This window comes from Echeneis naucrates, chromosome 9 (assembly GCF_900963305.1).
Source record: "Echeneis naucrates chromosome 9, fEcheNa1.1, whole genome shotgun sequence".
Classification (NCBI taxonomy): domain Eukaryota; kingdom Metazoa; phylum Chordata; class Actinopteri; order Carangiformes; family Echeneidae; genus Echeneis; species Echeneis naucrates.
Window position 1 is genome coordinate 20,961,138 of NC_042519.1, and position 230,010 is coordinate 21,191,147.

General features: G+C 41.4%; 8 protein-coding genes across 15 annotated transcripts; 6 read left to right on the plus strand and 2 right to left on the minus strand.

Moving 5' to 3' along the window:
• Window positions 1–408: 408 nt before the first annotated feature.
• Window positions 409–57,228, plus strand: taok3a (TAO kinase 3a). Of its 2 annotated transcripts, none has more exons than XM_029511646.1 (21): window positions 409–560; window positions 21,159–21,281; window positions 27,859–28,098; window positions 30,948–31,019; window positions 31,874–31,975; window positions 32,260–32,305; window positions 33,504–33,600; window positions 34,139–34,252; window positions 34,874–34,965; window positions 35,160–35,253; window positions 37,417–37,498; window positions 40,802–40,969; window positions 42,170–42,367; window positions 44,160–44,297; window positions 49,118–49,354; window positions 50,355–50,483; window positions 51,393–51,596; window positions 52,128–52,367; window positions 52,854–53,066; window positions 53,457–53,639; window positions 56,528–57,228. In XM_029511646.1, exons 3-21 carry the CDS (start codon window positions 27,967–27,969, stop codon window positions 56,687–56,689), a joined length of 2,703 nt encoding a protein of 900 aa, XP_029367506.1. In that variant the 5' UTR covers window positions 409–560; window positions 21,159–21,281; window positions 27,859–27,966; the 3' UTR covers window positions 56,690–57,228. The 2 variants fall into 2 exon arrangements, with proteins under 2 accessions (XP_029367506.1, XP_029367505.1); XM_029511645.1 differs by lacking the exon at window positions 409–560 and adding an exon at window positions 718–970 and having other exon boundaries at window positions 42,170–42,394.
• A 625-nt stretch (window positions 57,229–57,853) lies between these two features.
• On the minus strand, window positions 57,854–60,095 carry pebp1 (phosphatidylethanolamine binding protein 1). The gene is made up of 4 exons (XM_029511652.1): window positions 59,891–60,095; window positions 59,490–59,599; window positions 58,792–58,892; window positions 57,854–58,676 (listed from the first exon to the last, which is right to left on the minus strand). Exons 1-4 carry the CDS (start codon window positions 60,023–60,025, stop codon window positions 58,459–58,461), a joined length of 564 nt encoding a protein of 187 aa, XP_029367512.1. The 5' UTR covers window positions 60,026–60,095; the 3' UTR covers window positions 57,854–58,458.
• A 951-nt stretch (window positions 60,096–61,046) lies between these two features.
• Window positions 61,047–69,267, plus strand: vsig10 (V-set and immunoglobulin domain containing 10). 5 transcript variants are annotated; one of them, XM_029511648.1, is made up of 10 exons: window positions 61,047–61,761; window positions 61,849–62,114; window positions 62,235–62,528; window positions 63,532–63,834; window positions 65,280–65,561; window positions 67,310–67,594; window positions 67,765–67,878; window positions 68,041–68,053; window positions 68,695–68,837; window positions 68,923–69,267. In XM_029511648.1, exons 2-10 carry the CDS (start codon window positions 62,063–62,065, stop codon window positions 69,015–69,017), a joined length of 1,581 nt encoding a protein of 526 aa, XP_029367508.1. In that variant the 5' UTR covers window positions 61,047–61,761; window positions 61,849–62,062; the 3' UTR covers window positions 69,018–69,267. The 5 variants fall into 5 exon arrangements, with proteins under 5 accessions (XP_029367508.1, XP_029367509.1, XP_029367510.1 ...); XM_029511649.1 differs by having other exon boundaries at window positions 61,047–61,540; window positions 61,578–62,114; XM_029511650.1 differs by having other exon boundaries at window positions 61,047–61,331; window positions 61,541–62,114.
• Window positions 69,268–70,226: 959 nt separating this feature from the next.
• Window positions 70,227–75,387, plus strand: wsb2 (WD repeat and SOCS box containing 2). 2 transcript variants are annotated; one of them, XM_029510183.1, is made up of 9 exons: window positions 70,227–70,474; window positions 70,722–70,890; window positions 71,615–71,838; window positions 71,944–72,075; window positions 72,855–72,955; window positions 73,537–73,733; window positions 74,042–74,131; window positions 74,267–74,383; window positions 74,746–75,387. In XM_029510183.1, exons 1-9 carry the CDS (start codon window positions 70,435–70,437, stop codon window positions 74,957–74,959), a joined length of 1,284 nt encoding a protein of 427 aa, XP_029366043.1. In that variant the 5' UTR covers window positions 70,227–70,434; the 3' UTR covers window positions 74,960–75,387. The 2 variants fall into 2 exon arrangements, with proteins under 2 accessions (XP_029366043.1, XP_029366044.1); XM_029510184.1 differs by having other exon boundaries at window positions 70,230–70,474; window positions 71,642–71,838.
• rfc5 (replication factor C (activator 1) 5) lies at window positions 75,343–79,623 on the minus strand. Of its 2 annotated transcripts, XM_029510186.1 has the most exons (12): window positions 79,494–79,623; window positions 78,891–78,955; window positions 78,610–78,746; window positions 78,403–78,482; window positions 78,198–78,271; window positions 77,484–77,643; window positions 77,145–77,226; window positions 76,935–77,064; window positions 76,590–76,667; window positions 76,105–76,159; window positions 75,918–75,999; window positions 75,343–75,807 (listed from the first exon to the last, which is right to left on the minus strand). In XM_029510186.1, exons 1-12 carry the CDS (start codon window positions 79,538–79,540, stop codon window positions 75,799–75,801), a joined length of 999 nt encoding a protein of 332 aa, XP_029366046.1. In that variant the 5' UTR covers window positions 79,541–79,623; the 3' UTR covers window positions 75,343–75,798. The 2 variants fall into 2 exon arrangements, with proteins under 2 accessions (XP_029366046.1, XP_029366045.1); XM_029510185.1 differs by having other exon boundaries at window positions 75,343–75,999.
• A 1,637-nt stretch (window positions 79,624–81,260) lies between these two features.
• Window positions 81,261–157,032, plus strand: ksr2 (kinase suppressor of ras 2). Its single transcript, XM_029511250.1, has 21 exons — window positions 81,261–81,434; window positions 91,495–91,635; window positions 93,758–93,908; window positions 103,244–103,279; window positions 104,214–104,715; window positions 124,205–124,377; window positions 135,460–135,529; window positions 136,751–136,834; window positions 136,984–137,069; window positions 137,475–137,495; window positions 137,794–137,903; window positions 140,504–140,672; window positions 141,252–141,293; window positions 143,848–143,917; window positions 147,288–147,336; window positions 148,124–148,485; window positions 151,481–151,577; window positions 151,659–151,792; window positions 154,366–154,500; window positions 155,925–156,054; window positions 156,886–157,032. Exons 1-21 carry the CDS (start codon window positions 81,261–81,263, stop codon window positions 157,030–157,032), a joined length of 2,883 nt encoding a protein of 960 aa, XP_029367110.1.
• Window positions 157,033–186,451: 29,419 nt separating this feature from the next.
• nos1 (nitric oxide synthase 1 (neuronal)) lies at window positions 186,452–216,653 on the plus strand. The gene is made up of 28 exons (XM_029509981.1): window positions 186,452–187,173; window positions 189,464–189,563; window positions 193,023–193,160; window positions 196,858–197,003; window positions 198,416–198,578; window positions 198,820–198,911; window positions 200,009–200,150; window positions 200,254–200,393; window positions 201,298–201,472; window positions 202,206–202,307; window positions 202,927–203,121; window positions 203,649–203,734; window positions 204,239–204,383; window positions 205,304–205,408; window positions 205,494–205,552; window positions 205,666–205,782; window positions 206,873–207,047; window positions 207,414–207,552; window positions 208,012–208,090; window positions 208,300–208,493; window positions 209,913–210,082; window positions 211,308–211,518; window positions 212,445–212,532; window positions 213,163–213,284; window positions 213,606–213,754; window positions 214,198–214,392; window positions 215,175–215,293; window positions 216,521–216,653. The coding sequence occupies exons 1-28, from the start codon at window positions 186,452–186,454 to the stop codon at window positions 216,534–216,536; spliced, it is 4,284 nt and encodes a 1,427-aa protein (XP_029365841.1). The 3' UTR covers window positions 216,537–216,653.
• Window positions 216,654–220,137: 3,484 nt separating this feature from the next.
• On the plus strand, window positions 220,138–229,583 carry lrrc74b (leucine rich repeat containing 74B). Its single transcript, XM_029511400.1, has 10 exons — window positions 220,138–220,314; window positions 220,865–221,060; window positions 221,662–221,804; window positions 223,170–223,302; window positions 224,718–224,924; window positions 226,430–226,539; window positions 227,439–227,554; window positions 227,842–227,920; window positions 228,686–228,781; window positions 228,868–229,583. The coding sequence occupies exons 1-10, from the start codon at window positions 220,213–220,215 to the stop codon at window positions 228,982–228,984; spliced, it is 1,299 nt and encodes a 432-aa protein (XP_029367260.1). The 5' UTR covers window positions 220,138–220,212; the 3' UTR covers window positions 228,985–229,583.
• Window positions 229,584–230,010: the final 427 nt, after the last annotated feature.

Genomic DNA, 230,010 nt, shown 5'->3' on the forward strand with positions numbered 1-230,010 from the left:
CCCGGCTGGATTGCTCATCAACTGAAGTTGCAACAGAATGGAGATGAGTCAGTTCATGCATCTTTAATAATTTGCAAAGGAAATAAGCTGCAGGACGGTTAGTGGTTAACTTTGAAGTGACGATCTTTGCATTCAAAGCAGCATCGCTGATGAGATGCAGTAAATGCTTATATATAAGATATATATATATATATATATATATTGTTTTTTTCATTTGAGTCAACCCTTCCAGTATACGATACTTGATGAAGTCGTCAATTTGGTGTCTATTCTGTAGATAATAATAACATAAAAAAGACATAACATAGTCTGAAAAGCGCTCACATGTGACAACTTTATTTCCGGCCGTCTGTCAAAGTCTCTGTCAGACTGTGGCGGGGGGAGAGAGAGAGAGAGAGAGATGTATGTGTGTGTGTGTGCGGGGGGGGGGAGCTGCTCCGTCATTCAGGAAGTCCACACCAACTGACAGCACTTCGCAAAGTCACACCGACATCTTCAGAGTCGGACTAAATGCTCCTCAAGTGCGTCCGCGCTTCAGCGACGACGACTTCCTACACAAGGTGAGCGTTTTGTTGTTGTTGTATTTGTTGATGTTGTTGTTTTGTGTGTTTGTTTATTTATTTATCGACCTCCTCCTCCTCCTGTCACTCACCTCCTCCTCCTCCTCACCACCACCACCACCATCATCATCATCATTAACGGTTACCAGCTCGTGCTACGGAGCCTCGCGCTCTCCAGCCGAAAATGACACTTCCTCTTGTGTCAACGGCTAAGCTAGCAGCGCGGCTACGCGTCGTCTCTCGCACTTGGAAGTTGGAAATGACCGCCGTCGGCCGGTTTTGGACGCTGTTCGGCTTCTTCTTGTAGTTGTTGTTGTTGTTGTTGCTGTTTGAACGACACTCCGTTCAAGAGGCGGTGAGTCCAGACACCAGCTCCGGCTCCGGCTCCTCCGGCTCATCGGGGGTTTTAAGTGCGTAGGTTTTGCTTTGAAACGGTCCTGAGCCAAGTGCATTTTGTTCGTTTGTTTGTTGTGCTTTAGCTTAAAAAAATCATATTCATTTACATCGATACAGAGAGACTATTTTCTTTTCTTACATATGTGTGCGTGTGCGTTGGGTATTTACGTAGTTGAACTGACTGAGGGGAGACGCTTTCCTGTTTGGTTTGCTCCTCAGCGGGGGTGAGTACGAAGAGCGAAAACGGATGACAGGTTGCATGGAGGTGTGCAGTTGCGGGTTTTATTTAGTTTTTTCTGTTTCACACTCGGCTCCACGCTGTGCAAACTTGTCCGACCTGTTAGCTGTTTTAGCATTGCGGTGTCCGTTGTGAGCTGCTCTTCAATGACTGTGGTACCGTCCATTGCAACCATCCTACATTGTTGTGAGTGAGATTTTACTATCAACGCTGTCACAATGGCTTTCAGCTGAGAAGCCCAAACGTCCACTACACATGACCCCGAACCGCATTTTTTACTACGTTTACTACGTCTCTCTGCAGCCCGAGCACAATCTGCATCCCCGACACTCTTTCTGTTTTTACCATTTCGATTGAATTCACTGCCTGCATTCATTTAAGCCAAAGGCAGTAAATGCACGCCATTCATATATATTTTTTTTATTTAGTTAAAAGTCCCTCCGCAGAAAAAAAGGTCGTCACCTGGTTTGCAAGACAGTGTCCGGTTAAATAAGCAGCGTTTTTTCTATATAGTAATAATAGTAGTCATAATAATAATAATTATAAATAAAGTAAATGTGCTCTAACATGACGCGCTCGAAATGGCAGATGTAGAGAACAAGCTGAGCACTAAAACCCAAGCTGACCCAACATGATGTCATCTCTTGTGTGTAGAGCGCATGAGTGAGAGACAGCAGACCCGGGTTTCTCTGCTAAACTGTGTCATTTGTAAAGACAGCCCGTGCAGTTTCAGGCAACAATGACCAGAATTTAATCACCAAATTATGACATTGCACCTGCATGCCATTCAAAACCGATTTTTCCGTCTCCTTACTGTAGTTGTTTCTGATCACAGGTTGAGACAGATAATGCTGGTGTGATTTAAAAAAAAAAAAAAAAAAAAATCCATATAAGCTCATTCCACACAGAATGGAATAATCTTCCACCACGTAATATTGAATAAATAATCAAAGTTATGCCAGTTAAAGAGTACAGTGTATTTTGAGGAAGAGTTCATTTTTTTTAAAACCGTCAGCCTTTGTCTTTTTCTTTTCAACCCTTTAGCTAATTAAGCGTTCCACTGCTCTGCCATCAGTTTTGCAGCCCTGTCGTTCAAAGGGCACAGGCCTGTTGTGCAAGTCCGTTCCCCTGTTGACATCACCCATAGGCTTATTGGCAATGTATTAACCATGCAATCAAGAGTGGGAACGGAAAGTGACACACTTCCTTAATGGTGTCCAGGGCAGTTCAGCGTTTATGATTTTACACTGATTCTGTCATTTAAATGTTCACTCGTGCTCACTGTTGGACTGATACAGAATTGATGTTGTCGCCAGACAGGTTGATGATTCACATGATATAATACACCAACGGTTTGTTTCTTGTATAAGTACACCCAACTGAGGTTAGCCACATCTGGTGAAGTCTAAGCTTTTTTTAGTGCAGGTTTTAAAATGGAAGAATTTTAAGACAAAAAGTCAAAGGGCCAAGAAAGTGAAAGTAGTCACTTTTTATAGACTCACAATCTATAGACTGTTGTTTGTTATTTTTGATAAATTGTTGCCGGTTCATTTCCTTTCACATAGTTTGTGTCAAATGCTGAATGATTCAGGTCTCTTTATGTAATGTGACAACAAGCTTCCTTTTGAGAGAGGCGGTCATAAGCATATTGCTCAACAGAGAAGTCTTTTTATAGAGCTGTGTGAGAGATTTTTGAGACATTAGCCAGGGGTCTTCACATGAATTTGCACAATTCCTTGTGAGTAGCACTGATGTCTGTCTGTGTGTGCGAGATGATGGATGCACTGGAAGAGGACACATCAGCTGTACTTGACAATTGGCTGATGTGGCTGTCAGAGACGGGGGGGTGCTCCCACTGAGGCCATTTTCACACAAGAGGCAGACGCTCATTTGCACACTGGGGGGATTTAAATTCTGTTCAAGGTCAGTATTAAGTCAAATTGTGAGAATGCTAATTTTTGTGGCTTTCTTGGCAACAAGAAACAAGTAGAACCTCCTTCAGGTTGTTTGTCTGGGTGTGTCTGTTCCATTCTTGCAAGTGAATTTCTTCAAATCTGGCATAGACATTCATGTGGACTTAAAGCTGCCGGATTGATTGTCAGTTCAATGTCCCTCTGACATCAAAAAACGCACTTTTGGCCGTAATGTGTGATTTCATCTGCTAATTATTCGTTCTGTTGCATTCAGAAAAATGTTATCAGAGAGTAAAAAGACTTTCACCATCCATAGCTTCAAGTCTTGCTTGATCCAAAAGAATTTAAAAATAAAGTGCTACGCCTACTGACAACATTAGAGCAGCACCATACTGTGACAGACATACAGAGGCAAAAAAAATGTCTCTCTAACCTGGAGTAGTCCAGTATGATAGTTGGTCATGGGGGGGTGTAGGCAATTATTGAGCTATGAGACGAGAATACTACAACCTACAGAAGGTGGTACACTGTTAAATGGAACAGAGGTTAACCCTGGACATGATCCGCATTAAAGAAGCTTTGGCGTCTGTGGGAGTGAAAGAATTTCCCTAGAAACTACTGTAAAGTTTCAGTGCCAAAGTATACCCATAAAACTGAGCCTATAAAAACAAATGTAACCTTAAAAAGAAAGAAAGAACTCATGATCTTGATAAAATTATCAGAATGCCATGATGCCAATGTCAAAACATCCAAGCTCAGAATAATGTCTAAAGGTGTGCTCTGTATTTTTTTAGCAGTAACAATGAGCAGAGACAACTTCATGTAACAGGATGCTGGCTTTGTGTCATTATTTCTGCACTCCACCTGGATTTGTCTGCACAAGCACACATTTTTTCAGTTTGTGTATTCAAAATGCAATCATTTTGGTGGGAGGCTATGATATGATGGTCACTCTGAGGTAACACCAGCATTTATGACAGCAACATTTTGCTCAAAATCCCTTTAATCTGAGTACAGTGATTAGTGGATTTGCTCATGAAGGCAGAAAATCCACAAAAAGCTTTTAAATTGCATAGGAAGAAGGCAGAACAGTATGATATAGGACATTCGAGAAGGACGTCCCCACATTGAATGACCAGATTCAAATCCACATTGTGGCAAGTGTCCAATATGCTGCCACTGAATGTTTGAGAGTCAAGCCGAATCTTGGTGCACTAAGTTTGTTGTTCTGTTGCTTAACATCTGATTCCAATGTGAGGAATTATTCCTTATACTGTCTTCCATACTCATTAACTGAAAACCTTTTTGGTTTCTAAAAGTGTCACTGGGATGTAGGGAAGGCTCCGACATTTCATGTGTTCAACTGTGACAGCTGTCAAACAGGCTACTGTAGTTACATTTGTTGGTGTGACCTCCCTGTGTCTGGTTTAGCTCCTGCTTCACAGCTCTTCTAATGTGCTGTAGTGCCTAATGCAATCTCCTTCAGTCTCAGCTGAATCCGGACTTGTCTAATTTAAGAACAACCAGAAGGCATGCATGCTGGCTTGTGGCCTTCCAGAACCCAGGCCTATTTTAATTAGCAGTGAAAACAGTGTTACGGACAGCCGCCACTGTTCCAGCTATTATGTAGCAAGTGATTTCTCCCGTGATTGTCCCTCTTTCATCCTTCCCCTCCTTGTAGGGGGTCATTTGAATGTCAAAGTTAACAAGTTTACATGCTCTGCTGTCGAAGAACCACGACAGACCCACTGTTAGGCCCATATGTCTTATGACTCCCTCCTAACCCTTTAATGGGTTTACTGGCTGTGTGCTAGGTCAGATCAGGATATCTTTGAGACATTATAATATTTTCCAAAAGCTGAAACCCTTGATGCCAATAGGGAAAAGCTTGATAGATTTTGCTTTGCATCTAGGGCAACCTGTTGAATTGAAAAACACACAATACTCCTCCCTGCTGACTAATCCACCTCAGCATCTCTCACAGCTGTCTGCTGAAAGTGATGGACTTTTTTTCACTTACATATGACAGTAGGTTGACTTTGAGAAGTATATTAGAGAATAGTCAGTTTAGCTCATGCTTCATCAGTTTGATGGTTCATTCCATGGTAGCAGAGCACATCAAATATTAAAGCGCTGCTGTCAGGCTTAATGTTCAGCAGTGATCTGGTTTAGCATGTCTAATATAGGAATGCTGTTCCAGATGACAAGGAGAAATATTCCCTGCCTACCCCCATCTTCCTGTACTAGAGGATCTGTTCATACATATTGCTCTTAATGATGACTTTTTTAAGACCTGAAGATAGCAAATTTGGATCTTGTGAGCCAGCAAGAACCAGTACAGATGTTTGGCAGCAAATTCCTAAATCTTTTTCTGCTGGGCACCAAGCTAATGTTTATTCCCAAAAAAGTTTGAACCTCACATCATCTCAATTTGATTAAATAAGCATATTTGTAAAACCACATCAAGAGAATCATCCTTAACAAAATACCTTTTTATAATCTGTCTGTTTTATGCCCATCAAAGTCCACATGGTTAAGTCATAATCGGAGACTCATCAGCATTTCTCAGATACCCGGTGTATTTTCACCAATGACCATGATGGGAGTCACATGGAAAAATCTGAAACGGATCCAGTCATGGCCCAGCAGTTGGTTCAGACCTGAGTCATGGCCCTTGTCTGCTGAAATCTGTTGGAAGGGAAGAAGTCACAGACCAGCAGATGTCTCATCAACAAATGCCTCCCTAGTGAGTGTGCTACTTCTGCTGCTCAATCACCACTTTGCACTGCTGGAAATTGTCTTCCTCTGACCGTCTTGATAAGATCTTTGGCGAAGCGGATGGATCCAGCTGTCACCCAACAAACAGCTGAAAATATAGAGCACGTTGAAAGACATTTATTGTGGCTTGTAACTGGAGGCACATGGCGGCCTTTATTCACCTGGCACCTTGACATATTCCACAGTCTGTGATACAGTGACATCTGGATGAACTTTTCAACTGCGCTATGCCATTTTGATGTGTTTTATGATAAAGTGCAGGACAGATTAGTTGTTAGCGTTGTTTTTTTTGTTTTTTTTTTTCTTGTGTATTACATATACTGTGCTTCCCTTCTTTGTTTTCTTCCTCAATAATTACTAAACCCTCTGTCATAAGAGAGGCATTTTGGCAAGTCAGCCCAACTGGGTGTGGAAGGTTAACACGAGCGACTTGATTACACCCCTTCATTAGAAGAACGCCTCCAATCCTTTGCAGCTGTGACCATGAGCTGGCCCCTCCACCCCCACACCCTGCCTACCCCCTTTATTCAAACCCCATTATGTCCGGCTACATCTGTCTCCAGCTCTCCTGTGAAATCTGCAAGCGTGTCTCTGCTCTTCCATGACTAGGCCAAGTTGAAGTGGTAGGAAATGATGGGCAGCCATCGTTGTCACCCAAAGAGACATTACCATTTGCTGATGGCTGACTTGTGTTATCTCTGCCGACCACCACCCCTCCTGGGTCTGGGGCTTAATTTAGCTCAGCAGAATGAGGGAAAGGGCTTAGGCAGGCATATTTTTAGAACAACATGGTTGGCTGTAATAGGGGTCTTTTAAAAAATTGAAAGTGCCATGTCATAGGTCTACAGTTTGTTTCCATTCTGCTGACTCTCCTCTGCCTGCAACTGTCTGGGAAAACTATATGTGCTGCTAGCTTAACAGAGTGGGGCATGTCAGCAAGGCTTAGGATGCATAATTGTAATGGACATGTTTGCTGATGTTAGTGGGGGTGAGGTAATACGCTGCACCACACTGGTCTATTTTGGGAGCTTTCTTTGCCTGCCCAAAGTCTTACAGTTCATAATTTAAAACATGTTTCTGAACCTGCCTGTCACTTTCAAATTTAAGTGTCATCACAGAGCACATTCACTGGTTAAACACTCCCAGGTCAGCACAACTGTGGGCACTGTGGTCACTGTTTGTAGCTGGGCATTATTTTAATGATAACTGACACGCTTTGATTCAGTAGCATTACCAAAGGGTGCTAGGGCTTTTAATGGTGATTTCTTCGGGCAAGATCATGCTGAACGTTTTTGGTCTTTCTCCCACCGAACCTAATGTAAATGCTTGATACCTCCTCATCTATTAGCCTTCCAGAGTGTGTGCCAAACCCACCCCATCCCCCCAGTCCCAGGAGAAACTAGGCCTTTGCCCAAGCTCTGTGTATCCCTAATGCTGTGACTGGACAGCCTCCATTGGGTCAAGTAGAGATTTGCCTCTGATGAATCTGGGGGAGATTGTGTTGTGCTCTCGAAAACCAGCAGGCTAAATGTGACTTAATTATTATTTTTTAGTCAAGTCTGTGTCTAAGCCTGGCTGAAAAATGTGCTGTAGGATTCTCCTTCAGTAATTTTAAACATAATATGAGATCAAGGTAAATAATTCATGGAGGTTTCAGTGCTGAACAACACAGTTGTTTGAACCCGTAATCCATCATACTGTTGGATCATTCCTTTTCTAGTTTAACAATCCATATTAGGACGGCTTCACATGCCTTTTCAAACCCTGAGAGCCTCAGTTTAAATGAATAACTGTCCAATTAAACCGTGACTTGGAGGAAACTCTGCTAGTCAACACCCCACCCCTCTACTTCCCTTACTCATTCTCATTTCCTTTCTCACTTGTGCACATACCAGTTCTCATCATACTCAAACACAACAAGACAGATGTGCAGTGCTACAAAGCGAGGAGGCCACAAACCTTAGGATGATTGCAGCAATGATAAAGTCCAAGAGGACAAATGAAGAAATTGTTAAATTATCTGTCCTTTTAGGATATCAAAGAAGCTCATGCAGGTGCACACCCTTCTTGTGTTTTTATAGACGGCAGCTTTTATGAATTGTGTCCAGCTATTGTTTCTCGGTGTGAATCAGAGGCCATGTCGATAGGGAACGCTTTTGTACATTCTTAATCAATTTGTAGTGAAGGAGAGGGAGCTGGCCAATATTAGGATTATATTAGATTTCAAGGCTCAAATTACTGTTCTCACCAATAATCACAGTCTGGATTTGGTTGTTCATACTCTTGCTGATTACGGTACACAAGTATTATTGACACACTGAAATTTAGGAGTTTTTAGTTGTGTACACACGCACACACACAGTCATTCATCTCATATTCATCTCACTTTCTTTCTCGAGCTTACAATTTGGTGACATCTGTTGACCTATGACAATGCCTATAGTAAAACATTTTAGTGGACAACAGAATAAGATCCATCAGTGCAGTCGATCAAGGTGGTGAGTTCTTAAAAGACTGAAAGCCCAGAGAAATGCATAGATCTGAAACAACATTTAAAAAAGAGTTATCCACAACATAATCAGAAATAGCTAGTGAGGTTTTAAAGACTTGTGTAAATTGGGATGTAATCAATCATTACCATTGTTTAAATGTTTTGTTTCTCTTTAATATTATGTGCATTATATGTAGCTGTCCTGAAATCCATTTGTTCCCACAAATACCCTTTTGTAACACTGGTAATAGTAAAGATGCCATTTAGTCCTCTGTGTTAAACCACATAAGTTTAATGTAGGTGATAGCTTTAAGGCATTTGTGTGAATAAAATCTGCCCTCAACAAGCCAGATATTACTTTTATTTTTAACTCACACTGTATTATTTGCATGTGTGTGTGTGTGTGTGTGTGTGTGTGTGTGTAAAAGAGGCTTGGATGAATCAGTACAGATCTAAAAGGGGAAGGGGGAGGCTAAGTTCTGAGCCTGAATTAATTCCCAAACTAATTGCGGGCAGACTTTACGGGGGATAAAAAGCAGAAATCCTAAGGCCTAAAAGCCCATGGGCTCTCTCTCACTCTGTAAACCCCAGTGTTGATGTACATAATTTATACTGTCAGTGTATATTTGAAGAAGAAGAGGAAGAGGCAAAACGCAGGGGAAATGACTCAGTGGCCTAGATGCATGTTTCCTTTTTGGGGGTTTCCTCTACTTAATTTGCTCCTCCTGTCTTTCTTTCATTTTGGCGTATCATTCATTTAGTTTATGACAAAGGGAAGAGGCAGGTTAGTGATCATTGGCTCCTCCCTCTGCGTGGCAATCCACTAAGGCATTATAGGCGGATAAGTCAAATTACTCACCACCTTCTCAGGCACTTCCAAGTTTTTGTAATAAGATGAGCAAGACATTCCCGTTTTGATTTGACACCCCAACAACATTGCTATCGCACTGATTAAATGAGAGATACAGGGGTATTGTGTAATGTGAGCATTTGGAATATAAGATGTTTCCAGGGTTTGTCTGAACCACTTGCAGACTTTGACACACAAACCTCCATCTCTTTTGATGAAATGAAAGTCAGCGTCTTCTTCAGGAAATGCAGTTCACTTTCCTTTTATTTTATTTAAATTGCAGCAAATTTGAATATACATTATCTTAGGGCATTTGTCAGAGCTAGGTCACAACCTTATGATATTAAAAAGAGAATCGTGATGGTTGTTTCCCTGGTAAAGCAACCGTGAAGGGAGAAACTCTCCTTTAACAGGAAGAGACTTCCAGCAGAACTTGACTCAGCCGTCAGCAGGTGGCCATCTGCTTCAATAAGGTGGAGAGAAATGTGGGAATGAGGGCATAAAGTGACCATGACCAGCTGAGCTGTACTTGATTGTTAAAATAATAATAATGATTGTTATATGTATAAATGTAATAATGTAATTCATGATAAGCAGTTAGAACAATATTTCTCCCTGTATTGGACTAGTGGTTGTGGGACATTTTTAATCAGTTTGTTATGAAGCTGACAGCTTTGGGAGTCCTGGCCATACATGTATAATCATGAATCACAACATCCCCCGCCACCCTGTGAGGCCCTGGCGAATGATTACATGACGTCATCGTTTTCCTTCCAAGAACATGGCCTTCAACAAAGTCAGAGAGGGCGGCTCATTCACACTGCTTGGATATGTTACTTGGAATCCATTCACCGCACAGTTCAAGAGATTTAGAATAGATGTGGATTTGTCTGGAGATTGAAAGGATTGAAATTTTCCTTGAGGTAGGGGGCTGGATCTTAGTTCTCATGCGCTTTGCTTCACTTCACTTCTTGTGCCAGATTCACCCGTCCTATCTGGAAAAGGTGGACACCTGCAACCACAGTGATAGCTCTCTCATTCATCATTCTAGAGCGTCGTTCACACTCGAGCTAATGCAGCTCAACCTGTCTGTTAATTTGAGTCTATTTAATATTTCATTATGAAATAACCCAGCAAGTGGCAGCTGCATGTCCTCCTCACTCTCATTCTAGTTTCTTTTTTGTACAGTTCTCACCATGGAGCATTCAATGGGCCTCTATTAATCTTTCTGCTGCTCTTGATTGGAAAATCCTGTTGGGCTTTAGAGTAGTGCTTCACTCTTTGCGCAGTCCAACTCACACACAAACACACACAAAGTGGAAACCAGATCATCTGGCGTGTGTGTGTGTGTCTGTGCATGCCAATGTACGCTGTTGATTAAATGACTATGACTTGATTTGTGTGTATGACTTTATACATGCGCCAAGTCTGTGTGTTTGCACATTTTCTCTTGTATGGTACTCTCATGCATTTTGCGTGGCCTTGTGGGAAAGCAGACTTGGGCTACAGCAGCAGGATGAGTCACAAGCTGGAATAAGCCATTTGACCATCGACACTTGTTGTGTCTCTAACACCACAGTAACTAGAACTCTCTCAGTGAGTCTTTTCTTTGGCCCACATGTAAACAGCCTTTGAGACCTCAGAGGGGGCAGGATATTTGATATAGGGGCTCAAACAAAGCCTTGACACAGTGAGTTTAAATCATAGAAACCAATCTGCATAAATCAATCTGCATTTTTTTTAATGTGGCCCTGAAGTGAAACCAATTACTCTCACTGCTATACTCTGCCATACCACTCCTTATTATATAATATGCTTTTGCACTTTAATATTTGTTTATAGTTGTACAAGATCATTGTGTACACATGTGCCTCAGCACACTTGCATTTTCTTATGTGCATGTGTGATCACAGCTGTTTTGGTGCGATGCTGAAAAGTACTTGTGCAGCAACAATGAAAATCAATACAGCTGGGAATTGATAGTGTCATAAACAAGCCCTGGGTTATTGCCAATTGAATATGGCCCTTCTAGTCACCAAGTCCCAGCTGAGCCTTGCTAGAAATGGCCAATGGTAGTGAGTGTTACGCACATTAAGGAAAACAACAGCACTCATTGAATGGCTGATCTTGCTTTCATACCAGCTATGCACCAGCAGCAACCCAATGTGTCACAGAGAGTTAGTAACAACTTTGCACCCAAAGGTCAAGCCCTGGATGGCCAAACCTAATAGACAATTTTTGTTCTTGATTGCTATCTGTTCTCTGTGAATCAACAAGAATTTGTGTTCCTTCCAATATCCTAGAAACCTGAAGAATATTTAAAATATCTCATACATGAATGCCAAATTAAAGCTAAAAAACAAATTTTCCTTGGTTTCACTTTTTTATAATTTCCACAAAAGAGACTACAGCCATTAAAATTAAGTCTGTGTTAAAGTGATGAAGTAGAAGTAAAGAGAGTAATGAACTCTGGCTAGCGAAAAATTTGAAAGATGGAGGCATGACAAAAGCTATGAACACAGAAAACACTATAGATGTGGTCTGTGAGTCCATGGAGAGACATTGCGTGTTATTTTATAAGGATCGCTTGACATGCTAATGGATAGAGGGGAGCTGGTAATTTTTTAGTTCTCCATTCACTTGAATGTTGTTTGTCAGCGTCTGCATTCAAGCTTCCCTAAATGTCGCGCATATCCTCCTACTTGGTGAAAACTCCACTGTAATGTGGCCTATGAACTGCATTTGTTTGTACTGGAAATCACAACCAGTGTGTATAATAACGGGTTTATCGTTTTTGTGGAATGCTAACAGCCACAAATTGAAATCCTTGAATTTTCTCATACTCCAATTGAGAAAATAATCTGCCTTGTTCATATGACTGTGCTATTCTTGCTTATGCTGTTATTGTGTAAGCATGCATGTCCCGGGGGGAAAGACGCTGAAAGTTTACCCTGCAGTATTTTTGGTGTATCCAAACGGCAATGTCTGAAGAGTGAACACTCCAGTTAAATGTGCGCGTAGTGAAAGGGAGTTTGTGTAGACAGATTTTGACAGATTTTCTGTTCAACCTGGTGACCTCGGGTCAGCTTTATGGATTAAATCTGGCTTGTATGGGGGCCAATGCTTGACAGATTACACTGTGTTAACCCTCTGATTGACTGCTCTCCAGCCAACCAACCCTTTGATTAACTTCTAATAGGGGCTTATTAGCCAGCAGGGCCACCACCTGAGCAGTAAATTTAAAGGTGGAGCCTCTTGACCTCTTGATGAAAACAGAAATGTATACAGCTAGTTGGTGGCTTTTAGGTGAAATGTGATGATAAAGAAAAACCCAAGGATGTTTTTCTGCTGGAGCTTTGAAGCATCCTGCTTGGTTAAACAAGTCAAACTAAATTTAAACATGTTCTGTTAGGCCAAAGTGTTTCCTCTCTTTACATGAAAATATTCACTCCTTCTGGGACTCAAGTGTTGACAGATGCTCTTAAAATTTCATTTTGCTCAAATGGAGAAATTGAACATGGGTTCATTCGATGGGACTAATTGTGGATGAAATTTTTCTTGTTTGCTTCAGGTTTCATTTTGTCGATTCAGAGGCAAAGATTAAGTAAACAACTTCCTCTTGTTATTATATTGTTCCTCAAGATGGTAATATCAGCAGAACAATAACACTGTAATGATTATCTTGTGTCAAACACTTCCCACAAAAGATGAAACTCCTACTGACAGCTGTTGTTTTTGTTTTTTGTTTTTTTTGCTATCTTCTGCTTCACTTTGCAGACTTAATCATTTTCAGTTCATTTATCTTTGTTAGAGCAGACTGTATATCCTTGCTTGTTACGAAAGGAAACATACAGATTGAACAAATCACTTTCCTGACGGTTTGATTTCTTTTAGTGTTCTTTGCCAGCCAGGACAACATTACCCAACCTGAAGTTAGAACACCTAAATGTGATGTAACCATCATCAATGTTATTAATTACGTCTGCAATTTTCTTTCTATCACATATCAAATTAACTGCTTTGTAAAGACGATGGTGACTATTTTGTTAAAGAAATTAAGATGTCATTTAATAACATGTAAGTTTGTGATGGGGAACCATTCACTCACTCACCTTCTACTGCTTATCCGTTTCCGGGTTGCAGGGGGTGCTTCAGCCGATCCCAGCTCACATTGAGTGGTCCATCAGAGAGCCAACAGACAGAGCCAAACAACCACTCACCTCAGACCTACACATAATTTAGAACCACTAGTTAACTTAAACATGATGTCTTTGGACACCGGAAGGAAACCCACGCAAGCATGCCGAGAACATGCAGAGAACTCTGCACAGAAGGTCCGGGAACCAAACCTGTGACCTTCTTGTTTTTAGGCAACAGTGCTAACCACTATTCTGCCGTGCTGCCTTTTGGGGAACCATTATGATAAAACCTTTCTGTTATGAATGCCTTACCCTGTTTTCTTTCCTAGTTAACTTTTGCATGTCCACATTTATGAGTATGATGGATTTTCATTATTTTCAACTTTTCACTTCTTAGTTTTCTCATGTGTTCCCTTCTCCAGAGATTAGCACATAAAATTGCCCGCTGATATACTCAAACCAAACATATTGTTACTGACACAAAGCCGGAGCTCAATGTAATATAGGATCATTTTTCTCCAGGTTAAAAGTAGAGGATCTAGGTTATTCTAAGCCCTGGAGTGATTGTAGTGTTATTTTATACTTTTTTTTTTTTATCTAAAATTCTCTTGGGGACAGTGACTAAGACATTATTGCTAACGTGTTCAAGCACAGTCTCTGCAAATTACTCCAGATTTGTTGAATGGTTTCAGATATAATTTAAATATATAAAAATTATTTAAATAAAATCGGACACGTGCTCGCTGGTGTTTGTGTTGTGAGTCAGCTTAGAGGAGGTGGCGCTGGCGGAGTCCAGAGTTTAAAATAATGACATGACTCTGTACATGGATTTTTGAAAAATAGAGTTTGACCAAAATGGTCGCCTGAGAGAAAAGAAATTACATAAACATGAAACTCCCACATTTATACTGATGGTGTATCACAAAGATAGATAGTACAACGAAGTGCTCAGATAGTCTGGTAATAAAAATATAGAAAATGAATCAATGGAAACATTTTTTTTTTTTTTTTTGTTACCAGTATAGGTATATTGTCTTTCAGTACTATTTTCTCTTTGAAAATCTTTTGAGGCATTTTTTAACACACAGCAGCAGCAATTTTACATCTTAATCAAATTTTAAGCAGTCTTTTTCCCCAAGATCTTCAATATACATGAATTCACAACGAATAAAAACTAAAACACATAGACATGCTGTCTTCATTCTTTATGATGCAGTCATCTAAAATGTGAGGCCATTTAGATTGGAACAAAGGTGTGTGTGTATTTGCAATTGAGATTCAGGAACTTTACTCTCATCTTAGTCTCTCCTCTATTTTCCTCATTTTCCAGCTCTTCCTAGTCTATTTTAAACATGAAATGTGTGCAATGAATAGGTGTAGTGTTGTTGAACACACGCTGCGTTTTGCTAAAAAGGGTGGTTCCGCAGTTCTGTTAGTACATGCTTCTCTAAAGCCATCCAGTTGTTAAAAGAAAAAAAAGCTTCTCATCCAGAAGTGGTTAAAAAGCAAAGCAGGCTAAAATTAAAAAATGTGAGACGTGTTTGCATGTCTTGGTGTGTGTGTTTGTGTATCTGTGGCTACTCTTGGGCGTCACCTTGGCAGGTCCACAGAGCACCATAACACCCCCCAAAAAGCAACAGTAGGATTTCTAAAACAATCACTGTTAAGCCCGTGGTTTTTGTGGATTAGAGGGTATGTGCTGTAAAAGAATGTGTAATATTATCACTCCTAACATGAAATAGGATCTGTTTCCTTGGTTTGGTTAAATTGCAGCTTCCATAGATAGAGGTTCTGCTCTCCGGCCCTTAAGCTCTGTCTCCCCTCTCTCACTCTCTCTTTCCCTCTGTGTGTGTGTGTAACCTGTTGATCTTTATAATGCTCAATCCTCACCAGTGGTACCCATGAACAGCCCCCTGCTCCTCCTCCCACACTTTCTCTGATGTGCAAAATTGTCTGTGAGGGACTGTTGAATAATTTAACAGTGTGGTGACGACGCTCTGTGACACTGCACTTAGTGTGTTTGCTTGTTTCATTCAGTGTGTGTGTGTGTGTGTTTGTATTTACTTAAGGGAGGGGGGGGTGGTTGGAAAAAGACAGTGTGGAGATTGATTTTGTGTGTGTGTCTGCAAAAAACTGTGTGGGTTTGGAAAAAGCAAGATAGTAGACCACACACTATTGACCAGGTTGAAAACAAAGCTGAGCAGAAAAGGCGCTAGCACTGATAGCTGCCAAAGAGGATGAATGGCTTTAATAGAGAAAACTCCAGGCTGCGCTCCGGAGGGACGGACACACAGACCCCTCTGGATTCATGGGATTGCTCTATAAAAGCTTTCACATAGACTGCAGGATGATTTTTGTGTGTCAGTTTGTGCGACCAGTGTTGTGTTTATGTGTGGCCATCTGTATCTTCTATTACTCTTTCAGACATGTACAGATGTAGCAAATGCAAAGGGCAAAGCGGCAACACGTTAACGGTTGGCTCTCAGAAAGTGTGTTTGCCTAATGTTTTTCTTCAAAACAGATGAATAGATCTCGGGCTCCAATCTACATTTAAGTTTTGCCCTCCGGATTTGGAGAGAAGAGTTTGTTAGATTTTTGGAGAGAGAGTTTTCCACGGCATGTGAATATAATTACAAGGCCTTGTCCAGTGGTGAAAGGCCATCTCCTATGAACTTTAAGATCCTTGAATAGATATTTTTTGTTTTATTTTGCGGGAATTGTCAGGACACTGAGATAAATGCTACTTTTCTGTTCCAGTTTATCTGAGTATCTGTCAAAGTCTTATAACAGATCTCTTGCAGACTCTCAAAGGAAACAGTTTGTAATCTTTTAGGCTTAAGTTTCCAGGAATAATCCACTATTTCCTTGTGTTAAAGTCAATGTCTAAAAGATGATTATGAATCATTTTGTTTTGTCTGACCACAAAAGCAAAGTTTTTTGCTTTAAAATAAGTGATAATCATAAGTTTGCAATGGAAAAATCTTAATGCTACCAAAATAATGCATGCACATGTACATTGATATGTTTTTGTAAGTGATAGAACTATTATAAAGCTAAGTTTACATACTGACAGCACTATAACATATCACATTCATTAGTACATTAGTAGAGAGAGATTTTCTTTACTCCCACAGCCCTTGGCTACTCCTGGATACCTCACAAATACCCTAGGCTATCTTAAAATTGCATAGCTGCCAATTTTGTACCAATCCTATATATGGACATGGAGGTACAAGGAGGAAAAATGGTGTGAGAACTCTTCTCACGTGTGAAGGCTTTCATATATAGTGGTTGTGCGTGTGCTGTTCCCATTATATAATACCCTGTAAGTCTACATCATTGCAAGTGGCTTTTCTACATCAATGTGGAGATTAAGATTGATATTGACCTAAAGCTTCTGGGTGAAATGTGGAGCTGCTGTCTTTTGCCTAGTGTTGAAGTGTGAATGATTTGTCTTGGCACTATTGAGTTAATCTACTTAAATGGACTTGTCTGTAGAGGGAAGGGTTGTTGCACTGTACTCTTTGATTGAATCAAGGCTTAAAGGTTGGAAGGGTGAGGATTCTAACTATTTTAAATATTTGTTTTGTCCACGCTGGCCACCCAACTATACTGCTACATCTCTTTCGTGCCACAGGGATATACTCCTGTTTGTTGCTGCATATGGGCTATACACTTAATCATAATTTATAGTTGCATACATACAAGTCAATGCATCAGTCCAGTGGTACATGATTTAATAATACACCAAATAATTTCACACTGAGATTAAATGAGTGCACACAGATATTCGTTCCCCTTCACCACTTTAAATAAGCAGCCTGCACAGGAAGTTGCACTTCACAGCTTCATCATGCACTTCACCACACTCATGTGTCATCCACATATTCGTTCTCAGAGTACTTTTTCAAGATGGACAATACAAGGGCTGTTAAAGGTCATTGGTGCCAAGTGCAACTTTCTTAGGTCCACCTAGTAGAGTAGTCATTGTGAGGTTTTGCACAGTTTTTGCTTGAAGGCAACAAGAGGAAATCACCTCAAATAAACTACAGATGAGTTGGCCCAGGGCTTTAAGTTGGTGGATAGGCCACTTATTTGTCTCGTATTTGTCCCTCAATCCACCAACACCCACATTCATGTTGGCATTAGCCTTAACGCTAATCTGAGAAGGTAACAGTCTTTAGTGTGGGTGTGTGGATGTGTGTGTTCGTAAGCATGCATGTCTGTATAGTGTCACTAAGCTCCTGAGATGAGAGCTGCCCCGAAGTCTCCAAATCCTGCTTTAGAGCATCGAGTATGCATGTGTATGTGTGTGTGTCTGTGTATTCTTCACTCTGTGAAAATGAGTCACTGCTATAAAAATCCACACCATGCTGCCCTGGCAGGATAATCAGGACATAATGTTTAGTTTCTTTCTATCTCACTGGATTAGTTTATTTTCATCCTGGGAGAATTTTGTATATTGTGGAAATGGTCTCATATTTGGTTGTCTCAGCTTTATTTGAAGCAGTATTTCACTATGGGATGTAAAGCGCTGCTACCTCCAGCATGACTCATCAAAAGCCCACCTCAGTCATCATCAGTCACTATGCAAATCATCAAGTGTTGAATCTGTACACACTTGAGTGTCATTATCATTGATTAAATTCAGGCACATTGGGGCTCAAATTTATTATGAGCTCAGAATGGGTATTTTGCAGTGCTTAAAGTGTGCACATCAATTCAGAATCGCAAAATATGTTAACACTTAAGAGCTAGCCAATTCAATATGTTTAATCTATGCATGGGTAGTGAGCGCTTTCCCTGCTAACAAGTGGTGGTTTGGTGATCTGGTTAGGTGTATTTTAAGGGGTGTTGATAAGGGAGAATTCACACCCAGAATTCCCCAGGTTTCCATCCAGGAAAATAGGTCATCTTGGAAGTCTACATGTGAAAAACGGAAAAGAGGCGGCAGTATGGCTCACATCCAACTTTATCAAGTATTTGACCAATCCCTGATTATTCTGTTGTTTTATGTTTTGTTTTGTTTTTTTGCTTTGCTTTGTTTTGAACAGAAATGCAACACAGGGTTGTCCGAACAGTTTGTTTGGCCGAATTGTGCCTTGGAAATTGACGGCTTGTGACTCAGGAGTTGTGATTCATTTCACAGCGTGTGTCCTGGAACAGCATGAACAGAAAGTAGGTGTTGGATATCAGGATTTTGATCAGTAGGCAGCACACCAGCGAACTTTGACAGAAATCCTACGGCACAGTTTGTCAGGTGAGGGTTTTCAGAGCCTACGTCGCCTGACCTTAACTGCAGAGGTCACAGCAGAAGAAAGAAATCACTTTAATGATTCACAGAGCTAACCGTACTCTCATAAAAATGCAAATATATAAATGTGTTCTAACTTGCTTGCTTTTTTTTTTTTTTCTCTTTGTCTCCCATCTTATTTTTTGCCAAGAAATATCTTTGAACAAGGCATAACGATTCCAAATGTATCACCCCTGATTTCCTCTAATCTCTATTCTCATGTCATTGCTGTTGGACATCATCAGATGAGCTCTTACCTTTGTATCCTGGTATTGTATTGTGGTATGGTAAACTCAGCCACAGATACAGCCACATATGCTGAATTCAACAAAAATATATGATGTCCCTCTTTACCACCAGGTCACCACACCTTTTTATAGTCTAGGTGGTGTTGGGGTTTGGAGTCTGACAAAAAACATATTTGAAGGTGTCACCTTGAGCTCTGGAAACTTGTGATGTCTCTTTTCACTCTTGTCTGACACTTTTATAAACTAAAAAAGTAATCAGGAAAATACAAGGTGGATTAATTGAGAAATAAAATTGTCATTAGCTGCAGGCATAAAAGTAGTATGGTTTCAGATTTTGTCTTGGGGACGGGGGACCTTAAATAAAATTAAAGGTCTCTTGAAGATGGACTTTAACAGAGGACACATAAACGCGGTTTCACCCGTGCACTATATTCTTGCTCTATCTGTTTGTGTCTGCCTGTTGTCTGTTGGTCATAAATGCCAAGCAGGGTAGAGTGAGCGAGGAGAAGTGCAGCCACAACTTTCCCAGAGGCTCATGCAAGCCTCAGTTTGTGTTATAAATCATTCAGGGACACTCGGTAGGGGCACAATACATTTTTATCCCTCTTCTCTCATCCCTCCATCCTCTCTTCTTTTATTATTGAATGCGGTTCCTCTGAGCACCCAATCTGCCGCTCGGCACGATCAGAAAGAGAGAGGGGGTAGAATCGGGGCAGTGAAACCAATAAGACAAAAAAAAAAAAAAAAAAAAGGAGAGAAGAAGAAGCAGGGCGTTTTTCCAATGTGATTCCACACAGGAATGAAGTGTCTCAAAGCTAAGGTCACAGGGTCATTTTTATGATGTATCATGGATCTACTGTACTTCCTGACTGTTGGGCTGCTTGTAGACATCAGTTGGTTTTATTGTGTGCTGGGCATGTAAATCCCAGTGTGTGTAGTACAGGGTCGGATTATGTTCTGTGGTAATGCTGTGGATGCTGCACCACCTGCTTGTCATAAAAGAAACGCAGTCCAATAGCTGGCAGCGCTCTGCTGTCAGAACAGCGCCGGCAAATATGATGTGTATGTGTGTGTAGGAGAAAACAAAATATTTTATTTGTGCTAGTTTGTAGGTGTGTGAAGTCCACAGTGTGTTAGTGTCTTTGAACTCATCTATTTGAAATAGTTAGAAAGAATAAGTTCAGCCTGAAACAAGAGGCGCCTCCCTTATTTAAAATCCTAAGACATTTAGTTTGAGATACTTCAGGCACAGTGCATTCTGGGTTAGATATTGGGCTACCTGTTATCATGAAGATGATTCCCACCTTACTATCATCATAGACCAAACAAAGTGATTGAGTAGAATTTTAATACATAAGTTCCACGTACAGTTAATTAAAATTAAGATATCTAGTAAGCCTTTTTATCATGCTGGTGTGATTGTTGGCAACAAAATCTCTACAAATTGAGGGTTATGTTGTCATACTTCCGAAAGCTGATAAAAGAAGGATCTGCTGGAGTTGTTGCAAGGATAATAACCGACAGACATTAAGAGAAGTTTTCATTGGCTGACAAGTCATTCTGCCATCTGCTATCTTGAGGAAATTCGAAAGCTTTTCCCCTATTTGAAGGAAAAACATCACCTTGCTCTTGCTTTTTCAGTGTTTTATGAGCCACAAGGCAGCAACTTTTGGTGCTGCAAAGCACAAAGGGTTATAAAACTTGTGGCAGATGATACAAAATGAATAAATTGCTGTGCAGATGCTTGTGGAAGATGCTAGTCTTTTTTTGGGTAATGTCTCACTTAGAAAGGACAGTGAGGCAAGACGCATCAAATAAATGTCAAAGAGACGGAAGTGAAAGGGCCATATTTAAAAATAGACACCTTATTTAACATTGTCATGCAGTCGTCACACTTATAGCTACATAATGATGATTTCCATTATAGATCAAACAGTTAATTATTTTGTCCATTAATTTTAAAAAGTTCAAAAATAGTGGTGACATTTATCCCGCGGTTCAAATGAGCCTAATGGTTTTATTTCTATAAGAAAAACCAGCAGCTCTTTGTGATTGTGAACCTATAAATTTAGCTAAAAAAATCAATTCATCATTCACCAATCATTAAAACTGCTATAAATTAATGTCCTATTTATGAACTGATTGGATTGTACCACTTATTATGTCAAACTTCTTTTGCCATTTTAACTTAACTTCTCATTTCATCTCAATGCAACCATCCCCTTTCTTTTGTTTCCTACTCTCTGATTTAGATACACTATTTAATCCAGTCATGAGGAAGATCAGCAAGAAGTCAGCTCTGGACTTAAACTGAAGAAAGAGAAAGAGAAGGAGGCAGAAGCTGGTTCAACACCCCCTTTACACATTTCCTCCAGGTAGGTTTGACTCTTTGGTCATTTATTCTTCTCTTTTTTTTGCACCTCATTTGTTAATATTCAATTAAATTTTACTGTCATTTGCGTCTAATTAAGTTAGTCAAGCAAAATGTGACCGGTTTTACAGGTGATTTGTTCAATTGTCTGTGGATGTGTGTGTGCGTGCGTGCATGCAGCTGACTTCTAAACTGGATCATGATTGCTTCTTAATGAAAGCTCGCTGCCCTGACAGCTCACTGATGTACATAACAGCCAACCGACAGTCTGTCATACTGAATTAAAGCTGAGTCTTGAAGGTGGTGTGTAACTTTCTCAGGGTCAGTGTGTTATGTACATGTGTTAGTTTCTGTGTGTGAGCATTACTGCTGTGTAACCATTTGGGCTAATTTAAAGCGGATGTTTTGTAGCCCAGACCTTGTAAGACTAAGGTGTTTGTATTTTGCACCTTTCAAGTTATCAGTCTTACTTTTTAGAGCTAAGTAAAGACTGAAATTGTTTTTATTTTTACTTAGCAGTTAAATGTTTTTTTTTTGTTGTTGTTGTTTTAAATCACTGTTTCTGAAGTAGTTTCTTTAATTTTTTTTGGAAGTTTTTCTTTGGAAAGTTTTCTTGCTCAAGCATTTCAATGCTGTTGTGATGGAAGGAGGCCTGAGGTTCGTCTGTGGTTTGGAGTTTTTTGTGGAATGGGCAGTAATGTAAATCCTTCTGTCAACTTGTCGTAATGGCACAGGGAGCCAACACCAATCACTCGATTCAGGAAAAAGTCAGGCATGTGTGTCTTAAATGTGTATTCTGTGCTGCGGGCAAATCTTGCTGCTGAGTCACACCCTTGTGGGAAGAGAGCTTGAGGGGATCGGGTGTGGTAGAGGGAAAGAATTTGAATTACAAGACAATACTAGAGGCAAGATGATTTCAAATGTCTGAACTTCCCCTCACTTCCGGACCAGTGAACTCGAGGGGAGAGTGAAATTTAGACTGCCCTGCGGTGGTTTAAAGATCATGCATACCGATGGTCCACCCATAGATGGTTTCACTCACATATGCTGGATACGTCCTTTTTAAAAAGTCTAAAATCATAGTATGCTTTGAAAGGAGTTTTGTACAGTTTTGAAAACACTGACAAGATAGAGAATCTACCCCTTGTCGACCAACAGGGTCTGTCATTGTTGGTACATTAAAAAATTTGGCAAACAAGCTGAAAGTTGAAACTGCGTAAACTTTGAAGGCCTTTTTTTGTAAAGTTCAGTATCTTTGCTCTCTCCTCGGGTAATCAGGGACTCATGCAGGAGAAAGTGAATCGTCTGATTAGATGCAGGCTTTAGGATCTTGATCTGAGGGTTTCACATGAGAATATTAATAGCAATGTAATACTTACCTATTCAAACTAATAGGAAGTCTGACTCTATATCTGAAATGCAGTAATCAATACAGGTCTATCTCATTAAAACAGCCAAATGTGGATACTAACACCAAATAAATTGAAGATGATTTTGGGGATGTCGTAGCGCCTATCTGGAGGATTAACATCCGTGTTAACATACGGTCATATATACATGCAAGAATACCTATGCTCAGTGCATGCACAGCCCATGCATACGTGTTCCTCAATGTAGGAAAATCCCTTCCTTCCACTGATAAGGATCAGCTTCATCACAGTCGGCCGCTTGAATTGGCTCGTTGCCACCACACAACGCTGCATTTGCATTGGCTTCTATATTATTCATCTCGAGGCTGACCCATTTAATGCTGTGCAGAAGGCTAGCTCACGCACAAATGTAGACGTCACACATACGCATATGACGCTCTCCAAGGACCGTGCACTGGTGAGATGTGAGGCTCTACTGGCTCTTGAAGTTTTTATTAGTCACATTTACAGAAGCACATTGATTTTCTCTCTCTCTTTTTTTTTTTTTTGTAGTGATTAGATGATCCAGGCCTCCTCTCTGATTCAGACATACATTTGAACCTTCACTAAAAACACACTGAACTCTGGATCTCTAAGCTTGCTCCCTATAATGTTACTATAGAACTTAAGAGGAGGGGATCATTACGTAATTTTTCTAATAACATACACGCACGCACACTCACAGTCACACATTATCCTCACATCCTCAACACACAATTTGGCAGATTTACCAGTTCTTCCCCGCCCCGTTTCTGATTAGAGCTGGTGATTTGAATCCCAGTAAGAATTCCCACAGTCTGTCTAATTCCTGTTCCTGCCTAAAGCCGGGAGGGGGGCCAGTAAGCCGCTAAGCCCCCTGGCCATACAAGTACATATATACACACACACACACACACACACACACTAACTGACAATGATTTATGGACACTTGAGTATGCTCTCACTGGCTTAGCAGCACAAAATTATTTTCACACACCCAAAGTACATGTGTATATGCAAACATTAACGTACACAAGCAGTGTGCTTTCACAGGCATACATGCATTTTCAAACAGTACAAATAAACATGCGTGCATCCACAAACACACTCACAACCCCAGAAGCTCACACTTTACTTGTACCCTTGTAAGAGTTAATTTTGAGTATTGGCAAACCCAGGAGACGGAATGCGAAATGAATGATAAGAAATGAATGATTTCTTCCTTGTCAAATCTTTTCTTTTTAAGGGACCTGATAAAACGGAGGGCAGTTAAAAAGAGAATTCAAGTGTTAGAGAGTTGAAGGATGTAGAGGAGAACGCTGAGGGAATTAATGTACAATATCACAGAGAAAGAACAGCATAAGGTGGCTCAGTATATCTGTCAAGTTGTTTTCCATCAGACTTTATCTTATACGTCTCATCATACAATGCACATCACATCCACTAAATATTCACAATATTTTTGCCGAACTTGTGAGTCAAGGTGGACCTGGGCTCAGTTCAGTTGTCGACTGATCTTGTTTGTGCCTCATAAATCTTGTATATGATTGGGCAGGAACAGATGATGTGGTGGCCTGTTTAAATATCACTGTTCAGCATACGATGTACAGTACAGCCATATCCACCCTCCTGATCTACAACGACATGAAGGTACATCAATTAGTTATAGCAACAACAAGAAGTGCCCTGGGGGGTCGGAGGGTATTTATGTCTGCTTGTGTATTTCTTCTTGTGTGTTCCTTGTATGTGCAAACTTTGGCCTGTGAGTAACTTCGACATGCTTTTATGCATATTATGCACAGGTTTAATCAGTGAAAAAGTTCTGTAGAGCTGTGTTTTAGTGTTATATTGTATTTACAAACCATAAAGTTAATAAGCCACCGGTGTAAAACACAGTATATCAGGCTTTCAGGGTTAGTCACGATGTCCCCACCCCACTCTTTTCAGTTTATTTTGTTAAATTTCTCAATCAAGAAATTGTCAAAACTTGTTGATATTTCAGACACATATCTTATGCATTACAAATCATTGAATCCTTCAGTATTTCCAGATTTGTGTATATATGTACGAGTGTGTGTGTGCGTGTGTGTCCAGTCCAGACTAGATTAGCATAAACTGTATAATCCCCTCTACATATAATTTGTTTTTTCCGACATATAGTATATTGTATATAGAAAATCTTTTACCCCCATTACACACCTCCTCAATAACCCACACGCAACATCTCATTCACTTAGACATCAATGCATGCATGCAAAGCCTGTGGCATTCCTGAGCATACACACTAATGCACACCTACATATAAGTACAGTGTCATGCAGTGGTGTATTGTTGTGCACACGTTGTAAAGAAATCACACTCGCACACAAACAAAGCATTTAATCTGTCTAAGCCATTTGCCTAATCAGCTCTCTCGGCACAATACCATTCATAGAGCCACAGTAACCACACGTGCAGACAGGCACACAAGCTCACGCTCTAAAATACAAATATACACTATCTCTCACACACACACACACACAGCTAAATGTCCAAACCCTGGGCTTTGCTGGACTCGTAAGACCATTACCAGGTCCCCAGTGTTAAACCTGTTGTTGCCACTTTGCATCACTTCATTCTTAAAAGAGGAGGAATAGGAGTAGGAGGAAGGGTGAAAAAGAGGCTGTGAGGAAGGTGCATAGTCTCTTGAGCGATCGCATCACTTCAGTGTTCATTTGCTCCATTTCTGTCTGTCTTTATTCATCTGCTTGCTCCTGGTGACTCTTCCGTCAAAGCAGTATCACCGGTGTAACACTGTGGAAATGTTTCCTTTTCTCTGTCCATTTGTTTTCCTCTTTCTCTGTGTTTTTCTCAGTTATTTTTCCTTCTGTATGAGAAAGCAGCATAATCATGCTGTGGGTGTGTTTATGATGAGGGTCGACTTATGGTGGTGGGGTTGTGTCAAGCTTTATTTCACTAGCTATCTGGAACATTCAAGTAAGAGAGATGAGACACAGACGGGGCTGATGCAACCAGGAGACACACAAGACACACACAGATTCACTAAAAAACAGGGATACACACAAGTTCATATTGTTCGAGGTGCAAGTATAAATATATATATAAAAAGATGAATACCAACTGTATTTATATTTTACCCAGTTCAAGTAGAAGTGGAAATATTACACTGTACAGATAACAAGTGAAGGACCAGCAATAAAATATATGTGAGCTAAAAGTAATATAATGGAAAATGGTTCCTGTCAACTGTCAGGTATTGTATTATTAGATGATAGCTATTGATATTTTTTTATTTAGTCCACTTTAATTATCTGGTTGGTGAATATGGAGCTGGAGTTAATCACCTCATAAACTTATTATCTTTAATCATGTGTCATCATTTCTTAACTCCATATTTTATATATACAGTTAAAATATTTAAAGAGAGCCAGGAATAAGACAAACAAGCCTGAGAGATTATGGCAGTTTAAAGTGTTTTCCATTGAAGTTTAATGGTTCAAAGTTAACCAACGGTTAGAGTATAGATAAATCATTGCTTACTGTGCTCTGCAGCTCACTAATCACTCATCACACCTCAGTTTAGGGATTCATTTGAATGCCATCTTTGATATTATGTTAGCAGGTAAACCCTGCCTATTGTCTCTCTTGCACCTTGTGGTTTTTTCCAAGCATGTTCTTGGAGCGTTCCTAGAGAGAAAGGAACGCTTAATGGCATTGAAACTGACTTTAGTCAGGATGTAGTGCAACTGGCTGCCATCCCAAATGCTGAGATGTTAGAACAGCTTTGTAGATGGTAGGAGGCTGGCACGGGGCTTCAGGAGGCCTTTAAATATTCAGAAGGTTACCAAAGGCCTCATTTGTCTCTCTGGTGAGGTTTTCTTGGCCAGCACACCAGCCTCACCTTCTTTTGGGTTATTAATATGACAAGAAATAAACCAAATTATGCAATTATACAGACAACAACTTCAATCAAACTTATTTCACCATTTCCCAAAATCTTGTTTCCATAATTATAACCTGAATGATGGCGCTCTTCTTTCCTTGGTTCTCAACAGAGCAACAAATAACCAGCATTTCTTGACATAGGCCTTGAACACATATGTGGACGTTGAGTCTTGTGTTTTTCTTTTCAGTGGATGATGATTCTGAACCTTGAGTAAACTTCAAATTTGAAATGCTTTACACCTCTCGTATTTTCCAGCTAAACAGCCGCCATCCTTGTGCAGCTAGTTCCATGGAAGAGAGGGCATGGGATGTTGCCTTTAAGACTGATATTTTTGGAGTGGGTGTTATGGCTTAGATCCCTTTAAAAGCATGGGATTAGGATGATGCTGATGCTTAGTGTCTTGGCCTGGGTGCCTGTGCGTCTTGCTGCCTCTGCCTGTATGTCAGCTTGCCTCTGTGCGGGCCTGGCCTTTGGAGCCAGATTTGCTTGCTGCATCTGGTTGATGTGAACAGAGATTTCATGGTAAAGGAAAAAGAGAGCGACAGAGAGAGAGAGAGACAGGAATGAGAGAGATAGTGTGTGACTGTGTGCATGTGTGTGCTGCATGTGCAGCGAAGCTAACTGGAGCAGGGTGTCCATGATGCGTACACGCTTCACAGCCTGGCTGTAGCCTTGTGATATAGAGCATTCAGTGTGTGTGTGTGTGTGTGTGTGTGTTTGTCTGCACACACACTGGCAACTGTTACACTGTGTGCATGTGTGGAAATGTGTGGTACATCAGTGACTCAGCTTCAGCTGTCGTGTGTGTGTGTGTGTGTGTGTGTACATGTTTACATGAACAAGTGTGACTGTGACTTGGATGAGCAGCAGGACTTGTCAGTTAGCCATCATCATATGAGTATCTTATCACCTATCAAATGGCCATGAGATGCACAAACACCTCTAGAAAGACACACAAATGTCAAGATGTTACTGGGTATCAATTACCAGCCTGTGGTGTATGTGTGTGTGTGTGTGTGTCAGTCAGTGTAATTTAGTTAGTGCATAATAGTAGTTTTACGTTTAATGGTCAATTGTCTTACACTCTGCTTTCGGGCCCGGTGACATTGTCTTGCACACAGGAAGTGCTCTGTTCAGTGACAGTGTTAGGAATGAATTGAAGACGATTAATCTTGTCGTTTTGTGAATGTCTTCTCCAGTGCACTTAAGATTTCAGTTCATACTTTTTCTCTGTTGTTGTCTCTCAGGTCAAGCTGGCCAATGCCGGGTCCATCGTGGACATCTGGTGGCGGTAGCAGCAGCAGCAGTGTGTATGTGAGCACGATCCCTGGCGCCTATCCCATGTCCAGCCCATAATGCCGTCATCCACACGGAAAGGAGTGCCGAAGGACCCCGAGCTGGCCGACCTCTTCTTCAAAGATGACCCCGAGGACGTCTTCTGTGACCTGCACGAAATCGGACATGGCAGCTTTGGTGCCGTCTACTTTGTGAGTAACAATTTATAAATACAGATTTCAGGCGATCAAGTAGACTGGAATTTAGCTGTTTAATAAATGTGCCCTGTCAGACTTATCATGGTCATAATATCAGGTTGTGGGAAATGCAAGTGAATAAGAATAGACGGGCATTAGTTACAAAGTCTATCAGTTTTTGTATCGTGTACAACTTGACCCAAAAGCCATTGATTGGATTGTGGGAACAATTTATTAGAATTTATTTAACTTTCAGTTTTGTGTATTTTGAAAAAGCAGCTTGTGAATGAGAGGGTAGACACCAAAAGTCACAATACCACTAAACACCTTATTGATGATTTCTATTCACAGCCACTCTAGCTTTGATTTTAATAATAAGTAGCTATTTATTGATTCACTCATTTGTGCACGTGTTGTAAGTGTAGCCTGCTACATTATGGCTCTTTGAATACAATTTAGTGGAGATGGATTTCCTTTCAGCACTTTCTCTGTAGCCTTTCTTATTAATCTCATCACCACTAATTACTCATCAAGCCTTTGATTCTAAAGCAGCGTGTAGGGAGGTTGAAAGCATCTCTCACCTCTCTTCATTTCTCCCCCACCTCCCCCCACCCTCCAGATGCTGGAGCTGGGGGCGATAAGCCTTCTCCCTCCCTTCTAAGACAGCTGTTCTTTTGCTATAGAAATACAGAGAAGCCGTCAATAGTGGAGCAGGATTGTCGGCTGCCAAGGCTTTACTATCACTATCCCATGTCAGTTACACACACACACACACACGCAACCCCAATACATCACTAGTAGCCCTGGTGTCCAGGCTCGTCTGGCTCACAGGCGTCCAGTGTGTGTCTAAATCCTGCCCTGATGCCAGTGCTGTGCTCACTGACACACTTATTCTGTCTGCAATACCACTGTTCACTGTTAGCCAGAGCAGCTTTGGTAGAAGATTTTAAATATCTATCTCCCAGGTGAACACGTAAATTCATCTCAATTTAAATCCTGAAGTGATTGGTCTGCTGAAAAAATATAAGTGGTGTATATAGAGCTTGAATATATAAATGTACACACACATTGTGATGACTTTTTTTTTTTTTTAAGTATTTTAAAAATACTAGGAGAATATTAAGGGAGAATACAACATTGCTAAAATTATTATTTTCTTACCTGAAAAACATTCTTTCTAAGTGGCATCCAGAAATTAGGGAATCCTTCATGTAGCATCACATACAAAACTAGAGCAAAAAGATCTGCAATGCCTCACTGCTGCTCATTAAGCTTATTGCTTTGAGCATACTGTACTAATTGAAGATAACTTATATGAGCCTATCAAAATTATAATCAATTAATAAAAAAAAAAAATTAAATAAAAGTGAAATAAGGAGTGTAGCCCTCATTCCCACTGGAATTTATGGCCTTGCATCCAACCCACCGTTGGGAGAAATCTCTGAGCAACCCCAGAAACTCAACAGAGACACTGTTGATCGCTGAGCTGCCTCGAGGAAGAAGCCTGTTTTTTTTTATTTATTTTTTCTCCCCCCACAATTCTCTTTAGTCGCACTGTCTAGCATCTAAGAATCATGTGGCTACAACAGTATTTATGTGTGTTAAGATAGATACATGTTTAATGCATGAATAAAGGGTCACTACTAGTTTAAATGCTGGAATTTTCTTCAGGTTTTTCCTGCACATGTATCCATTCAGAGTCAAATAGATGTATGCTCATATATGTGCATTCAAATTTAACGATGCTGAAGATTAAAAAGCTCTAATTTAGACGAGAACAGGAGGAATTCCCTGTGTTCAGTATGCAGGCCCGTCACCCAGGGCTTTGAACACACACCACTCTAGTGTATGTTGAATGAATTAGCCTATTGTAATTATTGATACACTCTCTTTCTTGTGCAATGGCGATTAGCCTGAATGCATTTTAAATATTTCAGCACATTTTTTTTTTTTTTTAATCTCTCATCTCTATTGCCATTTACCTATACACTACACCAAAGGAATGGTTATTATGCATACACTGACAGGCAATCACAAGGATCAAATTACTGTGAATAAGAAGTCAAATTGGAATATGTCTTGACTATTACTGATTTTATTCCATTTGAAATTCCTACTTCATGTTGAGAGTCAAAGATGAGTGTTCCCTGAGGTCAGATGTCTTCAAGGTTAACATTACAGCTCTAACTTGGGCATGGGAGTGTGCATAACAGTCCAACACTTATAATGGCTACATGCAGCGCTTACCTACAGGTTTCTTCACATCGTTGAGTGCTCTGATTGGATGAAAATGTGTTTGAATTCAAATGAGATAAGCAGTTCCTGCCGTGTCACTCTGCTGCAAACGTGTTTTGTTTTTTTTGTTTTTTTTTATGTATTATGATTTTCATGCAAAGTATTTACCTGACTCACTCCTGAGTCACTCTTGATGCTTTGCATAAGTAACTGTCTCGTGAAAACAAATTTATTTTCAATTTGCGCAATCTGCAGGCTGCTTTATCATCCTGTTGTAATATAGCAGTGTTGCATGTGATGTTGTTATTTGTTTATAGACTACATATTTATCTCACTAGCTCTCTATGATTAATTTCCGTGATGATTCTTGATGTTTGGATCAAACAAGAACCTCTAGTTACCTGCTTAATCAAGCATCATGATCTTTATATGCAGCAGGGAAATTACTTTTCATGCACTATGTTCCTCCATGTGGTGTGTTATGTCAATGTTTGTCGGTTTTTAATTTATTGATGCCAGATTCTTTTTATGGAGCTTGTCCTGTGATGCCTTGTAGGAGGATTACAGCACGAGTGTTTGTGGGAGCTGACGTTAATAGAATCTGACCTTTTCCATTTTCAATCTTTCAGGCACGTAACTCTTACTCCAACGAGGTGGTGGCCATCAAAAAGATGTCCTATAATGGCAAGCAGACTACTGAAGTAAGAAAGACATACACACACCAGAAAACAATCGACATGACAAACTTTGTATTCAGAAACCTCTTTGAATGCACCAAAATTTGGAGGGTGTGTCTTTGTCCCATATCAAAGACCCATATGTAAAGTGCCTTGATGTAACTTTGCTATGATTTGGCGCTATACAAATAAATCAGATTTTTGATTGATTGATATAAAAAAAAAAAGACAAAAGAAAAAGCTCAAGTTGCTGGCAGTTTATTTAAAAAAAAAAAGGAAAATAGAGAGCAAATGCTTGAAATGCTAAAGCAGCATTTCAGTGGTATTATGCACAAAACTCAGCGCTAGCTTGTGAGAATCATTCGTGGAGATTACTTATCCCAGTAGAATAAAAATTATGTAAAAATTATAATTACTTAACACTAGATACAAAATGTAGAACAAACCTGTGCCTCCATCAAAGCTTGAGGGAAGCACAAGATTTTAGGTACAAGTCAGACATTCATTTTGGGAGGCATTCCATGTGATCACAGTCTGCACCACAGCTGAACTTTGGTCCACATCTCTGTGGTTTACTAAACTTTCTTTTTATAAACCACTGAATGTTGGATTTTTCTGAGGGCTCTTGCTTGGCACTGTAAGACTGTTTCAAACTATTTTAAATTTTGTGTATGTCATTACTGTTTAGTGTTTGTCAGTGCAATGCTGTTTAAAAAAAAAAAACAAAAAAAAAACAGCCATACCAGCTGTGCACAAGTGGATGATTGTGAGGCCAGCTCCACCACTGCATTCAAAACCACAACAATGTCCACTTGTGAGTGCCCGCAATTGTACCTGTAGTGTGTAACCATTTGTGTGTCTGGTTTTGTTTTTGACAGAAGTGGCAGGACATCATTAAGGAGGTCAAGTTTTTGGGACAGCTGCGACACCCAAACACGATCGAGTACAAAGGCTGCTACTTGAAAGACAACACTGCCTGGGTCAGTGGATCCCTCTTCACATCTCCTTTTCTCACAGTTCCTGATAACACTATTAATTTTTATTTTTCGTCTTATGGTAGATTTTTTTGTTTTTGTTCTTTTGTCCTTATTTCCTCATGTCTCACTGACTATGTTATCCTACTGCTCAGGTTTTTCAGCACCACCTCCATTGTAAAAATAGTAATGTTATGAGTTTGCTGTTGGGAGAAACTTCATTAGTCACACTCAAATGGTGTGCACACCATGCAAATAAGTTATTCAGCTCTTACTGTCTTCTGTTTCAGCTGGTGATGGAGTACTGCCTGGGCTCCGCATCAGATTTACTAGAGGGTGAGTGTATTTATGAATGTTTAATGTGTCTGCACAATTTGAAATGTATAATTATTAAACTACTTTTCATTGTCCATGTTAGGGTTTTCATAATTTTTAAATTTTCACAGAAAGTCACACAGTCAAGTCAAGAATTGGCTTCAAACCCTCCATGAAAAACCTAAATTAGTGGGTTTTTTTTTTTTTTTTTTTTTTTTTTTTAGTTTTTGTTTTACGCTCTTTACATTAGCTGCATCTTTATAACAAGTCTTATACACCCAGACGGTGCTTGAATATGCACATCAGTCCAGAATATTTCTTGACCTTCATTCATGAGGATTTTCTTAGTTTACAACACATGAGGAACTGCCTACAATCAGGTGGCTGCAGTCATTATAAACCCATAGACCGCAGGATTTGATTATTTCCTGTGGTAATTTGTTATCTTCTACGAGTTAAGCTTATTATAAAACAAACCAGAACACAGCACAATCGTCATGCTTGATTTGAATACTATTACCTGGTGCATAACCATATGTAAGTTCTTGAAGCAAGAAAATAGAGTGAAATATTGTCATCTGAATGTAGCATGGCAATGTGGCTGACCTGTGATTTAACAGAGCTCTTTGACACTGAAAGGCCACATCGGTGTTACTTACTTCTCATACATTACACACTTTTTGTAAACCTCCAAAAATCTTTTGCTTTCAAAACTTGAACACTGCTGAACTGTTCACCCCTCAGCATTTTGGACCTGAACCTAATGTGTTATTTTAAGCACCTACGTGTGTACCCCACACTGATGTAGACACACAGTCATGGCAGTTAGCTCTCGCCTGTTTTCCTTGGACTTTGGCCTGCATAAAGATTTCTCACTGATAGTTCTGTGGTGACCTTTTTGCCTTGGTACATAGTCTTTCTGTGAGTCCACATGGGGCCATTGTAGGAGCCCACAGCTGTTTACATGGTATCCTTATGATAAATACCAAACAGAGTTCTTTCATGTTGCTGTATTGGGAGGAGTAGGATAGAGGGAGAGTGTTTTTTTTTTTTTTTGGGGGGGGGGTTTTAGCCATGAAGATTGCACTTCATTACGATGTGCACTATGTGCTATGTGTGATTCTATAGACATCTGTGTAGAACTGTTGCAGCTCATTATTCTATCTATGATTCCTGTCCTCCACTCCAATCATTCCCGCTCTTCCTATTTCTCCCAAAGTTCATAAGAAACCACTCCAAGAGGTGGAAATTGCTGCCATTACCCATGGTGCCTTGCTAGGACTGGCTTACCTACATTCCCATAATATGATTCACAGGTGAGTCAGTCTGTTTCCTTGCTTAAAAAAAAAAACTCTCAAACGTCAGCAAAGATCAAATGACGTGAGCAATGCTGATGTTCTTCCTGTATTGCAGCGTTTACTGATTAAGTTGTAAAAAAAGCATGTCTCTACTCATTTCATGCTTCTTGAGCATCATTGTTAGGCAGTAAAAACCCTCCCGTCTCCCTGCTGCCTACAATATTTGCTTTAATGGCATACAAATTTGATTGACATCCATCTGTAGTGCTCTATGAATCCTTGAATCCTTCAGTCAATTCTGTATCATCACAGGACTCATTGTAGATGTGAAGACACTTCATTTGCAGACCTTTGTTGCATTTGATGGAGACTAACTGGTGAACTGTTTAGTATTTTAAGACTGCTCTGTGAAATCTCATGACATGTAGTTGATTTTTATACATCCACAACAACAGAAGATTTCTTGGATCTGATTTAGAATCTCTTGGCTGTGATGCCAATATCTTCTCTTCACATACTCACTCTCTTTGTCTGTCTCTTTGTCTCCCCATCACAGAGATGTGAAAGCTGGTAACATCCTGCTGACTGAACTTGGTCAGGTCAAACTGGCCGATTTTGGCTCCGCCTCCATTGCCTCACCTGCCAACTCCTTTGTGGGAACACCTTATTGGTTAGTATACACAGGAAATATGCTCGGGCACCACTCAAAAGACAATGAAGGTCTGGGATATCTTTGTTGCTATTTTTCTTTTATTTTTTAAATAGAAATTAAACATTGTTTTGCTTTTACAACTTTCGTGAAGCAGGATGGCAGGGGTTGTTGTTGCCATTATAGTGATACTGGTTGGCGATACTTGAAACCAATGTCGGAAGTTAAATGACTTCAAGAGCTTAATGAAACCCGCAATGTTACATATTCCATTTCTTAAAGCGCTTAGGTTGATGTCTGAATATGGCTAATTTATTATGTAACAAAACATGACAAGCTGCTGTAATGTCCTCTGTTGTCTTCCTCTCATACATACATAATCAGTTCTACTTTAACCACCAAAATATTCACTCACGCACTCTTGGCAGCTTTGATGGTGAATGAAATCGTCACATAACCGCTCAACACGTCACATGCGCATGCACAAGTTGTCACACTCCGCATTTATAGCACTCCAAAAACTGAGCTGCTATCACAGAATACCAGAGTCTTTAAAAGCTATGAGAGGCTTAGCAGATTATAACATTTTTATGGATTTTACCCCCTACTTAATAAACTGTGTGTGCGTGTGTGTGTCCTCAGGATGGCCCCAGAAGTGATTCTAGCTATGGACGAGGGTCAGTATGAAGGGAAAGTGGACATCTGGTCCCTGGGGATCACTTGTATTGAACTGGGTGAGCATATATTTACTTATAGGTCAAAATATTTTTATAGTCTGAAATGCAACAAACTTGAGTTGATTGAAAGAAATGCATCAAACAAGTGGACGAAGCATGTTTGATTTCCAATGTGTTTCTCTGAAGGAGAAGCTGATTGAGACGATTGTGAAGCCTTTGGCAGTAAAACATCACTTCTCTGTTACTTTCAGCGGAGCGTAAACCGCCCTTGTTCAACATGAACGCCATGAGTGCCTTATATCATATTGCCCAGAACGACTCTCCCACGCTGCAGTCCAACGAGTGGTGAGTTCCCAAATATTATAGTTCACTTCCTGGAAGAAAATCTGGAGAGAACCTATTTATCCACAATCAAAATAAAAGCCAGTTGAACTGCTGATACAATGCCTCCAGTCAGCTGTGAAATGAATGCCGAATACAATCTTGGTCACTCAGAGTACGACATCCCTGTGGTAATCTGCTCAACCTGTGATCCCTGTGATAGGCCCTGTGCAAGGTCACACTTTAAGTCTCTTATGTAATTCAATGAGAAACCTCCACCAGAGAAATACTGTGAAAATACCCACACTGCTCCTGTTGGGCTCCAAAGTGTATTTCTACATATCTCTACATCAAAACAAAGCAGTGTGATTATTCTAATATTATTCTCATACTTAAATCTCACGATTTTTTTTGTTTGCCATACTAAGTAGGATGTTTCTGTGCAATGCAATGTGGGAAAACAGCCTGCTTATGCATTACTTTATGCTGCTCTCAGCTTTACAGCTCATGACTGTGCTGCTAATAGATTCTCTAGAGACTCTCTTTCCAGACATCAAAAAAACTTTAAGCAATTTAATTTAGTCCAGCAGGTTTTAAACAGCTCTTCGCTGTCTCTTTGCAGCACCATCCAACCCCACAGTGTTGCAAAAAAGTCAGGACTGGCTGTCCTACTGGAAATCATTATGAAATTGGACATTTACATCTTAGTTCTCAGCTAAAACAATTTTGTGGCGTATTGTGGTGGTGTTGATTTCTACCGATAAAGAAAATCTATTTGTTATTATGCTTTTTATTTAAGTAGAGCTGTTTTGGTTCTTCATTTCTTAAGTTGTGTCAAGGACACTGTAAGAATACTACATAACAATTTACGAATGCTTTGATAATTTACAGTATCTTCTCTACTAAGGTAAATACTCCATGAACACATTCTGTATATTATCCTCTAGTTTAGTAGTCATGGAGTATGAGCTTTCATAAATGTGGGGGTAAATGTGGGAACGGAGGAACTTTGTGTAAAACAATGTAAATTTGTGCCCAGCAGAGAAGAGTACATACTGAATAGTATAAACGTTTATAGAGGTTGGTGAACAGGGTTGGCAAAAGCGGTTTAAAAGCAGTAAGTCACGACTGCCCACACATCACATGTGAAGAGCAGTTGTCACAGGGGGAAAACAACAGTGATCAAATATTAATACCGTGCATGATGTTGTTCTCTTTATAATTCACCTTTGTGGCCTTCTACCATTGGTATGAGAGGGAATAGAGTGTTTGGGATCGAAGGTGAGCAGGCAGAGTTGTGCAGGTGTTAGTTTATTGTATTTCCTGCACAGCCGAGGCAGCTCGCTGAATGTTGCCCTCTGTCTGACTCAACGCAGCCTTAAGGCCTTCCCTTGTCTTCAATCCAGTTAAGCAAGGTTTCATTTTTGTACCTTACAAGAGAGCAGGTATTGTGGGCACTATAAAAAAAAAATCAAGTTATGTGAAACAGGTTTGAATTTGCCGTTGTAAAATTAACATTGGTTTCTGACATTGGGCTGAAGCGAGCAAGTGTCTCGGGCGGCACAAGGTTGTGGTATTTTTGGAAGAGGTCCAGCGACCCGAGGCGCTAGCAACATCCTGCCAGATGAGACTAGTGGAGACATTGCCTCCATGGTGTTACTACACAAACACAAGGCCATACTGTATATACATTGGCCTGACATACCTTTGCTAACCGTAGAGGACATTAGTTGTAGAGACTAAGGTGGAGCTGGGCGGAGGAGTGGTGCTACTTTGTTGTACTCACTGACCCAAAAATGACCCCAGAAATGCACATACAGCAAAATCCTAAGTAGGTCCACAGGCTACTTTATCTCAACAACCTAGCCACTAGCATATTTTTAGAACAGAGTTAGTAGTACAGTGTTCCACAGATCCAGTGGCCTATATTTTTATTGCTCCACTTATTTACATAATCTATATAGGATTCATGTGTGGGGCTATGCGTAGAGATTACAAAGGATTTCTGTGGTCTAATTCATTGATACAGCAAACACAGCACAACAGAGGAAGAGATTACTCATCACGTTAAACATTCATTTACATCAAGTGCTGTTGGTGTCATTACATTGTCCCTGCTATTGATGCTGATCTGCAGATTTAAATATGTCTGTTTAAAACCTCCATCGCACTGTCCTCTTTACCCAGGTCCGACCCTTTCCGGAGCTTTGTCGACTACTGCCTACTGAAAATTCCTCAGGACAGACCCTCGTCAGGGGAGCTGCTAAGAGTGAGTGGGCTTCTGCTGTAATCCCTCCAGCTGTGACCTCACTTCCTGTCTCACTCAGTCCCCGAGCTACGTGAATGAGTCAATCCCACCCACCCACGGTTCCCTAATATGCAAGCAGATACACAGTGCATTCTTCAAAGGCAGAAATCAAACACCCCCCTGAGAACTGCTTATTCTTTTTCCTTTTTTTCTTTTAACTCAGCTTCTTGTAGCCATGGCCCTTCAGGGCTCCATTGAGATTTCCATGTTTGCTTGTTCGTCACCATTTCTTAATTTAAGGGTCCAACTGTTGGAAGGTTTTCCAACCATCATACGACACCGTGATTTTCAACGCCACAGAATATGCAAAATGAAAAGGGTTTAAGAAAGGCTCCATTGTTTTCTTTGCCTATATAACAATAAGATCACAAAATGTACGTTTGTAAAACAAACTTTTTTTGTGCAGCTTTCCAAGGTCAAAAAGAAAACAAGCTGAAAATGCAGATCACTTCGTCAGATGACATCACTGACATCTGTTGGAGGGGAAAATGAAACTTAGATGTTAAAAAAAAAAAAAAAAAAAAAACTAGAAAGAGAAATGTTGCTGCAAGTATGCCATTTCTTTCAGCCACCCACCCCAAAATCATGTCATACACACTTTCCAAAATGGTACCAAACACACACACAGTGCTCATCTGCATATGTTCGTTGTGTTTCCTCGTAGTGAAAAAGTTGAGCTTTTTGTTTGTGTGACCAACAGGTAATCCTATTGGCCCACTAAGAGTTTTATGTTCTTGGGGATCACGCTCAACACTGTGGGAGATGGAGTAGCAGCTTTCACACACACCTCGCCCCACTGAAGATGTGAGGTTGGGTAGCATCCATCAGGATAGCATCTCTTCCCAGCACCCCTGACCCAAATCCTGCCCCCCCCCCCCAAAAAAAAAAACATTATTTAAAAGGGATAAGTACCAAACAGACTTTGGATCAGTGTCGAAAGGGCCGCTTTATGTTGAAGGGCTTTTTGGGAGCTGGAATGTAGCTTATGATTAATACCACACTTTCCTCAGACACACACACTCTCTCTCTCCCTCCTCTCAGTGCTCACACACACACTCTCTCTCTCCCTCCTCTCAGTGCTCACACACACACACACACACACACACCCCTCCAAGCTCTTTAAAGGGGAAATCAGGTCACTAATCTGGAGGCCTAGAGCTATCAGCTTCAGGTTAAACACACTCTCCCAGTATGCCTCATTCAGAGTGAACATAATTATTTAAATAATTGAGTAATAACCGCTCAGTGATTTACTCCCATAAGTACTCACAAAATAGTCTGTTGGACAGTTAAAAATATCTCTGGGTGTTATTTGGTTTTGGTTGTATTTTTTAAATCCTTTTAACTAAATTAACAAGTAAAGTGCAGATATTCCCAGTGTGAGAGTAATGTCCCAGAGGACAAAAGGAAGTGTTCAGACTTAACAAATAATTCAAAACCCGGAAACACCATGAAGTTACTGATAACGTGATAAAAATGCATTTAAGATGATACACTGATGAAATGCAAAAGACTTAATCTGGTGATGCGACAGTGGAGTGTACAGAAGCAGAAGGGTCTAAAGACGGTGAGGAAATGCTCTCACATCTTCTTAACGCTGACCTTATCATAAGGAAGAATCCTAGGGGTAACTTGTCGATGGGACGGGGGGTGGCCATCCATCCACACTCTGCGGGTCCGTCAGAAAACGGGACAAATCACTCTCATCTCTATTTTCAGAGTGTGATGTCATTCCCCTGTGTCCTGACTAACCCATTACACCAGCATCTGTCACATGGCGAGGAAGGTGTGCAGGGAAAGAGAGCTGGGAATGGACCTAAAAATATATATATTCTCATACAGTATAAAATATATATTTTGGTCCAGTACTCTGACATTGCGTACATTTCAGCCATTTAAGCACGCAATATTTTATGAATGAGAGTGACTAACAGGAGGTGTGAATGTGTGTGTGTGTGGTGGAGTGGGTGGAAGCACAGAGGAGAGAAGATTTTGTTTTTGTTTTCATTTTTATTTTCATCTTGATATCAGTACAGTGCATTGCCTTAAAATAAAAAAAATAAATAAAAATACAACTGCACACACACCCTCAACAGCCCCACCCACCAACTTTAACCTGCTTATTACGTAACAATCTAAATAATCATAGAAATGCATAAAGGACTGATCTCTTCCAAATTACAGAAAAGTTACCTCCTTCCATTAGAGCTGATCACTGCGTAGGAATGTGATTTTAAGTTCCATCAGTCAGTTTAGTGTTTAGAAATATATAATATTTAATATATCCAAAGATTATCCTGGTGCTGTTGTTCTTCAAATTCTATATTTATTTATTTATTTATTTACGTAAGAAATATCAGGTGACACAGTAATTTACATTTGTGTGGCTCCAAGTACACATATTCAATGATGATGCTTTTTAGTAACCCTTAAATTATTTTCTTTTTTTCTTGTGATATTTGTCGGACAGAAAGAGAGAAAATCCAAACTAATGACTAAAACCGCTCAATTAATTGCCAACCAATTACTCCTTGGCTGTGCTGGTTTCTTGCTTTAATTAAAAATTGAAGCCCTTTAACTTTGGGCCATGGCAGACATTGTTTATTGGAAAAATAGGACTTAGAATATTTGTGAAGATCTTTTTTTTTTTAAATGGACAATCTCACAGAGATGGTGTGTTCAGTGCACTGGAGGATGTAGATCCAACTCCTAAACTTGGCTGACAACTTGCAGGCGCCCTCTAGTGATAATCCCAGTTGTGGAGCCGATTGAATTCCTCCACTGTGGACAAAATTGGATTTCATTTAAACATAATTAAAGATCTTTAAGAATACTAGTGTAGCTCTGAAAGTGATACCACCCTCAAGCGATGAGGATGTTTACCATCATGGTTTTCATATTTACTGAAACGTAATCTATGTGATCTCAAATACTCTATATCTCTTACACATTTCCTTTTTAGTTTTAGTTATTTTCCAAAATAATTGTTTGATGTTGCTATTAATATTTGATTCATTAGATTAACCTACTTTAAATTGTGGTCTCTAACAAGGTAAAATCTATAAATAAATACAACTTTACTACAACGCACATACATTGCAAATTGCTATTCAGTTAAGTCATAAGCATGAACTTTACATAACTTTAATTAAATCAGAATATTGTACAAAAAAGATTTTTCTAAATTCTGTTGTTAGCTCTTTATCTCTCTTTGAATGAGTTCTGAGCTAATAACTGACTTTCTGTCTCTTTTACTGTGACCAGCATGATTTTGTTCGTCGGGAGCGGTCGCCACGCATTCTTATCGACCTCATCCAGAGGACCAAGGATGCAGTGCGTGAGCTGGACAACCTGCAGTACCGCAAGATGAAGAAGATCCTCTACCAAGAGAAACACAATGGGCCCATGGGAGAGAGCCAGGAGGAAGAGGAGGTGGGAAAGGGACGAGGGGTTGAAATAATGGGGAGTTAGTTGGACAGAGTCTCAGCAAAGAAATGATATAGAGAAGCGATATTTAGTTTCACAGGAATAGCAGTTGGAGGCAAGTGGAGAACAAGGAGTTACAAACATCAGACCAGATGAGCTCCATTTAAATTCTGATCACAATCCTCTGACTTTCTCCTCGAGGAGAAATCAGCCATCAATATCTAGTTCATCCATTCCCAAGTCCACGGTGTGTGTGTGTGTTATCACAGGGAAGAGCAGTAAATAATGAAATAGCTGACTTAAGACAGCACTGTAGTTGACAAAACACAGAAGAATAATGATCAAGTAGTCTGCTCAAAGTCAATAATCAACGGACTGCAGGCTGTAATACAAGTTACATAAAATAGTACATGGCTGCAGCCAACAATCAATCAGGCATTTAATCTACAGATTATTTCCTCAATGTAAAAGGTGAATTGTCAGGTCAGTAAAATATACATCACATACTATGTCCATCACAATTTCCTCATCTAATGATCATGTACAGTCTCTTGTTTGGTCTCCAAAAAGTCCTAACCCATCAGGTGTTCAGCCCATCGAGCAGAAGATATCAGAAAATCATTGTTAATCAGAGGAGGGGACACTTGTGTTACACTGAAGTTCATTTGAGTCAACGTGCAGGAAATGACAAAGGATCTCACACTGGCACTACAAACTTTCAAGCTGTGTTATAGAATCAGTTTTCCTGCATTAGCCGTAGCCTGACATTGAGATGAAATGCCCCTCAGCTGACCTGGCCTGAGGCAGCATGAACAGGCATAGACAGCCAGCAGCCACAGAAGTGTCATCCTACACCACGTGACGCAATTCAGAGCAGCCACCAGACCTCGCTGCAACAAGACACCGCTGAAGACCTGCGGTCCCAAACCTTGCTTTATGCTTTCAGGGGAAGGTGACATCCTGCCACTGGAGACTTAACTGACTGAAAGCAGTGCAGTTTGATTCCAATTGTCTATCTTGTATAAAGTGGATTTATACTCTTGACAACATCTCAGTCAGACCAGTGTGCATTAACATGAGCTTTATCACCAGTGAATGATGCAGAAGTCTCGTTGTGTGTTTTCATCTCTGCACAACTGCATGACTCTTGAGTGCTCCATTGTGGAAGCATTGCCTTTATGAATGTGTACGGATGTTCACTTGCAGGATAGCGAGGCAGCCAGCTGTAAGATGAACAGCCTGGGCAGCAACCACTCCATCCCCAGCACCTCGGTCAGCACAGGCAGCCAGAGCAGCAGCGTGAACAGCATGCAGGAGGTGCTGGACGACAGCTGCTCTGACATGACCATGATGCACCCACAGGATTACAGCAGCACCCTGGACTCCTCCTCGCACACCAAGAAGGTAAAGGTCATTGGAACAGGTAGTGTGGTAGGAGTAATAAGAGCTGGATGACAGATTCAGAGTCACACCATACCAAACTGGAGCCGCGAAGCGGAATCAAGTGAGCTCTTATGAGCTGCTCCTAACTTTTTCCTTAGATAAGGTGATCTTAAGTGCCCCATCGCAGACACAGTTGTGTTTCCAAATCTGTCCATTTGAATACAGTGTAACTGGATATAATTTGGCAGTAGTGACAAATATATAAAGGGATTTTTTACAATGATTTTTTTTCTTCACACATCTTTTTCTAAGAATATATATCTTTGTATCTCTGTCTGAGTTTGTCATGGTTTTCCAATAGTCCTAAAGAACAGCATCAGGGTGGAAGGAGTGGGGTGCATGTCCCAAAGTGTGGTATGAATAAATAAATCGCATCATTATCAAACAAACTGACAAAAGTTAAGAAAATACTGCAGTTAGTACTTCATCATTCGAATAAAAACTTCACATCACAGAATCATGATGATATCACAACTTTTGTGTGCTGCTCTTGGTTGAGAAAGCTGGAAAACTGTAAAATGTACTTGCTATGTATGGCTTTATTTTATCGTTTATATATCATATGGCAACCCTGAAAACGAGCAGAGAAACAGAATGGCCCATATACTGTAGGTCACAAGTGTGACCGAATGGTTTTGAGTATTATGGCCTTCGCACAAGGTGTCCTTTCTAATGAAATGAACACATCCTGATTACAGACAAGAGGGATTTTTTACTTTTCCATTAACTTATGTCATACATTCAAATTGTGAGCATAATGGTGACTACTTTTCCCACAATGCCATGCATCTAGGTTTCTATTAAGCTACTTCCTCAGTGAGTACAAAAAAGACAGTATGCATAAGAAACAAATACCATGTTTCTAGTACTAGTACAGCCACTTCCTTTTTGAGATAATAACTGCACTCCAGAAATGAAAAGGACACATGGCTTTGTGCAAACATCCTCTGGGTTTCTCTCAGTGCTTTCGAGCGTAGTCTTAATCCCCTCCCCCCTGAAACCATGGAAACCATTGACACAGTCTTCGCCGTTTGGCAGATTGCTTTAAGTTCATCGCCGACACTGTTCACACTTCTAGAACAAAGGCTGTTTACACATGTCGACACACACTTTTCACACATACTCACCTCTTACAACTCTATCATCTTGCACACTCACTCATTTGGCGCGCACAGGTCAACACAACGCTGACACAAAATCTCATACGACTTAAAAGTCTGCGGAGAGAGGCCTGTCACTTCTCTGTCATTCTCTTTCTTCATCTGCTCTTTGTGTTTTGATGGTGCATGAATAAGGATGTCACTTCATGGACAGACAGTCAATGTGTTGTTTCAAGTTCAGGGGCTGAACTGAGAACAAATGAAAGTGGCACATTGTTTTCAGATGCTGATGAAGATCCCTCCTCACATAAATCAAGTCTTTGGTCCCAAGGCTCCTGCAAATGTTCGCTCAGTTTTTAATTGGGGGGTTGAGTGCTGACATTTCATCATGTTTTCCAAGGTTAAAGTTGGCACAGTTCTACCAAATATCAAAGAGTCCTTTTGATATTTAGGTGTTGTGTAATGAAAATTAATGGGGGGTTTTGTTATTGAAAGAGTTTTAATACTGCCAAGCCATTGAGTGAGTTCAAATCCAACATTTTCACCTTCAGTTTTATATCTTCCCTTCAGAGCCGTTAGTTCTGGTTTTCACTTCGAAGAAGACAATTCTGTGACTTAGTCAATAACTTTTGCCTGCTTTGTGTTTCACACAGGAGCATCAGTACAACTGGGATGATGGGATCCACAGGGACCACCGGCCAGAGCTGAGATCGGCCTCTTCTGACAGGAGCAGTCAGGCCCAAAACTACAAGAACCAGGGTCGATTCGCCACCATTAAGTCAGCTTCTTTGGTAAGTTAAAGTTACATCTCTCAGACACCAGCGTTATGCAGCGTATCGCAGCACAGAAGAGGCATTTTTTGTTGCTGTGTTAAAACCTGTCAATCATAGTGAAGGACACTGAGTGTGATGTAATGTCTCAGTGCTGGAAAAAAAAGTGGCGTGGGTTCATGTTAAGGCAGGGCTGTGCTTCTTTATTCACCTCTGTCTTATTACTAACATTCTCTTTACTTCCCTCTAACCATCTTTACCTCTGTCTTTATTTCGGCTCTACAGTTTAGGCCCATTCTGCTGCAGATTGTTCTGCTGTCCACTCTTTTTGTTTTCCCTCCTCCGCGAGGCTTTGCATTGCCCCTCCCCTCTGCCCACCCTCTTCTTTATTCCTCCCTTTCCTGCACTTGATAATACATCATTCTCAGATCTGACTCAATATTCTCCGCTGAAGGGGGTGGAATTGTCTCCCTCTCTCTTGCTTTCTGTGTCTCTCTATCGCTCTTTCTCTCTCTCTCTCCTTCCCTGTCTGTTGTCATGGAAACCGGCTCTAGTAACTAGTAAGTAGTTGTGGTGGTGTGTGCAAAAGTGTGTAAGAGTGGATGTGTGTGTGTGTGTTTACCCATCCATGACCCAGTGGTTTTAATTGTGAGTCCCTTCTGCTGTCAGGTCTTAAAATTAGACATTGAATAACATGAATAAGGAAGACTTTGTGGTGTGTGTGCCCCTGTTGTCCTTGACCACGACATGAACCACTGATAGATCAAGGCTATGTGTGTTGTTCTCTTCAAACATCAGTTTCTTTCCAGCACTCTCACACCGCTGGAGACGTTTTTTTTTTTTTTTTTTCTTTTAGTTAATTTTACAGTCGTGGTCTCTCATAACGCACAGGTCCACACATTTGTAGAATCTGTCTGAGTCCAGCTGTAGGTAGTGTATCATATCCAGCGTACGCCATCAGAGTCCAGTGGTTGTAAACAGAAACATGAAGCATTGAGTGGGACAAATGAAAAGAATCCACCCTGAAACATGAGCATGCACTTTTAATTCCTTGACTGACATTTCCTGCTTCTGTGGAGCAGATATTCAGATCTGTCAGATATTGCTCTCATTATTTCCGGAAGCACTGTCTCAGTACAGTGTATATTATAATAGAGCTATTAGATCCAGAAGCTTCTACAACACCAAAACCTATTTGGCAGGTTTGTTGACTTGTTGCCACCTGTCACCGGTTGTGTGTTTGCCAAAGCGAGATATTTCTTGTTTAAAATGAAGGATTTATAGCGGCTTAAAATTGTTAAAATATTCAGTAAAGAATTATGATTCTAGCCCATACTAATGAGTTACATCATTATTTTGATAGATTATATCAACTCAAATTGTGCCACCTTTCCAACTCAGTTAGCTTAAGATGACCCGGTGCTACATTGGAAGACAGAAAGTTTCCCTTTTGCCACTAACAGTGTGGCGATAATACCATACCAAGCTTTGTACAGAGACTCAGAGTTTTCTCTGATGAAATGTACAACAGGCAGGTCATTGTATCGTGCTGTGTTCTTAAAAAGGAGATGACAAATACGTGCCTCTCCATAGCTTCAATTTTCATCTGTGTAAGAGTTACTTTAATATTGTAGAAACATTATGAGGAAACTGCAGAGTTCTCCTCCTTGTGTTCGAACTGTTTTGGCTCTTTGAAGTTGTTGCGGATTAGTTAAACTCCGATTTAATCGTCTGAGGTCGCATACACTGCGTCAGCAGCTCTGTGTAACTGAGTCTGTGTTGAAAAGAGGCGGCATCGTGTAAACCACAGCATATCTGTCGTGTGATAGCACTGGTCCTGCCCGCCGGCGCTGAAAGAGATGACATCATCTTTTTCTGTTGAGTGCAGACGTCCTCAGATTGGCCTCGACTCACTGAGACTGGAATCAGCAGGTAGACAAAGAAAGAGGGAGAGAGAAGAATCACGGGTCCAGATGGTGAGGAGTGATTGATCAAGAAGGGAGAGACTGGAAGATGAAGAACAGAGAAAAATATAGATTTAAAAAAGGTAGACAACTGCTGCCAGTAATAAGGTGCAGAAGGTGATTATAAGTATGCAAATTTAAGAGAGAGAAATTTGCTCATACATCAGAAAGACAAAAGGGTGAAATTTTGGTGATTGGGGGGATTCAAAGAGATTAAAAGTGCATTGCAGCAGCAGAGGGAAGAGACATGGTGGAGGACAAAGACAGCTGATATCAGAAGGATAAGAAGGACAGATAACACACACAGGGGTGAGGCACAAGAGCAACGCAGATTAAAATCTGGATTGACAGAAGGACAATCATATTGAGAGACGAAGGAAAGGACGAAGGAAGGAAGAATCATGAATGAAAAGGAAGAGAGAAAGGAGTAAAGAAAGGTAAAGAGTGAAACTGAGGAGACGAACAGTGGAACGAAGGAAAAGGCAAGAAGAAGGAGCAAAAGGATGGAGCCAAAGTCAGAAGGAGGGTGAATGTGACACACAAGTAACAAGTGAGTGAGAAGGAGGGTAGGGGTTATTATAGGTCAGATGAAGTAATCGACTGAAGCACGAGGCGGTAAATATTTCAAAAAATATTCCACCTCATCTGCGGCTTGATTTGCTTCTAGCTTTTGGTTGCAGGTTACCAACACGCCAACAACAGACACGCAAAACAAAACAAGCACCTTCTCCGTTAGTCAGCTGTACTTGCCAACAGTTAAGCTTTAAATCAAATAAAGCCTATAGTTCATAGCAGCATGCTTAAGGTTTTAAAAGACCTATTAGGAAATGCCAGAGGTTGTGGGTAAACCAGATGCATCCCTTTTGAGCCCCAGCAGACATACGAGAATTCTGAGCCCCCCACATTTGTGCATTTACAGGAAAACAGGACAATAAATGAGGGTCTATAAAGGCTTTTCCTTCCCTTCTCTAGTCAAATTGCTTCACCATATGTTGTTATACATCCGTAACAACATTCAAATTGCAGCCATTTCTTCTTTTGCTGTGTGGTGTCTGACAAAGACCCAGTTCAGCCTTGAAACATTATTATTTTCTCAACATAATGAGAAAGTTAAGTCAAAGAGCTACTCACAAATGGCTTTCATGTATATATTTTCAAACTCTCTATGACAAAACTGTGATGACTGTGGTTAGTTGTTTAGGAGGAGAGCTGGGGTCAATTCATGTTCACTGACACCAGACACCACAGCTCAAATTGTCTGTTGCAATTAATTCAATACAAACAAACTCGCACCAAGAGACATCTGTGAGTGTGCGTTCTGCTCAACTACACAAATCCACAAATCAGCATTTCTGTTCATCAAATCGTGTCCTTTTAAGCCTGGCACTAAATGTATTAAAGATAGATGTCCCTCAACTGCAAAATAAGCAGAATAACTGCTGCTAAATTCCTCCTGATCTCACTGGAACATTCACCTTTAGCCTGCATGCCCCCTTGTCCCTCACCCCCACCCCTCAGCTCCCTGAATATGATCTCCTTTCCAGTCCCTGAGCCTTGTGTGAAAGAAGCCATCACATGACGTGACTTGGCCCTTTGTGGCAGCATGCAGGGTGGCAGCAAAGCAAGTGACTAGGATTGGGAGCTGCTATTACAGTAGGGGTATTGATTCAGCACAGATTAAAGAGGAGGGGAGCTCAACCTCCACTTATTTCCATGCCAACCCCCCCCCCCCCCCCCCCCCCCCATCACCCCCTTCCTTCAAGATGCTCTTGCTTTACTTTTCATGCTTTAATTTTTTTTTTTCTTTCTAACTCCCTCCCTGTCACTCTCCATCTGCTGTTTCCCCATTTCAATCACACCCCCCCCCCCCTTTCCCCTCATCTCTCTCTGCTTGCTCCTCTCCTAACTCTCCCTCTCCCTCCCCCCTGCACCCCACCTCCAACTTCTCTCACTCTCTCTCAATGAGGTATTCATGTGACCCACCTGCTGTCCGCCGCTTAGCGTTAGCCTGACTAAAGAGCTGCTCTGTGCTCTTGTTGGCCCACAGAGTTGGCTTGCCTCATTCATAGTTCACATGCCTGCCTCGGCCACTGCGTGCCCAGGGCGCGAACCAAGGAGATAGGGTGGAGGGTGGGGGGGGGGGTGGGGGGGGTTGAAGGGGTCTATGTCCAGTAAGACGGGGTCTCAGGGTGGCGTTGGAGCTCAGACAGGGTTCTGTCAGGCATAGGATGCTGCACAAGGTTCCTGGATGCTGGTGCACTTGGCTAAAGTAGCCATCATGTTTGGCCTGAGGAGTTCAGGTGGAAGTTACGAGAAGATGCGGAGCGAGTATTACCTTGATGTGGAGAATCCTTTCTGTCCTCAGGTTGGTGTGTCAGGTGTTGATTTTGTTTTATTTAATCAAAAAAGGACATCTTTCTTTCAGGACAGTGAGGAAATTGTGATTTTGTTTTTGTTTTTATATGTATTTGTTTTTTCTTGCTTCATTTGCTTTAAACACTTTAGATCCTGTTGGTTTCCTGATCTATGCAGTGATGATATGTGCAGTGGTCAGATGAAAGAGCTTTTGTTTGGGTCTAGGGTAACTTCATTGAAAGGGTTTTCACGTTATTTCTTCTTTTAAAAGTTTTAATTTCTCATTACTGGCTGCAGGCTACACAGCAATACTTTGCAGTATTAGGTAAACTGGTGGTCATGAACTCTTCTTTGACAAAGACCTCTTTACTGCCTATTAACAAAGGACAGGTTGCAGGTTAATCAAAATGAATTACATGTTTTACAAGCTTTTAATCTGTTCTGTGTAAGCAGTGGTTTCCAGTCTGATCAAAAATCTGAGCACCACAGCGCCAACATCTCCTAACTTCTTTTTCTCCACAGGTGACCAAGCAGATCCATGAGCATGAGCAGGAAAGCGAACTGCGGGAGCAGATGTCGGGCTACAAGCGCATGCGGCGGCAGCATCAGAAGCAGCTGATTGCCCTGGAGAACAAGCTGAAGGCCGAGATGGACGAGCACCGGCTCAAGCTGCAGAAAGAAGTGGAGACGCAGGCCAACAACGCCTACATCGAACTGGAGAAGCTGGCAAAACGCCACGCCGTGCAAACCGAGAAGGAGGTGGGATTTGTTTGGTGGGGACAGTCGGGTTATAGGACATGAGTGGATGCATGAGTACAGTAACCTCTAAGTTATTTCACAGATGATCACGCCGGCCTACATGTACCATGAAACAGTTGGTTAGGGCATAAACTTTGCTTTGGAAAAGCAGGAAAAGACGTGATGTTAGTTATTCTGTTATTCTGACTCTGTTGTTGCCGGAGGAAAGATGACTTCTGTTCGTAAATGTTTCAGTTTGAGCCAGGGGGCTCCGACCCCAGACTTACATTGAGAACTAAGGAAAGTTAAGTTTAGACTTTACACACTGCTGCCACCCAATGATACAGATGATGAAACACAAGGACAGAAGTGGGTCACAGAATGTCACGTTCAGAAAAACAAGCTGCATATCTCTGTGATTAGCACGCAGCTTGCTGTACCAGCCAAGGAGATACTGTATCAGTTCATATAGACCAGTATGAGCCCCTCAATTCCAACTTAAACACACATTGTCACGTGTCGTATGTGAGTGATGAATCGCTCATCCTAACCAACTGGGTACTATGTTGGTTTTTATTCATATGGTACCATCATTTGAGAGTCAACTTGAATCTAAACTAATTATTATTTTCATTATTGATTCATTCTGAAGTTGTTTTTTTTTTTTTTTTTAATCTATATAATTTCTTAATTCTTTGAAAATGTGGAATGTTTTGAAAAATGTCTGGTTTCTGGGAGATTAAGGGAACATGTTTAAATGTCTTGTCTGAGCTTCAGTCCAAAACCAAAAGAGATCTGTATGCAAACATTTAAAACTGCAAATCTGTAAGAGACTGAAAATATTAATACTGTAGAGCTCCTCTTAACGGATAAACGGTAACTGTTTGGTGATACAAGTTAGGGGAGTAGTTCAAAGTTTAGTACTTGTAGTCTGTATTTATTTAAAAACTCCATGCTAGCTGCTCCTCACTCCTCTTTTTGTCTTCATTCGTGCCCCCCCCCCCTTCCCCTTCCCACCCAGATGAAGACAGCGTTGGCGGATGAGAAGAAGTTCCAGCAGCAGATCGTGGCCCAGCAGAAGAAGGAGCTGACCACTTTTCTGGATAATCAAAAGAAGCAGTACAAACTCTGCAAGGAGAAGATAAAGGAGGTGTGCCATGTTTGTTGCTTTCCTTTTTCCTCCTCAGGCGAGCTCCTTTTACGTCTCTCTTGTGTGTGACACACGGCCCTGAATGCTGTTCACTGTTGAATCAGACTCCTCCACACAAACATGCACACTCACTACCTCCAAAGTGGTCGTTTAGAAGCTGTGTTGAGTCACTCGGCCTACTCACTATGTACCTACACATGTATATAGACAAACAAGGAACCCCACAAATCCATACGCAGTGTAACATTTGTGTGCCTCCACAACCTTGAAACTGAGTCCCGAGAATACTCCTGTGGGCTCAGAATGTGATATTCAGTGTTTTCAGTTACAAGATAAATGACCAAAATTAGGTCAGCACAGTTAAAAGAAAGCATCGCTGGCACGGAGAGATATTTCCCACCAACTGAGGGCTATAACGGAATTAGACACCACTGAGAGCGAGGATCAGACTTGTGTGTTAAGTGCATTAGCGCGAGTTGTAGATTACCTTAAAGCCCATGAAAGAGAATGAGAACTCATACTGAGAAGGGATAGATTTGGCTGGAATTATCTTCTTTTTTCCCAACTCTTCCTGGCTCTGAAAGTCGGCTGTAGTTCAATACAGAAGGTCAAATGGAGTTTGCTATATTCTCTAATGTGGACTTTTTCCTCCACATGTAGAAACATGTACATGTGGTGAATATACATTATACACACATCCAGCAGTATGTTCCCTGCCCACTGCCCATCAAGGATATTCCCAAACTTACACAGACAATTAAAGCTGATGCAACAGATACATTGTTCACACGAAATGTGAAAATCAGCCAATCATAGTTCATATTAACTGATCTTGAATTAAACTGACCACACTTTGTCCTGTACTCGTCTAAATAATCTCCTTCGGTTTGAACTCTGACCCCGTCTCAGGAGATGAACGAGGACCACAGCACACCTAAGAAGGAGAAACAGGAGCGTTTATCCAAGCACAAGGAGAACATGCAGCATTCCCAGGCCGAGGAGGAGGCCCATCTCCTGGCCCAGCAGAGGGTGTTCTATGACAGGAACTGCCGCGCCTTCAAACGCAAAGTCATGATTAAGAGACATGATTTGGAGCAGGAACAGATCCGAGAGGTGTGGAGGATGCACATCCTTAAAAACACTCACAAGCTCTGAATTGAGTTGGTTCATTTAGCTCTCAGCAAATCACATATGTCCAGCATGAGCGGCTGAACAGAAGTAGAATCACTGTTTATTATGGGCGTGAAAAGGCCCAACAGGATTGACAATACGTTCAGTGCTTTTCTCAGCAAACTGCAGTGTGTCCTCAATGACTGCACCTATTGTTCTGTAGATCTGTGAGGCGTTTCCTGTTAAGAATAAGAAGATTATTACAGAGTAAAGTAAGGCTGCAATGCCATAATCTGAAAAGCTGGTGTGCAAATGAGGGGGAAGTTTGGGAAGGTCCAAAAACTTTGTAGGAAAATACACAGAATCAGCTTTAGATGATAACTGTTACATTTTGGTTAACAGAAAAGGGAAATGTTTAAATCTGGCAGTTTAATTGCCAGCGTGAATTTGAGCAAATATTGTTGGTCAATAGCACCAACTGTGAGTCATCTGTCCTTTCTCCTCCCCATTTCCCTCCCATCTTTCCTCTTCCAGGAGCTGAACAAGAAGAAGACCCAGAAAGAGATGGAGCACGCCATGCTGATCCGCCACGACGAGTCCACGCAGGAGCTGGAGCAGCGGCAGCTGAAGACGCTGCAGAAGCTGCGGATGGACCTGATCCGCCTGCAGCACCAGACAGAGCTGGAGAACCAGATCGAGTACAACAACCGACGTGAGCGCGAACTCCATCGCAAACATGTGCTGGAACTCCGGCAGCAGCCCAAGAACCTCAAAGTGAGTCGACAGTATAGAAACAGATGATCCAGGTTTTTATGGATGCGGCGGTTTTGTCTTGAGAACAGGTGCTTGAAATGCATTGCTGTTGGTAAGAAACCTGAAATTTTATTGAAAAGCTTCTGTTTCCAGATTCATTTGAAAAATTGTTCTTGTGTCTTAAAAAGACAAAATGAATCCACCTCTAAGATGGCGTAAGCCACGAGTAACATCTTTCTTGGTTTATGTCGTTTTTGATAATGCAGTGATGCAACATGGAGGCAAAAATTGTGAGAGAACATACAAAATGTGTCGTCTCTGAATTTCATTTTAGTTTGATATGTGTCTAAGGATATCAGAGACGAGACCTGCCTGTGGCTATGTAAAACCTTTAACCTTCAACATCAGAAATGTTTCTGAAGGTTTGACTTTAAAAACAGAAAAGACCAGAGTCGTACTTTTTAAAACTGAGCGACCCTTTCTGTCCGTCTCTGTGCTCGCCACCAGGCTTTGGAACTGCAGATCAAGAAACAATTCCAGGACACATGTAAGGTGCAGACCAAGCAGTACAAGGCCCTGCGCCACCACCAGATGGAGGTTACGCCTAAGGCCGAGCACAAGACGGTGCTGAAGGCCCTGAAGGATGAGCAGACACGCAAGCTGGCCATCCTGGCTGAGCAATACGAGCAGAGCATCAACGAGATGATGGCTTCGCAGGCGGTGAGTGGAGAGAGGTTCACGTGACCGATTATGAGCAGTTCTCCTAGAAGATCTTCCTCTCCACCTGTTGCTTATACGTTGCCTGTTCACATTTATCCTCGGCCGTACTTGTCTCTGTCTAATATCGTTCATCTCATCTTCCTCCCCCTATCTGTCTAACCCTCATTTGCAATCTCTCTTCATGTCTTCCTCGAACCTCTCTGTCCCTGTTGCCCTTTCTTATTTCCTCATCTTTTCCCTAACGTCTCCACTCTTGTCCTTTCTGTGTCTATTCCCTCTTTCTCACCCACTCTCTCCTCCTGTGTGTCTTATCTATGCCCCCCCCCTCATCTCTCCCTCTCTCTTTGTATCCCCCTCTCCCCTGTCGTGGCCCACGGTCGGCTATGTCAGCTGCGTCTGGACGAGGCCCAGGAAGCCGAGTGCCAGGCCCTGAGGCAGCAGCTGCAGCAGGAGATGGAGCTGCTCAATGCCTACCAAAGCAAGATCAAGATGCAGACCGAGGCGCAGCACGAGCGTGAGCAGCAGAAGCTGGAGCAGAAGGTGTCGCTGCGCCGGGCTCACCTGGAACAAAAGGTGTGGTGACGGAAAGCTGCCGTCATTTCATTTTGTTTATTATTATTTTATTTTTTTTACGATTTTAGTGCAGGCAGAGTTTCAGACGGAGACAAAAAATTTACCTTACAAGTCCGAAAATACAAGATTTTATTGAGATTGCTGCATTTTTTTTTTTCTTTTAACTGAAGAGAATAAATAAAAAAACTGTTTAAAACTTAAATCTGTCGTCACCTAATGGACCCAGTCACCCCCACATTCACAAATCTAGACATCTCCACGGACAAAGAAAAACTTTAAATAGAAATCATAAGTTTGTACCGAGACAGGAAGCAGCCCGAGGCTTTGAAGGAAGAAAGAGACAAAATTACAGTTAGATGTTAGGCACGGTTTAAGGCCAGTGAGTGACAGTGTGTTTTAAGATGTTCTATATTTGAGTGGTTACCTCGCGTGTGTCTTTTAAAAATGCATGATGCTGTTGAAGCAGTTAGAGGCCATCACAATTCAAAGGCGTTGTGTGTACGAACAAATTTAACACCATTCATGCCTCTAAGGAGACGCTGTGTGACAGTGTGTGTCATTATCCCTGTTTGTAGGATTCGTCATGGCTCATCCATCTGTAGGCTTTTTCGCCTGGAGGTGTGTTGAGACAACATTTCATACAAACTGCTTTGTCTGAAGCGCGATGAGCCCTTTAGGAGTCATAGATGCCCTTTAAGAATCTGTTTTTTTTTTTTAACTGTCTGGAAAATAACTATGGCCTCAACCACATTACGAACCCGAGCGACAGCTTTAAGAAATCCAGCTGCCCCCTCCTTAATATTATCACTGTTTACAGTTTAGAGCACCCTTTATTTGTGTCAGACCCTCCCAGAACCTGTTCCAACAGGACCTGGACTGACACCAGAACCGAATCGCAGTGCAAACAACCATTTTATCTTATCTAATTTTTTTTAGGCATGTCTCGGTGCTTAAGCGAACAGGTCCGGATGCATATTTGCATCCACCTCAGCGGGCAGTCTGGGCATGAAAGGCGACCCAGACAGACATTCATGAGTTCACACAGACACACACAGATTTCCTTCACCACAGGTGGTGATGACAGTGGCATGCCTTCCTGCAGGGAGCAGACAACCATTTCTCTCCCACACACTCATAATGTGCTGGTGAAATCTCTAGACAGTGTTGTCTCTTAATGTGAAGTTGTTGTCGTTTTCTATTTATAACAACACACACTTAATAGAGTGTAGCTTATAATTAAAGCTTGTTCTCAAAAAGTTAGTGTACGGATCCAGTTTGATTTGAACTCTTCAGCACGTGATATTACTTTTATTTTCTAGCGATCAATTATTAAGTTGCACTATTTCTAACAGCTGCAGGCTGACAACTATTAGTAATAATTTTATATGTTTCTACGTAGATTTAACTCTTTTTTTTTTTTTTTATCAATCAGTGTCCTCTAATTTGGCAGCAAGAACCTGCTGATAGAGACAGAACCTTAAATGTGACTCCTCAGGCGACCTGTCATGTAAACCAGGTAAACACGTGTGATCAGATTAGATCAGCCGAGCACGCCTTCCTCCAAAGTGGCTGACGTCATCGCCACAGTCTAGTAGACAGCACTCCGACAACAAAGGGAGACATTTGAAATGCCACCCTGATCCAGTTCCGCTGGGTCCAGTGGAGTCTGAGCCAGCCTGCAGGTGTGTGACGCCATCTCCTGGCTGCATACAGACCTGCAGCACGGGTCTAGGATGATGTCATGGTTTTAGAAGCACTATTGTCCTCTGGTTCGGTTCATGGTCAGAGTCTGGAGTTTTCTGTGCATGCTCAGTAGTTGGCCAGATTGTCGTACTGCGCCATGCGGTGCTTTGTCTGCACCTGTGGATGTGTGCCGAGTTCATCCACCAGACAAAACCCCTGCCATCAAAACCTGATCGTGGGACTTAACCCGCTTGTACTTCCCCGACTGAACACAGCGCACATCAGTGTTTACATCCAGTTACACATTTCTAGATGCCTTTAATGTACAAGTGAGGATATAAAACAACTTCACGAGGAAACGACACAAGATGAGCAGCTCTGCAGTGTAGAGGGAGCCAGCAGAATGGCCCCGGAGGTGGCGTTTGTAAAGATTACAGTGTAAATGTGTCAGTGAGGTGTTTAACTTTGTTATCTATTTACAGGCTGCAGTGGTTCACACCAGCCACACAAACTAAACTGATGTTCTGTTCCAAAACGGATCTTTCAAAATACATTAAGCCGTGATGAACAGCCAAAGGTGCTTTTACTCAGTCTGCTCGTGGATTTGTGTCCAGACTGGAGACAAGCCTGCTGAATCCGTCGATTATGTTGCATTTACTAAAATAAATATCAGACCTGGTACGTGCAGAGCACATAAAGGTACCAACAAAAACCAACAATCCACCAGCGGCACAAAGCAGCAAGTCAAAGCTCCTGGCCTGTGATAAATAACCAGTAACATGGGCATCACCAACTACGTTAGTTTTATCTAAATGTTGGTCAGGACCAGAGAAATTTAAAGCCTCTGTGCCTGAAAACGAAAATGTTGGCTCTGAGTGATTCATCTCAAACTTCCAGAGATGAAGAAGGCGCCAAAGTCGAGTGTTACGCTGCTGGGTTGTGTTTATAAAGTAGGTCAAATCAAAAAAACGTGGCTGCTGTGAAGTTTGATGTTTCTTCTGAATACCTCTGATCAAGGCCGCAGTGCATTTATTTTGTACTTGCTGAACTTGGCATGTTGGTGCAGTGGTGGAGCGCTCTTTGCCAGGTTCTGCGATCGAACCCGGGCCAGTTTGTTTGCACATTTTACAGACGCTGTGTTTTCCTGACTTTATGTTTTCCAGTTAGAGTGACCTGGCTCCTGTGTGTTTCCGTGTTTCCTACAGATTAAGGAGGAGCTGGTTTCCCTGCAGAAGGAGCGAACCGACCGAATCAAACACCTGCGGGAGCGCCAGGAGCGGGAGATCGACAGCTTCGACATGGAGAGCATGCGTCTCGGCTTCGGCAACCTGGGCAACCTGGACTTTCCTAAAGATGACTACAGATGAGGGCGGGGGGCCGCCGTCGCTGCCGCCTCTCGTGGCCCTGGCGTACGTCTGCCTCAGAACACCCTCACCTCTCCTTTTACCTGACCTGACAGTGAAGGTGTTCACACAAACAGCTGCTCAGCTCCAGTGTGTTTTCTGAGCTGGGCAGAGTCAATGGCAGATTTGAATGCCCCCCCCCAACCATCATCTCTCCCCTGAACCCCATCCTTATCCCCTTTCCTCTCGTGGTGTCACAAGATGGCAAAAAAAAATATGCTGGATAACTTCCTGTAGTTGTCATGTTTTTGTAAGAATACTGATAACATACTGTAGTCACAGTGTTTGTTGTTTCTTGTGCAATGATGACACTTTTGGTGCGACTAAAAGTGGAAGACGAGAGAAGGAGGGAGAGAAAGACGAGGGCAGTTCAGTGAGTGAAAACGACTCCGCCACCATCCATTTTAAGAGGTGATGAATTGTTTCGTTAGTTTGTCTTTTTTGTCTTGAGTGACGCAAAAAAAAAACAAAAAACAAAAAAAAAACAAAAACACAAGCAGTAATCTGTCGAACAGCCAATCTTTCCACAGTCGTTCGTCTGCGCTGCTCCTCTCAACACTTTTTGGTATTCATTCATCAGGACATTTTTATGACAAATTTGAATAATTTGATACCACGATGTTGATACGAACACTTCTAATCGATGTGACTCCTTCAGGTGAATTTGATTACTGAGGGGAGGGTGAATCATGGTACTCCACATGTGTATCGTACTGATTTCTCCACACTGGCAGCCAATGTGAATAATAATAATAATAATGATAGTGGAAATAATACATGTGACGAGTGAACTCCAGCTCCCAGCTAGCACAAAGGGCTTTGTGGGGGGGGGGGGGGGGGTTGGGGACTTGTACTTTGTGTATAGAAGGATTTATGGAGAGCTTTTACTTATTTTCGTATTTGTATTTTAACTGTTACTCATATTGAAAATGGCGCTTTTTCCTCCCCCCTCCTCAGATAGTATTTGAGATTCAGTCATCTATCAATGGGATTTTTTTTTTTTTTTTTTTTCCTTTTGTGGCTTTACACAACTCTCAAGCTGTGTATTTTCTTATAAACCAGAACAGTATGATGCTTTATTATTGCATGCACTTTAATTTTTTTTTCCAGGTTAAAACAAAGCATGAATCTGTCAGAGCTTTTAATTATATTTGTAAATAAAGTGCTCATCACACAAACTACAGAAGCGCTCTTATGATTGTCTGACACAAATGCCTCAGATTATCAGATGTTAACCTGTAATTTTAATTGACCTTTAAACAGAAAAGAGTAGCTTCTCATTTTTACTGTGAATGTTTAAAGCTGTAACTGCCCCACTGCAGGGCGTCCTGGGCCGTTTCACTGTTCAGCTCCATTAAACAGTGGCAGCCACATACTCCAGTTAAGAGCAAAGGTTACCTCAGTCCTTTTGGAGAAAACTGAGCAAAGTTCACAGCAGTTACTTCAGACTTCAAAGCTCTCATCCTGAGAGATTTTCTAATTATTTCTATTATCAAAAATAACACATTAAGGTTCAAAGTGTATTTAACAGGATTATTCACACACACAGGTTTATTGCAGATGGGCGTACTGACATTGTTCATAGTTGTCACAGGATGTGCAGGCAACAGCGGGAAAAGAAAACTATTCAGTGGCACACAAACAAACAAAAAAAAAAAAAAAAAAAAGCTTTTAATTGTTGGGCTTCATTTTTCCTTAATTTCCTGAAGACCGATCGGTCTGGAGTCAAGTCTTTATTTTCCAGCCAGCTGCTCGTACAGTTTGGGGACGTAGTCGTCCCACTCGGCCTGGTAGCAGGTTCCCGCCACCGGAGCTCCCAGTTTGTATTTCTGCCTGAAGCTCTGGAGCTTGAACTTACCGCGGCCGTCTCCGGAGCGGTTGGTGAGGACGGTCTCAGTGCAGGACAGGCTGCCCGGCTGCTCGTATACCAGCCACACATACCTGTGGAGACCTAAGGGAGGGAACCACAGCTGTTAGAGAAGAATCTCTTAAAAGCACCCGTCTTTAACTAACAGAGGGACCGTCTCTGTCCTTTAGTAACGCTTTCTCTTGGCTTCATCTCTTACCTGTGCCCTGAGGAGGGCCTGAGCCCACGTAGTCCGACATGACACAGCCGGATGACACATCGTTCCCTTTCATGTTGACCACCAAGAAGTGGTGCCACTCCCTTTAGTCAAAAAAAAAAAAAAACAACATTTATGATTGGGGGTCATTGTAGGGAGCTTCAGTCCGTCCCCGCTGGCACCAAGCGAGAAGCAGAGCAGAGCTCAGAGACAGACACTTTCACATCCACAGGAAAATTTATCACCCTGCGAATCTCAGGCCTGATTCGATAAGCACGTAAAATCTTTGTTTTAATACACAAAATATTTTCATGTTGTCTTTCACATCAGTTGCTTTTGGCAACAGCTGAAAGCCCCAGAAAGCCTTTTATTGAACTGAAAACTGCGGCCAAAAGCAGCAGCAGTATGACCGAAAGTCCCCCAGAGCCCAAAAAGGTGCAAACTCACTGTGCAGACTGAGTGCTGAGCTGCAGCCCTGAGTCAAAATGATGGCTGATGGATTTTGTTGCATGAACGTTTTAGCAATACTTAACAATGTACTGACACTCCTGTCAATATTTATGCATAGATGCACAGAGACAGGTTTTCTGACTGGGGGTGTCAATACAAGCATACATCTCACATTTGCTGCTTTATACTTTAATAAATCTTTATTCACGTTAAACTCCGGTACAGTTGTTCCTTCACCTGCTTCGCCTCACCTGAATTTGGGATTTGTCCTGCTGGGGGCGTCGGGGTCGGTCAGGGCCAGAGTGTACAGTTTACCGGAGTCACATCCTTCCCACTGGATGCAGGTGGGCCGATTCTGCACCTGCAGGTCAGCACGAGGAAGAAGGCAGAAAACCAGCAGGTGAGTCGGTGTCATGGCCGGATGTCCATTTGATGGCATCCGCCATGTTTTTTTTTTTTTTTTTTTAAACACCTGCAGACAGTTAGGAGTTATCACGTAACCCGACTCTTTGTTGGCAAACAGGTGCAAACACAACACATCGGGATTTATTGGTGGCAAAGCGCACTAGATAGAGAAATCAACAGCTAGCGCCATGTAGCATTGAAGCTAACGGGGAAGCTAGCTCGGTTAGCTGCGCATTAGCCGAACGACCTGCGTCGGAGTGAGAACTTTTCCGAGCTCGTCGATTTCCACAGAGTCGTATTTGACGGTCAGAGGCTGTGCTGGCTTTTCCTCGACCTCATGCAGGGCCAGAGAGCCGCTCCACTGGCTCAGATCTGCGGGCATTTTTGTGTTGAAGTCGGATTCTCCGCTGCTGATTGAGACGAGCTGGTGGAGACTGCTGGAGCTGGGGGGCGTTCACGTACCGCCGTAATTTATAACTGCCGGAGAGAAATCTTCTAAAATTTAATCACGTGAATCTGATTTTTTTTTTATATATATATATATAGATACATATATATTTTATATATATTAAATCAGCTTCAAATCAACTACGGACGGTTTTAATCGTGTTTTGTAAGTTACTTAGATAGCTTCCAATTACCCACTAACATCTCATCCACTATCAAGTTGTTGTTTTGTTTTTGTCATAATCACTGTCGTAAAATATTAAAATTTTCACGTGCTGACATCCCGTTGTTATGACAAAGTTTAGTCAAATTATATTAAAATTAATGTGGCTCCTTTTTATTTTTATTCCTTACATTTTGACCGACACTTGAACGTCACCTGCCAAGGTGGATTGTGATCCGCTCAAACTGCTGTCAATCAAACTTCCAGCCCCGCCCCTCTCCACGTGCTCCAACACACGTTCTCCTTCCGGACTCACGTGTTTACAAACTGAGGTTAGTTTCACCAACATTAACACTTCGTTTATTAAAGTCGCACACACACTGAAAACACAGATCCGATAAGTTGACGTGTTTATTCAACTAGGAAAAGAGTAGAAAGGATAAATATCTGTGAAGCTGCAGTGAATAAAATGAACTGAAAGTCAAAAAATAATCAAATAAATAAATAAAGTCAGTTTTCCATTTTTTTTTAATCTTTCAACAAGGTCAAGAACAAACTACAAAGACAATATTAGAAACAAAGGATGTAGAATTGAAAATATAACATTAGTAATTAAATTATTATTTATCAATGCAGCAAAAATCTAATTTATCCAAAACTACAACAACGATAAAATAAATAAATAAATAAATAGAATAAAAAATAATATACAGGCTTTCCAAATAATAAAAACGGTGTTACTGTCCCTTTAACAAGGTGAGCTAACGGGCGTGGCTTGTTGGTGCCGGAGTTTCCGGATCAGCGTGCCGCGGAGAACAGAGCAGGTGTGTCCGGTCTGTGGCTGATCTCACACCGCCGGAGCAGGTTAAGGATGGGCGGACAGGTGTGGTGGTCGGACAGGTGTGAGCCGAGCCGGGGTCTCCTTCCTGTTTACCGGGGACAGGTGTGAGCCGAGCCGGGGTCTCCTTCCTGTGTACCGGGGACAGGTGTGAGCCGAGCCGGGGTCTCCTTCCTGTTTACCGGGGACAGGTGTGAGTCGGGGTCTCCTTCCTGTTTACCGGGGACTTACCGGGGACAGGTGTGAGCCGGGGTCTCCTTCCTGTGTACCGGGGACAGGTGTGAGTCGGGGTCTCCTTCCTGTTTACCGGGGACTTACCGGGGACAGGTGTGAGTCGGGTCTCCTTCCTGTGTACCGGGGACAGGTGTGAGTCGGGTCTCCTTCCTGTTTACCGGGGACTTACCGGGGACAGGTGTGAGTCGGGTCTCCTTCCTGTGTACCGGGGACAGGTGTGAGTCGGGTCTCCTTCCTGTGTACCGGGGACAGGTGTGAGCCGGGGTCTCCTTCCTGTTTACCGGGGACAGGTGTGAGTCGGGGTCTCCTTCCTGTTTACCGGGGACTTACCGGGGACAAGTGTGAGTCGGGTCTCCTTCCTGTGTACCGGGGACTTACCGGGGACAGGTGTGAGCCGGGGTCTCCTTCCTGTGTACCGGGGACTTACCGGGGACAGGTGTGAGCCGGGGTCTCCTTCCTGTTTACCGGGGACTTACCGGGGACAGGTGTGAGTCTTGGTCTCCTTCCTGTTTACCGGGGACAGGTGTGAGCCGGGGTCTCCTTCCTGTTTACCGGGGACAGGTGTGAGTCGGGTCTCCTTCCTGTGTACCGGGGACAGGTGTGAGTCGGGTCTCCTTCCTGTGTACCGGGGACAGGTGTGAGTCGGGTCTCCTTCCTGTGTACCGGGGACTTACCGGGGACAGGTGTGAGTCGGGTCTCCTTCCTTTTCCCGGTGAAGGTGATGTAGCAGAGTTCAGATGGAGATGTTCGCAGCTGCAGCGCTTCTACATCTGTGTTTATGTGCGACAGGTGAGTCCAGGTGAGGCATTCAGGTGCTGCAGGTGAGGGTGAGGCCACTTTCTTCTTCATTTATTTTTTAAAGCTTTGTTTTTGCTTCTTTTTTTTTTTCTTTCTGTGTCCACCTTAAAGCGGAAACTTTCGGTGAAGACTTCTCCGAAACGGCCCTGACCGCTGCACCGGGAGACGTCTCCCTCCTGCCGTGTTACACGGCCGGGAACGTCACACCGGCCTTCACGGTGTGGATGAAAGATGGACGGGAGCTCCTCCGGGGCTGGGGGCCTCCTCCGGGCCGTCTGGCCGTGATGCATGATGGGAGTCTGATCATCAGGGCGGTGGCACCCGGAGATGAGGGCCAATACACGTGCAGCTCCACGCTGCCCGGGAACTTCACCTTCCACGGAAGAGTCCTCCTCCAAGTCACCGGTGAGCCAGGGCCCGTTTGTTTTCTCACCGGAAAGCCTTAAGTCAGTCTTCACAGTGAGCTCAAACAGGTGAACAGGTGAACAGGTGAACAGGTGCCCCCCCCCCTTCAAACCGCTGCTATACAACCTGACCAGGATTCAAACAAACATCACAGATAAACTTTTTTCAGGCCAGCATGACCTTAAAATCCATGAAGGTCAGACACAGCAAAGAGCCGTCATTCTGTCCTGGTGATTATTGAAGAAAGCTGTTGAATTCTTACAGGACACTGATAACACAACGGAAATGATTTCAAACTGAACTTGGAGCTCCTTCTTCATGGGTGGGGCCACAAAACAAAGGGTGCTTTTTGTGTTATCAATCAAATTCTACAGAACCGAATGAAGGAGAGAAAACCTGCAGTGATCAGTGGGACTGTACGGTGCAAAGAAAACCGAGAGCCCCCGCTTCCTTTATCTGTCCAGGGGTATGTGTGGGCTGCGGCCGACAAACAACCCTTCACACTCGTATTCACACCTGCAGCCAATTTCGAGTCACCTAGTGTGCATGTGTTTGGACTGTGGGAGGAAGCCAGAGTACAGAATGAGAAAAACTTTATCCCAAAACGGGCAATTCGGCTTTCTGCAGGCCGCCAAACCCGTAAAGTGGCTGCACTGCGCTCACCTTCATACAATACACCCGGAGCAAGTGGAGGTGGAGACGGAAATGAAGAGCAAACGATAAGAAAAAAGGTTCATTCACTGACAAGCTGTGTTTATGATGGTTCACAAAACTTTTAGCTTTTTGGGCTGATCGAGTGTTTGTGATTTTTATTTATATACACAGAGAGAAAAATTATGGCTTTTAAAAATCCCTTCCAATCAGTGATGGTTATTGACGGTGATGATGTGTATTTGCTAGTTAAATTATTTAGCTGTAGTTCTTCACAAAAATGAAATCATAACAGCAATAACGACATGTTGGATTGTTCACAGATGTGACCCACAGCTCTTATTTCTTCCAGCTGGTCCAGAAAACGTGTTTCTGTCCGTCAGCCCGGCCACCACGTCCAACGGGACGGTCGTCGTCTATCGGGGCTCCGCCGTCACCTTCAACTGCTCCGGCACCTCGTACCCTTCCCAGCAGCTGACGTTGGCCTTCAGAGGATCGTCGTCCAGCAACGACTCGCTGGTTTCGGGCTCTGGGGACTGGCTGGTCTTCACGATAGAAGACATTCAGCCCAGCGCTCAGGGAGTTTACAGCTGCAGGGCCCACAACGACGTCTCTCATGAGACGGTCAACAGGAGCGTGGAGCTGCTGGTCTACTGTAAGTACGAGCAGAATAACCCCCATGTGGGGGCATTTGCATTTACATTGTCCAACGCCAACATGATCCTTTTTTAGTATCTTACTTAAAAGAATTCAACGTTTCTCGTTTAATTCAGCAAAATGCTGTTTAGTGCATCACTTAAACCTTTAAGGTTTTTTTTTAACAAGCCTGCCTGATCAGGCAACAACATCAACATTTAAACAAGAATCCAGTGCCGGTATCAGTATTAGAAATAACAAATACGTGTACACAAGTCCTGTACACAAAGACACATTATTTATTTATTTATAAAATGGCCTATACAATTAAATTCAACACCTTAAAATGCAATTTTAAACCTCATCTAACTCCAAAAAAAGAAGAAATATGATCAGCCTATTAATAAAACTCTGCAGCATGAACGAGCGGATATTAAATACGATCTGTTGTTGTGAATCTAAGGGAGGAGGAGAAATAACACAAAAGTAGGTGAAGAGCAGTTATTTGTTTTTATATAAGCAGCGGAAAAGCTGAGTCACCATCCAGCAGCAACAGTGACAAACTGTTAGAGTCGGATGTTTCCGCCCTGTGGACGTGAGGAAAACTTGACAGCGTTTCACAGCGTGGTTAGAACAGTTTCATTAAAAAAAAACAAAAAAAAAACATGATTTTTTTTTTGTGGGGCCGTGGTTGAGCGGATTTCCTGAAATCCTTTAGGACAGCATTGTCAGTGTTTGCTGACTTCCTGCAAGTCTGACAGACTTTTTTTTTTTCTGGCTGAGCTGTGGTTGGCTTTTGCTTCTTTTTTTTGTTTTGTTTTGTTTTTTCGGGGGTCCACATATTCAACCTCTTTTTGAGGGGGGAGTGTCAGGAAAAGATACCTACATGTCTGTGTTAGAGCGATATCTTAAATCTGAAACTCTTATCTAAAAAAAAAAAAAAAAACATCTGAAGGTTGACTCCCAAGAAGCCGTCAGCTTAAAGAAACTACTGTAGCTGCAGATTTAGACCTGCATCGCTGGCTGAACCTGTCTGGATCTGTCCGGGGTGGAGAAGTGATGGATGGAGGATGTTGATGTCTATTCACATACTTTCATTAGTCCGCAGCTTAAGATTTAGGATAGTTAGTTAGCCTGCTCTGGGAATGTGCTGAATGTCACCAGTTATCAGCAAACACTGACAACAGACACAGTAATTGGCTGCTGCTTCAGTTAAAGCTTCAGTATAATGGACACAAAAGCTCAGTGTTAAGTTTCACTATGACTAAACTTGTGGTGCATTCGATGGCATCTGGGCAGTGTGCGGAGATGTGGACGTCTAGCAGCTGCTGAAGTGCAAGCCCAAGTGAGATTAAAAAAAAAAATAAAATAAAGTATATTTCTTCAAATTGTTAAGAAGCAAATTAAGCTGGATTTTAATTGAGTTTTTGTCACGCTCCTTATTGGTGTTTCTGCTCTGACTAGATGTGCCGGACAGACACCCTGAATGCATGTGGTCGCCAACCCCGGACCCCTCCCAAATCCAGTTCAACTGCAGCTGGTTTGGAGCGTACCCCACGCCGACCCTGAGCTGGGAAGACGACCCGGCAGACCAGGGAGAAGGACGCGTTTATGCGAAGGAGGTGACGGACAGCCTGTCGGTGACGCTGAACCGCTCCGTGCTGTTTGACGGCCAGATGTTGAGGTGCTCGCCCCGACACCAAGCCATCGCCCCGGGCAAGGAGACGTCGTGTTGGTTTGCCCTCAGTGAGTATGTTGTGGTCAAACGAGCCTCATGACGATCATGTGATGTGCAGCCGCTGAATCTTTTATGCACTTTCCGTCTTAGAGGCCACTGAAACACTTCAGCAGAGCGGACACGTCCTTGGTACTGAGCTCACTTCGGTTTAAAGGGTCAGTCCAACCAAACGAAGAGAAATAGCTGCTGAGCTTTGTGCTGTAGTTTGATTTTCACCCTCAAAGGAGGTTTTTAACTCTGGATCAGTTTTTGTTTCAGGCGTTCACTGCGTTGAAAATGAATTAATAAGAAAAACAAAGTCTGCTGGCTTCTCTGCAGAATTCAGACCTCACAGTGGAGAGTTTTCATGGGCTCTGTTTATTTGTCAGAACAGCTAAAGCATCCAGTTTAACAAGTTTAACTGAAATGCTCATACTTGGTGTTAAAACGGATTTCACTGCAAATGGCAGGAAAAAAAAAAAAACAAATTACTTCACTTGTACTTGGACGCAGAAAATCTCAGAGACAATTATCTGAATGCTCCCTGCAGGAGGATCTATGAAAACTTCTGCCTACAAAAGAATACTTTAAATAGCTGCTGCAGGAAGCTGCATTGCTTTGTCAGATAACAGCTCACTAGAAATACATTTACACAACATACACAGTGGTTCTTATTGTCAGGAGTTTTTGTTTCATCATTCAAAGTAGGAACGTGCCACCTTTGTTTTAAAGTGATGGACACAAATATATTTCAGACAAATGCATACCACAGACTTTTTATCAAAGAAAATGATCTTCACAGCGACAGAACAAAAAGAAGAAGCCAAGTATTTTATTTACTGGACTATGAGAACATTATGACTAATAAAAACCTCCATACGCTAGATTGACGTTCTGTAGAAACTTCATCAACCCCTCAGTGAGAACGAGATAGTTGTAAGATCCTTGTTTGATTTCTGGAAATAATCTTATAATAATTAGTTTGCTTTAGATCCTGAGGCCAGCTGTGGATACGAACACACCCATGGAGGTAGAGATGGGACCGTGCCAACAGGGACACAAGCCTTCATAGTTAATGAGTCACCCAGGATGTAGTTGATAGATTATCACATGACAGGATTGTGCAAAACACTGAGATGGTGTATGAATGCCAGCTAGTACGGACTTATCAGCCTTTTTTGGATGTTGGTGCTTTGAACCAGAGGTGTGTCTTTGTCTAATACGATCCAAAATCTGCCCGCAGTGCAAAGTGCCATGTATTTATTAACTATTTGACAAACTAATATGCAGGTCATGAAATGTTCTCTTCTCCAGAACAATTTATGTCTTCGGTTTCATGAAAAGCATCAGTTGATTCACCACATGCCTGAATTTATTTGGAATGCACTTTCATAATCAATTGTTTAAGTAAATATGTTGAACCTTGTCTGGGGTCCATTTTCTCAAATGTGAGGATTCACTCCGACTAACGACTAACTAATAAATGCAAAGAGATTCATTTGACTTAAACACTGAAATGCATCAATTTCTGGCATTTGAAAAGCTGCAGTCACCTTGAAATGATCTTGGATATTTAGAGAAATACACTTATAAGTTGTCTTCTCAAGTTGTCAGAAAGAAGAACAAGCTTCTGTTGTTCCTGCTTAGCTAAGCTAAATGTTTCTTGGCAGTGGTTGGGGGTTTGATTCCCATTCAGGCTGGCTACATTAGCACTGAGCACTCTGGATGAATCCTGTTAAAAGTCTTGGATCTGTGTGTTTCTGCTGATCTCTCCCAGAGCCCCCGTACCCTGAAGGGGAGCCTCTGGCCACGGCCGTGGAGGCGACCAACGTGACGCTAACCTGCACTGAGGCCGTGTCCATCCCCCCCGCCTTCACCACATGGAGAAAGGGACTCAAGCAGGACGTGATCGTGCCGGGATCGAAGTATGTCCTGTCTGAGGACGGTCCCGTCTGCAAGCTGACCATAGTCAACATCAGCAAGGACGACGAAGGCGTCTACTTCTGCCGCAGCGAGAACCCTCTCGCTGTCAGAGACCTGGAAGTCTACCTCACTGTGAAAGGTGAGTTCGGGGTGATGAATGAAAAACTGTGCAACATGCAAACAGACCAGACTTGAACAAAAAGCCAGGCTGCAGGTGTGGACTCCACCTCTGGAATGCTGACAAACCTGCTGCTCCGCCCGTTTCCTGATCCTTAACGCTGTCCTCTTCACCTCCCTCTGTCTCCGCAGCCTCGTCTGAATACACAGGAGCCATCATCGGAGTCTTTATAGCCGTGCTGATCGTGGGATCGGCCGCCATCATAGCTAAAACTGTTTATTCCAGCCGACACCGGATTTGTCTGGGTAGCTTCACTTTACTTCTGCATCATAAATCACAGAAGTGACGCACACATGTGAAGTCAGATACGAAAATATCAACGTCTCATGCATCTTTAATGTTGTTTGAGCCACACAAATCTAATGCTAATACTAATTTCACTGTTTCTGTCCATGCTTTTGTTGCAGGAACTGATTTCAGGTGAGTATCCCACATTTAGCCAACACAAACACACTCCCAGTAATTCGATGGGATTATTAAATAGCTTAAACATTTGCTAGGCTGAACTAGCAAGCTCATTAATCGACTGTCTGCACGTCATATTTCAGACCATTTCTTTTAAAAGCAAAAAGTGACGCTGGTGAAGTAGTTTAAAGGGAATATTTTTACGTTGCATCTTGGGACAAATGTGCCAACATCAAGTCATTTTACATGCAACTGAAAGATTCAGAGTTTTTCCCCCTTTCTAAACAAACAATATCAAGTTGTTTACATTTAGTGTTTCTCTTCAAACCAAATTGTGTGTATCCTTCGGGGTGCATGTATATCCTTCCTCATAAAACATTTGCATGGCGGATTTCGCCTGATCTGTTTTTGAGAGCTAGCAATGTTGTTCTTTGCAGGTTTTGTTAGTTATGAAATTTCTTGGCGCGTTACTGCAGTCGAAAAGAGCGGGTGTGTGCGCAGAGGTTACTGTGAGAGAGGTGCTAACTAAACAACAACATTGTTTCGTAGCGCTGTTAGTGGCGTAGAGGGGATCCTTTAATCTGATGATGGATGATAATTATAAAGCCTGGAGCTCAACCTGTGCCAGTAATGAGGAATACAATGTTTTAACCCAGGCGAGTGGAGGAAGACAGAGGAGACGTGCTGAGTCTGGTGGAGTCAGACGATGAGCAGATCTTTCAAGACGCCGTCCCCCAGCTGCCTCCGCTAAGCAACAGTTTTCACACAACACTTGTCCAGATACATCGGATCCCGTCGAGTAAGACCTCTTGTTTTTTGTTTTCTTTTACGGTAAATGAAGTGCAAAAAAGCCAGTGAGCGTAAAACTGTGTCTGTTTTTGTAGGTGATCATGACGATGCGGAAACTACTGCTGCAAGCCCAGAGCAGCAGGAGGACACAGCAGAGGCCGAGGAGCCAGTCGATCTTGTAACATTTTAGGTGCTTGAGTGTCTTTAGAAAAGTTGTTATTTTAGTGAAATACTTTTTACTTAAAATGTGAATGTCAACAGAGCAGGTGGAGGACAATTGTAAGAAAAAAAAAACTCCATGTCTTTTAAATTTGTTATTGTACAAACAGAATTTTTAGATTTTACAGCTTCTCCCTGTGATGAATGTGTTTGTACAATGTTTTGAATGTTTCTCTGATACTGAAATGACTGCAGTAAATGAAGCTGCTTTAATATGTGAATGTGACTGTTTCCCTTCTTTCCCCCACTGAAGCAGCATTTGGTAGCTTATTCATCCTTTTATGTAGCTCTCCACCCTGTATTGTACATGTCGTTGACACATTTTCAGAAATGCGGTGCAGTCAGTTTGTCACTCGTCATGCTCTCTTACGTGAAACATCCCTGTAGTATTAACTCATCCCTGAAGTATGACCTCAACAGACCAGAACAAACTGGTATGTTTTTCTTTTTATTACTTCAAGTCCATTTTTAATTCAAAACATTTTCTTCAACCAATATTCTCAATTAAACTTTGATTTTGCAAACATCCCAGAGTCCAGTAAAGAACTGAGACTTCAGAGAGATTTAAAGGACGTTTTATTGCCTTCAGTGATACATTCAACAGCGGTGGGGAAAAAATGTGAATGAGAAAGGAGGATATAAACTTTTTATTTGAGATTTAGCAATCTAAAAAGCAAAGTTTGGATATTATCCATCAGAAATGGTGAGTAAGGATCCTGTGATTAATCTGTGAAACACTAACTACACCAGAATTTTTAAGGCAAAAATTACACCTAAAGAAATAAAATCGATGCGACATGGTTATTTATGGAGAACATCATCTTCATACTGGAGCTGGAGCAGTTGTTGAGAAAATCAAATGAAAAACAGCACAGATTTTCAATTTATTGATAAAATTATTTAAAACACTTTATACGCACTTGGCATGTTTTTTTTATCTTTATTTTTTAAGCTTGGCAGGAATATAAAACCAGATGATCATTGCTGAATTAATATGAGATGATGAAAACAAAAAAATATAAAGCGTAATTTAATTCCGGCGGAGGGGCGGGGCTGGGGGCGTGGCTACAGCCGCCTGAGGTTACGTAATGCGGAAAAAACGTGACTACGTCAGGAAACGCCGTAGCCAATGAGACGAAGCGACGCGGACATCCGGAAATCCGGTGAACATTTTGTTTCCGACCTGCACGTTTTTCTCACAACAAACAGAGAGGACGGAGGGAGGACGGAGGCAGGACGGAGGATCCGGCTTTGCCCGGACACATCGACCTTCTGCCGCCTGGACTTCCATGGCTGCCCCGGAGGACGGAGTCCGGAAGTCCGCAATAAAGCGAAGAATGTGAGCGGAAAGAAAAAACAAAACAAAAAACAAGCTAACAAAAACAACAATGTGCACCACGGATAACCACGCAGAGATAGTTTCTTCATGTAAGTTATCTCAGATTTTTTTTTTATTGTTTTAATTTTATTAGCTTGATTTATTGTTTTGTGGGTGACGTCGTTGTCATCGCAACCGTCCGTAACCAGGCAGCCGTTAAAAGAGAGAAGAAGAAGAAGAAGAAGAAGAAGAAGAAGTAGAAGAAGAAGGGCGGTGACGCCTTCAGGGTCGGTCAGGGATGAAACAGTTCTCCCCCGCTTGCCATTCATGCCCCCTCTCCTCTCCGTCCCCCTCCAGCCTCCGACCCGGCTCTCATCCTGGAGCTGAAGACCAGGAGACCTCCGTCCTTGTTGGGCCGGGCCGGCTGCGAGACCTGGAGCGTGGACTTCTCCCCGGACGGGGCCTGGTTCGCCTGGTCGATGGGTCACGGCATCGTGTGGGTGGTCGCCTGGCCGCTGGACTCCGAGTGAGTTCCCGATTACATTTAAATGCACCACGATGCGTTCAGGCCGCCCACGTAGAGTTCGCTTTAATTAGCAGAGGAGGAGGAGAAACAGCATGGTTGTTTATTTTGTGTCAGAAATCATAGCATCTATCTATATGTGTGTGTTGCATATCTATATATATCTATATCTATATATAGATATATATAGATATAGATATATATATAAAACGAAGACAAGATGTAAATCTGTTATTTCAGGATCAGAATTAAAAATACTCTGTTAACCACCAGGGGAAACTTACCTCCTTACAGCTGCTCCAGAATAGAAATAGAAATATCATTAGAAGTTCATACAGACTGAAGATTTAAAATGTAAATGGATAAGTATATCGAAATTAAAATGATGATCTGGAAAAATTATGCGATACAGACACATTTTGGGAAAAATATGTGGGAAATGGTGATGAAGTAAATATAGTCTGAAGAAGAATGAGAGATACACAACATTTTTCAATTCTCTTCCCAGTCTATTAATTTCTGTTTGCATCTTGGTTTGATAGCCACCTGTAGTGTTTACACACCCGCCCATAATGACAGTGAAAGTTGTAAAACCGAGCAGTGTAAAGGTTTTTGTGATTATAACGTTTCTAACATTTCCAACAGCCCACAAAGACAGAATCGTTTAATCTCCTACCGCAGTTTCATTTTGCCTTTTTTTTTTTTTTTTTTTTTTTTTTTCATGGAGTCTCCATGGTGCTCTTCTTCCTCGCAGGGACAGTCAGAATGGAGACATGGACCGAGGAGACAAGAGCTTCAGCTGTGGTCACCCAGTGTGGGGCCTCGCCTTCGGGCCCAGACCTCCAAAATCAGCTGCGGTGGCACGACCGGCTAAGAGATCATCCAATGGCAGCCTGTTTCTGGCCACAGGCCTGGAGAACGGAGTTATCAAAATCTGGAATGTCTTAACGGGTGAGGTCTTCATTTCTGCTGGAGGGGGGGGTGCTGTTATCTGAACTGTGGTCAGAAATAAAGACCACATTTATTTATTATAAATTGCTCCTACTGGGCTTGCAGGCAACGCTGTGTTTGACCTCCACGGACACGAAGGAGTTGTGAGGGGCCTTGTCTTCCCTCAGAACGGGACGCTCACACTCATCTCCTCTTCTCGAGACAAAACCCTGAGGATTTGGGACCTGGCTCATAAAGGTGTGTGTTTAAGGTGTATTAATGACTGATGTAGAAACGTTCTTCAAATCTTTAACTTTTCAGGATAAGATACCCTTTCACCTCACGAACAACCCTCGCTGATATGACTCCTGTTTTTAGTCATCAAAATGCAAAGAAATTGTTTCATAGATAAACATATTAATGAGAATATGTGCAGGTTTTTTTGGGGGGGGGGGTTGGGTTTGTTTTTTATTTACCTTTGCACAGCCCTCCCATTAACTGTGTCCACCATGGACCCTTTCCAAAACAATCTTTTAATTTACAGTCTTTCTTGCAGCTCAGATGTTTCATTCATTCAGGATTTCTGTAAAGAAGCTAACCATTTAAAATTTGATCTCACAGCTTTACAGTCTTTAAGCCCAACGCTTTATCGTGTATGTTTACATTCATATCAAAAATGTGCATGCTTTTCCTTAAGTACAGTTCATACTCAAACAACCTGAGAGGTCCTTGAGCACCTCTTTATCTCAGCCAAACAAAAGATGAAGAATAAAGCTGTGAAATCTTTTCCCACTTTTTTCACTTTTTTTTTTTTTATCGTGCTTTTTATTTGTTTGTGACTGTGGATTCGGCACTTCGCCTCTGTGTTTTGTCACCGTGCAGTCCAGCAGCTCCAAAACCTTCTGTTCCCACTGTGAGAGGTTAAAGCAAACAAATGCTCATGTTTACACCCATGGGCGTCTCATTCTGCACCACTTCACTTTGCACCACATTCTGCGTTCACTTCAGTCACAATCTCTGTGCTCTTTCTGCTGCAGGGAAAACGGTGCAGGTGCTCTCTGGCCACAAAGACTGGATCAGCTGCTGCTGCGTGTCGTCCGACTGCAGCATGATCGCATCCGTCGGAAGATTTGACAGAGTGAGTTTTAAAAGCCTGATGGTGCACGTGCATCATCGGCTCATGCACATTTAATAACCCTCCTCCTTTGAGGCTTTTAATCTAATTCTGCATCAATTTAAGAAACACTGTCAACCAGCTCTGTGTCAAAATTAAATTTTCCACCAGTAACTGGACACATTTTCAGATTACAACTCAACTAACTTCAACATAATTGCGCCACTTTTTCAAGGACAGTGTTTTTGTTTTTGGTGTTTTTGGTAATGGTCCCTCCGTAAGGGGTTGTTTCCGGTCATGAGGGCACCAATAGTTTTTGAAGATTGTATCCACATGGACCTTCGTTGGTTGAGGTTGAAACTGAACCAAATAGATTTTTCTGAGTTAATGCATGTCTGTTGCTGTTGAATGTGCAGTGATCACAATCTGATGAGCTGCATGCCTGTCCTGTTGACATTCACTGACACAGGGTCTTATTTGGCATCGAATCAAAGGAATTTAAAGCAACCTCTGCACTTCTCTCCACAGTCTACTTTATTTTCAAATTAAAAGTAATGCCTACAGCTAGATATATATGTACCCATTGAGTATCATTTCATCTTCAGATGGTTTGTCTGTGGAGTCTGCGGTCGTACACGTTCATCAGAAACCTGACAGGAGGGATCCGGAAAACCTTGTACCTCCTGTCTTCCTGTGACTTCTCCCCAGACGGGGCTCTGCTTGCCACGGCTGCTTTTACTGGCTCCAGCTGGTGGATCGACCTCTGGGACCCGTACACAGCGGAGAAACTGGCCACCCTGGTGTAAGTTTATGTTCCGCTTTCAGTCTGAGTATTCGGTCAGTGGACCTTCGCACATGTAGTTAATTAGTCTTAGGCTGCAGTTTATTGACACACAGATCCAACAAGTTTTCCTGCCAGTTTTCACCGGGCACAATTGAATTTCATGAAGCTGGGAAACCAAACACATCCTGAAACTAAGTCCTGATTTCCTGTTTCAATCTGTCTCTCCCTCATTCTTGTTTTTTGTTCATATGCAACATTCATGAATGATGATGGCAAGTAAATGCAGGACAAGATCATGCTGACAAGCTCATATGTTTTATTCACAGTGATTACTTTGAAGATTACGGACAAAACCAAATCTCTGCATTACAGTTCTCTCCCAGTGGTTTGCATTTGGCCATTGTGACTGACGACAGGTGAGTTGTTGTGCATTTGTTTATTTATATATATATATATATATATATATATATATATATATATTAAAATCACATCAATGTGTATTCTGCACTGGACAAAGTGATTTCAGATGAATGTTGTTTGCATGTGTGCAGAGCACTTCGCATCTGGGAGCCAGGAAAAACAGGGATGGTGATGCAGACAAAAGCAGACCGGGACTCGAATGGACTCTGCTGCAACTACCATCCACAAGGGGGGGTGGTTGCTACGGGGTAAAAAAAAAATCCTCCTGCTTTGAATGAAAAGAGCTTTAAACCTCGTGTAGACATGAGAGATGGCTTGGAAAAGTTTCCAGCTCGCTTCTCTGAGAGGACAGTGTTCAGTGAGAATTCATGATGGCTGCAGAAATAACTGAGAATTGGCAACAATTATTTGGACCTTTCTGCTTTTTTTTTTTTTTATATATACAGAAAAATTTTGATTGATGTGCTTGTTTTCATTATTCTGGTAAAATTTCGTTCACAGCAGCTGAAATATTCCCAACTGCTTTCAGCGCTTCTGCTGCAGCTTCACATGCAAACAATTTATATCTTTTTCATGTAGTTTGCATGTTTTCTAACACCTCCCCCATCAGGACCAGGGACGGCCACGTGAGGTTCTGGAAGGCTCCCAGGACGGTGCCCAGCCTGTGCCACCTGTGCCGATCCATCCTCCGCGACTCGGTCTCCACACACCAGATGGAGCCGCTGCCCCTCCCCAAGAGGATCCTAGAGTACCTCACCTACAGGAACATCCCCAAACGCCTCAAGACATGTCCGTCCTCAGAGGACGAGGAGTGGGAAGGCTAAATATACAACATTTAAAAATAAGGCAATGCAAATGGCATTTACAGCAACTGATTGTTTTACAGTCTGATGATAAACAAGCTTTGTTCACTGAGTTGAGAGACGCTTTCACAGCTTGACTTCGCAGCAGAAGCACCTCTTAACATCATGCACATCAGATGCAACATTTCTGCACTAAGGATTTAATTTACTGCACTTAAACTGAAAGATGATGCATACATGCATTTTTCATATGCTTATGACTTGAATATCACTTTTTTCTTTTTTACAATTAATTTATTGTGTAAATAAATGTATATGCATTTCTAATTCAAATGTTCATCATGAGACAGCACATACAATACCACTGCACATGTTAATTATTTATGGAAGATATAGACTGGAAATATAGGAAATAGTTTTATTAAACAGATTTAAACATTTACACATCAGAGACTTGTGTTTTTTTTTTTTTATACCAAGGATAGACTACAGAAAAAAATAAGTGGCTATTAAGTCCATATTTAAACAGAAGTGCCAACACCAACTGGATCTTTCTTATTTTGGTGTCAGAGCTACAAATCAGCTGCTTCCCATTTTGGTCTGTTTGCATGTACATGGTAGAGATTGAGAAAGCTACTAGATTGTGTTTTTGAGACATCTGCCACTCTGTACATTTAGTCTGTGGAGAACTGGAGGGCAGATCACACCATATGCACCTGAAGGACATCTGTTTTTATTCCTAAAAAACCTAAACAAACGGGATCGACAGACTTCTTGTTGCAGAGCTCGGCCATCAGGTTTTACAAGAGGGAACAGTGCACATGATCATACAGCTGAAGCTCTGGATGAAGCAGTCTGGTTTAGTTTTTCTGCAGTGGTACAGGAACAGTTAATAGTGACCACTAATGAATCACTGAAAATTAGTCACATTTGCTCGAGGTAGAGCAACTGGTAACTGAGTCTACGAGGCCTCACTGACCACAAGGTCTCTTACTGCCTGGAAAGCTGCGACCATGGAGCTCAGCTGGATCTTTTCATCAGTCCCTGAGGCCAGCCGGTGTCTGAGGAGACGACAGATGATTGGTCCAAAACCAATAAGAACTCAAGATATCCTGAGCGTGAGAGTATTTTTAGTTACATGTGTTTTTTATCTAGGAAGCACTTACTCTACGTCAGCCAACTTGATGAGCAGACCGATCCGGATGTTGGGAGGAAAGTCCACTTAAAGAGAGGAGAAGAAAAATTTTGAGTCCTCATGCAAATAGTTCGAAACTGGTAATAGATGCTCACCATAATTTCCATTATTACTGGCGTTGATTATCTTAAACCTTTGGTGAGAGTGACCTCACATCGGATAGAAAAATCATCACTACTCTGTGACTATAAGTTAAAATGATGCGTCTAACTGCCAACACATTAACCACACACACACACACACACACACACACACACCTTACACAGGTGTTTAAGGTTGGATCCATGTATGGAAAACATAACAGCTTTATAACAGTTAAAGCTACAAAAGCTAAAAGCCTCAATCCTCCAATGGGATTCAACAAATTATCACAGCTCAGGTGTCTGTTAAGGAAAACCACCTGATTTTAAACTAAAGATTTTCAAATGATATCCTTTAAAGACATTGTGACCGTACCTCTGTGTATGAGCAGATGAACCTCAGTGACTATGTCCTGCAGGGCCAAACCTTTCAATGTCTTCAGCTGAAGGATTTCTGTGAACCGCAGGTTAAAGAGTTTCAAGCATGCATTAAACTGAACCGATCAAATCCAAAAATTTGAAAGCAAATCATGAACGACATGTACAACAGCGGTGTTATTAAGCATTATGGAGTCTGTGGACAAATAGATCAAGATGTTAAGTCACAGATTTAATAATCCTGTAGCTACAGTTTGCTTCCGTCAGCCTGACAAATTGTAAGAATAGACAGCAACTTCAGATAAACACAGACTTAGTGAAGTCAAAACAACAAGAAGCATACGTTTGTACGCTGTGGTGAAGTCTTTGTTGAGAGACCAGTCGAGGATGTTGGCGATGTCAGAGCGGAGGGGGTGACCTGTGCAGGTGTAAACTGTGTCCTCTGTGACCGTCCCATACGCCATACTGGTGCTCTGAAATCACAGATTTACCCTGTGACGGATTTTCAAAAATATAAATACAAACTAGAGACAGAAAGATTTTCTGATCATACCTGCAATATGTTGAGTGATCTTCTCATGTCACCTGATGATAAGGTCACAATGGCCTTCATGCCATCTGGAGATACGTCAACACTGTCACAAAAAGATGCACTCTTTTAATCAGCTTCACTAAACCACTGAAAGGCACTCAATGATTGAAATATATATTTGTTTATTAATAAAGGTCCAGTATGTACCAGTTTGAAATCTTTGTATAAATATAGCAAAGGGTGATTGGTTTCTTCATCTTTAATAAAGGAGGGGGGGGAAACACAGCCTCTTTTAACACCCTGGTCCTCAGACTGATATGATTTGGAGAAGGAAGAGTCACAACATTCACACAAACGTACTTCTCCTGCTGGATTACGTGCTCCAGCCGGGGGATCATCTGGTCTGGGGACAGCGGGCCAAAGCGAAACCTGGTGCAGCGAGACTGCAGAGCCGGGATGATCTTCGACAGGTAGTTGCAGATCAGACAAAATCGAGTGTTTTCAGTGTACTTCTCAATCACTGAGGCAGAGGAAAGCGAGAGCACACAGGAAGAGAAAGTACAAATTAAAATCAGTGAGTACAGGCACATAAAAATAAAATGTTGAACTCTTCCTTTTAAAATCCTCTTTCCCCCCCCAAAAAAATAATCTGAATTACAGCAATCATGGAAATACAAAGAAAAGATGGTTAGGAAAAAATTAAACTATTGATGCAATTTATAGGATGCAACAATTCTTGTAACCAATAAGGCAAGTATTTCTACTGACTACTATCAGCAACAATCTGCAGGAATGTATTTATTCATGCAGCTCTCAGAAAAGATGCCGTAAATAGCCTAAGAAAACAGCATTTCTTTGGCCTCTGTCCCTGAACAGCTGAGTTCAAAGACAAAATGTTCCATTTTAACTCCATCAACAGCTCGAAGCAGATTTTCAGGTAGGTATTGGTTTTTAAAATAAATATCAGGGTGTAACAAGCAGATAGCCTGCAATTCTCCATCAGCCAAATTGTCCGGCTGCTCAACGAGCCGTGTGGCTCACAGTGGGCGATGCCCTGCCAAACAGATGGCTTACCTCGCCGCAATGCATTCTGGGCATCCTGGGTCATGGCATCGGCCTCATCCAGTATCACCAACTTGAAGCCCTTTCTGGAGGATCAAAGGGACGGACAAGAAGGCACCAGTTTAATTAATTCCACTTGGTGGATATAGGTTGTAAATAAAATCCCAAATAAAATTAAGAAGATTAATTGTTGAATACAAGCTATTTTCAGTCTCACTTGAAAATGGTCCGGGTGCTGGCAAAGCTCAGAATAGGGCCTCGTACAACATCAATACCTCTGTCATCAGATGCATTCAGCTACGAAACAATTAGTCAGGTATTAATAGATCAGTCTCTCACTCAATGAAGATATCAGGTGTAGCAACTACTGGAAGCCTTCAAATCCTAATAAATCAAACTGTTGTAACGTGGAATAGTTGCGTACCTCCAACACCATAGAGTTGAACTCTTTGTCTTTGTACAGCTGTTTGGCACAGGCGAGGATGGTGGAGGTTTTTCCTGTTCCTGGGGGACCGTAGAATAAGAGGTGGGGAAGTTTGTCCTCGCTGATAAACCTCTGGACTGTAAGAAATATAACAATCAACACCAAGTTCCAGCCACACCGGTTTGTGATAAATGGGGCAGCAGTTGGCTGATAAACCTCTGTGTCCTGTTGTGCTCTCAGAATAAAGATTATATAATAATCCTGTCAGTCGACATACTCACTGGTAGATAGAATATCTTTGTGGGAGATCAGATCATCAAGCTTCTGAGGTCTGTATTTTTCAACCCTGTTGTAAGGAGCAGAAATGCATAATCCATCAGTAATGTTATCAATAATAAATACTTTTTATTGCCAAAGCTTGTCATACTTGTTATGGTCGTTTTCCATATCCAGCGATAAGCAACCAAACGGACTCAATTTAAATTTACATGTAAAGAATGGGCGACATAGTGAAACAATTTTGAGTAACCTTACAGACTTCAGATTTGTAGGTGCCATTTATCACTTCGGCGCCTCTCAGTTTGACCAACTCAGCAGAATAACAGACAAAAAGTTAACTTTAATGTCGTTTGGCAGCAGACGCTGCAACATTTCCGACGAGCCAGCAACCCGAAACAGCGATGGACGTTGTTACCGATTCCTCATTATGTATGCCGAATTGAATATTATTCAAAGTATGAGGAATAAGGACGGTGTCTGTTCATTTTGACAAAGCATCGTGTTGGCTGACAGAGGAGATGAATCTGCGGCTAACCGCTTGTTGACGTGTGAGCTAGCTAGCATCTAACATAAACTTAACTGAGATAAACAACGAGTAAACTCACCAAGGTAAGTTTCTGTTCTGCGCTGGAGCTTTACTTGTAGACGCCATGTGACCTGTGAAGTGTAATTTATCTCCTAACTATTTTAATAAGTGTTTTTTTTTTTTTATTAGCACCTCTCCTCCGTGCTACTCTCTGCTAGGTTTGGCGCCTGACACTACAAACGGTACGTAATACGCCACCACGCACAGCCAATCAGATCTCACCGCCGCCTCGAATGGGCGGGGTCTCGGTGTCTTCGCTGTAAAAAGTGCAGGAAAAAAAAAACTATTTTGAAGATTTTACACTTTAAAAAGTGAACGTGAAGAGCTCGAATATATTGTGTCCAATCTGAAAACGGATTTTTGGAGCAGATGCATTCATGAGGATAAATCCAACATGTCTCCTCCCTCTCTTTCTCCCTCTGTGTCTCTTTACTGCTCAGTATTTTCAGTCATTTATTATTGAGGTGCATGCACTTTTTTTGACAACATAGTGTAATCACTGTTATCATCAGTTTTTGCCTTAAGATTTCCTACAAATACAACAGCACTTTGTTTGACTTTGTGTGTGTGTGTGTCTGAAATAAACCGTGTTCTTTCTCCAATATGTAATTTAAAATAGATGGTGTGAGTGGCCCAGTAATTTTAAAGTAAAGTGCAAGCAGCCATTTGTATTACAAAAATAAAATATTATGCCGAGCTCACAAGTTATGAGTGTTTGAAGTGTGTGAAGAGTGTAAAGTTGGTGTGGGACAGTCTTGAGTTTTTTGTTTTTGTGTGTGTGTGTGTGTGTGTGTGTGTGTGTGTGTGTGTGTGTGTGTGTGTGTGTGTGGACTTGACAATAACATGAACGTTGACGCGTACATGCGTAGGAGCACTGCATGTAAGTTAGATAAAAGCTCCTACATCTTTCCTCCAAACAAACTGAACAAAAAAGGGGAGGTGGTGGTGGTGGTGGTGGTGGTTCTGCACCCCCCACCCCACCCCCTCCCGCATCCATCCAGGCCCGGGGACTGGGTGAAGCCACCGCACTACGGGGCGCCAATCTCGCGAGAACGGCCCCATCGCAGCGGTGCCAGGGCGATGCGATGCTGTTGCTGTTGCTGTGGGTTTGATTGACAGGAAACATGTCGGTGTGGTGGGAGCGAACCGGGATGCAGCTGCTGCCACCGGAGACAGGGAGTACCTGCATCCGATCCGCACATCTGCACCTTTAAAACCGGGCAGGCTTTCCCCGACGATACGTCCGATTATGATGCGCTGAGCGGCTTTTTCCCTCCTTCCTTTCTTTTATTTTCTATTTTATTTTATTTCATTATTATTGTTTTTCGGGTTATTTTTTTTTTTTTAATTATTATTATTAAACATCCATTTGAAAGGAAAGGAGCGGGGGGTTTGGGGGTGGGGGAGGGGGGTGGGGGGTGGGGGGCACCCAAATGGATGCTCTGGCAAACCGTGTAGTCCCGCTCGGTATCCTGATCTCGGGTTTGATTTAGCCCTCCAACCAGACACCTTGATGAAACAGCAGGAACTACCGAGGACTGTTGTTGCAATGGAGTCGACTCTGTCACGGCTCAAACCCCTTCTGTAGACCTGCAACATCTTATTCCATGGCGTTTTGCAGCTTTCTCTGTTCCGTGGGTTCCTCCACGTTTCCTTTTTGAGATCTCATTGTTGTATTTTTCTTTTTCTCATTTTTATTTAATACTTTTTTTTTTTTTTTTTTTTTTTTTTTTTTGCTTTAAAGTCCAAAAGGGGGATAAAATACGGACCACAAGCTCGCCAAACTATGAACGAGGAGATGACAAAAAGCGAGGAGCAGCATCTTAGTTTGCAGAAAGCCTTGCAGCAGTGCGAGTTGGTGCAAAACATGATAGACATAAGCATTTCTAGTTTGGAGGGTTTACGGACCAAATGTGCCACATCCAACGACTTGACACAAAAAGAGATCCGAACGCTGGAGGTAAGCGCCGTTTGAATCTCTGCTGTGCATCTTCATCTAAATCGATACGGAGGGCTGTCACCGTCTGCTATTCATTTGTAGGCCACCGTGCTTATGTACATAGAAATATAAATGTCTATTTTTTTTTAACGACAACCTGCCCCCCCCCCTCCCCCCTTTTTTTTTTTTTTTAGCTGTCATTGCATAAATATGCAAAAGCTCCGTGCTGATCAGTTTTTTTTTTTCTGTGCAGTGCAATAAATCAAGAGGTCTACGGGGCTGCAGTGGGCTGTTGGACTTGCGCATTCTGCAGGTGGCGGAGAGAGAAGGTGGCTCTTCTCCATCAGAATAATATCTGAGGCAGCAGAGGCCTATAGGCAGCCCGTGTTTACAGTCCACTAGCATTATTGCCAAACCTGCGCATCTGTGCCGTGCAGCGCGTCCAGGCCCCGCTGTTATGCAAGGCGAGCAGATTAGTGAAATTGTTACCAAATAGCATTATCCGTTTAATTGGCCCGTGGGTGAGGGGGGGTGGTGATGGTGGTGGTGGTGGTGGTGTGTGTGTGTGTGTGTGGGGGGGGGATTCCGTAATTTGCGTTACGTAATGGCCATAATATGTTGTGTTTGAGATATGAAGACTGTCTGTTTGGAGACCACTCAATCCAGCCAAACACCCATCCTCTCTCTCTCTCTGCCCCCTCCCCTCCCCCCCCCCACCCTACAGGCTCTTACAGGACATTAAAAAACGCCATAAAATGCGATAAGGTCACTGAAAACTCACTATTGAGCAGCGCAGACATTAAGGGCCCCTAAGAATGTAATGGTGATGCCTCAGGAGATTAAAACAAATACCATTAAGTGCGATAAGGTCTCCATAAACTCACCACTGACTATCTGTGTGTGCCATTGGGAATATAATTTAGATATGACATGAAAGTCCCATAAAGAAAATTCACTTGTGGGCACCACACAGCAACCCCAAACCTCACTGGCTTCATCTAGTGTTGAAAACATAATAATATTTTCAACGGTGTGTCCGGGCTGTTCGGTGAACTTTGGAAGTATTGACAGGAACGTAATCCAAGAAGAGACTTAACTAATATTTAGAACAAATGTGCCTTCAGCAGTGAGCAAGCCACAGTGTGAAGATAAATGTTCATTAGTTCCCTGAATGCGTTGTTGATAGTGGATTATTTATTATAAGATTTACAAAGGTATTCTTTTTTTACATTACAATATTATCCTGATGGCTTAAAAATGTTCAAGGTTTTGTTAGAACTATAACTCCAGACTGCATATTCAGCTTTTTAAACTCAGGTAATTTTGAAGAATAAATGATCGGCAGATGCATCTGGACCAAATCTCTATCACAAACTGTGCTGTGTGGCTAAGGGACTGTAAAAACCAATTCAGCGGTTAAAGGCAGTAAGATATATGGAGGGTTTGTATCTTTTCTTTTTCCCTAAGGCAGGCTGTCTTTTTGAGAAAAGCTTCACTGCCATAACTCAGAGAGTTGTGGAGTTGTTGTTGCTGTCTGTATTGGAGGGTTTTATTCATATTTATACCGATGAGGCACATTAGATATCAAGAAACTATGACAATATGGCAAATAGAAACTGTTGTATTTGCATTGACACAGTCACTATTGTAGAATGAGAAGTGCTTTGCTGCAAAAACACTGTTTATCACTTGTTCAAAAGGACTGACCTCCTGTAAGCTTGAGGGGGTGATGTGAAACACATCTTTGTAAACTGCAGGCGGCAGTAATGCAGGAAAAAGAAACGCAGAAAGTAGAAAAAGTTCTAGTCAAAGAGAAGTAGACAGTCAATCGAATGTTAAAAACGCAGGTTCCGAAACGTTCATTAATTATAAATCTTTTTTTTTTTTTTTTTACCGGATCTGTTGATTTGAATAGAAAAAAACACAATGCACTTTGTTGTACGTCACAACACTGGAGCATCTGGCTTCACTTTATATTTATACTGTACGCACTCTGCTCTGCTGTAACAATGATTGTTATTTTCACTTCACACCTAATACACTTTCATGGCTCCAACACAGAGCATTTCTTATAGCTCACATGGTTGTAAATAATAGTCATGTTTGTCTGAGTTATACAGCTTATAAGTAATGAAGTAGTTAAGTAAAATGATGTCAAACATCATTATTTTATTACAGCCCAAGCAACTATACTCATGATGGATTCTGTAGTAAAGCATGTCCACCATATTCAAATTATTCAAAGTATCATGATCAGATTTTTTTTTTGGCTACTCTGCAGCAGAATGTTTCATTACAACTTCCAGCAAATGGGACATAAAGGGACGGCAAATCAGCATTTATTTAAAGTCATGTTTCTAGCTTCCTGAAAAACCCAAACCCAGTATTAACGCTCCTTTCGCTCTGTTGTGTTTCCTGTCAACACCTAACTAGCTGGCAGCCGTATTGGCCATCGTTTGGTGCTGGGCACTCAGCATTTTCTGAAAAAACAAAACAAAACAAACAGGTGTCAGCCGAAGGTGGAAACTCAATGAACAAGTTTGTCTCCTTTCTTATAACACAGAGTTATAAGTTCACAAGGTTAAAATAGGGTGAGTCAAATTTCATCATCTGGAACGTTCCCTGTGGTCCTGCATTGGCATGGTTTGCATCTGAATGGTGAATCTGCATGTGTCGCTAATAATGTCCAAGCCTTTATTCACTGCTGAGCTGCGGTTTGCTTCCCAAAGTTGCAAATGAAGCAGTAACAGTGAGTAACTTTCAACTGTAATCACAAGTAATATCAGCATGTTTAGGGTAATACTGATTTTACTTGAATTAATTTGTGTGGAAACAGGAGAAAACAAATAATCCATAGTTTTATACATCATTGGGACGTTCAGAGTGCTTATAAAATATAGTAATTGGGCACTTTTATGCCCATCTGACAGGCTGAGACACACCAACATGAATTCAGGTCAGAATGAGATATTTTGGTAGTCATGCACTGTTGTGGGCTGCTGTTCTTCTCGTGTTAAATTTAGGCAATGCTCCCCTTGTAAAACGTTTCATCAATATCTGAGAACCGATGGCCTGTGCTGCTGCAAAAACTCGGCCTGGATTAAAGTTCTTTATGATCACTTTATTTGTCGTTTCTATTTACATCTGCGGGACGTTTCTCAGTAGAAATTAATTCAACTTAATATGTGAGAGGGGTGCTCACCACAAGAAGAGAAAGAAGTGTTAGAAATGAGAGAGAACAAACAAAAACACACCTGACAGTTCATACACAAGTGTGACGAACAGAATTACTCCTGAGAAGTGTCTAATCTTCCTCGTTGTCGAGCCTTTCAGGATAACACTCCGCTTATTGCCTTAATAACAAATTAGTTGTCCATCGGGGGTTTCGATCAGGATCACAATGACGTCAGCCCTACGCAAAGCCTTCCTCATTAACCCGTGTGTCTACAGGAGATTCCTCTACGACGCCTCTGTTTTGCTTTTTTTCCATCTCTATTATTAACCCAAAGGACCCAGATTGCGTCTGAGATGCAATCTGTTGGAGGATTTGAGCACTGACCTTGCTTTATCCCAAAGCTTTACCAAAAATAGCAGCCTATATCACTACCTGGATGGAGAGCTAATACTGGTTTCCATTAATATGATTATGCATTGTCGGTGGTATCCCTTGGATACACTGGAATGATCGACGCACATGATAAATGACCTTTTCATAGAAATGCAGACACATGATGGAGCATGACATGTGATCCAGTTATGTATTTCATGGAAAACAGATGACGTCCAGGTCAAAGCCAGTGTTGTTGTTCATGAATGTTCACGTGTAGGAGACGGGTAAAGGATTTACAATGGCTATTTGAACAAGAAATGAACCATAAGCTTTTCTTTTCTTTTTTTTTTTTTCTTTTTGTTTCAGAGGTGGAACTATGGTATTTTTCCATCCTCTGCTCTGGCTTATCAGGATAAAGGGCTCATTATGTTTGAGGTAAATAGATCATACAAAGTGTCCTCTGACCCCGTCTAAATTTATACCTGTTCTAAATGGCCATACTCAAAGGACGCATGGAAAACCTTCCAGTCTCTTCTAGGTTGGACCCGAGCGCATGGCGTCCTGATCTCGCACAACTAGGGTCAAAGGGAAAAACTTTCCAGCCTCTTAATAGTTGTTTTGAAGATTGGAAAATTGGGGCGTCGCTGCATAGAGTGAGAATCATGGTGGCATTGTTTGCTTGACATGTTGAAAGTGGCAGACCAAACTCTTTAGTAAGGAAGAACTGATAGGTCAAGCCAAAAGCAAGTCCAATATTTGCACTACTTTTAGCTCTTTTTTGGGCTGGGCCATCAGCTGAGGGAAATACCTGCCTACCTAGCCGCCTGATGCTATGCTATGTTCACATGCTAGTTGCGTCAGTCTGCTGATTAATGCTGATTTTAGGGCTTCTTTTGGCTGAAAACAGAAACCTTGCTGTGGCCGAGAACGACGACGAGCGGTGAGAGCGATCCTAAACAGGATAGCTGCGGTTCATACATCGAGACAGAAAGCTGGTTGTCGCTGTTAAGCAAAGGTTAAACTAAGAGACGGTGGCAATTGTCCTTGTCGAGCTGTTTATGCAACATTTGTGAAACATGCGACTCAGCTGTGTCGTCTGTTGAATGCTTTGTAGGCTAAATGTGGGGACGAGAAGTTGTCCTGAATCAAAGTTTAACCCACAAACTGCATCAAACTTTTGCTCAAAGACAAGTTTTTTCATTTGCTCTTAATTGAGGCCGAATGAGAATGCAGGATTTTTACAGTGCAGGAAGGCTCAGGACTGTAGTTTAGGTGATCGGATAAAGCTGGTGTGGAAGTTATAGTCTGCACTGCGTTCATGAAGGGCTTCAGTTTATCTGGATTATCTGTGAGGGTATCGGTTGTGCAGAGGTCAGTTCAGCCCAAAGTTTATCTTCTAACCCTAACCCTAACCCTAACCCGTTTACCTGTGTTAGCCAGGGCTATCACGCCTATGTAGGAGGACATTTGTCCGGCTTCATTTTCATTTTTTCACACCCATGAAGAACAGAAAAAGATCCTTGAAAGCTCCTTCAGGTAAAATGCTCATGTTATAGAGGCAGTATCAGAAAACAGCTGCTAACTGTCTGTCCTGAATACATCCTCTCTGCTGAGCTTTGAATCAGTTTTCATAATTATCTTTTGCTTTCTTTAACCAATTTGGGGCTGTTGTTCTTTTTCTTTTCTTTTCTTTTTTTTTTATTTCTCTAAGTGTACTGAAATCATATCGTGCAGTTTTGGACATGGCATGGGTTTAAATCTCTTGTCGAGGAACCATTGATTGTTACTTGCTTGTAACTTCATGAAGGAAAAAATACAATACAGTATTATCTGAAGGACTCAGCTGATGCAAGGGCAGAGACAGAAGGTAAAATAATAACGTGTGAAAAACCAGGGCTAATTTTCAGCTCGTGCCATGCTATTGTTAGCCTGCTAGCCCGAGCAGCTTATGCTTGTGCACCTGCCCACAGTACAGCATGTTCAGTCCTTTCTGGTTTTTTCGCCGCAGCAAGGGAGTAAAGTTTGTCTTGCCAAATCTGCTCCTGCTGCAGCTCGAGGAAGGCGATGCCACATGGCGGCAGGTTTTTCCCTGTTAGATTGGGGGGAATTAAACTCACATGACCTGGAGGCCGCATCGCTCCGACCGATGGAGGCTTCTCGAGTTCAGCTCTTTTTCAACAATGAATTTCAACTATTACGTTGAGCCTATATACCTGAAATCCTGCTTTACATCTTTAGTTGAGTTCAGGCTGAGAGCGTATTATTTGGGACAGGACACATTCAACTCCACACAGAGTACAATCAGCTGCTCCCCCTTCATTTTAGATGTATCAGGAGCAGCTTGGTAAATCAGGGTGCTTCTGCTCGTGGCTGAAGCGTTGATGTAATGTGTTGCTGGCTAAATGTTCAATCTAAAACGGAAAGACAGCTGTTCTGGACAAATCAGTGATTTTGAGACCCCCAAGAATTTATGTCTTGGATCAATGGCTGCTCACTAATGAGACACGCGGACTCACTTAAACAGCAGAAATAGTCTATAGCCACGCTAGGCTAAAATTGTGAAGAGGGAAGCTATTCCTACCTGGGTGCTTGGAGTTGAACGCTAACATCGACAGTGATCTGATAAAGTGATTTTGTAAAATTGTAATGTTGGTGTTTATCAGCTAGTATGCTAATGTTTGTCGATGAGGATTAAAAACAAAGAAGGTTGAAGGGAATATCATTAGTTCTCCCAGCGTTTGGTCACAAACCAAAGTGTTTCAGATCGAAAGATCACCAAAGTGATTACAATTCATCCTGATGGCAGCACGGCCATCGTTCACATAAAAACAAAGATGAGTGAAGAAGAAAGGTTTCTGTCTTATTTGCTCCTCTCATCCTGATTACATTTTCACTAAATAAAAAACATACTTTGCCCTATCTAGTCATTTTGTAGCATTTATACTATTATACCATAAATGAATAAAAATGACAGGTTTTATTTATTCAGGTATGACGAGACCTTTACTGACAGCTTTAGCCGGTGTAACTGTGTGTTTCTCTGTAGGTGTGGACTGAGTAGTCGCCTTTTCGGGCAGAGCGTTAGCAGCCGTGGGCAGCCGCTGAAGGGTTTTCTGTTTTCAGAGGTCACTTGCTGGTTCCTCCTCCGCCGGTTTCTGCTGTGGTTCACACTGATGTAGGCCAGCGCTGTCTAATTCCTCACAGTCATTTTTTTGGGGGTGTATGTTTGGATCGGGGCCATCCACATGCATACTCCTTAAGTCTTTGAGCGTCACGTCACCTACTGTGGGCCTGCATCTTATCCGACCCAAATCAGACCAATTGTTTCAGCTTGACAGCACAGATACTTTCAGTAAACTCAGTGTCCCCCTCTCAGTGGTGGGAGGCTTCGGTATAGACAAATAAAATCTTAATAGCTGATTCTGTAATGACTGATTGGAAGATGTAAATCGAAAAGATTATTCCTTTATTGCAGTTTTAATTACTTCTGGCTGGTTGTAGCTAATTTTGCAGGAAGTCAGCATAGAGGGAAGAATAAATACTATCACAAGGATAATCTGTATATTTATCTGATGGTTGCAAATTAGTAGTATAAAGATGTTTGTGTGGACAGGTGGGACAGAAAAGTCCACTGTCATAAAGTGATTGATGAGTTTTGTAGAATTTCTTGTCCGTCTTGGTTATAAAATAGAAGAATAATCTTGGTTGGTGTTAAGCCAGGAAAAAAAAAAGAAATGCCTCATTGTTCATCAAGCGTTTTATCTTAATAGATATATTTAGATTTATTCTCTTTGGATGTGTCTGTCATGCTGTGATTTTGGCTTTTTTTCCTCTGAATTCTGAGCTTCCTTGTTTGCATAAAGTACACGTGGGTGATGAGAACAGTTTGTCATGTGTTGTTATTGTAAACTCTGCACTATCCCTTAGCAATAAATCGGAATCCTTTTGTGCCGAGATAGACTCCATCATCTATCCACTAAGTTTGTGCTCAGCAAGAACTTTTGTTCAAACTGGTTTGTTGTGTGTGTTGTGTGTTGTGTGTTGACCTCACCTAATGCTAGGTCTGCAACTGTCACGATGACTGACAGGCCAAACCCTTAATAAAGCAATTTAGCAAACCATAAGTCAAAAATGAACACAGTAAACGAGGAAACAAGGAATTATCCGAGAATCTCTCAAATGTTTAGAAATAAATAAATACAAGCTAATGTCATTTAACGAAAAAAATCAGCTTATTTCTTTTCAGATTTATTTACATCAAATGCAATTATCTAACTTATTTATTTGTTCCACTCTTCATTCATGTATACTGAGCTGTCTCTAAACCATAACAATGGCAACAATACCTGTATTTATTGGTGGATAAGGGGGTTCTTATTGTGAAATTATTCTTTTTGGACTTCACTGTGCTTACATGAATTTTTCTGTGCTTGGCTGTGGCTCTTCCCGTATAATGAAGGATTTAATTATCAGAGGAGGTCAGTTCTTGATACTTCCAAGACGAGGTGAATAATTATTGCTTGAAAACTGGTTATTCTAGATAGATAAGATATTCCTTTATTTGTCCCACAATGGGGAAATTTGCATTGTTTCAGCAGCAAAGGGACAGCGAATAGAAAAGCAGAATAAAAAAGAATATGTACAATAAATAATAGGTACTAAAAATAACCATTATAGATAAACTATATAATAAAAATAAAATAATACCTGGCTGGGTTAGGGGTTATTTATACGAGAAATGTTGGTACTGATTCATATATCAGAGATGAAATTGTTATTGTACATAAATAAATGAATGAATAAATGAATGTATATTGCACACAATAGAAACTGAATGTACAAGTTATTATTAGTTTTACAGTATGATCATTACCACGTCGTTTCCTCTTTCAAGTTGATACTTCCATCGTGTCAGTAATTGATTCTAAAATGAAGGACTCGACAGAAATGCGTGTCGTGACCGTAGAATCAGGTGAACTGAGTGGACTCCTGCTCTGTCAGCATTCAGCCTCTCCCTCTTGTGACCACAGGTTCACCGGGAGAGCAGTAAATTCACTGAGAAACAGCACTTCAGTCAGAAATACTCATTTCATAACAAATACAAAGACAAGGATGTTTTGGATGGAGTGCTGTCACAAAATGGACATAATCAAAGGACCAGAAAAGAACCGCAAAATATTTCAAAGCCGTATGCAGTTAAATGAATTTAACACGTGAATGTGGGCAATGTTAATGAGAACTTACTGACAATTAATCATTAGTAAAACTATGAAAACCTTCTTCATAAAAAAACAAACAAACAGTGATAACAAAAGTGATAATGGGTTTTGGTTAGTGGGTACATCGACTGGCAGACGAATAACCACTTATTAAAAAAAAAAAAATCCTCCTAGAAGTTTGATTTATTCAAACAATTATGGATGCGTTTGACAGGACAGAGAGAAGCTTCTTTTTCCCCCCTTCGTCTCCTGCTGTCATCTTACTGTCCTTCCTCTCCCATCACTGCCCACCACTTTAACTGAGTGAACAAACACATCTCTGACCTTTGTGGATTAAACACCCGTTCAACATGTGAATTAAACAGTAAAATGTTTACATGGCTGCATAATTGAAAGGCTGAGTGACTTCAGGGGTGCTAATCTTATAAAGCAAAATTGTTATGATCAGGTTAATTATGAGTGAGACTGTGAATATTCCCCTGCAATACTTTCCTTGAATATGTGTAAATGTTTGTGGACATTAAGTTTTCTAGTGGCTAAGAAGAATATAAGAGTTTCACGGTTGCATAAATAATTATTTGGTTATAATTGTTAAACCAAATCAAGCTTGGGTAAAGATGCATGAAAAACTAAATTGCCAATTATAAAAATAAGGCTAAAACTTCATTTCCAATTAAGAATAAACTGAGTTATCATTCAAGTTCATTCACAATAAAAAATTAAATGAAGTTAAATGCATGAACAATAATATTTACCTGTATTTGTATTTTCATTTCTGCAAATATAAACACAAAGGTAGCGCGTGATAGATTAGTCTTGGACAGATTCAATGTGAATGGATATGTAGGATTCCCTATTGTCCAAATATAAATGAATAATTTACCACCGAAGCCTCTGTCATCAAAGACCTCTGGATGAAATGGCAGCAGAAAAAAGTACACTGATATGTAATCAGATCAGTGATGCGTTCATAAAGTGGAAAACTGAGATTCATTGAGACTATTATCTTTTCTCCATACTACTGTGGTTCACTCGAAACCAGCTATTTTGATATATTTAACAAACAATCCACTACAGTGAGGCCACTTCATTGTTTTTGCTGTCTGAACAGTAAAGCCACATGTTTGGACACCTTGTTGTACCTGACAGGAGCGTCCTAACAAAGCCACAGCTCTCCATCACCAACCGCTGGAGTAAACTGCCGTTAAGTGGCCTCAGTTTTAGGATTTAGGATTTTCAGCGCTGAATAAAAAAAGGTTTTCTGATCATTGAAGAAGTCTTCCCTCCCTGTGTCTATCCCCCTCTGCTCCAGGGGAAGTTGGTGAAGTACTTCAGCCGCCAGCTGTCCTGTAAGTGCAAAGTGGCCTTAGAGGAGCGCAGCGCTGAGCTGGAGGACTTCCCCCGCCTCGGCCACTGGTTCCGCATCGTCAACCTGAGGAAAGAGGTCACACAGGTAAAACTTCTGCATGCCCAGTGTTTTTTGTGATGAGCCATCTTGTTTTCGTTTACTTATCACGAGAATATGAAATCACTGAAAGTGATAATTTGGCAACAAGCTAAAACAAAACAAAAACTACTTATTACAAGAAAAAGTAAGATAGAATAAGTTGCAGCTTCATTCATTGTATCCTTTCCATTGGCCTTTTTTTTTATTTACATTTATCAAAAATGTTTTTGTTAGCAAACATTTTAAACATTAACATTAAACATTTTTATTTTATTGCCTCACACTTTTTGCTTCTAATTAAGTGTTCAGTGTTCATTTCCTCCTTCCTCGTTTCCTCGTTCCTGTTTGGTTGGAGAGTAAATGTTATCGATACTATGAATGAAAATCTTACTTTTTCAGGCAGGTTCACCTGATTTACAGCCAGATCAGCTCAATACCACTGAGGTCTTCCCTTAAGATTTAAAACTTATTTTTAGAACCTTTAGAACCTTTACTACGGTGGCCCAGGAGGTGCAAACCAGCATTACAAAATCCGAAACGCTTTTAGAAAGCTTGAGACAAATTCACATTTCGGAAAACATTTTTACACATCATAAAACAAAATTACTTTACCATAGTCCCGAAACATGTTCCAACTCTGGGGCTGACCCGGAAGTGATAACGGGACCGAGGGACACAGAGGTGACATAGATGTACAGTTTTGTTGGGTACCAGCACATGAGGGGTTGAAAAGGAATGAGGGTGCAGATAAATGAGCAAAAATTATGTTACAGGAGGAAATAACAGTACAAGTTACACCTGGAAAAGGAGCAGGAAAAGCTGGTCTGTCATAACACATTACTATAAAGAAAAGGAGAGAAGGGAAGAAATGATCATAACAAATCAGAACAAATGTTACTGTAACTGCGGAGTCAAAGGAAATGTTGAACATATCATTTTGAACTGGAACACAAAAAGGTGCTGTTACACACTCCTGTACAGTAGGAGGCGGTATGCACCTTAAAGTTGTTTGCGATCCGGCAGTAAATCGAGAGAAGAAGAAGAAGACGACGACGACGACGACGAAGAAGAAGAAGAAGAAAAAAGAAGAACGTGATGATGGAGTGATGTTTTGCCCTTTTTGTGGCAAGTACAGGAGCCGCTAAACGCGGGTTTGTTGTTCATCTGTAGCGTTTTTAAATGGCTCAGACCAGACGGAATGTGTTTTGTAAATTTTCCTCGGCGTTTGTAAAATTGTTTCGCGTTTTGTTCATTTGTTCTCCAGAGGTGTTTCAGATATTGTAATGTTGGTCTGCACCTCCCGGCCACCGTACTTTACCCACTCAAGGTTTAATGATTGAGTAAAACTAAAATTCTCCACACAGCTACATCTTGTAGAGATCTGAAGTCAAAGAAATTGATTTTCCAATGTATCTTTAACTTGGGATGGGGCTAAAAAAAATCTGATTAATTAGTTAATCGAAATGATTTAAACATTTGACATGAGAAAAAAAATAATTTTTGTTAAATGAATGAATGAATCCTTATACATTTGCTAAAACTTAAAAAACTGGTTTGTTTTCCCATCAACCTACTACACAGACAAATAGATGAGCTGAGGAAACAGCCTGAGCAAACAGTTTTCAGAAGAGTGGAAATTTTGACCAAAAATGCCAAAAGTACTGATTGACTTCAATTTTTTCCAAACATCGTGTATGAGAAACAAGAAAAACTAAACTATCCCACTTCACCACTAAAATATCCTGCCAAAACTAAACAGATGCTAAGTGTACAGTCTGAAACGGTAAATAAAAACTGACCTGCACGCTCTGACATGTTTTGCGTTGAAGTGCTGACGAAGGTGGACTCAGATGCTCCTGATTTTTTTGTTTATACTTCCATCTGGAAGTCCAGCATGCTGTCACACTGTGCGTCGGTCTAATATGTCTGCCTGGAACGCCTCCACTGAGAAAAGTTCTGCGCTGCAAACTAAAGTGCAACAAAATCTTTTTTTTTTTTTTTTTTTTCTCGGTATTGAATTAATCGAAATTAACTTGTTGGAGTCCCAGCCTTATTTTAATCCCAGTTTTTCCCATGCATTGAGCAGTACGTATGTTTATGTGTGTGTGTGTGTCCTTGTGTGTTGCAGGAAATGAGCCCAGGGGAGGTGACCCTGGAGGGTCTGCTGGAGATGAGTGAAGAGCAGGTGTGTGAGCTGCTGCAGAAGTTCGGTGCCAACGAAGAAGAGTGTGCCCGACTCAACGCCTCCCTTTCCTGCCTCAGAAAGGCCCACCAGCTCGGTAAGGAGGCCACACACAAGCACACAAACACACAGCTGTACGCAACAAAAGCTCTCCTCCCGAACTTTCTTTTCAGGAAAACGCTGGTGTCCAGTTAAAACCACAGTCTAAATGTTTGAATTACATTCTCCAATTTTACAACAAAATCTATAAAAGTAACATTTAAATTTTTGCTTTTGTGTTCCCAAAAACATGATATTTTATCTTTTGGTTAAATTTCAACCTTCAGAGATTTTGGTGGTTGTTGTTCATGTCAACACGATGAAAAGACCAGAATCACAGTCAGACTTGATTTACTTTTATTTTTCATTTTCAGAACATACTATAAATATTCCCTTTCAAAAACAGGTCAAATTGTAGTTTGTGAAGTCTGAAGCAGGAAGTGATGATTCTCTCTGGTACATTCAGGGACATTCTGGGATTTAGAACTGCCTATTGAGCAAAATGATTTAATGTTTATATAAATCAGTTGGTGGGTTAGGGTTAGGGTGGCGTAGTGGTTAGCGTTGTCGCCCCACAATAAGAAGGTCGCGGCTTTGGTTCCCAGCCTGGAGCCTTTCTGTGCAGAATTAGCATGGTCCCCCCCGTGTCTGCATGGGTTTCCTCCCACTGTCCAAAGACATGCATGTCTCCGTTAACTGGTGACTCTCAATTGACCGTAGGTGTGAATGCGAGCGTGAGTGATTGTTGGTCTCTGTTTGTCTTTGACAGACGACCTATAATTATATTTCACTAGTTAAAAATCTGGAGGAGGACATTTGTTTACATGCTGCTCTACTCACAGTAATGGCAAATAATTACCTCATTATCCTGTTAATGATTCAGTGGAAGTTGTAGTGATGGATTTTGAGAGAGATGACAAGTTGTGATTGAGGACAATGAGCTGCATTTGATTCATGTGTACAAAGGGGACCCATCAGTGAGATGATGAGTCAAGAGCAGTAAAGACAGAGTACATAGCTTAACCGCCAGGGATTTAAAAAACTATTTAATTAGTTATTCAAAATTTGTGTTAAATTGATCATATGAAAATATCTCACAACATATTATATATGAAATTCTGATGAGATGCAAGCAGAATAAGAATTCAGTGAAAACTACTTGAAGGCCTTTTATTCAGATTGACTGTGGAGAAGATACACAGTATATTTTCCGATTACACTCCTTTCTCCTACTATTATTTTTACTTTGAGTGTATGTTCAAATAATTTGAGGTTTGCTTTATTTTCACTAAACTTTTTTCTTTTTTTTTTTATTTTTGGTAAATGTGGTCTAGTTCAACTGGCCTGTGCCAAACTAAGCCTTTATTTATTTACATCTGACTACACAAACATTGCTCAAACACTTGTAAACTTTTAAATGTGTATTTTTCTGTCATGACATGAAGTTTTAACCGCGTTGACAAAAGTCTTGCTCTAAGTTATGTACAGCAGGTGGCGCTGTTTCTATCATGTTCAAACACAGCAGCTCAGGTTTATTCCTCAAAGAAACCCTGAATCATTATTCCAGTAATCACAGATAGCAAGATAAAAATGTGTCACCATAATATAAGGAGGAATTTCTAATTCCTCATGTGCCTCGTGTGAAAAATGGGTTTGGTATGAAGCTACTTTTCTGTTTTGAAACTTTTTTCTTTTTTTTTTTTGCTTTCAAGAAAATGAACCAGCACATGAGCTACAGCAGAAAAGATCGAAACTACACATTCTTCCTTTAGATTCTAATGTCTTAAGTTATTTTGTATTCACATTAACAGATCATAAAGCAGAAAGAGCAGACCACAAGGCTTTATGGCTCTTGTGATAAATGCATGCTACATATATACTAAACTGATTCATTATTTCCTTTTGTAAGATGCATATTCAGTCATCCGATCTCAAGCAGTCAGCTCACTCCTGGTTTTATAATGCTTCTGTAGTCATGCAGTGTTGTTTTCGGCCAATCAGACAGATGGCCTCGTTCTCAATGTGAAAGAGAGAAATGCGCCCATCTTTTCAGTGGACAGATAACCAACATGCACAGAGGGAAAATCCTTTCAAAATAAAACAGGAAACAAAAAAAACCATGAAGTATATTTAACCCCTAAATATGCCCACTTTTTTGTTTCTTTTAGGTTCATCTTAAACTATAGAGACAGAGACCTTTCCTTTCCTAATTGAGAGTAAATTCAGAGATTTTTTTAATGGTGATTCTAACATACAAATGGGGTTTTTCTGATCTCCATGCTGCTCTGTAGTTTCACAGCAGGGGGCGTCACAGACCATAAATTAATTTCAATCTATTAAGTCTCAGCTTTTGCAATGACACCACAGAAGCAGAAGGGGGCAGTAGAGCTTCACTAAAATTGTGTTGTTAAGTTGAGTAACTACTTTTTGTGAACCGGTTTGGTACATACCCCCCCCCCCCCCCACACACACACACACACACACACTCACACACTCACTTGTGTTCTGTAACAGATGTTTTTTCAGACTGAAGGCTCTGTTGAATAATTAAACAAATTAAGTTGATGAGTAGTTGTTCTGCAGTGTGCCCTCAACAAATCAGTTCTTTACGTGTTGCATTAAGGAAGGGTACAAATCAGCAGCATCTGCAAAGCATTTTTCATTTTTCTTTAATGTGATGAAAACGTTTTCAGACAAACAGGTTGTGTGTGTGTTGTTTGCTTTTTTTTTTGTTTGTTTTTTTTGTTTTTTACTGAAAGCCTGCAAACCTGGCTCTTTTGTGAGTCTGCAGGTATTCATGTGTCCTCTCCAAATACTCACACCTGCCTGTTGGTCCCTGTGCTCATTTGTCATCCATCTGCTGGGCCTGTCCACTTTACTCTGCGTCTCTTTCAACTTCCTCCTCATCGTTGTGTCTCAGTGGTCAGAACAGGGATGGGGGTGGATAATATCCAGACAGACAGACAGGCGTCCCCTGGCAGAGTCCGACAAGCGGTCTCGGTCGCCTGCACCTCAGTCCAGCTGGACTCTGACCAGTCAGGTTTCAGGCGTCAGTGGGCCGGGAAGACTGGCTCAGGTTTGCCGTCACCATCGTGGACTTTATCTCAAAACATGTTACGTTAAAATTGTGCAAAATGGAACATGACAATGATAAAGTGGTAGAGGTATTAATCGTGTTTATTATAAACATGTTAGAAACAAACCAAACAAGCAGAGATCACAAAAACCTTATTTCCATTCCATTCAGTTAGTTCCTGTATTTTTCTTATTTGTGTGTGTGTGTACCATACGTCCGCTGTAGATTTTGTTTTCTGGTGCTCTACCACAACAGCTAGATGTTTATGACCAGCCACCCACTCAGAGTGCAGCACGGTTGTCTGAGCCAAATAAACTTGGATGGAAAAGATTCATCTGATGATTGTAACCAGTCGCCCTCTTGTTCCTTTTTCTTACGCCCTTTAACAGAGATGCCTTTAAAGGCAACATTTGATGCTCTCAAGTAAATTTTTGACACTTGAGAAGAAAGAAATATCTCCTTTTAGGGTTGTTCAAGCCCGAGCAGCCCAAACTACTCAATAGATTTAAGTGGGATGCTTTCTCTTAACAAACAACAACAAATCCATAACAACAAATATTTATGGATGGAATAGCTTGAGCTTTTGGGAAAACAGACAAACAAACAAAAAAACAAATCACCAAAACAACAAGATGTGTAATGTGTAACGAATACAGAGCTTTCTCCAAGTAGGAGGATTTTATAAAAAAAAATAAATTAAAACAATATCCTCTCTACAACTGTACTATGAATTTCAAATAAAAACTCCCAGCCCCAGAAGAGGTTAAAGACGACAGAAAGCATCTTTGAAGTGGACTGATCCCCTCCTGTACACAACCACTTGTTGTCTGTTATCATATCACAAGTTACATACAAAAACTAGGCAGCAATAGTTTCTCATCTCCGCCGTCTAAATCTTCTTCCTTCCTTCCTCCAGCTTATTGTTCATCGTTCTCTCTCTCTCTCTCTCCCCCTCTCTCTCCGGCCACACATAGCCACTAATTGGCTCTCTAACAGGGGGGGGTGGCTAGATATGTGTGAATGCACCACAGCTACAACACCACCACCACTACCACCACCACCACGCTGAGTGTTGAGAGGCACTTTCAGCTGAGAGAAATACAGGGTGTTCGGCGGCATTCTTCATATTCTTACCCAGATGGAGCTGGGAGAGCGAGATGTGTCATAGCTCTGAAATCTCGCCACATTTGCACATCTGTGTGCATGTTTGTGTGTGCGTGTGTGTGTTTCAGAGGGATTGTGCAAGTAGCAGTGTATCAGCATGTACGTCCTTGTGTATATGGATAAATGCTAAAGATATAAATTAAGTTTGTGTGTTTTAAGGGGTTACTTAAAACTTAAACACAGTAAGGCAAAAGGCGGAGGATTTTCTTATGTCTTTGAAGATGTATGTTCTCTTAAAACCTGGAGGTTGTTCCCAAAGTACAGATATAGTCAGCCATTATGAATGAAAGCAGAACGAAGGATTTACAGATTTATGCACATGCTTTTTTTTTTTTTTTTTTAAAGAAATACATTGCTCCATTTTATGAGTCATGAGGAATTAAAGGGGAAAAAAAATAAAAATTTGGCAGACACGGACATTGATATACTTCACAATCCTTTGCATCACATAACTGGAGAAATAGAGGACATAATAAGTAAACGTATGTTGCTCAGTGGTGTAATGGTGGGGGAAGGAAACTAATGCAAGTTAATAGAATTTTTCACTACAGGCTCTTGGGATTGCAGTCCACGAGTTGGAATGAGGATGAGTCATACGATTCGGAGGCAGCCGGTCGATTCTTTGTGCCGCAATATACACACATTATCCAGCCTGCCCCTCTCGACAAGTCCACACACACACACACACACACACACACACACACAAACGTTTTCACGAGGTGAATTTCTTAAATATGAGTTCAGCTGATCAGGCTCATCGTGTTGATCTTTGCTCAGCACGACAGGCTACCTCGGTACGTCTCCTGTGTAAAATCTGACAGCTTAACTGAATGCCCCCCCGCCCCGCCCCGCCCCCAGTCCTGCTTTGAGACAGCTTCACATGCTCACAATCACCTAATTGGCTTCAAGCGACATCAATAAGAAAAAAGACATGTGGAAAGGCATAGGAGAAGGAATAGAGGAGGTGTGGGATGTGTGTGTGTGTGTGTGTGTCTGGGGGGGCTGTTGAATAAATCGAAGGAAAATTACGGTGAGAAAGACGCAATGACAACAGCAGGTGAGGAAGGCAACTAGAAGAAGCATTGACCGACTGCCCCCCCCCCCCCCCAAAAAAAAAAAAAAAAAAAAAAATTAGACACCCACCCACCTTCTTGAACACTTCTAAAGGTGGTCCTTATTGACTGTTAACTAATTAACAGAGACCAACATTGTTTCCCACTGATTACTCTGCACGAACGTCCACAAACCCTCAACCCTTTTGGCCAGATCCTGTTTACAGTGGCAGTGAGATAGACCAGCTACTGTCCCCGTGGCATTTCACTGCCATTTAGCCCAAAGAAGCAACACGTCTTGAGGTAATTAGTCCAATTATGAAGCTGTTATCTGCCTTTCTCAAAGCCCCGCTGCATGTTAAGATTGCCCCGGTAATGGTGTTGGGATGCTGCTATTTGAATCACCTCAGAGCAGACACGGTCCTAAATGCTTCAGGTGGATTGTTTAGTTTGACGGTTGTTGTGGAGATGCAGGGTTATTGAGACTAAGAGGGTGCAAAAATAGATAGATTGATGACGTGCCTCCAGAATTGTATCTGAAGTTAGGCTTATACTTGATCAGCAATTGCTAATAGATGGGACGAGCGATTTGTCTGAGTGTGTGAAAGGAATTGTTTCACAGTTTGGTAAAATTAGCACATTTACTGGTCTTTTTTTTTGTTGTTGTGGTTATTTGTTTGTTTGTTTGTTTGTTTTTTTCAACATTGGATGGAAAAACAATGCCAATATCTATGCATTTCAGCCATTCAGCGTCTTTGGGTGAGTCATGAGTCATGGTATTAGTTGCGAAGTTGTGAGCATACCTCCGAGCTCATCTTGGCTCAGTAACTATTAAAACTCACCTTTGCATGTTACTTATTTAGCTCATTTATTATTTTTTTTAATCACCTTAGTTAATGTGGTAATTATTATCTTATATACTACTCCAGTTAACATGGATCGACATTATCATTCATTTAAAGTCAGATTTGCGTCCACATGATGAATGGGAGTCCAATATCTACTCTAATTTTAGCAAATTCTCTGTATTGTTCTTTGCCAACTACTGAATAATCCTCCTTAGCAGCTAACTGCTTTACTCTCCGGTTTCTAACTTGAACTGAAATGTGTTAAAGGACACACATTGATTATTTGCTATATTAGCTGTTCGCTCCGCTTCTTCCAGCACCAATGCTAAGCTAAGCAGGCTTACTGTCACTTGGTTTCAGCTTCATGTCTCATTTCACATGAAGACACGGGAGTGTTTTTGCTCTCACAATCCAACTGTTGTGAAGAGAAAGCCACATTTACCAAACTTTCAAAAAGTTGTTGAATGCTTCATCAAGGATTTAAACTTTTGATCGTGTTACTCGATTAGAGGAGAGAGGATTGAGTGATTATTTGAGCTTAAATTGTACCACATAGGATTCTCTGGGATTTCACTTTTTCCTCAAATAAAATAGTATTTCTTCCACCTTCGATTTTTATATTCGAGGCAGTAATCCAGCTAATTAGACTGGACATCCAGCAGAAATGTCTGGCGGAGAGGTAATATTTCAAGATGCACAATAACGCCGTTTTAGGATGCAGCCAGCGGCTGTGACACCGACTGCTTGCTCAAAACATCATCAATGAAAAGTGCCTCCTAAGGTATTCTGTTCATTTTCTATTGTGATAGAGATAAACGATTTCTCAATTTCTCAATTCTAAAGAAAAGCAGGAATCAAACTGAAACAGCGTTCACCCCCAGAAAGTCGTGATGTATCAGAAACCAAATGATTTTATTTATTTATTTATTTTTGTTCCTGTCGAAGTTTTCCATGAAATGCACCTTCTAAAACTCACTAACAAGCCCAAGTCACTCAAATGAGCTTAAATCACAGACCTCGAAGGGGTTGCGCTCCGCCTGTGCTCTTCATCTCATTTAGTGGCGAGCTCCTTGTAGATTCCTGGAGGCTTTTGCTCAGGTGAGATGATGTGAAATTCATACGACAAGTCTGGTTACTATTTTGCTGAAGCAGTTGCTAAGATACTAGTGCGCTTGATGAATTGACTCATTACTTGAAGCAACAGTTTCATGAGTGCGATTCAGGTTCATTGCTTTTCCTTGCCGGGAATTTCACTTGGGGTATCAGCAGTGTCAAAAGCATTTTCAAAGAGACGCTGCTTCGTTCAAGAATATGAATATAAGAGATGATGATTTGAGATCCAAAGTGATTGGTCGACATTTCTAAAAATGATCTGGTTAGAGTCTGCGAGGTAATAATTTTGAAATGGACACCTATAGACTTGTTCGTAAGCGATCAGGTTTCTGTTGCTTCCAATCTATAACCTCAACCTCAGGGATATGAATTCACTAGAGGCTGTTGATTAGTCTGAGTCGGTCACACGGGGTCAAGCTGACCATTTACATTTCTGAGTGGCCTGTTGTGGTTTTATTCCTGCTAATGAAGGAGGCTTGATCAAACATCCCCCTCCTCTTTTCCTGTCTGTGGATGAGCACTCCTTCGGGCCCACTCCACCATTCTGCATCTCCATATCCATCTGAAAGGGTTTTTAGGGTTGAGTTGTTGAGTCTCTGAATGTGACTTCAGTGGAGGAAAGTGTGTCAGCGACGACTTGACTAGAGAACACCTTGCCGTCTCATATCCAGAGGTGTGAATTACAGCGGTGGACAGGCTGTACATTTGTGAGATTAATCAGTTTCTTGAAAATGTGTAAAAAGAATTAGAATTTCAGGGGCATTAACCAGTGTTGGAAATTAGGGCCATCTGCCTTTGTAGCACTGCCTGTCTTCCAGATGCTGAATATATTTTAGAAATATATTATGTGCGGGGGAAAGATAGCAATGTGCCCTGAAGTGCTGAAAAATCGCAGGCTTCCCTGACAGAGACGACACCTGGTTCACTGATGAGAAAACTTAATCTGGAGAACACAAACTAACTGGTGAAATGGACATTTGATGTAATGTGTTCATGCAATGTTTTTTCTTTTTCTCCACCTTTGATGGATGTGTCACACATTTGGAAAATGTTATCCTTGATGCAGATATTCTACCTTTCATATGTTCTTCACGGTAAAAACCTCAGACAGATAGCCCAGATTGAGACGTATCCGCTGGCTGCAAACCACAAATAGAGATACAAATGCTGACAATAGTGCCGTATTTAATTTTATTTTTCTGCGTTAATTGGGAAAAAAATATCTGATGACTATGAATTGGAAAATTACTGATTTTAATTAGTTTTAGCTCATCAATTGGTGATTTTTGGGGCAGCAGAAAGAAACAACACAGACAAATTATCACTTTAAGTTCATATCGTGAGCAACAATAGCAACAATGACATGAATTTTATATAAAAAAAAAAAAGTCCAACTCTTCGGCTGCTGAAGGGGCCGATGTGTTCTCGAGCCTGTTGCTTACTTTCTTAGCGAATCAATGCAGTGTGACGTTGTGGCGCCATAAAAGAGAAGTATGACCTAAAAGCTGCCGTACAGCTGAGGTGACAGCAGACAAGAGAGAATATTCTGTCAGTTTGGTATTTCTGTATATTACGTCCCTTGTGCCTCTGCCGTCATCATTTCCCATTTTTCCTTGTGGCCTCTTCTTCATAACATTACAGAATTGGAAAGGCTGCAGGCCCCCCCCGTCCCCCCATCATGCTTTGAAAATCCTCTGGGACCTTTTACTGAGATATTTTTTCATGGTTCATTTGATGTTGTTGATGTTGACATTGTTTGAAGTTTGTGTTTTTGATGCTTATAGTTCCTTAGAGACGATTGTTACAGAGGAGAAAAATTATTCTAGAAAAAAAAAAAACAGCGCAGGGTTGTTCAGAGAGATTTACATACAAGGTGGCTTAGTGGTCAATAACAGCTTCTTGCAGAGTGTGAGGCCAGTTTTTCCCAGACTCAATCATGCATGAGATATTGCATCTGTTGAGATGCACCCAGGATCAATTCTGCAAACATTATATTTTGTTTTTCTGAAAAGCCTTTTGGCTATGCATAACTGCAGATGGAAAGGCACAAAGAATACTGTAGACTATTTCAGCTCTGTGTCTGCCACATCAATAAACACTTTTTGTTTTTGTTTTTTTTTTTTTTTGCTTCTTTCTGAAGAACAACTTGGGGAGGATAAATTTCACAACAACGGAGGTAACGTATTCTCATCTGAGCTCAAAAACACTCATTCTGGCTGCTCACCTATAAGTTTTTTTATTTATTTTTATTTAATTTTATTTTATTTGTCTCTGTTCTTTCGGTCTCATTTAACAGAAAGTTTAGTTTTGGTAGAAGTCGCCTTGTCTTATGACTCATACAGCTTTGCCCTGTTTTGTCGCACTCTTTCACACCTCTCACTCTTTCACACCTCTCACTCTTCTTCTTCCATCCATTCATGTTTAATATGCTCCAAATATTTGAACACAGCTGCTCTGCTAACATTCATAATGAAGAGAATGAAGAGAATTCTTCATTACTCAAATTGAGCACGTCTGTTGGTGGTAAATGTCGGCCTGCTGCCAGGATTACTCTCACTGCTTCAATCAAGCAGTAGCTGTTTTAGCATTAAGAGCATGTCAAGATGTCAAGAACCATTCAGCTTAACTGGATGTGCCATACTACACACAAATGTTCACCCAAATTATGCGGATGGTTTTGGTCTATTTTTCCCAGGTTTTGAAACATTTAAAGAGTGCTTTCATTTTTAAATTCACTCGTAACCTCTTTTTACATAAGAACACCATTTCAACAGGAGAGACTCTCTCTTCAGTACAAAGTAGTTCAAATGAGTCTTTGGATTATATGTAGTGACCGACACTTTGTTCCTGCAAATGCTGCTGTTTCATTTTTTGAAATGTCGTTTTTAAAAAGCTTTGAGCAACATCAACCAAATCCCTTTTCCCTCAATGGCGTAGGCGTAGAGGTGAAACGATAACAGATACACATCTTGAAACCTGGGCAAATTAAATCAAAAACACCACTGCAGTTAAGCAAGAAAAAATGTTCTTTTGTGATCCGTGTGCACCCCTTTAACGTGCATTTAGCACAATGCATCACAACCAGGTGTCTCTCTGAAATCTTCCAACAGGGAGCCAGGCGAAGCAGGACTGGTCCATCCAGTGGCCCACCTCTGAATCGGGCAAAGAAAACACCCCGGTGTGCCAGCCAGAGGCAAGTCAGTGGATCCGCTTCCAGCTCTCTCAAAGCCCTAAAGTCCAGTCCAAGTACAATCAGCACATGTGCCACAGCCCCCAGGCCCTGGCCCCCCCTTTGTATGTTGATCGACTCACTGTCGACAGCCCCGCCATGGGGCTCTTCCCTCCCATGGACTTCGGTCATCGCTCCCTGCCCCCGTCACCCCGCCAGAAGCATTTTGGCCACACACCTCCTAGGACTCCCTTGGTGATCAACACCATGACCCCTCCTGGCACTCCTCCCATGCGGCGAAGGAACAAAGTGAAGGCCCCGGGAACGCCACCTCCGCCCAGCCGCAAACTCATTCATCTGCTGCCGGGCTTCACCGCTCTGCATCGCAGCAAATCTCACGAGTTCCAGCTGGGGAACCGTTTGGAGGACACGCAGACACCAAAGTAAGTGTTACATCCATCGAGATTTTGTAAATAATAGTATCGGTCTTTGCTATCACTCCAAAATGGATTGGCAGCGCTTTTAGCAGAGGAAAGGAATCTAAACATTCACAAAGTAAAATTTAATCTTGAGGTTTATTTATATCTGTGAACAGGTCTGTATTTACAGTTAGGATTAATCCCGAATTAACAAATCCTGAACACAAATTCATGTACCAGGTTAAGGCAGTCTCCACCTTTCACTGCTGCTGTGAGAGCAGAAATATAATGCGGATTACTGTGAGTCATATTTTAATTGGTGCATCGGATCGTATTTTATGGGCAGCCTCTCCAGAAGGCGTCACAATTGACTGTGCTGGATGAGGCTTTGTTGGATAAATTCATTGTTCAACTGGCAAAACCAAATTATTCCTTCAATTCCTTAATTCCTAATTTAATTCCTTTAATGATTGAAATCGAACATCAGGACTGAGGCTACATGCTTCTAATTGCAAAAATGTGTTTCGCTGTCTTAAATGACCTCGTTCACAAAGTTTCTCAGAGCCAATATTGCAATTTAGCTCTTCTCGGTCAGTTTCAGCAAATGGCCTGCCTGAAGCAAACAGTCTTTTACAGCACTCCCTCCCTGTCATGTGCACATGGTCTGCCACTGTGATTTCATCTGATTCAAGAGGCACAGAAAGAAAGTTTGGGCCCACCGGAAAAGTGGCACCAGAACATAATCTTGTGCCGGAGCCCAATCAGATTAATTCCCTGGGACGACATCATTGCCCATAAAGGACCAACGGCCTGTCGGTAGCGATAAGGGGCCTTTCGGCTGAGTTCCTGACTGGCCATGCCTGTGTCTGGTGCTATGCTGATCAGATTTGGCCACAAACAGGGTCCACCACTGCGAGGCAATCAGGAACCAGAGTCCGCCTCAGGAGAGCCGCACTCATTTTGATAATGCCATTAGATGACGATGCCCTATCACTGCTACACTTGGTAAGTTAATATTTGGGAGCCGTCCTCTGCTTTTGCGATGGCCATCTGGGTTATATTCAGCGTGTGCTTGGTTGCGGACAGGGCCACATCCACACATCAGTGCACGCGAGCGAGCGTACGTGTATCTCCACCGCAAGGAGTGGATCATAGCTGGAGTGAATAAGCTCAAACGGCATTAGAGAATTGATTACCGGTCCCTGAGCACTGATAGACTGCAGGCTGTGAGTTGAGCCCCTCTAATCGATGGCCTGTGCGTGCCTGGAAATGTTGCAACTCATCGAGAAAGGGCAGATCTGCTGGCCTCTTTGGTAGCCAAGTACCTCTCATAATACATAATAATTGGTAGGAAGATCGAACTGGCAAGCATCAAACTGGTAGTTCAGTTCTGGCATGAGGCGCTCATACTATTTATTTATTTTTTTTTAGTATTTACACTTTTTCTTTTGCATCTGTTTAGACGAGGGAATTAGCTCCATTCCAAAGTTAGTGTCTGTTTTTGTCTCGAAGGAGGAACAAATAGCTGTAGGTGGAAGGCTGAAAGTTTATAACTTTATTACGTTTTCTTAAATCTTTCATTCAAGTTACCGTGTCCAACCTTGTTTTTCACCTAATGACTCAGGATGAGAAACAACTTTCTGGATCAAACCAACACTGAAAAAGAGAAAAATCAACAAGTAATCCTTTTTATGGCAACTTTCCTCCAGTAACCCGTTTTGTCTCTGCTACTCGTATTTCCCCCTGTCACCAACCTCAGGATTTTAATAAGCTCACAGTGCTCCTCAGGTCCTCATTTTCTCTTGCCTAATTGCCTGGCACTATGGCCAGGACACAATAACCAGAGATTAGCCTCTGACCCCGAGAGACATTTTTCTCCCTTTATCTTAACGAGATACGGCCTGATATCTCATTATCACTGTAGCTGAATGTGCAAGAATCCTTAGAGTGCACTCTGCTGATGGAAATGTGAGGGTTGATTTTGGCACTGATAGATAACTGAAATTTCATTTTATGGATAATAATAATAGTTGCCTATTGGAAGCATTTAAGTATTCCTAATAACTGTAGCCTTAATTAAACTAATTATACATGCTTTGCATGTGAAAACTGGAGACTTTGGACATGCAAAATTAATGATGGAAGCAAATTTGTTTTTCAGATATGGTTAATATTCATATTTTTGGCTTCATACACTTAAAAATATGTGGGAATGTTGGTGACGTTGCCTTTTGTCACTTAAAGTGACATTAAGTGCTGTTCGGGACTCTTAATGGCCTCGCTGAAATGTAATAGCCTCCATTTTAGTTCGTCCTCAGGTTCTTTGGATGCATTTTTCAGGTTTCATGCAGCGACGTTTCTGCAATCAGGGTCTGAAAATTGTTTCCAGTCGTCTATTGTAAAAACTCTGCAAACACTCTGGTCGGTCAGCGCAAACCTTCACCTGCTTCTGCTTGATGACTTTGTGCTTCTTGGTTTAATTTCTTTGCCCGTCAGATAATGTGTTTTTCCTTGCAGATCGCAGTGAACCACAGGTTAGTTTCTATCTCACCTTAGAAATAATGAGCAAATTGCCTCGTTACTGTTGTGCTCAGTAATGTCTATGGAGCCAAGAAAAAAAAAAACAAATCTCACCTCGAGACAAAATAGCTGCCAATTTGGCAAGTCATAAGGCATTAAAAAGAAAACTTTTTCCTGTTTGGGGAAACTGCTGTATTATTTCTGACCACCTGTCAAGTGCAAGTTCAGAAACATTCATTTTTATGTCAGTTTGACTGATATATTTCAACAGATTTTTTTTTTTTTTGGACCTGCTTGAACCATGAAAAGCTCAGTTCTCCTCACTATAGCCGTTTGTGGCCGGGCAGTAAGAAACATATTTGAACGCTTGTATTGCATTAGTAACCAAGAGGAGGAGGATCGTTACACAGAGCTGTAGATCGGTCTGAAGATTGATTCTCGATGGAACTAGCAGGGCTAACACATTGACATAACAGGAAATCATTTCGTAATTAAGACTTTTGTGCGTTGGGAGCAGAGGAGGAGGGAATGTCATATCAGACGATGAGTTAACGAATGACGCAGGACACCGCTGTTGTATTTCCTGTTTGCAAGTGATAATCAATATTTTTTATTTTTTTTTTCCTTCCCACCGTCATGACAAAGGTCTCCACACCTTAACGAAACAGCAATCTCTCCCTGAACAAGTCGCGTTGGTGCCGTAGTGGTTTCAGACGATTGAATAATTTCATATTAAAATGAATGGTTTAAGGGTTTTTGGAAGGAGACACATCACTTGATCATTTAATTTGTATGTATCATTCCTTAAGAATCGTGATTTTAAAAGCAGATCAATGTGTTCATCTGAAATTTTAAGATGTGCACTTTTTTTTTTAAGGACCAATTAGTGCACCTGTTTTTGGACTATACTAACAAATCTTGTGTAGTGATTTTTTTGTTATTACTTTGAGGACAAACACCTTTGGACCTCTGCTAGATATTGAATAAAACACAGTTTTAAACATATGACCAAGATCTTGATTCACTGTGGGTAAGGGCTACTGTTCTACCATTTTATTATTTTAATAATATTTTTTCCCAGTTTGGCTTAATGGCAGAATGGAGATACTGCTGATATTGATAGTATCTGTGTAATTTCAAGAAATCACATTACTGTTAAATTTCCCAGCAGATCTTTGGAGATATATTCTGAGCCGATTTGTCTTGTTCCTATGGTAATAAAATAAAATAAGAACTTCAGGCATGTCCTTAACAAGTAGCATAAACTTCCCAATTAGAATGAAGTACGAAGTAATTTGCAAGTGACACAGTGGCTTTTCTTTTTTACAGTGAAAGCCAATAAAATCTACATCTTTTCTGTACTTCTTATACTTTAAAATCTAAGTTCTCAGATAAATATTTTCCAGTTGTGAAACTTTATTTAAATTTGAGTCTTTATTTATTTTTTTTTGTAAGCTAAAATGACCAATAACAATAAAACTTGTTCTGATGACTTAAAACAAAGATGCTGTCCAAGAACTGAAGCAAACTGTTCAGCACAGGAACTGTTAGTTTTACAGTCACCCTGCCTTCTGTTTGCATCTCTACCTTCATTATCAGTTTGTGAAGAAAAGTCATTCCCCACACGCCAATTAAAGAGCTGAATTCCTGGCATAAAAAAAAAAAAACAAACAAACTAAAAACTGCTGAGTCCATGGATGTCGTCAAGTTTAAGGGAATCTGGGGGAGTATTTAATTTGAAACGAGTCTGAGTCATTAACTGGACAAATGTATATAAACAGAAGGGGACTACAGTTCATGTTCAGTTTTTTGGTTCATTCACTTTTCTCTTTTTTAAGTTTTGTTATTTGCCTCATTAGTGTATAAATACTGTGAGTCAGATCGGATTAATACCTAAAGTGTTTTGAAGGTCTGGCCTTGAAGCTTTCTTTGTTTTTTTTTTTTGTTTGTTTTTTTTATTACTATCACTATTAGAAATATCATGACTTGATGCCTGGTGAGCTGATTTGCAGGCATGCTTTGCGTAGATGGATGAATATGAGAGCAGAAATGCAAACAACTTTAAATCACACAACTTATAGACAAATGAATACTTAACAATATCTATCTTTTTCTAGCCTGTTCTTGTTCCACCATTTTTAAAAAGGTTTTAATTCTTACAAGATAGAAATGGAAATTAGTTAATATGAGAAATATGAGCCTCGCAGCTAAATAAAAAAAACGACTTTAAATAAAAAATAAATAAAAAAAACGACTTTAAATAAAAAATAAATAAAAAACACGACTTTAGAATTATTGAACCGTATCCAGTTGGGTGATGAATTAGTATCGGAGCTAAATAAGAAACCCCACAGCATTCTGGCCATCAGTCAAAAAACTTTCTGTCAACATATTCATTTTGGCGACACATTTTGCAACAGACTGGGTTAAAGATCGCTGCCGGTGGATCAATATGATGCCAATATCACAGTTTGTTTTGGTGCGATGACTGAATCTTCTGGTGAGCTGTGAAAATGTCATCTCATCCCTCTTAACCCTTGGTTACACGATTGATCGGGTCCAGAATAAAATTGTAAAAATCTTACATTTCCATATTCACATATTTCCTTCAAGCCTATTTGCCCTGTTAAATGTCTTTGTATTTTATCTTCTTATCGTATCAGTGAGGTAGAATCATTGAATGGCACCGTTCTTTCCCCACATTCACTAATTTGACTTTAAAATGTGCTTTTATGCAGTTAATTAATTGCTTCCCACCCCACTGAGCACCTGCAAACACACAATCGCACACACATTGTAATCAACACACACAAACACACGGGATCATACACCCTCAAAATCAATTAAACCAGCTGTGCCTTTTTCTGACTATCAAGAGATTTGCTAATCAGTTTCTAATCTCTTTTAAGGATTACCTTGCTGTCACCGTTGCTCTGAAAACACACACACACACACACATGAAAAAAAATTCCTCTGAATTTCACCAAATCAAAAATCCCACTGAAAGACAAAGAACCAAAGGTCCCTGTTGACCATCCCTGTGTGTTTTCACCTTGGGTTTTTTTGTTTCTTGCAAAGGTTGATACATCAAAAAATCTAAGCATGTCATTATTTTATGACTTATGGCTGTGATGTTTGAACAAAGTCCTTCAGACCGAGACACCGTCGTATTTGACTTGAATTTTCATGGAGGCGTATGTGTGTAGCATAAATTATGACTTTGTGAATACAACTATGACTAACAGGCAGTTCACTCCCACCAGCAAATTTTTAATTCAAACATCAGTACTTACAAAAAAAAAAAAAAATCAAAAACACAAACCCCAAAAAAAAAACAGACAAACAAACAAAGAAAAGAAACCTTCAAATTACTTACAGGAACTTACTGGAAAAGTTAACTTTGTAACTTGTAACATAGTTATTCCAACCTTTTCAGGTTGTCACTCTCTTCTCTCTTTACTGCTGTTATGATTAAATCCTGAGCTACATAAAGTGGTAGACTGCTGTGTGAATGAATACCGGACACAAGATGGAACAGCTATGAGGCCTTTGTCCAGTCAGTGACGTCTGGGGCTGCAGCACCACAATAGCTCCCTTGTTGATGAATGTTATGAAATCATCAGTCAGAGATGTTTAAGGTCAGAAGCTTTATGCTGATTCTTCTTTATCCAGTGGAAAATAACGTAGACATAGCAGCCTCGGGGACGTCACTCGTATAAATATGAGGGCGGGTTTAAAAGCTCAAAGTGCAGCTTGACTCTGTCGAACTTCAGGCTAAAAGTGGGCAAAGAGGTGTGGCCTGTGTGGAGCCAAGACTTCATGTATGCTGGTTTAAGGCGAGCCTTCATCAAAAAAACAAACAAACTGTGCCGTTGACACGAAGGAGGAAACGAGTTTTGGAGATCAAAAACCTTTATTGACTGCAAATGTGTTTATTTCAGCTATAAAGTTAAACATGGAAGTCTTTGGAGACTGACTGATGGAGCCACCGTCACTACTGTGGCCACTTGAGGAAGTACAGTTTTTGTTTTTGTTTTTTTTTGGTTGTTGTTGTTGTGCAGCTGTGAAAGAGGGGCTTTTTCTGTGCTTTAGAAACCCTTACATGATGAGCCTATTTATTTAGTAGGACGTGTTGAAACAGTCTGGAATCTGGAATGATTTAAAATGGAGCAAAAGGATTTTATTTTTCCTGGAATTTCATCATTTCACATCAATAAAGCTGCACATGAAAATCAACAATGCTTGTGTGACGATTGTGAGAGAAAACACATCCAAATAAATGTTAACTTTGGGATTAAACACGGTCTGAAACACATTAATCAACAAACTGATTATATTTCAGCATGTACCAGCGTCTGCTGGTGGAGTATTTCTTTAAAGCTGCTCAACATGTGAATAGTTTTACTTAAAAAAAAAAAAAGGCGCGCCGGATACCCAGCACCACTTAAACTTTCATCTCTAGGCAGAAGTGCGACAGCAATTTTATTTTGCTTATGCTGCAGCCTTTTTATCTCTCTCCCTCTCCTGTCTTTATTTCTCAGCACACACCCCCCTGTTGCCCCCCCCCCCCCCACCATGCCCTTTTCAAAGCGGAGAGGCTCTTTGGGCTGGAGTGTCAATTAATGAACCTCGTTGTCAATGTTAATGAGTAGTAACATGTGTGCGTCGGAAAAGGCCAAGTGAGTTTTCAGTCTGCCTCAGTCCCTCTTGGCACGTCACACCAAGATCGTTCTGGAAGGTTCGCGTGCTTGTTTCTCCACAGTCTTCTTGTCTGGCGACCCCCCCCCCCCACCGGTGGAAATGGTAATATTATATAGTTAATGCCACCTTATGAGACTTTCACAGCTTTTTGAGTGTTAAGCACTTTCTTATTGAATCGGATGTTTGCTAATAAATCACGTGGCACTGGGGGTTGGCGTGATTCACCCTCTGCTCCTCTCTGGGTAATTCTGCCATGCAACACTCATGGGGGAGCGAATTTGCATTCATTCCATGGCTAATTTTGCTGTTTGCTTTCACTGAGCTAGTGTACACATTGTATATCCCTCACCCTCCCTTCCTTTCCCCTTTCTGTCTCTGTTTCCTTTTCTTTCTTCCCTTCCCTCCTCTCATTATGCGTCTCTTCTGACAACTCGTCAATTTGTTATTTTACCGTCATCTGTAACATCCACCGATTCAGTCGCAAAATACATTCTTCTGTGTGATTTAGTTTTCTTGTGGCGCTAAAGGAAATCGGGATGGGGCCATTGCTTCAATGACCGAGCTCAAGTGTTGAAGCTCACGCCGAGAAAAGTGCAACCTTAAGGTGCCAGTTACTCAAAAGCACAACTTCTAATTTAAATAAACTAACCGGAATTTTCCAGTTTCCTCAATCTCACTTTGAATTTCAATGCAATGCAATCCAAAATTATAACAGCAGATTGCAACTAAACAGACAGTACTTTCTTATTTGATGCTGTTAAGTAATGTCCATGGACAAATGAATCCAAGAACACAAGTCCATCGTTTCCTGTTCAGACACCTCAGAGTGACCTGGTGCAAATATTACATGACTTCATTCAGCTTTATTTACATTAAATCAAGACCACATTTAACCAAAAAACAAAACAAAACAAAAACTAATTCACCCAGTTCGCTCATGGCAGGATTTATTAATGCATCTTCTGATGAAGCGTTGTGATAGCCAAGCTCTGGCAAAAGCTACTTTGTGTGGTGTCACAAGGTCACAAATGAGCTTTGATGATGTTTAAGCCACATGAAGTACAGCAGCTATCTGTGAGCACAGAAGTTAAACTCTCTTTTAACCTTTGAGGTAGTTGGAGCAACAAACAACTTTGCGTCAGGCCAAAGAACACCATAGTCCATTCCACTGCCTTTTGTGAGCTGTCACTTCATAATTAGAAAAGTTTTTTTGCGCGGGACCTAAAAAACACGTTGCTGAGGAAAAAAATGTGAAGAATGAGAATTTATTCTGACTTTCAGTTTTCAGTGAATGCAAATAATAATGAAAGCCTGAATTTAAAATGTTTTTCTTCTCTTATTCGTGGAGACATTTTTTGGTCAGTTCTTTCAGCATAAACTCGAAATCAGCTTGTGTGTGTTTTGTTTGGATTTGATAGTTTGGTTGAAATGAATTTGTCTGACCCCGTCGGTGATGAAATAGACAAGACCCTGATGTTTATTGTGCTGATAATCCCGCTGATTGAGGAAGCAGCAGCTGTGCTGAGTGTGCATATGTTGCCAAGCAACAGTCAATGTGATCGGTGTGTTTCTATCAGATTCATAATAAATAATAACTGAGGATGTCCTCTCCTCAAACTTTAATCTTGATTGCGGCTTGCAGAGTCATTAATATTTATTTTGTGGAGAAACAGATCAGAAACAGAAGTTTTCAGGTCCTTTTTAGATGTACGATACCAAAGTGGACAGCTGTTACATCCGTGCTGATGCTTGGCTATGCTCACCATGAAGGAATCTGACATCTTTATTCTTAATCCCCGTCTACTAACGATCTGTGATTGGTCAACCGTTTCTCAAGCCAATCGGTCACCTGTTCTGGGAGGTGGGCCACGGTTCAGAGAGACGAAACCAGGCTAATCTGGGAACATGGACTGAAGTGCTGTTGCCATGGCTGCCTGCAGCCAACCATAGCAACAGTTATCTATAACTTGCGCGGTGACTGAGAACGAGGATGAAGCTGTCGACTGGAACTGAGCTGTCCAGTGTGAGATTGGATACACACCCGACAACTTCAACTTCAAAGTTCATGTGGCTGTGGTGCAGTTATATAAATTTAATGGTCTGAAGTAATATATATTTTTTTAAATTCTTGTCCACGTAAAACAACATAAACCAGAGGGGTTCAAAGAACAGCAGCTCCAGGAGAAAAAAAAAAAAGGTACATTAACTCTCCTCTATTCAGATGACTTGAAATTACTCCTATTTGCTGATCTTTGTCTGGCGGGACAGATGTGTAATCTGAAGGCATGTTTATGGTGGTCTCTGAAAATTTCAGCCAGCGTCAAATCGATGCCGCTGATACAGAGATACCAATCCGCCTCTCCCATGGGACACACACGTCGCCACATTAGCCGACGACCTCTGACCGCTGAGGATTATTGGTCCTGCATGCTTTGCCGTGTGGGACATTCGCTGCGTTTTAAGTGAACTGCAAAAAGCCAACGTATGTCAAAGTGATGAAGTAACGAGTGCGTGTTTCAGAGAGGGAGGGGAAAGCCACGGCGCCGGTGGCTTAGGGGGGAATGCGAGCGCGTATCTTCCTTTCTTCACGAACAAAAGCTCATCCATGTTAATCAGAGTTTTGGCCATTAATGGCGGGTCAGGAGTGAAGGCATGTCAACAGACAAACGATGCCATCTACCCCCACCCATCCATCCAGCCATTCAATCATCCATTGGCCATAATGAGCACTTATCCTGGACTCTGCCGGTGGCCCAGAAATTGGAGTCATGATTATGAATTTATATGAGTGTTTAGGAGTAGCGGTTAGCCCAAATGCCACTGGTTGCTGGTGGAGAACGCATTTATTGAGCTGATGGTTTTTCTGTGGTAATGTTGATGCGAGTGTTTGCGGGAGCTGGTTGGGGTGATTCGTAGTTAGAGAAGACGCAGATACCAAGCTGAATACAGGAAGGATTTATAGCTTTTACACACTGACCGAAGCACTTAGTTAATTTTTGGCGGAAATCGAGTTTTGCTTTTGATTTGATTATACGAATCCCAACTTTCCCGGCAACATGATTAGTTTAATTTCAAACATCATGCAGGAAGATCAGCCAGTGAAATTGGAGCGAGAAAGCGATGATGTCAAACACATCAATGACGAAGACAGAGCACGGAAATAGGCCGTATTGACAGCTGCCGTCTGATTTATTTAGGAGTGGGGAATGACTGTTTCACTACCCAATAACCACAAAAGGAGTTATTACCGTCATTCATCATTCAGGCCATCAGATGGAAGCTTTCATCTCACTGCTTTGTTCTGATGTTAAAGTCAAGACAGATAATATCTGCTCCAGGTTCCATATTGTCCCTCTCTCCGTCTCTTTAGGCTCGCTCTTATTTATTGCTCTGCCTGCGCTGCGAAACTACCACTTAACCCACACGGCTCTAGGCCATCTAGCATGTAGCTGTTTTCACATCCAGCGCTGTTGCTTTAATACTTGAATTAGGGAGCATAAGGCTTGAGCTATGGTTTCATTTTGACAGAATTGCAAAAATAAATTCTGATTCAATTGGATGTTGGGGAAAAACACACAACTGATTATTTACACGCACACACACATTGGCGTGCGTATTAAGAGAAAGAGGCTGGAAGACAAGAGGGCCTCCAAATTTGAGAGTGCTTATTTCTTTATTTTAAGACACTGACATATTTGGACTATTGATTTAAAAGGTTTAATTTATGTATTATATAAATCTGGAATTACAACTACACAGATGTCAGCATTATTGCAGGAAATATGGGCCCCCTTTCTGAGTTAAAGCATTGAATAATGGCCAAAGAAGTTTCCACCACCAATATAATGTCACAGTATCATTGACCTTTGACCATTGGGATTTAAAATGTCATATTGTCATTTCATCCTACAGAATTTTTGTGAGTTATGGCCAAAAATGTTTCCTGTTTGAGGTCACAGTAACCTTTAATTCTGACCTTTCACCGTCAGAATCTAACCCGTCCATTCTTGAAGCCAAGCAGACATTTGTGCCAAATTTGAGGAAATTCCCACAAGGTGTTACTGAGATACTGTGTTCACAAGAATGAGAGGGGCAAACAGACAACCTGAAAACAGTGCCGCCAGCCTGGTTTGTTCTTAACACAGGCATACAAAAAAAATTTCTTTCTTAGTCATGTAAATGTACTAAATTTATACTGAACCTACACTGAAGATATTAGAACAGAGAATAAATACTTAAGGGCATTTAATTTGCCTGTTTAAAAGTAACTCAAATAGTAAATTTTAATAACTAATTTGGGTAAAAATTGATTGTACGGTTAAACCAGTCAATTATTGACACAGACATCTTTTGAAATGTTTTGGTACATGTGCAGCCCGGGGCTGTCATGAAAAGTCCACAAATTAAAGGACAAGCGAAGTAGCTGTTTGAATTTGAATTAGCACTTGAAGCCTTGACACGCAGGTATTCGTCTGCTTTTTCATGAGGATAATTCTTGGAAGCCGGTGGAGGGGATGTGTCGTGAAGACGGATATTTGAACACCTGTTTGTTTTTTAAGCTTTGGGGATGAATAGTTCTCTGCTCCCATTCATCCCGAACAATCTAGCTGCAGAATGCTCACATAGACAGAAAAAAGGACAGGGATGTGCAAAAGGTAGTTTTTGAATCCGGACCATCAGTGGCAGACATCCATAATTTGAGTGCCAAGAACAATCCATCATTGATCGACACCAACTTTTCCTGGGTGTGGGCTCTCAGAGCATTTTAACACAGAGGAGTCTTGCTATCAGATCATTGCAGGCTCTTTTGTAGAACCGTAGAGTCACTTGGATTGACAAATTATCACCAGGTGGTGGAGAAGCCAGTGCATAACAGTGTAATGACAGTAAGCCACGGCGCCTGCAGAGATGGAAGTAGACTGAAAAGTTGTTTTTTTTTTTTTCAAATCGGGACTCTCACAGCTGCTCAGACCTGAATACAAAATATAATTTTCCACGGAAAATGTTTACGCAAGAGAAGCGTCTTTCAGAAGATTCACAATGAGAAGTGACGATGCAAAAACCACCGATCTAACACTGACCGTATCACATCTAACTTAGATGCAGAGATGCTTTCCCCCGTCTCCATGACAACAACTCTGTCCCTCGTCTCCACTTCTGCTTCTCATACTTTCTCACCAGGGGTGAGCTTCCATTATGCAGTTTGAAACTGTGGATCAAAATGGGCGTTGCAGTCGCAGTAAATGTCTCTTTGCTTTTGTAGTTGTTGTGTGTGCTAATCACTCTGAGTCCTGAGATCTTGTGCTAATGCAGGTTTTCCAAATCCAGAGGAAAAGTACATTAGATTAGACCCCATGAATACATAAAGTGGAAGAAGTGCCTTAAAGCTGTACTTAGAATAAATTACATTCCGCCATAATTACTTACTGCCATTACTTACTGTCAGTGAACAGAGATCTTAATGTTGTTCAAGTGGAAGAGGAAGCAGTTTGAAGTGTTCTGCAAATACCAGAGTCCGTAACAAAGTTATACAAACCGGATTTTTTACTGAGGATACCCCCCCCCCGCCGACGGCGCACTGACATCTACCCATGTCCCAGCAGGAGATGCAAAAGAGTAATTGATAAAAGATTGGGAACAACAAGAGAGAGAAGGAGAGGAAGTGAGTTTGCTTGTCAACAGGTGATTGATAGATGTTGTCACAGTGATACAAAAAGCTTGTGGGTACACACACACAGTGCCAGACACACCCTCTGTATGTTACCGTGACACATGCTTGTTATCAAGCATGCTGTTGAATGTTTAGTGGCGATGTCTGGAGCGGCGGCGCAGCAGGCGAGATCTAATTTCCTCTATAGCAGTGAGGGCTGAGCTGCTACGTTTCACTAAATCCAGCCGCTTTACTGTGATGCTCCTATGTCACTGTGTTTGCAAGAAATACAACATTGTTAAATGAAATTTATGGTGAATTTCAAATTTAAAATTTAATGTGTAAATTTACAGAAATAAATATCCTTAAATATAAAACCCTGTAAGTGCTTTATATTTAGGAATAGCACACATTTATTATTTATATATTTGTGATTACGTATCTATATACAGGTCCTGCATCTGGACCTGTATTCACTCACACATAAAACTGATAACAGACTGTGTTTTTGAAAAGGTAGAGAGAAACTCAGTGATGAAATTGATCTTTTTCCTGCTGAGATTGAAGGGAAGATCTTTGTACAGTTTAATGATTCTGAAATTATTCTACTGCCCAGAACGGAGTTGAACAAAGAAGCTTATTTAAGTGATTCTTTGCTCATTTCTACCTTTATTAGGGACACAGGATGTGTTGGATTGAAACCAAAGCTACTTATGCTCAGTTCATACTGAGAATAAATGGTATGAGCTCTCCCAGATGAGCTTTTGGGTCTCCAAAGTTTATTTCTAACATGTGATGAGCCAGATATTTTATTTTATTTTTCTTTGAGGGGGGGGGGGGTATGGCAGAAAATTACACTGACCAAAAATCCTCAAAGTGGGATTTGAGAATATTTGGGTTATTGTATTTATAGTGCAATGACAACAAAATCCCTTCAGATGAGGTATGTAATTGGCTTTGCTATACTGCTCCAGAAAAGAAAAATAAAAAGCCTACACAGGGCAACAGGCTGCCAGCTTTTATTCAACTCAGGAACGATGCCACCTCTGAAAGCAAGGCTACTTTTTTCAGATGAAAGCGCTTGCAGTGATTCTGTGTTGCAATCATTATTCTGGCCACCTTTACTTCATTTTCACCCAACTTTATTAAAGCAGCAAAGAGCTCTGACTGGCAGAGATATTATTCCCCAGTTGTATTTGCATAAGAAGCAACAGGGTGCTTTTTTTCAGCCGCATGGGCTTCATATTTCTGAGCTATAACCTGAAGGGAATCCTGCAAATCATTTACTCGATTGGTGGTTTTAATTAGAAAGAGCTGTTTACTGTTTTGCATTATCACTGCTGAGATGTGCATGTTGGACAGTGTTAGGAAGGAAGCTGTGCAATATTCATGACCCAGCCTTTTATTTTTATTTTTTTTAAATCCTCTCGATTTGTGAGAGTGTAAAGGAAATATGTCACATGAAGGATCGCTGCTCTCCTGCTTTCTCCTCTGTCTTGATCAAATGGAGCTTTTACTTGAAGGTGTCACTCTAATTAGCATCTCTGTGAGTGTATGTGGGGGAAGCAGTGGGTTGACGAATGCATGTGTGTGGGCATGAATGTCAGATTGCGTGTTTTCCTCACTTCCCTTTCTTCGTGTCTTTCAAAATTTATGGGATTTTTAAAATTAAAAAAAGTGACAAATTGATAGGTTGGTGTTGACATGTTACGCTCTAGGTGAATATATCTAATTCTTTTTCAACCACCCACACCGTTAAGTCGGATAAGTAAGATCATCAGCAAGATAAAAGAAGCTATCGTCTACAAACATCAGGACTTTCTATTCCCGCATTAATGCAAATACGGTATGCAAACTTTACATTGCACTTCAGAGTAGATACAATAAAACTTTATTTCAGAGAAAACTGGGTCAATCAAACTGAAGGAAGAAAGTAATAAACATGGCAAAATGAGTAATTTAATTATATGAATGACACCAAAAAAAAAAAAAAAAAAAAACAACTTTAGTTCATTTTCCACAGTGTAGGAGACCCAGAGGGATGAAAGACTCAAAAGTGCCGGCTGAAATGTGAAGCAAACATGATGTGATTTCTGTGAGAGATGCATCGTGATGCAGAATCCTAGACTAGATCAAAGGGCGACTTCACTATTTGCACCTTTGCTGATTTCTCTTGACACTTGACAAGACACCCACTTCCCTCCTCTTCTGTCTTTCTGTATTCTTCAAGTTTCTCTTTCCTCGAACCTTTCATATGCTGAGCATAAGAGACGCTTTCAAAACTACGGAGACGACAGCCTCCCGTTTTCAAAACCAAATTTGGGAATCCTCTCCTTTCTCTCAGCATTAATTTTCCCAAAACTTCCTCCCCATCCCCTCCCCGAACATCTAAAAATCATTCAAGGAGAGGATAAAGGCATGCATGCAGTGAGATGAATGGTTTAATTTAGATTTAAATGGCATAAAAGTGGGCCAATCGGAATAGCTGACAAAAGCTCTATGATGGAAAAGTGATAACCTGCAGGCGGCTTCCTTATTGCAGGAGATGGGAATGAAGTGCTGGGTTGGTTTACAGGTCTAATTGCATGACTCACTGTTTGGACTGAGAGGCTGACATGGGAGGAAAAAAATCCAGTGAGTCCTAAAAGGCAGTGAGCGTTGCTTTGCATGACAAGTTAAGATTCACAGTCTTGAGTTTTTTAGTTAAGATGTATGCATTTTGACGGGGAAACTCTTCCTTTCCTTTTAATACCTCATTCTCTCATCTGCAGCTTTTATATTTGTCTCTGCAGCTCAAACAGCGTCTTCTGGCCAGATTGCATGTGTCCTGTTTGGTTTTCATTTAGCTCTGCTTCACCTGTACATCTCTCTGCAGCTTATCCTCCCTGTTGTCTGTTCTCTGGCTCCGGAGACATCTTCCCTCGTGTCATTCACTGTCTGGCCTTTGTGTACACCTCAGACATCCGTTTAAGAGTCCCATTTATAAACTTTAAAAAATCTGATGCTGTCACTCAGCTTCAGAGCTCTTTCAGACTTGCTGCCACTTTCCTAAATGCCATTCAGCTTCAGCCAGAGCAAAGGACAGTGTTGTTGTTTAAAGGGCAGCTTAACACAATTGCTTCACGCAGTTGTGTGCACAGCATATCAGAGCATCATGAGGCAAGTTCAGTTCAATTGGGTCATGATTAGCATTAGAGGGGAAGTGGGGAATTAGACATTCAATAATCTCCTCAGTAGTTGCACTAATCATTCCAGACTGCATTTTATCTATACTGAAATGGCAGGATGTTGTTTGTGGACAGTACTGAAAGGTCAAAAGGTTAACTGAAAAAAAAAAAAAAAAACTTCTCTGCACAAAGCCACCAAATTCACCCTTTGCAGACCAGAAGAACATATTTATGGTATATAATTCAGTGGGACTGACTCATCCTAGAGATAACATTATCTCTGATGTGTTGATATATATATACAGCCGAAAGTAGAGGAAAGCAACACCGTGTTTGCTGTCTGACAAAATTTCTGTCTGAATCAGATGATTGCATTCATCATCACAAAATTCCCGCATCTTATTCTTATCTATTTGGCATGGTGACCTCAGTGAGTAAGGTCAGTACTTTTATCCATGGTGTTATTCCAGACGGCTTTCAGCTGCAGTTTGGACGATCTGCTGAGCTGGAACTCAGCTTGGTAACCAACTTCTCCTCATTCCAGACGATCCTGATCTCATTACAGCTCGTGGTTGGAGGCGCAAATTTGAGAGAACCAAGTGTGGCACAGTTCACTCGGTTCATAGTTACCGCTCCCCCACATGAGGATTTGTGTACTTACTGGAGATATCTACAAAAGTTTTAGCCACACAAATTATGTGACAAGCTGACAAAGACAAATTGCACTTTCAGGAGTAATTATATGAAACAGAAATTTGGAATGACAGGTCTCCCCAAAGGAAGAGGGCGGACAAAACAGAAGCCCGTGATTATGGGAAATTATTGGTGGCTTGAGATTTGACGTGTAAAACTCATTTAAAAAGATATTATTCAAGTAATTTGCAGGCTTCTGCCAAAAAGCTGGAACGTAACCACAGATGCAGCTGTTGGGTGTTGTGCGGAAATTCCCCTTCTCTGCTTGGACCAAAGCACCACTTCATTAAGCCTTGATCCATTCATCAAAGCGTCCAAATTCAAATCATTGATGCTCCTCATATGGTTCCTTGTAACGGATAATTCTTCAAATTTATTTATTTATTTATCCCCCCCCCCCGCTGCAGAAATGAAAATGGTTTCTTTTGTGTTTTTGCTGTTTCTTTAACTTTCTGGATTACAGCAAACAATTTCTGCACTTTCTGTTCAGACTTGCTTACACAGAAAGGTTTGTGCAAGTCAACGCCATGGTGGTGGAGTTTAAGAATGGCCAGACAGAATCAAAATCTTTCATTTAAATATATTCAAATTTTTGATTACGGTTTAAGCTGTCTTTATGCCCAGCTGTTTTAAATGAGGGAGCTTATCGAGATGAATTGTGTGGGTTTTATAAAACTGATGAAAAATAATCTCCATGCTGTTCCATCAGTTCCTGCTACTGCAGCTATTATTCCATCTGCTGCAGTAATGAGGCTTTCTGTACACTAGATTACTCTTTGCACTGGTGATGATTATTTTTGTAGGTATAAGACTTAATATATAACAATTATTAAGACTGACAGTCACGCTATGGGTCAGCTTCAGTAATAAATTTGCATTAAATCCATCATTAAGTTAAATTGGAAATTCTCATTCATCATAATATATCAAATGAATTGTCTCGTGTAAGCTTCTCTCTTTCGATCCCGCCTGCTTTTGTCATCCTCTCAGCAGTTTGTTTTCCTTTTGGGCCACCTGCCAGAGGCTTATGAAAATCACACACAACCTTTCAGGCGAGCCCTTAATCCCATAATTATGTTGTTACACTACAAGTGTTAAAAGCAGTTTTATAGTTAGTCTGTCGGGTGCCAAATTAGTTAAAATAACTTAGCAGAAGCCGGTGTGCATGGATTCACAAGTAGTTTTCTCCTTCCTAATTTATTTTTGAGATGTTAAGCACAGATTTAAAAACAATTCAATGATGAAATACATGCTCTGCTGTGCGATGACAACAACGTACACTTTTCTTGGTGCAGCGTTTTCTCGCCCTGCTTCGTCCAACAGGGTGGTTTCATTACCTCTCCAAGAGCTGGTGTGAACCTGCTGCAATCAGCCGCGGGGCCTACAGTATGTGTAGGTGGACAGAATAGTAATCATATTTAGTGCTGGGAGTAGAGTGAGCTTTCCCATAAAGATCCAGTTTCATATGACTTCTTCAAAATGCAACATAAATTGCATCTACAGTGTAATATGGTGGATGTATGCGGGCTGTTGTGGGTGGTACGTCTGGTACGTCTGTCTGCCTGTGACCATAAAAACCTCAAAAGCATGAAGTCAATGTTGATGTCTTTAAAAATGTTGTTAAAAAGTTGTTAAAATTAGTTTTTAAAGAGAGGAGGGGAGACAAGGGGATACTGGAAAATGCAACATCCATATAAGAGCAGCCTAGACAGGCCAATAGTTTTTGGACAGAATATTTGCAGGGTACCCACCTAGACACAGGGAACACACAACAAACACACAAACTCCTAACAAACAGCATAAACTAATTGAAAATTCTATTTAACTAACTGCTCTTATATGTCTGCTACTCGTCTGAGTCTGACTGAGGCTCAGACATGTGGATCACTGGTGACCAAAGCCTTGTCAGCACAGAGAGAGAGAATTTGCATCACCGTGCTCACTGCTGCCAGCTGCAACATAACTTCTAGGAGATGTCCTGTAGTAGCTGATTTTGGCGCGGAGCGAACTCTTCAGTCCCTCTGATGCTTTCTCCAGTGCAAATCATCTTCACATGAAGTCTTTCACATGTTAACCGAATGCAAAACTGCAGTGGTCGGCATCACTTGAAGGTCATAACACATCCAGCTTTTGAAGTGGTGTCATGTTGTGAGGCCTGGGGCGGCTGTGGTGCATTAGATAGAGCAGGTCGTCCACTGTTGAAGTTGTTGAAGTGGTTTTAGGGAGATACTGAGCTCTAAATTGCCTCTTCTTTTTTTTTTTTTGTCTGCATTTGTCCTCATAGTTTAACACCACAGGATGTCAGCACTATATGAGATTGATGCAGCTAAATATTTTATGTGTGTGGCCATCACCAGCCTTCCCTGGAAGCTAGTTTGTTGATCTTTATTGAGGGAAATGACCTTTGTGTGGCAGGCAGGGCGGTGCAGGTGGTGCTGGTAAGAACTGGTGGGGTGAAGAATGCCGTGCTTTTCCTGTCACCTCAGGATTAAGAGGGTCCAGAGGGTTTCCCTATTCCCTAAATATGACTGAGACCATCCCCAGGGCTCAGAATTGGCTGTGTGGTCGCTGCGATGTAAATGACGGCCTTCCTTTGTGCCGCACTTTGAGTGATCGTTGAGACTAAACTTTGTTAATTGTTGCAAGCCATTTGCTTAAGAACAAAAACAAGCCTGTTCATCTTGTCTCCATGCGAATATTGACGTTCACAAGAATTTAAGGAGCATTCCCCCCGTTGGCAGGTCAGATGACTGTTTTCTTTTTCTTATCTTCTCTCCCTCAGAGCCAAGAAGAAGACCAAGCCCTTGAACCTTAAGATCCACAGCAGTGTGGGCAGCTGTGAGAATCTGCCCACGCAGCGCTCGCCCCTCCACAGTGAACGGTCTCTGCGATCCTTCTTCTTTCCTTCCTTCATCCCCTCCACACCTCCCGTTCATGCCGAAACGCCCTCTGCAAGTAAGTCAGCTCTTCTTTTTTTAATCAGCTCACACTCAAGCATTTATGAAATTAGATTTTTTAATGCCTTTAATATGTGCCTCTCATATTCTAATCCCCTCTGACGTCTGATTATTTAGTTTTGAGGAAATGTTTAATTTCTTGGGTGTCATTTTGCTCTCTTGAGTGGAAAAGTCGAGTGCATTATAGAGTTGGACTCGGAACGTGGATTGAATGATTGTATGCATTTGTAAGCCCATTTTAATCTTTGTGATCTCCCTGAAGGCAAACTATTCCTATTCAGTAGAATACTTCTCAGTATTTTCTTCCCTTTGTCCTAAAGGTAGTTTTGCAATCGTTCTAAATCTGGGCTCTCAACCAAACTAACTTCTCCAAGTTGGTGAAAAAAAAAAAAAAAGAAAAGAAAAATAGCACTCACACTCCCATAATGATTCTTTTGGTTAAAAGTGTACTTTAGTAGGTCTCTGCTGGAAAATGCAAGAAATGATCAACCGGGCCGGGCCATAATGGGTCAGGAGGTGGTGTGTTACTGCACCCTGGCAGTCTTGTTAGCTGCAGCATTTACAGGCAGACTGCAGAAAGCACATGCCTGAGGAAGGAAGGAAAAAAAAAAAATTAAAAAAAAAAGGAAGTAATGAAGGTCATGTCAGGAAAGCAGTGATACATAGCTGCCACTTAGTGTGGTGAATAGCTGTGGACCTTGACTAACAGGTATGTGGGACACAGCCATGCATATTCATTTGAGGCATGACGTGGAATAATCATGCACCATATGCATGAGGGGGCAAAGAAAAAAAGGGCTTTAAAAAATACAGATGTTGGAATGAAAGCAGCACCCCTGCAGGTATAGATTCATCGGCATCGCCTGGCTGTATAATGCACGTGTGCTCAGAGCAGTAGCACAATTCCACTTGAGAACATTTGGCCCAAAAGGCTTTTTAGTATCACTTTCTAATGAGGTAGTTTTTACAAAGAGCCCGTATTTTGTAATGAAGGACTTCTTCTATCAGTGGTTAATAAATAATTTACTATTGTAAGCCATTAATGGGAACACAGCTTGAGAAGAATATCCTCGCAAATGGACCTTTTAGTGCCGCAAAAATACCAACATCGAGTTCTTAATCCATAATTAATATTTATGATTTAAGACTTGAAGGATTGTTGTAAAAATCCTCTGATGTCTTTGCTGAGTTTTTCTGTTGGCAAAGCAGCTGCAGACTTAATTGTTAATTGTTAAGGCTTCGACCACTGATGAGGCAGAATTTTCACAATTTGGCAACCAAAGGTTTTTATTTTTTTCTTTGTAACTTATTTTTTAGCTGTATTTTAATGTTTAACTATAGACTTGGGCAGAAGGGCCCTTATATTCGCTCGAGGGTGTTGAAACGTTTGTGCTTCTTACTCAGATTTTAGCTAAATATGAGGTGAGCAGATGAGAAATTACTGACGACTGAGTCTTGTGAGAGGAGTTCTTTGCTCTACTTGAAAAGGAGACTGTAGACCTGCTTTTTCTGAAACTAGAACGAATGGGGACATTATATTTGATCAGAAAGCTGTAAATAATGATTACAAGCCTGCAGTTATTCACAATGAAGCCATCCCCCATGTCTCCACCTGTACATGTGTGGGAGTGCATACTGACAACCCACTGAGCTGGAGCGTCGACGTTAACAGTGTCTGCTCCAGGCTACAGCAGAGATAGTACTTCTTACGCCGAGTTTTTAGGAGGAAGCACATGCTGCTTTTTTATCCTGCTGTACTAGAAAAGCGTTATTAGTCACAGTGGGCATCGCAGCTTTGTTTGGAAACCTGCCTGCTCACTGAAAACACAAGTTAAGTTGTCCGCTCTGAAGGTTGATTGAGTTGTGCACCTTTATATTGCCAGAAATATCACCTCTGACCTTAATATGAGCTACTTCCCTCTGCCCTGTTTTTTTTATATCTATATTTTCCAAACGCAGACTCCACTGCTAACATTTTTTTTTGTATTAGTATCATTGTATTGGAAGAGGTCTGTTTTTGTCTATCAGTCGATCTCCATGTTACTTTAAAACCTGCTCCTGCAGTGTACCTGATCGGCCCGTTTGTGTTGTGCAGCAGCCGCACTTCAGCATTGTGATTACCGTCCTAATTATTAGTGCATCAACGTTTAATTCATAACTTCTCATCTCTCATTCCCAGAGAGGTGCCATTTGGATTTTTATTTATTTTTTTTTGCAGCTGTACTAGACATTTCTTTGTGCTCTTGCATTCAAGTTTACTTTTATTTATGTTTTTCATTTACCTGCCATGTTTTTGTCTAAGGCTTAGTCTCTTTGGCGAAACATGAAAGAAAATCTAGCGTGCTGCAGCTGATGGAAGGTGTCCGTGTGACAAATTAATTGTTAAATACTACAATTTGAATTTGTACTTACTTAAATATAACTAAGGTAAAGTTAAATATTTAATTTTGCCTCAGTTGCTCTGGGAGCTATTTGCTTTTTGAGGAACAGCATGCACGTGTGTTTTTGTGTGACTGTATGAGTATGTGGATAGGTATGTTTGTTTGTGTTTGCATTCAGTCTAGGTCCACGTCTGTGTTTGTGATTACAATATCACTGCCGTCTCATACGTCAGGAGCGGCCAGCCAACAGTATTTACTCTCATCTCTCTATTCACCTGAATCAAAATACGCGGCACACCCACGGCACCGGCTGACCGGAGGCTGTCTGCTCCGGGTGAGTCAGCACCCAGCCCGAGCTGAAACGTCAGTGCTGTCCCAAGAGTTTGTTTGGCTTTTCACCTCCAGGTACAATTTGTGATAGTCGGGCTTTTGCAAAGTTTTCTTTCATAAAAGATTCATAGCAGTAAAAGATGTAGATGGTATCTGCCGACAACAGATATTGTTTGCTGAAAAGGATAACGCCGGCAGTATTTACTACTGTGAGCATTATACAGTATATAAATAAGTCGTGTTTTGTGGAAAGGTATCCTCAGCAGCTGCAGAACGCTTAACAAACGGCACTCTCAGCTGTCACATTTCTAAGGGTCCTTCAAAAATAACCTTCTTTTTCATGAAGACAGCAGTGGGTGGATCCTTTCGTGGCCTGTAGCACAATTTTGCGCTCATAATGAAAATAATATAGAAGCAAACAACGCCAACGGAAAACAAGAAAGTCACGCTTTGATTACCCGTTGTCAGTGTTGCTATGCAACAACAGTGACACTGATGCAAAAAGCAGGAACCCTCCATAAGCCAGACTATCTTTATTTGATTTGGCTACGTCTTAGCAGTTCTCTGCTCTCCTGTCAGCGTACATCAAGTCGTAGTGAAGCCCTGTGTAGGCCAGACATTATGGAGGGAAAAAAAAAACAAACATCTGATGCACAAACACCAACAACGGTCTGCAGACAGATGATGAGCGTGTGTAGTCAGCAGGTCGGCTGTTAATTTTTTCATGCCTTCCTTGTGTTAATAATGAAGTTCGCACAAAAAATTGTCAAACAAAACACTCGGTGTGTTTTTTCTTCTTGTTGTTTATTTTTTGTTACCCCTTTTGAATAATAAATGCTCAGTTTTGTGCGTGTCTGCTCTCACTCCCGGCGATATGAAAAGCCAATCTGAAAAGTTGTGATGGTCGTTGTGGGTCATTTTTCTGGCTCACCTCGGACGCATTAGGCAGTTTGAGCTCACGCAGTCTGCAGCGAACTGACGCTGCACCGTGTGATGACGTCAACTCCGAGGTCCATCACCGGCACACACACACGCACGCACACCTGCTGCAAAACTGATGTGTGTGTGTGTGTGTGTGTGTGTGTGTGAGAGAGAGGGAGAGAGAGAGTGGGAGTCTCCGAGTGTGTGCTTGTGGACATAAATGGCTTAAATGTTCTTTACAGTCTTTGTTCACAGTTCACCCTGTTTGTTTCTACACGTGTCTAATGACATCACCTCGCTCTCCCCAAACCTCTTTGCAGTCGTGCAACAGATCTCCTAGCAACCGTACGTGGCATCACTATGGAGGTACCTGTGAGCATTGACATATAAATAATGGCTACAAATATCAGCTAAATTTGAAACAGGGTGACGAGGAAGAGCTGCCCTGGAGGAATAGTAATCATGAATCAAGTAGATGCACAGTATATGCAGATGCTTGTCATCCAACCAGGTTTGTGTTGTTGACTGGAAGAATAGAAACGAGTGTATTTTCTGTTATTCTCTCCATTCTCTGTTTTGTCTTGTATTTTCTTAAGTAAAATGAGTCTGTTTTATTTAATCCAAGAACCTGGATTGTCTGAAAATGCATCTTCTCCTGCAGCAGCTCATCAGTACAGAAAACAGTTTGTAAGGTGGTAAATGTTTTGCAGGTGCAACTTAATTTACTCTGTTTCGACTGCAGAAATCTTACCTCAGTCCAACTAATGAAACCTTGCAGACGAGGTCATAAACTCCAGTCAATAAGTGAATCGCTCAGCCGTCGCTATGTCGGCTTCTTGGAAGGTAGAGGCAGGTGTTGAAAACAGTGTCACAAGTCAGAAGAGCCTTTGTGAATACTGTGCTACAACAGCATCTTTATTGAAATGCTTTATTTGTGCCTCCGTCTCTTTTGTGAACTTTGCAAACTCTGCTGCCGCAAAGAATAAATTAACTTTTAGTCTGGGATGAACTTTGCGTTGCAGTTACTCTAAACAAACTGCTTTAATAGCCAATTAGCCAGCATGGTGGCAACAGGTTTCTAATAACAATCAACTGCCTACTACGACATTCTCCTACAAATAAGAGCGTGCAAGTTGTGTATATTGTGCATTGAATGCCTCGTACATGTTTGAGTTTCCCATCTGTCAGCGCTTTGGGATCTTAACTGAGCCATGGTTTCAAATTGATATGAGACAGACTGGCCCAAGGAAGACATAAGACCGCGACTGGGAGACGACGCATGGGTATTAAACCGCAGGTTTGTGTATTTACTGAAACATTAGAGGCTCGCCATCAGCTGGCGGCATCCAGGAGGAATTGGCCTGCGGTTCAGCCGACAGGAGAGTTGGGCGGGGGTGCATTACATCACCCGAAAGCCCTCCGTCATGTCAGATTGGCATCGCCGCCAAAGTCTGCTTTGTATGTTGGCCGGTTAACTCGCCTCTCACGCTTCGAGCCATTTGAGTTCTCCAGCTGAGCAAGAGTCTACCGAGCCATAAGGCCTCCAGGAATCATCTGTTCTCCCATCCCTCCTCCTCTCTCCGTCTCACTGGCACACTTAAACTCTCGGTCTTTAAATCGACCCCTGCTATCAGTGGGGCCTCGCGGAGAGACGTGTTTCAGCCATTCTTTCAGTACTGTGATTGTTATTGTTTAACACAGGAGTTTGGGCGAGTGTGTGTGTGTGTGTGTGTGTGTGTGTGCGTGCGCATGGGTATGTTGGGTATTTGTAAATCTACATGCGTGTTCTTGCCCGTAAAAAAAGATGTCCAAAAAAAAAAAAAAAAAAAAAAGGCTGGTCAGCGTGGAGCTGTTGTCATAGCAACCGAGCAACCTGGCTTTGCCTCCTGTTCATCGGAGGAATGTATTTTCTTCTATCCCTCATGCAGGGACAGAGCAGGAAAAGAAAATGAAAACCAAAAACAAACTTGTGTCTTTCTGCTGCTTCCTTGCGAGCTCTCGCTTTGTGTAACGTCTCATGGAAGCACACGGATGAGGAACGATGAGAATATGGTGCGCAACAGCCTGTAACATATCGCTCATATAACACTTGTGCTGTAATGCAGCACATTGTGCAGCAGACGCCCACACTTTTTATTTTTTTTTTTTTTACAGTCCTGTTCACTTCTTCCTCTGCTCCACACAGTCCACTGTACACATGCACCACCAAACAGGCTTCAGCTCCTCACTCAAAATCTGTTCTAAAGTTGTTAATGGGTGAATTTCTTTGAGATTTTAATGCTAAGCTGTTGCTTTTCTCTTCATAAATACTGTATTCATACTGTTGATTTCATTCAAGCATTTGAAGCTGTAAACCAAACTGCCACTTTCTGCCCATTGAGTTATATCGGACCTTGATAATTGTGGTTATGATGAGAGTAGGTGTGGGTGAGACGACTTTGTGGCAGTGCCACAAATGAGAATAAACAGAATTTGTGTGCGCTTACGTGTCATATATTGCGCGTCTGTGTGTGTGTGTGTGTGTGTTGTTGTATTTTTTATTTATTGTCACACGCTCTGCTCTTTCCTCTTTCACCCGCATTAAACATTTCTCCCCCGCGGGGGAAATAGCAGTGTTTAGCGCACAGTCAATCATTTGGAGAGGCATCTCAGTTTAACGTCAGATAAACTATATTTGGCTCAAAATAGATTTAAGTCATCGTTTTTATCTTTGCAACCCCCCCCCCCCCCCCCCCCCCACACACACACACACACAGACCCCCCTACTGTTTAACCCACACACAGGCAGAAACGCATATTCTTTCATCTTCCTGTGTAGCTTAATTCTCCTCTTAACCCACACAAACATACACACACACACACACACACACCCCACGGCCTGCTGCATGGTGTGTCATGTGACCGACCAGTTGATGGCGGCGGAGGGGTGGGGGTTGGCTTAATTAGGCTGAGGCCAATCAGAGAAGATGGAGTAGGACAGTGCCGTCTGGCGCCTTGGGGTTTCTCAGCTCCTGCAGGCTCATCTGTCACACACACACACACACACATACAAACACGTGCGCATGTGAGTATACACAACATAACTTTCCCACCAAACTTTGTTTTTGGTGTGTGTTTTGATTTGAACATCTTAAAGTGTTCTCTGTTTGCACAAATAGATCATTCCAACCACACGTGCGTGTGTAGCGTTAGTTTGTGTGTAAATGCGGACCTTCGGTTACACTAGGAATGTGTTGGGTTTTTACAAAAAGTTCTGCTCAGCACTTCCATCCCTCGTCGCTTCAGCGTACTGAATGAGTTCTTTGTGTTATTGTTGTTATTCTTGGTAGAAACATGATTCTATTATACACATTTCAGCCGCAACATCATGAGCACAGAGAGGTCGAATACGTAAAACAGCAAGTAAACCTTTTGAAATTTAAGGAAAAGGGGAAAAAAAGGGAAAGTTTAAAGATCCGGGCAACCTTTCTGCAGGAGTCAGTACCGACCAAAAGTGTCCAGGAAAGGAAATGACAGCCAGAGCTGATGGTTTTGAAATCAGTTTAACAAGTGAAACAGTTATTTATTAGGAAATAACATACGAGTCAGACGTATTTATGATCTTGACCTTAATTGCTTTGTATCTGTGGTGCTAGATAACCATCTTTGTCGTTTCGCATTCATCCCTGTGAAAAATGTCTTGGTAATGTACAAATATTTAGAGCGTTTTCCGCTCAGCATGGAGGCTCATCAGAATAAAATGATTACTTGCTCTGTTGTGCTGTTACACCTAGGAAGGAAAATGTGGTGTTTATTCCCAGAAAAAAAAGTTAGAAACTGAAACGGGTAGAATGTGAGGCTGTTTGGCACCTAATCAGCAATTCTTCAACATGCCCTACATGTTGGTGTAGATATTTTTTTAATGATAAAGTTCTGTTTTTATGATATTTACTTACATAGACCATTTATGTTGATAAGATATCGAAGTAAAGTTGTGGATTGCTTGGTGGCACTTTTTGCCAGAATGTGTCAGCAATGTCGTCAGTTCAGGTTTTGTCCTGTCTTTGTCATTTCTTGCTATATATTACAGTAAATGAACCTTGTTAGAAGGACCACAGATGAGTAGTTGGCATATTAATATCACAATATTTTTGCACAGAAGAAAAAGTTGGGTTACTTTGTCGAGAAGTTGTCTCTTTGTTGAACAGCTCACTGAAATTGCTGCTTCCTCCCGTCCCTTTGCTTCCTTGGAAAAGTGTAAAACATTATTACTTTACTACATACTTTACAGAATACAGTGACGAGACTGAACAGTTAATAAAAATGCTGTCGGTGAGATAAAAAAGTATTACACATACACATACTGCTTTGACGAGAGACAAACATTAAACGTACGATATAATTATGTAAAAACGACAGCACCATAAAACCTAAAACTGAAAAAAGTAAAGAACACTGTTTTGTTTTTACTGTAACTGACTTCACACTCAAAGGCCGAAAGCAAAGATTCAACTTGCATTACATACATTTTGCATTTGACAGCGACAACAGCAGCAAACGCACAATGACAAACAGCCATGACCACGCCGCTGACAAGTCCAATCATCTGCCAGTCGCCAAACAAGGCCGACAAGAAGCAGATGATGTCAGTTCCCTTTCTTTATTGAGTTATCAGGTTGATTGAGTGTAATTGAGCAATGCATCGGAGTGCAGACAGAAGACACCGAGCCTCTGGAGAGGCTGGGGGAGGATGGGGAAGATGGGTGGGGGGGGTTGTTTCAGGAACCAGGAAATACTAAATGGCACCAGAGCCACGAGATTAGCACCGACAACGACCAGCGATTACAAGCTGCCTTGTCATCAGCCAGAGACCTAATGAACAATTAAGATGAAACATTTCAGACACGCAAAGATTCCTCATACATCTTGTTCTTTGTGGTCAGAACTGAAAATAATCTGAACTTAAAGTGAAATTCACAGCTGAGTCAATAATAAAGTGCATAAAACCAATTAGAAGCATCTGAAGCTCTTAAAGAAAGAAAGAAAGACAGGATGTGGTGATTTAAAAAAAATACAACAACAACACAGTAAACAGATGACAGTTGCTACGTACGAACTCTTCACAGAATTTTTGGATCAGATTTGTTTGTCAAAGTAAAACCGCGTATGAACTCATTTACATGTTAGACTGAAAAACCTCGCACACAAAGATGCACACACACATGCAACTAAAATGCTCCCACGTGTGCAACTTTTGTGTTGAGACACGCTGGACAGCATGAAGCGCACATCAATTGAAAAAAGGCCATTTGTCTTGAAAGGCCTTTGCAGATTTTTCATTCATTCATTTCAAAGGAGACAAGAATTGACGTTGGCCCAAAGTATATATTCAGTCGGGCTTCAAAGGGTTTTGTTTTAGTGCCGTCAGTTTCAGTTTTGTGATATAATATTTTTTTTTTACTTCTGCTGTGCCGTAATTAGGTTTAATATAGAAAGTCATAATCATAATCAGGTCATAATCATAATCATAAAAAAGGCTGTGTTGGTCAGACTGCAGAATATTTTCAGTGTTGTTTATGTATTTCTGTTGATCTATTGAAAATTGAGTTGAAATTTGTTCTTATGGCTTCACATTAATTTGAAGCAGGTTATTATTTCATTGTTGCTTTTTTTATTTTTTTTTTTAGCCTGATCAGAAACCGCAGCTGGGTTTTTGTCTGTCACCAATTCACGATCGATTTGTCAGGTTGTAAAAGCAGGATTTGGCCGTTGGTGGTCCAGGAACATGCCAGGCTTTGGCCCAGTCTGGATTTTTTTTTTTTTTTTTCCACTGTCCAAAATATGTCAGTGATGCTGCCAAATCAGTGGCGTGTTGTTTCACACAGGATCTGAAACGAAACTGTCTCTTGGCTGAGTTGCGTTTACTCACTCCTAAATTGTCCATCAGAATAGCCCGGTAATGTGCGGTGATTCGACCTGTGATTTTTGTCAGCATCTTTCAGCACGGCTCTTTTTGCTGTCGAATTATTGGCGTGCAGAGGAATGCGCTGTCACGCCGCTTATCCGCCACGTCCAACCGCCTTCACCGTGCTGCCGTTCTCACCTGATATTAAGAGGTGGTGAATAAATGGGTCGTGCTGCTCAGTAATCGCCATCTCTAATGGACCGAGCGAAATGGTATTTGTTGTGAAAACCTTTTTTTCCTCACAGTGGGAATACACCAAAGTAGCCTCATCACAATTCACAATATATTTGTCTACGCACACAAACAATGCAAATGTTTTGTTTTCCAGCAGGACATTGACATTCTAATTCTGTTTTCTAGCCCAAAGGCCCGAGAGAGTGCAGTGGAAAGAGCCGTTTTTCATTTTGTCCTGCGTTATAAGTTCCTTTGTTGTTGTCTAATGTAAACGCTGTTGCTCTTTATAATAATGCACATCCTCTGAAGTCCTGCCGCTCGGTATGAGCACCGGGGTCCACATTGAAAACATAAACCTGAACTATAGTTGGAAAATCTCATAGAGAGTGAATTACAGATATTCAATTCGGTGCTCACCCGGTACAATTAGAGTCGTGCCTCAAGTTTCCAGCTTATTGCTTATGAGATGCATTGTGATATTGGAACAGTTTCAGAATTCAAATCATTTATTGTCTTCTGTCACCTTCAGCGTTCGAGCCTGTTGGAGTGTGTTTCATCGTTAAGGCTAAAGAGAGATGTAACAATACTTCTGCCGCTTTCAAAGTTAACTATGTTCTCCTTAATAAATAACATTTCTTGAATTTGATACCAAGATATTCAAACATAGCATCATGAAATTGGCTTTTATTTGAAACAAATGCAAAATGCAGAGGTGTTTTTATTATGACGTCGCACTTCCGACCCTGCTGTGCAGTATATTTATATTTTAGCCTGCATTTTCATCACAGGAAATGTTTCTACAAAGTTGAAATATATTCTCATTGAATTTATCAGCGTTACACTTAATGTCACCATACTGTGTTTGTGCATCTTGCTCATTATCACTAAGGGAAAAATATTTATTATGTTTGAGCACACAGCACTTAAGTACAGCTGAGGTTACAGAAAGATCACAATCTTGGTTCAATACAGTAAAAGACCACATGACTCAAATTACGAGAGAGGAAGTGTTTATTTTAATTTAACCTAAAGCATGCCTTCCCTGAAACCCCTAATTTATCTTCGACAATTAGGACAACATCTCATTTCCACTGACGAGTTGACAGTGAGTCACGACCAACTGCGTGCATGAAATGCAAGCAGCTGATTAAGTCTGACACTAAAATGTCTGTTTCTACGATCTCGGTTCATTTTCGGAAACACCAGATGTGCTGAATGACTTCAACGCAAGATATTTAGTGACTTCTGAAAGTATCTGATATGTCCATTGAATAAGAAAGCGAGCATCATAACAACCTTCCTTCTTCTTTCTCTCTTTCTTCCTCTCCAGACACTCTCTCAGTGCCTCGCTGGTCCCCACAGATTCCTCGAAGAGATCTGGGAAACTCGATAAAACACAGGTAGGCCCGAAGGAAAGTCTGTGTGTGGATGTGCACGCACACACGTGTGCATCTGTTCTAAGAATGTCAGTCCAACTAAAAAGGGCCTGCTGCATAACCCATCTCAATTCTCTTGCCTCTCTTTGTCTGTCTTCGCTTTGGCTCTGCTCAATAGTGATCTGAAAAGTAAAGCATTGACGTATTATTTGGATACAGAAGCCTGCAGAACGCGAGTGATTTACCTGCTGAGCGTCAGCAAGGTGGAAAGAGAACCTCTAATCTGCATCGTACGCAGCCCGACTGGGTGTAAATGTAATTCATAGAGCCTTTATTCGAAGATTAAGGCCGGTTTTAGGAGAAACGCTGCTGTTCTAAAAATCCCCTCGATGTGCCTGTTTGTTTATTGCACATATACACCTGGTCTTGATTGCGCTCTTGGCCTGTTAAGATAAGTGCATTTGCAGAGCTGGCATACAACACACTGCACGTCTTTATGGCCTCGTCTGCACTGAAAGAACGTTTCTTTTTGCGGAATCTGCCTGTTAACGTCTCATCATCATTCATGTTTGGCAGCAAAGTCCACACAAACACACGTACTCACACACACAAATCCTCCAACCCGTCAGGGGTCGGATAGAGTTGTGCCTTTCAGTTGAGTCGATGGAGGGGCCTAATAAAAAGATATTTGGTTTCTGTCAAACTGCATTAGTCACCTGCCATTAGCCAGCCAGCCGTACAGCTAGCGTGCATCAGTAAATATAGCCAGTAGTTGCATATACATGCTCCAACCATGCGGTGTGTCTGTGCAGGGAACTGCTCCTTGCTGTATCACGCTGTAGATTTGTTTGCTTGACAAGCGACTGTGGTGGATTCCTTCAATGGCTCCCATCGGTCGCACTGATGTAAACCCAGTGGCCTCAGTGCTGCGCTGCAATGCGACCGCCTTAAATATTCATTTTCATTCATGGGTTGCTGAATAAATGAAAACGAAATGACCACAAATTAAATCAACTGGTGACAGAGATTATGAAGGCAAACACTTTCAGTGAGTTAGCTTCTTCAGGCATATATTATCTTCAATGGAAAGGTTGCCCAGAGGCCTTCTTTGGCAAAAGCCGTCTGTCAGAATGAGAAAACGATATGAAAGGCAAAAGGTCAGGAGCGGTGCACGCCTCTCTTACTTGGATGTTCAACAAGCTGAAAGAGATGTCCTCATCCTGCTCTCTTCTTCCACACCTGCAGGTTTTCCACCAAGTATTGGATGTCCCAGACGTGCATAGTCTGTGGAAAGGGAATGTTGTTTGGACTGAAATGTAAAAACTGCAAGTAGGTTCAAATCCGTCCTGTCATTATAATTTTTTTTTTTTTTCTAGATGACAAAATTACAAATAACAACATTTTTTCTCTCTCTTGTGTTGAAATTAGCAATTTTTCACTTTGCTAATCAGGTTTCCTGCATTTTGTTTTGCACTCAGGCTGAAGTGCCACAACAAATGCACCAAAGAAGCCCCACCTTGCCATTTACTGATCATACAGCGAGGCGGACGGGAATCCCTCAAAGGTATTTTTAAATTGAAAAATTTACCCGAAAGTCAACTTTTTTAAGAAAAAACTATAGAATCCCTGGAATCATCAGTCTGTGTAGCTGTTTAATTAGTAGATTAGGACAAGAACTGGATTTCTAGATTTTAAAGCTCATGCTTTCAACTCTCCTGATTATTCATATACTTATTTATCTGAACTCAAGATTTTTTATTTTTTTTTCCAATCGAAAGAAAAAAGTGAAAGAGCCTCTGCTGGTTGAAACAGATAAAAAAAAAGTTATGTGCTGATTAATTAAGACACTTAGTTTGACGAATGTGATTACGTTGTGCACTGAGTGGAAAAATTCCATTTATCTGCCCTCAGAATTTAAATTCTTTTGTCCTTTCTCTGCCCCTCCCCCTCCTTTTCTTCCTCTAATAAGATCACCAAGGAATGACTCAAGGTAAAGAAGACTAATTAGACTTCTTCTATCTGACTTTAGTAAGCGAGAGTGACAATTTCTTAATGGCATAATTTGCTTAAGGAAAGTTTTTCTTTTTTCTAGTAAGTGCCTTTCTTTAAAGTGTCTATGTGATAACAAATGGATGGTGTACAAGAAAGCGCATTTTGTTCATTTTTCACATTAGAAGCAGGTCCCGATAACGAGTTTTTCCCTAATTTCACCAAAGCTATTAAATGAGTATTGTCTAAGTTCAGTCTTCCACACTGTGCCATTGTTCTTCTTTGCGTCTTTTGTGTAGTTGCTCGTCTTGTGCGGACTGAATCAGTGCCATGTGACATCAACAACCCGCTCAGGTACACAGACCTGCACATCAGTCAGACGCTACCCAAAACCAACAAAATCAACAAGGTAAGTGTAAAAAATAACCTGTGAGTTACAATTCTGTCTGTAACTTGATCCATTTTGCTTCCATTTTTTTTGTGTGTGTGTTTGTGTGTGTGCGCGGCTGTTAGAAAATGTATGAGACATCCAGTCTTTCCCCAGGGGATCAGGAAACCGTATGAAAATATCTTCAGCGGTATTGCTGTTTGCACAGATGGATTTGTCTCCACACGATGGATGTTTTTCAGCCAGCACACAAAACAATTTCTGTTCTCCCTCCAGAAAAGAAAGGAAGTCTGAGCCTGTCAGTGTGAGAACTTTGCAAATGAGTAACTTTTGTGTTTTGAATCAAAATATGAGCAAATAATGAGATTGCGTGGACAAAAACTTTTTTCCTCTCTAATATCAAATTGGTGGAGGCACGTATAGATACGTTTGTGCAGCAAACTGGACAGACAGGAGTCTTCAGAAATCCAAATGACACAAATTACACATCAGTTTGCGATGTATGAAGTTTTTAAGCACAAAAACGTCAGCAGCCATGCAGGCTGTCCCTTCGCACAGGTAAAGCCTGAGGAACCGTCACAGCTTGGTTGGGTTTCGACACAAACACAACTTGATTAAATTTAGGCTGAGCTCGTGGTTTTGAGTTAAAATACCTCCTTCTTGAAAGTTTGAGGACCTTCATCGTCATGGTTACAGCAATAAAAACGCTGTTAAGACCGCGGCTCGGTCATGGATGGAGAAAACAACGTCGACTAAATGGAGGCAGAAAAACAACAAAAAGGGCAGACCGAGGTGAAGAAGAAACAAAAACAAAACGGGAAATGAATCTGAAACTGAAGCACGTATGCAATTTCAAAATAAACCAAGACAAGACATATGATGAACTTGTGAACGAATGGCCAGCTCCTGTTTAAAACTCCTGTCTGATCAACGCCCCCCCTGCCTTCCTGGTGGGTTTTATGTGAAAATATCCTTTTAAACTCCTGTGTGTTGCTGACGGTAAACTTTTAACACACAGAGTTTTGTTCATTTTGTGTTTGATTTATTTATTTTTTTTTTCCGCTGTGTGGCATACGACAGTCCTGTCCGTCGCCTCGGCTGCGATAGCAGGTTAATGCCGTGGTTTGATCTTACTTCAAAACTCCTCAAGTTAAAAAGTCGGCTTTGACCCTCATTAAGTAGGTTCAGATGTTTCAGAGGTTTCTTTTGAACCGGGGGGCGCTTTAGTGAGGGCACAGCCTCTCGCTGAAACCCCGCTAATACACAGAAGAGAGAGTAACACATCAAGCGATCGGAAAAGGAAAGATATTTTATCGACATTCAGTCCACGCACTCACCAGTAAAAGACAGAAGTGTCAGCGCAGTTAGCTGTTTATCACACTCACTTGAATCGTGTGGCCTGAACGCGTGATTGCTTTAAAAGTTGAAAGAAGCGAGAATAACCACATGCAGGCTTTTATTTCGACAGAGACGTTGGATTCTAGTGCTGGTTGTGCAGATCAGTTTTACCCCATTCAATACAAATTGCATACACTTTGTACTATTTCAGACCATTTTTCAAAGCATACCCCAAAATCTTTAAATCGATTTCCTGCCTCGCAGACGGTTATTGAGGCACCTTCACTTCAGCGAGCTCCAGGAGTCGACCAGCACAGGCTGGAAACGTATTTGGGGAACATCATCCATCAAAGCGAAACGTTTGCTGTCTGTACGTTTTGTCAGTTGCACGATTGTTGCATTGGAGTTAACTGTTGGAACAAGATCTGAAAGCTTTAACTGTCTGTGCGTGCAATGATGCTCCAACATCCGAGATTTGGCTTAACTTTAGTTTGTGGCTACATAAGTGAAAAGCTAATGTAATTAATAAAGTGGCTTTCAACAGAGTTAGTGCAATTAGATGAAACTTACTGAAGAAAAACAGAATAATTATCTTTGGACTATTATCAAGGAAAGTGCTTCACAGACTGTATTTATCCATGATTAGATTTAATAATTGAAAAGAGTCAGGACATGATGTAGATGTAGAAATGAGTTTGGACACAAAGCAAAATCTTCCAGAAGTTTAAAGAACTGAACAGATGTGAGTTGGGGCAGGATTTCTGAGAAAGTGGCTCATCATCTGTGATGAAAGTTGGCGGTGGTGAAACAGGAACTGTTACACTCTCACAGACTTGATTAATGACCTGGGGTCTCGGTGAGATCACAGTAGTTTATGTGAACAGCTGAAAGTCAGCTGATCGAGTGAAATAAACACAAACGTGATGAGAGTATGAATGTAAAGTAGTTTTCCTGATTCAATTTTAGCTAACCTCATTTTCCCGCATTAGTATGAATGCACCACTCAACGTCGTTTTGGCAGTTCTTCCTGTTTACTCCTGCAGCCCCACACAATAATAACACAACAAAGGCAACAGATTGCTCATTGTGATGGATTGCATCTGTCAGGCAAGTTTCAAATCTTTGCAAGTTGAAATGAATGAAAACCCAGAAGGTGGAAAAACCAATCCAGAAATTTGGCGGGCTTAAGCAATAAAGCAATAAATAAGAGCTCACGCTTTCTGTGACTAACCACGAAAAACACAAGGGCATCTGTTGACCCTCCCTTTTCTGTCTCTTCGCAGGATCACATCCCAGTCCCGTACCAGCCCGACTCCAGCAGTAATCCCTCATCCACCACCTCCTCCACCCCCTCCTCACCGGCTCCTCCCCTCCCCAGCAGTGCCACGCCCCCTTCGCCACTGCACCCCTCCCCACAGTCAGCGCGGCAACAAAAACAGTTCAATTTGACAGGTATTAAAGCTCACTTTTCAACTAAATGCATGTGAAGTAGATACCTCATTGTGTTTATCTTCTAAGTTTAACACGTTAGCATGCTAACACTGGAAATGTCAGTTTTGCCAGTATTTCATCAGACCAAGTAGAGGAATAATTTTAAAATCAAGATGGCAAAAAGTGTCCAGAGGAGGGACACAGAATGAAGATCCTTCAGTTGTTAAGGGGGAAATGTCAGAGTATGGAACATATCGAATGGGAGACCACAAATGTCTGCTCAACTTTATTAAAATGTTTTGGTTGAGAAATTGCAGTGAACTGACCAACTTCCCTCACTAGAGCCGTAGCAAGGCCAAAGCTTTCAGCAAGAGAAGCTATGCCAAACCAGGCTATGATGTGTAGGGATTCTGCTAAAAGCTTTTAAATTAAGAGGGAAAACCAATTCTAAACATCAAAAATAAAAGAATGTGTGAAGTTTAAATTTATTCTGTGAAGCAGAGCTTTGTCTCGCAATCCTTTCGTGAGCTAATTTGAGAGTAAACAAAGGCAGCACAACTTCAGATCTAACTCGAGCTCTCCTTGTGTCTCTTTCTGCAGCCTCCAGTTATTTCAAATACAAACAACAGTTCATCTTCCCAGGTAAGTAACTCATATTTGAGCAGTTCCCACCGCCCATAATGCACTGCAGGAATGAATAAAGTGGCGTAAAGTGGCGTCCATAAATATTTCCACAACGAGCAGTTGTAAATCAACCTTGTTTTTAAACCTGAAGGCTAAAATAAATCTGCATGATAATTCTATTTGTTTGTGTTTTGAAAAAAATTGCTCTTATAAATTAATAAAAGGACCCTGAATGCAACTGGCAAACGAATGAAATCGGCGGTGTGCTTTCATCAACGCAGAGATACAGAAAAACTAAGAACCGCCGTCACATGTTACATATTTTGACTTGATAATGATCCAATCGCAGAGCTGTGTCTGATCGGAAGCCTTTTGGTTCTTCATGGAGGGTGTCGTTGGTTTTGAAGATGGGCTGAGCTCTTCTGCGACCCAGACTTTGACTTTAATTTGAGCCCATAGAGGAGGAGGAATCTTCTTTTGTTGTTGGTGATGATTTTCATCTCCTCATCTTTCCCTCCTATAAATGCTCTCACTCACACAACGCCACTCATTGCTTTTCTCATTCGGGCTTCCTAATGATCCCCTTCGCCGAGGCTTTTTTGCTTTTGTCCACGCTGGTACACGTCCTAGCTTAGTTGGCAGGTCATTATGGCCGAGACAACCTGGAGTGGTGTGAGGAGAAAAAAAAAAGAAATATAATTGAAATCTGGAGAGAGAAGACTTTGGAAACTCATGAATGTGGAGCAGACGGTGCTGCCGTTGTTCTGATAATTACAATGACACACACTGTTTGTTTGTTGTTGTTGGTTTTTTTTTAACAACATGGTCACCCACTTAGCGTTACCCCCCAGCAATTTAAAGTCATTACATTGTAAGTGGAACAAATGCTGCGTCAAGTCAAAATGAATTTACTGTAAATGCTGGGTCTTGATTAGAAAGAAAAAAAAAAAAACCACACACACACTTGAATAGAGAGCTGCTAGTTTTTGGTGTCACACAGGAGAAATAACCTGCCAGCAGATAAGTTATTTCTTTCCATGACTGGCTCAGATTCACACCACTGGGTGTTTTGAAGCTTCCAGTCCACCTGGCGTTCTGATCTTTGGAGTAAATCCAACCAAACGTCGGTGCAGGTACCACTCAGAAAACAAAACCAGGTCCTTCTTGCTGTGAGTTGTGACGGTGCCAGCTGCTAATGCAGCGTGCCACAAAGGGAATGTTTTCTGCCGCTCCCTCTTTGCGTCAGAAACTGTCAGAATGTGCCAACAGAGGTGGCAAGCGTGGCTGCGAATCCTCTGACATCTTTCAGACACGGCTGCAACACAACAGCTGACCTAACTCCATCTTTCAAGTTGAACAGGAGAGTTGCTTCCAAAAAGGAGCAAAGAGAACTCAAACCTGCTCCTCCTCGGCAATGTGATACGCAGCATATGCTGTACGGCCTGTTATGGTAATGTATTTTACATACTTTATAAAGCACCGGGAAGGCGCAGCAAAGCGAGAACGCATTGGCATATCAGCACATTATCTCTGTACTCCACAGAGCGTGCCACTGTTCCCACCATGGGGACATTACTGCGCTGATTTAAAAAAAAAAAAAAAAAAACATTGAAGATTTTTTTGAGAATGCGAATGTGTGAAACGATCCTGCCGTTTGTCTGATGCACGCAAGGTACAAAGAGAAACGAGTGTTGAGTTCGTGCGCACCATCGGTCACAGACAATCGTCAGGCATTCATCACACAATGACTATCATTATATGGAGGATTCGATGCCTGACAAATGGCCACAACCGAGACGCTGCATTTGCAAGTGCTGACACTGTGTGGGAATTGATTCATTTTCTTTTCTGCCTTCAAGCCAGCAAAAAAAAAAAAAAAAAAAAGATTGGTTGTTATTGACTGTCATATGATGAACGATACAGGAAGTAAATGCGCGCCGACCTCTGTTTTCTTAACACAGCCATTTTCTAAGCATAGCTACGATGTTATGACCACCGACAGGTGAGGTGAAGGATATAAATGATCTCATTTTAATTGCGCTTGTCAGTGGGCGGGATTTATGAGGCAGCAAGAGAACGCTTTGTCCTTGAAGTCGATCTGTTTGAAAAAGGAAAATTGACAAATTTAAGCATAATTGCACTTATGGAATGTTTCCAGTCTGCAGTGGTCAGTAATTACCAAAAGTAGTCAAAGGAAGGAAAATGAACAAATGCTCTGTGTGATTCATCTACCATAGCTCAAATGACCAAAAAGGTAAATCTTGAAAATTCCGTGCTTTCGTCATATTTAGGTCATTTCTTTCCCAATGACGGAGCTGAACGATGACAATGAAGAGACGATTTACAGCCTCGTAATGTCTGATATCGAAAAGAAGTAGACTACTGAGCCTTTCCTCATATTTCTTTCTGTCCTTGCCTTTTCTGAACCTGTTACTTTATAAATCCACTTCAAGATGGACGTTGATCTTCCGTTTCTTTCCTAAATGGCTGAAAGAGAACTGACGCTAAGTTGGTGCTGAACGTGATCTTGTTCTGATGTGTTGGTTTGATATTTTGCGACTGCTGTCTCCAGATGTTGCTCCAGAGGCCCCTCCCAGCAGAGCGCCGCAGGTCATCCTGCACCCGGTCCTGTCAGAACCAGGGTGAGTACAATCTATTACAAAAGGATCAATTATCACACATGGCCAAATAAAAAAAAAAATAATAATAATATTAATAATTTTTTTAGTAAAGTACCTCTGATCGAGATCAGATCTTCCTCTCATCTGCCTGCCTCCTCCTCCCCCCTCCTCTCTGTGGCCTCTGGTCAGGGGCCGAGTCAAATTTATTGGAGCACAGATATTTGGGTGACAATTTCAATGCGAGGGGCCGATGTGACGAGCTCTCGTAGGCCGATGTTAGCATGGCCTTTCGTTCATGCTACACTTGGGATGCCAACTGGATTTCCGCTGGATCTTTGAGGAAGCCAGTGGTCACAGGCAAACAGCCGGAAGAGGAGGAGGAATGATGACCCAGATGTTAATTAGATTAGGATCTCAATCTATCAGGAGAAACGGGGCAAGAGAACCTCATTCTACAAGCAGATGGTCAATTGTGATGAAATATGGACCGCATCGTGGCTTTTAATGGTTTAATCAATACCAAATAATTCCATTTTCAAAATATCAATGCAGGCTTGAAAAGGTCTCAGGGAGAGAAAGCCAAATGATAGTTTCTAAATTATTTTAGGGGCTGCGCGTGGTAGTGATTTATTTGAATTTAAACTATCCCGTGTCTGATATCTTCACTCTGCAATCCTGCAACAGCTGCCAGCTTTGCGATTAAAAAAAAAAATGTAAAGGAACGTCTGGAAATAATGACAGGAAAAAAAATATGACAACAAACACACATCAGAGTTGGTTCAATTTGTGTTTGAATAGAAGGGCCGATTGTCTGCCGACGACTGCTACGTTCATTACCATAATAATTATCGCGAGACAAAGACTATTTTGTGTATGTTCAGATTATATTCAGCTATTGAATGGAACATTCGCCTGCCAGTTTTGGACGGGATCAGACAAACGGGATGTAGGAATTTTATTTTCTAAAGCAGCAAAGCAGCAGAGACAACCTGGCAGGTTGGGCTGTGAATGAGCTGCAGCTCTGTGGGCAGCAGAAGCTTGTCATCAGTATCATTTTATTATCATTATTATTCAAATGTAACATCTGTGCAGTTCCTAAATTCATCAAATTATCAAACAATATTTATTTTATTGCCAAGCATTCAAAAAGTACAACTTCCATGAGTCTTTGACAGACCTTGAATCACGTTTTTTTTTTTTTTTCAGGCTAGTATCATAATATTTTTTGCTTGATTCTGTGATTCTGACATGTTACAAATTTAGCTGTTTTTTTTTTCCCCATGATTATTTTGACCTTCAGTGAAAGAAATGTCAAAACGATGATGAACAATGAAGAGTGGGAGTGAATAGAGAATAAGCTAGTATGATGATCCATTGGGTTTCTCTGCTCTGTGCAGCAGTTCAGTGTTCAATGAATCTAGTTTTATTCAGAGAAAATGACTTTAGCTGAGAACATCCATCCATCCATCCACATGCAGCTTAATATTTCAACCAAATATTCAACAAAAACCAAACTGAAGAATATATGAGAACATACATTTCACACATTTGTATCTTTGACCAGTGTTCTTTCTGTAGATTCTTTCCTTTTCCTCACTCTTCCTTCTTGCCTTCCTTTTGACGAACATGAAACATCAGCACGGTTATGAATCCCATATTCCTCTGATTTAATTAATGCCATTGTCCCTTCCTTTGTCACATCTTCGTATGCTCTCGCAGTGGCAGCTGGCAGATTTCTCCGGCTTTAATGGCCTCATCTCAGGGTTAATGAGGGCCTGTCTCAGACCCCTACACCCGGCAGGATCCCCTCATTAGAGCGCAGATCGAACCAGCGGTGGGACCATGGCGCCACAGGAATCACACATTATCTTATATGCTGCTTCACCTGTGGCACCAGAGTCCAGGGCTGCTTTGCGAACCGGGGTTAATACACCACAGAAAAGGTGGTGGGCTACATGCTGGTGTTACACAGCCAGTTATGCACACGATGGCGAATGGAGGTGGGAGTAGAGGGGGAAGCGGGTTATTTAGTGTCACATGATTGGCACCCACAGTGTAGGTGGCAGCGCGAGTGCCGGGGTCAAAAATAAACAGGTACGGAGGGCGCACATGAACTTAAAAGTTCTTAAAAACAGCTGAGAAATAACAAAAAAATGGGGGTCATAAAATGTCAACAGTAATTAGGAGTCGCCTTCCTTGCTTTTCATCCTGCTCGCATTTTATTCATTTATCTGTCAGAAAGTCATTGATATGGTGTGTTTTTTCCACTTTTGGGCCACTGCAGGTAAAACAGTTCAGTAAAACAACTTCAGTATAAGAGCCGGTGGTTTATCTTTGCAGTGGAAATTGAAAATAGGAACTTCTCAGACGCAATCAAATCCTGAGTGAAATAATACATTTTAACTACTGCAACAAAACCCAACAAGATAAGCAAGACTGATAAAACTTTGAAAATCTCAACCAGTGCCGGAAGAAGGCAGGAAATAAATGTGGGTGTTTTAAGATTCAAAACAAGTGTGTGTAAATAGCCTTTAAAATCCAACCATGCAGCCGAGCGGAGGATCATTTCCCCGGCTCTTTGCAGCGTTATTGCATTTTGTGTAAGTGCTCTGGTGCAAAAGAAATTCAACTGCAGTCACTGACAAACAATTCTACCCCAAGTTTTGTGCAACGCTTTGAGATTCAGAGTTTCAGATGAAATAATAATACCACGAATAGGTGGATTCACTGAGTAATCTGTTCGGTTCAGAGTAGGATAAAGAAGAGGAAGATGTTAGCACCTCGAGGCACCGATACTGTTTGATTGACCCGACTGAAAAAGGTTCACTAAAACTTGATAAATGTTTTCCTGTCCCCAAAAAGTTTAGTTTTACTGAATTATATTAGTAACTCCACAAAGATCCGGGGGCCACGAAGCATTGACATGGAAAGTCTGAAAGTCTATGCTTGAAATCTGAATAACAAATCTATATTGCTGTATTTTATAACAGATATAAGAGACTGTAGTTGTGGTAAACAAATAAATAAAAAGTCTACGCAGAAAGAAAAGTAGATGACTATTTAACACAGATAATCAAGAAATATCTGAAACGATAAATAAACAACACCGTCAATACCACTTAAGCAGGAGTTTTTAATATTTAAATAAGTACGTCTCCCTATAAGAGAGTTTCCACTGCTGGTGTTTGTACCAACTGTCTAGACATCTCACGTTGCTTTTGAATAAATCTGTGTGCTGGAATCCAAAATGAATCATTCACACTTTATTAGGACAATAAAGAAGAATCAAAACACCTGATCGATAGAGCGGAAAACTTAGAACAAAGTCAGTTTATTTTTTTCGTGCTTATCTAACTTTTTTTTTTTCTGCTTCTGTGTTTCTTTCTTTTAGGAATGAGGGAAACCCTTTACTTCAGATTGAAGTTGAACCAACGTCAGATGTGAGTTCTGCTTTTGATCTCTTCTGCGTATTTCAAACAATGTGGAGATGAGTTTGTTTTTTTGTTTTTTTTCCTCCCCCCCATCCGTTCACGTTGTTTTTCTCAGCGTGAAATTACTCGCAAAACCAACTGAAGACGAAATAGCTTTCACCATCACTTGTCACAGTCGTTTGCATTGTTTTTTCTCATCTAACATAATTTGGCTCGGCTCTCTGAGGAGCCCCCCCAGGTAAAATGATGCTTTAAATGCAGCAAGGGGGAAAAAGATGCAGCTTCACGGATCGCAGTGGCTGTTCCTGTAACAATGATGTGAAATGTGAAGCATATTGCCTCGAATAATAATTCAGCAGGCATTCTTTGAATAGGTCATTTTCATTTATGCATTATATTTCAAATCAAATCAGAATAAATCAGCCACATTCTTCCGCTGGCTGCTTTGCCTTTTTCAAAGCTCTGGATATTTGTGGAAATGGCCAGAGCAGCAGTCAGTATTTCACAGAAATAATAAGTGATTTCATATAGAGGTGTTTCATATCAAGGAAACACACACATGACTTTGATTTTATGCTTCTCTTCTCATTGTTACGGATGAGCCTTACATATATTTTTACATGTACTATAATTTATGGTTATAGTATGGTTAAAGCAAATTATAGTTTTAAGATGGTGAAAATAATTTGACCCCCGCCTCTTTTTGTTGTGAGAGTATTTCAATTGCCGGTCTGTGTAAATGTGTTGCACTGGCTTGGAGCTACCAAAACGAATAGCTCAGTTTGTCTCCATGCAGAATGAGGAAGGAAACGACGAGGACTCGGGCGACGAGTTCGAGGAGATGAACCTGTCGCTGCTGTCCGCTCGGAACTTCCCACGCAAGGCCAGCCAGACCAGCATCTTCCTGCAGGAGTGGGACATCCCGTTCGAGCAGCTGGAGATCGGGGAGATGATCGGCAAGGGACGCTTCGGCAAGGTTTTCCACGGACGCTGGCACGGCGAGGTCGCCATCCGCCTGATCGACATCGAGCGCGACAACGAGGACCAGCTCAAGGCCTTCAAGCGTGAGGTCATGGCCTACCGCAACACTCGCCATGAGAACGTGGTGCTGTTCATGGGGGCCTGCATGAGTCCGCCACATCTGGCCATCATCACCAGGTAAATATGGTGTAGTAAATGATATCCTCCTCGTCTTCATCATTTCTTTTGGTTGTCTTCGCACCACATCCAGGTAAACACAGAGCTAAATGTCAATCTTCAAACACTTCAAACTTCAAACTTACTATTTCTTTTAAGGTCAAAGAAAATAGTCAACTTTTCCACATGGGTGATAACTGTAGGCCTTTCTGACTGTCAGACAACACACACACTGCACATTGTCATAGTTCACTCACTTACTTACTTGCTGCCGCTGACACTCCTCAAAGGTCACATTTGGCAGCTGCTCTGGTCCCCCCCCCCGGGGACAATGAGCTTAGAGTGGTTGACAATCAAACATGTGGAGATTATGATTTGGAACAGGCTGCTCCTGTTGAACAGATCAACCACCCACACCTCACTATAACAGTGCAGCTGTCTGGACTGCAGATCAAACACGTGTTTGGGGTCACAGCGAACTTGCATGAACAAGTATAATTATTTCACAGATCTGTGTTCAGATATTTTGAAGCAAGCATTCGAGCAGAAATACAAGACTGTGTTCCTGTAAAAGAACGCAGAAAGGGATATTCTCTTGTTTAATTAGTGGGCAAAAAGACATTCTTCAGATATTTGCCACTCTCCGACTGTCATCTACGCAGGCTGCGAGCAAAGAAAAGTCTCAGTAAAATAATAATTTACCCTTTTGTTTCATCTCTTTCCTTTTCCCCCCCATTGTTGTATAAATTAACTTTCTTTTTTCTTTTGTTCCCAAAGAAAGAGAAGTATTTACATGATGGATTCATCGCTTCAAAAATGTGTCAGGAAACAAAGCTAATGTGCTCCGTTCTCATCACATTCACAGCGGTGATAGAGGCGTTTTAAATAACTGATTGGCTGATTGACTTGGGTGGTTGATTGCAGTTGATGGCAGCTGAAATTGTGTGTGCCGTGTGGAAATCCTTCCTGGAGGTTGATGAAAGCAAAAGGAAATGTCAGTCCAACAGGTGGTTTCCTTACCTGGAAATATAGCTCTTATAAAAGTAAAGGCCAAAGGAAGGGAATATATAACCTAAGAGAGTTTTATTGATTCATGCAGGATGATTGTTCCTATGCTGAATGAATGAAAAGATTTTGTCTTTGATTACTTCGTTGGTGATTTTGCAGAGAGCTCAGTGTTGATAGTACCCTTAGCTTCTTATCTGCGCGCATTCGTGTAGATTTTGTTTCATTATGCCAGGAAGGGGGCGTTACGTCTCACTTCCAACATTCTGGTCATTTTTTTCTTGTCCAGCACTTTCTTAAAAAAGTTTTTAATTTTGTTAAGGAAAACAAACAAACCAAAAAAATCTCCAGGCACCAACTTGGTGACAGTTCAATACATAAAGGAATGTAATGCTTGATGAGCTTCTCTACTGCCATCGTTGAACTTTTTTTGAGTGAAATTGGGAGAAAAAAATTGAAACTCTCAGGACATAACTAAGAGGCGTTAAAACCGTTGGACCTACCCGTCGTCTCTTTCCCCTCCAGCTCCTCCAAAGCTAAAGCTGTTGGAGTCAGAGATCACAATGTTCATCATTCATATTCATGCTTTGAGTGTTTGTAATGTTGAAGAGAAAAGGCCGACCTCTAATGGGAGGGGGGGCACGACCCTGAACCTACGCCTGCAAACACAAATCTGGCACAATCAAACAGAGGCGGCTTTCAGCGTGTTGATCCGTGTCTACCTTTTGACTTCGATGAATCGCTGCCTCTTGCCATCAGCGTCGCATCAACACATTATTTGTGCGAGGTGGAGAGGCGATTGTTGTCAACCGGATATGTTTTATGCAAAGGTTTCAACTGACGTGACACTAAAGCCACAAGCTGCCTCGCTGTGTTGAATGGACCCAGAGGGAGGAGAGCTGCTAAAAATGCGGCTGCTGTCAAGCGACTGGTACGAATGAATATTCATGAGCCGTTTGCTTCAGGTCCTTTGTTGGTCACCTGCGTGGCGCAGTCAGGATTGAGGGCTTCAGGTGTGAGGCAGGGGGTGGTTGTAAAGCTGTCTATTAAAGCGCAGTCGTGATGGCCTCCCTGCAGAAATATGAGGCCTCCCCCCAGAGCTGCAGTGTAACAGCCCCCCCCCACCCACCCACCGACACTGGTGTATTACTGGGCCTATGTTTCAGTTCATAACCATGCCATTTTATCCACTAATAACATCTCAAATCACTGACACACTCGCACACCGGTGAACTTTCGAGTAAAGCCTGTGTTTCAGATGAAAAATGGTAAAAAGACCCTGAGCATTTTAAAATCCGAGTGCTTAGACGAGACGCTCGGAGCAATGTGCGAAAACAAAGAGCCACTGAGGGAGTGTTTCAAAACTCTGATTATTGTGTCAGTACTTCAACAGTGGATTTACTCTGAAACCAAATGCAGCTCACTTAGAAATGTGTGAATATTTTGTCTCGATTACAAAATGCAATCGATTTTGATATTGAGGGCGTGGCAGTCATGTTGTAACAATCTGTCACAGGGAGTTTCACTTCCTGCTAGTCTTGTGACGTGCTTGTGTTGTCCAGAAAAATTCCAGAGAAAATAGAAAAAGTTCTTTTCCATTTCACCTTCCAACAACAAGACGGACTACATGCTTTACATAAGACACACAGAGGCCTCAGACAAGATACAAAAGAAACAGGAGTCATTCAAAAAAGATGCATATGTGAAAGATTTGACGTAAAATGAGCAAATCAAAAAGCTGAGGCTGAATGAAAACAAACAAACACTACAGTGCTGTTGCAGAAGGTTTGAATTCATTCACAGGCAGTGAAACACAACATTTAAGCAACATTGAAGTTCAGTTTGACGCTGCATGTCCCGTCAGCGTCACCACCAAATCATCCTAAGAATGTGCAATAGATTGGACCAGTACGACGTGATCAGTAAAAAAACAAACAAACAAACAAAAAAGGAACATCGTTGAGCGCGGCCACTTAAATTCCTCTTTTTGTGCTTTCCCTCCTTCTCTCAGCTTGTGTAAAGGCAGAACGCTTTTCTCTGTGGTGAGGGACGCCAAGGTTGTGCTGGATGTTAACAAGACCCGGCAGATAGCACAAGAGATGGTCAAGGTAAAACAACTCAACGCTGACTCTGAAGGTATCAGCAGTGCACATCGTGTTACAGACGGCCTCGTGTCTCTCTGTCCTCAGGGCATGGGCTACCTCCACGCCAAGGGGATCTTACACAAAGACATGAAGTCCAAGAACGTGTTTTACGACAACGGCAAAATCGTCATCACCGACTTTGGGCTTTTCACCATATCTGGGGTTCTGCAGGCTGGCAGGTATTTATGTTCAATACTCAACAGGAGCGCTGTGTTTGTCGGCTTGCGTCTTTGGCACAGACAAATGTAAGCTTTGTTTTTGGTTGAATATTTGTTGTTAGTATTCAATTCGAGCCAAAATTCGTTTTCACAAACAAACTAACAAACTGAAGCTGCGAGTCTCCGGCTGATTTCTCTGAATAACGGCTTTGCTTTTCAGCTTATCTGCTCTTGCCATCTTTTGTTATTGGCTTGAACGCAACAGCAGGGATGGCAGTATGTGTCTGAATGCTGTTTACGGACTGACTGATTAACTTACACCATTGGTTGACTGTGTACATCTGAGGGCAGCTAACCAAGTCCTCTTAGTGCCTGGACTTAACCCACCAGCCACTGAATGCTGCAGATGAAAAAAAGGAAATAAAAATAATCTTTTAAAAAAGTCTCCAAAGTAAAACTGTGTTTATCCCGTCCCTCCACCACAACTGTCTATGCTGAAGGCAAACAGTGCTGTCGGCCGAGCGTTCGAGGTTCCCTCTTGGTCAAAATGACTCTGCACTAAGCAGAGTTGACAACTCGCCACTCTTTGTCGCTAGATGAACCGGCACGCCTTTAGCCACTTAAATAGATAAAAATAAACACCCAGAAACAAATTTGGAGCCTTCTTCCTACTTTTCATTGAACAGTAGTATTGCCCCATGAATACAAGCTCAGGGTTTGCCTCCGTGGACATAAAGCTTGTAACTCTCTATTCTTACGCTCTTTTTCTCAAAGTGATCATCTCATGAATAATATAGCTGCAATCACAACACAGCTGCTGTCTTTAACCGTGTACTTTGTCAGACAATGTCACAGTTATGGAATCATGATTTTAAAAGTGCGGAGCAGCAGCTAGGAAGCGACTGCTGGCAAAGATTGCATTTCATACCTACTCTGCTTTCAAACATGCAAATGAGAAAACTTAATTAAAATATTGGCTACGTGAAGGAAAAGAGTAGGAAAGAAGCAAAGAGATGAAGTGCTGGAAGTGGCCGACACTGGGCCAAATGTAAATATACTCGATTCTGACCTGGCCTTATTACCGCTGCTCTTCAAAACAACTATAGCATCAGCAGGAGGCAATTATGTAACAATACCCCGACTCTTGACAGGAAAATTAACGTGGCTTGAATGTAATGAGATATGTTGTTAGATGGGACTATTGAGTGAAAAACAAGAACCTTTGCGCGTATTAAAAAGTCTATACAACGTCTAATTTATACGTGTGCTCCTGTGACTGAAACTGCTGTGAACTGTATGAGAAGCATTCTGCCTCACTCTCTCTCAGCCTCTCTCCTCTGTCCATTTGTACCGTTGCCATGGAAGAAATACTTATTTCCACTTCTCCCCTCAAGAACATCAACAGTGTCGAAGAGGGTTGTTCAAGAGAGGGAGAGAAGAGTAACCAGGTCAACGATGACCTGAGAAATTCAGTAGTGGCTGAGAGCAAAGAGGAGAGGGAGGAAACGGTGATCATAACGATATAAACTGGCTCCTCCTGCAGTAACAAGTCGAATATTTTCCAGAATTAAAAAGTCACAGCTGAGGACGCCAGTAATCACATATTGTATCTGCTCAAGATTGACCTCACGATGCCAAGACTATCATCAACCTCTTCCAGTGGAGAAAGTGAGAGGGTTTTTGGAAACAGCGCACTGAGCTGTCTGAATACGCCCACAACATCGACAGGCAGATCTTCAGCACAGCAGGAATATATTAACACGGGTATTTTCCCCTCCTTCGCTCAGCAGATCACTCCACGAAGTGAGTTTGAAATATGACAGTAGTAATCAAATAATACCGCGATTTCTCAAATTTAAGTCGGTTACCACGAAAAGTTTAGGCAATTATTTCTGAAGTGAAGAAGATGTGAGGTTGGAAATAATCACATTTCATATTCTGTCAGCAAAGCCTCTGGCAGATTAGCATGTTGCTTTGTTTTAGGCTACATTATGAGAACTAGTCCGATTTAATCCCTTTAGATTTGGACCATACGATCCAGAACTACTGTCATACATGATAATTAATGATGGAGCTTAGCATTATGCACGAAGACGGGAAGAGCTAGCCCGTCTCCATCTAAAGGTCAAACGTCCACCTAGCAGGGTCATCAAAGCTCAGTAATTAGCATGTTGTATTTTATTAGTTTCAGCCTAGCCGGTTGCCGGGCAGCGTCACCAGGACAACAACACGCCAGTCACCGTGCCCACCTGCTGTCTAACAAGAAATAACTAAAGGATGAAATGAAGGATTTACATGTTTATGCTGCTAAATAAAACACATAGCTGAGTTCCAGTCTTTGTGCGTCGACAGCTGACTGCCAGCGGTGGTTTTTTTTTTTTCAACAACATTAAGTATCTTTCAAAGACTCCGATCTCTCTGTCAGTGTCGCTCAGACCACGTGTAGCAAATAAACATGCCGCCTTTGCTCCTACTTTTCCAAAACAATGCCTGAGACAAGCAACATCAGGAGGAACGCATTTAATTGTAACAACTTTAATGTCTGTCTGATAGACGCTGACACGTCTCCGTCTCCACTTTTTCTCACCCTGCAGCCGAAGAGAAGACAAACTGAAGATCCCCAGCGGCTGGCTGTGTCACCTGGCCCCAGAAATCATCCAGCAGCTCTCTCCAGACACAGAGGAGGACAAACTTCCCTTCTCCAAACAGTCAGATGTCTTTGCTTTTGGGTGAGAGTTTCTCCTCAGAGTAAGACAGAAGGTTTAAAGATATTTTTGTGAAATCAACACAACCGTAGATTCAAAGAGCGGTGTCCCGTAAAAGGCCATCTCAAATGACAAAGAGGCATCCCACATTAACTGAGATCCTCTGATCTCATTAGACACAACGATTTTTGTTGCTCACGCCACAAAGACGGAGATAATGTTTTGACATTTAAAGTGAACTCTTACAAAATGACAAATACACTTCTCGGTCACATGATTACACATTAGTCTCAACTTGGCACGTATCTTTTATGGATGAAGCCTCAGTTATCGTGGAGATGGTACACAAACGAGGAAGACACGTTGGACAGACTGTTTGCATTAGACCAAGATCAGCACACTGATGAGTGATTCTGCAGTGGAAGGTTTGGAACAGATTGGACAGGTTGAACAGATAATAGAAACCAGGTAGTTACCATCTTGAATGCCAAACTGAGTGGATGATCGCAGGAAGAGGTAGAAAACATGCAAAACGCTGAGGGGAGATGTCCACTGACTGATGATGAATCAACGAGAGGAGGGACAGGAAGAAAACCCCCGTACTTATAACCTTCACTTGACTTTACTGGAATTCAAACTAATCCCTTTCGTGTTCACGCGGTGAAGGAGGTATTGTCAATTATTATTATTAACAGTTGAAAATAAATACAGCAAACAGTGCTGTAGGACAACACAGCGTTGGCTCTCATGCTGGAGTTTAATCTGTCCAAAAACTTGTCCAACTGTCTTTGCTTGAATCTCTGAGGCCAGAATTACGTGATGTGTGACAACTCAGTCGCTGCATACAGATCTGTCTGAAGGTGTCCTGTTTATATTAGCCCAAAGCTGATTAAAAACCCCCACGGCTGCTGTTCTTCCTCTGCTGCCCTGGCTGATTCGTTTGTGGGTGTGGGCCCTGCTCTGTTGACTCCTAACGCAATTGCATTTTCAGATGGTCCCCCATATGGAGGTTTCGTCACTATATTGTTTTTAAGGGAAGAGTGCAGGCGCTGGCGCACGATGTCCAGCTGCTCTGTTCGCCCTTGTGTTACCTAGAGGTGACCCCCGTGGCTGTTTTACATATTCATCAACAATTGGACTACTGACAGAGAGCTATTTTTACCCTGCTCAAAGTTGACGTGCAGGAGGGGAACAAAAACAACAGTTTATTCAAACAGGGAGGGCGGAGGGTGAGTAATGAAAATTTGTTGTGTCTTAAAGTTAAAAAATTCTTTCAAAACTTGAGGCCCAGGGTGCGATTCGGCAAAAGGAAAACGTGTGTTATAACAGACTGCTGATTTGAGTCACGCTTCCTGGCAGCCGGGGGAGTGAACCTTCCATAGGTGTGTTATTCCGTCGACTAGATGGACCGAAGCACTGACCAGCTCTGTCTTCTTCTGCCCTCCCAGCACCATCTGGTACGAGCTACACGCACGTGAGTGGCCTTACAAAAGTCAGCCAGCGGAGGTGATCATATGGCAGATTGGCAGCGGGATGAAGCCCAACCTCGCCCAAACTGGCATGGGAAAGGAGATATCAGTAAGGGGCTTTGTTTATGCTTCTTAATTTACCACAGTTAGTTGCTCCTTCAATCACGGCTCATTTTGCCCGAACATGTTCTGTAAACTCTGAAAGGTAAAGGCAGCAACCAAAGCGATGCCTGACTCACAGAGGTGCTCTTTAAGTGGACGTAAATATGCAGCAACAAATTCACGTTTCCAGAAGAATTTTCATGGTTAAAAGAAAACTCTCTCATAGCATGTCGACTGGCATCATAATTAAAGATAGATTTGACTAAGAGTCAGCGGTAACAAGATGCTTTAGCTCAAGAATATATTTCACTTTAAAAGTCCGCCCACTTCCCCTCTTCAGGGAGCTGTTCCCCTCCCCTGCTGCTGTTGGCCTTTCCTGTCCTTCTAGCGCTCCGTGCATGGTGTGAGTCACCGTTTGCCTTCGTTTAACCTTGCTAAACTCTTCCAGCCGTCCCCTTTTCTCCTTCAAACACCTTTGATCTGCATTTGGACCGATCTGGAGGTTTACCTGCCACGTTGGGATTGCTCATCTGTAAGCTGCTGCCAGTCTTTGCAGCGCACATCCGCCAGGTCACGGGTCCCATTAGCAAGCATTTCTGCACGTTTTCCATCAGCTCAGCTCACAGTACAAATGTCCAAAAAGATTTTGCGCTGTAATTGCCTTCACGCAGCAATAGCTCGACGTATTCATTCACGTCTATTTTAGGTATTTATTTAAGTAATAGCCCATTTTAGAAAGTAAATCCACTGACTGTTGCACATTATCAATGCAGAAACTCTGCACTCCTTGTGATTCACCTAACAGCTTGGTTTTCCCACATATCTCTGTGTCTCCCAGGACATCCTGCTCCTCTGCTGGGCGTACAAGCAGGAAGAGCGGCCCAGCTTCTCCAAGCTGGTAGATTTACTGGAAAAGTTGCCAAAACGGAACCGCCGCCTTTCCCACCCAGGGCACTTCTGGAAGTCAGCTGAGTATGTCAAATGAGTTAGGGACACAAAAAAAAAAAAAAAAAAAAAGAGCAAACAATCAGCAACAGTTAAATAAATAAAAAAATAAATCAGCCGCCGTAACTCTACATAAATAATCCACATCTTAAAGAATGCGCTGAATCCAAAAGCCAGCCCAGTGATGAAAACTGCCCTTGCTGTGTGTACTTTCATGGAATGATGGCATGTGTGTGTACAGATAACTGACTGTCCAGCTTCTCAAAGCGGTTGGGACTCATATTTCCTTTGGTTTGACCATACTGGATATCTTTTCTTTATCTTTTGTTTTTACTTTTTGTTTTTTTGTCTTTTACGATTGACTTGTTCCCTTCATAATATTTTGATTTATTTCCTGGATGTATCTTGCTTGTAACTTTTGACTGATCACGTCATCCTGGACTTAGGAAAAAAAACAAACAAACAAAAAAAAAAAAGACAAAACAAACACGTTTCCGAACAAATTTAGAGATTTTTCTCCTTCGTGTCCTGTTTTCTGTTGCTGTTTTTGAACGAATGTAATGGTTGAACATCACACATTGTATATTTTTCATAACATTGGTTTGCCATTCCTTATGTCTGTCAACTTTGTAGACCATTTTTGTCGGTGTTGCCTCATGGACTCATGTGTGAATGTTTGTACAGGTCACATGTTCGTCTCAAAAGCTTTATTTACCTTAAAATGTCCTCCTTATTTTACACCGTACCATTTGAATGTGAAGAAGCCAGCGTCTCTGTTTGCGTGGGGATGAGTTGGCACGGTCCTTTGGTGGGAGACTGTTCTCTGATCAGCTTTTGCTTTTGTATGTTGCCTCTGAACAAAAGCGTGACGTTTGAACAATAACGGCTTTTGGAGAAAAGAAGCCGCTGGTCAGACCAGGACTCCCTCACTTGACGCTGTTCTGTGAAATTGCTGACACTTGAAATGTATCTCGTCAACTGTTGCAAAACTAATTACCCTTCAGAAATGCTGTCACTGAGCCCCCCAACCCCCATTTCCCAAAAATAGATGTATATTATTTATAGATATTCATAGATAGAGGTTATAGTAGATACTGATAAAAATCTAAAGCAACTACATCGTGAGAGAAGTATTTTTAAGTTCGTTCAATTGATACATATATTTTGTAAACTCTTAACGAGTGGCAAAATATTAAAAATGAGTAGACTATGAAACTGTTTTATGGGATGCTTTAAAAAGGATTAAAGACCTGCTGACAGGCCTGGATCTGAAGACCAGAATGACCTGTGCAGAAAAAAAGACACTGTGAGATTTCAGCTCAGTAACGATGTGACTGTTAGCTGTTAGATGACATGACGGCACATGACCGTTGAAAAGGCAAACAAGAACTCTCAGAAGTCAAAGTAAACAGCGAGTTTGGTTTTTTGGGAGCTTTTTAAAAATTTGTCCTGAGTTGCTTAAAAGCAGCGTTTTAGTCACTTTGGAGTTGGAGCTCTTCAGTTGGAAATCTCATCTTTGATTTTCACCCAGAAAGCCTTTTCATTGTTTTCTTTTGCTTCTATTCTGTGTATTGATTTTTTTTTTCTTTTTTCTGTTTCCTAAACTTTTAATCTAATCTTGCCAGCATTTTTAAAATAATTCACTACAAAGTGGAAAAGATTATAAAAAGTATTTAAAAATTTTTTGCTAGCTAACCAAAGAAACATTTTCTTTATTTATAAATTACCTAAATCAATAGTTAGCAAATAAGATTATAAGATTAATTAAAAAAGCTAATTGGAGAGACATAACTGCTGATTTCACTCAAGGTGGAGCCAACAAAAATCAAACTACACATCACAAATTAGGACAGCTAATACGGAAGAGAAAAGAAAGCGAAACTCACCAATATTTATCTCAAGTTTATTACTGCAAACTACGGCTGCATCAAACCAAATACAGCAAAACGTCTGTATTGGACTGCTTAATGTTTATTTTATGTTCCCTTTTAGGAGGTGGATGTGTTGAAAGTTGCCCATTTCAGGACCATTGAATGAAATTTCAGCTCATTGTACAGAACGCTGTGTTTTCTGCGATCAGAGTGTGTGACGTTGTTTGTAAAGAAGTGAAGCAAGCGCAGTTCTATTACTTTGAATTCAGTCTGAACCAACTTTAACAATTCATTTAGACAAACTTGTTCCCTTCCTGCCGCTTTCAGCCATTTCAAGTATACACACCATTTTCAGAAATCATTCATGTTTCTGCTGATATATATTTATACCCTTTGAGCAGGAAATCTATTTCACAAATCATTCTGGCTTTTATAGTGTTGATTTCATTATGATGGATTTTTTTTTTCTTTGATTTTTCTTTGGTTTTCATCCATTTACTCAACCATTTGGCTGGCCCACTCCTGACTATAACATTGCTGAAAAGGTGCATCGGACAAATTATTATTAAACTTGCCCATATGTAATCATATATAGGCATATACATGATTTTTTTAAAGCTACAAAGCTACAAAACTAAAGCCTGAATTGAGGTCTAACAAATAAGTAACATAAATCCGGCTGAACTTTCCCTTTAACATATCAGAAAAGACATATCAGGATTCAGAAGATCACCCCAGGCCATTTTCTACTTCACACTGTAAATCATAATATATTTTAAATATATGTTTTAGAGATATTTGCAAGAGTCATATCATTGTATATTGGAAGTTGTGGCATCATTGGAGCTGTATACTGCTTTTTGACTCCCTCCAGCAGATCAAATAGATAGAGACAATCCAGTCATGTTAAATAGTCATTTTCCATCTTATTATTTATACATCTGCCAGTGTGGGAAAATGCATACAAACAATCTGCTGCTGTTTTTGTTTTTTGTTTTTTTTTTGGGGGGGGGGGTCTGTCTGTCTGTTTTGGAATTGCTGGGATTCAAATATTGTAAGTGAATCATTTATATTTGTACTGTTTACAACTTTCAAGTGCATGAGATGGACTATCGAAAATTGATTCTTGTTATAAAAAAAAAAAAAATTCCTTCGACACTACATATAAGTATGTGAGCATTTCTGATGAACTGTTGTCCATTGAGCAGTTTGATCTCAATACTTACTGAAGTTTTACGTCAGGCTTTGCAAAACTTTTCAACAGCTTTGTTTGAGATTGTTTCAGTATAATTATAGATTATATAAATGAATAGATTAGCATTTAAATAAAAGGGAAAAAATAGATTTACAACCTGTGCACATGCTAGCTTTGACAACCTGACTGGACAACAATGGAAGATCTAACATTAGTGCCAAGTGTACATAACAGATCGTAGGCTATGTTTTATCGTCACTTGCCGTAATACCAATATTCCTTGTGAATTTTTCTGATTTTCTTTTTGAATGTATGAACTGTGTTGTGTTTTTTGGTTGCTTTTGTTTGTGTTTGTTTTGGTTTTGAGTTGTTTTTTTCTAGTCATTTAAGTTTCTTTTCCTCCATTTTCCTCCTTGCATAAGCACTGATGCTGTGTGGTTCTTTTCCCCTTGAATCCGTCCTTGTATTGTAGATGATAGCTCCAAAAAGCTTGTATTTAATGATGCCTTATGGTCCATGGCTTAGTGATGAGTAGATTTTGATCACAAGCTCTTTTATTTGCACTCATCCTTTGCAAAAGTGTATGACAATAAAAAGATGTTTTCATTTTGGATGTTTTCTGTTTCTTTTATGTCATCTTTTACCCGAGTCAACCCTTATCCATATTTTACTTTGGTTCAAATTTTTAACACATCCTCACAGAACGAATTTGGATGAGAGCGAGAGAGAGAGAGAGAGAGAGAGCTTACTGCCTAAATAATTCATGATTATGATCACCTAGTCATTTAATTCTGATAATGAAGTAATGTATGGATTATAAGGACGTTAACTTGCACACTTCTATTTAAAGGAAGATGACTATGAAAATGTATAACTTTACATTTTTAAAATGTACCATGAAGAGAAAATGTTCTGTAGGAAAGAACAGCGAAGCATCCAGTTTTCCATTTTAAGTTAAGTTTAAATTTCCATTTTAAGGCTGTCTGAACATACACATATATACAGTATATGCACTTATACCTATATGAAATAGTTGTATGGTTTAGATTCTGGTCAGTGCTTGAAATGCTGCATCAGCGTGATCGAGCCAAAACTGACTGGTGTCCTGTTTCAAAACGCACAATTTTTGAATTACACTTGCCAAAACAAATGAATGCATACCGCTTCCTGTTGTTGCTTTTGCAGTGAGCGAATGATAATGCAGACGTGTGCTCTGCAGCTCTCTGTGAAACAGTGACCTAAAAAAGATAAATTTAGTCCCTATTAGCATAGGAAGATTCCCAGTCGTCCACGCCACGGGAAAACCTCGTATAATCTGGAGTGTCATCCTTCAGCGGTAAAGGAAACTACAGCTAGAGTGTAAATCTCTTTCAAACTGCTCTCCTTTCAAGGAAAACTTCTAAAAATAGACACCTTTTGAAAGAATCTGTTTCCATCACATTCATGAACTTGCCATGGATTTGCCATTATGAATACCTTAAAACTCTTTGAAACTAAATGATCCCTCTCAATAAGAAACCAATCTGAACTGAAATTTGAAAACAATATAAACAAAGAAAAGTGTTCTTGAAGCAGACTCACCGGGAAGAGAAATGAGCACAAAAATGTGCAGTATTATATTTGTACTAATCAAAATAACCTTGTTTGGCCTTCAGAGATTGAACCTGCATTCATACCTGACAGTGTTGCTGTATCTCCCTAATCTGAAAAAGGATGCACACAGAAAGCTGTCTGTTCCCTCCAAACGGTGGCTTTCACTGGTTTTAGGCGGCTTTTCGGTCCAGGCTGACATCTGATCGCACTGTGAGCTGGTCTGAGAGCACGCTGTTCTGCGTACTTTCTCATTTCATGACACGTCTGGAGTTTTTCCCTCTCCAGATATCAGTCCTGGGTTAGATTCCCTAAGTTTCCCTGCTCCGACACACCTGATTCAAATGATCTCTGCTGAGGTCTGATGAGGAGCCCCTCATTTGAATCAGGGAAACATTTAAAGCATGCAGGGCAGACGCCCTGTGATGTCAACCAAAACTCTTGTGTATAAAAATTGTTATTTTGCGTAACTGGAATGTACATTTTCGAAAACCATGATGGTTATTATACATATCCACTTTTTTACGCTTGAGAATTAGATCTGAGTCTAAACAGGGAGGAATGAATCTCTCGCGCTGATGAGCGTGCACATCTTTGTGTCTATGTTTGGTTATTTGTGTGTGGCTTACAGTGTCAGAGCTGTGACTCACTGGTTGCAGAGAGCCAGCGAGTTAGTGAAGGTAGAGGGCAGGAAAATTGACCAACAAATAAATGCATAGATGAGAGCTCTACCCGTCCGCTCTGAAGTCCAGCCTCGGCTGCTGAAGCGTAAAAAACTGTAGGCCGAGGCCCATCAGACCGTGAATGATCGCTAAAAACTGCTACAGCCTGATAAAGTTGAGTTCATCTCTGTCGTACATTCAGATATAAAGGGGGGGAAAATTAAATGAATAGTTAAGAGCATAATTAAATTCATGAACACTGAAACCATCAGTGTGACTCCCTAACTAATCCCAAGAAAAGTGTCAAATTTGGCTCCACTGTGTCACAAAAAAGGTGCAGAGTCTGTTTAAGAGATACAGCTGCACTAATAAGAATGATAATCCAAGTGAAGTGAAAAAAGGATTTCAGGAAAACAACAAAGAGAAAGAAGCTAAACGATATTTAACTTCTTCCCCAAAGCAAAGTATTAAAATATTCATTCACAAAATAGTTTTTGTTTGTCCCGATGTTTTCATGTGACTTTTGGTTAATAACTTGTTGATCCTTTCATGCTATTTTGTCACCATTTTTCATTTAAACCCTTTTTTTTTTTGTTGTTGTTGTTGTTGTACTTCTAATTGTGAAGGAAATATGTAAAAGCAACAACACTTTGTTGGTACCGGTGGTATCACTGCGCTCAGTCTCAGTCAAGTTGCTTCGATGTAGAGGCGACTCAAGGAAAGTCTGAAAGATGGATTCCATTTAATTCTATTTAATTACTGCTAGTGAGTTCAAGCTCTTTCATTGTAACTCACAAAGCGAACTGACTTTGTCGGCACGCTGCAGGTAAAAACAGCTTTGTTTGTCTCTACCTGAGGTCTCCTTTCAGTTTTTCAGGTTGCTTCATTCGTCGGAGAGTTTGGGTTTTTTGCTGCAGTACTGCAGTCGGCCACAAAAAGGAAAAAGGCAGCATTACGGATTTCGACGAGCGTGCGCTTGCTGTCTGTTACTGCGTCTTACTCTCGCTCTTTTAATGAAACGGAATCACACTCACAAAGTGTAATCACAGCTCCATGTAAGGAGATAAATCCTAGTTAGCATCGAACAGGCGAGGCGTTCCTTCTCGTTGGGCCTTGGCCATATGAATGAAGCTAATGTGATCAGTTCGCTCGTCACCTTCACAAATATCCGGCAGGTCTATAAAAGCACGAAGTGTGTGTCTTTGAAAGTAGCCAATTCGGAGCAGCGGATTAGTTCTGTCACGCAGCCTCTAAGGACTGCCGGTTCTCTTTATTCGTTTAAAGACACCCACATGGCTTATTATGCTGGAGATGTAATTCATTAGAGAAGGATTTTGGAAGACAGACAGAGCGAGAGCAGAAGGGGGATGCCCTGAAGCTTCAGCTTTACTGAGTACAAAAATGGTACTTAGGCCTGGAGGCTGAGAAACATCCTGGCGACACCTGTATGTTCATGGCAGCAAGACCCACGCAGCTGTTGGCTTCGCTCAGCGAGCAAATAAATTCAGCAGTTATGCCAGAAATACTGTAGTTATCAAATCAGGTGGAAATGTCTTACAACCAGCGAGGCAGCCTGCCTGACATTTCTGAGGAGAGGAAGGACTTTGCTGGTCAAATTTGGGGCGATTTTACATCGTGCACGAGTGATCCTGAGAGCGGCTGACTGTCTGACAACCAAAGCAGCGCTGGTTTGAACTGTACATCCCAAAAATAAACCTTACATAATGCAAGAGGATGGAGGATGTGACCCTGTCCTCCCCTCCAGCAGGCCCTACGCCGGGCCATCTGGCAGACAATGTGCAACGACAGTGCCACTCAGACTTGTTAGGACCTATTGTGGTTTTCTTAGATGCAACTGCCTGCGCGGGTAACTAAATGATCACGACATATAAATGGCTTGTCCAGATCTTCCCTTTGATTGATTCTGGCAGTTCATGTAAATGACCGTAACAGGAAGTATTCGCTATTTGCAGCGGCAGCGTTAAGTCTCGAGTCCGTCAGATCTTTTCTGTTATGACCTCGTGCCTTCTAAATGCAACAAACCTCTCTGCCACTAGCTCGTTAAAATAAAGGCACAAAAAAAGCCCACGACAATGATAACAATAATTTTACAGAGTTACAGTAAATAAACAAATAGAGGCAGGAATCAGTTAACTTCGTATACAGCCTGGAAACATGAGGAGCACCACAGCACATAAACGTGTATTTCACTGATTAATGGTTCAAAGAAATATCTCGTCCTTTTCTGTCAAGCTCAAGGAGAAGTGGTGAGCAAAGGAGATCATTTTCAGCCCAGTTTTCCCCTCACTGACCTGAAGTGAATACAATATTGGGATGTGTTTTAAATCTGATCTTCTGTGAGTTCTGCCCCGTCGGCTGTCTGATCGTTGTCCATGAACTGTGTGATGTCATGCAGGCGTGTGTGTTAAGACGGCTTCACACTTAATGATGTTTCTGTTTTCCCTTCCCTCCCCCTTCCTGCTCCAGGCTGTAACGGAGGCATCGATGGGACTGTGTCTTTGCGTGAAGCTCGTCTTCAGCTCTGCTAACATCTGCTCCACAGCCCGCCCGCCTGCCCGCCTGCCCGCCCGCCTGCCTGCCTGCCTGCCTGCCTGCCCTACCACCCACCCACCTACTCACCTTCCTCCGCTCCTGCCCTGCCCTGCTTCCACAAACCCCCCCCCCCCCCAAACCCCAACCTTTCCCGCTCCGCCACATACATGTTTCTCCTAATGCCTGATCGGACCCTTTAGCGGTCAGTATTGGCCTGCTTTGCCAAGAGCGGGTGACAAAACAAGCCGCAGACTTTCAAACAGAGAGGCCTTTCTCCGCTCTATGCCTGAAGCCCTTTGCCCCAAAACACACTCCCCTCTTCTTTCCGTTGAGGAATTTCAGCATGCACACGCCCCCATTCATGCCACGCTGTGAGTCATCCTCAGCTGCAAATATGTTTTTTTTTTTTTTAATCACCATGATTGTGCAACTTGTCATTCTCAACTTTGTAGCCCCTGAGACACAGTTTCACAACAGCTCACCCCTGCGCATCTGTTAGCTACAACATCTGGAGTGTACCAATTATGCAAAGGAGTCATTTGGACACATTTTGAGAGAGTAATACCACAGATGTTTTTTTTTTAGATATATATATAATAAGTTGGAAACTTTCAACCCTGAAAGTAACGTTTAATTGTTTAGTTCGTCTGGAAAGATTTATGGCCACTGTGCTTCATAATGTCTGCATTTTCCCAACTAATGCTTTACTGATACATTATTTGTCTGTGACCAAAAATATTCCACGACCACAACGCGCAAAAGCTAGAAAGTAGTATGAGGGCACTTTCATACGCATTACCTGTGAACACAACTCAGGCAAGCCAGCGCTTACATTTCACACCAATAACATATTAACATAATTTCATCGAGCCGCGCGACTCCACACAGCAGTTCAAACATCACGCAGTTGTGTGAAATGCTACAAAATGTCTGCAGCTGTACAAACATTCAGATCTTTAGGCAGCACATTAACAGACTTCTACTGGTGGACACTAAGCACCTGCATCTGTGCGGTCTGCGGGTTAAGTGCCTTGTTCAAGGGCATCTCAGCAGCAGCAGCAATGGTTCTAAAAGTTGATTGTTGGATTTGAAACTTTTTCTTTTTCTTTTTTTTATGCACATAGATGTAAAACACTAACTTTACAGGCTCCACAGTAATTTGTATTATAAGTAGTATTATAACAGGGTCGAGCTGTCAGCTGCAGCCACTTCTGCTTTTTCTCAAAGAAGCAAAAGCTGAAACGGAGTTATTTATCTTCGCCTCTGGCTTGACTTGAACTTGAGCAAGTCATTACAATTGGATTGGGAGATACTGAATGCAGGTGGCTTGAATCAAACATTCCAAAGAGAATATCTGACTTTAATTTATTCTACAACATGGTCCTCTAACTTAGAACCCAGCACAGCCGTTTGTCCGAAGCAACAAATTAAGCCCTTTCCCAGCGAGTAAAGAAAGATGAAATGAATTCCAGAAACTCACTGGCCGCTACTCGAATGTTGAAAGTGTCTCTATTGATATTCAGCTCTCCTGTGACAATGAATGTGAGCTCTCTTTTTCAAATATAACATTACCTTGAGACATCTTTTGTATCACTGCATGAATGCTGGCTGGGCAAATTACAGTCACTAAAATACAAAATAATTGGACAGAAGATGGATATAATTTTTTGTGCATGTGTGTGAGCAAAAACACGACGCAAACTCATTCCTACACATTAAATTGTCTAATGACCTCGAGGCTATGCAAAACTGGTTCTAACATTTCACTGCAGTGCTAATTAAAGATGTTTAATTCCTTGTTTTTGACAGTTTTCGTTCAGCATTTTTCTAGTGGCAATCAAAAGCAGAAGTCCGTTTTATATCTTCTAATAAACCTGCAAAAATGTAATTATGTTCAAGTGTTAAATATTCAGCCGTCCCAATTCGCCTGACGATGAGAGCAGTCGAATCTGCGCTCGTGTGAATTTCACAAGAGTCTCCAGATGCAGCCTGAAAAAGGCGCTATGGTTTAGATTCACTGCAGCACGTTAATGTGAACAAAGCAACAGTTTGATTCGGGGACTTCCATCAAACTGTGAGTCAGGTCATGTGATTATTCTTCATTGTTTATTTTCACCTCGCCACTCAAATACACATCATCCAGAACGAAAGCGAGCCAATCACTTTCTGTGAACTCTCTGAATGCAGCGGAAATACAAGGGAGGTATTTCAATTGGGTGTGTCCTGCCTGCAGCTTTTACAAACAGGCCTCTGCAGCCTGAAGATTTAGCAGAATAACAACGATTATGTTTCACGTGTTGCTGGCACTGAAGGAGAAATACGACAGTATTCTACATTTTTCTCCACAAATCCCGTGAGAAGACCGAAGCCGACAGCGAGTTAATCCAACAGAGCTCAATGCGCTCGGTGTTCTCAGCTCTCTCTGTGTCTGAAACCGAACCCAGGGCGCTGTAGGTTTTTCACTTAGCAGCAAGTAGAGCAAACTTCGCCAATGTTGGGAAGTAACTCTAAAAGTGATTTCATACACCGCACAGTATTTACAGCAGTGACCCGTTTAAGTGGGGCTGACCTGAAAAATGTGCAAAGGCAGCAGCACCTTGAAATGTGTCGTCAGCGGAGATCGATGACGCAGATGATTTAGAATTGAAACACCTGCTCGTGTGAACCACATTATAATGTAAGAACGCTGTCATAAACCGCATACCAAGTGAAAATAATCAGCAAAGTAGGGCTCATTGCAGGACTGTTGTATTGGGTGTACCTAATAAACCGTAACCAACTGGAATTCGTGAAATAATTCACATTTCTGATACGCGCCCACACGACCTGACAGTTTGAACGTCGTCTCCTAACTTGCTCCCTCTGAGGCAACGCAGACAATGAGGATGTGCATCTTATACGAGCGCACACACTGTGAGCAGAGGACAAACCCTGTCAAACGTGTTTCGCTCAAAACTTGCTACATTCGCTCGTCTAATTGGTTCCTGTTGAGACTGAACGCAGTGGCGAGACATCAAAAGGGAAAGGCAGCACCAGACTGCTAAACTGAACTGCTCTCAGTTCACCTAATTCTCTCTAGCTTGAAAAAAACATTTTCAGCAGCTGCATTTTTCCATGACAGATGAATATTAGGCGATCCAAAGATGCTTATTTTCCTACTATGTACTGAATTGTTCACGCTTCATTGCTGACAGCAACAATGACAAACGTGGCAGGCAGCAGGAAATGTACAGATACACGCAAGGTCTGTCGCCGTGTGCATCCTTATCTGCTGAAACGGCGGAATTTAAAACAGTTTAAGATGGATAATGATTCTGCACCTCGAATAGCTCTGAAGGAACAATTTAATTTAAATGTAATTTTTTTTTATGTTTTTTTAATTTTTTTTTTTTTGGGGGGGGGGGGTGCACTGAGTGATCGATTTTCTCATTTAACTCTGAACGAGAGGGTGTTTTCTAAAATATCGAATTATTCCTCTAAAGCCAGAAATCCAGCAGGCAGCAGAATGAAGAACATTGTTGCATTCAGCCAAAGAAGAACAGCATGAAATTGTTCACAGTTTGACTGTTATATAAGGGAGCACATCGAAAGGGCTTCTCACAGTAGTTCTGTCAATATACACAGTTGTTTTTGTTGTTTTTTTTTTTTTTTTTTTACAAGTTTTGCTCAGATGGGTTTAAAAAGGTGACTATCTCTGTCGTCAAATCACAGCGGTGAAAACTTGAGAATGTACGGGATGATGTCAAGCATGAGCAGCTTTTGTTCCTCTATAAACCGATTAGCCTGAGTATACAGATGACAACTGCTCACGTCTGCTCTATATTTTGATCCTCGCTCATGCAGCTGATTCAAATATGCTCTGATTCTACTTTGGTCCTTTGAATGGACGCCGTGTGCTGTGTAGGAGAAGTATTATTGTCCAGGGCTCATCCCGCCGCAAAGCATGCCACATTGTTTGCCTCATCTGTCATTTTGCACCTGAAATGCTTTGCTGCAGCGCCGTCATAACGCTTCTCCCCATCCAGGTCCCCGACTTTGATTTTGACCGATTGCACCTTCAGCTCAATCACAACTTTGTCACGATGATCATCGACAACAAGCACATATAATGCTGTCCTTACTCGAAAAAGAGCATATCTGTCATTCAAGCTTGTGATGGATCTTCATTTGTATAATTTGTACAGTAAAGTTTATAAAAGTTTTCTACCCTTCCAGAAATGATTTAGTTTCTGCTGTTCAACTGAATGTCAACGAACTACGATTTGCAGGCCTTGTTATAAAGTTTGTGTTTTTTGTGCAACATTTGGGTTTGTTCTACCGTCCAGAAAAGAAAAATTGTCAATAAAAACTTAAAGTGATAAGTTCATGTTGTTATGTGTGAAGGTGCCGTGCTCATTTTCTTTGTGCTCTTTGCACAGTCAAGCAGACGTGTTGCCCCCCTGAGCTTCCCCTCACACAGCGCATTTCTTTAGGGTCAACGATTTTGTCTCTTCTGAGACTGAGACAAGATTGATGTTTAAAAAAAAAAGAAAAGCAAACAGTCTGACTCATATTGTGCCTCGAGACATCATTAATGTTTGCCATTAATGCAGCCTATGTTGCGTTGACATAAATTTAGAAAGCTAATTTATTATTCTCTTGATATTGACCACGGAGGGCCAAATGAACTCTTTGGATGCTGTTCTATTATTGCTCGTGGCAGTTATTCGAAGGATAGCAACGAGAGCATCCTGCAGAAAAGAGCCATTAATCAATATGTGTGATTGTTCATTATCTGTTGAAGTACTGTAAATAAAGGGTTACCTTGACAAATGGTCAATTCTAAAGCGCTAGCCATTTTTCTATGCCCACTTTTTCAGGCCAGAGAAACGTCCAGCTCTTCCAGCCGCGAGTCACCGTGCAAAATCCTGCAAACACTGATATCCTTTATAAACATGACCAAAGCCACATTCAAGACTGGGTTTGATTTTTATTTTTTGACTTGGACAGGTGGGATGATTTTAATATTTCCTGTGCTGCTCATAAAATTTCCACCCCCGCCCAGTCGTAATTAGACCCACAGGAACTGGACTGTTTCTCCGGAAATTCTCTGGTTCCCAGTACACTTTGAACCCAACCCATCTACATCCTTGGATTTTTAATTGAGCGCATTTTTATTTCTGCTGGAAGAGTTGTTCATCTTTTTACTATATTACGCTGACATAGGCAAAGAAAGAAAAAAAAAAAAAACTAAAGAAATGTTGCTGTTTATGTACTAAAATTACAACGACAGGTCGCTTAAGTGAACGTCTACTCATGGAGGAGGACGAGGAGGTGGATCGTCCCGGAGTATACAAGCTTGACAGCATGCCAGATTTTAGAAGTTTTCATTTCTGGGAGATTTGTATGAGGGGAAATAACTATGACTGATGCTTACTAGACGAAGAAATCCAAAACAACGCTGAGAATAAAAATCTCAGCACCAAAGTGAAGGATGATTGTCTGGGTTTTCTTTCACCACCACCTACGCATACAAAACTTTGCTCCTTCAATGAAGATCATCTTAATGCTGCATCTCTAAAGAGTCCAGACTCTCTCAGGGTTTCAGCTGAATTGTGGCTCACGTGATGAGATTGGTCAGAATCTGGAGTCGTATTTGTGAGAATGGAACGACACAGCTGCGTCAGCTGTAGATGTGTTTTGCTGTTTGATGGAATCGGTTTATTTTTAGACTTCAGAAGGGGAACGCTGATAACTGGGGGGCAAAATACACAGCACACCTCGTAAAACCACCACCTGGAAACCCATTTGCCCTTTGACCGCCACCAGGGACGGACGGCTCAGTACATTACTTCTGTAATTACGGCCTCTCATTCGGTTTTGACGTACGAATAGAAATAAAGCATCATTATGTCTTTTTTTTTTTTTTTTTTTTAAATTTTGTGTGATATCAAGATGAGAAGTGACTGAAGATGAAGATCTGCATCAGACGTCTGCTGCTTCAGAACACCTTTGACATCAGTAATTGGGTTTGGGGGGGGGGGGGGGGGGGGGGTCAGGTGTGATCGGCAGCAGATTCATACCGATGTGCTGCTGCTTAGAGAAAGCATAGAAGTACACGACGTGCCAGCAGAGTGACGTGCTGCCGTGCAACACAGAAAAAAAAAAAGATCCCCATTGAAACAATCCAATATGTGTTGAAATGGACGCTTCGAGTTTAATCCTCAAAAAAACCTCAAACCTACTAACTGCACTTTCCCGACTGCTGGACTGCCATATTGTTGACAAGCTGAACTTAACTTTGATTCCACAGCACGTCACTCTTTGCTGCCTCTCCAAACTCCATATCTGCTACAGGAGATACACCAAGTGTGCCCGAACGTCCAATAACTCCAGCTGTCAGGGTTAGGCTTCGGGTTTAAGCCACTGATCATGGGCAAACACATGCTTTTCCAAGTCTCTGTCTGCTTTTCTTTCTCTGTTGTCAGTTATTGTCATGACTCCATGGAGGACTCGACTGGTTTTCTGATTGGTTTTCGATGATAGATTCTGAATGAAATTCCCTGACCTTCCAACAGAGCAGTCGCAGGTATATCGATTGATTTTTTTTTTTTTTTTTTTAAATTTGATGACAACCTTACATTAATATGAGAGCAGCAGAAAATATTACTAAAGCATATCAATATAATATCCTCCATTATGTTCACTGATTAAACAAAACTTAAGTAGCAATGAATTTGTCTTTCTGTTTATGTTGGCTTTTTTTTTTTCCATTTAACTTAGTTCACTCGTCGATCACATGTTAAGATATACTAAGATATATTAAGATTTTAAGACAATAAGATGTTTTTGTTTTTGGCTCAGCTGTCCTTTTGTTGCTGAAATTCAAAGAGCAGAAAGCAGAAGCATCTCTTAAACCTATCCCCGATTATCGTGCTGCGTTTTCTTTCCAACCACACGTTTAATTACGGTTAATTGCAGTTAATAACAGCTTATTTGGATCCACCTTGTGTTCTCTTTGTTTGTTTGAGAAGGCTGAAGTCCGGCAGGCAGTTTCAGTCATTAGATCAAGATTGAATATCGCCTCTTCAAAAACCGATACTGGAAAACATAAATTATCTTTTCCAGCATGATAGTATGCACATTGTTGAAACATAAATTAGGTAGAAGCTTTAAAGTGCTGGAGTTCGACCTGGTAATGTTTCAGATATCAATTAAATGGATTACATTTCACAAAGGCTGTGAATAGGTCTAACATTTACGTAAGTAATGACAGTTTAATGACACAGACTGCAGAATGAGGTCTGACTTGTCAAACAAAAGCACAAGCTGGTAAGAGGTGGTGGTGTTTTCTTTGACGGTGCTGCAGCACATTGAAAAACAGGGAGGACACTGTGTTCTGTGACATTGCTCATCCGGATTTAAGTCCTCCAGCAATTATTTTGCAGAGGGCTTTCTGAATTGTGTGAAAAAACAAACGGGAAAAAGAGCCTCACAGCTAATGACAAGTTTGACCTATTGGGGCGAGGAAGTGACCGGAGCCATCGTTTGCCCTGGCAGCATTTTTTAAAGGAAGGCAGGAGCAGATGGGAACGCGCTGAAACACACATTCACACTCAAAGCAGATCTTTGACTTTAATTGTCTAAACCGAGACAGAGGGATGGCTGGTACAGTGAGCTTTGTTGTGTGTGTGTGTCTGTGGGGGGGCAGCAAGCGATATGATGATGATGTGAAGCTTTCACTGGATGATGGCCCTAAAATGTCTGCGTCATCTAAATACTTTGGTGCCGTTGTTGTTCTCCCCTACAGATGCGCTCACATTCACTTATTTCTTCAGAAACAATACGACCGCATCAGTTTTCTTAAGATCACTGCAACGCAAAACACAATTCACACACACACACACTGAAGAAAAAGAAGAAGTTCTTGCAAAACTAATTTAAAGTTCCAGAGATCAATAGCACCAGTGGGCTCATCGTCTGACTTACAGATTATGAATTTGAAATTGTTTGTCACTCCCATGGGACCGTTTCATTGGGAAATTAATTTCAACACCGGATGCAGCTAAGTTGTAAATCTCTTAAAAGGTAAAAGTAGCTTCATGGATAATGACGCATCTGGTTGTATTGTGTTCATTGTTTTTATCACCTTGATCTGGAGCAGTCCTCAGAGAACGCAGCAAAGGAAGCGTTTCGTTTGCAAATTTGCAAATTTTCATCATGTCCAGTGATTTGACATGTAGGAGGATTTCTCAGCTCAAACTATTGCAATATAAAGTAACACTTGGAAGGGCTCAAGAGGAAAATCAGTTCTACAAAGGCTCTTTTTTTTTGTGTGTGTGTAAGACACTTAGATGCTTTTGATTTTTACAGTGAATCACACCTCTGCAGAGAATCTGAGCAACGAACCACCTGGGTGGGCCGCGGACTTCTGAGGAACGGTAAACTGTGGAATTCACGTTCGGCTCGTATCTAACAGCTGCATTCTTATATCCACGTATTAAAGAAACAAAACACAATCAGACAGTAGAATCTACTGCTGAACATTTACGCTCGTACTGCACGTTATAAAATATCCGGAAATGTCAAGAGAAGTAAAGTTAAACATGACATGGTTCAGATAAAAGAGTTCCCCCATCTGACACGCTGCAAACTCTCGCATCCCACCCACCAGCACTTTAGATCTGACGCCACACAGACTTCCGTTATCACCCTCAACAGTCTGTTGTGAAGCTGAAGAACAAGAAAAATGGAGCTCATCTGTTTGGATAATGATTTTGGCCCATGAACCTGAAAGAACGCAAGCGGCACATTTCCATGTGCGGCGCTGCCCTTGGCTCCTTTCAATCCTCTGTCTCCGGTTCTGCAGCGCTGACCCTTTTAGCTGTGCTCAATTTGTTGGTTACAAGGCGATCTCAATGCCAACAAAGAGTGGGTGTTTTCTTTTCAAGTGAGAAGATTTTCTCTGTAATGCCCTGGCTCTTTTCCTGCCTCGCACTGGGCCGATGGTCTTTAGTGTTTTTCAGTTTCGCCCAGCAGCTGCAGGGGGAATCAACACAGATCACATCTAAAGCAACACACTCTCCACATCACAGCCTGTGGAAACCTGCTGTGACGGTTTCAGCAGATTCTCATTTTTATCGCCATTTCGCCTGCGCTGCCCACTTCATTTTGAATTCTCCAAAACAGCCACACGAGGAGTGAAGCCAGGCACCCAGGGAAGGGGAAAGGGAAAAAAGCGACAAAATGAATCTTTTGCCAGCTGGGAGTGTTCAGCTAACCCATTTACCAAGAGGATTTTTCAAGTCGTCTGGGAGGTGACTCTCAGGCAGAAAGGATAGATCTGCAACAAATGGAGCAAATAAAACAAAAAATTACCGTATTCCTCTGGGAAGGAAATAATTGACTTAAAGCACTAAATCTGTGTAATATTTCACTTTCCACCTGTTTTGGTTATGAACGTGCAGGTGCCATGTTTACCCGGGTGACAGTTATTTGTTGAGGAGATCACACGGACAAGTGAGACAATTTCCTGAAATATGACACATATCCTTTCAGGGTGAGTAATCAGGACGTTATCTGGAAGTTTTCCTTGAGCTGCTTTCCATCGCTGGAGAAAGTTTGTGGTAATCAAGGTGTTGAACATTTCCTACAGACAGCTACATAAACAAAGGACGGCCAAGGACTGCTGAAGAAAAGTAAGCAAGTCATCTGTTTGCTCTCGTTTCCATCACCTCTTTGCACCAACCAGCTAGGCTGTTCCTTCAGTGCAACTTATTTTAATATCCAAGCTGCCCTGAAGACATTCCACTGACACCCTGTTATTTTAAAAAGACAACAACAATCACCGCCACAAACACATTCTGTGACAGTGGAAAGGTCCTTTTCCCATTTACATGATAAGTGGAACCTCAGGGATCAAGACTGCCAACTTTAACAGATGACTTTCAAAAGATGAAACACCTGATGGTATTATTTTGCTGTTTTGAAAGCTTGGATTGACTTCATTGGGGGGGTCAACAATATTCAAAGTTGTCCATAGAATATAACCCAGGCCTTCAGTAAACAATATGAACAAAGAGCCGAGTTCAAAAGGTTTTAAAAACGTTAAATTTCATACAATGACCTGTTCCACACGTGCACACGTGTGTATGTTTTCCATGTAAATGCTATTTGCTGAAGAGATCATGCATGCTAATCAAATTTGCACTGACAAAAACGCACCCAAGTTTGATCAGTTTTAAACTGTCTGCAGAAGATGCAGCTACTTGGAATCGTTCCTGTGAACAAAGTTGGACAAGGGAAGGAGTTTTTGAATGTTTAATGCTCCTATTATAGGTGGAACATCAGGAAGCAAGGCGTGAGGTTGATGGATGGGTTTCTGGAGCTGAAGCGTGTAGTCAGTGCTTGATGAACAGCGTTAGCTCAGTAACATATTATCTATGGAATATGATCCTTTGAATCTGGCCTCTGATTAACAATATGAACAAGCAAATCCTGCTTCAAAAAGTTTAGACGTCTCAATTTCACAATCTTTTCATATTCACATTGTGCTACTAGCATTGTGTGTTCATGGACATAATACAAACACACGCACAAAAACGCACTACTATAACGCATTAGGAACAGTGCACTATTGGTCCATTCTCAGACAGCTTTGGGCAAAGCAGCTCGAGGGTAAACGGTGGGATGGGTTAAAGAGCAGATATTCTGTACATTAAAGAGGCCATCTGTTGTTTCAGTTGTTCCTGTTTTTAATGCAACATATTGCTGAGAGGCCTACAAAACTAAAGTAAACAGATAGTGAGGTACATCAGCCTCAAGCAATAAGCCTGGCCAGCCTGTAGAAAAAAATTATGATTTCACTTAGGTTTACAGGGTGATGGGAGTCATAAATCATAAACAACAGATGCAAAAGTGTCTTTGGCGGCAGACATTTCCTGTTTAAATCTAAATTCCTCAAATGCACTTTCCTTGTGCTAGAGGGGAGCAGTGGCTGAAAGTCAAACATGATAGCGGAGACATTGCTGAAAATTAGATAAAAACGTAATACAGACAAAATAAGGCTATAATGAGAGAGGAGAGAGAACAAGGAAGGAAAGCACGGAGGAGAGAAAGGAGGGCACAAAAGGAAAGGAGGAACGACAAAGAACCAGGAAAAGAAGCAGCAGGAAATGTAGTGTTCTGAATATTCACAGTGTCAAAAACTAACAGTTTCACTTTCACTCCCCCCACAAGCAGTTCTATTTCATCCTTATGTGATTACAGATACAAAACCAATTTCACTGATATAACTGTACTGTGCAGCATCGCCATCGTGGCTGAGATCATCAGATGGAATACGAATATAAACCAACTTATCATCAGCGTAACAGTACAAAGCGAAGCCATAATAGCTGATGTCAGCATGCTAACGCGCTAATGCTGAGCAGATAGAAATTTCCTCAATTTCCTCCAAAGTACAGCTGAGTTCGCCCAAAAGTCATTATTGAACATGTCAAGAGAAGCGTCTCATCCTCCTGGGATCTCTTGAATGTCTCATACCCAAACTCCTGTCTTGAGAAAACAACAACGTCTGACATTGTTTTTGCAATGTAACACACTCAACGCCACACATCTCCAAGCTGCTGTAGTTCAGCACTGAAAGAGCCGTTTGTGGGCGTAATTCCCACCAAATTACGACACGTTTTGACCACAAGATCACCCAGTTTCTATAAACAAACTGCTGTTATGACATAAATCATTATCTCTACATGAGGCAGAGGAGTAAACAACCGTGAAGGAAACAGGGCAGGAGATAAAGTTGAGGGAAAATTTCTACGGTCAATAAATTCAAGTGAGTGGCAGAAACAAAAGACAGAAATAAGCACACAGAAACACCAACAGTGACACGCTCACCTCAGCACGCGGCAGAATCTGTCCCAAACATTTAAGAACTTATGGAGATATTCTTTCTGGATTCAACCAACTAAAACTTGGATTGTATTTTGAGGTACTCCACAAGATCATGCAGTTTTTTTCCTTTGAGTCAGCCAGCACTTATTCTGTTCAATGAGGGGGAAAAAAAAATTATTAGTTTTTTACTCCAGTTACTCCAAGAACCAGGTGGTTCCAAATGTCTGGAAGATTTGTGAAGACCAGAACACAATTGCAATAACGAGCATCGAAAATATAAGTAATCAGTAATAATCTGTTCAAGCCTTCATGCAATCACTTTGCACAACGTTTTTAATCGTCCATCAACCCTTCAGTCAATCGGCTGATTTCACCATCAACACAACAAAGTGACTCCATCCAATCAAACTGTGGAAGAGTTGGCTGCAGACAATTATTCTGATTTTTGACATAGTTAAGTGCACGGGATTTAGTCTCAACGGATCCACCAGGAAGGAGGAACATGACAGAAAAATATTTAATTAAAAGTTGCCATAGAAACAAAAGACAGCCTTCGTCTTGAACATGATTAATTAGACGCCTTCGAAATGTTGCAAAAAGGTAAGATGAGAAAACAGAGCAGCAGCAAGACAGAACGCGCCAGGACTTACAGGCTGTGACTGATGTTCAGACATCTGCCGAAGCGATTCATCATACCTTATATTCAGTATACATTCTGCACTCCTGCTGAGATAAACCAGAACTTCCCCTAAATGTACGGAAACAAATCCTCAGCTCTGGGAAAAAAATGGGCCACTGCATAATTTCTCAGTGTGGTAAAAACCTGGTTGTTGATTCAACAGGCTGATGGAACAATTGAAGATGATTTGTGAGAGATGTGAATTATGGTTGTTGGGGATTAAATGTTAATAAGTATACCGCCGGAAAATGTATTCATGTAGGTGTGAAAAATATAATCACGCAAACAAAACGTGTTTTGTAGCTGTGTGGACACATGCGCCAAAACCAAACCAAACCAAAACAGCTTCTTTCCCCAAGGCGTAAAAAACAGATTGGACAACAACGAGAAAGGGGAAACCACAAACATCCAGTAACCTTTTCTACGTCTGACTAGTCTCTTCATCCTGTTGTATGTTTATAATGTAAATATGGTTTCTTAAAAAAAAAATATGGTTTCTTAAAAAAAAAAAAAGTCTCACTCGTCGTTACCTCTGAGCAGGCCCCCCAGTGGGGGGGCACTGCATTTGCACAATCTGCTTATAGGAAGAAACGGCTTTGGTCTGAACTCTGAGAAATGTGCGATGTAACACAGTTAAGCTGGGGCTTTGCACGGTGATCCACATAGTGTGTGGCTTCATAAGAGGGCAGATGGTAGCACTCAAGCAGGAAGTGATTGACATAATGACATGGCCGACCATGGAATTTGGGTGTATGTGTGTACGGAGCGAGTATGTGCGTGTTTGTGTGTGTCCAAAGATAAATCCTGAAAGTGGATTCAGAGAAATTTCTCTGAACTTTGTGTGTTTGTGTGTGTGATAACCAGGAACTGCACCGTACTGATGCACAGCAGAGGCCCGTCTCATCACACCGACCACGCATGAGTAACCGTTAATACTTCAAACTCTTTCAAGTTATATCTCACTTAAGAGTGAAATAATTTGAGCATGCCGATGTATTCCGTGTTGGACTCATCTATATGTAAGAGTGTGGTCGGAAAGATAACAGAGAAATCACACAGAGGAAGACTCCGCAAGAGTCTCTTTCAGCCCGTGAAGATAAATGGAGGTAATTACTTTCTTCTATTCTGGGGAGAACTTAAAAAACGTCCGGGGGAAAAAAGGCTCGAGTGGAGGTCACGTGCAGAGAAACTGGGCCATAATTTCTAAAGTGACGTGGTTTGTTGCTCAGGCACCGAAGTGAGGCAGACACGGCGGTTGAGAGTTTGGACAATTTTCACCGTGATTATGTCAAGAGGGAGACCGAGCACATCGGGGTTACACAAGGTACTCTGAAACTGTAGGGTCATGTGTTTGGCTCCTGAAACGGATACAGTGCATCCGTAAGGGGGCTGCGTGCGTCTGGTTCAAGTGCTCTTGAGCTTGAGGTCCCATTGAATCCCCACCACTGAAATGAATGAAATGAAAAACATCAAAACTCCAAAAGGGATTTTTCTCTGATGTGGTGAAAGTTTGTGCCATCAAATTAATAATAATGAAAAAAAAAAAAAAAAAAAAAGCTAATTATTATTTAATTATTGAAAATCAAGTTACCACTGAAGGTACAGCATCTGATCTATGTGGGTTGTGAGTGGGCACATTTTTCCTCAATTAATTCAGCAAACAAATAAATATTTTTACGTTTCCTTCACATTTTCTGCAACAGCTTCATCCAACCGGTGGATGAGCACCAATAGCTACTGAGCTCAATATGTCCGACTCCTAATATTTGTACACAGCAGTGAAAATGAGTGTTGCGCTTAAAGAGAGAACTGAAAATGGCTCTTTTGTAGTATGTACAGTTTATTTCGATAAGTGCAAAGAAACAATATTATGATAAACAAAAGATTTGATGCAGATGGTTTCCCTCCAGAGAAAAAGAAAAAAGACAATAATTACATATATTACTGCATACACATACTTTTTCTGTTTGAAATGGAGTAGGTGGAAGTAGAAACGTCTTCGTCCCACCCCTTTTCCTACATTACAGTCAACAAATAATCTAATTTTTAACATCCTGTTTTCTAATCATTACTGCTGTTCAATACATTCATTTTGTCTCATTTTTATATGATTTTGATTATAATACAAACACACAAAAAATCATATTATACGCTCTCAAAATTGTCACACAACGTAGAGATATTTTCTTTTAAGTTGCTTGATATTTGTACACTCTTTAATTTCCTCAGGCAAACTGTTCCAGAATCTTATTCCACATACTGAAACACAAAAACTTTTCCTTGTTGTCCGCACGCTTACAGAGTTAAAATTTATTTTACTTCTCAGTTTGTAAGCCTCTTCTCTCTCATTAAAGAGGAAAATCATTTATTTTTGGCTTTAAATACAACTTGAATTGTTTGAATTTGGTTGGTATGAATGTCATGTCTACAGCATATTGCTCTCTTTTGAAGTTTAACGATGGATTGTAAATTATCTCCCCAAACTTCTGCGCACTATGTGAGACATGGCAGTACCAGCGAACAGCGATCTAAAAGCAGCCTTGCTCTATGAGGACTGCAACACTTTTTGAAACCTTTTTTTTTTTTGCATGTACTTAACATGTGATTTCCAGTTAGTTTGATTGTCCATAATAACCACAATAAGCACCAAAAAAACTAATTTCATTTAATGTTAATACCATCCACTGAGATAATGTTTTCAGCACTCCATTTCCAGCATACAGCATACAGTTTATTTGTATTAAACCACCACATTTTGTTAAATTCTATTGTTACATCTTGAATTAATCTTTGCAGATCAGTGCCAGAGCAAAACAGGTTTGTATCATCTGCAAACAATATAGGTTTGAATATTAAATCATTAATATATAGAATGCTGTGTGACAATCACAATCAACATTCACATTTGTGATTCTCTTCTGTTGCTGATTAAGCTGAGATTGGTGCCTCCTATTTAATCAAGAGTAAAATGATTTTATTATCTGATATCAGTGTGCTCTTAACAGATTGGGAAGCAAAGTTTCCCTTTACATGGAGTTGTGCCTTTGACCAGTTCCACCATTGATTTGTCTTTAACTTCATTATCTCTCATACTGAATAATGGAGATGGTGCCTTATGGCACACATTGGAACAAAGTGTATTTTGAATTATAAGAGAAAGAAAGATATAAATGTATTGGTCACACATGACTAGCAATGAGATACTATTTCGAATACCATGGACTAATGTTGACAGGAAAAAAATAGAGGGGGAAACTAATATGGCAGCTAGAATGATGATGATGATGATAAGTTGGAAAACGCCATAAAAAGGAGCTTCATAGATCTAAATCATCGATTCTTTTCTTTGCCTTTTTTTTTTATATATATATATATATATACATAAAGTTGTGTTTGTTACTGACAAAAGAAATAGTCTTACACCGGGTCAACTCTTCTTTGAATAAGCAACGAATGAGATACGAAAAAGCATAAAATTTTCAAAATCCAGAGTGTAAAAATCCCCACAGCCCACCGCCCCCCACCTGCTGACTTACCGGCATCAAACGTCATTCATTCGCACACCAACATCTGCCTCCAGAGGTGGAAAGTGTTAATCTGCCTTTATCACACCCACCTGTTAACCCCACCCTGTTCCATCGCTTTCCACAGATCCTCACCACAGCCTCCACCCAGCCCCTGAAGGTCCAGCTGTGATCACAAGGTGTGCTATCACATTTTATAAATCTTATAAAGCCAACAATTTCAGAAGCTCTTCTCAATCAGCAATCAGCACCACTGAACTTTTACAGCTCGGCTGTCTGCTGTGAGAGAAAGACTACTTGGATTTCCATCTAGGTGAAAAGGCCTGACTTACTGGCAAATCTAAATTGCTGTATTTGTTCAAGATGAACTCCTTAGTTGAAAATTTTAAGTGTTCGCTGAAGCAAAATGGCTCGCAGGCCATTTAACAAGACATAATTATTGCAATGCTTACAGCGACCTGAATCTTATTAACGCAATTTTTTCCAGGAATTTCACTCCGATAGTCACCTGCTGAACTCTTCTTTGTGTTTTTTTTAGCAAATAGGTGAGTATCATGAAAATCCAGACACACACACACAGAACAGGCTGATAATGTGTGCCACGTGTCGCACTGAACTTTGGAACAGTTCAAAATTTTTGGAAAACAGATGAGGACGTAGAGGAGCCTCTTGGTAAGACTGTGGTACATCTCTTTACCAAATAAACAACTTTGGCAGTTTTTCCTTAAAAAGATATCGCTCTTAGAGGATGAGGAAAATGTGTTAGCATGTATTTGATTGCTTTTCTCTGGGTAATCAGAAGGATTTGACTTGAGAGGCTTCAAGTCATTTTGTAAACTGAAGCTTTGTGGACATCAGCTTTTTTTTTTAACTTGTCAAAGCATTCTGCTCACAATTCACAAACTCTGTGTGGACTCAGAGATCCCTGGTTTCATTTGTAAACAGACTTTTCTCTGGGAAAATAAAACAGATTTCAATTGCAATGGGGTTATACGATAAAATGAAAGGTAAATACAACTTTTCATAGAAAAATTGAAAAAAAAAAAAAAAGGCTGTGTTGAGTATCTCTGTATTGCTGATCCAAGGTCCTGTGATGCTCATTTATAAGGACTGCTGCAGAAGAATCTGGCTTTTTAAAAACGAACTGGTGTGTGATTGAGATGCTGTAAAGCAGAGGCCACAGACTCACAGACTCACAGAGCTGCTGTCCTGCATGTTTCAGATGTTTCCTGCTCCAACACAGCTGATTCAAATGAGCAGCTCATCTCCAAGCTCTGCTGAGGTCTGACGAGGAGCCCGCTCATTTGAATCAGGGCCAGAGTTGGAAACCCCCCGCTGTGAAGTTTTGCAAAAAGAATTCTGACAAAATCTTTGCTTGCTTGCTTGCTTGCTCGATGCTTTGATCACTGTCAGAAGCCTGCGTGCTTTGTGGCGGGGACACACCTCGCCTCCCATCCGAACGCCCGCTGGAGGCTCGGAGGAGGAGTGCGGGGACTCGTCGACTGTTGCATGCTGAGTGATGACGATAGCCGACATAACTAAATCCACCTCCAGTTCATTTAAATGGCCGTGCACGGCTCTCCCTGCAGCTCGTCACGGTGTCTCCCGGTGCTCTGTATTTATAAGGCGCCCCGGCGCGCAGAAAAGGCACAAGCGTGCCGAGTCTCCGGAGGGGCAGAGCGCGTCGCTGCGACTTGGAGACAGTAGATTGCCCTTTTTTTTTTTTTTTTTCTTTTTTCTTTTTTTTTTTTAATAACCCCCTTCCTCCTTCCTCCCCTCCCCATTTTATTTTTCCTTTTTGCTGTTGTTGTTGCTGTTGTTGTTGTTGTTGTTGGATGCTGCTGAGGAGGAGGAGGAGGAGGAGGAGACGCGGCTGAGCGCAGGAGTTTTATCCCAAGTTCACCGCAGCCGGTCGTTGTGACAGAGAGCCAGTTCTCAGGGGTGAGTTGTTATTGTCTTTGTTTGGCTTCTTCTTAGTTTGTTCTGCCGCAGACATCCCTTTGCTCCTGATAGTTTAATCATTATTATTTCTTCCCTTTTATTTTCGTGGAAAACGAAGCTGCGCATTCCGCCGGTGGATGAGGATGTGATGTGGAGAGCAGATATTATTAGGACTGGATGGCGCGTCCCTGAACTAAACTGCAAACCTTTGGCCTTGTAGATGATTTTTAGTTATTTTTCACGGATATTGTTGTTGTTTTCGACCTAGTAAAAAAAAAAAAAAGTGTCTCCAGAACTTGTTGCGTTGGGAAATAGTCTTTCGTTTCAGGCTCGGTGGGAACATCTTGTATCTTCTGCCGTCTGCGCTGGTGCCAACGAGGAGAGCTGTGCAGAATAAAACACTTGAAATTACTTTACCCTGCATGCTTCGTGAAGTCCTAAAGATCCTCTATGTGCAGACACCATTTTCTATATGAGGCTGGAATCGTCCTCATTCTGTTTTCTGCGTATTTGGGGGTTAAATTTGTCCTGTTTTCGTGAATCTTGGCAAATGCTTTTCTCTCAGTAGTAACACGCAATTCTGCAGCTGCTTATTTTTGTGTGTTTGGAAATCAGAGACAGGGGAAGGCAGAGAGAGAGAGAGAGAGAGAGAGCGACTGCTATGTCATTCGTAGAGTCAGAAGTTAAATCTCCCATCATTTGGATCATCAAATCTTTAAATGTCACCGTGATTTGAAACCTGCTGCGTAATGATCCTGACATGACTAAACCCTCCTGTTTATCCGTTTGATTCATTTGGTTGCTCCTCTGAATTCCCGTTGACTGCAGGGCACACAGACTATAGTTGAAGTCTGAGGACCACCCAGTTGGGAATGCACCACCTGAATCAATTCCTCATCTGGGATGATGATATAAAATCTAATAATTAAGCTGTTAAAACAGTTTTCTTTGACATCAACAAGACATCGTAATGTAAGTTGGCTTGTACCTGATTTTTTTTTTCCCCCTCCAAAGTTCCCATTGAAAAGATATCTTGGAATGCAAATGAAATTAAATATATTTCAAAAACTATAGTTACAGCAGTGGGTGATAACGTGGCAGATAATTGGATAATTTGGTAATCTGTTTTGGTTATTTGATACCTGCTGCTCATGAATCACATGGCAGATGCTGTATCAACAATAGGCTCTTTGTTTGCTTTGAATAATGTCGTAGTTGATATCCATGATAATACAGAACCAACCAACCTGGCCCCAAAACCTGCAGATGCTGCAGCAGGAAAAAAAATTATTAGGATCTTCATATTCAGAGCAAAATGGCATCAATATTCACTTCCTCTATTGACCCTTTCTTATCTTAGTTGGGCGCAGCTTCAAAGAGCCGTCCACATAAGTTATTCCTGCACCCCAGGACACGTCAGTCCCTTTTTTCCCAAAGCCGAGACCAGAACACCTAACTGAGTCTGAGTCCAAGTCTGGAGACAGACAGCGTCAGTGGAACGTGGAGTCAAGTTGGACAAACTGTATGACCGAAATGAAATTTCAAAGTTTCCATGTGACAGTTTCACTTATCGGACTCTGCAGAAGTTGGTTTTTAAAATCAGTCAGCCCTGTGAGCTCCTGGACAGGACAGAGATCAGGGTCCTGGTTCTGTTCTGGGACGGAGCTCAGACAGAATCCTGGTTCTGTTCTGGGACAGCGATCAGACAGAGTCCTGGTTCTGTTCTGGGACGAAGCTCAGACAGAGTCCTGGTTCTGTTCTGGGACAGAGATCAGACAGAGTCCTGGTTCTGTTATAGGATGGAGCTCAGAGTCCTGGTTCTGTTCTGGGACGGAGCTCAGACAGAGTCCTGGTTCTGTTCTGGGACAGAGATCAGACAGAGTCCTGGTTCTGTTATAGGATGGAGCTCAGAGTCCTGGTTCTGTTATAGGACGGAGCTCAGACAGAGTCCTGGTCCTGTTCTGGGACAGAAACCAGACAGAGTCCTGGCTCTGTTCTGGGACGGAGCTCAGACAGATTCCTGGTTCTGTTCTGGGCCGGAGATCAGAGTCCTGGTTCTGTTCTGGGATGAAGCTCAGACAGAATCCTGGTTCTGTTATAGGACGGAGCTCAGACAGAGTCCTGGTCCTGTTCTGGGACAGAGATCAGACAGAGTCCTGGTTCTGTTCTGGGCCGGAGCTCAGACAGAGTCCTGGTTCTGTTCTGGGCCGGAGCTCAGACAGAGTCCTGGTTCCATTCAGGGATAGAGATCAGACAGAGTCCTGGTTCTGTTCTGGGACAGAGATCAGAGTCCTGGTTCGTTCTGGGCCGGAGCTCAGACAGAGTCCTGGTTCCATTCAGGGATAGAGATCAGACAGAGTCCTGGTTCTGTTCTGGGACAGAGATCAGAGTCCTGGTTTCGTTCTGGGCCGGAGCTCAGACAGAGTCCTGGTTCCATTCAGGGATAGAGATCAGACAGAGTCCTGGTTCTGTTCTGGGACAGAGATCAGACAGAGTCCTGGTTCCATTCAGGGACAGAGATCAGACAGAGTCCTGGTTCTGTTCTGGGCCGGGGCTCAGGAGGCGGGGAGCTGACCTTGGTGCTGAATTCCTCCCGACAGACGTGCCTGCCACCGCTCGCCGCACACGCGCGCGCGCGCGGGGCTGCTTCACGCGTGTTTCTTTTGACATACCGGAACGAGCCGCGCTGTCTCCGCCCACACAACCAGATTGCGGCGATTTCAAAGAGCAGCTGACGGAAAACAGAGCCGGAGTTCGTCTTCTACTTGTTGTTGTTGTTGTTCGTGTGAGCTTCATCTTAAGCGCAAAGGGCACGAGGAGCAGAGCGGTCTCGCGCGTCGGGTTGCCTCCTCTCTGCGCGCCAAAGTTGGGCTGTTGTCCTGATGCAAAGGCACGTGCACACATCGCGTCCCGGGCGGATTCGTGAACAAACCAGGTTTCAGGGGAAAACCAAACTTTGGCTTTCTCGTGCTCGTGCTCTTCTGTGGGTGGAGAATAACACACCAGCAAACTAAAACCGGCAAAAATCAATTGCTACTGTGTTACACTGCTCAGTTCTTATCAATGGTGCAACTGTTGGACAGTTGATGCGTCATACATGGAGAGATTAATTAGAGCTGTTCAGTAAATGCCATTAATAGAATCAACACAAGAAATAAATATGTGCTGATTTTAATCTGTATTTTTTATTTATTTATTTTATTTATTTTTTTCTGGGGGGGGCAAACAGCAGTGGCTCAGTGAGAAAATCTTCCTAAAATATTGTTCGTCTTTTTAGTTTTTATCTACAGAAGCCGAGCCAATATTTGCCTTTGAAACGTCGCACATCGCTGCAGTGTGAAGTCAGTCATGCAGAGGTGTAGGCCTGTCTGATCTGTTGGATAAAATTATCTTCCACTTTAATGACTCATATCCTCAATGACTGATGTTACACTGTAAACAAGGTAGTCAAGGTAACGAACTAAGAGAACTTCTGTCTTTATCTGTTCCTTTTCAGAAATATCCCTGAGAACGCACATATACTCGTACACAAGCGCACGCACGCAAGCACGCACAATAAACACAGGCAACATGCAGGAGTCAGAGCCTACAGTGTGCCAGCTGCAGCCCAACATCATCTCGGTGCGTCTCTTCAAGAGGAAGGTCGGTGGCCTGGGTTTCCTGGTGAAGCAGAGGGTGTCCAAGCCCCCCGTCATCGTGTCAGACCTCATCCGCGGCGGCGCGGCGGAGGAGTGTGGCCTGGTGCAGGTGGGCGACATCGTCCTGGCCGTCAACAACAAGCCCCTGGTGGACCTGTCCTACGAACGGGCCCTGGAGACACTGAAGAACGTGCTGCCTGAGAGCCACGCCGTGCTCATCCTCCGCGGGCCAGAGGGCTTCACCACCCACCTGGAGACCACCCTGTCCGGAGATGGACGCCAGCGCACGGTGAGGGTCACCCGTCCCGCCTTCCCGCCCTCAAAGTCCTACGAGCACTGCTCCCCTCTCAGCCCATTTAACCCAGCGCAGCAGCAGCAGGTCCCCAAGGAGCCCCAGCTTAGGGCCATAGAGAACCTGTCCTCCCCATCCCTCACCCAGTCCCTGCTGCAGAGGGGAGGCATACAGGCCCAGGACCCCCTGCTGATGAGGGACGGCGACCGGGGCACGCTCTTGTGCAACGGGCTGGAGGAGAACAATGAGATCCTGAAGGAGATTGAGCCGGTGCTTCGCCTCATCAAAAACAGCAAGAAGGAGATCAATGGAGAAGGCCAGAGGAACGCTGGGAGAAGGGACGCTGAGATCCAAGTGGCCTGGTAATTTGTGATGTGATGCCACTCTATTGATTACCTGACTGAAGTGTCTTTGTGCTTACTCCTTCCACAGTTCAGGTTGGACTTACAGCCCCGGCAGAGTTATGGTCAGGATTTAGGTCAAGGATCCTGGAACAACTGCTGGCTGATACAAGAGCTTCCCCTTGGCTCGCTGAAGAAAAGCTCACAGTCTAAACTACCTGATCCAGCTGTCTTTCATTAGAAGTTGTCATTCAGGGCCTCATTCACCTTTTGACTACACCGTGCAGAGTAATTAGTCTGCATGACGATCCCTGACTAACTTCACTTCACTTCAATTGACACTGTTTTAATTAGCTTTGTGTCACTTCTTCAAATAACTGCTTCATGAAGTTTAGTTAAATCACTTGGCAGTTTCTTAAAATTTAAATGAAAATTCCTGCAAAGGAAAGTTTCGGCATCTTTGGTAAAGAATTAGAAAGACATCAGATGACAGTGTAATCTGCATTAATTTGATAACAGCTATTTTAGGATGGACAGATGCATATGCTTCATTAGTATTTTGTCTGTTTCTATGTCACTGCGACACAGTAGGACTATATTTGCATACTGCAATGCAAAGCTTGTCTCAAATCTGTCATTAGACCGTCCTTTATCAGCTTACGGGACACTCACTCAATGTTGAACTCGGTTTGGAATGCACCGGTCTGCAGCAGTTTTTCCAAGGTTTCTCAGTCTGAGGCAAGCCTCCATCTGCAACTCGGTCTAAATGGTCTGCACAATGTACTGCCGATATTGGCTTCTCAGTTATCATCTATTGTCCGCCCACGACCGATTGAAATCAAATTGAGGCTACAGTCTCTTTGAATCAATATCTCATCCTCGACCAATCCAAGCACATCCTCTTCTCCTTCATAAATAAGCTTTCAGTGATTCATTGCTTTCTAGGGAGAGAAAAAAAACCCTGACAACCCCAAAACAGGAACAATTAAGTGTTTCTAAAATGTTTTTTTTTTTCCTTAATAGGGCTTTCTGTCTGTCCATAAACAGGTTTTAAGCCTGTAGATAATCTAAAAACATGACATTTGGTCAGCACCAGGAAGGAGTCAGCTAACTAGATTTTAGATTCTGCTTTAGGCTTTTGTGAAGAGTTCTGAATAACAGCCATTGAGAAAGGTTATTGTCGAGACAATATCTGTTGTTTGTCCGGATGCATTTGTGCAATAATACTGTAGCACATCGTAACATCTTGTTTTCAGAGAGTCTTGTGATTAGTGACAACGTGCATCATTGTTTCTGTGTCTTTGAATCCCACTTATGATTTGTGGGGATGAATGAGGTTATTCCTTTTTTTTTTTTTTTTTAAGCAATAAAGATATTCAGTGAGACAGAGTGTGAAAGACAGCGGGGGGAGCACGTCTGAAACGATTTACAATTTGTGTGGATTCATAGGCCTATGAAGAAGATGGGGGGAGGGACGGGGTACAACATGTGAGTGGGTGTTTTCTGTTGGAGGAATACAAAGTTGAAATCATACGCTGATGAGTTTGCCTTATTTATTCATGTCTCGTGTGGTTTGGCACAGCGGAAGCACAGGGATCTCCCCTCCCCCAATTTAGTCTCTCGGGATGTAGGAGCAAGATCTCTCCCTGTTCATGTGCTGCTCTTGGTTTTCTTTGGTCGGGGGTTTGGTGGCATCTGTTTGTAAGTTATCATCTATGTAAAGGCCAAAGTTAACCTCAACAAGGTCAGTGTGTAATGAGAAACTTAAAAATAGCTTAATATAATATAAAATAGCAATTTTCTGCATGAACTGAGAACATGTGGGCAGGGGAAGTATTGTTTCCTTTCATTTAGAAGTGTCACTCGTTAGGGGTGTCTTGATTGCTTACTTCCACGTCTTCTCTCAAGTTGGAGCAGAACTGTGATGACAAATTGCTGAAGCTGACCAACACGTAAGAGCGAGTCGTCCCTCTGCAGCACAGCAACAGGTGCTAAAATTTAACACACGGGAGCCTGATAGATGTCAGCCAAGCTCCATCTACACGCCCACTAAGTCCTGAACAGAGAAAACACCCATGTGGGTGCGCAGAGCCTTTACAAATCGTGCAGGGATTTCTGATTGAACAACATTTTGGAAGGTGTACAAGTGTTATGTTTTATTTCTTTGCTAAAGATAAAAAATGCGATGCTTGTTGCATGTGCGTGCACATTTTGGCCGGGATTTTGAAGTGAAATGAACACGTGTTGCATTTTTTTGGTGGGTTTTTTTGTAAGCATACACACCTGACAGAAAATTGTCTTTGACTTCCAGGGACCTTGGCGTGGGAAATGGCACGTCTCCCCAGCTGGTGTCTGATAACGACAAAATGCTGGAAAACATGCCGGTGCTCAACAACACTGACACTGACAAGGTAAAATGAAACAAATGTTGAGCCTTTGGAATAATTTTACATGAGAGATCATGTTTAAGAATAAGTTTATGCATTGATGCTCTGCAGGATCAATATGTTGAAGAGCTGTTGCCTTTTTTTTTTTTGCTGTGTGTGGGTGTGCATGTATGTTTTTACAAGTGTTCATTAGCAGCCCTTCTCAGTGAATCTGTGTAGCTGTATAATGCATGTGCATCCATGACTGCCTTTGACTGTCTGCCTCGTGCACAACAATCCACACTATTGGCTGATTCCATGCTTTCAGAAACTTAGCACGCACATAGGTATTGCACACAGTTATAAAGCCTCTGCTCAAGATCCCGTCACCTTAGTATTAGATCCCTCTTGATGCACGCTGGTGCTGCATTAAATCCAGCTTAGGGCTTTCGACACAGAACGGGTCTGGTCACAGGTCTGAGTGTCTGTGACAGGGATCGTGCCGTAATCTGCACATGAACCGCGTTAGCCACCCACTTGTGACGTAGCTCGAGCCCCCATCAATGGAACCGGATGGGGTGAAATGATTCCAGGAGGCCGAATGAATGCATGCAGCTGGTGATCCATCTCTCTGCGTCAAATGTGGTCCCTCTTCAAATGATCCACCCCTAAGGCCTGCAGAGAAGAGTGTGTTAATGCACGTGCTTGTGAGAATATCTGTGTTGTGAAAGAGGCAGGGGAAGGTACACTTAGAGGATATGTATGTGTGATAAGAAGCCATATGTCTTTACTGGCAGTGTGAGCTCAGACTGAAGAAGCTTGTTTACCTATGTGCTGCTGAGAAGGTGCATTTGAGAAGTGAATTCAGCCAATGTGTGTGCATATGTGCATCTTGCATATGCATATACACTGATTCATATAAAAATAAGATCCCCTGCAGGCATTTTTCTAGACATCAGTGCTAACTTTGATGGCTTATTGCTGGGTTGTTGGTTTTTGTTTTTTTTTTTTGGTAGGCTCAAGTCAAACAAGAAAAAAAGTCTGTTAAGAGAGATAGTTTCTGAAAAAGAAGTAAAAATTTTGTATCATTAAATATGAAGACTTGAAGTGATACAGCCATGGCCTGCAAATTAGTGTTCTGACTTTGCTGAAGGATTGTCCCTGTGCCTCCAGCTTGAGCTGCTGCTCCTGCATAATTTAATGTTTAATAAGCCTGTTGCAAAGGACAGGTGGCAGAATGATCAGTCAAATTCCAGCAGATAGTGACTTCTGAAGACATCACTTTTTGATGAGCCATTGAAAGCAGAGAATATGCCTCTGAGTCTCATTTCCAACGGACTATGGCTTAATCATCACTGAATGAGGTGCCAATTGTCAAACCATAAATTCACTTGTGTTAAAAAAACATGACTAAACCATATAAATATTTAATGAGTACCATTTTTCAAGCTGTCAGTCTCATTTCCTTCATTTTCTTTCTTCCCATTTACCCCCCGTCTTGCACGCATCATCTCCATTTCCCATCAAAAGTTTTAATTGATGGGTGAATCAGGAACTTTTTACTGCATAACTGCATTTAACAGAAAGACTTTGGTGATTCCATCCTGTTATGAAATTATCAGATCAGATTAGCTTCAATTATCTTCATTTCTAGCTCCACAGCGGCTCCCTTCTGTTAAATCCACACCTTATTCTTGACATTGAGGCCTCCTGATTGATGCATGATGGGATTTATATGATCTGTGAGAGTGTGGGTGGTGCCCAGCAGCTTCCCTGAGTATGTATAGCACACGGAGAGGACGATGGCATCAAAACTACAGTCTTATGAACAGATTAAACAACAATCTGTTTTAAATTAGAAATTTAGATTGGATTTAGGATTAAAGATGCCATGATTAATTTAATTTCAAAATATTATTATTTTGCCCTCTGCTTTCATTAATTACAGTGAGAGATTGTTGAATACAAATTTAAGTAGTACCTGGAAAATGGAGGTGATCTAAAACATTTGACAATCTGTAGCTGAGATGCAAATGGTGGCAAAACAAACAGACCAAAAAACAGTCTTTCCTTAAAAGATTATGTTTTATCAGCTATTTGCTCCATGGGTAGGTTGAAAGCAATATGTACATCTGACTTTTTAATGTACCGCGACTCATACATTAGAGAGAAAACTCATCAAGATGTAGCTGCTTCGATAAACTATTCATTATTAATCCTGGTCCCAGTTTGGAGTTGTAAATGAAACCTAGTTATACCCTAAAGAAATGCTAAAAATGCATAAAGTTCACGTTGTAAAAGGTAATTTAAACTACTTGTGGACAATCATATCACATTTGTTTCCCTCCCTTTAGCTCCAATTTGGCTCATTTAGTGGTCATTCACTGGCTGACTTCACTCTCAGAAAGCATTCTCAAGGGACAAAAAAACTCTCCTCTGTAGACATTTAAAATATGTCCACACATCGGAATATGGAAGAAATTAAATGACATTTACAGGTTGTTCATGTATAATCCAAATGCCTGTGAAACCTGCAAGTGGTGGCAATAATAGATGTATTAATACATGTAAATGCCAAAGCTGTAGCTTCCAGTCAGTGAGCAACAAGCCTAATATTCAGATGAAGCTGTACTTTTTTATATCAACAAGCCTTAATCCGAGTCACTTTATGGTACAGTGATCTTTGCTTCCTGTCCGCAACCTCAGTGATAAGAATGTGTCATAGCTGAACCGCTCAGCGGGGGCCACTGCTCTCTGAGCATGAACACACAGGAATTAAGCTCTTTACTCCGTGTGCACAAAATCAAATTTGATTCAAGCCACCTCATTTCTCTCTGTGGTGCGAGAAGACAGAAAATGACAATGAGGCTCAACCGATGTGACACTGTTGGCATTCATCTCCCAGGGGAGCATGATAATTGTGTCACTGTTGTTCAGAAGCTGCTCCACTGTATGATTTAACAATGTAGCACGAGACGATGAAAGAACTTCCAAGGTGGTGAATTGATTACTCCTGATGTTTGGCAATCATGCTGCGCCTTTTTCTACATAGTTGGCTTTGGGGTTAAATTGCAGTCATTCATCAGTCAATAGCTACAATATTGCAAAACCCTGTGAGCCGGGAGTTTGCCATCAAGCTGCTGTTAAATGTTGATTGTCTTTATCATGGAGTGGGAAATAAAACAGAAATGAAAGAGGGAAAGACCATAAGTGGTTTAGGTCTTTGTGAGAGAAGAAAGATCTGGAGGTCCACAGAAGAAGTGCTCTGCTGGATCAGCCATGTTAAAAATTGCTTCCAGATATTGTTCATCTTTATTAATAATAGTTTTCCAGTTTTCCCCACTTAAATCTGATGCCTTGTAGTACGATAGCTGCGTCACTTTCCAGCTGACCTCAGTGTGCACCACTGGTGTCTCAGAGGTCAGCGTGCATCTGTACCAGATATAGTACAAAGGCATGAAGTAAGTAATGATTCACAGGTGCATGTCTGTGTGCTCTTTCCAGCCCCCAGAACAGGGGAGGACCTCACCTACAAAGGCCACGCAGAACGGCAGTCCCTCCAAATGTCCCCGCTTCATGAAGATCAAGAACTGGGAGACTGGCACCATCTACAGCGACACTCTCCACCACAGCTCCGCCAAGGTAAGGCAGAGGGAAATCATCTGTGCTGCTGCTGAGTGTGGTCAGTGCCATTCAACAGGGGAAAAAAAGAGCGGGAGACTAATGTCATTTTTATGTTTTAGGATTGTAACTAAATATTATTGTCATTATCAATTAATTTACTGACCATTTACCTACTCAGTCCAATATATGTTACACAAAAGAAAAGGATAACAATTAGAAAGGTTAAAAAAAAATGTAATTTACTGTCACATCTGATAAAGATGAGGCAGATCCTTACAGAAAGGTTTAGCACTTTCTCAATTCTCAAGACAGATGTCGTTTGGTCATAATTCAACAAAATTTTGGCCCTTGATTCAATTCCATGCATTTTTTTTTTTTTTTTTGGCTTTAAATTGAAAGATGTTTTCAATCATTTCTTCAGCCTCAGTCACATATTATAACAAAGAAAGGTTCAGTGTTCAAGACAAACTAAAAAGAAATAACGACAGTACGGACCCAGTATCTTAATGAAGCATTAAATTAGGCTTCCACTTGTTTAGTTTGACACTTTATCAAAAAGTAAACATGATGCCAGATAACAACATAAAAATGTCACATACTAATAAGACAAGCAGAAGCTCTGCGTCTCACTCTTTGAATAGATTCACAGACATGCAGAGCTTTCATACTGGAGGTCAACCAACTAAGGTGATGGATCGTCTTTTCCTTCAACAATGTCTTATAGGCACTGATGAACATCAAATACAGCATCATGGCTGACTGAACAAACATTTAGCCTGCGGACCTACCAACACATAATTTGCAAGTCAAGTAGATTGAAGAATAATAGCACAGCATGGCATGCCTTTCCTCCGTTTCTCACTAACTATTCATACAATAAAGAGCGCTTGCCTGAACTGTTAGTGACTCAGCTCATTACTATTTAAACGGAGGACAGGGAAATGTATGTAAGAAACAGCCTTAAGAAAAAACAACAACAGATCATTGACATGCCATGTGCCATCTCAGTTAGTCATCCATCAACTCGCTTGGTCATTTAAAGATGCTATATTTCAAGTTTTGCTATCTAAATCAATATTACACTAGCCAATGTACACTATGCCAGCTGTTCACTTGATCTAGGCAAAACATTGACTTCAATGCCAATTTCAACTCCCATTTTGCTTCTATTTCTATCAATTCTTCACTTCCATTGAAGTTATTATGCCATATAGCAACATGAGCCGATCAAGAAGCTGTGCAACAAACACAATAGCCAGTATTGCCACCACCATCACCTGCCTCCATTGAGAAACAATACTTGGTGTTAAGTTACAACCAAGCACCTTTAATGACAGTAATGCAAACAATGCTGAGTAATTTAAATATGTGTCAGTAATTTTGTCCTCACTCAAAACTTATTTGGGTTAAAAAGCATGGGTTAAGTTGTAACTTTGTCTTGAAATATGGATAAAAACAACTGCTTGAATTACAATTACTGTTTTGTCGAGGTATGGAGTGCTTTGCTATTATGGATACACTTGATTTAGGTTCAGGGAGAATTTTGGTCATGGCTAAAAGGAAAATAAAAAGCACTGCTGCATTTAAATCCAGTGTTTTGTTGACCCATCCACACATCCTGACCGCCTCTGCATGTGGGCTCTATGGCTCTGTAATAATTTCATAACACTTGCTGCCTCTGCTCTTGATGACAGCTGTCATAACTGCTGTGGCTGCCATAGGTTTCAGCCATTTGAACAAGAATATTTGCAATTTTAGGGCACACAAGTAAGTCTATGGATTTCTTCAACGTGGCTGAAAGTTGCCCCACAAAAAGACTTTGTTTGGAAAGGACATCTCTGTGATACATCTTAATCCCCAATAATCTAGTGAGTGCTTTGTCCACCCCCGCGCCGTCCCCCCCCCCCCAATTTTATAATGCAGGTAAAGTTTCATCCTCTAGTTAGTAAGCCAAACTACCAAGCAAGGTGATCCATGCTGTTTAAGCATTCACCCTCCAAAACACTGCAGCCATTCACAAACACCAAACGGCAGCCAAATTACTTTGGTGACTTATCGGACAGGCTGTTGTGTGCATCTCAATGAATGGCCTGGAATGGCATCTTCAGATTTATTATATATAACAGACGCCGCTTTATACGAGGATGATCCATCTTTTTCGAAAAGGACAGCTGGATGGCATGAATGCCCAGAGGAGTATGATGAGCGGACGTGCTGGAGCACGAGTGATTCCTTTGTTTTATTTTTAACACTCCACACTCTACTTCCTCCCTTTTTACGCCATCACCTCTTACTCTTCTTATTTTTCTGTCCCATCTTTGTTGTTCTCTCCTGTTGTAAATGATCTTTTTTTGGCCTCCCGTTTTCCTCTTGTAATTAGCTTTATTTATTTATTTTAATCTTTGTTTGCTTGAGCACTTCTATAGATCCTCACTCAATTTCCTTTCCCCTTCTATCCTTGTGTGGACTGGCACTGTATTTGTTGTCTTGTTTGCCAGCTGTTTTTTTTCCTCTATTTGTGTTTTTGTGAAATGAGGGTTGGATTTGTTGAAGACAGGCCACGGAGGGAAGTTTTATTTTGGGCAGCCGGTTCATGCCGTGTGTTTGGATAGTGAAAGTGGGTGGTTCAGTGTAGCAAGCCAATTTTAGCGGGATTGGGGTCATTGTCAAACTTCCTCTTTGACTGCACGCCTCCGCCATTGTTCCCGTCGTCCGGTCTTGCTCACTCACTCGATGCCTCAAAGTTGGTGAAGGCATTTATGGCAAACCAAAGTGACAGCTAATCCTATTAAACTGACCACACAAGGTTGCTCCCAGCTATGAACAATTTTCTCTTTGCATCTGTCTGTTTTCATGTTTTCTGTCTTTCCTCCTCGTTCACTTCTCTCTTCCTGTGGCAGCTTAATGGAAGAATACCAATTCATGACTCACTCACTTACTCATTCATTAAAATTCAAGCAAACCATGTGTGAGCAATATAAAGAAAGAAATTGTAAAATATTTAGGATCTTTGTATGAATTCAGAGTCTGGAACTCATTAAAAATTAGAAAAAAAAAAATAAAATAAGAATTTGAAAACCTCTCTGTACTGATGGATACTATCGGCCAGTGGCCTGTTGATCTTGAATACTGAGACATATTTTTGGGTTTTAACCTGGAAAAATTGGTATCTATGTTTGCGAATTTGGAAAGTTAAGAGTAGATTTTCATTTGGTCTTTAAGATGGGAGAGGGTTGGCAGCCTAATCATCTTCACACCTTCTACTTAATTGCAAAATACAGAGGATTACTGATAATGGTTAGCACAGCAGCTTAAGTTAAAAGAAACAACTTATGATGGAATCTAAAGTGGTTAGTCTGAAATTATTAGAGAAAGAAATGAAGAAAGTTTCCACTCAGTCACAACACAGACACAGATGCAGTAACTGTCCTTTGAGCGAAAAAGAAATCCTGAAGCCAGTGAGATGCTTAAAATGTGTTAGTAAAATAAACCCAGTTCACATCAAAGTATTTAATCATGCGATGGCAGCTTCTGTAATTGTTACTTATTGCTGGCAAGTAATTTTTTGTGGTAATTTGCAGACATATTACGCACCATATGCCATCATCACCTGTCTCTTCAGTCTTCATCTGGACACTGAGAAATCAATAAGTACAACTAATTCCTGAAAAAGCTTCTCCCATCTTACATCCTATTTGTTTGTTTGTTTTTCCAGATGCCAATCTGCACTGAAAACGTGTGCATCGGCTCTGTGATGATGCCCAACCAATATGTCCGCAAACCTGATGAGGCCAGATCCAAAGAGGAGCTTCTTCTGCTGGCCACAGACTTCATAGACCAGTACTACACTTCCATCAAGAGGCCAGTAAACACCTGTAGAGGTTCAGTGTGAAGGCGGTCACACCACTGATGACCTGGGTGGTTTTGTTGTTGCAGCTTAAAGAGCAAAAAGAAAGATCTAGTGTTGCACTGGGGGCACTTATGTGACTACATGTTTGTTGGTAAACAGACTGAATGAACTTTCATCTTGAAATGGGCCGAAAATAATACTGTCATCTGCTTCACTTAAGCTGTAATTTGAAACTTAATTTCTTGATTACTCACCTTGATATGTCTTCGATCAATGTCACTACAGCAGCGCCAGTCAATTACCCACGTTTCCAGAAAGGTCTGTGAAAGGGTAAGGAACGAGCTAACGGTGGGCTAACGCTGAGCTAACGGTGGGCTAACGCTGAGCTAATGGCGGGCTAACGCTGAGCTAACGGCGGGCTAACGCTTCTAGAATAAGTATGCTGGTGGTGAGATTAGCTTGTTTGCTAAAGGGGGCCATTGTGGCCGCAGTCAAGAGACGGAATTTAATTAAATGACTGTTTAAATACAAAAAAAAAAAAGCTCCACAGGTCGGGTGTCCGATGAGTCAGTCGGGCTGGGGTAGGTTATTACATTTTTCACCCTTGACGAATGCGCGCCTCTGTGAACCTGGTTCATTCGAACAAGCTAATACTAGTAGCTGAACCCAGTTCATTAGTATTAGCTTGTTTAGCTAGCTATAGCGGCGTAAGTCGGCCTTTCTTTGTACTGAGCATATATTTTTTTTAGAACAGACACGTTTTAGACAACCTTTCCCAAAACTTTTTGCTGATGCTATGCCTTTGGGCTATGTGGTTCTTACATCGCTACATGTTTGTAGTTGACGCTAGCAGCTGAACCTTGCTCATTAGCTAATTACAGTGGTGTTGGCTAACTTAATGTGTGGCTCAGACCTTGTGTTCAGCATATATATATATTTTTTTAGTATGCAACTTTTTAAAGTCTTAAACAGCCTTTTCCCAAACTTTTTGTTGATGTATATTGTTAGGCTGTTGTTTTTGTATAAATACATGTGTAGTTTATAGTAACAACTGAACTCAGTTCATTAGCATAAGCATGGCTAGCTAGTCATCATGATGTTAGCATGTTCGTTTTTTAATTATAGTTAGATAGCTTTTGTTCTGATCAAACTTTGTGTGTAACATTTTTTATTTCAAGGTAAGTAATTTTTAACCACTTATTCGCAGGCTATTATTGATATTATTTTGTTAGGCTATGCAGCTATTAAAAGCTACATGTTTGTGGTTAATGCTGAATTTGGCATAGTTGTTAAAGTTTTGGTCAGCTAGTTAACCATAATAAGGGTAGTTAGCTAACTTTTTTGTTTTTATTGTTTTGACAGATAGCAATAGGCATGTTCTCATATCCCCTTGCCCTTGTGTATACCTTGTGTATGCACACAGGTATGGATCTAAGGCCCATGTAGACCGGCTGGAAGAGGTCACCAAGGAAATTGAAGCTTCGGGAACATATCAGCTGAAGGACACTGAACTGATTTACGGGGCCAAACATGCCTGGAGGAATGCTGCCCGATGTGTTGGGAGGATCCAGTGGTCCAAACTACAGGTAGACTTGTAGCTTTGGACTGTTAATACTATGCAAAGCTTCAATGCTGTTTTTGAGTGTGGTTTATTTTCTGCCAACCACTTTTGTATGAAAAGGAAATGTATAAAATCTGACTTTCATTCTTTTGGTTTTACAGTCGCATATCTGCTTACGTAACAGCTCTGAGAAAGAGAAATATTTCTATATTTGAAACACTTATACTGCAAAGCTCTGATTTCTTGTTTTTATGTTTGCTTCCCAGGTTTTTGACGCCAGAGACTGCACAACAGCTCATGGAATGTACAACTACATCTGCAACCACATCAAGTACGCCACCAACAAAGGCAACCTGAGGTAAAAAGTGTTTCCCTTTGTTGTCTGTTCTTTCCGTTTGTTCAACTCTGCTTCTGTTTCTCCTACCACACTCAGCCCTCTTCCCATCTGTCGCTACATGTTTCTCATCAACATACTGCCACTCTGACTACCCTGACTTGACCTACCGTCCCATCTGTCAGTATGCACTCTGTCTCTTCACACTGTATCTGACACTGGTCACTGACTTTCTATCAGTCAGTGTCTCGGCACCAATCACTGCCCTGTTGGTGCGGCAGAAGACCTTGCTAAAAAAGCAGTCATTTGTCAGAACTCTATAGCTCTCACTTACATTCTGCCAAGTCCTAATCACATGTGACACCTCATATTTACTTCTTGGATGATAGATAGCTTCTGATTCATTACTACATTTAGTCTGGCCTTCCGAGGGACAGCTCGCATACACATGTTGATAGGAGCCAGCACAACATCCTGGCTGCAGGTCTCTGTCTGGATATCTTTAACATAAATGAGCAAAGACACATTAATAAACATGTGTTGCAACACGTTGCAATAGTTTCAGAAAGATTTAGCTTATTCCAAATCGACTGTCAATATTATAACGTGATTAATGTAATAAAATTGAGCTTCAATTTCCTGTACAAAGTCTAATCGTAAAAAGTCATAGCTATTGGTTTCACACCCATTTTACAGCATTTGTAAGACCTAAAAGGAGAAACTGTTTCATACCAATGTGGCTGCAGAGCACAACTGGCCCAGATTCACACCAGCTGCTTGCCCCCTCCCTCAGCGACTTACAACCAGCTTAGAAGCATTAACACTTTTACCCGGTCATGGCATTAAGACACCACTGGGATGTAGAACTGACCAAAGGTGGCTAAGCTTAGCCCCTGTTATTGGTGCTTTTACATGACATTAGTAAAAATGCCTATCGGCAGATTACTTGCGCAATAATACCAGCAATCTGTCTGCATTCTTGTTAATTAATGTACTTAAATTTAATGTATTGCATGTGATGCTTGACTGTGTGCAGACACAAGCATGCTGTTGATTGAATTATAGTACTCAAGTGTTGTAAATATCTACTTTACAGATTTTTTTTTCCCTCTCTGTCATAGGTCAGCCATCACAATATTTCCTCAGAGGACAGATGGCAAACATGACTTTCGAGTATGGAACACTCAGTTGATTCGTTATGCTGGCTACAAACAACCTGATGGGAATATCCTGGGTGACCCTGCTAATGCTGAATTTACTGAGGTACATAAGAGGAGCTGTGTTTTTAAATTTGTGAGGTAATGCTGCAACATTACATCTTAGAGGCACAAACACGCTCAGCTCACATGTTGCTTCTGGTCACCAGATCTGCATGCAGCTGGGATGGAAAGCTCCGAAAGGTCGTTTTGACGTCCTGCCCCTCCTGCTGCAAGCCAATGGGAATGACCCTGAGCTGTTTGAGATCCCTGAAGACCTCATCCTTGAGGTGCCGATCACACACCCAAGGTGAGTTATACCTTCCCTCCAAAGCACGCATGAACCACACAGAGTGTGGCAAAATAAACGAACAGCGAGGGCAGCACAAAAAGACATCCACCCACGCACATCTCTTACCAGCACTTCTTGAACAATGGGGTACTTTTAAGACAAAAGTCTGATTGGGTTATAGTCACATTCCAACTGTGCTGATTGTTCCCAGAAAGCACAGCAAGCCACGCTTGATACGTTTCTATGCCAGCTTTTGTGGTAACCATGGGGCCTGCTAGTGTGGTTTCAAGTTAACGCCTACTTTTTACTCCCGTGTGTTTACTTTTAAGAATATATATATAGTAGCTGGTTCACAAAAGCATTATGTTGCTGTATCTAATGCCCATAACCTCAGCAAAGAATTGCATACTGCTGTCACATCAGTTTTCACACCTTCAGACGCCGATGCACAGAGAGCTATCACTGCAGAATCCCTTGATAACTGAGCTTATAATTGGACTCCTTGCCAGAAAGTGGCACCCCTTGCTCCATTTGATGCATCAGCTGGCTCTCAATCATAGCATCATGGCATCTTGGCACAAGCTGTGACCACCAATAACATCTCCTCATTATGTGAGATTAGACTTCTCTCTTGAAATGATACACTGAAAACAATGTTATCAATTCCCTCAGAGGGATGTAGATTGAAGCCCACCCCACTCTGTCCAGCACTCCTCTTTTCTGTTAATGTTTGTTTTGGCAGCATTCCTTTTTATGGTATGAATCTCAGGAATAATTACACATGCTTATAAAAATGCTTGTGATTGCACATAATGAAAATGTTAGACACTGACATGGTCCCCAGTGGGGGGGAAAGAACAGCTAATGCAAAACACCTACAGGCCATAGCCATTAATGCTAATCCCCTGTTTCCTCTGCTCAGGTACGAGTGGTTCAAGGAGCTGAACCTGAAGTGGTACGGCCTCCCTGCAGTCTCCAACATGCTGCTGGAGATCGGTGGCTTGGAGTTCACCTGTTGTCCCTTCAGTGGGTGGTACATGGGCACGGAGATCGGTGTGAGGGATTTCTGTGACAGCTCGCGTTACAATATTCTGGAGGTACAGTGCCGGGCCAAAACACTGAGGCCTGTTCCACTGAAAAGGGGAGGTAGAATCATTGAAGGCACAGATTGACTGCCTTTTGCAGAGAAGATTGTGTTGTTTTACCTTATGACCCAATCAGAATGGCATTCTGTCTCCAGTTGTGCACATTGAGGAGGAAGCTGATTAAGGCTGCCTGTAAAGAAATGAAGCCACCATAAGCTTTGTTGCAAACTCTCTTTTCATAAATTTCTCAGTTCATTTTGACATCATGCCAAAATGTGTGCATTTATGTATCCACTTTCATCTGTGTCTTGTGTGTTATTTTCTCCTTTCTGATATGGCACATCAGGCATCTGCTATCTTTGCATATCATGTTCTAACAACTGGAAGAGAGGGTGACCCATGTCTAAAATCTGCAATTAAAACTAAAAACCAAAGTAGTGCAATTTTGAAGAGCCCTTTAGGGCAAACTTTGGTGGGTTTGCATCACATCTGAAGCACTGAAATTGTGGAGGCATTTGGTGATGAAGGGGTTTGTTCGCTTGCACACTCTTTTTTTTTTTTTGGGGGGGAGGGGGGGGGGACTGAATATTTTGATTATTATATACAGTCGCCTTTATACACTGAGTCAGACGTTTGCCAAGGTCTCTATATTCTGGTTATTATGGCTTTTCCATTCTTTTGTCACATGCTGCTGATATGTCAATTTTTTTTTTTTTTTTTTTTTTTTTTTTTACATATTATGTAGGAGGTTGCTAACAAAATGGCCCTAGACACCCGGAAGACTTCCTCTCTTTGGAAAGACCAGGCGCTGGTGGAGATCAACATTGCTGTTCTCTACAGCTTCCAGGTAGACACATCTTTACATTGTTTATGTCCTTGGTTTTAAAGTAATACTGCTGTAAAACAGATTGTATAAATCTCAAATATTTACTCCCTGCCTTGGGGTTCTTAAGGTCTTTTTAGCTCGATTATTGGTACAATAGCAGAACCCTCAGTCATCTCAGTGTCACATTTGTTTGGATATATTGCTTCATTAATTCTCAAGTAACGATCATAACACATCTGATAGTTAAATTGTGATAATTTAACTATTGATCAAGCATGTTTGTGTAGTTTGTGTACCACATGGGAGTCATTTAGGTGTTAAATTAGTACTGACATAATTTTTCATAACACAGCATTTTAAATTACTGTGCTAAAAACAAAACTTGTTTTCCTTAAGTTTAGATGGACTGATGAAAAAATTCTCAGTGGGCATTGGGAAATGTTCACTATGCAATCCCATTCAGCAAAGAAGTAAGCTAAAAAACAGAGGTGCCACGAGGATGTAGGCAGGTGTACCTTGCTCCTTTCCTTCCTTGATTCTCCTCAGGAATTGTCCAGCTGCTGCACATGCACTTGCAAGGAGCCCATGTTCAACTGCCTCATTATGTTTTTTGTTTTTTTTTTGTACTTCCTAATTTTAGTCATGCAAAGTGACCATTGTTGACCATCACTCAGCAACTGAGTCTTTCATGAAGCATATGGAAAATGAATATCGGGTACGAGGTGGCTGTCCAGGAGACTGGGTGTGGATTGTGCCTCCCATGTCAGGAAGTATCACACCAGTTTTCCACCAGGAAATGCTCAACTATCGCCTGACCCCTTCTTTTGAGTACCAGGTGAGAGGAAGTCTCTCTCTCTCTCTCGCTCTCTCTCTCTCGCTCTCTCTCTCTCTCTCTCTCTCTCTCTCTCTCTCTCTCTCTCTCTCTCTCTCTCTCTCTCTCTCTCTCTCTTCTAATTCAATCTAAAGCTTTAAGTGTTTTTTGTTGCATCGCCTTTTTCCACAGGATGAATTCACTATAAAATAGATGCTACTATCTACTATCTTTACATTAGCTCCTTTAGATGATAATGCAATTCATGGGATTTTGTGTTTTTTGGCAAAGAGTATCAACATGCACTCATGTTTACAAATTAGTTGGCTGCCAAGCTATATTAAGGAAGTCATTAAGGGAAATTAAAGTCGGAAATCATTACCTGGAGAAGTAGAAATAGAGGAGACATTAAAGAAATGTGTGTACAGCAAGTACTGAATTAAAGCTCCACTGTACCAGTTAAATTCTGGAAATCTCAGTTTCTTGGAATGGTTTTTAACCTTATCCAAAGACATTCTCAGAACACTATTTCTGTTCTCCTTTTGCAAAAGCCTGATCCCTGGAATACCCACGTGTGGAAAGGAGTCAATGGGACACCCACAAAGAAGAGAGCCATTGGGTTCAAGAAGCTTGCCAAGTGAGTGTATATTGAAATACTAGGCAAAGGAATGAAATGTGATTGTTGTAGTTCATTTCACAATGTGCTTTCTTCATGCATACTATTTATTAAATGTCAAAGATGATGGAGGATGTGTTGTGGAAATTCAAAAGCAAACGTGATCAATTTCCTGACAGAAGTTAGATACATGCAAAGAAAGCTTGTGTGCCCAGCAGTTAAAATTCTTCCAATCAACCCCTCAGGGAGTAATCATAGCTTCATCAGTGTTGTCTGTGTGTGTACGCAGTCAGGCATGTGTGCTCTGCTATTAATATAATTGCCTCGAGGATATGACAAGCTAAGGTAATCACAGTCATCACAGATCTGCTACCTTAATATAAGGTTGCCTTCATTCCGAAGCAAACCACATCGTGGTACTGTACTTTGTCAGTGGGTTGAAGCTGGTTGCTGAATGACTCTTTTACTTCTCCGTTGTTTTCTGTGCATCTTACTTTTTCACTTTGTTTCTGTCTGTCGTTGTAGGGCTGTAAAGTTTTCGGCCAAACTAATGGGCCAGGCCATGGCCAAGAGGGTGAAAGCCACCATACTGTTTGCCACGGAGACTGGCAAATCACAAGATTATGCCAAAACTCTCTGTGAAATCTTCAAGCACGCATTTGATGCAAAGGTATGCTTGCCCCCGACTTGCATCATCATAGTCAAAGGTAGAATAGAGGCTGGGATTTCAGTGTGGTAAAATTTAATTGAAAAAAGGAGGAATTCAATATATCCTGCTTACCTATACCCCCCCCCTCCTCAACACACACACACACACTTACAGCCATCTCTAAGCTCCCTGGTCCCTGTCAGGCAAATGCCAGCTGAGTAGAGGCAGTGAAGAAGAAGAAAGGGGGGAGGGAAAAGTGCGTCTTGTCTTTTTTTTCTCATGCATTAAAGTGCCATGGGTCAGAGGCAAGATTTAACCACCGAAGCATTGAGCAGTGCAGTAGTTTAAGACAAGATCTTGCCGCACCTCTGGCTGTGCAAATCTGTTTGAGGGGGAAAAAAAGGACAGCAAAAACATGCTGCTTTCAATCACACACTATATACTTTTCCTCCAGGTCATATCTTATTTTCTTTTCTTGCTCTTCTACTGTGATCAATCACACAAGAACAGATTCATGCATGGTGAGAGTGGGTGTATGTGGATGGATAGCTGGGCAGATGTGAACGCCTGGGGCCAAATCTTTGTCATGGGGCTAAAGCCCAGTTTTGTTTTTTTCACGCCTTCAGTTGTGTGCATGTGAAGTGCAAGCATGGCCTGTAGCAGACAAAAAGCATCATGTTGAGTGGTATGCATCATGGACGCTTGTTGTGTAGCAGCACCATATTATCATCTTGTTAGAGGTGAGGATAGAGTGGTCATTACAGCCGCCACCTCTGCCAACAGCTGTGTGTTCAGCCTTAATTTATTTGCTCAAGTCATCTGTCGAGTAGAGTGTGTGTGTGTGTGTGTGTGTGTGTCTAGGAGACGAGAGCGAGATAAAGCCTAGACCATGTAAGTGTGGGCTAAGATTCACTTGGCGTAAAGCTCTTTTCCTCCCCCAGGTCATGTCGATGGATGAATATGATGTGGTGGATCTGGAGCATGAGACACTGGTGTTAGTAGTGACCAGTACATTTGGCAATGGTGATCCACCTGAAAATGGAGAGGTACATATGCCATATGTAACAACTTTATCTAGCTGAGAACAGGAGTTACTACTATACTATAACAGCCACTCTTCTGTTGCTGTAGAAATTTGGAGCTGCCTTAATGGAAATGCGCCACCCAACATCCAACACAGAAGACAGAAAGTGAGTTCAGTCCTTCATCTCGTCTCTCTTAGCATTTGTGCATGTCAGTTTTTATCCACCCTTGAGTTACACAACCCTGTGTCTCATCACTCTGCTTTTTGCCTCCCATCCAGGAGCTACAAGGTCCGATTCAACAGCGTGTCCTCCTACTCTGACACTCGCAAGTCCTCCAGCGATGAGCCAGAAACCAGAATCAATTTTGAGAGCACTGGACCTCTTGCTAACGTCAGGTAAACAAATTGGAGCAGAAGCAGGTCGACAGTCATGAGTTTCTGTGGCAAAAAGCGTGCATTCAAAGGATGACAAACAATAAAAAGGAGCTGATTGGGAAATGAACAAAGGAGTAAATGTCAACAAATCCTTTTCCCATTTAACCACATTCATGTCCAGTGTTAATATTGATTTGTTGGATTTAATCATGAGAATGCAATACGTAGAATGCACGTTAGAAGCATTTGAGAAACCAAATACTTAATGGGTTGGCTCTGAGGAATTATGTTTCTCACATATTGTTATGATTATTATTCTTGTTTTGGTAATTACACTTTTTCCAACTTTGTATCTGATGAAAAAGCAATGCAGTAAAGCAGTGCTTTTCAATTATTTTCTATTACGCCCCCCCAGGAAGAAGACTACATTTTGCGACATTTGTCTATAAAATTGTTATAAGTACACCTCAGCATAACGTTGTATTCTTATTATCATTAAAGAAAACAAAAAAAAAAAGAAAGGAATATAGATCACACTTTATTCTAGTACGGCAAAAAAAGCATGTACCGCGGGGTCACACACGCCCCAGTATTTGACAAGCATTGCAGTAAAGTAACATTTTAAAAGTTTTCCAGTTTTCCAACAGTCACAATTATTACTGATAAATAAATACAAGCTACAAGGGCCCACTTCATGTTTAACTACAGAACATCTTTTGGTCTTACACAGACTAACTCTGAGAGAATAGATTTCCTCCCCTGCAAATGGTTTGTCTGGACAAAATCATGTTGTGGATAGTTTTCTGATGTGTTAAGAAAACCCGATGACACAAATCTTGTTTAAACTTGAGTGACATGCAGGTTGACTGCCTCAGAGGGACAACATTAGACCTTGTCTATTCTCAAGAGAGTGGTCGGTTTACATCTATCTAAAACCAGGCAGCACAAGTGTTCACAAAGGGAAAGCTGTTTTTCAGATGCTTGAGTCTCCTTCAGAGGTACCAAAGGGGCAGGTTTTGAACTTGGATTTGGTGGTGCAGTTCCACAAGCATGTCTGTTGGTGTTGCTCTTTTTTAATGCGACCTGTCTTATTCTTTGTGTGGCCGTTTAGGTTCTCAGTTTTTGGCCTTGGCTCCAGGGCCTACCCACACTTCTGCGCCTTTGCCCACGCTGTGGACACACTATTTGAAGAGCTGGGGGGTGAGCGCATCCTACGCATGGGAGAAGGAGATGAGCTGTGTGGCCAGGAGGAGTCCTTCAGAACCTGGGCCAAGAAGGTTTTTAAGGTGGGTTTCTTGGGCTAAGACCCTTAGGGCTTGGATTAGTCACAATTTCCTTTTTAGTTCATGATTGACATCTTGGTAACTTCATATGGCTTGGTTTTGATATTAATGTAGTCCCCTGTTTTCTACAATAGTACATATTAAATTACCCCTTCACCAAACAACCCCAATACTCAAGATAATATTTACAAGTTGTTTGGTCGTAGCTGTCCTTGAGTTTGTTACGGCGGTCCTACTTAGCGTGCAGAGGACTGTTTGCCAAATCCTTTGCTATTCATGTGCAGTGCTCTCCTGCCACTGTAGGTGTGAAGGAATGCTTTGAATAATGGCCGTGCTCTTTCCCCTTGGCTGTGTTGTTGGCGTGTCAAGGCTGCCTGTGACGTGTTCTGTGTTGGTGATGATGTGAACATTGAGAAAGCCAACGACTCTTTGATCAGCAACGATCGCAGCTGGAAGAAGAGCAAGTTCCGCCTGACATACACAGCTGAGGCCCCAGCCCTCACAGAAGGTAAATCCTCTAATTACTCAGCTCCCAAGTAATGGACTGCTAAATGGCATCCTGATATTAGAAGGTCATGTGGTGCTAATAACCACAGTTTGACAACGTACATAACAATGACAACATATCTGGAGTTATTAATTTAGAGCAGTTAATCATCCATCCGTCATCTCTGTTGCTTCTCCATGGGGGGTTAGAGCCAGTTCTGGCTGACATTGTGTGAGGAAGAGGTCCCTCAAGGCAAAAAAGATCATTTATTTTCACGATAATTCCCTTCATATGTATCACGCATTCCAAAATCTTTCTGTATGAAAAGATTAGAACAAAAGTCTTGTCCTCTGGACTGTTCATTGATTTCTGTCCTTGATATGAAAAGTTTGAGAAGCACTGCTGTACATAAGTAATATTACTCGCTAAATAATACAAACGTCATGTATGTGATGCAGTTTTGTTTCTGTCTGCCAACAGCATTGTACACTATTCACAAGAAGAGAGTTTATGGAGCGAAGATGCTTGAAGCTCAAAACTTGCAAAGCCCCAAGTCCAAGTGAGTGTTTATTTCATACATGCGCACAAAAAACACAGCTAAAAATAAGTTGCACGTAATTTTTTTTGTTTTGCTACATTTTGTGAGTTGACCCAGTGCAGTCTTTTGATGTCCAACTCCTTCATCATGTTCACTGTGATGTGTGAACTACATGGATCAGGCTGAAAATGGTGCAGCACTGTTTCCTAAATCTCTGATGCCTTCTGCAGTCGCTCCACCATATTTGTGCGGCTTCACACAAACAACTACGACAGCCTGAGCTACCAGCCCGGCGACCATCTGGGCATCTTCCCTGGCAACCACGAGGACCTGGTGACAGCTCTCATAGATAAACTGGAGGATGCCCCACCTGTCAATCAGATTGTGAAAGTGGAGTTCCTGGAGGAGAGGAACACTGCACTGGGTAGGTGATGCTGTTAGTGACGTCATGGACACTGGGCGAGAAATCAGGAGGTTCTGTAGTTTAAAGTCTGGCCAGGATGCCAAAATCAAAACAAACAAAAAAGAAACAGTCTCTGTAGCGTCAGCAACACATTGGAATCACACTTTAGTGAAGTATTTATGCCCAGAAATCTTTCGGTGAAGCTGTATATTGGCAGACAGTTGTGGTAACAAGCAGATGACTTAATCGCCATTTTCAGCGACTGTCAGGCAATGTGTTTCTTCAGCACAGTATTTGTGCTTCAAAATTTTTCATGATAGGTAAAAGCCATTCTGAGTATATTGAGTATTAAACTTTCTGCTTTATTGCATTTTATTTATAATCTAAAATAGTCTTTGGCTGATGTGCAAATGTACAAATAACAAGCGTGTTGTTCAGATGTGTGTTTCAAAAGTCATGACATATTAGAAAACAGATGTGGAGTAACAGTTGCTGACAAATACATGAGTAAAAATACCTTATCCACTTTCAACTTTGTTAAACTGTGTTACAACAAAATATAAACATTTAGTAAGTGTTTACTCACTGCTTAAACTACTTGATGTATCCCAAGAAACTTTGGTCTAAAAATAGACAAGAAGTAGCTTTGATGTAGCTGAATCCGTCTTGTTTTTCAACAAAAAAAAATGGTTCTAAGAGTTTTAATTTTTCACCCTGCTGTGACTCTCATTTCAGCTGCTTTGTGTGATTCACAGGCACCTTTCACAAAAGTGATTTGCAAGCAATGTTTACAGGCAGATTTCAAATGGTGCCAATGTCATGTCTCACAAATGACCGTTGCTCCCAATTTGCAAATACATTTGTGTGGTCTGCAGGGATCTGGCATGCTCACGTATACAGTTTGTTTGGATTGGCGTGACTTCAACAGGAGAGGAAACAACCTCATGATCCAAACACCAGTTTCTGTGAAACAAACTCACAGCTGATCTTACAGTTTTACTTCCACCAAAATACATCATGATGCTGTTCAAATTTTTTGCTTGCTTGTTTTTTTCTTTGGGGTGAGGGGGTCACTTGGGGGAGTCGACATAGCTGTTAATGGAGTTCTCATTGGCAACAAACAGTCAACAAATCCAAGACGCAGCTTCCTCGTAGCTCTGATTTAGTCTCAACCTGCTGCTTGGAAGAGCATCTTGCTCTTTAGCAGTAAATGCTCACTGCAGGTGCACTTTGGTGCTATGGAGGCTGTAAATGGAGAATATCTTTATTTTTTTCTATAAACTGCCTACACGCTAAAAAAAACAAAACAAAAAAACGATTTAAAAACTGATATGCAAGATATTGATCTATGTTGTTTTTTGTTTTGTTTTTTTTTTTTGTATGAGCATACTGTTTCTATAAAACAAGAATGAATTCAACTTTAACCCTCCCATCCCACAGGCGTAATCAGTAACTGGACAAATGAGACCCGGATCCCTCCCTGCACCATCTACCAGGCCTTCCAGTACTTCCTGGACATCACCACCCCACCAAGCCCCGTCCTGCTGCAGCAGTTTGCTGCTCTGGCAACCAACGACAAACAGAAAAAGAAACTAGAGATCCTCAGTAGGGTAAATTCACTTACTCTTCAGTGTTATCATTAACGCTGACCTTTGGAATTATTGACCTGGTGCTGCTGCACTGAGCACGTAGCTCGGTTTGTGAGATTTGTGAGATTTGCAATATCTGCGTAGGCTTTATCCAAAAATATACTCCCTCTTGTTCCCATTTGACAACCAAATGTATGCAGGACCCCCCCCCCCGCCCCATCAGGACACTTTAAAAGCTAAATTCTCTAAAAAGAACATGACCACGTGTTTAAGGGACACTAACACGTTCATCATCATTTGGTTTTCTGTGTCTCAATGCCGATATGATGCACTTTGCACTGATGGAAATACATACAGTAGGAGTAAGCTGGCGCCAAATTAAAGCTGTTGATCATTCTAACCCTTTACCCCTTGCAGTGCCTCCCACAATTCACTCTCCATTTTTGTCAATGTGTGGAAAAGGCTGGCTGAGGCTAAGCAGTGACTCATGCCCATACATCGTATCATTGTCACCAAAACAGGAGGAGAGGATGGCATGGCTTCTGAATTTGGAAAAACCGACAGAGTAGAATCACCCTTTTTCTAAACCTCTGGAGCTTCTCATAAGCATTAGGAACAGTCAATTTGTCATGTCTGTCTTATTGATCTTCCCTTTTTCAAACTCATAAAAAAAAAAAAAAAGTAAAATAGTTAATAATACATTAATAAAAAATTCCTAGAAGCCCATCTGTTTATCAAGGTTGATAAGCCCAGTGCCAAAAAGTCCTTTTTGCTGTTAACATTTTTAGAATTGGAACATTTTTAGAATGAAACGACTTTTCAGACTGTGCTTCAGGCTCAGCATGGACACACCAGGCTCCATAGTGGGCATTGTGGAGCTCATTAGCAACTTGAGAACAAAGCAAGTCTCAAAACCTCAAAGTTTTTTTATTTATTTATTTTTTTTTAAAGCCTGGTCGTACTTCTCTAAATTCTTCCCCCTCCAAATGTCACTGATGACACACACAAACAGTTGGGCAGTGGATGGTGAATGGCTCCACTTGTGGCTGCCTCCTGGTCTCGAGACATAAGTGTTCACAGATCTAAAAGAAGATGCCATCCTCTTTTCTTTTAGTCTTTTTCTGTTGTTTATTTTTAGTTACTTAATAAGAAAACAAAAAGATATAAATTAAAAAATCAACAACTTACCAAAGAGACAGTAAAATCTAACACCTGATGCTGTCCACGTTGTTCTCTGACTTCCCAGGGGTTGCAGGAGTATGAGCAGTGGAAGTGGTACAACAATCCGACGCTGGTTGAGGTGCTGGAGGAGTTCCCCTCCATCCAGATGCCCTCCACTCTGCTGCTCACCCAGCTGCCCCTCCTGCAGGCTCGCTACTACTCTATCAGCTCATCTCCAGAGTTGCACCCAGGAGAGATACACCTCACCATTGCTGTGGTGTCTTACCGAGCCAGAGGTCTGATGATTTTTTTTTTTTTTTTTTAGTTCAACGACTGCCCTAACTAAGCTGTAAGCATCAGATGTTAACATTTCTCCAAGGACCCCGAGTCTGTGGAGGTGTAGCTGCAGGTGTTACTGTCTCTTCCACTGACCAGGAGAATGAAATTCAGTACTGCCATTAGGTTTTTGTGGGTCTTTATCTCTGACATTTTATATGGCCACGTTCTTGACATTTCAGTAAAACCTTGTAGTTTCCACTAAGCACAATTTAACAGTGTGTTAACATACAAGTACATATCCTGCATGTATATAAAGTGCTGTGGGTGAGTTTGTCGTAGATTAAAAGCGTAGTGCTGCAGCTGTTTCAAGGTTGTTGCAGAGGTTCAAAAAGTCAAATGACTCAGCTACTCTGAAAACCCTGCGACGGCTTAAAGAGAATTGATTGGAAGTTATCTTTGAAAACCAGTCTGCTTTATAGGGGGCAAAGACCACGGCTGTAATTACAAGGAGCTTAGATTTCAAAACGCCTTGGGAAGATTCTCCATCTTTAAACAGATTCAATTTAGAGATATGGACACAAACATAAGGTGACACGCAGCAATGCAGGTAGATCAGTCAGTATGATGGTATGTAAACTGCTTTGCATACTTGGGTTTCAAATTTGTTGTTATTCTCAGTGCATTGTACATTACAAGGCAGTAGTTGCAATTAGCAGCATTTATCTCAGGAAGCAGACATTATCAATTACTCACTTTTTCTCTCCCATTTAATGTAACATGCAAACATCTTACAATGATTGTGTAGACTGTGGATGAACCACAACGTTTTCCGTCTAGAGTGATGTGGGCCATGCTGCTTCTGTTAGTTTGTGCACTTAAAGAGACTGGGTGACAGAGGGGAGAGAAAAAGGTGAAGTGTTTGTTTAGTAATCATCCCTTTCAGATGGAGCGGGACCTATCCACCATGGAGTGTGTTCATCGTGGCTCAACAGGATAGAGAAGGGGGAGATGGTGCCGTGTTTTGTCCGCAGGTAAATATCACAATGTTTTTTCCAAGGAATTTTGTAGAAGGTCAGTTGAATCAATGTTTTGCCGTGTTAAAGGAGAAGTCTGACATTTTGCAGCTTTAACTCCCTGCTGGGAGTTAGATAAGAGGATGGAAACTGCCCTCATGTCTGCCTTGTTAATAAGAGGCTACCACCAATAGCTGGCCAGCTTAGCTTGGAATAATGATTGGAAATGGTTGCACATCTTGCCAGGTTCTGTTCAACGGTAACAACAATCTGCAGACCAGCACATCTAAGGCTCACTAAGTAAGATGTTATCATTTTTTTCGTGGCATTGCCAGGAAACAGAAATAGTCAGACACATGTTTTCACACTAAATGAAAGGGAAACATGCCAAGTATTTTGCTAAAGCTGGTTGGCTATACACACTGATGGTAAGGACACTGACCAAGGTACTCAGTGCGTCTTGCAGTATGTGTACAGGAGGAACTGGGTGTTGAACAGCAGGCCTTCTGATTATTGGGCAAACTTTATCCTCTGAGTCACAGCCCACATCCCACTTATTCAATACTTCCCCGATCAAAGTATTCAAAAGAGTACGAGTTAGTGTGTTTGAATGTGAAAGTTATTCATTTTTGCATATTTTCCTTGTAGTGCACCATCATTCCAACTTCCCAAAGACAACCAAGCACCTTGTATTCTGGTTGGTCCAGGAACTGGCATCGCCCCTTTCCGAAGCTTCTGGCAACAGAGACTATATGACCTTGAACACAAAGGTTGTTTTTATTTTTATTTTTTTATCTTTGTTCCTAAGAGATATTTTATTCACCTCATAGAGAGGCTTTGTAGTGGATTTTCTTTGCGGCACAGGAACCTAGTCAGGATCTTCAATTTGATGGCTGATTATGTGAATATGCAGGACAACTGCATTCGTTTAGTCTCCTAATTAAAATGCTGTCATATGCACTTCTGAGTAATGAAACTAAATGAGATTCAATCTCTGTCAGAGATTTAGATAACACCTAGGAGAGCAGACTATCAATTTTTACATCTCCATTCGCAACAGCACAAAATAACTCTGCTCTTCACCTTTTAAGGGATTGAGTCATGCCCCATGATCCTGGTGTTTGGTTGTCGGCAGTCTGAGATGGACCACATCTACAAGGAGGAGACCGTCCAGGCCAAGAACAAACAAGTGTTCAGGGAGCTCTACGCGGCCTATTCCAGAGAACCCGGCAAACCAAAGGTACGAGCACTGAAGTGTGAATGAGTCACATTGTCACAACACTCTGTTGGACTGCTGTGTAAGTTTTGCATAAAATGGTACAGGACAGAAAGAGTGCACTCATTCAAATTCACATCATTTGTTTCCACTTTACGACTTTCACCTGCACTTCTTCAGGTATAATTTTTTTCATTTGGGCTTTTTCAGCTCTCTAATGTTCATATTTCTGACACTTTCTGCTGACTCTTATCTGGTATTTTTTCCGTTTTTAGTCATGTTCAGTAATTGAATTTCATGGAGCAACTGACATTTTTGTAATTCTATCATTCTTTGGTCCCCGGGGACAACTGTCTTTCAGATTACAGTTTGCACTTCAACTATTTTTCACATAGTTGTCTTTTTTTTTTTCCTCACACATGACTTCTCCATACACACTCATCATTCCTCCTCTGCTTCTCTGTCAGAAATACGTACAGGATGTACTGCGCGAGCAGCTGTCAGAGTCAGTGTACCAGTGCCTGAAGGAGGAGGGAGGACACATTTATGTGTGTGGGGATGTTACAATGGCCGGAGATGTTCTCAAGACTGTCCAGCAGATCATCAAGCAGCAGGGCAGCATGAGCCTGGAGGATGCTGGCTTCTTCATCAGCAAGCTTCGGGTAAGGCCGAGAGAAACCGTGCAAGAATATTGTCACCAAGATGAAACCCCATTAAACTGCATGGAGAAATTAAAATGTCAGCAAAGAGAAGGTCACTAGTTTGAGTGCTGGATGAGCTGTGAGAATAGTGAATAAAAGGTGATATCCGGTATTTAGGTGCCAGTGAGCGAGCAGTTAATCCCAGCAGACAACTATGTCTGTGTGAGGAAGCATGTTGAGTCAGTATTTCCTGATACTAACAGGTTAAAAAAATACCGCTCACTATTCTCATTCGACCTCAAGGGTAAAAAGGCTAAATATAGTGTCACGCGTCATTAACACACCAGTGTGTTGAGATGCTTCTCACCACTGTTCATGTGTAAAATGCAATGACTGCAGGCATGTGGAGACAAATTTGTCCATCTGCAAATGAGTGAAAGTATAAATATACGAAGAACAATCTCACCATCCTGCCGTGCAGCATTGCATGACAATGACAATGGAACATCTTGCGAACATTCAACTTTGAATACGACAGACGTGGACTCACCTGCGTTACCTTGCTCGGTGATGCACAGGATGATAATCTGAATGCAGTGTGAATAATAATTTTTTTTAACATGCATGTCTGACTGCTCTCTAATGTAATGTAATGTAATCTGCTGTGAACGCTTTACTTTGCCTTCCATGCTGCCTCTAATATTAACATTGTCTACGTATTCTTTTACTTTTCTTTCATATTTCCCTCTTATCGCTCTCTTGTCCTCACTACTTCTCTACCTTCATCACTTTGTTCTTATTAGGATGAAAATCGCTACCATGAGGACATCTTTGGTGTCACCCTGCGCACCTATGAGGTCACCAACCGGCTTCGTTCAGAGTCCATCGCCTACATTGAGGAGAGCAAAAAGGACTCAGATGAGTAAGTGTTTTTTCATTTTCATTGACTGTGCTATCCCTTTTAAATTTCGTAAGAATGGTGGATTGAAGATTTGAAAGCTGTACTTGAAGGGGAAAAAATGGAAAAACGTCTATCTGAAACCAGAGGGTTAGACCGAAGTAACTGCTGTTCTTGTGAAAATGTCAGCACTGAGCAAAGGTCTTAGAGTTAATAAAGGTTTCACTGCAATATTCACATAGAACATAAGAGATGTTGCATGCAGTTTTAACATTTAGGCTTTACCATAACACAGGTGACCTCCACAATAGATTTTATAGTTACCTGCTCTCTGAGCCTCTCTCCTGCCTACAAATAGATACTGTGATTTGGTTGATGGTGTTGAAGGGCCATTACAAATCATCCTGCAGGGGTCATCAATATCAATCAGTGAAGGTTGATTGACCAGCATGACGACTCACCTTCTTAAATATCTTAACCTATCCCACCTAATCCTTAAATATACTAAACAAAACCTTTATGTATTATTTTCCAGTGTTCCTTCACTGGCCCATTATTAATCTGCCCCTTTGGCGGATTTAAGACAGCGTAAAAATGTCTAGTGTCCACACATAATGCATAAAACCAGGATCATTCACTTGTCTTGTCTGCAACAGTGCTGAACTGTGTGGGAGTGTATGATGTGTTATTTATTCTTTTTTGTATCAGATCTCTCCAGCTGGTTAGCTCACATTTCAGAGGAAAAAAACGTGTTTTGGCAGAGCCCATTGAGATTTATCTCCACCAGCAAGATTAGCTCCATTTCAGAGAGACTAGAAGGAGTCCAGCTCCGATCTGCAACCTGTAGTTGTTGGTGAGGCTGATTTGTTATCAGCCTCGGTTTCAGATGAAAGCAGGGTGGGTAACCATGGAAACCCCGTGGATAAGGGCCTCTAAAGTAACAGGATTAGAGCGAGAGCGAGTGGCTCTGTTCCATTTCTGTTTTTGTTTCTGTCGTTATTTGTGCATATTCAAGATTAAACACTTCATGTACCCTTGCCATGAGAGCAAAACAAGGGCCCTACATAGCCACTGTGGCTCATTAAGTACCAACATAATGCATCACAGACGACGGTTCCTGTGTGGATGTCACTTGAATTTCACATTAGGCCATCAAAGCCCCTGCTTGTTGGATGAGTAATGACTGTAACATCTCTATTTCTATGTCTCTGTCTGTGCTGCTCTCTGTCCGTCTGTCTTTTTCCCTCTCAGGGTTTTCTGCTCGTAGGTCTATGAATCGGGGGGGACTTACTGACAACAACCAGTCTGGAAGACACAGCAACACTGGTTAAAGAATACTGTGCCAATTTTTCTACTGTAAAAAAAAAAAAAAAAAAAAAAAAAAGCAAACAAAAAAAACAGTTTGTTTCTTCTTCTTTTTATACCAGTTTAATGTTTCTGTTGGGCTCTGCGGTTCTGTCTGTAACAAGTTGGAAATGTTCTGTTCTCTGAAAATCTGTTTTTGCTTGTTGATGATACTTCCAAAAATTATAAATTGATCATTTTGATTCATAATGTGTGCACCTAGTGTAATGACCTGCCTCATTGTGAATGCATGACCAAGACAAGAATATACTCAACAAATATAATATACTCTGTGTTATTGTTAAACTAAAAAGGCTTTTATTGAGGTTTTATATTTGCAAGGAAATGTATGGTGTCTAAGGAGCATTAGGGCTGAAAATCTATTTGGGCTGTTGAGCTGTTATTGTTGGGTTTTTGTTTTGTTTTTGTTTTTTTTTTTGGTTACATTCAAAGCTGTAGTTTCATTTTCAGTTATGCGTTAGAAACATGAAAATGATGTACAGGCATGCAGATGCATTGTCAGATTGACAGGTCACCCTGAGTAATGAAAACAGATGCTGTCGCAGCCTCAACGAACGCATTATCTTGCTCTTCACTGGCAATCCATCAAAATGCATCAGCCTCTCTCCTCCAACTGGCCTGTCCATTCTATCACAATACAACGATCTCATGTGTCCCAGCAGAACATGCCCACCCACAGCTGCTTTGACGGGAGCTGGGAGGGCATAAGCTGGAAGAGGAAATGTAAACCTCTGTCTCTGCATGTTAACGTAAACTCCAATTAAGAAACACAAACGTCTTCAAGGTTCTCAGGTTTTATTGATTCATGGATGATTATTCTGCATATTGTTTTGGAAACTGTGCTTATTCTCTTACTTGCTGAGCGTTAATTGAGAGTATTGACACCATTCCCATGTTTTTGTCACAGCAAATATAAAGCTGCAGCTGAGAAAATCCAGGAAGTCCAGTTTGAGTAGATGCACAGCTTCTCCGGTAGAATTGTACAATGTCGGCAAATGATCACAACAACTCATGTACATTTGATGATGTGCTATAAGAAAAGTTGAACCAGGTTCAATATTTTAAGTTGTATGAAAAGAAAACGTAAACTAACCTGCTTCCAGTCTTTATCCACATAAGCATCGTATTTATAAGGATTAAATATACAAAACAGCGTGTGAATTCAGCTTTAGATTTCCTGGTAGGAAATTGTTCTATTTAGATAAATTGTAAGCATTGTTCTAAATTGTAAGCAAACCGGCTTACGTCTACCTTACAAAACATGACATGGTCATTCATATCTCACCTTCCTCTCTGCAATATGGCATTTTTTTTTTCTCTTCTCGGATGTTAAGCTGTTTCTTTAAAAGAAAAAAAAAATGGAGGGAGGCAAAAAAAAAAAAATTCAGTTTTAACACCCAGTGTTGCACAGATCACATCTGACAGCTGTCAACTTCATCACCTACTGAGCTTTTTAAAATTTGCATCCCAACTCCTCGGCCTCTTGCCTTACATTAACTCTCTGCCCAGATGCAGCAAAGTCATGCTCTCTTTTGTCTCTGCAAGATGTTTTTTTTTTTATTTTTTATTCTCTCCACAACCCCCGTGGCTCACACGCCACTCTTTCACTGTGACCCGACACCTCGCCCAGTAGCATCAGCATGCGCGTGTGCGTTAAGTGTGCCCTGTCAATCATCCTAAGTGTGGCTGTAAAGATGCATGTGGTCAGGTGTGTGTTTCTGCATGTCGTCTGCTGCTGCCTCGTCCAACTGGTTAGATTTTAAAATGACTGACTTCAAGTGCTCGCACGAGCCTACAGATTTAAACTGGTGACAGGAAACTGCCTGCATGGTTTTGAGTTTTGAGTCGTGCTGTTACTAGTGTCTTGGCTCTGAGACCCGGAGCGATGCAGCTGTGGTCATTTGCTGCTTTCCACTGAGTCAGGGTTGTAAACTGAATATATTTGTGCAGTGGGGGGGGGGGGTCACTGTTTATGGAGCACTCTGCGGTAACCTGTGGCTTCTCTTATCAGCTTCTTAGGTCTCATTCCTTCCCTTTCTTTGTCTGCGATTCAAATTAAAGATGGCATGATCCTTGTGACGTCAAAAACAACTTCTGAGAATACATTTTCTTTGTTTTTTTGTTTTTCTGAACCAACTGTTTTAACTGCCAGCAAAATAAATAAATAAATAAATAAAAGGGGGGTGGTGGGCAAGCCCCATTGCCTCCCCTCCTCCCCCCCGTTGCTAACTCTGGATGAATGTTTCCGCTGTATAAGTTGTTCGAACTGATTTAGTTTCATTGGGATGAGAGCTGTCAAGAAAATGTCTGGTGTTAAATGTGCAACAGGAAAACGATTGATACGACATAGCCTCTATATATAGCTTATATATATATACATATATAAATATATTCAAAGACAAAGTATAGAATATTAAGAATACCACTTTGATCTTTTCTAAGAATGTATTTTGATTATGTAAATGAGCACTATGATTCTGCTTGATTTAAAAAAAATGACAAAAAAAGGCCTGTTGAATATGGTGTCTTTCATATCCTTTCGGTATGGGGATAAAACAGCAGCATTACATAAATGCATGGTGATCTTCTGTCTCCTGTTAATATCTAAAACGCTCTATCTGTTTACCAGCACTGTGTCAGTCAGTGAGACTATTGTGAGGTCCAGCCTTTTCTCACGGGGGCTTTGGATGCTTCATAAATTTTCTTGAGGGGTCTCTTCCTTTCTTTTGAAATTTTGTTTTTGTTTTTCTGTGTTTGCATATTGCTGCTGCAATGAAAAACTCTGATCCAATCAGCCTCCGCTATAATGACCTTTGTTGTGTAATTGATTGAGGATATTCCATTTTAATGCATCAGCTGCAAGGACTTTGCATTTACTTACAAATAAAGAGAAACATTTACAGAATATGTCAACACAGTTTCTCGGCTTGTTTTTTCTTGTTTATAGAAGTGCTAAAGCTAGGGAGGAAAGGTTTATTCCTGTAGCAGGGCTTGTTTAAGGTCAAAGCATTTTACTTTGAAGGTCAGATTTTAAGATGTTAAGAGTATTCGCCCTGGGAAAGAAAAAGAAGGGGAAAAACAAAAACAAAGCAGTGGCAGCAAACGGGCGAGATGCTTCCCCTCCTCTTCCTGTCTCAGCAAGTGTTGGTCGTCACGGCTCAGGGAGTTGGCACTCAAAGTACTGAGATGCCTCCCGGCGCCATGGCGACCTGTCAACAAAACAAGCAATGCAAAGTTTACACAAGGAAACCGATTGGTAGGCAGTCAGTCAGTGATGTCTCTAATTAGCCCGAAGTCTTAGACCCGCCCTGTTTCAGCAGGATAGGTTGCACAAACACAGGCTGCACAGACTGCAGGTCAAATGCAGTGCAGTGATTTCAGTCGCAGCACAGATATTTTACAGGCAGGTTGGATCCAAAAGCAAACAACCTCCTTCTCCTCCTCTGACCCAAAAACGAAGGAAAGAAATCAAGCAAAAATTAGAAACTGATGTACTCATAAGAGCAGCAAATGTGTGTGTGTGTATATATATATATATATATCCTGAGTATTAATATCTCTGAGTCTGTGTGAAAGTCATGGTTCATGGTAAGAAGTTGGCCAAGGAGACGCTGCTGCCGTCTGTGCTGGAAGAAGATGATGACGCAGAGATCGAAAGTGGGAAGCTGCACCTGGGGGAGGTAGGAAGCCGACAATCCGGCACAATCTTCAAACTCCTCAGCAAAGGAAGTGCGAGCAAGTAGGTAGGCAGGTGAAGCCACGCAGAACTTTTCTGTATTAAACTGAAAAGGTAGACGCAGTCTAACTTAGATATCATCCAGCCATGAAAAACAAGCTGCCACATCATTATTTTTGTTGGCGCTTCACCTTTGACCTGACCATTTCATCTGCAGTGTCCTTCATCTTGTCCAGTATCACTCACATGCCAGCTGATGGGATTTCTGAGTAGCCTATTTAGAGAACCCAGAACGATATATGATGGAGCTCGCTCAGACATGTTACAGTAAATATGTTTTGGACCGCAAATGAAAGGAATCAGAGACAGCTGACAGGGGTTAAAGGCGAGGTGGGATGGGTTGTTACAAAGGCTGTAAGGACACGAGGAGGCGAGCTGATCCGTGCTGTAGCGATCGGTTTTTAACTCAGCCATCAGATCTCCCCTCCCAGCATGCCAACAGCAGCCAGCTTCTACGAGTCACGATGTCTCACTTTCTCACTCTCTCCATCCAGCTAAGAGCGAGCCGGACAGAGGTCGACGTGCGTGGGCCAAAGGACCAGCGCTTCGGCTCTGATGGGAATGTGCTAGACAGAGGTGAAAGAGAGAGAGAAAAGAAAGAGGAGGAGGAGGAGGATGAACAGGAGGAGCTGGGAGGAAAAGAGCGTGTAATCTCTGATGAGGACTACGACACAGATTTGGAGCTGGAAGGTATAAAGAAAGTTGATTTTTAGACAGACACAAGAAAATAAATTAGGTGGGAAAGTTATGAGATTTTCTGATAAAGGATACGATGTGCAACCCTCTTAATTTGAAAAAACCTATTATTTTCTAAACCTTGACACGAGCCTCACAAAGTATTTTGATAGTGTGATTTAATTTGATCCTGATCAGAACACACACTGATAAGGCGAAGCGCTCCTGTCACCCCATCTGTTTATCTTTTCCCTGCTGCCTTTCCGTCTTCTCCATCTTTAAAGCATTTCAGTAAAAAAAAAACAAAAAAAAGAAAGAAAACAAAACAAACTTCTCAACACGCACACCCACACATGGAGAGCACTGTTCTGCATTTTAATGACTTCATCTCGGCCCTCATGTCAGGCTTCCTTTTCACTAGGAGTGGAAACCATCTGGTAAGAATGAGCCCCCCCCCCCAAAGACAGGGCCAAATCAGTCACAACGGAGTTTGCAATATCACACTCAAAAGGGTCATCCTCCAGGGGAACGTGACACATCTCTGCTTTTTCAAAGAGGCAGCCTACTGATGGCGAAGGACTCAGACAGACGCCACAGTCTTTTGTTTGTGTTGCAGGTACTGAGGAGGCGTATGACCCGACAGGGAAGACCAGCTACATGGAGGCGTGCAAAATGTTTCAGGTGGTCCCTGCATTCTCCTTCCTGCGGCAAATGAAGGCTAGCGAGCTGTCCATGATGCATTATGGGCTTGGGCCTCAGGTACTTTAATCATGAATTGTAATTGTAATCACTGTAGGAACATTATCAGACGTGCTGCAGACTAGAGCAGATTTTTTTCTTGTTGTATTTAGATATTTTTGTGTGATTCTGGCTTGTTCTTACAGTATCTATAACAACTGCTTGTCTATTTCAAATGAACATGCAGTCCAAATGAATTTTATACTGTTGCTGCAGCCAAGTTAAAGATGATGACACAGTAATCTTGCGTTCACTGTTTGTTTCCGCTGCCCCCAAGTGGATAAAAAACATCTGATACTGCCAGTTGAAGGCATTTGGGAGAAGGTGTTCCTGTTTCTGAAGGGAAAGGGGAGAAGAAAATATTAATAAGCCCGGGGATGAAAAAGCTACAGTCACTTCCATCCATTGCTTGAGACTGTTCACCTGGGCGGGGGGGGGGGGGGGTTCAGAATTTTTTTGAACATCCTGGCTCCCATAGCTCGTGTGATTAAAACGTCCATGTGAGTTGGAGCGAACGCAGACATGTTCAATAAGATTGGACCCAGACCAGACCTTTGTTCAGTGAGTGACTCATTAATTCAAAGTCACATTCTCCTCCAGGGGACCGCACTGATCATCAGGAGGAAGTCTGGGCAGCACTGTGATAAGTGCAATGCCTCTGAGCCACAGAGTTTATATATATACATATTACTACACAGTAATGAGCACTCAGTTAGACTACATGCAGAAATATAACCTACAGTTTTGTTTTTTTGTTGTTTTTTTTTTGTTTTTTTTGCACACTTCAGCAGTTAATGGAATCGTTTTCCTCACACTTCAATACCAATCGGACATTATTTTAACAGGTAATCGATGTTAAATTGCTCTGTAGTTGTACATCTCTGACTGTTTACATCCTCTGCAAGTGAAAATGGATTTCCAGGAGTGTTTAACGTCACAGTTTGACATCTTATCAGACTTCCGCTGGTCCATAACGCTTTCAATTAAAGTTGAAAAAGTAAATCCGCTCTCTAACAAGCCATTTCACAAGGTTTTGGTTTGGGTAACATTAATCAGGCAGACTGAATTGCATTTCGAATAAATCCCATTTGTGATTTCATAGAAATGCAAAGTTAAGAAAGTTCCTTATTCAAATTTTTCCTCATTGATAGTTTTCTTCTGGAAACTATAATTTTCATGTTCTGAAAAACCCACCTCCCGCCTCTGCCTCATTTCTCTCAGACAGGTTTAATATCCCTCCTCGCTGTCTTTCACTCTGCCCGCCTGCATCAGTACCCTGACTTTTTAAACAGGAAAACAGATGAGAGAGGGAAAAAAAAAAACATGCTGCAGTGAACAAGCTGAAGAATTTCACTTTGAGGAAAAGGCTTTGTTGTGTATTTGCAGGGCACCAAAGCGCTGGCGGTTCCCCTGGTAACCAACACTTCAATACTGAGGCTGAACCTGCGAGATAATTGGATGGAGGGAATGGGTGGAGCTGCTATAGCCAAGATGTTAAAGGAAAATTCTTATATTACAGGTGGTTTCACAGGCCACTCGAGCATGCACACATTTTCTCTTCCTCTTCCTCCGACTTTATCTCACTGTTCTCTTGCAAAAGCGCCACCTCACACTCCCACTCGTGAGCCACTCTCACCCCAATTACATGCCACAGCACACGGTTTAACATCTGAGGTCCCTGTTTAATAATTTTTAATGTCAGTCATATGTGCAGTTCAGGAGCCAATGTTGTGGGGGGGGGGTAACTCCTGTGAGTCACGCAGTCTCTTTAGTGCGGCATTATTTTCTATTCAGTTTTTAAGGGGAAGGCCGATTCTGTGAGGAGGCAGAATGACAAATTAATCACAAGTATAAGCTGCATTTTGCTGATGCTACAATATTAGCCAGGCATTCATTTCAATGAGGACAATTTCTGTTTGATTTCAAGTGAACACTGAAAAATCTGAAAGCTCTGAGATCAAATAATCTGGGAACCACAACAAAAGGTGGCAAGCAGTAATGTTTTTATCGCATTTTAGAGCTGGCCATATGATAAGCTGAGATAGCGGTTCCCAACATGGGGGGCAGATCCTACAGGGGAGATACTACAAGTGGGCTGACAAATCATTCACTGTACAGTTTTGGTGAATTGATGGTAAAAATGTGTTCCTTTAATTTGTTTTGGTTATTTTCTTTGTTTCTCATGTTAAGACCTCTCGCTGTGAAAAGTCAGTAACAGGCTTTTTATGGGTGATTCTATTCTTTTCTGTCCGTGCATGTCCGCTGTCTTAGTTGAATTTTGCTAAAGGTTATAAACTGAAATATGACAACTGATAGCTGGTTAATAACTGGAAGAAGCAGGAGGAGTAAGAATCAATTGCTAAGTAACAAAAAAAAAAAAAAAACCCACAAAAGTTGTGTTTTCAGTTCACTCTCTGAACGCTATTCTCATTAAAATAAACACTTCAGGATTATTTGGCTTCCTGTGAGGTCAGATTTGGTTAATTGGATTTCCCATTTGGGAACAATGCAATGACCTAATTAATCCAAAAATACCAACCTGCTGGTGGCATCAGATGAGAAGGCCAAAGGGTCGCCACAGTGCATAAGATTCATCCTGCTGATTTATCTCAGTCTGGTATAAAGTTCTGGACCGACTGGGGAACTAAAGACTCTTGCTCCCAGCGCAGCTTAAAATGCTAAGTGTGACCTTTAAATTAAAGGTTCACCATTAAATGGTACAACCTCTTTTGCACTGTTCTGGATTTTCTATGTTTCTTCCCCAAGGGAAGCACCTTGACGCGCGATAAGGGAGAATGTCTAAACATCCAGAGCCTTTCCGAGGGGTGGGAGTCATTTTTGGATGTTTCCCTACCAGATGGTGTCACAGGATGTATTTCAACTGCCCTCTGTCCACCACGTTTGACCTTTGAACTGTGTATGTATGTATCCCAGAGGTGGACCTATCTAACAACCATCTTGGGGATTACGGGGCCACAGCCATGGCGGCTATGCTTGAGGAGAACAGCACCCTGATCAGCCTGAATCTGTCAGGAAACCGCCTCACAGACCTGTCGGCTGAAGCCCTCGGGCCGGCGCTTGTCGTCAACACCAAGCTGCAGCACCTGGACATCAGCCACAACGCTCTGGGAGAGCGAGCAGGTAGAACGGGCTTTAGTTTAAATGCAGTAAACCGATGTTTTTCTGTGAGCCTGTCGTACGTTGCCAGTGCCAGATAACTGAACTTTTCACCCAGAAATTACATCATTAAATAGCAAAATACAAGAAAAGAGGCCTGATTGAGTCCAGCCTCTGTAGGTAGAGCTGATACACAGTATGACAAAGCTACATGGACAGCTGAACAAAGAATGTGGATAATCATATGGAAGGTGTCCATCTTTAAGACTTACTGGAATTACCCAGTTGTTTGGAATATCACCATGTGCTGCAGGATTAAGACTTTACTCAATTTCCAGTAAAGTGCCCACAGCCCAAACAAGCGAGATCAAAAGTACGCAAAATATAAAATCAGATATGAGTGCATGCATTATAAGATAAGAAAAAAGTCAGCTTCCATTTTATTTCATCTGGACATCATTTTAAAGAAACTCCATCTACATAAAAAAAAAAAAAAAACACATTTCAACTGATCTTTTAATCAACATTAGTACTAAACTAAATCAATGTTACTCATCTGGTCTGGGCTTTTGTGTGTGTGTGTGTGTGTGTGTGTTAAAACCACAAATAGCTGTGGAAAGCCTACGAACAGGTGAATGCCAATTCCTCCAGTCCTGGTCCTCCGAAAATTGAAAATAGAGTAGGTCCCTTTGAAACGATCAGTTGTTGCAAAGGCTGCAGATTCATGTAACACTCCCATAAACGCAGGAAGAGCTTTGCTGTGATGATGTAGCTTTATCTCCGAGCAGTTGCAGGACAGCAGACAGCAGCAGACAGTGGCATTCAAAGGTCAAGAACATTTCGCCTTTATTAAAACCTCTTTCAATTATCACGCGGATGAGCTTTCTGACAGGCACCTTGTGGAAGAATGGCCGGCAGGGTTTGCTCTGAGCATCTGATGTAGGTAATTGAAAATAAATCTGTCTGCAGGAGGGGCTGGGGGGGGGGGGGCACCATGGCTCATTGCCTGTTACATTTCATTCCTGCATATTCAATTCTGTTTTCTCCCCACGCTGAAATATCAAAGGACATCCTCGTGTGGGCTTTGAGAGCACTCCTCCATATAGTGGGTCCATGAGAGAAAGTATACCACTCAAACACTGACATTCATGCTATGGTGTTATTGCTTTTTCAGCCAAGCGCACTTAAAGTGTCTTTCTCTGTGATGATGAACCGCTGAGTAGCGTGCGCAGTCTTATCCCCGTGATAAAGTGGGCGAGATGATGATGTGCGGATCCGTCTCCTCGGGATCTCTGCTTATGTGGTCCTCATGCCATGAAACACATAATCACACCATCTCAGTGCAGATGTGATAAATGGCATGTAAAGAGCGCAGAAGTGGGTGTTTGTGTGATTGATTTCAAAAAGTACTTGTGTTGTTTTGTTGATGTAAAATATTGTGAATATGCTTTAGACATAAATCAAAATTTATATCACATTCTTTTCTTACTGCTAGTATTTCTTCTTATGTTGTATGTTTTCTCCCCAAGGGCAAATCCTCGGAGACGCTCTGTCGGAGAACACCGGGTTGAGATCCCTAAGTCTGGCCTGGAACAGCATTCGAGGGAGAGGGGCTGTGATGTTAGCCCACGGCTTCAGGGTAATGCACCTAGAAATCAGTGGTTGAGCGCTATATTGGTTTCTGGACTCATGCAAGACCTCCGTAATATAGTGAAGGATCAGACCAGGATCCTTTTGGCCCTTCATTATCCATCCAGGAAAAGCAAAAGCATTGCTTGTGTCAAATTGAATTGATCAACTCTCTTAAATCAGGCTGCAACAGCATCACTGAAGTGTGACAGTGAAGTTGACCGGTAAAGTCTGCTTTGAATTCCGTGTTCCAGTTTATCCCAAAGGTGCTGGCTGGAGCTGAGCTCCATGACCCCCCCTTTTTTTTAGCAACACGATGATGAAAAAGTGTTTATATCATCCGGGCGTTGTGTGTGGATTTAACGTGCCCTTCACTGGATGAGGAAGCCTTGATGCCACGTTGAACTACCCCACATAAAATTACACAAAAATCATGGGACACTTAATAAGAGCCATTCAGAAAGTGAACTGACAGTGAATTTCAGATCAGAAATCGAGTTTCTCGATAGCAGGATGTTATCGTGATGTCATGGTGTTTTTTTGGTGATGCTGCATTTTCCCATGGAGTTTAATGATAAGGTCCAGTAATGCAGTTTGATAGATGATATCATCGGTGAAACTGCTCTCTGGTTTTGTGTTCATTAAGCTTCACGCAGCAGGAAAGCATAGCAGGCATATTTTTCTTCCTCTCCATATCTTAGTGACCAGGATGGTCAAGAGGACCCTGATCGCTGGCAGATCTGAGTGATTCGTGTCCCGGTTCATTATGCTGCTCTCTCACTGGCTTTGGTCTTCAGTTAATTTTGTTAGAGAAAATGTTGAAACTTGACATGTTGCAGTGTTTGAAATGAACAGGCGTATTTTCCAGGATTTCCTTTCACTGAACACATATTCTTTTCTGTTTTTCAGGGGAATGATTCCCTCAGAACAGTGGATCTATCATTTAATGGCTTTGGTAAAGAGGGAGCCGTTGCTTTAGGACAGGCTTTGAAGGAGAATAACGCTTTGGAGGAGCTGAATGTGAGGTATGAGCCTTTTGTCATCTCTGTATCTGATTATCAGATAGTTTTACCATAACTGAGTTAAAGTAACAGAGGCTGCAGCTTCACCTCAGGTAATTATATCCTAAATCACGAACAAGAGCAAATGACATCTCGTTTAACTTTAAGCAAAATAAAGCTCGCCTCGCAAATTTCCAGACAATTGTGCTCCATGAATGAATGATGCCATTTCAAAAAATCACACTTCATGATTGCCTTCCTCACACTCCGACACACAATTTCTTTGTTTCCTGCTTTGTTTCTTGCCACAGTAACAACCGAATACCCCCTGAAGGAGCCATCCACCTCACCGTGGGCCTCAGAGTAAACAAGACAATCAAATCCCTGAATGTAAGCTGTTGGAAAGAGATTGGCTCTTTCCTAACAAGCAAAGGGAAGCATCAGTGGATAAAATTGAGTAAATAAATGGATCACTGTGCTTTGTTTTAATTTCAACAACAAATCTTCTCGGGGGCTCGTCTCAACTGATTGAAAAGAAAAGAAAAATTATAGTGAAGACACCAAACTAAGTTACAGCCTGAGTGTTTGATATTGAGTTGCTTACCTGCTTAATAGTTGCTTAATAGTTTTGGAGCTTGATTGTATATGCAAAAAAAAAAAAAAAAACAAGAAAGAAAGAAAGGAAAAGGTTTGATCTATATCCACCTGACAACACACGCTAGGCCGAATACATTTCACACAACATTTCTCAGTTACTTAATCTGCTTGAATCCTGAAGTGCAAAAAAAAAAAAAAGAAGTAGTTATGGGAAGTTCGACGCCAATGTATTTGATAGTGAAGACTCAGGAAGTTACTTGCCACAGGCTTGAGATCTGTATCTGTTACTCCTGCACATAAACTCATATAAATGGCCAGAAACAGATCGTTCCAGTGAATGTAGTAAATTAAGTCTTCTCTGGTTCCAGAGTTGATTCACACAACAGCGTACAGCATCTAACACTATAATGTTGAACTAATCCTTTAACCTGCCAAATAGAAGACTTATTTTGAGACAGACAAGGTATTAATATCTATTTTTAAAACTCATAGCAGCATTAACAGTATCAACTGTTCCATATCCATATCCTTGTAATTTTAATGTTTGTCTTTGGCTAGATGGGCAGGAACCCCATCCTGAATGCTGGATGCTACAGCATCCTCAAGTCTGTACAAGAAAACCCAGATTCAGCCATGGAAGCGTTAGACTTTGCTGTAAGTCACACATGCTGTAAGAATTTCTGAAAATCCTCTCCTTTTTTGTTGAAGAAAAACACACTCACTGGCATCTCTCTTCCCAGGGCATCCCGGTGAACCAGGATTTTGAAAACTTGCACACGGTCGTGAAAGAAATATTCCCTGCACTCACGATAAATCATGGGGGCAGAATTGGCACATTCAGAAAAGCGAAAGCTTGAAAAAACATTACTGTAACTGCTTCACTTTTATGCCAGAAAACGTCCCTGTTGATATTTTCATCAACAGATGAGCCAAAGCATATATGGCTGCTTGGATATAATTTTTAAGAAGTTGTTATTTCTTCCTTCTTGATAAATTTTCCTTTGAATCCATAAAAGTTGTGCAATATTTAATGAAATAAAAAATTAGTCCAAGGTAAGTTGGTCATTTTCTGCAAGAAATGACAAATAAACATCATTTATGTATGAATTATACATGAAAAAACAATCCAGATATTTAGTTTGAATCTTTTCAGGTATGATCTGATGTTATATAATGTCAGTGGGTAGAGTGACGGAGAGGATCAGAGAGCACAACATTGTGTATGAGAAGAGCTGAAAGTGGGTTGCACAAAAAGGATTTAAGTACTGCATGACTAGTCTAACAGAGAACTCGGCTTTAACAGAACCGGCCGTCATTAGATAATAGACCTGTTTACTGCAGCAGGACAGCTCAAATAGTGTCAGATACAGTAAGCAGTCATTTGGAGACGTGTCCCTCCCACACATCCCCGAATATGACCAGTCATTTTATTTCATATTATTTTTGTATCTGGTTATATCACTTACATGAATAAAGCTTATTTATCATCTTTAAATGAAAAAAAAAAAAAAAAAAAACGTAAAGTAATTTAAAGCAAAGTTTTGCATTGCAACCAGAAACAGACCCGCAAGTGAAGGGTTGGGTTGTTGTGTATGGTTGTGTATGATTGTGTATGGTTGTGGCTCTAAAAATGGGGTCTGGGGACCCCTAATCCTCCAAGGCCCCCCTGCAGGAGGAGGAATCCTTTACTTTCACTAAAACTACACCACAATTATATGATGTATGACTATTTTGGTCCTGGGTTTCAAACACTGTCGGTAATCATTTTCATATAAAAGCAAAAAAAAAAAAAAAAACATAAAAATGGACACCTGTGATCAGAAATATTATGATATTATAATCCAATCAGTTTTACACAAACTCCTGGTTGGTTTTAGCGTGAA

Coding starts and splice junctions, on each gene's coding strand:
- wsb2 (XM_029510183.1), top strand. CDS start 70,435: ATGTGCACCACGGATAACCACGCAGAGATAGTTTCTTCAT. Junction 73,734..74,041: donor GAGAAACTGGCCACCCTGGT/GTAAGTTTATGT, acceptor TTTTATTCACAG/TGATTACTTTGAAGATTACG. Junction 74,132..74,266: donor GCCATTGTGACTGACGACAG/GTGAGTTGTTGT, acceptor GCATGTGTGCAG/AGCACTTCGCATCTGGGAGC.
- rfc5 (XM_029510185.1), bottom strand. CDS start 79,540: ATGGCGTCTACAAGTAAAGCTCCAGCGCAGAACAGAAACTTACCTTG. Junction 77,644..78,197: donor CCAGAATGCATTGCGGCGAG/GTAAGCCATCTG, acceptor CCTCTGCCTCAG/TGATTGAGAAGTACACTGAA. Junction 77,065..77,144: donor GATCACTCAACATATTGCAG/GTATGATCAGAA, acceptor CTGTGATTTCAG/AGCACCAGTATGGCGTATGG.
- vsig10 (XM_029511647.1), top strand. CDS start 62,063: ATGGAGATGTTCGCAGCTGCAGCGCTTCTACATCTGTGTTTATGTGCG. Junction 65,562..67,309: donor GTCGTGTTGGTTTGCCCTCA/GTGAGTATGTTG, acceptor GATCTCTCCCAG/AGCCCCCGTACCCTGAAGGG. Junction 68,838..68,922: donor GATACATCGGATCCCGTCGA/GTAAGACCTCTT, acceptor CTGTTTTTGTAG/GTGATCATGACGATGCGGAA.
- taok3a (XM_029511645.1), top strand. CDS start 27,967: ATGCCGTCATCCACACGGAAAGGAGTGCCGAAGGACCCCGAGCTGGCC. Junction 44,298..49,117: donor CCATTAAGTCAGCTTCTTTG/GTAAGTTAAAGT, acceptor TTTTCTCCACAG/GTGACCAAGCAGATCCATGA. Junction 51,597..52,127: donor AGCAGGAACAGATCCGAGAG/GTGTGGAGGATG, acceptor TTCCTCTTCCAG/GAGCTGAACAAGAAGAAGAC.
- nos1 (XM_029509981.1), top strand. CDS start 186,452: ATGCAGGAGTCAGAGCCTACAGTGTGCCAGCTGCAGCCCAACATCATC. Junction 200,394..201,297: donor GTGCCGATCACACACCCAAG/GTGAGTTATACC, acceptor TCCTCTGCTCAG/GTACGAGTGGTTCAAGGAGC. Junction 205,553..205,665: donor TCCAACACAGAAGACAGAAA/GTGAGTTCAGTC, acceptor CCTCCCATCCAG/GAGCTACAAGGTCCGATTCA.
- pebp1 (XM_029511652.1), bottom strand. CDS start 60,025: ATGCCCGCAGATCTGAGCCAGTGGAGCGGCTCTCTGGCCCTGCATGAG. Junction 59,600..59,890: donor AAGTTCTCACTCCGACGCAG/GTCGTTCGGCTA, acceptor GCTGACCTGCAG/GTGCAGAATCGGCCCACCTG. Junction 58,677..58,791: donor AGGCCCTCCTCAGGGCACAG/GTAAGAGATGAA, acceptor TCCCTCCCTTAG/GTCTCCACAGGTATGTGTGG.
- ksr2 (XM_029511250.1), top strand. CDS start 81,261: ATGAACGAGGAGATGACAAAAAGCGAGGAGCAGCATCTTAGTTTGCAG. Junction 93,909..103,243: donor CAGAAAGGCCCACCAGCTCG/GTAAGGAGGCCA, acceptor TTCTTTCTGAAG/AACAACTTGGGGAGGATAAA. Junction 103,280..104,213: donor TAAATTTCACAACAACGGAG/GTAACGTATTCT, acceptor ATCTTCCAACAG/GGAGCCAGGCGAAGCAGGAC.
- lrrc74b (XM_029511400.1), top strand. CDS start 220,213: ATGGTTCATGGTAAGAAGTTGGCCAAGGAGACGCTGCTGCCGTCTGTG. Junction 227,555..227,841: donor TTGGAGGAGCTGAATGTGAG/GTATGAGCCTTT, acceptor TTCTTGCCACAG/TAACAACCGAATACCCCCTG. Junction 227,921..228,685: donor AGACAATCAAATCCCTGAAT/GTAAGCTGTTGG, acceptor GTCTTTGGCTAG/ATGGGCAGGAACCCCATCCT.